The following is a 276,506-nucleotide window of genomic DNA, read 5'->3' on the forward strand; positions in this document are numbered from 1 at the left end:
ATCAGAAAAAAATAAACAAGGAAATAAAACTATTAACAAAATAAAATTATATAACCAAGAATTAGAGCAAGTAAAGTATATAAAGTTTTCAGGATTATGGTTTGATGAAAAACTAAAATGGAATATACATATTCAAAAAGTTGTTGATAAATGTAAGAAATTTTTAAATATTATGAGATGCTTGGCTGGCAGTGACTGGGGAGCAGATAGGAAATCACTAAAACAGATTTACACAGGAATGATAAGATCTAACATAGACTTTGGTTGTATAGTTTACGTTTCAGCAGCTAAAACACATCTGGTTAAATTAGACATTATCCAACATCAGGCATTAAGATTATGTACTGGAGCATTTAAAACTACACCAACAGCAGCAATAGAAATAGAAATGGGAGAAATGCCGTTCGAGTTAAGAAGAATAAAACTAGAAATACATTATTGGTTAAATTTACAAGGTAATAACTTGGATCATCCAATTTGGGAAATTTTAAATCCATGTTGGGAAAAAAAAAAAGAAAGAAATGAAGAGTTTTGGATGGACAATTGAAAATAAAATAAAATAATTTAAAATGATTGATTTAGAAATTAGTCAAACAACACCAATATCAATTATACCACCATGGATTCTACCAGAAGCAACAGTAGATATGTCAATAATGGAAAAGAAGCAAGATAAATCTTCCATCGTAGATAGTTATTCAGTACAGATACATTTAAATAATTATTATAGGTATATTCAAATATATACAGATGCATCAAAAATAAATGGAAAAGTAGGAATAGCTTTTGTAGTACCAGAATTCAATCTAAAAATAGGAAAACGAATTACAGACGGCTTATCAGTATACACAGGAGAAATGTTGGCAATTTATTAGCTTTACAATGGGTAGAAGATATAAAACCATTAAAAACAGTAATTTGCTCAGATTCAAGCTATGCATTATTAAGTTTAAAATATAATCAATCAGATAGTAGGATGGACATTTTATTAGAAATATTTCCTACATTATACAGAATACAAAAAATGGGCTTGATAGTTATATTTGTGTGGGTTCCAGCACATATTGGAGTAGAAGGGAACGAGAGGGCAGATAAAATAGCAAAGAGGGTAATTCAAAATCCTATTAGTTTTATAGTTAAAACAAGTAAATATGAGGGAAAGAGTATTGTTAAAGGAAAGCTGATGGAAAAACGGCAAAAGGTGGGATGAAGGAAAAACAGGAAGATGGTTTTATAAAATTCAGAAGATAGTAGGAGAAAGAAGAAATGGAAGACAAAATAGAAAGGAGGAAAGAGTGATAACAAGGTTGAGATTTGGACATACAGGACTTAATTATACACTTTTTAAAATTCAAAAGTATAATACTGGTAAATGTGATTACTGTGGAAAATATGAAAAAATAGAACATGTTATATTAGAATGTCATAAATTTGAAAGAGAAAGAAGATATATGAGAAGAGAGTTTGAAGGTATTAAGGAAAAGGTTAATTTATTAGATATTTTGAGGAAGAATTTAGGGAGTAAACATATACAAATAGTGATTCAATTTTTAAAGAAAACTAAATTATTTCATAGATTTTTATTATAGTAGATAAAATTGTCAAAGTATGGAGGATATAGATGGGTAGAATATAAAGTAATGTATAAGTATGTATATTTGTATATATATAGGTAAGATTTATTTATTTATTTAATTTGTAGAATTTAAATATATATATATATAAATAGATAGACCGACACGAACCACACTCCATACCAGTAAGTGGCAGTAATGCTACTAAAAGTTTGTTGCCAACCGCCAATAAAACCAACAAGAAGAAGAAGAAGAAGACGGTGCCAGATTTTTGAAAGCCATCGTGTGAGTAGATATACAGCGTTCCTTCCTGTCTGATCATTGTTCTTGACCTTGCCTTGCCTTTTGGATTTATGCCTCTGCCTGCTCCTTGCCTGACGCCTCTTGTTCCGATCGTTGACCCTTTTTCTGTCCTTGCATTATTGAGCCAGCCTAGCCCTTGGATTGTTCAGCCTGGAGTCACTTCTTACCTGTGGATTGGGTGGCGGACGAAGGTGGAGACCTCAGCGGCCCGATCCCCGGATGCTTAGGCTGGCTCTTGGGACGTGGAATGTCACCTCGCTGGGGGGGAAGGAGCCTGATCTTGTGCGGGAGGTCGAGAGATATCGACTAGAAATAGTCGGGCTTGCCTCCACGCACAGCATGGGCTCTGGAACCCATCTCCTTGAGAGGGGTTGGACTCTGTTCTACTCTGGAGTGGCCCACGGGGAGAGGCGGCGGGCTGGTGTGGGTTTGCTTGTTGCCCCCCAGCTCAGCCGTCTCGTGTTGGGGTTTACCCCAGTGGATGAGAGGGTCGAATCCCTGCGCCTTCGGGTTGGGGAGAGGTCTCTGACTATCATTTCAGCCTACGGGCCGAGTGGCAGTGCAGAGTACCCGGCCTTCTTGGCGTCCCTGTCGGGGGTGCTGGATAGTGCCCCTCCCGGGGACTCCATTATTCTGCTGGGGGACTTCAACGCCCACGTGGGGAACGACAGTGACACCGGGAGAGGCGTGATTGGGAGGAATGGCCTCCCCAATCTGAATCCGAGTGGTGTTTTGTTATTGGACTTCTGTGCTAGTCACGGATTGTCCATAACGAACACCATGTTCAAACATAAAGGTTTCCATCAGTGGACTTGGCACCAGGACACCCTAGGCAGGAGGTCGATGATCGACTTTGTTGTCATATCATCAGATCTTCGGCCGCATGTTTTGGACACTCGGGTAAAGAGAGGGGCTGAGCTGTCCACTGATCATCACCTGGTGGTGAGTTGGATCCGCTGGAGGAGGAGAAAGCCAGTCAGACTTGGCAGGCCCAAGCGCATAGTGAGGGTCTGGGACAACACGGGTCAAACACGGGCCTGGGAGGAGTTCGGTGAGGCCATGGAGAAGGACTACCGGTTGGCCTCAAAGCGATTCTGGTAAACCGTCCGTCGCCTCAGGAGGGGGAAGCAGTGCTTCGCCAACACTGTTTACAGTGGGGGCGGGAGACTGCTGACCTCGACTGAGGACATTATCGGGCGGTGGAAGGAGTACTTCGAAGATCTCCTCAATCCTGCCATCACGCATTCCGTGGTGGAAACAGAGGCTGGGGACTCGGGGTCGGACTCTTTCATCACCCAGGCTGAAGTCACCGAGGTGGTTAAAAAGCTCCGCGGTGGCAGGGCTTCAGGGGTGGATGAGATCTGCCCTGAGTACCTCAAGTCTCTGGATGTTGTAGGGCTGTCATGGTTGACACGTCTCTTCAACATTGCGTGGCGGTCGGGGACAGTGCCTCTGGACTGGCAGACTGGGGTGGTGGTCCTTCTTCATAAGAAGGGGACCGGAGGGTGTGTTCCAACTACAGGGGGATCACATTCCTCAGCCTCCCTGGTAAGGCCTACGCCAGGGTATTGGAGAGGAGAGTCCAACCGATAGTCGAACCTCGGCTTCAGGAGGAGCAGTGTGGTTTTCGTCCCGACCGTGGAACACTGGACCAGCTCTACACCCTCTACAGGGTGCTCGAGGGTTCATGGGAGTTTGCCCAACCGGTTCACATGTGTTTTGTGGACCTGGAGAAGGCATTCAACTGTGTCCCTCGTGATGCCCTGTGGGGGGTTCTCCAGGAGTATAGAATCGGGGGCCCTTTACTAGGGGCCATCCGGTCCCTGTACGAGCGGAGCAGGAGTTTGGTCCGCATTGCCGGCACTAAGTCGGACCTGTTCCCAGTGCATGTTGGACTCCGGCAGGGCTGCCCTTTGTCACCGGTCCTGTTCATAACTTTTATGGACGAGATCCCGGATACAAGCGGCTGAAATGAGCTTCCTCCGTAGGGTGGCCGGGCACTCCCTTAGAGATAGGGTGAGGAGCTCGGCCATCCAGGAGGGGCTCGGAGTAGAGCCGCTGCTCCTCCACATCGAGAGGAGCCAGTTGAGGTGGCTCGGGCATCTATACCGGATGCCTCCTGGACACCTTCCTTGGGAGGTGTTCCAGGCACGTCCCACCGGGAGGAGGCCCAGGGGACGGCCCAGGACACGCTGGAGGGACTATGTCTCTCGGCTGGCCTGGGAACGCCTTGGGCTCCCCCTGGAGGAACTGGAGGAGGTGTCTGGAGAGAGGGACGTCTGGGCGTCTCTGTTGAGTCTGCTGCCCCCGCGACCCGGTCCCGGATAAAGCGGAAGACGACGAGTACGAGTACGAGCAACTCCCTTCCTGCCAAATACCTTTTATTTATTTTATTTTTGTTTTTGAATTTTTCACTTAATCCTGTCAATATGATTTACATGTCAAGTGTGCATCAAATATCACATCCAAATACTTGAAAGATCCAACATTCTCCACTCCCTCTCCATATAACTGTAATTTGAAGTTTTCATTCAGCTTTCTCCTTGTAAAAAAGACTGCTTTAGTTTTTTCAACTGAAAACCTAAGCCCCCAGTTATTCCCCCATTCAACCACATCATTTATAGCTTCTTGGACATTTGTTTATATATATATTCAATGTTTCTCCCTCTCTTCCATAGTACACCGTCATCTGCAAAAGGAGACCGACCAATATCTCCTGGAACAACAGAAAACATTTCATTAATCATGATAATGAAAGCCATAGGACTGTGTATTTGCTGGACAAAGCTGAATTGATTGAAACCTGAATCTGTCTACCAAAAAGACATGGTCTTTGACCCAATTAAAAACCCTGGCACCAACCACCAACCTGTGCAATTTAATTAAAAGGCTTTCCCTCCACATCATATTATATGCCTTTTCAATATCAAAGAACACTGTCGGGAGTTTTGGAGTATGTCTTTGTTTTTTGTTTTTTTTTTGCCTGCTGCTCACACTTTTCCACCACTAGATGCCGTCTGAGCTCCGGAGGTGAGAAGGAACAGGTGCTCGCAATTTCTCATCAGAGAGGAGGAGGATAAGAGAGCAGCTCGCCAGCACTCCTACGCCTGAGGGTTTGCCTATTGTGGTAACAACTGCTAGCCAAACCTACCTTAGCTTTCTGAAGCACCTTTGTGATTCCTAGTAACCCGCCTCATTTATGTTTTTCTGTAGGCTTGACTCCAGTCCGCCTACGGCTCTGTTGATTCCTCGTTGTGCTGATTTCCTCGTCTCAGGTTCCAAGTAAAGTTCCTGGATTCCATTTCCAGCTGGCGACTGCTAAAACCTCCTCCTTTCTGGCTCAAGACCCAAGCGAACCCTGTCCACCCTCCGACGTACTTACCTCCGAGCCCGGCACCTATACTTGTCATTCAGTAAGAAAATGTCGAAGCCGTCTCTGCTTCCCCAGGTCTGTTGATTTGGGCACAGGTTTCAAAAGAGTGAAATAAACACAAAATACAATCAGCTTGAGTTCGCCTCTGCGCAGAGTGAGAGAGATGCTCCAGCCAACACCTGCGAGCAATAATTCTGCTCTCTCTCTGCTTCCAGCTCGTTTTATTAAGTTTTAAGAGTGTGTTCACATTTCCTATTTTACATATATCATATCGCTCAGTTGTATAACATAACAGTTCCTTATGTCCAAATAAGGAGTGCTTCTTGTTATTTCTTCCAGCAAGCTCATCTTGTCTTGTCTCCGGCCCTCCCTGTCCTTCACCAATTTATGACCTTGCACTCTCTATCCGCTACTCCCCCTGTCCTTCACCAATTTATGACCTTGCACTCCCTATCCTCTACTCCCTGTTCTCCATCTGCACATTCCAGTTACACACATAGATAGTTTATATTCTACAAAAACAAACCCCAGAAAACCTCACCGCTGTGTGAAGGAACTTAACCCTGTATCCTGTGTGAAGGATCTAGTTGAATACAACTTCAAGCAGGCACAATTCATCCATCCTACCCCGCTTTGTCTCCCTCTCATACAAAGCTCCATCCAACCAGTAAGTCAGAAAGAGCTCAAGAAACTCTGATAACTATTTCCCATCACTTACCAAGCCTTCTCTCCACACAGTGGGTGCAATCCAGTTCCTGTTATATCAATTCATCAAAAATAAACTCTTAACTTTTTCTCTGTCTCCTGATTGTTCTCTGCATGTGGGTCAAGTCAAACAAAAAGATGGCAAACACTGCAATTACAGTTTCCTTGATTACCTGGGGTTTCCTGATTTCATTCTCTAGTCTAGTAATGGAATCCGTGGCATTACCAGCCTTTCTGAACCATGCTAACACTCTTCTTTCAAGCTCATTCGATAGCCTTTAAATGATCATCCGTTCCATTGTTTTGCACAAATTTGAGGTAAGTGCTATTGGACGCTAGCCATTTGGTTTAGATGGATCTTTTCCTGGTTTCCTTATTTGCACAATTACTCCCTTTTTCCCCCAAGCTGTACTATGGGCATTAAAATATCCACACCAAACCACTTTGTTTTGTCCTTGGATACAAAGAAGGTTCTGTAGCTCTAACCTGTTACATGGATTATAGTAGTTTATGATTACACTTGACACTTTGTTGTTCCAGATTTCTATTACTATGTATTCCTGATTATCTCCCTTAACTAAAATCCTGTAAGGAATATCTTGTTTGACAAACGCAGCACATCCACATCCAATGCCATGTTCCCTATCATTTCTAATTACTGAATAGCCATAAATCTGGAAATCAAGTAAGTAAGTAAGTAACATTTTATTTATATAGTACCTCTGAAGACACAGATCACAAAGTGCTTCACAACACTAAAACAAATTACAATTGGAATAATATATTTATATATGTAAAATAAAAGAAGATAAGATAAAATCAAAAATAAACTAACCAAACGCAAGCCTAAAAGCATGAGTTTTTAGCTGTTTTTTAAAAGACACCACTGAATCTGCAGTCCTTATACACAAGGGGATAGAGTTCCAGAATCGGGGAGCTACTGTTGCAAAAGCTCCATCACCCTTAGTTTTCAGCCTTGTGTGACGTACAGCCAGTAGGACTTTATTGCATGACCTCAGAGACCTGGGTGGATTGCACGGATATAAGAGTTCACTGATATAAGTTGGGGCTTGACCATGAAGACCTCTATAAGTCCTCTATAAGGACCAGAATCTTAAACTGAGCTCTGAAATTAATGGGGAGCCAGTGCAGCTGGGTGAGTAACGGTGTGGAGTGGGAATACAGGTCCTTCTCAAAATATTAGCATATTGTGATAAAGTTAATTATTTTCCATATTGTATTGATGAAAATTTAACATTCATATATTTTAGATTCATTGCACACTAATTGACATATTTCAGGTCTTTTATTGTCTTAATACGGATGATTTTGGCATACAGCTCATGAAAACCCAAAATTCCTATCTCACAAAATTAGCATATTTCATCCGACCAATAAAAGAAAAGTGTTTTTAATACAAAAAACGTCAACCTTCAAATAATCATGTACAGTTATGCACTCAATACTTGGTCGGGAATCCTTTTGCAGAAATGACTGCTTCAATGCGGCGTGGCATGGAGGCAATCAGCCTGTGGCACTGCTGAGGTCTTATGGAGGCCCAGGATGCTTCGATAGCGGCCTTTAGCTCATCCAGAGTGTTGGGTCTTGAGTCTCTCAACGTTCTCTTCACAATATCCCACAGATTCTCTATGGGGTTCAGGTCAGGAGAGTTGGCAGGCCAATTGAGCACAGTGATACCATGGTCAGTAAACCATTTACCAGTGGTTTTGGCACCTGCTCACAGTGCCAAAACCACTGGTAAATGGCACCTCCAGGTCGTGCTGAAAAATGAAATCTTCATCTCCATAAAGCTTTTCAGCAGATGGAAGCATGAAGTGCTCCAAAATCTCCTGATAGCTAGCTGCATTGACCCTGCCCTTGATAAAACACAGTGGACCAACACCAGCAGCAGACCATCACTGACTGTGGGTACTAGACACTGGACTTCTGGCATTTTGGCATTTCCTTCTCCCCAGTCTTCCTCCAGACTCTGGCACCTTGATTTCCGAATGACATGCAGAATTTGCTTTCATCCGAAAAAAGTACTTTGGACCACTGAGCAACAGTCCAGTGCTGCTTCTCTGTAGCCCAGGTCAGGCGCTTCTGCCGCTGTTTCTGGTTCAAAAGTGGCTTGACCTGGGGAATGCGGCACCTGTAGCCCATTTCCTGCACACGCCTGTGCACGCCTGTGCTCTGGATGTTTCTACTCCAGACTCAGTCCACTGCTTCCGCAGGTCCCCCAAGGTCTGGAATCAGCCCTTCTCCACAATCTTCCTCAGGGTCCGGTAACCTCTTCTCGTTGTGCAGCATTTTCTGCCACACTTTTTCCTTCCCACAGACTTCCCACTGAGGTGCCTTGATACAGCACTCTGGGAACAGCCTATTCGTTCAGAAATTTCTTTCTGTGTCTTACCCTCTTGCTTGAGGGTGTCAATAGTGGCCTTCTGGACAGCAGTCAGGTCGGCAGTCTTACCCATGATTGGGGTTTTGAGTGATGAACCAGGCTGGGAGTTTTAAAGGCCTCAGGAATCTTTTGCAGGTGTTTAGAGTTAACTCGTTGATTCAGATGATTAGGTTCATAGCTCGTTTAGAGACCCTTTTAATGATATGCTAATTTTGTGAGATAGGAATTTTGGGTTTTCATGAGATGTATGCCAAAATCATCCGTATTAAGACAATAAAAGACCTGAAATATCTCAGTTAGTGTGCAATGAATCTAAAATATATGAATGTTAAATTTTCATCATGACATTATGAAAAATAATTAACTTTATCACAATATGCTAATATTTTAAGAAGGACCTGTACTTAGAAGATTTTGTCAGAAGTCTAGCAGCAGCATTCTGAACAACCTGGAGATGTTCCAGGGAGTTTTTGCTAAGACAGGTAAATAAAGCATTACAGTAATCCAAATGTGAGGAAATGAATGCATGGATAGCAATCTCAAGTTCAGAACGTGATACAATGGGACTTAACTTAGCAAGGTTCCGTAAATGATAAAAACAAGAGTGAACCAGAGATTTGATGTGGGTATCTAAGGAGAAAGCAGAGTCAAAGGTTACACCAAGGTTCCTGATGGAAGATTTAGCAAATTTGCCAAAAGGACCAAGAGCTTCCATTATCCTGGGTATAAATCTATCAGGGGTACAAACAAGGATGTTTTTTCATCATTAAGTTGGAGAAAGTTATCAGCCATCCAACTTTTGATAGATTCAAAACATACAATCAGCAACTGTAACTTAAAGACATGTTCAGGCTTAAAGGAAATATACAGCTGAATGTCATCGACATAACAGTGATAAGAAATGCCCTCAAAAGTGCTCAGGATATGCTGTAAAGGAAGCAAATACAATAAAAATAACAAGGGCCCTAGGACAGAACCTTGGGGGACACCACAAGAAAGGGAGGCTGGAGAGAACCTGTACCTAGAGGCAGCCACACAGAAGCATCGTTCAGATAGATATGAAGTGAACCACTCTAAAGCAGAACCAGATACACCCACCCAATGTCTCAGCCTATCGAGCAAGATTTGATGGTCAACAGTATCGAGGGCAGAAGTAAGGCCCAACATCAGCACAACAGAACACTCTCCTGCATCACTACGCAACAAGATATTGCTAGAAACTCTGACAAGAACTGTTTCTGTCGAATGAAACCTACGAAAACCAGACTGATATTTGTCAAGGATATTGTGTTTGTCCATGAAGGCTATCAGCTGCATAGACATAACCTTTTCCAGAATCTTAGTTAAAAAGGGAAATTTGGAAATCGGTCTATAACTGTTGAAAATAGAAGGGTCAAGCTTGGGTTTCTTTAAAAGTGGGTGAATGACAGCGTTCTTAAGGTAAGTGGGTACTTGACCAGAGGCCAGTGAAGTGTTAATTATTGAAAGCACACAGGGACTGATATGGCGGAAAACATTTTTGAACAGAGAGGCAGGTAGAATTTCAAGAGAGCAAGAAGATGCTTTCGTTGAGTCCACTAATTTTTCCAGCTCAGTTAAAGAAATAGGAGAAAAACCTTCTATAACATCAGGCCGAGCTGGAGCAGGTACGGTCAGTGAAGAACCAGACGGGAGATGATAGATCTTATATTACTGATTTTATCTACCAGAAAAGAAAGAAAATTATTACAATCCTCATTTGAAGAAATTGGAACAACAGGTAGAGCAGGAGTAAGGATATCAGTAATTGTGTCAAATAACACCTTTGGATTCCCTCTACTCTTTATGACCAGGTTTGAGAAGTAAGCTGCCCTTGCATCTTTGACTGCATTATTAAAAGGAACTAAAAGATTCTTTAAATGAAGCAAATGAACGTGTAAACGAGTTTTCTTCCACAGACGCTCAACTTTACGACAGTCACGCTTTAAACAGCGAATGCTGTCATTTACCTAGAGTGAAGGTTTTGAAGCAGGAGCTAATCTGGATTTAACAGGACAAACTTCATCTAGAATGGACAAACAATGATCATTAAAATGATTTGTTAAGTGACCAACATCATTACAGGTAGATAAAAATAAATTAAACCTGTCAGAGAATTTTTCTGCAGTAGAGGAGTTTAACATGCGAGAAATGACTACCCGGCGGGCAGGGGACCGAGTGACATGATAAGACAAGTTAAACAAAATACAATGGTGATAAGAAACAAAAATGTCTTTCGAATAAATAGAATTAATATTTAAACCTAAGGTAAAAACAAGGTCCAGAGTGTGTCCTTTAGCATGTGTGGGGCCAGCCTGGACAACTTTAAATCAAGAGAGGGTTTAAACCAAGTTTCTGTGACACAAATAACATCAGGCAAACTGTAAATTCTTTAATGAAATGCTTAAACTCCTGGCCATTCGCCAGTAAACTCCTTGCATTCCACTGACTAATAAGCACCATAGTGAGAAAAATAATGAATCCAGACTGATTAGTTAAGTTTTCCCTCACCTCTTCCAATGTCACTCCTATTACACCAAGATTAACTGCTGCCTTTACTATAATCTGTATTTTCTAATTTTTCAATATGATTTCTGCAGTACTATTTATTACCCCAGCGATAAATATCACTAATGCCACTTTGTCAACGAGAATATCATTCCTTCCCTGACGTTCAGTTATTGGCATATTTAATGCACCCTGCCTAATGATCACATTGTCCTCTCTTGTCACTCTCACTGCCTCTGTATAAAAGATCTTCATCTCAACCCTCATTTTTGGCACCTGTATGGAATCGAGGGCCCTTTATTAGGGGGCATCTGGTCTCTGTACAAGCGGACCAGGAGTTTGGTCCGCATTGCCGGCACTAAGTCGGACCCAGCTCATGTTGGACTCTGGCAGGGCTGCCCTTTGTCACCGGTCCTGTTCATAACTCTTATGGACAGAATTTCTAGGCGCAGCCAAAGGCCGGAGGGGGTCTGGTTTGGGGACCAATGGATTTCGTCTCTTCTTTTTGAAGATGACGTGATCCTGCTGGCCCCCTCTGCTAAGACCTACAGCATGCGCTGGGGTGGTTCGCAGCCGAGTGTGAAGCGGTTGGGATGAAGATCAGCTCCTCCAAGTCCAAGGCCATGGTTCTCGACTGGAAAAGGGTGGCTTGTCCTCTTCAGGTTGGAGGGGAGTTCTTGCCTCAAGTGAAGGAGTTCAAGTATCTCGGGGTCTTGTTCACAAGAGAGGGAAGAATGGAGGGGGAGATCGACAGACGGATCGATGCAGCTGGCGCAGTAATGGGGACGCTGTGCCGGTCCGTTGTAGTGAAGAGACAGCTGAGCCGAAAAGCGAAGGTCTCGATTTACCAGTTGGTCTACGTTCCTACCCTTACCTATGGCCATGAACTTTGGTTCATGACCAAAAGAATGAGACTCCTCCGGGCTCCCCCCAGGAGGAGCTGGAGGAGGTGTCTGGGGAGAGGGACTTCTGGGTGTCTTTGCTGAGTCTGCTGAGTCTGCTGATAAATCGGAAGACAACGAATGGCAACGCTTCTTTTAGATGGTCATTTCATTCCATCAAGCTCATGTACCCTGCCATGCTCCAGCTCAAAATGCTGTTAAGTACGAGATAACCCAATTTGAAACGTAAATCGATTCATCTGTGGCTATTCTCGAGGACCTGGATGTGTAACACAAGAAACTGAATTTTGGAGCTGAAATTGAATTTCAGTGATAGTTTCAATATTAGTCAAACTGAATTTTAAATGCAACAAAATACATTTCAAAAGCAAATGAATTCAGTTTCAAATCATTAAATTCAGTTTCAGTTTGGTGAAATTAATTTTCAAACCAATGCATTTAATTTTAAATTACACAAACACAGATTCAGTCAGAGCAGTTTGAATTCAGTTTCTGATGGCACAAGTTTCTGCCCATAGTAGCCACATAGCGCCTCCATCCTAGCCTGTTTCTTAATTAATGCTGCTTTACGAAAGAGTATTTTTAACAAGTTTGGCTGTTAGAATAGAAATATAGATCAGTTTCTGTGTTTTTTTAAAGATGTTTTGCTTAGTTTCCTAAACTGCAACAATCTCTTCAAGAAGAATGGCTGCTATGATAATGCCTACTTAATTACTATATTAAAACATTTTTTTTCAAAATGTACAGTATTTCTGTATCAGAAATAAAAGTGTTCCAGTGAAACCAGTTGAGCTGATCTGCATGTATGCAGCCACAACATAACGTTTCTGTATTTAAAAAATGCTTGTTGCTTGTTGTAATATTTTAATTAACTGCTGTTGCTCTAGCTGTGTTCAAGATGCATTAGGTTAAAAGAGCAGTTTTTTTCTGTTTGAATATTAGTCATGAGTTTATGTGGTGTATTTCTTTGAACCGTCAGGGTGACTGTACTGTAGAGATAGAGATATCTTGTTGTTACATCTCCAAAGATTACAAAGTCTGAATTTGGGGTAAACTCGCTGGGATGAATAAATAATCCTTTTTACTGTAGAATGTTCAACTTAAATAATATGGAAAAAGCTATTTAGCCCTTTCCAAATTGAAAAGCGGCAACAGTTGCTCATCTTGTATGATTGGTGATATATTTTCTTTCTTTTGGCATCACACACCTGTGATGCTTAAGAGCAGCAAACTGACAGAGCAGCTGAGATGCTCAAGTCTGCATTTGATGGCCAGTTGGGCTGCCACTTGCCTAATAAACATTAAGTGTTTACCTCTTTAAACATGCTTCCATAACTTTAGGTATTCCCTTGTTTGGTTTAGTTGCTATTTCAATTAGAAATACAGAGATGTGTTAATTACAGGCTTTAGGACCCAGGGGATCACACGTATAGTTGGACTACAAAGGAAGTCACGTTGCTGCTTCTTGGGTAGGTGTGTTAGCTACATTAACTTAGCCGTTGTCGTTAAGAAGTCAGTTCAGATGGCTGCTAAGAGCCTCTAAGCATCTGAACTGAATGTTTCTCTGACATGTAGTTCTGAAAATGTTTCTATGTGAACTGTACCAGGTTTATAACGTTATCTCCCTATTAGCAATAAGGGCTAGATGTTAGCACCAAAAACACTTTCTGCAGAAGCAGGACGAGACGGGAGAGAAAGGTAAACAGTGATAGGTCTATATCCAGATCGTTTATGAACGTGTTAGTTTGGTGAGTGAAATGTGCTGTAATTCTTATTCTTCGGAGTATTTTAAACTGAGTTCATTTGTCATATTTAATTTCCCTTTGGGTTTAGTAAAGTATTTTTGAATTGAATATTTATCCAAAATCAAGAGAGTTGATTTGAGGAAAACCTATGTAAGGATCTGACTTCTTGTGCTTATTTTTCTTCCAACTAACATACATTTATTTCTGTTTTCCCCCTCATTCCTACATGTTTATGTATTTCTGGCTCATGTTGAAATTCATTTCTTTCTCTCCTAAGTTTTAAAATGGCATTGTGGCAAATTTTAAATTGATAGGCTGCACATAAAAGCTGACGTTTTTGTCCTTGAGATTTTGTCAACACACATCTGAATGCTTCACAGCAGCAGACCTCCCAAACCTTTGCTTTAACAGAGGTGGCCAAACTTAGTGATTATCACGTAATAATGCAGTTGATCAGCACCACCTGCCTGCTACATAAGACCCTTATTTTGGAGAAAGCAGTAAGAGTTGATGTAGTTCTTTTACTTACTATTATTTTGTCATTTATTAAACCTAAACGTTGTGCAGTTACTCCTTCCTAAGGCTGTAACTCTTTAATGGAAAGCCTGAAGTTTCAGATTATAAAGCAAATTTTCAAAGAGTTATGTGTTCATTAGTGGTTTGCAGGTGGCAATTTCTTATAGCTTGTTAGGATTCTGCAGTTCTACTGCACTAATGATAGTTGGTTTGTGTGAGTGTAGGGTGTTTAGAACAGTGAGATCCAAACAAGGCAAACAAACATTTGTTTCCTTTGACCCACCCCCTCCCACATAAATATGCTAGGAAAAAAAACAACAAGTGCTAATACTGCGTTCCATTAAACTCGGAAGTCTGAACTGAGATGTTGGGAGTTTACGTCATCTCCACGTTGTAGCGTTCTAGGTTCCTGCTTGTTTTTGTTTATATTTCTAGCTTCCCTTTCCTCTCAGCTGTAGGACAGCAGAGGGCAAAGGCGAGGGACCTATAAGGTGTGCTTGTTCAAATTTTGAGGCTAAGACCATGCTTTTTAGAACTCCCTACATCAGCTTTAAATGTCTCACAACGAGGTGGTTTTCACCTGCGTTTACATGTTTACCTTGTAATCAGATGCTGTTAAAAACTTATGCATGGGTCAAATATACACTTAAAAAAACTAAATGAATGCTTTGAAATCACTTTAGATCTGAATTGGGAAAAGAAATCAGGTTGTATATAAATACTGACATCAAATGGTTAATGTGTTGGGAACAAAAGGATGCCACATCATTTGATAAAAATTTTAATTATCAACCCATAGAGGGTTTAATCCGCAATCACTGAGAACTTTAAACTGGAAAAACTGATCCAGCAGACTAGTCCAATATGCTGAAATGTCATTGCAGCAACTCAAAATGGTACTCAGTAGTTTGTATTGTCCTCATGTGCTTGTATGCATGCCTAACAACATTGGGCCATGCTCCTAAGAGATGACAGATGGTGTTCTGGGGTATCTCCTCTGAGATCCTGACCAGGGCATCACTGAGCTCCTGCACAGTCTAAGGTGCAACCTGGTGGCGTTGGATGGACCGAAACAAGATGTCCCAGAGATGTTCTATTTTTTTTTTTAGGTCAGGGGGTGCATGGAGGCCAGTCAATGGTATCAATTCCTTCATCATCCAGGAACTGCCTGCATAATCTTGCCACATAAAACTGGGTATTATCATGTACCAGGATGTACCAGCGAAGGGTCTAACAATGAGTCTAAGGATTTCATTCCTAATGGCAGTAAGTGTGTCATCGTTTGTCCTCTACAGGTCTGTTCATCCCTCCATGAATGTGCCTTCCCAAACCAACACTGACCCACCACTAAACCGATCATACTGAAGAATGTTGCAGGCAGTATAACTTTCACTACAGCTTCTCCAAAGCCTTTCACAAATATCACATGAGCTCACAGTGAACCCCCTCTAATCTGTGAAAACAACAGTGTGCCAGTGTCACCCATGCCGATTGTGCTGTTCTCTGGGAATTGCTGTCAAGCTCCATGGTGCCAAGCAGTGAGCACAGGGCCTACTAGAGGACGTTGGGTCCTCAGGTTGGCCTCATGAAGTTTATAAGCGATATTCACTCAAGTGACCAACTGGAGGTCAGTTTGTAGGGCTCTGGCAGTACTCAGCCTGTTTTTCCTTGAACAAAGCAGCAGAAACAAGTCCTGCTGATGGTTATGGGAACTCTGACAGCCCTGTCTAGCTTTGCTAGATTAACTGACATTGTTTTGGAATCTCCTCCATGCTCTTGAGACTGTTCTGGAAGACATGTCAAACCTTCAGGCAATGGCACATATTGATGTGCCATCCTTGGGGGAGTTGGACTGTCCCTCCAATCTCTGTAGGTAGGGTCCAGGTATCGCCTCATGCTACAAGTAGTGATACTGTTCTTGGTCAGATGTGTTGATGATCATTTTAGTGCCTTGATAAAAGTATTCAAACCCCATTTTTTGTTGTTCTGTAGCAGACTTGATCTTTTGCATGGGTTAGGGCAGATTGGTTCTGTTTAGTCTTAGAGAGATGGCACATACATAAGATAAGACGTATGCCACACTGTGCAAAGTTCAATTTCCATTGTCAAAATGTCTAGGAGAGAATTACAACAGGTTTCACCTCGGCCCCCCCCTCTGTGAGTCTGGCTTTCAAGGAGATTACCTTGACAAGGTTGAAGCCATCCACAGTGGCTATTTATATTTTTGGTCAATAATATTTGAGGGTATTATCAGGGTGAGGGCAAAAATGGCTCTTCGGAATTGATAGATTGCTACCCTGTGCTCTAATAGATGATTGATGTATTTTATTCAGCGTTTATCTGTTCAGCTGGTAAGGGTGAAAGTTTGTGGTATCTGTATGTGTAAGAAATTGAGAGAGCTGTAGTGGATATAATGTCCACAGTCCACTTATGAATTCAGGTAATTAAAGCAGTACAAATTTAAAGTATATTTGACAGTGTCATTAAATGGTTGAAACATTTATTATGCTGTATCGTGTAAAAGCAAAGGTAAAATGGTAAGTGAACTAAATGTGGCTCTCTAAGGTCCACACAACCCTGTTTTAAAATGTCAGCATTCTTTAATGTAAACAAATTAGATCATGCTAAATCATTTAAAAACCTTTCAACGTATCTTGCATTTATCTTGGACAATTCAACTGAAAAACAAATCTCTAAAAAAAGAACAAAAATTAAGGGACAATAACCTAGTTGCATAAATGCGGACTCTTCAATAATTGAAGGCAAATTTTGATCAGCATTTGTTAGAACCTATCATGTATCAATGTAATTTCTTTGACCCACATGCAGAGATGAATCAGAAAAACCAACTCAAAGCTTTGAGATAAAGTTTATTTTACACAAGGAATAGTTGTGCTGATCTTAATAGGTTCCTTTAATCTTTTTCCAGGAGGCACCATTGAGAAGAAACGGAGAGGTGCAAGTGGTAATTTTGAATTATATGTAAATAATAAAGCTGTCTTATTGGTTCATGGGCATGTTTGGCTCAGAAAAGGCTGAAGTTGATTCCAGGAATGTCGGTTACTTGCTGTGCTTAGGATTGTGGTCTGAAGGGAGCAACTGAGCCGAGCATTTAAAAGTGGGCAGATATAGCTGGAGGTCAGACTTAAAATGGCTGTGAAGGAGCAATTGTGGAAGATGGTAAAAATTGCGATATGTTTATTGAGCCGATGTTTGATTCTCCACCAAATGGTGCTTGGTGGGTGAAACTTGCAAGGTGTCTTCAGTCTATTCTTTTGGGATGCACAGAGAAAAGATGTGTAAGTTATATAAATTAGGTAAGAATGATTTCTTTAGGAACATTGTTTCACCACATATGGTTGACACAGGCTCAGAGTGACCGTGATCCTAGATTTAGGTAATCTTGATGAACTACACTGGGGAAAAAAAAAAGTTCTTTCAATTTAATTGATTTTATTGTGTACATCGGTACCACATAATAAGGCTAAGTACGGCTGACTTAATTTCCTTCTTTCCCTCAAGTAAATGCTTGTCAAATCAAGGTATTTTATTTACAAAAGATTACTTAAAATATTATGTTGAATATACATACTATTTATTTGTTACCTTAATATCCTTGTATTATGTCAATACATTTTTATGTCACAGAAACAATATAACATCAACTTATTTTTGAGTGCCAGTAATAATCAACATAGTGTGTAATGTAAAGGTAATGTAATCATGCTCGTGCTGCAGAAGTTTCAGCTTTAAAACCTAGATAATATTTTCAAGTTAACTTAGTAAAAAATGTAATCCTTGGATGTACAAAAAATAAATATTAACTGATCTTTTTCGAGAAAGAAAGGCGAAGAATGAGAGTGCTGCTTAACAATTCACCTTTATTAAACTTAGCAGTGAAAATGGCAAGCTGCCATTAATAATTCCAAAACACACCCATATAACTTGCATTACACATTTATTTTAATCTTGTCTGCAGACCTAAAAGACATTTAAAACATTTGAAAACATTTTACAAAACAATTTGGACTTTGCAGCAAATAAAAGAAAGCTACAAAACGGGTTTATGAATGATCCTGTCATCTCTTACATATAACTTTTGTAATGTAAAGTTGAAAATTGAAAACTAAATTAAATCTTACCCGAAAAAAGCAACAAGCTTCTATGAATTAACAGGTTTAAACAAACATAACTTGTTTTTGTATTTAATATTTCTACGTTTCCCATTACCTAGAGTTTCAATAGCAAGAGACAGAAAGCAGCAGTCTGCTATGAATGATCCCGAGTGTTCACATACATTGAACTTGTCCCATCTGGAGACAAACGGATGAGATCAGCAACGACAACCTTCTGCATCTCCACGTCTGCTGAATTCATAATGGAGTTTGATTCCATCATTCTGGCAGACACTACAAAACAACAACAAAGTTATCAGAATATTGCTAAAAGCAACAACATCTAACAAATGTATGTCCAGCTATATATGTATATTTGACTATACATATATTGGAAACATTTGTATGAGTGTAAAACGGGCACAGAAGTTGATCATTCAACCTGTGACTTATGACAACACTATGATCTAAGTGTTACAATGCTACTCCTTTCTTTAGGGATATTTTGTGATTTTAGTGTTAATTCTTCACCTTTCTTTGGGAGAACTAGTGATTAGACACTACTCTTAACCTTTAAGGGAATGTTTAAGATTGCAAAGGAAAAGAAAATTTCTACACCTCCTAAGGGTAATAATTGCAATTTGGCTTTTGACACACACCCCTTTATGGATTAGATTAAATTTGGGATTTAATCTGGCAATAAATCCTGTTCTTTCAAAACATAAAACAACCTATAAAGTTCCTGAATGGATACATGTATCAAAATTAGGTCAGATACTAAAATTAACTGCAAAGTTAATTCAGTTTCAAATTGTGGTCTTACACAAAACAGCCTCTGTATACAAATGTGCAGCAACTGTCTGGACAGTGAGGTTAACTGAAGTTAAACCAAGTCTCAAAGTATTGCTTACACAGAAGAAACCAGACTGACTCAGAACATCTAAAATTTTGCCTATGTAGCAGAGTTGATTATTAGCACGGATATATTGGAGTTATTAATTTTGACAAAAGTCTAAAATTGTGAACTCCTGGAATGTCACGAGTTATAATGTTCTCTTAAATATAATCAGTGACATCTGATAGAACTCTGATGTTTTGAGTCCTATTGTGACCAGTGACAGCTGGTTTTAAGCTAATCACTCGGTGCATCAATAATGTGCAGTTGTGGTTTATTCCTTCTCATTTATGTACAGTGCAAGCTGTTCATAATAATGCCCACCCAGGGACGCCGTATGTTGTGACTATGAATCTGAAAAAATTATTTAATATTTAATATTAATATTTTATCAAATAATATTTCGGTCTGTTAAGGGTTATCCTGTGAATACCAGCCCAGTAAGGCAGTGGTATTAGGACAAAATAGAAAAGTGTGAGCCAAGCTCTGACATTATTGAACAGCCAAACTCTGCACACACATGGAATGAATTCGCACAATTTCTTAAAATACAAGAATTTATTAACAAAAATAAGTCAACTCAAAGTCAAACATATTTCAATCAACAAACTCTTTACTGTGATAAAACAATCCAACTAAACTACCAAGCAGAATTAAAGAATAAAGAAGACTAATGGGCTATGTACAATATAAACAAGTTGATTAAAGATGATTGATTGCTTTTATTTTTAATTTTGTCAGGATCGGTCCTCCATACCTATATGCCCTTGCATGTTCTTAAATCACGTGATCAGATGCTTTTGGCAGTCCCGAAGACAGTTTATAAAACCAGAGGAGACAGGGCCTTTGCATTGTTGACTCCTAAATTGTGGAATGAGCTACCACTGAATGTCAAGCAGGCTCCTTCCCTTATTGTTTTTAGAACTCTTTTTTTTTTTTTTTCTCTTTGGCTTTTCACCCAGAGCGAGCTAGCATCCCTGTCTTATTGTTGTACTTTTTCTATGTATCTGTTTTTTTCTTATAATTGTTTTATTATTTTATTCCTGTTCCGTCGTATATTTTTGTACAGCACTTTGGTCTGCTGTTATGTTGTTTTTAAGTGCTTTAGAAATAAAGTGATATGGTATAACTGATAGAAGCCCTATTTTGGCCTTTACTTTCCCTGGGGCCAGGGCTGTAATCCCTAAAAAAAAACTTGTTTTCAATATATTTGAGATGTAACAAATTTGAAAGAAATAAGAGGGGTAGGAAAAATAAAACAGCAAGAAAATAACTTCCATTAAATAAAAAAAATATATTTCTAGCTACTTTTTGGCCCTTTAATTATTTTATTAAGTCATATTTATTCTTAATAATGGCAGGATTGTTCCTCTATAGTTTAGGACATTTATATATCAACAAAGAGTACGCTTTAGAAATAAACTTACGTGGTCCACTCTCGTATATCGATTTCTCCATTTCAGTAAGTTTGGCTAAGGCCATTGTTCAAGGCGTCCCTCATAAATTATCTTAGTTGAAGATAAAAAAAAGAAAGTACTGCTTCACAAATTAGAGTTTTCTCTTAATTGTTCAAAGGTCATGAAGATTCCATTCTCATAATGGTTCTCAAGCTTACAAATCCTATTTTGATGCTATGTTTCCAGTATGATGTTGTTTACAGTCAGAGGGATCAGTTTGTTCTGCTTTAAAGGTGTTTTAAACAGCTGGATATAATTTCATTTATAAAGATTTTCCAGGTTAATGTCTAAAAGAAAACTAAGATATTTTATTCCGGCTAAGGCCCATTTGAAAGAAAATGCACTTTAATACACAAGGTAGTCAAATTTTGATAAGGGAACAATTGAATTTTTATCATAATTTACCCTGTATACTGAAATGTTACTGGAACGCCTCCCGAAGAAGGCGTCCAGGAGGCATCCGGTATAGATGCCCAAGCCTCCCCAACCTGCTCCTCTCGATGTGGAAGAGCAGCGGCTCTACTCCGAGCGCCTCCCAGATGGCCGAGCTCCTTACCCTATCTCGTGCTAGTGCCCAGCCACCCAATGGAGGAAGCTAATTTCAGCCACTTGTATCCGGGATGTCGTTCTTTCAGCCATGACCCAAAGTTCATGGCCATAAGTGAGGGTAGGAATGTAGATCGACCGGTAAATCGAGAGCTTCACTTTTTGACTCAGGTCTCTCTTCACTACGACACACCGCTACAGCGCCCGCATCACTGCTGACGCAGCACCAATCTGTTTACCGATCTCCCGCTCCATTTTTCCCTCATTTGTGAACAAGACCCCAAGATAACTTAACTCCTCCACTTGAGGCATGACCTCCCCCCCGACCCGGAGAAGGCACTCTACCGTTTTCCGGCTCAACACCATGGCCTCTGAGTTGGAGGCACTGATTCTCATCCCGGCCGCTTCACACTCGGCTGCGAACTGCTCCATTGAGAGCTGTAGATCACAAGCTGATGAAGCCAATAGGATCACATCATCTGCAAAAAACAGACACACAATCCTAAGGCCACCAAAACAGATACCCTCAACACCTTGGGTGCGCCTAGAAATTCTGTCCATAAAAGTTATGAACAGAATTGGTGACAAAGGGCAACCTTGGCGGAGTCCGACTAATTGCCGGCAATGTGGACCAAGCTCTGATACTGGTCATGCAGGGACCTAACAACCCATATCAAAGGGCCTGGTACCCCATACTCCTGGAGTATGTGCACTTGTTGTTTCTCCACAACAAGTGCACCTCACAGCTATAAAGTTGAAAACAATTTGTATTAATAACCAAATCTAATATAATGTCATATGACCCAGTGTTTTCAGCTTACGGGCAGTGATGTTAAAGAAATATTGTTTGCTTTATTTTTTATTTCAAGCTTTTCTTAGATTGTATTTTTATATTGCATACAATGTTTATACACATGCATGTGTTTTCATTATGTTCCAGACTTCTGTTGATGTGGAAGTAATAGCTGTAATGAATTTTCAGAAGGTAGATGGTGAATGAAACCAAAGGTTGTTTTGCTATTAGCTGAAGAAAGTGGCGCTTTGCTGCTAATGCTACCAGCTGGGCAGTTATTATATACCTCTCTGGCTTCCTGAAGTGTGTTGTGAAACACAAAGCAGCGGTAAAATGTAAAGAATGTCCTGTGTTTTAGGTGTCTTGCTGCCAAGCCTTCGGTGGAACCTGTCAGGAGAAAGACTTCTCTATGTGACGTCAAATTAAAACTGACAAATCTATGTGAGGCAAGGTGGCATTCCTTTTTTTTTTTTGCGGTGCTAGTGGCCTTTATTTATTTTTTGTTATTTGAAAGTAGGCAGACAGGAAGTGGGGCGAAGAAAGGGGGAAGACATACAGCACAGGTTGCCAGGGTCAGGAGTCGACCAGGGACAGCTGCATCAAGTACTGAGGCCTTATATGAGTCGTGGGCTCACACTCCGCGACCACAAGACTGTTTTTTCTTTATTTTGAAATTTTTCAGTGTGTGTTTCAAAGTACTGTTGTGTGTCTGAGCTGTAATGTTTACATATTTGTGATATTGTTTAGTTCTTTTCTCCATGTGGCTCTCTGTTACATTGTTAATAATTCCTCTGTTTGTTCCCTGATGTAAATCCAAGTCCTGTTTATTGCCTAGGATGGCATTAGAGGTCTGAAAATGTCATTCTTCTTCTGTTGTCTTTTTCTTTTCAGTTCCATATGGCACAGCAGACATCAGCAGGGCGGCGCTACATGCGGGCGTTCATAAGTGGATTCTTTGTTGCTGTTCCCGTCTCAGTTACCGTCCTTGATAAACTCGCTTATGTGGCTCGAGTTGAAGGAGCGTCAATGCAGGTGAGACTGTATGATTAATGCCATCAATCAAAGAGAAACATTTTACACTGTGAGCCCTTTCTGACAGCCCTGAAGAAGCTAAATTGTTTTACATATCTGTGGAAATGCCTTATTAACAACAGAGCAGTAGTCAAACGTTTAACAGTGCATTAAAGTTTAATTGAGGTGGCCCTTAGAGTAAGACTTGAAAATAAACTTTTTACTTTCAAGTCTTTCTTTTCTAGGTGCAAAGATCAACAAAAAACTGTAATAAATTGTAATAAATTATCCATTACTGTAAAAGTCTTGAGTTTGGGTGGCATATTTATTTTGTATTTTAAACTAAACAGGCTTTAACTAAAAAGTCCATTGAACTTCTGATTATAATCATAACTGATCTGCTTCCAATGAAGTTGGCACTTTGTGAAAATGGTAAATGGCCTGTACTTGTATAACACTTTATATAGTCCTAGGACCCCAAAGCTCTTTACACTACAATCAGTCATCCACCCATTCATACACATCTTGGAACCAACTTAATCAATAATCAGCAAACATTTAGACAACCACTCACAATGCAAGATCAGATAAAATATTATTTTAATAAAATAATGTTTTAAATAATGATCTGCTGAATAAAACCAACTTTCTGGATGACCATTTCTCAACGGTGTCTAATTAGCTGCCTTTATTTATTGAAATAATATTTGAAGAAATATTATTAAGGGAGTATTTTGGAAAAGAGCCAAATCTTTCTGGAGAAATGGGGCTTAATGGTGTTTACTTAGTTATCAAATCTAGTAAATGATGTTCAGGGACTATTATTCACTAGCTTGAAAACTAACAACCTTTCTTTTAAATACTCTTTAGTAGCAAGCACGTGTTCTTACCGGTTAGCATTTGAGCTAACAAAAGAAGCTAATAACTTAGCACCAGAATCAACACATACCTTTAAAATACCGTTAATAAAAGGGTTAAAATGCATAAGCGCAGATGGCGCGTTATGATCAATTTAGAGCCTGCTAGCACTAAAATAGCCGAGTTTCACACAAACAAACCAAACTTCATAAAATGACAAACGTTCAGATCATTTCATCCTAAATCTGTCTCTGCCCAAAACACTTAACCTCATGAACCGTGGTGAGGAAACGTTGTCCAAGGGTGAAGTTTGAAGAAAGTATCCACATTCAACAAGCGGTTAGCTCGGTAGCTTCGCGGGGGGTTGAAGGTGCGTTCGCTCTGAACAAAAGGGTTAGCTGTAGCTGGGCAGCCCGTCCTGTCCGCTCCTACAGAGCTCGGAGAGAAAGTCAAGCAATGCTTGTACCTTAATTACCCCTGTTCATGAATGAAAATACCGGATACACAGACAGTATTTCATTCGTACTTATCTTTGCACATGATCAATGATCGTATGACACTCTTGGATCCAGTTTGAAGAGTTTATGTCTGTTTGCCAGCAAAGAGACATCAGCGCGCTGGGCCTCCCCTAACCGGTCCCACTTGAGGCCGTGTGGAAAGAGGTCGGCTTGTTGGAGAGGGGGTGCTCTTATTCAGACAGTGGCATCATGGGAAGTCTGCTGCTACCCCCCTTTCCTCAGTTGCTGGAAGTCAGTTAAATGCAATTTATTTTGAAAGTTCCAGAAGAGTCCGTACAGAGTTTATGTTGAAATCCATGGCTGTGGGTCCCAACACACACATTCACACACTGCCCTGGGACAGATTGACAGAAGCTTGGCTGCCATACAGTTGGCACCACCTTTGACCACCTGGTGAAGTGTCTTGCCCAAGCACACAACTAAGATGGACAGAGCGCGGGCTTCAACCGGCAACCCACCAACCGGCAGAGACGAATACCTACCACTTGAGCCACCGTCACTCTGTATCTTAATAAATTATCCATTACTGTAAAATAAAATGTAAATAAAAACAATAATTGTAAATATTGTAAATAATACAATAATTTGCAAATCCTGTTCAACCTATATGCAGTTGAATACACTACAAATACGAGATATTTAATGTTGGAAACTAGTAAACCTAATTGGTATCGTTTTGGATTTTATGCTGGCAACATGTTCCAAAAAAGTTGGGAAAGGGGCAGCAAATGACTGGGAAAGTTGAGGAATGCTCAAAAAACACCAGTTTGGAACATTCCACAGGTTAATACGTTTATCCAAAACAGGTTAGTGTAACAACTCACTGTTTTGTTGGGTATAAAGTAAGCATCCCTGAAAGGCTCAGTGGTTCACAAGCAAGGATGGGGCGCTAGGTTTGTCAACAACTGCTTAAGCAAATAGTCCAACAGTATAAAGGCATTAAGAGATTTCATTATATGTAGGTCATAATATCATCAAACGATTCTGAGAATCTGGAGTAAAATGAAAAGTATAAAAATGTTCGTTCGTTCGTTCGTCGTCTTCCGCTTATCCAGGACCGGGTCGCGGGGGCAGCAGACTCAGCAGAGACGCCCAGACGTCCCTCTCTCCAGACACCTCCTCCAGCTCCTCCAGGGGGGGGGAGCCCAAGGCGTTCCCAGGCCAGCCGAGAGACATAGTCCCTCCAGCGTGTCCTGGGCCGTCCCCTGGGCCTCCTACACTGTCTCGGGAGGTGCCTGGAACACCTCCCGAGGAAGGCGTCCAGGAGGCATCCGGTATAGATGCCCGAGCCATCTCAACTGGCTCCTCTCGATGTGGAGGAGCAGCGGCTCTACTCCGAGCTCCTCCCGGATGGCCGAGCTCCTCACCCTATCTCTAAGGGAGTGCCCAGCCACCCTACGGAGGAAGCTCATTTCAGCCGCTTGTATCCGTGATCTCGTTCTTTCGGTCATGACCCAAAGTTCATGGCCATAGGTGAGGGTAGGAACGTAGACCGACCAGTAAATTGAGAGCTTTGCTTTTCGGCTCAGCTCTCTCTTCACCACAATGGACCGGCACAGCGCCCCCATTACTGTGGCAGCCGCACCAATCCGTCTGTCTATCTCCCGCTCCATTCTTCCCTCACTTGTGAACAAAACCCCGAGATACTTGAACTCTTCCACTTCAGGCAGAAACTCCCCTCCAACCTGAAGAGGACAAGCCACCCTTTTCCGGTCGGGAACCATGGCCTCAGATTTGGATGAGCTGATCTTCATCTCAGCCGCTTCACACTTAGCTGTGAACCACCCCAGCGCATGCTGTAGGTCTTGGCTAGAGGGGTCCAGCAGGACCACGTCATCCACAAAAAGAAGAGACGAAATCCACTGGTCCCCAAACCAGACTCCCTCCGGCCCTTGGCTGCGTCTAGAAATCCTGTCCATAAAAGTTATGAACCGGTGACAAAGGGCAGCCCTGCCGGTGTCCAACATGCACAGGGAACAGGTCCGACTTAGTATCGGCAATGTAGACCAAACTCCTGTTCCACTTGTACAGAGACCAGACTTATAATGTATGTATCTACATGTAATGTATGTAGATACATACATTACAAGTCATAATATAGAGTCCAAACTCCAGGTGGTTAATTGAGAAACACGTCATATATCTTAAATCATTCCTTGTGTCTGCTGCTGCGTGTGGAAGTTAAACTGCTTAATTTTTCATTTTATTCATCCAGATATTTCCACGTGTTTTGTTGCCTGACTTCATTTGTTGCTTAATTTTGTGCATTTAATGTTTAGTTGCTTGGTTTATAAAACCTTTGTTAACCCAATAACTGATCTAATGTTAACAACTGCTAATACATGCACGTGTATGTATAAATATATGTGTGTATTTATTAATATAGCAAGATCTAATCTGTCTTTAGTAAATTATTTTAAAAACCTGGATGTTGTGCTGGTTGTTTCCTGGTGCTGCGTCATGATTTGTGCATATTGACTCTGGCCATGCTCCGAAATTTGGCAAATATAGACTGGTTGACATCCGCACACCGCAGCACTTGTGCTTTGCCACTTGATGAAAGCTGACTGTGTTCTTCTGGCTCTGCTTCGTCACTCCGTGTTAGTGACTGAAATATATCTAAAGAAATTTCAGATTCTTCGCTGCTGTCTGGGTTGCTGACCATTGTAGTAGCAGTCAGTTTACGTGCCGGGGTTCTCCTCTGATGTCATAAAACATAAAACAAAATCACAAAGAAGTAGTCTGGAAATTATGACCATATTTCTCAACAACCATTCATTTCAGTGGCATGAATTAACTTTTTAAAATATTGTATCAGTGTTTCCTTTCCATAAATGTAATTGGATTTATCATGACAGTTTGATGTCACAGGGACTTTAAAAGGCAATTCTACCAAATACTACAGAATTCTATGTAAACATATGACTTTAAAGAAAGTTACATTCCCTAAAACAAATCTTCCCTCTCATTTTTAATCTTATTTAGTGCCAGGCCATTAGAAAAAAAGCGTTATATATATTTTTCTACACCATACGTAAAATCTGGGTTTAGTAGCAAAATAAAACTATATTTGGGGCTTGATTTTTGCAATGTTTTGTTGATCTGTCTGAATGTTCACCTCAGTATTCTTTTGTTCTAATGAAGGTTTTGTTTGGATTTTATAAAGAGAGGTTCTGTGAAGTTGTTGTTTGTAGTGGTTTTTTTACCTACAGTACAAAGATATTTACGTGGGCTTGTTGAAAATATTGCCTTAGGAAAGTATTCTAGTGAACAGCTAATAAGATGTAAAACATGTTTTAGACTTTAAAAACTCAAAAAACAAGTCAGGCTAAAACCTTTTACAATTTTACAGCAGAATAATTTTACGTTTAGGCCTGTTTTGTTTAGCTCTACAACATCAGTCCACTACTGCTGCGACTTGTTGGTGGGGTCATGATCAGCTGATCTGCAGGAACAACTGATCTGGGAGATTGATAAAACTGTCAGGCAGAAGAAAACTGCAGCAAATGCAGGAATGCTGTGTTGTGAAATTGTATACTGTTAATATTCATTAAAATAGTTTTATTTTTCACTGATGTAAAAGACTTTCAAGTGGACTTGTTTTAAACTGTTAAAGTCAGCTAAAACAGACTGTAAGCTGTTAGCTTTCACAACTCTCATGATTTATCGCCATTTCCAACAAGCTCATGGTGATATGCCATCTTTCTGTTACAGAGAAGGTACTATTGAAAATAATACCTGCACAGAACCTCACTCAAAAAACTCCAAGCCAACATTTAACATTACTGTATTTCTAAACAGCCGTTCCTTAACCCAGAGGTGGGAGCGCAATGTGATGTTGTCCTGCTGAATCGCTGGAGTGTGAGAAACTACCAAGTTCAAAGAGGGGACATTGTCTCAGTTGTGTGAGTAAAGGTCACAAACTTCTTGGACCTGCATTGAGTTTTCTTTTTGTTTTTTACCTTGATTAGTTGCAGTTCAGTAAAACCAAAAAACTAACCACTGGAAATCATGAAGGGACAACTGACATCATTTATATATGTGTCCCCAATATTTGATGTTTTGCATTTTTTGTTACTGTTAATCTGCTGTAAACAATTCTTTAATTGACATTTCAGGATCATAAGGTGACTATTTACCTAAGTTATGTATTTATTTTGTTAAATTGTACTCATCAGTTGTGATTATAAGTTAAAAAACATTAGTACATTTTTTTGTTTCTTTTTCCAGAGATTATGAAGGCTATTGGTTGGGTGCACCCATTTATAATAAAACAATGATGTTTGCTTTGTGTGAATCACAGAGACAACACAAATTACCCAAATGATCTCAAACAGTGCTGTGCTTAACGATGTTTAATGCTGTGTATTGTGCTGTTTAACATCACTGACAGCTTCCAGTGTTTTATGTTGGTTGTGGAGTAAACACTGTCAAGTCAAGCTTGTAAGGGTAGGCACCATTTTGTAAAAACCTGATGGCATAGAGACTAGAAAGGCGATGCACAACACTTGAGTTCTTTGGAAGGAGTCTAACGTGCCAACCAAACACATGAATCTGTGACAAAACTAAAAGGCACTTACATGTACCAGAGAGGCAGATGTTTTTTTCACCCTGACAAAATGGTTAACAAAGAAATGGCAAAATGTCTTGAAAGAATTATGAAAGAGAGCAAGGAAGATTGGTAATTGAGTGGAATCCAGCTGAAATAACTTTGTGTGGATGTATGTCCCTTTCAAGTGGGGAAGAACAGTTTAAATAACTTGACTAGCACTTTTTTTCATATAGTAAAACCACTCAATCTCCTTGGCAAAACGCCTTCACTGTCTGGGAATGGAAATTCTTGGGCTGCTTGTATGACTATATGTTGAGATCTCCCCAATAGTAGTCAACAATGCTGAGGTCAGGAGACTGAGATAATCAGTCCAGAACAACTTATGCCTGGTTCACATGGCAAGATTTTAAAATTGTTGGTTGATTTTCAAAAGACCTCACACATGGCAATAAAAGATGACAAATATAACAGGTTTTGTCCTACAGTGTGTATTGTACAGGCACATGGTAAGCGCAACACACAGCACACAAACAGATTTTACTCACGTACATTCAAATGTCAGATAGGAAATCTCTTAAACCTTCTCAAGATCAAACGTGATTTCAGAGCAATTGTTCCTCGGGGAACACTCCATGCAGTAGGATATCGGGCCAAGACAATCCAACATGTTGAATATCCTTGATTTGAGGTTGGAGTGGTCCTGACGATCTTTCGAGCAAACTAGGATCACTCTTCACACACTACACACAGAAGAAATATCTTATAAGATTATCTTAAGAACCATCTTGAAAGCCTGCAAGATGATTGGGACATGTCAGAAGGGGGCAATCGGGTCAGAATCGGCATAAAAATCTTGCTGTGTGAACCAGGCATGAGGTGTTGGAGTGGTTGGTAATCAGTTAGAGGTTCAGTTTAACAATTAAGCCCTCCATCTGCCCAAGTGTCCCTGGAATAGAGTAACAATGCTTATTTCACCATTCTAAGCTTAATCTTTTACTATAGCCCCTTTTCTATTGCTTGTGGAAAGTCCCCTGGCTTTTGCAAAGCACCAGGATTTGGAAAGCCCAGATCGTGTTCTGATAGAAATTTACACAGGTTATTTCACTCTCCCAGGGCTTTTCTTTCATGGGTAAATGGTCCTACTCTAGAGATGGACTTTTCAGCTTTGCAAAAGGGTGGGGTTGTGTGCAGCGAGGCATGGCACCAGCAGTTTCAGTAGTGGGAAAGGTTACTATACAAATTTATGCATTTTTATACAATTAATTTGTCACAAAAAGGTCATTTTAAGAAGTTTTTCAGTGAAAAAGTAGACCTCAAAACTTAATCTGTGGAGTAATTTCATCAAAAATGAGCCTACTTTGACATGTTATTTTGGAGCAGCAGAGTTCCTCTTACAGACTGGTCTGGCTGCTAGGCTAACAGGGCAGCTGTACTGATCTCAGCCCGGCACTCTGGGATTTCCCGCTACCTGTTATCTGTTCATGGCAACTGAAAGTGAATTAAAAATGTTTAGTAGTTATGTGGTGAATTCCACTAGTACCAGAAAATAAAATGAAATATTTTTCGCCGGATATTTGTGACATTTTCAGTTATTGTTGGCATAAATTTTTAACTATTTTGCCACAGTTGCAAGACAAATTTAATGCAGTGCTGATGAAAATAACCCAAAATACACATTTTCCTAAGATGCAGTTTTCATGGAAACCTAACCTAGTGGAGTGTGAACTCTTTAATATTTTTTATTATTAAACCCCAACATGACATGGCTGAGCTGGGGGGGGGGCAACAAACAAACCCACCACAGCTCACTGCCTCTCCCCACGGGCCACTCCAAAGTAGAAGAGAGTCCAGCCTCTCCGGAGGAGCTGGGTTCCAGAGCTCACGCTGTGCGTGGAGGCGAGTCCGACTATTTGTGTAAAAGCCTTCAGCATTCACAGTATTGAGATCTTGTTTCTGTGTATTATTCCGTCTTCTTCTTATTATTATTCTGGTTGCTTCTGTAGACTTTTTGATTCGCTTCTCCTTCTGTAAACTTTGTGCTATTTTAACTGTTCAAATTTCACAATATTCAGTCTTTTTAGGACATTCTGGCCATGACGTTTGGTATTTATACCTTTTATACTTTTTAAAATATTCAGCTTTTTATTATTTTTTTGCTCCCATTGGAATGAATGGAAAACAGCAAACATTCTGCTAAAACTTCACTGTTTTTGCCATTTAACTACTTCCGCATACTTTCACCTAGAAACCCCATTCAACTTTTAAAATGCTTTCACAACCCCCTGCTATTATTGTTTCATTCAACTTTTTGATAACTTTTACAGTTTTTCTACAATTTTGATTCAAACTTTATTAGATTTTTTTCAGATTTTCAATTTTATAATGTAATCCTATGACGGAATGTTCGTGTCGCTAGAGGGAAACTCTAGGTTTTTGATTAACCTGAGAAAGAACGAACAAACTCTGCTCACTCGCTTAATTTTCACTCTACCTATACAAATTATACATCAAAACGTAGGATGCTCTTTCGCGATTAAGAAAATGTCACCCTCATTGATGTGGGACAAACAGTTTTCCGGAAACACGCCCCAAAGCAACGCAGAGTCAACACACCCTGTATAGGAAATCTATAGGAATTTCAGAAAAAAATCGGAGCAAAAAATCCTTAAACTCGCATGTTTTCGAATCGCCGCCTCTCGTAAACCGTTCGAGGTAGAGACATGAGCCTTGTGCAGATTTATCTTCAGACCTTGCTGGCGCACACAGCGAAGGAATGTTTTAGATACCTTTTATCATTTTGTCATAAAAAAGGTTTGTTTAGGAGTACCAAATCTGTCTTCCCAAAATCATTGGAAATTGAAAAATGTCTAAATTATCCTCTTTTCTACACTGTCACATCTCCTACATGGATTTATGTAGACACATGAAAATCTCCAGGATTGTTCACTGATGCCTGCTGATACCCACGGTCAAAATATTTTTTGGATACCTTTTATCGTTTCCTCGTGAAGTAGGTTTGTTTGAGAGTGAAAAATTCACCTTCACTCGGGTTAAAAATAGTCAAAATGATCCACTTTTTCACAGGGTCACACCTCCCAGACAGATTTTTGTAGAAACTTGAGAAGCTCCAGGATTTTTCAGCAAGGCCTGTTGATTCATACGGTGCATGAATCAAATCGATAGCCCTTATAGTTTCCGAGTTATTAGATGTTGTTCGAGAGCATGTTCAGGCATTTTTGTGTTTTTCTCCATTTTTCCCTTTTTGTTCACATAGTGTTGTGCCTTTAATATTATATTTTCAAGAAAAAAGTGTTAACCTTCCCGTTCCCCTGTCCTTTCTGAGAAAAACGGTCCAAGAATGACGTCGATAGCCCTTACGGTTTCCGAGTTATGGGGGGTAGTTCGGGAGCATGCACCTCCATGTTAACAGCCTAGGCCACGGGGAGACAATAGTGAGGTGCTGCATTAGAAATGCTGCAGGTGTTAAGTTACACTGACACTCTTTGCTGATTGGCTGATTCACTCCTCACTGTTCTATTTATAGCTCTGTGTGTCTTGCACTGTATATGTCTTTATGTGACTCTGCCTTTCTTCTCTCCCTGTCTCCTACTCAGACACACACAAGAGCCCTGACACACACACACACACATCCCCGTTTTACTGTCTTTGTGAGGACTTTGCATTGACTTCCATTCATTTTCATTCATTTCTATGGCCTAAACCAATGCTATCTTAGACTCAATTAGCATTAACAAAGCTACCCACCTTTGTCTTCATTCTCTGGACCTTTTGCTGACATATGGCATTGAGTGTAAAGACATAACAATATTTTTTCATAACCCTGTCCTATCTGACCATTTTTTGATAACCTTTGAGTTTAATTTAACCAAGTACTCCACAACTGAAAGAAAATTTCATTATAGTAGATCATTATCAGACAATGATGTAACAACCTTTAAAGAAGTGGAGGGCAATAATTGTGTTTCTTCCCCTTCACAAATTGATTCTCTTGTTCATAATGGTACTTCATCATTGCATGGTGTATTAGACAATGCAGCCTCCTTAAAAAAGAAGGTAATTAGCTTCCTGGTATAATTCAGAGCTGCGTACTTTAAAGCACAGTGTTAGAAAATTGGAGAGAAAATGTCGCTCTACACACCTAGAGGATTCCTACTTAATCTGGAAAAATAGCCTACTGTTATATAAAAAGACACTTTGCCAAGCCAGAACATGTTATTTCTCATCATTAATAGAAGAGAACAAGAATAATCCTAGGTTTCTCTTTAGTACAGTTGCTAAACTTACACAGAGTCATAGCTCTGTTGAGTCATCCATTCCCTTAGCTATCAGCAGTCATGACTTTATGGGGTTCTTCTTAAATAAAATTGATTCTATTAAAAAGAAAATCTTTGACATACTCCCGAAGATGATTACTTCATCCTCAGCAAGTGAGACAACATTGGAAGTAACTGTAGAACTTGATCTGTGTTTGGACTGTTTTGATCCTGTGGAGCTTCCTGAGTTATCAGAAATATTAGCTTAATCTAAACCTTCAACTTGAATGCTAGACCCAATCCCAACTAAATTATTTAAGGAAGTGTTCCCTCTGATTACCAGCCCCATTTTACATATTATTAATCTATCCTTAGTAAATGGATATGTACCACATGCTTTAAATTTAGCTGTTATAAAACATTTACTTAAGAAAGCTTCGCTTGATTGAGATGACTTGAAAAATTACAAACCTATATCCAATCTTCAGTTCTTATCTAGAAGTCTTGAGAAAATAGTTGCTAATCAAATGTATGAGCATTACAAAGCAATTACCTGTTTGAAGAGTTTCAGTCAGGCTTCAGAGCTCATCATAGCACTGAAACAGCTCTGCTGAAAGTCACTAACGATATTCTTATGGCCTCAGATAATGGACTTGTGTCTGTACTTGTCCTCTTAGATCTCAGTGCTGCATTTGATACAGTCGATCACAATATTCTCTTAGAAAGGCTGGAATATACAGGTCCTTCTCAAAATATTAGCATATTGTGATTAAGTTCATTATTTTCCATAATGTAATGATGAAAATTTAACATTCATATATTTTAGATTTATTGCACACTAACTGAAATATTTCAGGTCTTTTATTGTCTTAATACGGATGATTTTGGCATACAGCTCATGAAAACCCAAAATTCCTATCTCACAAAATTAGCACATCATTAAAAGGGTCTCTACACGAGCTATGAACCTAATCATCTGAATCAACGAGTTAACTCTAAACACCTGCAAAAGATTCCTGAGGCCTTTAAAACTCCCAGCCTGGTTCATCACTCAAAACCCCAATCATGGGTAAGACTGCCGACCTGACTGCTGTCCAGAAGGCCACTATTGACACCCTCAAGCAAGAGGGTAAGACACAGAAAGACATTTCTGAATGAATAGGCTGTTCCCAGAGTGCTGTATCAAGGCACCTCAGTGGGAAGTCTGTGGGAAGGAAAAAGTGTGGCAGAAAACGCTGCACAACGAGAAGAGATGACCGGACCCTGAGGAAGATTGTGGAGAAGGGCCGATTCCAGACCTTGGGGGACCTGCGGAAGCAGTGGACTGAGTCTGGAGTAGAAACATCCAGAGCCACCGTGCACAGGCGTGTGCAGGAAATGGGCTACAGGTGCCGCATTCCCCAGGTCAAGCCACTTTTGAACCAGAAACAGCGGCAGAAGCGCCTTACCTGGGCTACAGAGAAGCAGCACTGGACTGTTGCTCAGTGGTCCAAAGTACTTTTTTCAGATGAAAGCAAATTCTGCATGTCATTCCGAAATCAAGGTGCCAGAGTCTGGAGGAAGACTGGGGAGAAGGAAATGCATCAATGCCAGAAGTCCAGTGTCAAGTACCCACAGTCAGTGATGGTCTGGGGTGCCGTGTCAGCTGCTGGTGTTGGTCCACTGTGTTTTATCAAGGGCAGGGTCATTGCAGCTAGCTATCAGGAAATTTTGGAGCACTTCATGCTTCCATCTGCTGAAAAGCTTTATGGAGATGAAGATTTCATTTTTCAGCATGACCTGGCACCTGCTCACAGTGCCAAAACCACTGGTAAATGGTTTACTGACCATGGTATCACTGTGCTCAATTGGCCTGCCAACTCTCCTGACCTGAACCCCATAGAGAATCTGTGGGATATTGTGAAGAGAATGTTGAGAGACTCAAGACCCAACACTCTGGATGAACTAAAGGCCGCTATTGAAGCATCCTGGGCTTCCATAAGACCTCAGCAGTGCCACAGGCTTATTGCCTCCATGCCATGCCGCATTGAAGCAGCCATTTCTGCAAAAGGATTCCCGACCAAGTATTGAGTGCATAATTGTACATGATTATTTGAAGGTTGACGTTTTTTGTATTAAAAACACTTTTCTTTTATTGGTCGGATGAAATATGCTAATTTTGTGAGATAGGAATTTTGGGTTTTCATGAGCTGTATGCCACAATCATCCGTATTAAGACAATAAAAGACCTGAAATATTTCAGTTAGTGTGCAATGAATCTAAAATATATGAATTTTAAATTTTCATCATGACATTATGGAAAATAATGAACTTTATCACAATATGCTAATATTTTGAGAAGGACCTGTACTGTAGGGATCAGGGGAACAGGCTAGGCTGGTTTAAATCTTATTTGTCTGACAGATTCCAGTTTGTTCAAGTAAATGATAAATCATCTTTAAACTCCAATGTTAATTGTGGAGTACCACTGCGTTCAGTACTTAGGCGAATTTCTTTCACTATATATGCTTCCAATGGTAAAATTATCAGGCAGCATAAGATAAATTTTCACTGTTACACTGATGATACTCAGCTTTACTTATCCATAAATCCTGATGAGCCCAACCAGTTAGATAGACTACAAGCATGTCTTGAAGACATAAATACTTGGATGGCTTTAAATTTTCTGCTTCTAAATTTAGACAAGACAGAGGGGGTCGTCTTTGGACCGGAGTCTTTAAAAAAGAAACTGCCTAGTCAATCACTTAACCTGGATAGCATTAAATTGACCTCCAGTGATAAGTAAAAAACCTTGGTGTTACTTTTGACCAGGACATGTCATTTCAATCCCATATTAAACAGGTTTCTAGGATTTCCTTTTTTCACCTCCGGAACATTGCCGAAATTAGAAATATTTTATCCAGGAGTGATGCTGAAAAACTAGTCCATGAATTTGTTACTTCAAGGCTGGACTATTTTAATTCGTTACTATCAAGATGTCCACAAAATGCAGTTAAAAGCCTTCAGCTGATTCAAAATGCTGCAGCAAGAGTTCCGATGAAAATAAAAAGAGAAATCATATTTCTCTTATTTTAGCGTCCCTTCATTGGCTCCCTGTTAAATCCAGAATAGAATTTAAAATTCTCATCCTCACATATAAAGCCCTTAATGATCTAGCTCCATCATACATCAGAGATCGGATTGTTCCATTTATTCCTAACAGAGCACTTCGTTCTCAGACTGCAGGTTTTCTGGTGGTTCCTAGAGTCTCTAGAAGTAGAATGGGAGGCAGATTCTTTAGTTATCAGGCTCCTCTCCTGTAGAACCAGCTACTAGTTTTAGTTCGTGAGGCTGACACCCTGTCTACTTTTAAGGCTAGGCTTAAAACTTTGGTTTTTGATAAAGCTTATAGTTAGAGTGGCTTAAGTTATCCTGAGCTATCTCTGTAGTTATGCTGCTATAGGCTTAGACGGCTGGAGGACATGACCACTTTCTCTCTCTTCGCTACATTCTCACACTACTCTCCAATTTTGCATTATTTGCTGTTATTTCAGTTTTTAACTTTATGTTTGCTTTCTTTTCTCTTCCTAGAAGCTAAACCTGGCCTGACTCAGTGTCTACCTGTGACATCTTCCTGGAGGGGGGCACCATTCAAGTTTCTGTTGCCAACAAATTAATGCTCACCTTCTAGATGATACACTTGGCCCTGTCTTTCAATGTTTAACACTATTTTTCGCCAAGACATAGCTACGAGCTTTTACTGTGACTAACTGTACGTGCTCTCTTTCAGACTCTGACCTTGAAAACTGGCTCAGAGTTTATCTGTTCTTTCTTTCTTGGTGAAACGACTAAAGGAGCTACATCTATTAACATTTACTTTTCCTTCCCATAGAAAGCACTCCTGGATCAGTGCTTCTGTATTCTTTGTGTGTCTCTGCTCTGTTCTCTCAAACCCCCAGTCGGTCATGGCAGATGGCCGCTCACACTGAGCCTGGTTCTGCTGGAGGTTTCTTTCTGTTAAACGGGAGTTTTCCGCTCCACTGTCGCTACATGCATGCTCAGTATGAGGGATTGCTGCAAAGTCAAGGCCAGTGGCTGTCCACTGTCTCTACATGCTCATCCAGGAGGAGTGAATGCTGCAAGTCACTGACTTGATGCAATCTGCTGGTGTTCCTTAGATAGAAATCTTTTCATCCAATTTGAATAAACATCTGAATCTGACTGCACTGTTCAATGATTAGGATTAATTGGAATGTATGTACTTGACATTTGTGATGTGCCTTGAGACGACATGTTGTGAAATGGTGCTATATAAATAAACTGAATTGAATTGAAATAGTGCACAGTTATGGACATTTAAGGAGACATGTTAATGCTTGACCACATGTCCGTAGTGAAAGCAATGAATTTACTCGTACTCGTACTCGTCGTCTTCCACTTATCGGGGACCGGGTCGCGGGGGCAGCAGACTCAGCAGAGACGCCCAGATGTCCCTCTGCCCAGACACCTCCTCCAGCTCCTCCGGGTGGAGCCCAAGGCGTTCCCAGGCCAGCCGAGAGACGTAGTCCCTCCAGCGTGTCCTGGGCCGTCCCTTGGGCCTCCTCCCGGTGGGACGTGCCTGGAACACCTCCCGTGGAAGGCGTCCAGGAGGCATCCGGTATAGATGCCCGAGCCACTTCAACTGGCTCCTCTCGATGTGGAGGAGCAGCGGATCTACTCCGAACCCCTCCCGGATGGCCGAGCTCCTCACCCTATCTCTAAGGGAGTGCCCGGCCACCCTACAGAGGAAGCTCATTTCAGCCGCTTGTATCCGGGATCTCGTTCTTTCGGTCATGACCCAAAGTTCATGGCCATAGGTGAGGGTAGGAACGTAGACCTACCGGTAAATTGAGAGCTTTGCTTTTCGGCTCAGCTCTCTCTTCACCACAACGGACCGGCACAGTGCCCCCATTACTGCGGCAGCCGCACCGATCCGTCTGTCGATCTCCCGCTCCATTTTTCCCCAACTCGTGAACAAGACCCCGAGATACTTAAACTCCTCCACTTGAGGCATGAACTCCCCTCCAACCTGAAGAGGACAAGGCACCCTTTTCCGGTCGAGTACCATGGCCTCGGACTTGGAGGAGCTGATCTTCATCCCAGCCGCTTCACACTCGGCTGCGAACCGCCCCAGCGCATGCTGTAGGTCTTGGCTAGAGGGGGCCAGCAGGACCATGTCATCTGCAAAAAGAAGAGACGAAATCCACTGGTCCCCAAACCAGACCCCCTCCGGCCCTTGGCTGCGTCTAGAAATCCTGTCCATAAAAGTTATGAACAGGACCGGTGACAAAGGGCAGCCCTGCCAGAGTCCAACATGCACCAGGAACAGGTCCGACTTAGTGCCGGCAATGCGGACCAAACTCCTACTCCGCTCGTACAGGGACCGGATGGCCCCTAATAAAGGCCTCCCGATTCCATACTCCTGGAACACCCCCCACAGGGCATCACGAGGGACACAGTCGAATGCCTTCTCCAGGTCCACAAAACACATGTGAACCGGTTGGGCAAACTCCCGTGAACCCTCGAGCACCCTGTAGAGGGTATAGAGCTGGTCCACTGTTCCACGGCCGGGTCGAAAACCACACTGCTCCTCCTGAAGCCGATGTTCGACTATCGGCCGGACTCTGCTCTCCAATACCCTGGCGTAGGCCTTACCAGGGAGGCTGAGGAGTGTGATCCCCCTGTAGTTGGAACACACCCTCTGGTCCAAGGGGGACCACCACCCCAGTCTGCCAGTCCAGAGGCACTGTCCCCGTCCGCCACGCAATGTTGAAGAGACGTGTCAACCATGACAGCCCAACAACATCCAGAGACTTGAGGTACTCAGGGCGGATCTCATCCACCCCCGAAGCCTTGCCACAGCGGAGCTTTTTAACCACCTTGGTGACTTCAGCCTGGGTGATGAAAGAGTCCAGCCCCGAGTTCCCAACCTCTGTTTCCACCACGGAATGCGTGATGGCAGGATTGAGGAGATCCTCGAAGTAGTCCTTCCACCGCCCGATAATGTCCTCAGTTGAGGTCTGCAGCCTCCCACCCCCACTATAAACAGTGTTGGCGAAGCACTGCTTCCCCCTCCTGAGGCGCCGGACAGTTTGCCAGAATCGCTTCGAAGCCAACCAGTAGTCCTTCTCCATGGCCTCACCGAACTCCTCCCAGGCCCAAGTTTTTGCCTCTGCCACAGCCCGGGCCGCAGCACGCTTGGCCTCACGGTACCCGTCAGCCGCCTCAGGAGTCCCACAAGCCAACCACAGCTGATAGGACTCCTTCTTCAGCTTGACTACATCCCTTACTGCCGGTGTCCACCACCGGGTTCTGGGATTGCCGCCGCGACAGGCACCGCAAACCTTACGGCCGCAGCTACGGGCAGCAGCATCGACAATAGATGCGGAGAACATGGTCCACTCGGACTCTATGTCTCCAACATCCCCCGGGATCTGGTCAAAGCTCTCCCGGAGGTGGGAGTTGAATACATCCCTGGCCGAGGGCTCCGCCAGGCGTTCCCAGCAGACCCTCACTATGCGCTTGGGCCTGCCAATTCTGTCCGACTATCTCCTCCTCCAGCGGATCCAACTCACCACCAGGTGGTGATCACTGGACAGCTCAGCCCCTCTCTTCACCTGAGTGTCCAAAACATGCGGCCGAAAGTGTGATAATACGACAACAAAGTCGATCATTGACCTCCTGCCTAGGGTGTCCTGGTGCCAAGTGCAATGATGGACACCCTTATGTTTGAACATGGTGTTCATTACGGACAATCCACACAGAAGTCCAATAACAAAACACCACTCGGATTCAGATCGGGGAGGCCATTCCTCCCGATCACGCCTCTCCAGGTGTCACTGTCATTTCCCACGTGGGCGTTGAAGTCCCCCAGCAGAATAAGGGAGTCCCCGGGAGGGGCACTATCCAGCACCCCCACCAGCAATGAATTTAGCCTCTTTTAATTCATTAACTATTTCACCTCCCTGCTGTTCTTACAGTTTTGGCACAGAAATCTCTGAGAAATATTTCCTCCAAGGTGGTTCATACTGCGCATCCAGTGTAGTCAACATTTTTTTTAAACTTTCTCTGTCAACCGTCTGAAATGGGACGCTTCCTTCGCCAGAAATCTTGCAACAGCTGTCGTACACTTGGCCCATCTTTTGCTGCCTGGCTGTCCCCTAGAAGCACCTGCAGCCCTGGTGGTTGGAGGCAGTTTTGTGGCCTTGGCGGGGTGATGGACTGGAATGTCCGCGAATAAATGTGTGCTTTGCCTATTCTTCTCAGACACACGTAATTTACATAATGTGCAAATAGGCTGCTTTAGTTCTTGAGGTTCACTGCCAGCATTTGGATACAACCAAAAATATGCAATAAAACCGATTTAGCTTTCTTTTTGGGCACCAAATTGCTGTCTCACTCTGCCATGTTTGCGGCACCATGTGTTTTTTTTGATGACCTAATTGCGCCCGCACTATCAGCCAATTGGATCGTCTATCGGCGACAGCCAGTGACCTCAATCTTACGATCAGAAAATAGGGCGATTTCCTTTCAGTTATGGTTGAGTTGCAAACACACCCTCCATTTCTGCTGCCTGTGTGACCCCTTCTCTTTTCCAGTGGTTATAATCAGTCTGACCAGTGAGCTCTACATGGACAAACTTTATCAGTTTATTATTTTACTTAGTACCCCTTCACATAGCCCATTCTAAAACGGCCAAACTCTAAAACTCAGTAGTTTAACCTCCCCAACAACCCTACACCATTCCAAACCCTTTAGGAAGTGCCTTGAGACAACATGTATTGTGAATTGTCGCTATATAAATAAAAACTGAATTGACTTGAATTGAATTGAAAAGCCTGCCCTGCACCACATGAACACTGGTACATGTTATGTGACGGTGTTGTCAATATACCAAGCCTTGTCAGGTAAACTTGTCGCAGGGCTTTTGCTGCCTTTAATTCATGAGGCCCTATATCAGCGTTGCTCCTACATGTGACAGGGTCACTTTGGCAAGTTGTTAAAGTGACCCTGCCAGGCACAGTCAATACCTGTATTGATCTAGGGCATTAAGAGGCACAGTCAATACTTCTACGTTGTTCCTTCATTGGTCCTGTCAGGGCAACTTTGTGACTGTCAGGCCATGAAGTTGACAACACTGATTAGGTTCATTTTATGGTGAAAAATGTTTTTTGTTTTAAACTATTTTGATAAATGTTATTGTCCATTAATGAATTTACCTGGTGACAATAAATTATTTAGAGGACATATTTGATGGAAAATAATTCATACCCTTTCATGTTTTAGAAGATTGATAGAGCACTGATAAAAATATTTTAATGACTCCAACTAAAATCTTTTATCCAGTGCAAATTTAAGACTAAACAAATAAACAAAGAACTGACTCTAGCAACAACTAGCTTTCTTAAACTTTAACCCCCAAATTTACTCTCAAAACCTAACATAAAGCTTTCAGAAGTAGGTTTACCAATCTCACTTCCTATTTGTAAATGGGACACTGATTCATCTACTGGTACTGATTTTAACTTAAAATTTGCACAACTGCTTTTAGAATGACTCAAAATGTCAACTTTCAGCCTATACAAAACAAAATCGTTCATAGAACGCACTACACAGGACAATGTTCTAAATAGGTTTGTCACTTACTAACACATGTCCAAACTGCATGGGAGGTTTGTCTGATGACTATTTACAGTGCCTTGCAAAAGTATTCAGAGTTTTTCATGTTTTTTGGCTTACAACCTGGAATTAAAAAATCAGTTTAAAAGTTTGTAACAATTCATTTATATAACATGCCTACAACCCTAAATCCATACTTTTTACAGCTATATTTTGTGGCAATTACAGTTTCAAGTTGCTTTGGATAAGTTTCTATGACCTTGTAACTTCTTTCCACAGCGATTTTCATGTTGGATTGTTTTGGCTTGTGAGCAGCAATCTTCAAGTCTAACCACAGATTCTCAAAAAGATTGAGGCCTGGACTTTGACTAGGTCATTCCAACACTTAAATGTTTCTGGAATATCTCAAAGTGTCTTTCTATTGAAAGAATATCTGCTTGTAAGAAAAACCCAATTGAAGAAATTTGAATTTTTTTTGGTCTCCAATGATTAAATACATCACTTAGTGGCATAGGGGGTATGAGGTTTGCCGCCTTGGCATCGGAGGCCGGGAGAGATGGGGATGCTGGCTTTAGGTGGACTTAGCATTTGGGTACTGCCCTGGGGTGGCGGTGGATTTAGCATGAAGGTGTTCATAGCATCTTGCTGCTGTGAGTTGGTGGGTGCCCTGGGGCTCCGAGGAGGCTGGGTCCTGAGCTTGGCCTGCATGGCAGGAGGTGGAGGTGTGGCTGGGGTGATACCCTTTGTATGTCTGCTTGGGGCTGCTGAGACCTTCCGGAGCTGAGTCCACCTGTCCTTTGATGCTCTTGCGTCCTGTGTGTTGCAGGCCTTCTACCATTCTTGCCAATCTAAAAACTATGCACCTCCGGGTGACAAACTCTCTCACATACACCCACTCAACACAAACCCCTCGTACTTCAACACATATGCTTAACCCTCCACCTACACCAACATGCAAATAATCCAATGGGTTGAAGGTCATACAAACACAGGTTACTATTACATCAATGTGGCCTGCCTACTTTGATGCTGGATCCAGACTTGATTCAGTAAAGTCAGTTACACAATTAGGATTCCCTTTTTAGATATCCTTTTAGGTAAGCAAAATGTTTCTGCATAGCAAATTTTGGTAACAAGAGAATTCAAAGTGCCTTATATGAATAGAACATCCAGAAAAAACAGAGAAAAGTACATGATAGTGGTATAATAAAGACAGGTAAAAAAAGTTGGTCTATAGACTAAGATATGTTTTAGTTAATAGTTTAAATAGAACAGGAAAAGGGAATGCTTAACAAATGGGCTTTTAACCTTCATTTAAAAGAACTCAAGGTTTCTGGTTCTGGGGATGCAGAGTAGACTTGAACCAGAAGACCTGTGTCAGAGCTACCGCACCCTGTTGGCGGTCAGACGCCTCGGAGCTCCTCCGGTCCTTGGTCACCATGAAATGATCACACACTCTATCTAAAGACTCTTAAAGGAACAACTCTCAACCAGTTTCTAACTTTAATCTAAATTAAGGCAGAGGAATGCTTACAGAGATCAGCGCTGAGGTTGCCGTCTGTTAGAGCATGACAAAGAGCTTCGATAGAAGGTCACATATAGTTTTTATATCTGGCACTGCAATGCAATGGATGTGCCCTCCTTCAGTGATTATCAGTAGACTATGTGTCACCATTGTGGTGTCTATCTGTTAGATTGTGTAGTAGCGGGTGTCCATACTTAATTTAAGTGTGCTGTAGCTTTCTAATCAAACCAGTTATACTGGCTGCTCCACTATCAAACCCAGTGCCCCAGCCTCAGGTCGTTTATGACAATCCTTGGGCCATTTATCCTTGTAATGTGTGTCAACGAGCATTCTTGTCCTATTCTAACAAAAGGGAAACATTAGAACTTATATTTTATTTCACTATAGTATAAATGGGAAAAACAGCTATGAGCATATTGATAAAGGTTATTCCTAACACCTGAGTAGTCTGGAAGGTTGATGCAATGACAATAAAACGTTAATGTATTTTGGTGCTAACCATTCAGTGACTTATAAACTAACAGATGTATTTTATGGTATCTGTATCTCCTTACATTTAGGAAGCCAGTGTGAGGACTTTAAAACTGGGGGAGATGTGCTCTACTTTCTTGGTTGTAGTGAGGGCAGCCATATTCTGGATCAGCTGCAATAATCAGTTCAATAAAAGATAAATATATGGATGAGTTTTTCAAGATCCTGCCTGGACATTAGTCCTTTAATCCTGGAAATGTTCTTCCGGTGATAAAAGGCTAACTTAGTGATTGTCTTTATGTGAATCTGAATGTACAGGTCTGAGTCCATCTCTATGCACAGAATTTGGGCCTGATCAGTGGTTTCGAGCTGTAATATCTGAATCTGTGTGCTAACTTTTGACCGCACCTTGTTTAGTCCAAAAATTATTATTTCAGTGTTGTTTTTATTTAACTGCAGAAAATTATGTCACATGCATACATTGATTTGTTCTAAGCATCCCCACATGTGATTTTTGTGGTCTCCAATGTAAAGTTGCCTACTCATACAACAAAGTCTGTGTCCTTCAAATAAAACTCAAACTAGTCAAGTGCTGTACCAGAGAGACCGACCCAGTTTTCCAGGCGCTCCAGTAATATACTGTAATCAGCGACGTCAAATGCTGTGCTGATGTTCCACAGTCAGCATTTATTTATTGAACACCTAGAGAAGGGCAGTCTGTGTACTGTGGTTAGCACGGAAACGAGATTTGAAAACATCACAGCGACTGGTCATTGATGAAAAGGTATTTAACTGTTGAAACACATCATTTTCAATAACCTTACTCATGAAGGGGAGATTTGAGATGGGCTTGTAATTTTGCAGTTGCAAATTGTCCAAATTGTTCTTTATTAATGGTGGTTTAGTTATTGCTGCTTTTAAGGCCTCGGTGAAAAAAACCTGACCAAAGGAATGTGTTTGATATTTAAATCTAATCAGACACCCTGACAGGCTATACCTTTTTAAAACAAGCTGTGGGTAAAGTATTGAGACAGCAGGATGAGGAGCTTAGTTGAAGTATAACCTCTAAGGTTTTGGAGTTGATTTGGCAGAACTGTGTCTTTTTGTCAAAATGTGTTCTGATTGAGTGGTTCTGGACTTATTGATGTAAAGACTACCCTTCAAATCTTGTGGATTTTCTCAGTAAAGAAGTTAGCAAATTCATTGCTGCCTTGTTAGAGTGGTGTTCAGACACTACAGACATATAAGGGTTTGTTAACCTGTCTACAAGGCCAACAAGGCAGGAGGATTATTAAGGTTTTTGCTGACGATGTCAGAAAAAAAAGAATTCCTTGAATTTTTCAGTTGCAAGTTATATCTGTAAAGTGTCTCTTTAGATGTCATAGTGAACACGCCAACTCAATTCCAATTTTCAACACTGTTTCACAGCAAGACTGGTGAAAGATTGGTTTGATGAACATGAAAGTGAAGTTGAACATCTTCCATGGCCTGCACAGTCACAAGATCTAAATATTATTGAGCCACTTTGGGGTGTTTTTGGAGGAGCGAGTCAGGAAACGTTTTCCTCCACCAGTATCACGTAGTGACCTGGCCACTATCCTGTAAGAAAAATGGCTTAAAATCCCTCTGACCACTGTGCAGGACTTGTATATGTCATTCCCAAGACGAATTGTCGCTGTATTGGCCGCAAAAGGAGGCCCTACACCATACTAATAAATTATTGTGGTCTAAAACCAGGTGTTTCAGTTTCATTGTCCAACCCCTGTATGTGCCTGACTTTTCTGATGTGCCTTGAGACAACATGTGTTGTGAATTGGTGCTATATAAATAAACTGAATTGAAAACTGACTTATGGCTTCTGAGATTTTATAAATTTCGGCCGATGATGTCACCATCACCCCAGCTTGCTCCAAAACAATCAAGACTGGTGTCATTTTTTAGTGCTTTGTTTGTACCGTTAAAATTTTTGTTTGTGCTATTGATGGTTTCTAAGATATTATAAGTTTTAATTTCAGCCGATGACATCACCATCACCTCAGCTTGTAAATGAACCAGAGAGGTCTCAATTTTTAGTGCTTCATTTGTGCAGGTTTGTGTTGTTAGTTTCTGGGATGTAAGTTTTACTTTCAGGAGATAACTTGACTTCACCTAAATTGATTGGGTCTGTGCAATGAATTTCACCTGCTGCAGCTGCTGTGGGCATTGTTTTTGGCTCCACGTCGGTTGTGGTACAGTAGATTTTTGTCACTAATTCGGTCAGTGACAAGGGGAAGTTGTCAGATTTAGCCAAACCTGGAAAATTGGCAGTATATCAAATATTTGTTCTCTCCGCTGTATATTCACTATTATTTCTTTAGATATCATTTTTGTTTTATAGAGTAATTACTGTTTCATGTTTTATGAGTATGATCATTTTATACAATGGATAGGCACATGTTGATATAAAAGTGAATATTCCACAACAGCAGGCCGTGAAGTTGGCACATGATTGGTTCCCAAGTAACCTATGGAAGCATTTGTTTATGTAAGTCTCCTGATCAGGACTAGGAGCGAATGCCTTGATCAGTGCACCAAGAATAGCTAGAAAAAAGCCACTCACAGCTCCCTTTGGAACACCTGCACAAACCCATTCTTTCAACCATGTGGTGACTGCATTAATGTCATGGCTCTCTGACAGCATTTGCACCAATGGGACACTGGAGCAGTTTCCCCCTATCAGAATGCCTTGATACAGAAAAATATGGCCAGATGTACCATTTGGTCTCACTAGTTTTCTTACTGTTGAGCTAGTTGTATCGAAACAAACCTGGTGACATATTTTGTACAATGCCTTGCACACATGTAGCTATATTTGACTCCAATAGTGACAGAAAAACGTGTCCAGTCCAATATCTCTAAAACAACCACTGTGAGGTGTGCTATATTTTAATAACTGCAAAGAAATAATGGGGTCTTTTTGTCACCTAATTCCAAATCTTTTTCACATTTTGTAGGCTCGCCAAATTAGACAGGTGGCTTGGCTCAGGATCTCCAGTATCCATCAGACCCGCTGCCTTTGCTGACCTCCATACATCTGGTTCCATCTTGCCCTTTCACAGCTCTTTTGAAATCTGCTCACTAATTATATTCAAATGCCCAGGTTTCTAAATGGTGTATTCCCTTTTCCCAGATTGCACAAACTTGTTGTATTCAACTTTTTCAGGTATAATTTTAACCCATTCTTCAAAGGGAATTTCCAGCTGAAAACCCTTACAGTCTTATGGTCCAAGAGAAATGTAGCCAGAGTCTAACTCTGTGTCCATACTACTTTTGTGATCAATTTCTTGATCACTTATGTGGAAACACCACCATTGTGCCAGTTTAACTTTACAAAGGTATACAGGGCCTTCGCAGACATCTTGTGTTCCAGATGCTGACTCAGCTCTGTCTAGACAGTGGGAGCTGGAGTGGGTATTTAGGCCATTTTGTAGTATGGCCTCTTTTGAAGTGCAGAGAACTGCAATAAGGAAATCAGTTTATTGAAATCTGTTTATTGATGGCTGTCAAGGCATCTAGTTAAAAAAAACAAAAAACAAATTTGATTAGCATTGATCAAAAGATTAATTCTGGCCTATATAATCTAGAAGCCACAAAAACATTTATATTCCAGCAGTGTCTGCACACCTACATCATACAATCTTCTAATCAAAACTCAAAACTTATGTTTAAGTTGGCCATCTCAATTTAATTTGGATGTGTTTTTTTATTGTATTTGTTTAATTTTGTAAATTTTCTCAGGTATCTTGAAAGAAGCTACAAAAAAATGCATTTTATTAATACTTATGAATTTGCACTTGAAAGTACCTGTTCAATTTTGAAAATGTCCCTTAGCCCTGTGGCATCTACAGATGCTCCAAAGCATCCATGACTGATTTATATATGTCAAAACTGCAAGATGACAATGAGCCAATTAAAGCTGTGAGAACTTCAAAATGGTACATTACATTCACTACGTAAATTGGAACTGGGAAGTCAGAGTTACAGCCTTCCACTTTTCCTGCTTGTTTGTTTTATTGTTATCAACTGAAAATCTTACAACTACAATGACAAACACTTCTACGTGGTATTTCATGCACAAAAACACTGATGAAATATTGCGTCTTATAAACACTATAAGTCGGGTATTGTCTTGTTGCTCCCACTTTCAGACTCATAACTCTGACTTTGGAGGGCGTTCCAGTTGAAATTTCCTAAAAATTCATTCATATATCAATAAAGTTACCGAAAATGCTTTGTTCTTTTAAAAAACTGAATTACATATATATTTCATTTATTAAAGAAAGGTACATTACATACTTGTTAACTAAACTTTAATGAACCAATTAAACAGTCATTCCAAAAAGCTTTTTCCAGCAATAACAGGTTGAACTTGCAAATCAAATATGTCATGATGGCTTCAGACCATAGACATCATCAGTATGCCAAAGTATGTTGAGGCTGCAGCTGGTGTTTTAATTTTAATTTGTGAAAATATATTTTTTTTCACTTGCCTTTCCAGGCTTGACACAAAAAAGGATTTACAAAGTAGGGTTAGGAAAATAAACCACCAAATTGTTTTCCCACATGTTGTAAAATGGGAGTTTTTACTCTGTTTCCTCCCTGTGCACCACTGGGTCCGTTTCTCTGCAGTTCCGAGACCCAACAAGTAAAACCAGCAAAGTATTTACGTTGTGAAATAATGGGAAATGGTTAAGTATAAAATCAAGATTTAATGTCAAAATGATCAGTGTACAAAGTATACAATTGAACAGATACAGAGTGACATTCACCTTCAGTACCGGGCCCCCCTCAGTCCATCTTAGGGATGAACCGAGAGGAGCAAAGAATGGAGCGTGAGTCCTGCTTTTATCTATGCCTGTTCTTAACCCTCCTAAAGGGTGTCATCGTCTTGTATCAGTTTATCCTTGACTATGTGTTGCGTCTTATGTGATATCAACAGTTATGTTGTGTAAGCTGTAGCAGTGAGCGGTGCTGCAGATAAGCAACAAGGGCAGATATATTTAATCAGGGCAGCAAAGAGATTATTAGAAAAGGCCACAGAATCATACATCCATAACACACGTGTAAAAAAAAAAGTTTTTTATTCAGCTGTTGTCACCAAAATATAAATACTGCTTTAGAAAAAATCATATTTACCAAAGGAGATCAATGATCATCACTCAATCAGCTTTATTAATTTAGCCTTATAAGGGAAAAGGTTTCCAGCATCAGCCATGTGTTGCTAAGCTGAGCTGAACTGTTCTGAAGAGCACAAAGAATATCACTTGCTTATATCAGTGTTGTAGAAACCCCATGTGGCCTGGCACCCCCTCAGCGGGGGTTCCAGGGGCAGGAAGGGAAGTGAAACTCCTTTTGTTTAGGCCAGGCACCTCACCTGCCGAAGCGGTAGTTTCCTGGTCTGCTGGTACTGTGTCGTCTCCGTCCTTGTCTGCCTCGATGATGTCTCCCAGGCCTGCTGCTGCTCTGCCCATGTTGTCACTGCTCTCTCCAGCCCAAGTTACTGTGGTATCGCCTGACAAACTGGAGGAATGGTTGAGGATGATCAGGAGCTTCTGGAGGACAAGTATCCTCCATTCTTCTCCTCAGCTGATTGAGAAATCAACAGTACAACAGTAGGGGCTTTTTACTGCTACCCAACACCATCTGCTTCCTGTCTTCAGAGCAGTGTTGTACAGGTCCTTCTCAAAATATTAGCATATTGTGATAAAGTTCATTATTTTCCATAATGTCATGATGAAAATTTAACATTCATATATTTTAGATTCATTGCACACTAACTGAAATATTTCAAGTCTTTTATTGTCTTAATACGGATGATTTTGGCATACAGCTCATGAAAATCCAAAATTCCTATCTCACAAAATTAGCATATTTCATCCGACCAATAAAAGAAAAGTGTTTTTAATACAAAAAACGTCAACCTTCAAATAATCATGTACATTTATGCACTCAATACTTGGTCGGGAATCCTTTTGCAGAAATGACTGCTTCAATGCAGCGTGGCATGGAGGCAATCAGCCCGTGGCACTGCTGAGGTCTTATGGAGGCCCAGGATGCTTCGATACCGGCCTTTAGCTCATCCAGAGTGTTGGGTCTTGAGTCTCTCAACATTCTCTTCACAATATCCCACAGATTCTCTATGGGGTTCAGGTCAGGAGAGTTGGCAGGCCAATTGAGCACAGTGATACCATGGTCAGTAAACCATTTACCAGTGGTTTTGGCACTGTGAGCTGGTGCCAGGTCGTGCTGAAAAAGGAAATCTTCATCTCCATAAATCTTTTCAGCAGATGGAAGCATGAAGTGCTCCAAAATCTCCTGATAGCTAGCTGCATTGACCCTGCCCTTGATAAAACACAGTGGACCAACACCAGCAGCTGACACGGCACCCCAGACCATCACTGACTGTGGGTACTTGACACTGGTCTTCTGGCATTTTGGCATTTCCTTCTCCCCAGTCTTCCTCCAGACTCTGGCACCTTGATTTCCGAATGACATGCAGAATTTACTTTCATCCGAAAGAAGTACTTTGGACCACTGAGCAACAGTCCAGTGCTGCTTCTCTGTAGCCCGGGTCAGGCGCTTCTGCTGCTGTTTCTGGTTCAAAGGTGGCTTGACCTGGGGAATGCGGCACCTATAGCCCATTTCCTGCACACACCTGTGCACGGTGGCTCTGGATGTTTCTACTCCAGACTCAGTCCACTGCTTCCGCAGGTCCCCCAAGGTCTGGAATCGGCCCTTCTCCACAATCTTCCTCAGGGTCCGGTCACCTCTTCTCGTTGTGCAGCGTTTTCTGCCACACTTTTTCCTTCCCACAGACTTCCCACTGAGGTGCCTTGATACAGCACTCTGGGAACAGCCTATTCATTCAGAAATTTCTTTCTGTGTCTTACCCTCTTGCTTGAGGGTGTCAATAGTGGCCTTCTGGACAGCAGTCAGGTCGGCAGTCTTACCCATGATTGGGGTTTTGAGTGATGAACCAGGCTGGGAGTTTTAAAGGCCTCAGGAATCTTTTGCAGGTGTTTAGAGTTAACTCGTTGATTCAGATGATTAGGTTCATAGCTCATTTAGAGACCCTTTTACTGATATGCTAATTTTGTGAGATAGGAATTGAGGGTTTTCATGAGCTGTATGCCAAAATCATCCGTATTAATACAATAAAAGACCTGAAATATTTCAGTTAGTGTGCAATGAATCTAAAATATATGAATGTTAAATTTTCATCATGACATTATGGAAAATAATGAACTTTATCACAATATGCTAATATTTTGAGAAGGACCTGTACAGCCCTCGACCAGGTCTCCAGAATTGTGCTGCACACAGCCCACGCCAGGTCTCTAGAGTGGTGCTGCACAGCCCACTCCAAGTTTCCAGAGCAGTGCCAGAGCCAGCCTCGTCCTCATCCACACTCCGCACAGAGCGTTGTAAGATGGATGCCTCATCTCAAGTCCTCAGGGGTCTGGCCGTCGCCTCGTCTCAAGTAATCGGGGGTCCGGCCGACACCTTGTCTCAAATCAGCGGGGGTCTGGCTGACTCCTCAGCTCCTGTCCACTCCAATTAGGATCTTGGCGACGCCTCAGCTCCTGTCTACACAACTAGGGGCCTTGGCGATGCCTCACCTCCTGCTCCTGCCACTAAGGGTCCTCTTGACACCTCAGCTTCTGCTCATGCTACTGAGGGTCCTCCCGACGCCTCAGCTTCAGGTCTTCCCACTGAGGGGCCTCCCGACGCCTCAGCTTCTCCCTCTGAGGTTCCCTCTGACGCCTCTGAGAGGATCGAGGATGACCAACCTCCATCTCCAGGTTCTGAAATCTTCCAGGGGTTTGGTTCCTGAGCTCTGTGATGAGGGTTTTGAGGAGGAGCTGTCACCGGTCTTGGCTCCTAAACTTAGCAACGGGGGGTTTGAGGAGAAACCGGTCCGCGTTCTCATTCCTGAACTCAGCGGCAAGGAGTTTGAGGATGAACCGCCTCATATTCCAGAGCCAGAGGAAAAACCTCCAAAGCTCTGGCAAGAGTCCAAGACCCCAAAGCTCTGGCCAGAGTCCAAGACCCTAGAGTCCAAGACCCCAGAGCTCTGGCCAGAGTCCAAGCCACCCAAGCTTTGCTCTGGTCCTAAGCCTCATGGTCAGAGTCCTGGTGGGGTTGGTCATAGGTACTTCTGGCTTCCTGGTTGGGCTCCTAGACTAATAAAAGAGACCTCCAGGTCCTCATCTTCGCCACCGTTGCCGGCCGCCATGGTCTCTATGCCTCTGAAGGCCACTAGGTCCTCATCTCTGTGCCAGCTGGGGACGACCTCCGGGGCGCCCGCCTGAACTCTTTGCCCCCATGGGGCGTCCTATGGGTCACCCGCCATAAAATGGTTTTGCTTTGTTTTGGTTCTGGAAGTCCTTTTAAGGACCCCTCCGCCGCCCTGTTCAGGTTGTTATGTTTTGGTTCTGGCCCTCAATCCACGTCCCCCTTTTCCTGCCCAGTTCTTCAGTTCTTTTTTTCTTTTTGGACTCTTTTTGGGTGTCTGGTATACACTCTTGAGGGAGGGGTTCTGTTATGATTTGGGTGTGTTTGGTTTGTGGTTTTAATCTTCGTTTTTGTTCTCACAGGTGAGCTTTTGATCCTGCTACTGCTTTTTGTTTTTCCAGGTGTTGCTTTAGTTTGGTTTCTTGCGATTGCTATATTCTTTTCATAGTGCTTTCTGATTTATGTTCTGTTATAGATATGTTTCTTGGGTTTGATTATGTCCTATTCAGTTCCAGCCATGTTTTGTTTTCATTCTGACTCTTTCAAAACAATTAGCTTAATTCAGTCATCTTGCACCATCCAATCACTCTCCTTGTTGCGCCTAAGCCATGCCCTCTATATACACTGCTGTTCTATTGATTCCTCACATAAACATAACAGATTTAATTGTTTAATATTAAATCTGGTTACTCACCACGTAATGTTGCCAATGTTGCTTCCTGCCTGTCTGCATTCTGGGGTCCACTACTACACAACGCAGTGACACATTGGTCATTCGAATCCATCCATTTGAACAATACAGCTGTTACTGAAGGCTGGTGGTTGTATTCCAGTGGCTCAAGTGACAAAACAAAGTATTACAAGGACAAACACTACACTTGCCTTTCAGGGCTTTCGTAGATATTTTCTGGAGAGCTATTTTCTGTCTAAATCTTCTGTCAAGTCAAGTTTATTTATATAGCGCTTTTCAGCAACAAGGCACTCAAGGCACTGTACATAAGGAAAAACATTACAATGATGCAGAAAATCAAACAACAGAGGTAATTAAAAAATAAAGAGAATAGAATGATGGATAAGAAAATCAAAGGAAAATTGGAGTGAAAACCTAACTAATAATGTTTAGATAACACATTCAAAGGCCACTCTAAACAATTAAGTTTTCAATCTTGATTTAAAGCAATTTATGGTTTCAGCGCTTTTACAGTTTTCTAGGAGTTTATTCCAGATTAGTGGAGCATAAGAACTAAAAGCTGCTTCTCCATGTTTGGTTCTGGGTATGCAGAGTCGATTTGAGCCAGAAAACCTGACAGGTCTGGGTGGTTGATACACTGACAACAAGTCTGTAATGTATTTTGGTGCTAAGCCATTCAGTGATTTATAGACTAAAAGAAGTATTTTAAAGTCTATTCTCTGAGCTACAGGGAGCCAGTGTAGGGACTTTAGAACCGGGCAGATGTGCGCCGCTTTCTTAGTTCTAGTGAAAACGTGGGCAGCAGCGTTCTGGATCAACTGCAGCTGTCTGATCAACTTTTTAGGCAGACCTGTGAAGACACTGTTGCAGTAATCAATTCTACTAAAGATGAACGCATGAATTAGTTTTTTATGGTCCTGCTGAAACATTAGTCCTTTAATCCTGGAGATGTTCTTTAGGTGATAGAAGGCCGACCTTGTTACTGTCTTTATGTGCCTTTGAAGGTTCAGGTCTGAGTCCATCACTACACCCAGGTTTGCAGCCTGACTAATGGTTTCTAGCTGTATTAACTGATGCTGTGTGCTAACTTTTAAATGCTCTTCCTTTGGTCCAAAGATTATTATTTCAGTTTTGTTTTGATTCAGCTGAAGAAAAGTTTGGCCCATCCATGCATGGATTTCGTTTAAGCATTTACCCAGCGCTTGAATGGATCATAGTCACCTGGTGACATTGTAACGTATAGCTGTGTGTCGTCTGCATAGTTATGATAACTTACGTTGTTGTTTATTATAATCTGAGTTAGGGGGAGCATGTAGATATTGATAATTTTTCCATATATCCTGAAATGCTGGGACAACACACGAAACAAATATGCAGGTATAAACACCAGAGGAAAGTTCAGCCATTATACCCTTTAGGAAGGAGATGGGTTCTGTGTTAAGAGATGACTGTGAAAATGTATGTATGAGAAGTTGCTGGCTGAAGCTGGTCACAGAATGTTTATATCCCCAGTGAAACAAGTCCTGTTCCAACATGGGCTGAAGGCCCACCTAGAAAGGAGGATACCATTACTCCAAAAGCAACTTAAAACCCTGGTTATATCTTACATATGCACCCAAGGACAAGCACCTTAATTTTTGAAGACATGTTCTATGGTCTGATGAAATTAAAATGGAAGTCATAAGTTTCAAACTTTAAAAAACGTAGAGACCTACCAGCACACCTGTTGAGACCAGGATCATTTACTTTCTTATAGTTTTTGTAAATGTTTTCTTATATGTTGTGCCTATTACTGTTTACTAATATATATTAATGTACTAATTTATATTTATCTAGGTCCCCTAGAAATCCCAAGCAGAAAATCATCAAGCGTGTTATTGGCGTAGAGGGAGACTTCATCAGGTAGGAAACTTATCTCATTCTCTTTGCACTAAAACAATTTTTAGATCATTCACCTGAGGCATGCTAACTCTAGATCATTGGGAAAGGAAACAGGTATTAAAGGAAAAAATAAACAAAAACATGCAGCAGTCGCAAGCCATGTAGTCCCAGTCACCCACTTTAAACAAGCCTAACTAGCATAACCTTCTAGTAATTCAGACTAATGGCTTGTATAGCGGACACGTAAATTCACAATAGTGAAACTCCTGGCTGTTTCTTCATCCTTACTTTTTTCTGTAGCCACAAAAAACTGCATATTGTGGTTGTACAGTATGCAGGTCCTCACTGATTAATTCTTGTTCAATAAAGTCAGAAATGGAAATAACCAACACTACCTGGTTGGAAAATGTCTCATTTGGATTAAACGCTTGTTCCGTAAATTGAATTTGTTTAATTTCCATAAAGTTTGATTTGATTTAGTTTTTGGAATTATGAGGAAGACACATCAGCATTTAACTGGTCCCTCTCAGCCCAGAGTAAAAGATTTCAAAAAATCACTGATGATTGGACTGTCCTCTGCTCTTGTTGCCTCTTTAAAACATTTTTATACTACAAATCACATTCATTCATATAAACAAACGCAAATTAAACACCTCTTCTTCCTCTGAACTGTTTCGCCAGTGTTCTCTAAAAACGGTTAAATGTTAATTTATTTTTTCCAGTCCATAAATAAAAATGTTTACACTAATCTTGCTAAATGCATAAAAATAATTCAATGTTTGTGGGATACCACCATGTGACAAAGGTATGTGCGGACATCTTCTGCACATTTTACAGAGTGTATTTATAACATGGTATAGCGGAAATGTTATATTGTTCACTGCAGTGAACTTAAAAGGTACAATTGGTAGTGCTGTCATTGCACTGACCAAAAGTTTTTCTTCATAGTTCAGCCACTCGATAGTTTTGGTACACAGACACAAACATTTCACCACAGCTGGTTTGAAAACAATTCTGGTTAGAATATTCAGTCAACCGGAAGACAGCGTTCTGCTCTCCATGTAGAGTATTTGGTGAAAACATCTAAAAACAAAGTTTGGTTAGTAGTAGTTGGAAGAACTGGAAGAAAGCTTTATTCTTCTTTGGCAAACATGAGATGACACAAACACATAAGGACAATGTTGTTGCTTGGAAAAGCTACTATGCATCTAGAAAGCAGGGAAACGTTGAACAGATGATAGCATCTGCAAATGCAAGTGTGATAGTAGAGAGAAGAGAGTATTTCATCCAATTGTTACAGTTCTATTTTAGGGAAACAGTTACCTCCTTTTTGTGGCCATGATGAAAGTGAAGACAGAATAGAGAAATTTCTTTCTTGCATTGAACTTTTGAAGGAATTTGATCATTTTCTTCAAAAACATAACCCTCGATCAAAGGCTCAGTATATCTCAGCGGCATCCCAGAATGAGATGATTGTCTATTATGCCCAGGAAGTTACTATTGTCATTGTATCCGAAATGGCGAAGTCCAAAATGAGGCAAGGGATGAGAAATTAGAGCAATTATCTGTTTGTGTCAGGTATGTGTCAGAGAGGGCGGTAAAAGAATGTTTCTTAGCACATGCAGGCATAAAAGTATTTGATGCCCAGACTATTGCAGATGAGCCGCAGCAGCAGATTTAAATCAATGGTCTTGCAGCGCTTAAGTGTGTAGCACAAACATACAGGTCCTTCTCAAAATATTAGCATATTGTGATAAAGTTCATTATTTTCCATAATGTAATGATGAAAATTTAACATTCATATAGTTTAGATTCATTGCACACTAACTGAAATATTTCAGGTCTTTTATTGTCTTAATACGGATAATTATGGCATACAGCTCATGAAAACCCAAAATTCCTATCTCACAAAATTAGCATATTTCATCCGACCAAAAAAAGAAAAGTGTTTTTAATACAAAAAACATCAACCTTCAAATAATCATGTACAGTTATGCACTCAATACTTGGTCGGGAATCCTTTTGCAGAAATGACTGCTTCAATGCGGCGTGGCATGGAGGCAATCAGCCTGTGGCACTGCTGAGGTCTTATGGAGGCCCAGGATGCTTCGATAGCAGCCTTTAGCTCATCCAGAGTGTTGGGTCTTGAGTCTCTCAACGTTCTCTTCACAATATCCCACAGATTCTCTATGGGGTTCAAGTCAGGAGAGTTGGCAGGCCAATTGAGCACAGTGATACCATGGTCAGTAAACCATTTACCAGTGGTTTTGGCACTGTGAGCAGGTGCCAGGTCGTGCTGAAAAATGAAATCTTCATCTCCATAAAGCTTTTCAGCAGATGGAAGCATGAAGTGCTCCAAAATCTCCTGATAGCTAGCTGCATTGACCCTGCCTTGATAAAACACAGTGGACCAACACCAGCAGCTGACACGTCACCCCAGACCATCACTGACTGTGGGTACTTGACTCTGGACTTCTGGCATTTTGGTATTTCCTTCTCCCCAGTCTTCCTCCAGACTCTGGCACCTTGATTTCCGAATGACATGCAGAATTTACTTTCATCCGAAAAAAGTACTTTGGACCACTGAGCAACAGTCCAGTGCTGCTTCTCTGTAGCCCAGGTCAGGCGCTTCTGCCGCTGTTTCTGGTTCAAAAGTGGCTTGACCTGGGGAATGTGGCACCTGTAGCCCATTTCCTGCACACGCCTGTGCATGCTGGCTCTGGATGTTTCTACTCCAGACTCAGTCCACTGCTTCCGCAGGTCCCCCAAGGTCTGGAATCGGCCCTTCTCCACAATCTTCCTCAGGGTCCGGTCACCTCTTCTCGTTGTGCAGCGTTTTCTGCCACACTTTTTCCTTCCCACAGACTTCCCACTGAGGTGCCTTGATACAGCACTCTGGGAACAGCCTATTCGTTCAGAAATTTCTTTCTGTGTCTTACCCTCTTGCTTGAGGGTGTCAATAGTGGCCTTCTGGACAGCAGTCAGGTCGGCAGTCTTACCCATGATTGGGGTTTTGAGTGATGAACCAGGCTGGGAGTTTTAAAGGCCTCAGGAATCTTTTGCAAGTGTTTAGAATTAACTTGTTGATTCAGATGATTAGGTTCATAGCTCGTTTAGAGACCCTTTTAATGATATGCTAATTTTGTGAGATAGGAATTTTGGGTTTTCATGAGCTGTATGCCAAAATCATCCATATTAAGACAATAAAAGACCTGAAATATTTCAGTTAGTGTGCAATGAATCTAAAATGAATGTTAAATTTTCATCATGACATTATGGAAAATAAGGAACTTTATCACAATATGCTAATATTTTGAGAAGGACCTATATAATGGTGCAGCTGTCATGAGTGGGTCCACTGGAAGTGTACAAGCAGATTTTAGAAGGCTCCATCCTGAAGCTATCTATATGCATTGTTATGCTCATGAACTTAACCTGCTGTTGTGCCACACGCTTTGTTGGAGATTGTTGGAGTGTTTCTACTCTTTCTTCAACACCTCCCAATAAATCATCATGAGTTTATGGATGCGCAGACAAGGCTAAGATTAACTAGAGTTGAGCTTGTGCAACTTTCAAACACTCGCTGGGCATGTCAGTTGTGATCAATCAGTGCAGTTCTTGAGACATTGCCATTTTGAAGTGCCTTTCCACCATTAGATTCCCCCATAGTTCTTGGATCTCAGAGCAAGGCTCTATAAGTTCTTAGCGGTCTATGTACTACGGATGTTTCAGTGAATTCTATCTGTAACTGAAGGACTCCACAGGCTCCTTCAAAAAGGGATATTAGAACCGACAGATGCTTTGATCTGGAAACAAGCAGTGTGTGACACACTTAAGGGCAAATGCACAGACACATTTGCCATGGAGCTGTATGAGAGAAACCACACTATCTCTGAACCAGGGGCCAAGACAAAGCATAAACAGACAAAAATGGAGGATTTTGTTTTGGAAGCATCTGCAGTTTAACGCACTGAATCAAACAACTCAGACACATTGAAAAATAATTACTTTTCCCGTGTGGATAGGATGCTTGATGAGCTTGAGGAAAGATTTTGTAGATGTAGAGCTACTAAAAGGCATCCAGGCATGTAGTCTTAAATCTGAAAACCTCTTGAGTAAATCACACTTGAATGAACTTGCAAAACACTACAGCATTGACCTGAAAACAAAGGGGGTTCTGGTGGCCAGAAATGTTCTTGCTCACCCACAGTCATGTTGTCTCTGCACAACCTCCTTGATTCAGATATGTTTCCCTCACTGAAGGCAAACATTCAAGTTGCCCTAACAGTGCCTGTAAGCAGCTGCTAATGTTAAATTTCCTTTAGTTCACTGTGGACTCCTGGCTGTGTGAAACAATGGGTCAGAAAAGACTTCACAGTGTTGCAGTCATGTCAATTGAAAAAGGATGTGCTTCAGCATCTAACAGAGTGATTGACAGTTTTGCAACCCCTAAAAACAGGCATCATTCTTTGATGCTTCCACCCACCAAGTACCAGCAGAAGTATCCATGTTATTTAAAAATTGTGTACTTTGTGACAATACAGTGGTCTTTGCATAATACACTGCTCAAAAAAAGAGGGAACATTTAAGCAACACAATATAACTCCAAGTAAATCAAACTTCTGTGAAATCAAATTGGCAATCAATTTCACATGCTGTTGTGCAAATGGAATAGACAACAGGGAGAAATCTTTGGCGATTAGCAAGACACTCAATAAAGGAGTGGTTCTGCAGGTCGGGACCACAGACCACTTCTCAGTACCTATGCTTTCTGGCTGATGTTTTGGTCACTTTTGAATGTTGGTGGTGCTTTCACACTCGTGGTAGCATGAGACGGACTCTACAACCCACACAAGTGGCTCAGGTAGTGTAGCTCATCCAGGATGGCACATCAATGCGAGCTGTGGCAAGAAGGTTTGCTGTGTCTGTCAGCGTAGTGTCCAGAGCCTGGAGACGCTACCAGGAGACAGGCCAAGAGACGTGGAGGAGGCCGTAGGAGGGCCACAACCCAGCAGCAGGACCGCTACCTCCACCTTTGTGCAAGGAGGAACAGGAGGAGCACTGCCAGAGCCCTGCAAAATGACCTCCAGCAGGCTACAAATGTGCATGTGTCTGCACAAACGGTTAGAAACCGACTCCATGAGGATGGTATGAGGGCCCGACGTTCACAAATGGGGGTTGTGCTCACAGCCCAACACCGTGCAGGACGCTTGGCATTTGCCAGAGAACACCAGGATTGGCAAATTTGCCACTGGCGCCCTGTGCTCTTCACAGATGATAGCAGGTTCACACTGAGCACATGTGACAGACGTGACAGAGTCTGGAGACACCGTGGAGAGCGATCTGCTGCCTGCAACATCCTTCAGCATGACCGGTTTGGCAGTGGGTCAGTAATGGTGTGGGGTGGCATTTCTTTGCCAACGGACAGGTGTTTCAGTTTCATTGTCCAACACCTGTAAGTGGAAGGGACCTCTTTTCTCTCCTTTTTTGTTTTGAAAGAGGAATAATGTGCCCAAGTGCTGTGCTCCATTATTATGTTTTATTATTTAAGGTTTTTTCCATAAAAGCTGTAAACTGTTTAATGGTGTCACTGCTGTTTAGAAGAAAAAAAAACTTTTTATATGTATATGTTGAATGAAGGTAAATTATCAACATTGACAATATACTACCATGAAAGATGACTTGTTGGAACTAGTTTTTCTGTATTTTTGTTATAAATTATGGGGGAGAAGACAACGTTAGAACATTAGTCATGTGTCTCTGCAAAAGAGAGTGACCACTACTGCTGAAACCACAAACAAAGGTCACGGCGCATGGCATAGCGGTAGAGTGCGCTACCCATATACAGAAGCTTCTCTGGTTTGAGTCCCAACCCCGGCCACCTGTGCTGCATGTCTTTACCCTACTTTAAAATAACAATAAAAATAAAGGCCACATCAGTTTGTGGCCACCCCCTCTGTGAGGAATGGTCTCAGTCTAGCCACCCCATTGCAACTTTTCTTTGCTCAGAGGACCACAGTTGAAAAAGCCCTGGAGTAGCTCAGAAACCACCTTAGGATAGCAACTTTTCACTGTGATGTTCCCTTTGGAGCTGTAATATCTCACCCTTTATCTCTCTCTATGTTTACTATATGTAAATTTACAGACATCTCACACAGCTGGAAACATCTGATTAACATTTTAAGTGGACTTTGCTGCTTTTTTTTCCTCTTAAAATGAACATATTAGTATTTAATTGTGTCCTTTGATTAAATCTGTTCTATGTAAATTATTAGGCTCATCTGATTTTTCTACTACAAAAAGAAGTTTTAACATGCATACACTTAGGTTTTGGTCCTATGGTGTACTGACTCTGGGATGTGTCTACTAAAGTGTGAAATAACATAGGTGCTGGGAATAAAGGTTTAATATGAGCCAGACTCGACTGACATCTCAACATCCTTACTGGCAGCTTGAAGTGTTTATTGACTCACACTGTGGGGAGACAGCGCATCCAGGATGAACAGTTTAGCTACCAACAAAGGATTTTATTTAGCTATTTAGCTACCCCTTTAAGTACTACATGTACCTTGAAGTACCATTATTACAAACGTTAATGTGTAAATGAGCGCTGGCGGCATGCTGTGGATGATTTTTAACAGCTGGCTCAGTGGCCTTAGAGCACTCAATCAGTTAAGCACCACAAACAAAGAAAAACCCAATCCAAAAATATATATAAAAATTGTTTAATCTTAAATTAATTTTCTCTGCCCAGAAATATGCCTTACCTCTTAGGTGAATCATTCTGATGAAGAGGAAGATGACAGATAAGGCCAGTGAGTTAAGCTGGTCCGATGACATTGTTTTTTAAGCTAATGTCTCCTCTGCAGCAGCAGGCGATATCCAAACTCAGCTGTCCTGTTTAGCACGACTTAAACAGTTTAAGCAACAACAAACAAACAAAAACACAATCAGCAATATTTATACCGCTAATGTCATTGCCCAGACATAAAGGCTCATATTTGGATCACTTCATAGCAATTGAAGCATGCAGTTCCTCAGAAACAATGTCTTAGTCCATTTAGTCCAGGTAGGAGCTATATGGCCCTAAGACTGCTATCCACCAGCAGTCTCAGGGCAGCTAATTTCCCAGGCAGGAAGAAAATGGTACATCAACAGAAAAAGGCACAGTCTTTTGAAGACATTGGCTCAGCTCTTCCATTTGAAAGCAATTTAAATGGCTGCCAGTTACACAAAATGCTGGTCTATGGTTCGAATTCAAAGTTTTTCAAAACGGTGGATGTCTTTCACTTGGCAAGCAACTAGCTAGTTTTCTGCAATGCAGTGTGACACTTCCTGAAGCAACCAGGGATCACTGAAAAGGAAATTCCTGTCTGTGCCATGCTATTCTACAGTGGGGAGAACAAGTATTTGATACACTGCCGATTTTGCAGGTTTTTCCACTTGCAAGGCATGTAGAAGTCTTTAATTTTTATCATAGTAATCTTTAAGTGTGAGTGATGGAATCTAAAACAGAAATCCTTAATTTTCGTCTTGTATTCATTTATGTATACAGGTCCTTCTCAAAATATTAGCATATTGTGATGAAGTTCATTATTTTCCATAATGTCATGATGAAAATGTAGCATTCATATATTTTAGATTCATTGCACACTAACTGAAATATTTCAGGTCTTTTATTGTCTCAATACGGATGATTTTGGCATACAGCTCATGAAAACCCAAAATTCCTATCTCACAAAATTAGCATATTTCATCCGACCAATAAAAGAAAAGTGTTTTTAATACAAAAAACGTGTACAGTTATGCACTCAATACTTGGTCGGGAATCCTTTGGCAGAAATGACTGCTTCAATGCGGCGTGGCATGGAGGCAATCGGCCTGTGGCACTGCTGAGGTCTTATGGAAGCCCAGGATGCTTCGATAGCAGCCTTTAGCTCATCCAGAGTGTTGGGTCTTGAGTCTCTCAATGTTCTCTTCACAATATCCCACAGATTCTCTATGGGGTTCAGGTCAGGAGAGTTGGCCGGCCAATTGAGCACAGTGATACCATGGTCAGTAAACCATTTACCAGTGGTTTTGGCACTGTGAGCAGGTGCCAGGTCGTGCTGAAAAATGAAATCTTCATCTCCATAAAGCTTTTAAGCAGATAGAAGCATGAAGTGCTCCAAAATCTCCCGATAGCTAGCTGCATTGACCCTGCCCTTGATAAAACACAGTGGACCAACACCAGCAGCTGACACGGCACCCCAGACCATCACTGACTGTGGGTACTTGACACTGGACTTCTGGCATTTTGGCATTTCCTTCTCCCCAGTCTTCCTCCAGACTCTGGCACCTTGATTTCCGAATGACATGCAGAATTTGCTTTCATCCGAAAAAAGTACTTTGGACCACTGAGCAACAGTCCAGTGCTGCTTCTCTGTAGCCCAGGTCAGGCGCTTCTACCGCTGTTTCTGGTTCAAAAGTGGCTTGACCTGGGGAATGCGGCACCTGTAGCCCATTTCCTGCACACGCCTGTGCACGGTGGCTCTGGATGTTTCTACTCCAGACTCAGTCCACTGCTTCTGCAGGTCCCCCAAGGTCTGGAATCGGCCCTTCTCCACAATCTTCCTCAGGGTCCGGTCACCTCTTCTCGTTGTGCAGCGTTTTCTGCCACACTTTTTCCTTCCCACAGACTTCCCACTGAGGTGCCTTGATACAGCACTCTGGGAACAGCCTTTTCGTTCAGAAATTTCTTTCTGTGTCTTACCCTCTTGCTTGAGGGTGTCAATAGTGGCCTTCTGGACAGCAGTCAGGTCGGCAGTCTTACCCATGATTGGGGTTTTGAGTGATGAACCAGGCTGGGAGTTTTAAAGGCCTCAGGAATCTTTTGCAGGTGTTTAGAGTTAACTCGTTAATTCAGATGATTAGGTTCATAGCTCGTTTAGAGACCCTTTTAATGATATGCTAATTTTGTGAGATAGGAATTTTGGGTTTTCATGAGCTGTATGCCAAAATCATCCGTATTAAGACAATAAAAGACCTGAAATATTTCAGTTAGTGTGCAATGAATCTAAAATATATGAATGTTAAATTTTCTTCATGACATTATGGAAAATAATGAACTTTATCACAATATACTAATATTTTGAGAAGGACCTGTATGTTACTTTACTACAATAATTTCGGCAGGACACTGGGCTACAAGAACCGATATGTTCGGGTCCCTGACGGTCATTTCTGGATTGAGGGGGATCATCATGGACACAGTCTGGACAGCAACAGCTTTGGACCGGTATGAACCATTACAGTCACAATATCCATTTGGCTTGGTGAAGGCTGTGGGGTGAACTAACAGACAACCATCTATCAGTATTTGACATCTGTTTAGTCTGCTGACAAATTTCAGTACAATGACAAATACTAAATTTTCTTTTCAGTCTGTGTACTCACACTGTAAATAGCAGCAATTTGTGTTATTGTAATTGCAAATGCTGATACTATGATTGTGATTGAAATTTGATTAATTGTGCGGCACCAATACAGATAGATGTGTGTATGTATGCCATTTGCCTGCTATATATATATATATATATATATATGTATATATATATACACTACCAGTGTATATATATATACTAGAACGCCTTTCTCATTTAATGGTTTTCTTTATGACTATTTACATTGTACGTCAATTCTCAACGAATAAACACAAGCAATCATGTAGCAAACAAAAAATGTAAAAGAACTTTAAATATGTTTTATATTTTAGATTCCTTGAAGTAGCCGCCCTTTGCTGTGACGACTGAAATATAGCCTTTGGCCGTCTCTCAATGAATGTCTTGGAAGTCCTTTCAAGACTCTGTGACGACCTTATGAAGCTCAGGGAGAGAATGTCAAGAGAGCAAAGCAGGAATCAAAGCCAAGGGTGGCTACTTTGAAGAATCCAAAATTCAAAATTGTTTGAGGTTTTACACACCTTTTGTTTACATAATTCCGTGTGTGTTTGGTGAAAATCTATAATGTAATAGTCATGAAAATAAAGCAACCTATTAAATGAAGAAGTGTATCTAAAACTTGTGACCAGTAGTGAATATTTGGCAGGCATCCAAGAAGGAGTCTAAAATAGAGTTGGTTTGCACCAGGGCCTGACATGATCCATATCTGCTGGGAATGTTACCATGAAATGTGTGATTTACCGAGGTAACGCTTTGTCACCACTACTATTTGCAATAGGTCTGCACCCCCTTGGTCAGATTATTACAAAGAATAGCTATGGAAAACCATTTTGAAATGAAGCCACCATCACTCACTTCATCTGCAGGGGTTGGACAATGAAACTGAAACACCTGTCATTTTAGTGTGGGAGGTTTCATGGCTAAATTGGACCAGCCTGGCAGCCAGTCTTCATTGATTGCACATTGGACCAGTAAGAGCAGAGTGTGAAGGTTCAATTAGCAGGGTAAGAGCACAGTTTTGCTCAACAAATGCACACAACATTATGGGTGACATACCAGGGCATGGTTTTAGACCACAATAATTTATTAGTATGGTGTAGGGCCTCCTTTTGCGGCCAATACAGCGTCAATTCGTCTTGGGAATGACATATACAAGTCCTGCACAGTGGTCAGAGGGATTTTAAGACATTCTTCTTGCAGGATAGTGGCCAGGTCACTACGTGATACTGGTGGAGGAAAACGTTTCCTGACTCGCTCCTCCAAAACACCCCGAAGTGGCTCAATAACATTTAGATCTGGTGACTGTGCAGGCCATGGGAGATGTTCAACTTCACTTTCATGTTCATCAAACCAATCTTTCACCAGTCTTGCTGTGTGTATTGGTGCATTGTCATCCTGATACACGGCACCGCCTTCAGGATACAATGTTTGAACCATTGGATGCACATGGACCTCAACATTGGTTCGGTAGTCCTTGGCAGTGACACACCCATCTACAACAAGTATTGGGCCAAGGGAATGCCATGATATGGCAGCCCAAACCATCACTGATCCACCCCCATGCTTCACTCTGGGCATGCAACAGTCTGGGTGGTACTCTTCTTTGGGGCTTCTCCACACCGTAACTCTCCCGGATGTGGGGAAAACAGTAAAGGTGGACTCATCAGAGAACAATACATGTTTCACATTGTCCACAGCCCAAGATTTGCACTCCTTGCACCATTGAAACCGACGTTTGGCATTGGCATGAGTGACCAAAGGTTTGGCTATAGCAGCCCGGCCGTGTATATTGACCCTGTGGAGAGTTGAGGTGCACATTTAATTCTGCCGTGATTTGGGCATCCGTGGTTTTATGTTTTTTGGATACAATCCGGGTTAGCACCCGAACATCCCTTTCAGACAGCTTCCTCTTGCGTCCACAGTTAATCCTGTTGGATGTGGTTCATCCTTCTTGGTGGTATGCTGACATTACCCTAGATACCGTGGCTCTTCATACATCACAAAGACTTGCTGTCTTGGTCACAGATGCGCCAGCAAGACGTGCACCAACAATTTGTCCTCTTTTGAACTCTGGTATGTCACCCATAATGTTGTGTGCATTTCAATATTTTGAGCAAAACTGTGCTCTTACCCTGCTAATTGAACCTTCACACTCTGCTCTTACTGGTGCAATGTGCAATCAATGAAAACTGGCTACCAGGCTGGTCCAATTTAGCCATGAAACCTCCCACACTAAAATGACAGGTGTTTCAGTTTCATTATCCAACCCTGTATATTGCAGTTCAACTTTATATGAACTACAACTGAATGATTTAATGTAAAGGAAGGATTTAAAAGCATGATATGTCCCTTCTAGGGGCATAGTAATCTTAGTGCATTGAAACCTTTTAACTGTCTTGAATTCTCACTTTCACTATTCTAAGCAAATAGCTTAACTTTTTCCTGACACATTTTCATTTAAATTTTGCTATCACTCTCAGGTGGCTGTACCCCTCGCACTGTCTTCTCCATCTCAATCCTTTCACAATATTTTATGGTCGTAGTCTGTTATTGCATGTGACTGACCACATAGTGTACGCACCTAACTAATGTTCCAGCCGTGAGTGCATGGATTCTCAGCAGATCAGAGTAGGAGCAACTGAAGATTTTCTTGTTCCCAATGGAAGACTTATTTTGGAGCTTCGGAGGCAGCTCTTTCACAAAGCAGATATTCAGTGCTGTCTGTCATTGGATTCCAAAATGCTAACTTCATTTGTATAAGCAGAGTTTGTTGTAGGATTTTGCCATCTGGAATGAATCGTGTGTAGAACAAAAATGGCACAAGTAATGGTTTATATTTTCAGTATTTTTGCTAAACCACAAAGTGAAAAGGGGTAATTTCTGTTTAGACTTTCTAGAAAATGGTCCTATAATATAAATTTTATATTATTAGTATCATTATTATTTTTTAAGGAAGTTTTCATATTAAATCAGACCTGAAAAAAAAGGAAACTCCTAAAATGTACCACTCTGGGTACTGAATTTATGTGTTTTTCAATCGAAATAGTGAAATACATGAAAATCTATGTGACATTTTAATTTATTAGAATGTACCTATATTTTGGACAAATAAAGAGAATAAAAGACAATTCTTACAGTCTTTGATATGTCTATTAATACTAGGGTAACTAATTAGGATTTATTAGAGTATATGTCCCTTTCAATATTAAAATAAGTTTTTTTAACCCTTTCTCCATAGGTGTCAGTGGGGCTCTTGCATGGCAGGGCCTCCCACATCATCTGGCCACCAAAACGTTGGCAACGCATTAAGTCATCTCTACCTCAAAATAGAGACCCACTAGATGCTGGAGAGGAAGATAAATAAAAATAAAATCTAATAGTTTTTTTATAAACAATTTTTTTAACCAAACATTGTACCAACCTCTGTTTTCTCGAATATGTGATTATTTGTGTGTTATAATGTGGTGTTGTTTGTGATAAGTGACTGGAATATTTTAATGCTCTCACATAAATGTTAATGGATTGCATAGCTTGTGTTTTTTAATCACTGACAAGTGAATGACTAGAACCATTTTTCCTGAGGTTGTCATGACAACAGCTAAGACCCTCTCATGTTTTAAACGTTTCAAACTGTTAGAGTTAGAAAGCTGATAAATACAGACAAGTGTAAAATAAGACACAAGGTGAACCAAGTAAGTTTGACTTGCAAGGGTGAAACAGTCCTCTGCCAGAACAGCGACTTCTTTCTCACAAAGGGAGAAATCCTTGCACCAGCCTTTTATTTACAACTCACACTCCTACAAGCAAAAAGCGGGAAATGGTTCAGCCAATTCTTACAGAGGTTTCAACTTAAAAGAGTGGTCATTGCCATATATGGTATTAACATGTCATGTCCAGGGATTGATCCACTCCAGACTGCGTTCCTTAACCGTCCACAATCCCTTTTTCACACTAAAAAGCAATCACAGGAATCATCTTAACTAGAGTAGAACTTCAAACATAAACCTGGTTTAAACTAAACAATGATCACTTTTATAAATTTTTCCAACACGAACCCAAATATAGTAATTCTAAGATACATTTACTTGGTTACTAAGTAAATTTTACTCATTGATATTTATTAGGCCATCCGATGAAAACAATAAATATATACAGAACAGACCAAACGTTTGGACACACCTTCTCATTCAAAGAGTTGTCTTTATTTTCATGACTATGAATATTGTAGCTTCACACTGAAGGCATCAAAACTATGAATTAACACATGTGGAATTATATACTGAACAAAAAAGTGTGAAACAACTGAAAATATGTCTTATATTCTAAGTTCTTCAAAGTAGCCACCTTTTGCTTTGATTACTGCTCCGCACACTCTTGGCATTCTGTTGATGAGCTTCAAGAGGTAGTCACCTGAAATGGTTTTCCAACAGTCTTGAAGGAGTTCCCAGAGATGCTAATTACTTGTTGGCCCTTTTGCCTTCACTCTGCGGTCCAGCTCACCCCAAACCATCTCGATTGGGTTCAGGTCAGGTGACTGTGGAGGCCAGGTCATCTGGCGCAGCACCCCATCACTCTCCTTCTTGGTCAAATAGACCTTACACAGCCTGGAGGTGTGTTTGGGGTCATTGTCCTGTTGAAAAATAAATGATGATCCAACTAAACGCAAACCGGATGGAATAGCATGCCGCTGCAAGATGCTGTGGTAGCCATGCTGGTTCAGTATGCCTTCAATTCATAATAAATCCCCAACAGTGTCACCAGCAAAGCACCCCCACACCATCACACCTCCTCCTCCATGCTTCACAGTGGGAACCAGGCATGTAGAGTCCATCCGTTCACCTCTTCTGCGCCGCACAAAGACACGGTGGTTGGAACCAAAGATCTCAAACTTGGACTCATCAGACCAAAGCACAGATTTCCACTGGTCTAATGTCCATTCCTTGTGTTCTTTAGTCCAAACAAGTCTCTTCTGGATTGTGGCCTGTCATCAACAGTGGTTTCCTAGCAGCTATTTTACCATGAAGGCCTGATTCACACAGTCTCCTCTTAACAGTTCTAGAGATGTGTCTGTTGCTAGGACCCTGTGTGGCATTGACCTGTTCCCTAATCTGAGCTGCTGTTAACCTGCAATTTCTGAGGCTGGTGACTCGGATGAACTTATCATCTGCAGCAGAGGTGATTCTTGGTCTTCCTTTCCTGGGGCGGTCCTCATGTAAGCCAGTTACTTTGTAGCGCTTGATGGTTTTTGAGACTGCATTGGGGACACTTTCAAAGTTTTCCCAATTGTTCGGACTGACTGACCTTCATCTCTTAAAGTAATGATGGCCACTCGTTTTTCTTTACTTAGCTGCATTTTTCTTGCCATAATACAAATTCTAACAGTCTATTCAGTAGGACTATCAGCTGTGTACTGTATCCCCCTCCTGCACAACACAACTGATGGTCCCAACCCCATTTATAAGGCTTGAAATCCCACTTATTAAACCTGACAGGGCACACCTCTGAAATGAAAACCATTTCAGGTGACTACCTCTTGAAGCTCATCAACAGAATGCCGAGAGTGTGTGTAGCAGTAATCAAAGCAAAAGGTGGCTACTTTGAAGAACCTAGAATATAAGACATATTTTCAGTTGTTTCACACTTTTTTGTTCAGTATATAATTCCACATGTGTTAATTCATAGTTTTGATGCCTTCAGTGTGAAGCTACAATATTCATAGTCATGAAAATAAAGACAACTCTTTGAATGAGAAGGTGTGTCCAAACTTTTGGTCTGTATTGTATATGATATAGTGGTAAAATGGCCGGTACGTATGTACAGTTTTGTGTGATGTGAGAACAAGTCATAAACCTTTTCCAGGAACAAGAATCCCTTCCCAGAACATTGTGTATGTTTTAATCTGATGGTCTCTCCAGTTGCTGAGTACTGTAATAATTGTAATAACTGTTGTATAATTTGCTATCAATAAAATACATTGTATTCCCCCATGGTGTGTTTAATTATAAGTACCCTGTTTCCAAAGGCTCTAAGTTCTCTAATGTGCTTTATATATGCTTCAGATGTATAATATAATTTTCCTGAATATTTTATCATACTTCTATTTTAAATTTTTAAAGGTTACTATTTAAATTACATCACTCTAGCTGTTTGTCCTAAAAGATTATTATAATGACATTTGAAAAGAAAAACTCAGTCTCCAAAAAAAGCTTCTGCAAAGCACCTTTACGTGCTGAGAAGGAACCAAGGTCCTAGTTTAAAGCTTCATTAGTGAACAGCTTAGGACACAAATATATAAAATGAAGGGAAAACAAGGTTTTGTTTGCCCCTCTTCATCCAATTTGGCTGTCAATTTAATTTCATATTGAGTCAAAAAGGTTAGGAAACTTTCAAGGTTTAGGTTATGGGTTTTTAATTGGTAATTTTTGTCATTAGGAAATGGTGTTACTACCAGCAGTAACACGATGAAGAAAAGTTGATACAAACATTTTCACATCAGGCCTTTAGATGTTCATGAAGGCTAATATTTATTAATGCTGTTGGTCGTGGTCAAGAAGGCTAAGTGCCATAAACTCAGATCTTGTCGCCATTACACTCAAGGTCTGACCTTTTACACACACACCCTGTTTTAATTAGTGCTAGATTTGTGTTTGTTTATTTCAAATTAAAATGCCAATATGGAGATTCATGAAATATATTTTATATCTAAAAAATCTCATTGTTGTTCCTTTAAACTGCAATAAAATAGTTCACTCATAAAAGAAAAAACTTTACTCCTTCAGATGCATTTTTGATAGATTGCTGCTACTGGGACTAAGATTTTGATATAAAAATATAATTATTGTAGAATAACATTTTCTGCACAGATTTAGACCAACAGAAGAAAAACTATTTCTGTCTGAGATTTGACATGATTAAAAGCAGCACAAAACACACATGATAACCTTCCAGATTATATAATTTTGCTACTGTCCCAATAGTTTAAGGGCAGACAACTTTACAAATGGAAATAATATAGGGGGATTCTGACAGAAATACTTGCTCACTTCTTTTAGTTTTTACTTTTATGGCACCAGTTAACAATGACAGACACTCGGTGGTTTGGAAGCTTATAATAATATAAAACAATTGCAAAAGAATCTGGGGATATTTTGTCATTTTATCTGAGATATGAAGGCAGTTGAAAACAAAAGTTTAAAAGTAAATGTGAGGCATATAGGTTAAGTTGTATTTTCTATTTGTGTGCACGTAAAAATTATGTGATCTGAGTATTTTAATATGTAAATAGCAGATATCTTGTTATCAGTTGTCAGGACTTGTAGTTAATGTCATTAATCTTAACTCAGAAACTAAGAATACTGTCTGTCATATATCACACTGGCTACAGGCAGAAGTATAGATGATTCTTCTTATGACCACATTCTTTGCTGTTGGTTTCATTTTGACCACAAAGACTCTTTTTCTGGGTATAGTTGATTTAGGCTGTAGAATAATCACTGGTTACTTAGATTTCTGAAGATAACTCATTTAGTGTGACCTACCTGGTAAATTTGGCAGGGTAACCCGCTTTGCTACTACATAAGGTTATTTGGTGCAGAAAATATTTTGTGATAAAAGTACAGAATGATATAATCAAGACAAACATGTTGTGCTCAGTGTGTTGTTAAAAAAAAAAAAAAATTAAGGGAATTGTAAGTTTCAAATTTCACTCAGAAAGTTCAGGTTAAAGTTCAGGTTAAGTTAGTAATCTAACTTGTAATCAATCTGTGTTAATTTTGTTGCTTTATTAATCTTTTAATTGTATGCATCCTTGTTTATGGGAAAATGTTTTTCCCGGGTGGTCGTTTCCCTAGATCCCACAGGACAGCTTGTTTTGTGGGTGTTTACCAATACATAAAGGTGTCCTTCTTTGCCATCAGCAGATGTTGGCAGGTATGGTTTAGGCTTCTGATATTCTGTTTCAAATTTATGAAATTGTTCTAATGTGTTTTATTTGGACAATTCCTTTTTTTTTTTAAAACAAAACAAAAAACATCAAAGTGGGATTTTTTTTTATTGTGTGAGTTTATATAAATTGGCAGTAATATTGAGAAAACCGTGCAGGAGGTTCAATGGAAAATCTTTCTCATGGCACCAAATTATCTGGATGATTTTGTTGTGAAGAAAGTCTGATCCTCCACCTTTAAAGGGGCCTAGTCACGTACTGTGACTATGTAAAAGCACAAAAAACATATATTCATATTCAACTTAAACAATATACGGTACAGTGAAACTGAACACCAATAATGAACACACATTATGAACACCAATGCTGATATTGTATTCCCAAGGCTACTCCTTACTTATCCCTCTTGGAATCAAATATTTGTTGTGCCTTTTCACACTTGATCTCTGACTTTTCCTTTTTCTTGAGGTTCAAGCCGTGACTGTAATAAATCACAAACTACAAAGACAGCCGACAGCTCCATGTACCGCAAAAGGTGCCGTTTTTTTGCTCTTGAGCATCTAGACTTTACGAGAAACAGAAATAAGCTGAAAATGAATTGATTCTGTCAGAATATCTGCAGGCAGTGGAGGACTACACCTGGGTTTTCACCTGGAAAGCAGATATTTGGAGTTGCAGAATATAGGGCTGTTCCAAAGATTAGACTAAGGTCTGCTGGAGCGGTAACATCTCAAAGGAGCTCAACAAATTGAGAACTGGATCAGTTTTAGAGGTCCTGGAGCTTGCTGTATTTACAAAGTTGAATTTTGCTTAAACTCCTCAGTATTATGTTTGCTCTCTTCTCCTTTAGAAACTAGTGAACCAGTAGAGTCAGAGTCTGTTCAGCTATGCTCTAATAAGAACCATCATCAAATCCACTTTTGTAAGTTATGTTTGTTCCCAACAGCTCTCAGACTGTAGGTTTACTAACGGTTCCTAGAGTTTCTGGAAGTACTCCTTCACTTGTAGAAACTGTAGGACCCACCAGAAACCTGCTATTTGAGAAGCACTGATTTTTGAGGACATCCTATTTATAAAGTTTATAAATGTCCAGTACAAAGCAAGAAATTCATGATCTGGTGTTCTGTGACACACTGGAACACGATATTCCACATCCAGGGTATATTAGACAGGTGGAGGGAAGCGGTATAGAAGGATCTTAAATTGTCAAAGGTCTGGTATGCTTTAATTTAGGTGTGATTTAGTCTTGTCTACATGACAATGATCACTGCTTTATCACAGGTTTATGATGTGAAATGTTGGAACTAAAATGTAACCAAAAAAACAAAGTACCAACATTTCTCAATTCAGTCAGAAGGGGAATAGCCTATGGCTAAAAAACAAATTTGCGCAAGTTATTTCAACCTGTCCTCAAAAGGGTATAGATACAGTGATTTTTCATTCTACAACTCTTTCAGTTACTGGAAAAAATGCAGAGAGCATGAAAACATGTACAACATATAGTACAAAACACACTTTGTTTTTATTTATATATTTTTTATTCTTTCTTTTTGAATAAACATATTTATTGTAATAATAAGGCCATACTTTAGGAAAAAAAAGAGGAACCCCATCCCTGGTTGTGCCGATGCCTCACGGGTAAAGAAGATTAATGATTTATTTATTCAGAATCTAAAAGTTGGCACTCATGGTGTCAATTATAACTTCCGTTTACAGATTTTCTGAATAACGATGTCACTGAGCTTTGTTAGTACTCTCCGAGTGGCTGAACAGTTTTCATGAGGAGAATCCTTTCTGATGTTTTTTTCCGCAGTACATCGCTGAATAAACATTGTGAATAAAAACCCAGAGCAAACTCTTTGCAGTTAATCTCTTGGTTTTACTTTACAGTCACAAACACTGTGGAAGGGCTTTATCGGAAGCACTAGCATTTCTTTTCGGTCCGGTAGAAACGTTTCTCATGCGAGAAAGGTTCCTACCTGTGAGCGATGGCCCAGGAACAACTTCTGCTCGGTCTCTGTGATGGAGAGCTGGATCCCAGGAAATACCGCTCCTCGTTCCTGACAAATAAAGTCGGGGGGGAACCGGACTGGCCACCGGCTATCTCCCGGCAGTCTCCCCGCTGTGCGGTTTGTAGCGGTCCTTTAGCCCACGTGGTGCAGGTGTACTGCCCGCTTCAGGGCTCCCCTTACCACAGAAACCTTCACATGTTCGCCTGCTGCCAACCTGGCTGCAGCGGGCTGCCAGGTAGCTGGACGGTTCTCCGCTCCCAGTGTGTGGAAGCTACCAACCAGTCCCCCCCGTCTCAGGTGGTTATTCCGTCGGCCACAGATTGGTGTGAGTCCGCTGATGTCTGGGGGATCGAGGGGGAGAAATGTTCTTCTGGATGTGGGGGACGTGAAGAGCTTCAGGAACAGGCTGGAGATCTGCAAACAGAAGGTAGATGTTTCCTGGAAGTGTTTGGCTTTTTACTCCAACATGTCCTAAAGTTTTATTTATATTTTTTAATGTTTATTTTTTTATATTTATTTTTTGTGTTTTTGGTATTTAACTGAAAATTTAACTAAGGAAGATTAAATGACCCACAAGTAAAAGTTGATTCTACAGATTTTATTAAAAAGATTCATTACCTTTCTGTTTTCATAGTGTTTGTGGTAGTATGACCACCAACTCATATTAATTAAGCCCCTGCCTTCATAATTTAATAGAGTCCTACTTCTTCAGTGCCAGTTCATAAGAGATGTAATTCAAGGGACTTTACAAGACAAACAGATCAAATTTATTCAATTCAGTTTTTTTTCTATTGCGCCAATGCACAACAAATGTTGTCTAAAGGAATTTTGCTTGAAAACAAATCACATAACATTTTGGTGATACACCTTTAGTAGCTCAAACATTCCAGGATATGTTTGTCTCATTTTCAGGATTTTATTTCTTCCAACTCCTGAGCGATGTTAAAAAACTCTTTGAATTCTACCAAAGAAACACCTATAAGAATTTCATGATTTTACAGATTCCTTTAATACACTGATCAGACTGTTTTAATCAGAGTATGATATCAAGTCAGTTAAACTTCTGGTATATTAATTTGCTCAGTTAAGTAGTGGAGGGGGTTGTTAATTGGAGTCGGCTGTTTAGGTGTTAATAGAGCTGGGCGATAAAACAGTAGCAATATACATCTTGATATAATTTTTCCTCGATTGACATAAGAAAGTGTCAATATAGACCTTTCAATATACAGACAAGAGGAATAACCAATGATAATAGGAATTGTTCCGCGCTGGACAAATCATGTAGCTGGAATAGAGCCACAGAAAGTTACATTGACGCAGACAACGCAGAAGCAGCCATACGCCCCAACGGCTAATGTTTGTGCAGTTGTGGCCTCTTATCAGGTAAGACATCACTGAAAAAAGAGAAGAAAAAAAAATACTTCCCCAAAGAAGAAAAGATGTAAGAACGACATCGTTGACAAGTAGGGTCCGAGCAGTTCAGTCGTGTGGAGGTATTTTGGCTATTTAAAGTTGGACCAAAAAAAAGTAGCGTGCATTGCAAGTAACGTCGAGCGCATGTTCCGACAAAGTTGGGAATACCAACAATCTGTTTTACCACCCGAACCAGTGCCACACACTGGAGCAGCAGAATGTAAAACGTTACAATCCCAGAAGAGAGGGAGTGCTCCTCACCTCTCCTCTCCCTGAAAACAACCGCTGTACAGCGGCACAAACTAGCAGAATCGGCTTTCTCATGTCTTGTGATTAAAAACATTGAAGCGACATAGAAACAGTGCGCTAGAGAGCGCTCTCTGCTAAAACCAGCCACCACGTTTCTTCCACCAGGTAGTTTCTCTTATGAACACTTGACAGAGTCCGAGAACACCACCATGCATACTTGGACTCATATCACATTATCTTCCTTGTAAAATCACTTGTGTATATTTAAAAGAAATTTTTTAGTGCCATTTATATTGACAAAAAAAAAATCTTGACTGAGAGCAAAGTGTACCGGAGTCAAATTCCTTGTTTGTGTGCACAAACTTGGCAGTAAAGCTGATTCTGATTTTATTTATCAGTTGAATAATGTTCGATGACACGCTCAACTTTTGAAAATAAAACTTTAAATCAAAAATAACCTGATATCTTTAAATCTCAGTTCATAGTACCAGGGAACATTACATTAAAGATTGACAAAATTTGTCAATTTGTTCTATATCAGGATAAATATCGATATCAATTGAGAAATATTATTGTAAAAGGATTTGTTTTCCATATCGCTCATTCCTACTCCCAGGCTGGCAGCACATTTGTGTCTCTGGTGTGTGAGAGAACAGCTGCACTTGATTTTCTCCCCCCGAGGGCATACCTTAATCTAAAAAAGGGGTCCAAACAAATTGGCGTTGTATGAAAACCGTACATGGTATTTTAAAATTTTCGAACCACGGGCAGCAGCTGTCCCTCGTCCCCGATCATGGAGATTTTCATAGCTCTACTTCATTCACAGTATAAGATAGGATGATGGAAAGAAATATTGTCACTAAGAGATTCTTGCTTTAACTGTCACTCAAATTACATGATGTATAGTATAGTGATGGTGTAAAGTGTTAGGAGGCACCGCTTTCCTTGCATTGCTATGGCAGGCCCCAATAATATGAGATCTTATAGATTACAGTGGTCTAGTTGAGGAAGGTGCATATATCTTATTTCTTGACTTTAAAAAAGGTTTTGCGTTAGTTCAACATCTTTTTATTTATGATACACTAAAACATTTTGGGTTTTGTGAATATTTTTTGGATATAATTAGGATGCCGCACAGATATAAAGCTGTGTTTTCCTTTCAGATGGTACAAGCCCAAGATTCAATATAGGTTCAGGCATAAGACAAGGGTGTAGTTTATCTCCATTGTTATTAATTACTGTCGCAGAGCTACCGTCCATTCTCTTAAAAAACTTGAAATTGAATGCATTATTATAGATGGACAAGAAATAGTTATCAGTCAATTAGTGGATGACACTACATTGTTTTAAAAAATAGTTAACACATACCTGTCGCCTTTCAGCTGGTGAAATTATTCTCCCAGGCTTCAGCTATATTTCTTAAATGTAAACTTTGAAGTATTCATAATAGTTTGGAAAATATATTCTATTATATCTCAGTGAAGAAGAAATTTGTTACTTAGTAATATGGGTATCCAAAGATTCAAAAGCTACTTACAGTAAGAACATCGATCAAAACTTTTGAAAAATCCAGAAGAATAATTGGTTGCAGGGATGCTTGACATTATTTGGAAGCTCGTTCCTGACAAAAAACAACTAAATCTCCAGACTATCACACCCCACTTATCAGAATTACAATCAGCTTTATTGCCAAGTTCGTACATACAAACAAGGAATTTGACTCCGGTACACTTTGCTCTCTGGTTTTTAAAAAAATTTCTTTATATAAGATTACATATAGCGTTATAAGATATCTTTTTTTATTATTTTTTTTATGCGTTATAAGATATATTTATGCATATATCTATGTCCTTAAATACATATATACAATTATACAAATATAAAAAGGTGCATTTGCAACATCTGTATGCTGTTGTTTTGTACTCTATTAAATGTTCATCAGAGAAACAGCCTGGAGGAAGAAACTGTCTCTGTGGCGGCTGGTTTTAGTAAACAGTGCTCTGTAGCGGCGGCCTGAAGGTAAAACTCTAAACAGTTTATGTGCAGGGTGTGTGGGGTCTGCAGAGATTTTAGCAGCTCTTTTTCTGACCCTTGACCTGTATAAGTCCTGGATGGAGGGAAGGTCAGCTCTGATTATTCTCTCTGCAGACCTGATTATTCGTTGCAGTCTGGAACTGTCCTGTTTTGTGGATGAGCCAAACCACACTGAGATGGATGAAGACAGGACAGACTGAATGATGACAGTGTAGAAGATGACCAGCAGCTCCTGTGGAAGGTTGAACTTCTTGAGTTTCCTCAGGAAGTACAGTCTCTGCTGGGCCTTCTTTCGAACAGTGTCTGTGTGAGGACCATCTCAAGTCCTCAGAGATCGTCCTGAAGTGGTCCACTTCAGGACGATTGTGGTGGTGATCGTGGTGGACCACCATTTCCACAGTCTTGAGTGGGTTGAGTTCCAGGTAGTTCTGACAACACCAGTGCACCAGGCGATCCACCTACTGTCTGTATGCAGACTCATCACCGTCCTGGATCAGTCCAATGACAGTGGTGTCGTCTGCAAACTTCAGGAGTTTCACGGACGAGTCTGATGAGATGCAGTCATTTGTGTACAGGGAGAAGAGGAGTGGGGATAGAACACACCCCTGGGGGGCACCAGTACTTATTGATCTGCTGCGGGAGAAGATGCTCCCCAGTCTCACCTGCTGCTGTCGGTGTGTCAGGAAGCTGTTGATCCACTGACAGGTGGATGCTGGGACATTGAGCTGTGTGAGCTTCTGGTGGAGGATGTCTGGTATGATGGTGTTGAAGGCCGAGCTGAAGTCTACAAACAGGATCCTGGCGTACGTCCCTGGGTGGTCGAGATGTTGCAGGATGAAGTGTAGACCTAAGTTGACAGCATCCTCTGCCGACCTGTTTGCTCGGTAAGCAAACCGCAGGGCGTCCAGCAGGGGGCCTGTGATGTCTTCCAGGTGCTTCAACACCAGCCGCTCAAAGGATTTCATGACCACAGACGTCAGGGCTACAGGCCTGTAGTCATTTAATCCTAGGATGGTGGGTTTTTGGGAACTGGGATGATGGTGTGTCGTTTGAAGCAGGAGGGGACCTCGTACGTCTCCAGTGACTTGTTGAAGATCGTAGCGAGTTGATTTGCACAGGCTTTCAGGCATGATGGGGAGACGTTATCAGGTCCTCCAGCTTTCTTTGTTTTCATGAGCTGAAAGAGCCTATTTACATCTTCCACTTTATAAAAGAAAACCCTCGTATTTAATTTCATTTGGAAAAATTTAACATATAAAAACAGAAATTATCAAAAGTTACGAGAAAAGAGGATTAAAAGCGATATACTTTGGGAAGGCGAGCACGTCGGAGCACTTCTGCAATTAAGCAATATCTTGTTAAACAGAGCAGATTTTTCAGTTTTACACAGCAACATTCTCGACTAAAAACATTGTAAAAGTTCATTTTGTTTCACAGAAAGCGCAATATATCCAAAATTATTAACTGCTTTTCTCTCTCCTGTGCCATTGCTGTTTCAATTTAAACAATCCACGTTGACCCACAATGAAATCATGGTATAGGGTGGGCCACGAAGGACACTGGACACATACTTCAAATCTGGGCAAAAGGAAATATTTCAAATCTGTGGAAAAGGACACATTTGTCCGCTGTCTAAATTTGGAGGAGCCTGAAAGTTTGGACAACCTTTGTTACATCGCTGTGACATAATCCGCCTGCAGGTAAAACCTGCAAAATCGGCAGTGTATCAAATACTTGTTTCCCCACTGTATACATGAACTAAATGAGTGCACTTACAAGTAAAACTAGAAGAAATTAAAATTTGTCATTCTTGTGTTTGGAAGAGCGAAAAGCATAAATGTACACACAATAAATAAGGTTGCATGAGTTTTATCGACTATAATGTATTGGGGCAAGTAGTGTGGACGTCTATTCCACAATCAAAGAACGTTTTTGATAGTAAATTAGAAAGGCATCTACCAACTTATGACAATACATAGGAAGTGGTATGTCTGAAATAAAGTAACTTCCTTGTTTGTTTTACATTTGGAAAAAAATGGCCTGTCAACATTTATTTACACCCTTCACAATAGTATATTGAAATGCTTTTTTTTGGCATTAAGGCAAACATTTCCTATAATGACTAACAAGCCTTTTAGATGTCTGAACTGATATTTTTGACAATTCGTCATTTGTATTGAGCTTAAAGCTTTTGAGCTCATTGTCTATTTTGAAGGCCTCCTTGCTTTGGATCTGCCCATAGATTCCATGTCTGATTCAAGTCGTCTCTAGGTGGAATGCTTTAATTTCTATTTTACTTTGACTCAGGAGAAACATGTTGGTAAAATTAAAAGATTGCTTTCAGTCTAAACCTGCCAGAGATAATAATGTTTTTGGCTGAACTGTAACTCAAGCTGGTTAAACACCCACAGCAGTGTTTTTTTAACCCTGGTCTTCAAGGTGCAATGCCCTGCATGTTTAGATGTTTCCCTGGTTCAGCACACCTGATCTTAATTGATGGGTGATTAAAAGGCTTTTGCTGAAACGCAATTATCTGAATCAGGTTTAAAAGCATGGGAACATCTCAAACAGGGATGTCAAAGTCCAGTCCTCAAGGGCTGGTGTCCTACTACTTTTGGATGTGCCTGTGGTCCAGCAAACCTGAATCAAATGGCTGAAATACCTCCTCAGCGTGCAGTCAAGTTCTCCAGTGTCCTAATGGTGCTAATGTCCAAATTATTGGACAAAGGTGTGTTGAAGCAGTGACACATCAAAAAGTTGCAGGACCTCGGCCCTTGAGGCCTGGAGTTTGACATCTGTGATCTAAAACATGCAGGACAGTGTGCCTTGAGGACCAGAGTTGAATAACATTCAACTACATCACTCTTTGTTTGTTGAAGGAAATATGTGTAAAAAAAAAAATGTGCAGTGATTTTTTAAAAATCTTGGTTAAAAGAAATGTACATGGTCAAAAAAGTTTTCCCTTTAAAATTACACCCAGTGAAAGTTTTGAATCGATCATATGGACTTAATACACTGACTCATGTCATTATGGTATCATGTCATCACAATACCATAATGACATGAACTTTTTTTTGTCGCAGTGTTTCCGGCCCTGTATCCTAATTGCGTGATTAACTTTATTTATTCTAGATTCATGCATTATCAAAGTAGGCAGGCTACACTGATGTTATAGTAACCTGTGTTTGTATGACTTTCAACTATTTGGAATAATTAGATGTGTGTAGGTGAGAATATGTGTAGAAATAAGTGTTTGTGTGGTGTGGTTGTGTGTTTGTCACCTGGAAGTGTACATTTCTAAGTCTAAATACTGCATAATAAATACTACTACAGCTCAGGTGAAAATTAGTTGCACACATGGCAGTGAGAACTCATTGCAGGGAGCGTAGATCTTTGAAATCCGTAACATGTTGCAGACATTGTTTAATGTTCTGTCTGGTTTTCCATCAGTGAGTGCTACAGTCTGCCAGATGGATGCCAGCTCCAGTCTTCAGCAGCTAAGTCTGGTAGAGTCTAAAGACCTCCCCGTCTTTCGTCCATTCTTTATCAGCGTGGTGGAGGAGTCAGAACTGTGTGGTGAAGATGACAAGCTGGAGCATGCTCAGGTGCTTCTGAGGGAGTATGAGAGGAGGGAGGGCAAAGGAGTGGGGGGGCTGGAGGAGAGCAGTGACGATGGTGAGAAGTATGAAAAGACCAAAGCCAGACACGGAGATGCTGTCTTCTCCAGGTTTATGAAGACAATTTCAGTGTGTCCACAGCAGATCCTGCGCTACTGCCGCCACAGGAAACCACTCTTTATCTCTAAGCCACCATCCAATATGTGTCAGGTAGTTCCAGTGTGTAGCTCCTGTGGAGAACCCAGGACTTTTGAGCTGCAGCTAATGCCTGCTCTGGTCAGCCTGCTGCGGAGAAAAGACAGCAGCTTGGAGAACGAGCTGGAGTTTGGGACCGTATTGGTTTTTACCTGCACAAAGAGCTGCTGGACTGCAAGGTCAGGCTGCCCTGTGGAGGAGTTCTGCTTTGTTCAGTGTGACCCAGATCAGCAGCTCTTTAAATGACTGAGCAGGTTAATTAATCTAACCATTACTTCATACACAAAAAAGGAAGAAATAAATATGTATACCTGTATTACAAAATGGAAGGCTTAAATGGTAAAAAACTACCCGTTTTTTATTTGTCCCAACAGAACCATTAAAACATTAGTTATAATGGTTCTGTCTCTTTTAATTAATGCATAATATATTGTTATCCTCAATCATGGAAGTTTTTAGTGTAATGCCATAAAAAAGCCAGCAGATGGAACACAGAACTACTGCTTTAAAAATCAAATCTTAGACACAGTTTGCATTTCCAGTATTAAGACACTGCATTTATGGAAGTAAATTTGTCCCAATATTCAAATTAAAATGGATTAATAAAATGTTTTTTTATTTTCAAAATGAAGCTGCATTTTTTGACTGATAAATTAAATTAAAAATAAATCATCCAAACTGCAGTTTCATTTTCTTCTTCAAGACTGGTTATCACTTCATAAAATGGTAAATAAATTAATGTTTAACATTTCATTTTTAAAACATGTCCCAGCTAAAGGTGACTAAAATTCATTTTGAAATGTCATATTTGAAAATTAAAATGTATTAACAGAAGTGCTTTTTCATTTTAAAGTCATAGCTGCATTTTTTGACTCATAAATGAAATGGCTAATAGATCTTTCAAACTGCAGTTTCATTTTCTTCAAGACTGCTCATTGTGTGACACAACTAAAGAAAAAACTGAAAATGCTAATTAATGCGTTCATATTTAGTAGAATTGGTTACTGCAGCAGTGTCTTCACAGGTCTGCCAAAAACGTGGGTCAGACAGCTGCAGTTGATCCAGAACGCTGCTGCCCGCGTCCTCACTAGAACTAAGAAAGTGGAGCACATCACCCCGGTTCTAAAGTCCCTACACTGGTTCCCTGTAGCTCAGAGAATATACTTTAAAATACTTCTGTTAGTCTATAAATCACTGAATGGCTTAGCACCAAAACACATTACAGACTTGTTGTCAGTGTATCAACCACCCAGACCTCTCAGGTCTTCTGGCTCAAATCTACTCTGCATACCCAGAACCAGAACCAAACATGGAGAAGCAGCTTTTAGTTCTTATGCTCCACTAATCTGGAATAAACTCCCAAGAAAACTGTAAAAGTGCTGAAACCCTAAATTGCTTTAAATCAAGATTAAAAACTTTTTTTTTTTAGAGTGGCCTTTGAATGTGTTACCTAAACATTATTAGTTAAGGTTTCAGTCCAATTTTCCTTTCATTATCTTATCCATCATTCTATTGTTTTTATTTCATTTATATATTTTTTTAAATTACCTCTGTTGTTTGATTTTCTGTATCATTGTAATGTTTTTCCTTATGTACAACATCTTGAGTGCCTTGTTACTGAAAAGTGCTAAATAAATAAACTTGACTTTTTCGTTTTCATGCCCGTGCCTGCAAAAAGTGTTTCATAAATCAATTTGACTTTGCAATTCCAGGAGGCTGTGGATGTAGTCACACCCACAGCTAATACAAGTCCTGATGAACTTTGTATTATAATAACATCATGACTTCATGAAATTCAAACATGACTTTAGACATGTGTCCCTGATGGATTCAGAGGGAAGTGATGGAGAGATCTCAGGTCATCTGCTTCATGGCACCTTGATGGATCAGAACATAATGGTGGACGGCTCGTCTCTGTTCAATGCAGGACGGAGAGATTTTGAAGATCCTTCATTCCTGCAGCCATCAAGCTTCCTTTTTAAAAGCAAAATGTAAAATCCAAACAAAGTTTGCTGGGTGCCTGAAAACTTTGAATACGCAAGCTTAAAACTGAACTTTAACAATTTCTGGTTTGCTTACTTGTTTATGCCAAGCTGATGCTCAGACCCAACTGTGTGGGATTAAATAAAGTTGAGCTGCAAATGGGACGATATGGGTAAGGTTTTTTCTGTTCTGGATAGTTATATGCAACTGAAAAAGAGAGAGCCTAGTTAGTCCAAGTTAATAGTTTTTCTAAAATACATTCTCAAAATTTTAGAAAAAAAAAAAAAAAAAGAATTCTCAAAATCCCCTCCTTGAACCATCACCTTAACGTGGTGGAGGGGTTTGAGTGCTCAAATGATCCTAGAGGCTATGTTGTCTGGGGTCTAAATGCCCCTGGTAGGGTCTCCCAAGGCAAACAGGCTCTAGGTGATGGGTCAGACAAAGAGTGGTTCAAGAATCCCTCATGAAGAAAAAAATATCGAGGCACGTGACGTCGCCCGGTACGGCGGAGCCGGGGTCCCACCCTGGAGCCAGGCCTGGGGTCGGGACTCGTCGGAGAGCGCCTGGTGGCCGGGTTGCTCCTCGCGGGACCCGGCCGGGCCAAGCCCGAATGAGAGACGCGAGGCCATCCCCCAGTGGGCCCACCACCTGCAGGGGGAACCGTGAGGGACCGGTGCAAAGAGGATTGGGTGGCGGACGAAGGTGGAGACCTCAGCGGCCCGATCCCCGGATGCTTAGGCTGGCTCTAGGGACGTGGAATGTCACCTCGCTGGGGGGGAAGGAGCCTGAGCTTGTGCGGGAGGTCGAGAGATATCGACTAGAAATAGTCGGGCTTGCCTCCACGCACAGCGTGGGCTCTGGAACCCATCTCCTTGAGAGGGGTTGGACTCTGTTCTACTCTGGAGTGGCCCACGGGGAGAGGCGGCGGGCTGGTGTGGGTTTGCTTGTTGCCCCCCAGCTCAGCCGTCTCGTGTTGGGGTTTACCCCAGTGGATGAGAGGGTCATATCCCTGCGCCTTCGGGTTGGGGAGAGGTCTCTGACTATCATTTCAGCCTACGGGCCGAGTGGCAGTGCGGAGTACCCGGCCTTCTTGGCGTCTCTGTCGGGGGTGCTGGATAGTGCCCCTCCCGGGGACTCCATTATTCTGCTGGGGGACTTCAACGCCCACGTGGGGAACGACAGTGACACCTGGAGAGGCGTGATCGGGAGGAATGGCCTCCCCGATCTGAATCCGAGTGGTGTTTTGTTATTGGACTTCTGTGCTAGTCACGGTTTGTCTATAACGAACACCATGTTCAAACATAATGTTCGTCCAACTCACTTCGGATCCAACTCACCACCACCTGGTGGTGAGTTGGATCCGCTGGAGGAGGAGATAGTCGGACAGAATTGGCAGGCCCAAGCGCATAGTGAGGGTCTGCTGGGAACGCCTGGCGGAGCCCTCGGCCAGGGATGTATTCAACTCCCACCTCCGGGAGAGCTTCGACCAGATCCCGGGGGATGTTGGAGACATAGAGTCCGAGTGGACCATGTTCTCCGCATCTATTGTCGATGCTGCTGCCCGTAGTTGTGGCCGTAAGGTCTGCGGTGCCTGTCGCGGCGGCAATCCCAGAACCCGGTGGTGGACACCGGCAGTAAGGGATGCTGTCAAGCTGAAGAAGGAGTCCTATCGGCTGTGGTTGGCTTGTGGGACTCCTGAGGCGTCTGACGGGTACCGTGAGGCCAAGCGTGCTGCGGCCCGGGCTGTGGCAGAGGCAAAAACACGGGCCTGGGAGGAGTTCGGTGAGGCCATGGAGAAGGACTACGGTTGGCCTCGAAGCAATTCTGGCAAACCGTCCGTCGCCTCAGGAGGGGAAAGCAGTGCTTCGCCAACACTGTTTATAGTGGGGGCGGGAGACTGCTGACCTCGACTGAGGACATTATCGGGCGGTGGAAGGAGTACTTCGAGGATCTCCTCAATCCTGCCATCACGCATTCCGTGGTGGAAACAGAGGCTGGGGACTCGGGGTTGAACTCTTTCATAACCCAGGCTGAAGTCACCAAGGTGGTTAAAAAGCTCCGCGGTGGCAAGGCTTCGGGGGTGGATGAGATCCGCCCTGAGTACCTCAAGTCTCTGGATGTTGTAGGGCTGTCATGGTTGACACGTCTCTTCAACATTGCGTGGCGGTCGGGGACAGTGCCTCTGGACTGGCAGACTGGGGTGGTGGTCCCCCTTCATAAGAAGGGGGACCCGAGGGTGTGTTCCAACTACAGGGGTATCACACTCCTCAGCCTCCCTGGTAAGGCCTAGGCCAGGGTATTGGAGAGGAGAGTCCGACCGATAGTCGAACCTCGGCTTCAGGAGGAGCAGTGTGGTTTTCGTCCCGGCCGTGGAACACTGGACCAGCTCTATACCCTCTACAGGGTGCTCGAGGGTTCATGGGAGTTTGCCCAACCGGTTCACATGTGTTTTGTGGACCTGGAGAAGGCATTCGACTGAGTCCCTCATGATGCCCTGTGGGGGGTTCTCCAGGAGTATAGAATTGGGGGCCCTTTACTAGGGGCCATCCGGTCCCTGTACGAGCGGAGCAGGAGTTTGGTCCGCATTGCCGGCACTAAGTCGGACCTGTTCCCGGTGCATGTTGGACTCCGACAGGGCTGCCCTTTGTCACCGGTCCTGTTCATAACTTTTATGGACAGGATTTCTAGACGCAGCCAAGGGCCGGAGGGGGTCGGGTTTGGGGACCAGTGGATTTCGTCTCTTCTTTTTGCAGATGACGTGGTCCTGCTGCCCCCCTCTAGCCAAGACCTACAGCATGCGCTGTGGCGGTTCGCAGCCGAGTGTGAAGCGGCTGGGATGAGGATCAGCTCCTCCAAGTCCGAGGCCATGGTCCTCGACCGGAAAAGGGTGGCTTGTCCTCTTCAGGTTGGAGGGGAGTTCCTGCCTCAAGTGGAGGAGTTTAAGTATCTCGGGGTCTTGTTCACGAGTGAGGGAAGAATGGAGCGGGAGATCGACAGACGGATCGGTGCGGCTGCCACAGTAATGGAGGTGCTGTGCCGGTCCGTTGTGGTGAAGAGAGAGCTGAGCCGAAAAGCAAAGCTCTCAATTTACTGGTCGGTGTACGTTCCTACCCTCACTTATGGCCATGAACTTTGGGTCATGACCGAAAGAACGAGATCCCGGATACAAGCGGCTGAAATGAGCTTCCTCCGTAGGGTGGCCGGGCACTCCCTGAGAGATAGGGTGAGGAGCTCGGCCATCCGGGAGAGGCTCGGAGTAGAGCCGCTGCTCCTCCACATCGAGAGGAGCCAGTTGAGGTGGCTCGGGCATCTATACCGGATGCCTCCTGGACACCTTCCTTGGGAGGTGTTCCAGGCACGTCCCACCGGGAGGAGGCCCAGGGGACGGCCCAGGACACGCTGGAGGGACTATGTCTCTCGGCTGGCCTGGGAACGCCTTGGGCTCCCCCTGGAGGAACTGGAGGAGGTGTCTGGAGAGAGGGACGTCTGGGCGTCTCTGTTGAGTCTCTGCCCCCACGACCCGGTCCCGGATAAAGCGGACGACGACGACATTCTCAAAATATAGGTAACAGTGCAATATCATTTTAAATAGTTTAAAACCTACATAGTAACATAAATATTGAATGAAATATTAACCTTTGGCCGTCTCTCAGTGAACCTCTGGGAAATTCTTTCAAGGCTCTTTAGAAAACCATTTCAGGTGACCACCTCATGAAGCTCATGGAGAGAACACCAAGAGAGCAAATCAGTAGGGGCAACTCTGTCTCAGGTTATAAGATTGCGTCATGTAACTGGTGGGTTGCCCGTTCGAACCCCCGTTCCATCTGTCTCAGTCGTTGGGTTCCTGAGCAAGACCCTTAGCCCCAGAAAGCTCCCCTGGCACGGCACAGTGGCAGCCCGCTGTTCCTTAAAGTGATGGGTTAAAATGCAGATGTTGATTTCTCCATTGTGAGATCAATAAAGTCTAAATTATTATTAGTATTTTTAATCGAAGCAAAAGGTGGCTATTTTGAAGAATATAAAATATAAAAATATTTAAGAGTTATTTCACATTTTTAGTTTACTATATAATTCCAAGTGTGTTCATTCACAGTTTTGTTGCCTGTGGTGAGAATCAACAATGTAAATAGTCATGAAAATAAAAAAATCCCATTAAGTGAGAAAGTGTATCTAAAACGTTTGACTGGTAGTGTGTGTGTGAATATATATACAGGTCCTTCTCAAAATATTAGCATATTGTGAAAAAGTTCATTATTTTCCATAATGTCATGATGAAAATTTAACATTCATATATTTTAGATTCATTGCACACTAACTGAAATATTTCAGGTCTTTTATTGTCTTAATACGGATGATTGTGGCATACAGCTCATGAAAACCCAAAATTCCTATCTCACAAAATTAGCATATTTCATCCGACCAATAAAAGAAAAGTGTTTTTAATACAAAAAACGTCAACCTTCAAATAATCATGTACAGTTATGCACTCAATACTTGGTCGGGAATCCTTTTGCAGAAATGACTGCTTCAATGCGGCGTGGCATGGAGGCAATCAGCCTGTGGCACTGCTGAGGTCTTATGGAGGCCCAGGATGCTTCGATAGCGGCCTTTAGCTCATCCAGAGTGTTGGGTCTTGAGTCTCTCAACGTTCTCTTCACAATATCCCACAGATTCTCTATGGGGTTCAGGTCAGGAGAGTTGGCAGGCCAATTGAGCACAGTGATACCATGGTCTGTAAACCATTTACCAGTGGTTTTGGCACTGTGAGCAGGTGCCAGGTCGTGCTGAAAAATGAAATCTTCATCTCCATAAAGCTTTTCAGCAGATGGAAGCATGAAGTGCTCCAAAATCTCCTGATAGCTAGCTGCATTGACCCTGCCCTTGATAAAACACAGTGGACCAACACCAGCAGCTGACACGGCACCCCAGACCATCACTGACTGTGGGTACTTGACACTGGACTTCTGGCATTTTGGTATTTCCTTCTCCCCAGTCTTCCTCCAGACTCTGGCACCTTGATTTCCGAATGACATGCAGAATTTGCTTTCATCCGAAAAAAGTACTTTGGACCACTGAACAACAGTCCAGTGCTGCTTTTCTGTAGCCCAGGTCAGGCGCTTCTGCCACTGTTTCTGGTTCAAAAGTGGCTTGACCTGGGGAATGCGGCACCTGTAGCCCATTTCCTGCACACGCCTGTGCACGGTGGCTCTGGTTGTTTCTACTCCAGACTCAGTCCACTGCTTCCGCAGGGCCCCCAAGGTCTGGAATCGGCCCTTCTCCCCAATCTTCCTCAGGGTCCGGTCACCTCTTCTCCTTGTGCAGCGTTTTCTGCCACACTTTTTCCTTCCCACAGACTTCCCACTGAGGTGCCTTGATACAGCACTCTGGGAACAGCCTATTCGTTCAGAAATTTCTTTCTGTGTCTTACCCTCTTGCTTGAGGGTGTCAATAGTGGCCTTCTGGACAGCAGTCAGGTCGGCAGTCTTACCCATGATTGGGGTTTTGAGTGATGAACCAGGCTGGGAGTTTTAAAGGCCTCAGGAATCTTTTGCAGGTGTTTAGAGTTAACTCGTTGATTCAGATGATTAGGTTCATAGCTCGTTTAGAGACCCTTTTAATGATATGCTAATTATGTGAGATAGGAATTTTGGGTTTTCATGAGCTGTATGCCACAATCATCCGTATTAAGACAATGAAAGACCTGAAATATTTCAGTTAGTGTGCAATGAATCTAAAATATATGAATGTTAAATTTTCATCATGACATTATGGAAAATAATTAACTTTATCACAATATGCTAATATTTTGAGAAGGACCTGTATATACATATCTATATAGATATAGCTTATTTGGTACCGTTAAACTATTGTTGTGTATGTTATGAAATTTTTAGTGCCTTGCTTGATTTGCTCTGATACTCTACAGGAACTGACAAAAGTATTAGAACCCCTCTGTGTTGTTCAATTCTTCTCTTATATAGTCTTAGAGTAATGGTTTCTCAGCCTTCTGCTTTCATCTGTGTGAGATAATATGTATGCAACACTGTTAAGATTATGTCTAGGACAACAGGACTCATGAGAGTCACCTTGAAAACTATTGTAGCTTATAGGATAACTTTTACTTTGTCTGGTCAGAATGATTTGGCAGCACTACTGAGCACATCTCCAATACTGTAAAATCCTTCTCTCGCAAGATTAAAATAAAGCTGATTCTGAGTGACATTCATCAGTCTCTGGATGTGAATGTTTCTACAACATGTACAACAATACAGGTCCTTCTCAAAAAATTTGCATATTGTGATAAAGTTCATTATTTTCCATAATGTCATGATGAAAATTTAACATTCATATATTTTAGATTCATTGCACACTAACTGAAATATTTCGGGTCTTTTATTGTCTTAATACGGATGATTGTGGCATACAGCTCATGAAAACCCAAAATTCCTATCTCACAAAATTAGCATATCATTAAAAGGGTCTCTAAACGAGCTATGAACCTAATCATCTGAATCAACGAGTTAACTCTAAACACCTGCAAAAGATTCCTGAGGCCTTTAAAACTCCCAGCCTGGTTCATCACTCAAAACCCCAATCATGGTTAAGACTGCCGACCTGACTGCTGTCCAGAAGGCCACTATTGACACCCTCAAGCAAGAGGGTAAGACACAGAAAGAAATTTCTGAACGAATAGGCTGTTCCCAGAGTGCTGTATCAAGGCACCTCAGTGGGAAGTCTGTGGGAAGGAAAAAGTGTGTCAGAAAACGCTGCACAACGAGAAGAGGTGACCGGACCCTGAGGAAGATTGTGGAGAAGGGCCGATTCCAGACCTTGGGGGACCTGCGGAAGCAGTGGATTGAGTCTGGAGTAGAAACATCCAGAGCCACCGTGCACAGGCGTGTGCAGGAAATGGGCTACAGGTGCCGCATTCCCCAGACCTGGGCTACAGAGAAGCAGCACTGGACTGTTGCTCAGTGGTCCAAAGTACTTTTTTCGGATGAAAGCAAATTCTGCATGTCATTCGGAAATCAAGGTGCCAGAGTCTGGAGGAAGACTGGGGAGAAGGAAATGCCAAAATGCCAGAAGTCCAGTGTCAAGTACCCACAGTCAGTGATGGTCTGGGGTGCCGTGTCAGCTGCTGGTGTTGGTCCACTGTGTTTTATCAAGGGCAGGGTCAATGCAGCTAGCTATCAGGAGATTTTGGAGCACTTCATGCTTCCATCTGCTGAAAAGCTTTATGGAGATGAATATTTCATTTTTCAGCACGACCTGGCACCTGCTCACAGTGCCAAAACCACTGGTAAATGGTTTACAGACCATGGTATCACTGTGCTCAATTGGCCTGCCAACTCTCCTGACCTGAACCCCACAGAGAATCTGTGGGATATTGTGAAGAGAACGTTGAGAGACTCAAGACCCAACACTCTGGATGAGGTGAAGGCCGCTATCGAAGCATCCTGGGCTTCCATAAGACCTCAGCAGTGCCACAGGCTGATTGCCTCCATGCCACGCCGCATTGAAGCAGTCATTTCTGCAAAAGGATTCCCGACCAAGTATTGAGTGCATAACTGTACATGATTATGTGAAGGTTGACGTTTTTTGTATTAAAAACACTTTTCTTTTATTGGTCGGATGAAATATGCTAATTTTGTGAGATAGGAATTTTGGGTTTTCATGAGCTGTATGCCACAATCATCCGTATTAAGACAATAAAAGACCTGAAATATTTCAGTTAGTGTGCAATAAATCTAAAATATATGAATATTAAATTTTCATCATTACATTATAGAAAATAATTAACTTTATCACAATATGCTAATTTTTTGAGAAGGACCTGTAGTTTGATGGTATTAAATAAGCTATTTGATTCACGTTTAGTACTTACTATACGATTGCCATCCGTGTTGACTCGGACGAGGAAATAGATGGTGCTGTTGTGGAAGAGAGGTTAGAAACTACAGCCTTCGAGTCTGCAGACACATGCTTCTCACAAAATCACCCACGAACATAAGGATTGTGCGATGGTATGAGGGAGCGCCATGTTGTGTGCAGGTAAGCCCAATCATGGAAAAAAATATTGGGCTTTCCTTCTCGTCTCCGCCACCTAACGAACAAGATGCGTAATGGTGCGGTCTGGGGCAGGACAAGAAGAGTTGCCAGTGACGTCACTCTCCTATGCCGCATGGAATTGCAAAGTCAAATTGATTTATAGAACACTTTTTGCAGGGGTGGGCATTAAATAGCAAAAGCATTTTCCTCTTAGTTTGCTCTTTAGTTGTGTCACACAATGAGCAGTTTTTTAGAAGAAAATTAAATCGCGGTTTGAAAGATCTATTAGCAATTTCATTTGTGAGTCAAAAAATGCAGCTATGACTTTAAAATGAGAAAGCATTTCTGTTAATTTTAATTTTCAAATATGACATTTCAAAATTAATTTTGGTCATGTTTTGCTGGGACATGTTTTGAAAATCAAATGTTAAACGTTATTTTATTTATAATTTTAATTAAGTAAAAGAATAAGCAGGTTTGAAGAAGAAAATGAAAATGCAGTTTGGACGATTTATTTTTAATTTTATTTATGAGTCAAAGAATGCTGCTTCATTTTGAAAATGAAAAAGCACTTTATTAATACATTTTAATGTGAACATTGGGTCACATTTGCTGGTATAGGCATTGACTTCCATTTGTGCTGTAATTAATGGAAGTCAATACAAGGTTAAGCCATTTACAGCCAACCTATGCTTAATTCAGGCTTTAGCGCCAACCCTAAAAATGACGTTCTGCGCAATTAGGACCAGGCTTTGGTCCCCACAAGGTCCATCAGTGTTGAAAAGGTGTTAAAGAGAGAACATAAATAAGTTCAGACAGATGTTTAGCTAATTATTCAGATAAGTTTTCTTTATTTTTACTTCAACCTTACAATACATTTTCGTTTATTAAAGGTCACACCTCAGCAATTCAGGCTGAACAGCATTAACATTTTCAGCAAGGGAAAGTATAAAATAATGCATTTAAAAATGTGATGGGGGAAATCCAAAAACAGCTTTTTCAAAAATGCCCTTTCAAAATGGCAGAAATTTCGTGTTTTTGTGCAACTGTAATATCTTTGACACCACTGATAGCATTAAAGTTAGATACGTTATTTTATTCTTTTTACAGTTTCTCCAATGCAGTCATAAATATTGATATCTTTGGTGTGTCTGTGAGGTACAAGTGTTTTTTGTCTAAAGTTCCTGAGAAAACATGAAGAATAAAACACCAAGTAAAATAAACTACAGACTCATTAAAGGGCATTGATTGGTTTTCAGGCACTTGAAGATCAGTTGTGAGCACTTTGTGCAAACATGAGTTGATGAAGAAATTACTGGGGGTCTCTGCAGAAGGGCACGCAGCGGGTGCCGGACTTGTGCTCCTAGTTGTGCTGGTTGAATCTGTCACACTGGTCAGGCTGCACACAGCTGCTCAATGTACTGATGTCTCTATCGATAATCTCGTTCACTGCAACAGGAAACAAAGTTTGTGCAATGAGTTTAGGAATTATTTCTTAAGGTGCGTTCCGACAGACCCAAACATGACTCCTTCAGTAAGAAACATGACTCCTTCAGCAAAATGGGGAAGGAACCAAGGTGATTAGCGGCTGAGATCTCGTGAGAGTTGTATGTAAGTAATATGGCGGTATACTGGTAAACAAACACGACAGAACTCAAGTAAAACAAACCAATAAATTCAAGTTGAACACATAAACATGTAAAATACTAACCACTGTCTCATATTTTCCCAATAAAACAAACTGAACTATGAAACCTTGGACAGCCTGGAGAGCTATGTGGACGAATGTTTTAAAAACGTTGTAATGGGGAAGCCACAAAAATCTCGACCCATGGCCACACCAACATCAAAACGCAAACCATTCAGTGTGCTCTGCCCCTCCACTATCTCTCCAGAGAAAAGCTACGCTGATGTCCTGGACTGTATCGACAAGAAGCTAACCAGCCTGGATGTTCGTCACGCCCTGGTGGAAGTTCTCCACAGGGAATTTCAAACTCTGAGGGAGTCTCGGGTTTAGCCAGGGACAACTCACTTTGCTCACAGCTGAGAACCAAACACTGACGGATAGCGTGACAACACTTATCCATGGAATGACGCAGCTGTCTGGAGAAAACAAAAAAATGAAAGAGACCATCCTGGATATACAGGCATGCGGGACAACCTTGTCTTCTCCAGGATCCGAGAGCGGGCAGAGGAAGACGCTGAATACACGGTCCGAGAATTTCTCCAACAACAGCTGAAACTCCCAAGTGATGAGATAAAAAATCATCGGCTCAGAGGTAAGAAGCCTGATCACAACTGACCTCGGCCAATTGGATTAAATTTCGAACACTATAAGCAAAAAGACCAGGTCAGAAGTCGGGCCATAGAGCTGCAGGGAAGAACTTCAGTGTTAATGACCACGTCCCAAAGGAGATCCTCGATCAGAGGCGAGTTTTATTCCCAAGCACAAGAGATATATAACCGAAGGCACCAGAGCTACATTGGCTGTATATAAACTTTATTTCAATGGTCAGTTGTTCAGGTACCGGGAGATCACTCCGTGGCTTTATTAGGAGCAACAGCTGGTTAATCTAAGACATGTAACACTGGTTAGATAAGAGGTTAGATAACTGGCAAATGTAGTGGAATGTAAAGCACAACTCAGCATGATGTTTACACTGTTTGATGTGGGTGGGGCCAATGCTGGGCTTTTGGGTATCTGCTCTTTTTTGTCTCACTCGTCTACCTCTCATTTACACTCCTTACATCTCTGTCACTCTTTTTGCTTTCTGTCACACACAAACATGCACACTCTCACACACACATATATTTCTTAAACTTACACTCATATCTCTCACCCCCTCTTATCCCCAGCACCTTCTTAATTTTCTGTCTTTTTCTCTGCTATGTCTCTGCTCCTGGACTTCATATCAGGCAACCCAAAGCACTAGCTATGATTTCACCTGGGTCTACCTGTTTCTGTGGTAACATGAAAGAGAGAAAAAGTAGAAAAAAAATTTATCAGCTTAAAAGACTACTGGCAGATGTTGTCTTATTACAAGAGATTCATAAATCTGCCACAGATGCAAATGATCTTAAATCACCTGAGTTTCCTAATTTGTTTTCTGCCTGTTATAATTTTAGGCAAAGGGGAGTAGCAATTGTAATTCACAAAAGTGTTAACTTTACAGCATTAGACACTGTTACAGATCCAGAGGGTAGATTTCTAATAATGAAAATATCTATACATAACCAAAAGATATGTACTGTCAGTATATATGCCCCAAATGTTGATGACCCCCCATTCTTCCATTCTTTTTTTCTGCAATGTTTAAATACTTGGATTGCTTACTTCTTCTTGGAGGCCATCTCAGCTTTGGTCTAAATGAAGAATTAGACAGGCTGAGCACAACAGGGACTCAGTGCAATTGACAATCAATAAATATAGTTAAACAGTACATGAGTGATTACGGACTTTGCGATGCATGGCAATCTCTTCATCCTAATCACAGAGAATATACTTTCTTCTCACATGTCCATCACTCTTATTCTCATCTGGATTATTTCTTAGTCAGCAGCTCATTGTTGGCTGACATTTCAGACACTGAGATGCACCCTATAGCTGTCAGCAATCATGTCCCTGACTTCTTAACTCTAGTAAATAAGAAAGAAAACCCACAAAGCAAAAACTGGAGGTTTAATACATCATTGCTTAAGGATGAAGAATTTCTCAAATATTTTACTGAAGAGTGGACTTCATATTTGGAGTTTAATGACCTCCCAGGGACATCAACATCTATTCTCCGGGAGGCAGGGAAAGCAGTGATGAGAGGTAAAATAATCTCATTCTCATCACATAAGAAGAAAAAAGAAAACAAACGTATTCAGGAATTAGAAGACACCATTAAACTGTAAAAAGCTTCCCAGGAAGAGGAAATGCTCAGCAAACTACGTAAAACCAAACTAGAATGAGATGAAATTATTGACAAAGCCTTTTAGCTAACCAGTTAAAAATAAATAAAGAAAAAACAACTATATTTGCTGTGAAAGCCTCGACAGGGAATACAGTTTATAATCTTGAAAGAATAAACAGAGACACCAGAGATTTCTACCAAGCATTATAGTCACAACAGAAAGACCCGTCAGATAACGAAATTGATCAATTTCTGGATAAAGTAATACTTCCTAAATTATCAGACAATTAAGCGATGGCCCTGGATGTACCACTGACTTCAGCCGTAATCCAAGAAGCTCTCATAAGCATGCCCAGTAAAAAGGCTCCAGGCCCAGATGGATTCATAACAGAGTTCTACAAAGAATTCTGGAATATTTTGGCTCCAATATTCCGAAGAATGATGCTGAAAACCTAAGAAAATGGCATACTTCTGCCAAATATAAATTCTGCCACTCACATCACTTTGTTAAAACCAGGAAAAGACCCAGTACTTCCTACCAGCTCCCGTCCCATATCCCTTATTAACGTTGATCTCAAAATAATCTGTAAAGCCCTCGCAGAAAGACTAGAAAAGGTAACTCCTTTCATAACACTATCCTGACCAAACTGGTTTTATAAAAGGGAGGCATTCATCCCCAAATTCATGCAGATTACTTAATTTAATAGACTATTTCTACAGTAAAAATATTGACACCAACATATTATCTCTAGATGCAGAAAAAGCATTTGATAGAGTTAACTGGAAATTCTTGTTTACAACCTTGAATAAATTTGGTTTGCTATCAGTCAAACTAAAGATATTAAAAGGCCTAACATGTATGAACATTACTCTTTCTCCAGCATTCGCAAACCATTGTCTCTCAGGTAATTGGATGTATAAATTATGTCTAACATATATAGGACACTGTCTATTATAGATTAATCAATTTCCCTTGCTATTATGAAATGGAAGGTGGACTTTCAGTTGACTTTGACTAAACAATTTGGTCACAGATATGTTTCAGAAGTTTGAAAATGACTATTAAGACCAGTTTACAATTAATACAATATAAAATCCTTCATAGAGTATACTATACAGGTCAACGGATGTTCAGGATGGGTTTTGCACCATCTAATACTTGCTTGCACTGTACAGGCAATATACCTGACAATTACAGGGGTTGGACAGTGAAACTGAAACACCTGGTTTCAAACAATAATTTATTAGTATGGTGTAGAGCCTCCTTTTGCAGCCAATACAGCGTCAATGCGTATTGGGAATGACATATACAAGTCCTGCACAGTGGTCAGAGGGATTTTAAGACATTCTTCTTGCAGGATAGTGGCCAGGTCACTACGTGATACTGGTGGAGGAAAACGTTTCCTGACTCGCTCCTCCAAAACACCCCAAAGTGGCTCAATAATATTTAGATCTGGTGACTGTGCAGGAGATGTTAAACTTCACTTTCATGTTCATCAAACCAATCTTTCACCAGTCTTGCTGTGTGTATTGGTGCATTGTCATCCTGATACACGGCACCGCCTTCAGGATACAATGTTTGAACCACTGGATGCACATGGTCCTCAGGAATGGTTCGGTAGTCATTGGCAGGGACGCGCCCATCTAGCACAAGTATTGGGCCAAGGGAATGCCATGATATGGCAGCCCAAACCATCACTGATCCACACCTATGCTTCACTCTGGGCATGCAACAGTGTGGGTGGTACACTTCTTTGGGGCTTCTCCACACCATAACTCTCCCGGATGTGGGCAAAACAGTAAAAATCGACTCATCAGAGAACAATACATGTTTCACATTGTCCACAGCCCAAGATTTGCGCTCCTTGCACCATCGAAACCGACGCTTGGCATTGGTATGAGTGACCAAAGGTTTGGCTATAGCAGCCCGGCCGTGTATATTGACCCTGTGGAGATCCCAACGGACAGTTCTGGTGGAAACAGGAGAGTTGAGGTGCACATTTAATTCTGCCGTGATTTGGGCAGCCGTGGTTTTATGTTTTTTGGATACAATCCGGGTTAGCACCCGAACATCCCTGTCAGACAGCTTCCTCTTGCATCCACAGTTAATCCTGTTGGATGTGGTTCGTCCTTCTTGGTGGTTTGCTGACATTACCCTGGATTATGTCACCCATAATGTTGTGTGCATTTCAATATTTTGAGCAAAACTGTGCTCTTACCCTGCTAATTGAACCTTCACACTCTGCTCTGCTTCACACACAGCCCCCCGGCACACTCTGCTGGGGGGCTGTGGTCCCAACCGGGGTGAGGCTTTGGTGGCTCTCAGGGGCGGCATTCTGGGCGGGTCTGGGATGGGCTTGGGGCCCTGGGTTCCTAGGGTCCTGGCGGCTTGGATCAGGCTGGGTATGTCACCGGGATTTTGTCTGGCACATGCTCTGGCACCCGGCACTGGCCCAAGGGCCTTCGGTGCATCAGTGGGCGATGTGGAGGAGCAGCGGCTCTACTCTGAGCCCCTCCCGGATGGCCGAGCTCCTCACCCTATCTCTAAGGGAGTGTCCGGCAACCCTACGGAGGAAGCTCATATCACCCGCTTGTATCTGGGATCTCGTTCTTTTGGTCATGACCCAAAGTTCATGGCCATAGGTGAGGGTAGGACCGTAGACCAACCGGTAAATCAAGAGCTTCGCTTTTCGGCTCAGCTCTCTCGTTGACACAACGGACCGGCACAGTGCCCCCATTTCTGCGGCAGCCGCACCGATCCTTATGTCGATCTCCCGCTCCATTCTTCCCTCACTTATGAACAAGACCCCGAGATACTTGAACTCTTCCACTTCAGGCAGGAACTCCCCTTCAACCTGAAGAGGACAAGCCACCCTTTTCCGGTCGAGTACCATGGCCTCGGACTTGGAGGAGCTGATCTTCATCTCAGCCACTTCACACTCAGCTGTGAACCGCCCCAGCGCATGCTGTAGGTCTTGGCTATAGGAGGCCAGCAGGACCACGTCATCCCCAAAAAGAATAGACAAAATCCACTGGTCCCCAAACCTGACCCCCTCCGGCCCTTGGCTGCGTCTAGAAATCCTGTCCATAAAAGTTATGAACAGGACCGGTGACAAAGGGCAGCCCTGCCGGAGTCCAACATGCACAGGGAACAGGTCCAACTTAGTACCGGCAATGCAGACCAAACTCCTGTTCCACTTGTACAGAGACCAGATGGCCCCTAATAAAGGGCCCCTGATTTCATCACGCTGGACCATCCCCCACAGGGCACCATGATGGACACAGTCGAATGCCTTCTCAAACTCCCATGAACCCTCGAGTACCCTGTAGAGGATATAGAACTGGTCCAGTGCTCCACTGCCGGGAAGAAAACCACACTGCTCCTACTGAAGCAGAGGTTCGACTATCAGGCGGAATCTCCTCTCCAATACCCTGGCGTAGGCCTTACCCGGGAGGCTGAGGGGAGTGATCCCCGTGTAGTTGGAACATACCCTCTGCCAGTCCAGAGGCACTTTCCCCGACCGCCACGCAATGTTGAAGAGGCGTGTCAACCATGACAGCCCTACAACATCCAGAGATTGAGGTGCTCAGGACGAATCTCATCCACCCCCGAAGCCCTGCCCCTCGGAGCTTTTTAACCATCTCAGTGACTTCAGCCTGGGAGACGAAAGAGTCTAACCCCGAGTCCCCAGCCTCTGTTTCCACCAGGGAATGCGTGATGGCAGGACTAAGGAGATCCTCGAAGTACTCCTTCCACCGCCCGATAATGTCCCCAGTTGAGGTCAGCAGTCTCCCACCTCCGCTGTAAACAGTTTTGGCGAAGCACTGCTTCCCCCTCCTGAGGCGCCTGATGGTTTACCAGAATCGCTTCGAGACCAACCGGTAGTCCTTCTTCATGGCCTAACCGAACTCCTCCCAGGCCCAGGTTTTTGCCTCTGCCACAGCCTGGGCCACGGCACGCTTGGCCTCACGGTACCAGTCAAGCCGCCTCAGGAGTCCCACAAGCCAACCACAGCCGATAGGACTCCTTCTTCAGCTTGACAGCGTCCGCGACAGGCACTGCAGACCTTACGGCCGCAGCTACGGACAGCAGCATTGACAATAGATGCGGAGAACATGGTCCACTCGGACTCTATGTATCCAACATCCCCCGAAATCTGGTCAAAGCTCTCCCAGAGGTGGGAGTTGAATACGCCCCTGGCCGAGGACTTTGCCAACATTTCCCAGCAGACCCTCACTATGCGCTTGGGCATGCCAAGTCTGTCCGGCATTCTCCTCTTCCAGCGGATCCAACTCACTACCAGGCGGTGATCAGTGGACAGCTCAGCCACTCTCTTCAACCAGCAGAATAATGGATTCCCCGGGAGGGGCACTATCCAGCAACCCCGACAGGGACGCCAAGAAGGCCGGGCACGCCGCATTACCGCCCGGCCCATAGGCCAAAACGACAGTCAGACCTGTGCCCAACTCCAAATTTTTATCCAATTTGAATAAATAAATAACTGAATCTGACTGCACTGTTCAATTGTTAGGATTAATTGGAATGTATGTATCGGACTTTGTGAAGTGCCTTGAGACGACATGTGTTGTGAATTGGCACTATATAAATAAACTGAATTGAATTTAATATACAAGTTTAACTTTTTGAATGGAATTACTGAAATACATTTTTTCATTATATTCTAATTTATGACCAGTAGCTGTATATGGTTATCTAGGAAATGACATTTTATTCATAAGTATTTAATTTTCAGATGGATATGTCAGCAAGCCTGATTTCTAGGTTGCCGACCAGCCGTTATTACATAATTATTTAATACACTACCATGCTACATTCTGTCATATCAGCTCCTACCTGTTTTTTGTTTTTTTGCTGGTACTTGTCCATATGTTTAGACACAAAAATGTTTATTATATTTTGAAGATTTGGACAGTACAGTTTTGCAGTTTTTTTATTAAGTGGAGATTTATTTACTCACTGAAGACAGATGAACAGGCGTTCTATAGCAGGGATACAGTGCAGGCTAAGTCATCCCCCAACGTGGGACAGCAGGTCCTCAAATTGGACCCTGGATAGACGTAAGTACCGCTGAAAGCAACCGTGATTCATACGCTGCTCCTGGAGAAAGTGGTGGTACTCTCCAAACTGGTTCCATCTCTGGTGAACCCAGGGAAGTCGACGCCAGCGGCGTTGTTCAGCTTTCTATGAATAAAGTACCATGACTCGCTCCATGTTTAGTTGAAACCGCAATAGGAGCTCCTCCTATTTGATAACGCGGTGAAGCGAGTGGAGCCAATCATCTGGAACAATCATCAACAGGATTCCAGTGGATGATTGTTCCTGACAGTTTGGGTGAATCGTCTATCTTTGGTAAATATAGATTTTTAAATGTTATTTATAAAAGTAATGATTAAAAATATATCAAAGGTAGATGAATTAAAGAAAAATAAAAAAGGAATATCTTGAATTCTTCATGTGACCAGAAGCATCAAACAAGTATCATGGTCCTGCAGAGCAAACCAGCTGTAGATGACAGACCTGTTTAAAAGCTTTTGCCTGTGCTTCAGGGATGTTCACAGTGTTGGGTAAAGGCTGCTAAACTCCATCAAAAATCGGACCTAATGTGTTGACTCTGAAATATTTAAAGACTAAATAGATAGTAGACTGACCACAGGGCTCCGGTTTATACATTCCAGTAATGTTAATCCACACTGAACTTATATCATGTCTTTGCTTGTCGTGAAACTGAACCACTGAGGGGATGTGCAGAAGCATGCACTGACTTTTTTTAAAGAAAATCTAGAAATAATATCACCTACTAATTTTGTTCCACTTACTAAGAAATAATGAGAAACAACTCTCACTACCTGACAAATCAGGCATAAGGTTTCGTGTTTTATGTCAGTCATCAGGGTTTTATAAGCTTAATTATCAACAATTAAGTGAAACACGTCTTTGTGTGACATCATAGAAAGATCTGGAGCCAAGATATCAGAGAGAATTTTGGGCCTTTTCAAATCTTTTTCATCCTTAGGTACAATTTCCAGTAGGGTTGTTAAAAAAAATAAATAAATAAATAAATCGATATTTTCATATAATTGCTACTAAGAAGTATGTTGTTTTCATCTCCCCAAGTTGGCATACGATTTCATGCACAGCAGTGTTGCAGGCACACAGACTACCTTCCGTTGCAGAGGCTCACCTAAAGAATAACGGCTGAGAATCAAGACTGTGAGCTGTAGCTGGACTTTTAAAGCTTCATTATAATGGCAAATATTTTTTGTAAAAGCCTTAGCTACCCTCTTTAGCTGAAAAGTAAAAGCAAGCCCTGGATAAGCCCTGATGCTTGCTGTGCTACAAAATGGGGACAACATACCAGAGTAGCACTACAACTCTGGAGAAGCATCTCAAAGATCAATGCTCTGATGTTTAAGAAACATTGAAAGTGCTCAATAATTCTTTTCTATCTGTAAGAAAACCTTATGTCATCAAAAATGGTATGCTCCATCAGGTACAAAATGGGGAAGGGGTAAAATCACCACATTACCTTTCTGTTTAGTTGTAAAGGAATTACCGGTTGATGTCACCAATAAAATAAATAAACGTTAACTAATGGTGGATGCAGACTGAAGTTGTCCATTAGAAACCCACCATCCTGACTCTAGTTGATCAGCAAAAAAAAACAAAACAAAAAATTAAGAATATAAACTGGGCTGCTGCTAGATGCATGTGCAAGATGAGATCCAAGTTTACACTGTAAAAGGTTTATGTATGAACCGGATTGATGTTTACATAGTAAAAAAAAATATTTTCTCCAATTATTAAAAAACTTTAACAAGGTACAAAAATTCAATTACTAATATTACTACTTCAAGCAACACTTTGCGACAGAGCAGTTCTGTCCCTTCCGCGAGTTCTACCTCCTGAGATGAGGACATGAGTGAAGGAGCATGAGCCAGAAGATGGACAACACGCAGCAAAACTGGCTACAGTTCCTCAATGCACGGAAGGAGGATCCGGCGTAAACTCCATCGGCAGGAGTCACAGATCGCTTTACACATTCATCTTTCCTTCTTGTAGTCCGTGGTGACCAAGGGTGCACACTTGGAGGCACACGTAGAAATTGGTATTCATACATTCACATTTAAACATAACGACATAGGTTTGCACTCACTCGTGTAGTGTTGTCCGGCTGCCTGTGGTGGCTTGAGTAAAAGTGGGTGTAATGCTTCATTCTGTTTATAAAGGAAGTCAGTACTGTTCCACCAGAAAATTTTATGGTAGATTATTTTTAACTAAAGAAAACCAAGAGCTTCAGAATGAAAGCAAGAAGTTAATATTGATTTGCTTTTGGTGTGATTAATGTGGGCACTAAGACAAAGATAAGGAGTTGTAAATACTCTGTATATATCCGATTTTCCTTCTCATTTTTCCTGCTACTCTGCACTTCATTTTTGGGAGGTGTGTAAATAAAAATCTTAATCTTCAGATGCTTAATGATTGTTGGCTGATCTGATTGTGGGGTGGGGCTTAGGGTTTATAAGAAGAGCTTCTGGCTGTGCTGAAGTCAGTCGGGCCTGGTTACAGAGGAGGTAATGTTGATGGGCAGCACTAAGACAAAGATCCTTGGAAGCACAGAGCCACATTACAGCCTGTTCAGATAAAATCTACAACTGAACAGATCAGCCAGGACTTCCCAAGTAACCCCTCCCGGGAACCAAACCACCATCAACCGGGTAAGAACTTTGTTATTATTGCCAACAACCGGGCCACAAAGCCTCTGTGAGGTCACGGGTGCCTGTTATCCACCCCAACTTGAAGAGGGGGTCATTGGAACTGAAAACATTGGCCAACATTATCAGTGAATAACTGTTAATGGACAATATATAAACACTCTTTTGGACACTGATAGTTCCATGTCACTTAAACCAGAGTCTGGTACCAGTAGGCTAGATAGATTATGGAAGACAAGGGGACATTTTGTGTGTACATGGTAATAAATATACATACCCGAAAGCAGACTTAACTGTTGTTATTGATGAACAATCATATCTGTTGACATTTGGACGGGATTTACAGGTGCTTTTTGACTTGTTAAAAGAAAAACAGTCCAATCAGATGTGTTCTGATTAGGACATCAAATCACATATAAATGTGAATGTTGTTTCTTCTCCAGCGGTCACTAGAGCCCAGGCCGGTGTCCAACCATTACCAGACCTTAACAGTAGAAAGACACGGAGCCAATCCCTCAATCCCTCATACTGAGCATGCATGTAGCGACAATGGAGGAAAAACTCCCTTTTAACAGGAAGAAGCCTCCAGCAGAACCAGGCTCAGTGTGAGTGGCCATCTGCCACGACCGACTGGGGGTTTGAGAGAACAGAGCAGAGACACAAAAAGAACACAGAAGCACTGATCAAGAAGTACTTTCTATGGGAAGGAAAAGTTAATGTTAGTGGATGTAGCTCCTTTAGTAGTTTCATCTAGAAAGAAAGAACAGATAAACTTTGAGCCAGTTTTCAAGAATAGAGTCTGAAAGAGAGCACATATAATTAGTTACAGTAAAAGCTCAGTCAATTGCTATATCTAGGAGAGAGAAAAGGTTAAACACTAGAAGACAGGGCCAAGTGGATCATCTGTAGAAGGTGAGCATTAAGTTGTTGCCAGCAGAAGCTTGGACGATGCCCCTCTCCAGAAAGGTGTCACAGGTAGACACAGTCAGGCCAGGTGTAGCTTCTAGGAAGAGAAAAGAGAGCGAACATAAAGTTAAAAACTGAAATAACAGCAAATAATGCAAAATTGGAGAGTAGTGTGAGAATGTAGCGAAGAGGGTGAAAGTGCTCATTATGTCCTACAGCAGCCAAAGCCTACAGCAGCACAACTACAGAGATAGTTTCAGTTTCAGTTTTAAGTAAAATGGGTTGTTCCAGACATTAGAAGAACACAAGACATTTGTTAAACTAAATTGATAAACTGAATTGAATTGATTTAAATAGAACAGCCTACTTTGAATAAAAAGCTAGTTAAAGAGGGGAAATAATATAGATGTATGAAAAGATTTATTCAGCTAAAGTCTGCAAATGCTTTAGAATAAAAACTAAAACCCGATAAAGAAGAAGACTTTCATACAAATGGATAGAAGAATAGTCAAAAAGGCAAAGACTCAGCCAATGATCAGCTCTAGGGTGATCATAGAAGATATAGGCGCACACAGTCACAATTACACGTTCCCACGCTCATGCTTACACATAAATATACTCACACCCACACGCCCAATGTAAAGATATACAAGAATCAACACTGTACACTCATTCCCACTACCCATACACACATTATACTCCCAGGTCCAGGTAAAGATACCCCAGGGGGCAACTCCCTTCATTTCGGGTTGGAGACAGGCAGACTACCAGACTCAACAGTCCAGACTAGCGTCAGCATCGCCCGCCTCATCCCATACCCCCCCACCAACACACCACCAACCCCAAATAACATACTGGAGGCGTCCCGGTATGCCGGCCGCAAACATCACCTCCACATGGTATACCCTCGTTGCAAATGCCACAATGAGCCAGCCGGTGAGCCCCTCCAACAAAGCGAAGCCATAAAACCAATCACCACGTGCAGAACCAACAGAGTGCCCAGTCCCTGACGCCCCCTCGCAGTTGACTAATGATTTTTGTTATAGTTTTCGTCAACAACCCTTTATTTCATGACAAAAACAAGACGATAACTAGATAAAAACTCTAGATAGAATAAAAACTATAATGAAATAAGTTGACACTTTGGTCAACGAATAAAAATGAGACGTAAAGGTTGACAGAGACGACATCCAATCACAACTAATCTAGTTTTGAGGAAGGTATGGGCAAGTTGGGGAGAGATCCAATCATAAATACTTTAGCGCACAAGGAAAGGCGTGACAACTGGGTAACCTTTCAATCGGCGTTAAGTTAATCACAGTAGCACTTGTGCACAAATTTGATCTAAATCCCTGGAGGAAGAGAAAACCCAGTGAATATTTTTCACAATAGGAAATTTGGCATTGTCAGGGGGAAAGAGGAGAGTAGATGTATGGACACATTTCGCATTTGACGTAGATAAAAACAAGACGTTGGGTAAACCATGCGGGACGAAGATCTCCAGTGAAAATACGACTAAACGGCATCTACAGACAAGTCATAGAAATCTCTATGCAAAGGTAAGCGGTTTAAGGCAGACATTACTTCGTTAACAGCTATTGTGTTTTTACTATGCTTTAGTACTATACTTTCCTATGAAAAAAGTATACCACTGCTTTTCTGTTAAGTTAATGTTAGAGACAGGAAGGCTGTAGGTGGTAAAACATTTTTTTTAATTCCATTGTGTTATTCAAGGAAATTGGTGAAAAAATATTTACATATTACATGCCCCGCCCACCAGCCCGGCACTGGACCGCAGCCACAACTAGTCCAGCAGAACAACACGCCCCGCTAGAAAACCCACACAGAAGCCTACAAAAGGCAAACAGCCCACAGAGCCAAAATCCCCCCAAGAAGGCGAGACCACTACACCCTGAAAACAACTCCGGTCAGCCCACCTGCCAAAACCATGCAGACCCTCCAACCCCTCTTCCAAACGGATCCAGAACTGAGAATAGTCAGGAACCAAAACAAGAAACTGGTATCCGAACCGTAACCACCCAACCTCAGAAGCAAAAGTGCACCTACCCCAACATTTGGACAACTCCCAGAACAAGTAATACATCAGACACCCAGGCTGACTTCATCCCAATCTCGTCGTGCTATGGAAATTTCTCTCATGCTTCACAGTATCGCAACAAAACACAATAGAGCTGTCTTGTACAGCTTTTTGAGGAAAACAGACAAAAATGTTACTTACAATATGGCGGCGATGCTGTCAGTCTATTGGTGGTACAGTATATCTATGATACTGAAAGTCCCAAGCATGCCTCAAGGAATATTAAGGTCCCAGATGGGAGACATACAACTGCTGATATTCAAAGTCAACTTGAATGGCAGGCTGGGAACCAGGCTTATAGTCAGAGGTCAGGAGGACAGCTGGTGCAAACCAGCATAGCAACAACATAACCCATCAGCATAATTTACACCAGCAAACGGCTGACATCGATAATATTAGCTCAGATCACAAACATAAATAACCAATAGCAATACACATGCTTTAGGGGATGGCAAGAATAAATTCTGATATTAGGTAACAAAAAGAAATTTCATGAGCCAGAAAATATAATTATTTTAGACATGCTACTTTTCTAATCCAATCTCATATAGTTAATTCCTTTTCACTTGAAAGTAAAATTTTGATGAGAAGATTTATGAGGCAATCAGTCTCAACAGCAAGTGCCTTGAAGTATGACAAAATAAAGCAATCCATTCAGAAGGGAAACGACTTTTAAAAATCAAGTAAAAAGTATCAAATAAATTCTCTCAATGTAAATACAGCAATTGGATGGATGGATGGATGGGCACCTAAACATTGGAATAAGAGGAGCAGCTGCTTCCCCATTTTTAAAAGTAAAAAGCGAAGGTGCAAACTTCTGTTTCTGCTCCTTCATTTTTCTGCTCCATAGAAATCTGATCCTCCTTCGGCTGAGAGTTTGTTCAATCTAACTTGCCACATAAAACTTGCTTAAATGAAGTGAATCTCAATTAACTTTTTAAGTTTCATGACAACACTGCATCTCTAACTCAACATAAAAAATTACATTAACAGGTATTGCAGGTAGAGGCTGCAGCCAGCTGAGAGCTGTAACTAATCTGTACCAGAGCTGGGCTGCAGCAGCAAAATGTGAGGACATTCAGGTTACTGTTGCTCCTCACCACTCATAGAAACAGTCTCCAAGAGGCTGTTTCTGTAATAAATCTAGATATTAGTTCCTTATATGGGATTCTCAATCAGCAAATAATAAAGCAAAAAAGAATATATACATAGGCTGAAACTCCGGCACAAAAATAGGGGATCTTGGACTCCTGGTCCTACGCCTTTAAATCAGACACTCTGTATGGTCTGCAAGATCAGTGGTTTATTTACACTAGGCACACATACACTATATTGCCAAAAATATTGGGTCATACCACCAAATCAATGACATCTGGTGTTCCAATCACTTCCATTCCTGGAGGTGTATAAAGTTTGATGTGGAGAGAAACCTGACTGGCCTGCACAGAGTCCTGACCCCCACCTTCTAGAACACCGTTGGGTTGGGATGAATTAAAGCAGAGGCTGCCATCTAACTGAACAAACTCTTAAACCTTGTGGACGATGCTTACAGAATAGTTAAAGTTTCTATTGCTGGCAACAGTGGGTCCATGAACAAACTGGACCTTACAGATTAAGAATAGATTTTAATCAAAGTTCATGTACATGTAAAAGTAGACATATAATACTTTTGGCAATATAATGTACATTTGAAAGAAGATTTAGAGGAGGTTCTGACACAAAACGTTTTGATAGTGTGCACATGTAATCTCGTTGTAGGAAAGCCACTGTGTTGCTTCAGTTAGAACTAGACTGGTTAAGTTAAACCTATTGTTTACAGACAGCAGACTATTCAGGAAATGCCATGTACTGAAATCCCAGTACCAAGTGTGGTTTGGAAATTAAATTAAGAAACAAGCTGTGGACATTTGGAATCATAACACCCCCAAACTGTGATTTATGATTTTATTTTATACAAGAGAAATTGTAGTGTATGGTCAAGCTAGAGAAAATTTGGTAATATAAAACTTTAAATGCATTTTTAACAAATGTTATGGAGTTTACTAGTGTTTTAATTTGCTTCTTACCATCCTCCAGTGTGATTTCCTGGAATCCCAAGGGTCCAAGAATAGGCTGCTCCTCTGGCTCTTGCTCGACACTTGGCACCTCTCCCGAGTTGTGCAGCAACTCTATGTGAGAGTCCACAGAGCTTCTCAAAGTATTCTTGGGATTGCCAGATTGTTTCCTAGGCAGAACACCATCAGAGGCTTGATAAGGGGTATTTGAAATTTTAATGGGGGGAGAAGACACCTGTGCCTCAATTGTACCTATCTGAGCAGACATCAAACCTTGATTTGGAAGTGGACTCATGGTCTGACATGGTACTGAAGACACATAAGGAAACAATAATGATGATTGAAGGGAAGGAGTGAAAGCAGGAGGATCCTGTAGATGAGAGGAGATTTGGGAAGAAGGGGCATGGAGTGGGAGGTGGCATGGCTCATAAGCAACATCTGGCTTGAGCATGGCACCATGGGAGGGTGACAGGCTAGGCTCTGGACAGAAGATGAGCTCAGACCCCCAGTGCTCCTGTTTATTTGCAGAAGCAGCATCATGGCGACCTCTGATTACAGGCAGGTAAGTGAAGCTCTGCATCAGGCTTCTTCTTCTCTTTCCATTTGAGACATAGAACTGGACTTGGAGAGGAGACGTTGTCCTCTTAATATAAGGGGGGACCTCCACCACGATCCTCAACTAAACACAAAAACAAATGTGTTAAAATGCTGTGAGTTCCCAAGTCAGAAGACTTAATTGTTTTTTACTGTCATAAAGTAGTTGTTCAGCTGTGATAAATATAATGTTTACTCCAGATTTATGCTAAAAATCGAGTGTTCCTTTATGCCATTGAAGTTAGTAAGAATGTTGGTTGTAACATTTAAACAGCTGTCTGTTTAAATGTTATCGATTGTTTTTATGCTACCCTGAATAGAATGCTGTTGTGATGCACATTCAGAAGGCTTCTGCGTTTCAGTAAAAGTTTGATAAATATGAGAAAACATAATTCACAACCGGGAAAAACAGTTGTTGGAGAGAGCTAAGAACAGGTGGTTGTGAACAATAGGGATGGAAGAGGGGATGATGTTTGATCTGACTGTGTGCCAACAGTATGTGGCACTGCTGGAACCCTGTGTTCAACTGCATTTGTTGCAGGCAGGACTACAAACACAACTGCTGTAATCTCAAAGAAAATCTTAAAAGAAGACTTGCAGTATCCAACTGGTATGACTGGATTATAGTGACCCGCTTCTTTTGCTTGACACTGTTAGGGATGTGTGTATAATGTGAGGATTTATGAGATGTTTTTGCTGCACTCAGTGGTTGTCTGTGCTATGACCTGGGAGAGCAAGGGGAAGAAGAGCTGCCGAGCCATCACAAGGAACCTCTACGGTGGCAAATGTGTGACACTTTATATTTCCAACTCTGCACTATGAAGTGGAACAGTTTTGGACTGCGTATTGTAAACACAGTCAATTAACAATATGTGCTGCATTCATTAAATTGTGTTGTAATGGACAGGTATTACATGTTTATAAAAAAAGCATTTCATATATATTAAACAAACTCCTGTAAACGTTTCTATGTGCTATACCTGTAAATGCTCCTGCTAACAAAGCCATTCAAATAAATCACATTATTACTTACGTCATTACTTTTGTTAGACAGAACTCTGGCATCCACTTCCCAACGCAATCTTCCATCTAAGAGTTTGATGCATTTACAAATATGCGTTAACATACCTGAAAGAAGACCTGATCTAAACATGCTTGTTTATGAACACAAAAAGATCTTACCAGGCCCTTTTTCAATGAAAACAACTCTAGACTCAGCAGACATGTTGGATCCAGTGATGAGCAGCTCTTCTCCTCCATCCACAAAACAGCAAGCTGGAGAGAAGCTCTCCACCTGAGGAAGCTCCTGGCCTGATCGCTGGGCTGGAAAACAGCTTTGTTTAAGAATCCAAATGTTCCTTTGCTTCCTTATCCTTCAACCCTAACACTTCAATCAGCACCAAGAGAAATGTCTGCTTTTGAACATCTGCATGAATATACTAAACATCCTCCAATGTTACCTAACACATTCCTTACTTATTATGGAAAGTATACTAGTGAAACTGAAATATTCCTTAAACCAAAATGTTCATGCTTTTGAAGCCCAATATTTATATACATTGTATAAACATAACCCTATTTTTCTCAAGGTCTGACATTAGACAAAACTTCTTGTTTTCAATAACTAAGGATTACCAAAAGTCATTTTACTTGGTAAATGTAAATAAATATCTATTAAAAAATAGCATTTTTTTAATAGATATTTTTTGTTAGAGACATTTCATTAGTATTGGTAGAAATATGTGAGTCAGATATTTTAGGTATTCTTCCACAAGCTCCTCATAATAGTTTTCTGGAACATTGGGCCATCTTCCATGTGAGAACTGCCCACAAATTTTCTATGAGACTGAGATCAATGATTTGTGATTACTGCTTCAAAATATTGATATGGTTGTCCTTAAGCCACTTTGTTATGAATTTAGTATGCTTAGGGTCGTTAACCATTTGAAAGACACATTTGCACCCAAGCTTTAACTTCCTTCCTGATGTCTTGGGATGGTGATTCAATACTTTCACATATTGTTATTTCCTTTTTATCCACTTTGTGAAGACCACCAGTCCTTCCTGTGACAAAAAACCCATACAACATAATACTGTCATCTCCTTACATTTAAAGTTGTGATGGTGCTCTCGGGTCTAAAACCTTCCCTCTTGTTTCTTGAAATGGGACAAGGCTCATTATAGTCATGTACTTTTTGTTTCATCAGACCACAGGACATTTTAAAATTAAATTAAGGGCTTTGTTCCTGAGAGCACTTGACCTGCACGTTTGGAAGGATGGGCTCCCCAAGTAGCCTTTTAGCTCATGTTGGTACAAGAATTTTTACTGGGAATAATGTCACTCTTTTACAAGCATCAATCAGCATCTTCGCAAGGTCTTTTCTTTTTGTCCTAGGGTTGATTGACACATTTCATACAAAACTGCATTCATCTCTGGGATATAAACCTTTCCTTCACTCCAATGCCATGTGTCACCCAAGGAAGCTGTGTGTTTTAGGTGCCCTGTAAAATCCACTGCTCAAAAAGAAATTTTTAATTCAATATCAACTCAGTTTATTCATATTATGCCAATTCAGAACACACACTTTATAAAGTCAATTCAATGGAATCATACAGATTTCAAGTCGGATACATACATTCCAATTAATACTAACTATCAAACAGTGCAGTCAGACTCAGTTTATTATTCAAATTGGTTAAACAATTTTTGTATCTAAGGAAACCCAGCAGATTGCATTGAATCAGTGACTTGCAGCATTCACTCCTCCTGGATGAGCATGTAGCGACAGTGGACAGTTGCTTGTGTTGACTTTGCAGCAATTTCTCATACTGAGCATGCATGTAGCGACAGTGGAGAGGAAAACTCCCTTTTAACAGGAAGAAACCTCCAGCAGAACCAGGCTCAGTGTGAGCGGCCATCTGCCACGACTGACTGGGGGTTTGAGAGAACAGAGCAGAGACACAAAAAGAACACAGAAGCACTGATCCAGGAGTACTTTCTATGGGAACGAAAAGTAAAACATTAATGGTTGTAGCTCCTTTAGTGGCTTCATCTAGGAGAGAAAGGGAGCTAAGCAGATGAACTCTGAGCCAGTTTTCAAGTCTAGAGTAAGAAAGAGAGCCATACAGTTAGTCCCAGTAGAAGCTAAGCCAGTAGCTATGTCTAGGAGAGAGAGGGTTAAACACCTAAAGAAATGGCCAAGTGTATTATCTGTAGAAGCTGAGCATTTAGTTGTTGGTAGTAGCAGCTTGGTTGATGCCTCCCTTCCCGAAGGTGCCACAGCTGAACACAGAGCCAGGTCAGATGTAGTTTACAGAAAGGGAAAAAACAGTGAGAGAACATGAGCTAAAAGCTGAAATAATAGCAAATAACACAAAATTGTAGAGTAGTATGAGAATGTATAAGAGAGAGTGAAAGTGCTTTTAAATCTTGCAGTTTAAATTTCTCAATGACTCTGGATTAGGGCCTCTGTGGGTTGATAATGTTCATTCTCATCTAATGATGTGGCATCATTTTGTTCCCAACACATTACCCATTCCATATCAGTATGCAAATCCAGGATGATTTTTTCCCCCAATTGAGATCTGATGTATTTTTAAAGTGTTCCTTTTCTGAACAGTGTACATCAATAGGCTTTGCATCATTTAACAAAATTTTTGCTAATTACTAATCAAACAAATCATCATCATCTGGCTTGTCCCAAATTGTTTAAACCTGGTATAAACTTCTGGATTCGAAGAAACTGACCCAAAACTGAAAATATTTGATTTGATTTAATGTCAGATGTTAAAAACAAAAGATTATGGATTGTGGTATACAATTTATCTAAATACTTGGTTTCAACTGTAACTGTAATCCACTTACAACACTCCACAGGAATGGATGCTGTCTGTAGCCACAACATCTGGCCGTCCTGCTGAGGCAAAGCGACTCGAAATACAAATTGGACTCTTGTGTTCTTCCGGCCAATATTCGTCTCGCCTTTCTTTAGCTCGATGTCGGCATTCCGCAGCTTAAGGATGCCAGCACAGTCAATGCTATGTAAAAAAAAAAGAAATACAAAAGGTTTAATGTTTCTAAACCTAATATAGTTTTCTAATTTCAAGGCATCCCACTGACTTCCTGTAGAAAATGAGAAAGGTTTGGGCCTGTACATTGAGCTTTTCTGGATTTTAAACAAACATACATTTAGGTAATGGAACCCACATTCGTGATGACTGCAAACAGTAGGCAAGTTATAAAATGTAAGAGAAAATTAGACAAACATGTACAATAAGATGGTGAGAAAAATATATATCTAACCAGTTTATTTCTGTACGATACACATTAAAACTCCTAAATGTCAGTTTAACTCTGAACTCCCCAACAAACTCTTGCACAACTCTGATACCTGTGGAGATGTGCTGCCATTAATTTCTGCTGCTACAACTCCTACAATTATACAGATGTCCTTTATTTAAACTGACATAGTGGCTAAGAGTTAACAACTACTGCTCATAATCATCTAAGTGAATGTTTACAACAGATCAGATTAACAGCATACAAGAGTGCAGGGATTTCTCCAATACATTTTCGTGCAGAAATATGTTTTTAGGTTTCAGGCTGACTTAAAAAAATTAAAAGGACACCAAATCTTAGTGTGTTGTGGTTGGCTCTGGTACCTTGCCGACATGTCGCTTTCTGGTAGCAAAGGGACCTCCAAGACTTTGGTGCCATACATCATTTTCTCCTGGCAGATAGTGGTAACTGTCTTTCCTGTCACCATGTGGACCTGGTAGAATGGGTGAGGGCGGAGGCATTTGTCATCTGCAGTGCCAATGAACACCAGCAGTCGGACTGGCTGCTTACTGTATCCATTCAACTGAGAGAAACAGAGAGTAAATAACATCTGATAAATAACTGCCAAACAATAATGTCTGCATGAACCACAAAAGAATGCATTATTGATGTTTTTTTAGAGATTTTATTCAACCCTAATCCTAACCTTACAGAACTGGTAATTATAAAAGCTTGATGTGTAACTCAATTGTTCCAAAACTCTCTGAACAGGATAAGTGTTTTTAAATTGCTTCAGGAAATCATACTGAAGGATATCCTAAACCAAAAACCTTGAAAAGAAATCATAAAAACAGTGGTTGAAGAAAGATCAGTGAGCTGAAAATGCCCTTTGTGCTGCTCCAGGTTTTACCAAAGTTGAAACGGTAAAAACATGAAGTAGAGCTGTACACATCTGCCGCTCTGCCTGCAGTGCCCGGCGTTCAAACGAAGAGGCGTTCATGAGTGGCAGTCACTTCTTTGAGAACTTGAAATGATTTATGCTGTTTATTATCTGAGGAAATTGAAGCAAACACAGCCTATGATAGTAGTATTAAACAAAACATGGAACTTTTCATTTTTTTAAGGTGTTTGTTCTAGTGATTTTCATTAGCAGTCTTTAGACAGGAAATTGACAGAGAGAAAGGGCAGGACTAATAGCCTCTGTATAAGGGAGGCACACTCTACCTCTACATCACATGCTGCCCTGAACCTGTGATTATTTTAAGCAGGCAATCTTTTGGTACTGGTTGCAAAAGTAAGACAGTATTTTTGCCTTTAGCCTTGGGTTTGGTGACTGCTCAAAGTAGGCACTGAAACTGTTGAGTTGTTATGCATACACTGGTGTTCTTTGCTGGTACATGTCCCTTCCAATGTGACTATTATGCCTTCTTCTACACCTACAATTTCACGTTTTATGGTTAGGGCTCATACTATAACCATAAAAATTTTTCCAATTTTGTTGTTACTGGAGTTTCCAGGTTATTTTTCAGCTATCGCAGAGACAATCTCAGGAAGCTGAAGTTCAGTGTCACTTTTAACCTTTTTCTCAGACCAAAATACAGTAAAGCTGAAATAACACAGAGGGTGTCTTTAATTTATAATATATGACTTTGGGGAAATCAATGGGGATGATGGTGTTGCAGGAAATAGTGAGGTGGCTCAATCTGACCAACCTGTCAGACCAGGAGAAGAAGGACAATGTGGACATGCAGATTGTACCGGACGGCATCTTCGGTTTCGCTTTAGCCTCTATGTAACAACGGTGTAAGGCAAAGAAGAAAAAGGAGAAGCTACTCCGAATCTCCCTACCCAGGAAGGCAGAACCTCCTCCTCAGTTGACCCCAAGGCCGACCTATGCCCCGACTACGCTGCGGTCCCTCTCCCTTCAAGATCCCCAGGTGGCCAAAACCACAGCCCCCTCCAGTTGTCCAGCCTGGCCAGGGAGGCAGACAGGGTTGACCTGAAAAGGCTTAGACACCGTCGGTAGCTGCTCCTCCTGGTCCAGGCCTCCAGTCATTAGGCCAGGAATAAGAAGAGGGCGACCTGACGGCCCGGCCCTTCACCAGCTCTGCACACCTGGACAGAGAGTATGTGTCCCTTCGACACTCCACTCTAGTGCGTTCCCTCCACCTGAAGGATGAGGAAGCTGGACAGCTGACTCTGTCCCACCTACGAGTCACATAATCACACACACATGTTCAGAAACAAAATTAAACATCTTCCTCTGTGGCATCCAGACCTAAGGTTGAGGGCACAGATAAAAACATCAAAGAAAAGAAAAACGAAGCAGGCCAGTCTCATCACTGCTCTTTCTGGGGTTAGCACTGGACTTAGCACTGGACACGGTGGGATCCTGCCTTGCTTCATTCCACCAGCTAAGTTCAGTCCCTTTCATGCCGTGCTTTCAGTTGTTGGGATTGACGGCTTATTTCAACCATCAGGGAGGGCTGTGTTCCCTTTGGTTGCACTCTCTAGCACACAAACTGATCATATGGGGCAGCAGACAGCTCCTGTCGCTCAGAGCTACAAATATAGTCGGAGCTCTGAAACGTAGGGCGTATATGCTGTCCAGGGGTACTGCGTTACACGGAGAGTGAACTCTGCATCCAGCCATAGTGGAACAGCTGCTTCGGGCGGGCAATAGTGGACCTGTTTGCCTCTGCTCAATATCCGCTGTTCTACTGGATGCACAATCAGGAAGCGCTACTAGGGCTGTACGTGGCCTCCTGGCCCCACATTCTTCTGTATGCCTATCCTCCCTGGGTCTGATTGCACCCACTAGTCAGAGTGAGGGAGCACTGCTACTAGCTAGTCCTGATAGCTCCAAACTGGACAGTAATGCACTGGTTGACAGATATATCAGCTCCTGAGGAGATAACCATGGTAACTCCCACTACAGGAGGTCATGCTGTCTCAGGTAGGGGGGACAGTCTTTCACCAACACCCAGAGCCTATGGGCCTGAGTGGTATAATATAAACACAGCAAGGCTCCCTCATAATGTTATACACACTTGTATGACTAAGTGGATTGTATTTGAGGAGTGGTGTTCTGACAGGGGACTCCTGTCCTTTCAATGTCCTGTCGGGGAGATTTTGTCCTTTCTGCAGGAGCTGATTAACACAAGAAAGGCATTATCCTCGATATTAGGTAAACCTGGCTGCCATCTCGGCATGCCATGCACGCTTTGAGGAAAAATGGCCACCAAACATCATTGGGTTTGCCGTTTTATGAACGGAGCATGCAGGCTTCTTCCGGTTTCCAGGTCCCTGGCTCTCTCATGAGACCTGGCAGTGGTGTTGGAGGGCCTTGCCAGCCCCCTATATGGCAAGGCAAGTTTATTTATATAGCACATTTCAGTAGCAAGACAATTCAAAGTGCTGTATACAAAATAAAAATGTATATGGAAAAAGAGACATAAAAAAGTACATTACAGTGGCATAAAGGTAATTAAATACACTGCTCAAAAAATAAAGGGAAGACTCAAATAACACTTCCACTTCTCTTCTCAAAGACAATGGCGCTTCTATCAGTGTTGACAGTCTAATTCTTGCAAACACACTCAGACTTATATATATATTCACACCCTCAAGATTCCACCGTACCCTTGCTAAATCTTTACTTATGTGTGTGTTGCTTACCCCTGCTGAGGTTTTTTTGTACTATTTCACTCTATTCTGCTAAGAATAGAGTCTGAAATATGATTTTTTTCCCCTCCTATCTTACTTTACCTAAATTTGTGATTTGATTACTTTTCATAGATTTTGATTTCTCAGAAGGATTACCAGCAAAAGCCAATTATGATTAGTATTTCATTACTTTTTCATAGATTTTTAGTTTTATCAGAAGGATTACCAGCGAAAACCAAATATTATTAGTAATTTGGACTTTAGCTGCTCTTACAGCAATGACCCAGCTTTCTTAATTAGGCCACAATGGACTGTTATTACTTAGTTCAACTTGGGTACCAGTAAAAGCAATATATTATTAGCACCTGAAAATCTGGATTAAAGCTGTTTTGTACCAGTGACTCAGCATCCCTAGTTAGAATTCAATGGAATGATGAGACTATCAATATTATCATCTTCCTTTAGGATAAGATGCTTTATTATTAAGACTGGCTTGGAACCAATTTCTACCAGTAAACTTGGAAGGATGATTAATTATTATTACTCCCAAGGATTATAAGTGTCATTTGATTTGTTTTTCTGTGTTTATTTTCTTTGTGATTGTTCTTCCTCATGTAAATCGCTTTGAATGTCTTGTTACTGAAAAGCGCTATATAAATAAACTTACCTTACCTTACAAAATTAAAGTGGAAAAACACACTACAGGCTGATCCAACTTTGATTTAATGTCCTTAAAAAAAGTTAAAATGAGGCTCAGTATTTTGTGTGGCCTCCACATGTCTGTATGACCTCCCTACAACACCTGGGCATGCTCCTGATGAGACGGCGGAAGGTCTCCTGAGGGATCTCCCCTCTCAGACCTGGACTGAAGCATCCGCCAACTCCTGGACAGTCCGTGGTGCAATGTGACATTGGTGGATGGAGCGAGACATTATGTCCCAGATGTGCTCAATCAGATTCAAGTCTGGGGCCCTCCAAATAAATGCCACCTCACACCATTACTGACCCACTGCCAAACCGCTGAAGGATGTTGCAGGCAGCATATTGCTCTCCACGGTGTCTCCAGACTCTGTCAAGTCTGTCACATGTGCTCGGTGTGAACCTGTTTTCATCTGTGAAGAGCACAGGGCGCCAGTGGCGAATTTGCCAATCCTGGTGTTCTCTGGCAAATGCCAAGCGTTCTGCACGGTGTTGGGCTGTGAGCACAACCCCCATTTGTGGACGTCGGGCCCTCATACCATCCTCATGGAGTCGGTTTCTAACCATTTGTGCAGACACATGCACATTTGTGGCCTGCTGGAGGTCATTTTGCAGGGCTCTGGCAGTGCTCCTCCTGTTCCTCCTTGCACAAAGGCGGAGGTAGTGGTCCTGCTGCTGGGTTGTTGCCCTCCTACGGCCTCCTCCACGTCTCCTGGTGTACTGGCCTGTCTCCTGGTAGCGTCTCCAGGCTCTGGACACTACGCTGACAGACACAGCAAACCTTCTTGCCACAGCTCGCATTGATGTGCCATCCTGGATGAGCTGCACTAACTGAGCCACTTGTGTGGGTTGTAGAGTCCGTCTCATGCTACCACGAGTGTGAAAGCACCACCAACATTCAAAAGTGACCAAAACATCAGACAGAAAGCATAGGTACTGAGAAGCGGTCTGTGGTCCCGACCTGCAGAACCACTCCTTTATTGAGTGTCTTGCTAATCGCCAATGATTTCCCCCTGTTGTCTATTCCATTTGCACAACAGCATGTGAAATTGATTGTCATCAGTGTTGCTTCCTAAGTGGACAGTTTGATTTCACAGAAGTTTGATTTAATTGGAGTTATATTGTGTTGTTTAAGTGTTCTCTTTGTTCATTACACTGCTGAAAAAATAAACACAAATAATTAAAGAGAAAATGATAAGATAATAAAAAAGACAAAAGTGAAAAATTATGGATAAGAAAATAAAAGGAAATTTGGACTGAAAACGTAACTAATAATGTTTAGACGGCCCAGTCAAAGGCCACTCTAAACAAATAAGTTTTTTAATCTTGATTTAAAGCAACTTAGGGTTTCAGCACTTTTACAGTTTTCTTGGGAGTTTATTCCAGATTAGTGGAGCATAAGAACTAAAAGCTCCTTCTCCATGTTTGGTTCTGGTTCTGCAGAGTAGATTTGAGCCAGAAGACCTGAGAGGTCTGGGTGGTTGATACACTGACAACAAGTGTGTAATGTATTTTGGTGCTAAGCCATTTCGTGATTTATAGACTAAAAGAAGTATTTTAAAGTCTATTCTCTGAGCTACAGGGAGCCAGTGTAGGGACTGTAGAACCGGGCTGATGTGCTCCACTTTCTTAATTCTAGTGAGGACACGGGCAGCAGTGTTTTGGATCAACTGCAGCTGTCTGATCAACCTTTTAGGCAGCCCTGTGAAGACACAGTTGCAGTAATCAATTCTACTAAAGATGAACGCATGAATTAGTTTTTCAAGGTCCTGCTGAGACATTAGTCCTTTAATCCTGGAGATGTTCTTTAGGTGATAGAAGGCCGACCTTGTTACTGTCTTTATGTGCCTCTGAAGGTTCAGGTCTGAGTCCATCACTACACCCAGGTATCGAGCCTGACTGGTGGTTTCTAGCTGTATTAACTGAAGCTGTATGCTAACTATTAAACACTTCTTTTGGTCCAAAGAAATTAATACTTCAGTTCAGCTGAAGAAAAGTTTGGCCCATCCATGCATTGATTTCTTCTAAGCATTTACCAAGCACTTGAATGGGTTCATGGTCACCTGGTGACATCGTAATGTATAGCTGTGTGTCGTCTGCATAGTAATGATAACGTATATTGTTGTTTATTAAAATCTGAGTTAGGGGGAGCATGTAGATATTGAATAGAAGGGGCCCTAAGATGGACCCTGGTGGAATGCCACGTGATTTTTTTGGTCATTGATGTAAAGTTACCTACTGACACTAAAACGTCCCTGTGCTTATAATAGGATTTAACCCAATTGAGTGCTGTACCAGAAAGGCCGACCCAGTTTTCCAGGTGCTCTAATAAAATGGAGTGATCAACAGTGTTGAATGCTGCACTAAGGTCCAATAATACCAGCACTGTGGTTCTTCCACAGTCTGCATTTATACGGATGTCATTGAACACCTTGACAAGAGCAGTTTCTGTACTGTGGTGAGTACGGAAGCCTGACTGGAAGACATCGAAGCGGTTGGTCGTTGTTAGGAAGTTGTTTAACTGCTGAAACACAGCTTTTTCGATAATCTTACTGATGAAGGGGAGGTTTGATATAGGCCTGTAGTTCTGTAGAAGCAGCTTGTCCAAGTTGCTCTTTTTCAATAGAGGTTTGATAATTGCTGTTTTTAGGGCCTGAGGGAAAACACCTGACAAAAGGGACGTGTTTATTATTTGTATTAAATCAGATGTTATTACGGGCAAAACTTTCTGAAGGAAAGCTGTGGGTAAAACATCAAGACAGCAGGAAGAAGAGCTTAGTTGGTGTATGATTTCTTCAAAATTTTTGTAGTAGTTCTAGTTGGAGACAACATTGGTACTGGAGTTGATGTGGATGTGCTGACTGGCCCTCTGATCTTTTGGGTTTTTTCAGTGAAGAAGTTAGCAAATTCATTGCAGGCCCTGGTAGAGTGGAGTTCAGATGCTACAGTTACAGGAGGTTTTGTTAACCTGTCGACTGTGGCAAATAAGGCACGAGCATTGTTAATGTTTTTGCTGATGATCTCATAGATGATTCTCTCGCATTTTTCAGTTGTAAGTTATATCTGTGGAGTCTCGCTTTGTAGATGTTATAGTGAACTTGGAGTCCAGTCTTTCGCCACCTGTGTTCAGCTTTTCGAAACTTTCTCTTTTCACTTCTGACTGGTGGAGCACTTCTCCACGGAGACTAGGGAATGACTTGAGCCTTTGGAGGAGGCTGATCTCAAGCACTTGTCCCTCAAGACAGTGCTGCTGTTGGACTTGGCGTCTGCTAAATATGTTAGTGATGTGCATGCTCTCTCAGTGAGACCCTCCTGCATCAAGTTTGGTCTTTGCCTTGGTCTCCTTGCAGCTCAACCCAGCTATTGTGCCTAAAGTGGGCTTATTGTCTTCAATTACTTTTTTATCCTTTTCTCTGTCGCTTTTTTCCTGCCCAGAGGGACGACGGTTGAACCAGCTTTGTCCGGTCTGGGCTATGCAGACCTACTTGGACAGGACTGCTAGCTTCTGGAGAAGCAACCAGCTCAATGTGTCCTGGGCGAAGCCTTATATGGGCAATCCCATCACAAAATAGTGGCTCTACCACCGGATTGTGGGAGTGACGGGTAGACAGGTAGATTCCTCAGAGTAAGTGCCCATTTCCCTTCCTCTTTTGGATTTTTCATACCTGTAGATGGATTATGACCATTGTTCCTGCATTCTTGGATCAACTACTCATGGTTGTTTATTCCTGAACAACATCGGGCCTGTCGAAGTAGCGTCATCTATAGCAATCTCTGCCCTTTTTCCTGTCCTTGTGCCCCAGACGTCAAGACCTACACCCTTCAAATGGTCTTATAGAATACCAGATCGATATCAAATAAGACACTGGTTTTAAATGATTTCTTTAAATTACATCAGCTGGATTTTATGTTTCTGACTGAATCCTGGCTTTAAGATGGTGAGTCTGTTGTTTCCCCCAGATTGTTCTTTCTTCAGCTTCCCTCGCTTCTCTAGTAGGATGGAGGTCTAGCTGCCAATACTTTTTGCACCCAAAAGCATTCTCCAGCTTTGAACTTCAGCTCATTGAGTTGCACCTAAGCAGTCCTGTGCTGTGTGTGCTTATTTATCGCCCTTTGAAGTTCAATAGGGATTTTATCCAGGACTTTTCTGATTTCATGGCTGGAACGGTACTTAGGTGTGACCAACTGCTGTCCTTGGTGATTTTAATATTCATGTTTGTTGTAAATCTAAACCTCTGATCAAGGACTTTTTGAGTGTTTTAGACTCTTTAAAGCAGTGGGTAAATCTCCCCACTCATGAAAAAGGACACACACGCTGTCCCTTGCTTGGATGTGTGCATCTCAGAAATAAGCGATTTCAGTGTCTCTGATCATTTTCCTGTGCACTTTACCATATTGCTGCACTGCCCTGTTGATAAGCAGTGCACTCTAGAATGAAAAAGACGAGCACTTAATGCCTCCTTAGTGCTTCAATTTGCTGCGTTATTCCTTGATTCTGGGATTTATAGTGCAACCAGTGAAAGCATAAGGGACCTATCTGTTTAATCTCCACCTGCACTGATATTTTGATCTCTATAGCACCATTAATGGCTGTGCCAAGCAGACGTGAATGCAGATACACTGAAGGAGATGGAAAAAGTCTAGACTGCATGTTTCCCTACTATCACTGAGAATGTTTTCTCTCATTATCAGGAGGCTATAGATTGCAAAGAGATTGTTCGTGTCAAATTTTATATTCTCAAACAGCAATAAGCCACAGGTTCTTTTTAATGTTTTAATTCATATTGTTAATCCATTTAAAAATGTTGGTCTCATACCAACAGAAAAGATGTGTAATGACTTTTGGCATTTTTATCAACAGTTTTCAAATCTGCTTGTTACCTGCAGATTGGACTACTGCTATGCCGTTTACTTTGGCTTGGAACAGTCCTCTATTCACCGCCTCCAGTTAGGACAAAATGCTGCAGCTCGTTTACTGACTGGTACGCAAAGAAATGAGTACATTGCCCCAGCGCTGGTTTCCTTTCACTGGCTTCCTAAAAATTTTACTCTTCGTTTTTAAATTTTGCCTACTCATACCTATCTGAGCTGCTCTCTATGCATGCTCTGAAAAGAACTATGAGGCCTACGACTCAATTAATACTATTTATTCCCTGGTCTAAACTTATTTCTTGAGGAGACAGAACCTTTGCTGTGGCAGGTCCTAGACTCCGGATTAGCCTCCCTCTTAATATAAAATCTCCACAAACTCAAGAGCATTTTAACTCACTTTTGAAGAGTTTTGAAATGGTTTTTGGTACACGATGACCTAAATGTTTAGTTTTATAGCTGTAATTTTAAAAGTTTTCTTTTATTTTATTATTTGTTATGTCCTTTATCGCTCTAGCTGCTTTGTTAATTTTAGCAGCAGTTTTGTGAGTCATTTTGCTTTTTCTATTTATGTGTTTGATTTTTACTTATTCTATTTTTATTTGTGATGTTTTTCTTTTAACACTTATCTATTTTTGTATGTAAAGCACTTTGTTCAGCTAGAGCTGTTGGAAATGTGTTAAATAAATGAAATAAGAACTAAAAACAGTCAAATTGAGAACGAGTACCAACCATCTTGAATGCAGAAGCCAGGAATGGTCCCTGTTGCCCTGACTTTCTCATTAGTAATTCTGACTTTCGGGGGTGTTCCAGTTATAACAATCAACCACAGGCAAAGAGGTTTAACATTCCTTGAATAAAATGTTGTCAGTTTCTTATTTCGTAAATGCACTTCTAATTTCTAAACCATTTCCTTCCCACCAACTAAAACCTCACACACTACAAGAAATAAACCAGGCTGATGTCGAAGCTTAATGAATGAACAGTGATGGGAAAGAACACACTTTGACGACAGGATGTCCTCCAGCAGCTGCCTTGATTGATCCTCTGCTGCCCTCTGTCTCATAATGCGCTCTGTGGTAGGACCTTGGCTGGACCTCCAGCTTTAATTCAATATGATCATACTGGTTGGGCAGAGGCCAATCCAAGGGAGGTGACGATAAAGCCCTGGAGACAAAGACACATAGAAAAATCTGATTTTCCCAAACATCAAATTTTGTCATTAAAAAAAAGTTGCCAAAATAGTGTGACCACTGATGCCTAATAAACTATTGGTCATACAGCTTTCTCCAAAATCCTTTGCCCGATTGAAGAATGTACTTTTTCAACCAAGATACTAGTAATGACACTATTACTCTAACTACCTAATATGAAGGACAATGGTGTATTTGTTCTTCAAGTAGCACTCTTAACATGCAAATATTACCAATGAGTGGCCCAGTTACATTCAACCTTATTATTTTCTCCTAGTGACATCTTTCATTTGCTATCAAGAACACGATCATTTTAATAGCAAAATGGCTAAATGGTTTTCTCTCAACCGCTTTGGAAATAGTAAAGAGGAAAAGAGAAATCAGACTGTAAATTGTAAAAGCTAACCTGAACAATGGCACGTTTTCAGGTTTGGGTTTTTTCCAGCTATAGTGGTAAGGCACTTGAAGGAAGAGCTTGGCAAGGTCTTTTTCCTGTCCATCCTCCCCAAGAGAATCCTGGTCAGTCTCCTGACCAGGCTCTCCCTGACAGATCAAAAACCCAAGTTGGGTACTGGATGTCTTCCTGGTTTTGGAAGGAACATCAAGCTCCTGGCATCCAGAAATGAGGAGGGATCCAAGGGCAGCGGAAGGGTTACCCACCCATGTGTCATCAGTCACGCTGCCCCGTGGAGAGGTGCCTGGAGTGGGGCTGGCTGAGTGATGAGGTGAGGGTGAGCAAGCATGGGGCTCAGCACTGGAATAGCGTCTCTTCCCACAAGGGGATGTTGGTCTGGATGATTGCCTATGAGAGGAAGTTCATTATTCACCCAATGTTGTCACATTATTTCAGTTATAAAATATGATCAACTGTTTAACTGTTTTCATACTGTTTCTGTGATGGTGTTTTCGTTAAAAAAGAACCATAAATGTTTGACATAACAATTTTAAACAGGAGGACAGTTTTTTTTTTTTTCTAGAAAGGGGCTCCACAAAGCCATTTCTTTGGTCTTTGGGATTCTAGCAAAACACAACGAGAAAACTTGAAACAGTGTTTCAAAGGTGGAACAAACCAGTTATCAGTTTTAGGAGGCAATTGTTCTTCCACATTAGGCCAGAATGTTTTGGATAGTTTCTTTAGCTTAATGGATCAAATCATCATTTAAAAACTTCATCAAAAACTGTATTTAGACAAATACCTTTATCTATACCTAATGCAGAACACTATAGATGATTAAATAAATGACCCATTTAGTATAGTGGTTTTAACAGATCAAACTGTATACCTGGTCATTAAAAGTGAATCTACATAGTGAAAATCAAGAGGAACTGAGATGGAAAATATTCACACCGCTTTACAAAGTTGTTCTCAAGTGTGGCTGAAAACAAAAAAACAACACTATGTGTTCAATAAATTGGTGAAGCTAAATGACCTGGAGGTGGGCCGGTGGCTCAGCCAGTTCTCCTCTGTGACACTGGTGCGTGGGGTGTGATAAGGTGACTGCCGGGGTGACTGATAGGGGGACAAAACTGGATTGAAAGCTGCCGGATGCTGGTACTTCTGCTGCCACAGCTCCACCCCAAACACCCCACCCCCGCATCCGGGTGACCCCAGAGCAAGGAGGGCAGGGTCTTGTAGCTCTTCCTCCACATCACCATAACCATGGGAGAATGACTCACAAGAAGACAGGTCAGACATCCAGCTCCTAGAGGACAGACTGCTACAGGGACTTAGGCTGAGTGCAGTTTCACGATAGCAGGCATCCAGAGGCAGGTAGAGTTGATCTCTGGTCCACGATGTCTCAGGGTAACCCCCCTCCGCACCACACACTGGCAAAACCTCCTCGTTGTCAGGCTCGACCTGACTGTTATGAGCAATGGAGGTGATTTCAATGCTGGGGCAGTCAAAGGCCCTGAAGCTCCCATGGGGGCCTCTATAGGGTCCCTGAGATAGGTAGTCTGCATGTTCATAGTCAACTGTGCCAGGTAAACATGGAGTGTGGCTCTGCAGCTCCTGACTAAAGAGCTGTTCGGCAAGAGCACGTGTGGTGGGGGGAGTTGTCTTCACATCCAGATCTAAAGGTGCGATATGGAAGAACAAAGAAAATCAAATGTAATATCATTTTGCTTGGAAAATGAAGTTTGTTTTTTCTTCTCGAAAGGGAGAAAGAGTATATTTAATTATATAAATATATTTAATTATATATATATATATATATATACATTTATATATATATATATATATATATACATATATATTTAATTTGATATATATATATATATATATACATATATATTTAATTTGATATATATATATATACATATATATTTAATTTTTTATATATATATATATATATATATATATATATATATACACACACAGTTGCCTTAAAAAATAGAATTTCTGATCAACAACTCAATGATTCTTCCCCAATCTTTTTTACACAATTGCAAATTTCAGAAATTTACCTCTAACCTTGTATGTATTTCTAAAATAACAGTTGCTTTTCCTCCAGGGGATGGAGGTGACGGCCTCCAACAGATGGGTGCCTCAAAGCAGTTAGAAAATGAGGAAGTAAAACTAGCCAATAGACAGGCTGGGTGTTGCATTATGGAAGCAAATGTGTCCCAATATTCAAATTAAAATGTATTAATAAAATGCTTTTTCATTTTCAAAATGAAGATGCATTTTTTGATTCATAAATAAAATAAAAAATAAATCATTCAAACTACATTTTCATTTTCTTCTACAGGACTGCTCAATTTGTAAATTAAAATGATAAATAAAATAACGTTTAACATTTCATTTTCAAAAGAAGTCCCAGCAAAAAGTGACCAAAAATTATTTTGAAATGTCATATTTGAAAATAAAAATGTATTAACAGAAAGTCATGGTTGCATTTTTTGACTTATAAATGAAATTCCTAATAGATCTTTTAAACTGCGTTTTCATTTTCTTCTTCAAGACTGCTCATCATGTGACACAACTAAAGAGCAAACTAAGAGGAAAATGCTTTTTCGATTTCATGCCCGCCCTCACAAAAAGTGTTCCATAAATCAATTTGACACAATTCACAATTTCACAATTCCATGCGGTGTAGGAGAGTGACATCACTGGCAACTCTTCTTCTCCTGCCCCAGACCGCACCATTACGCATCTTGTACCTTAGGTGGCGGAGACGAGAAGGAAAGCCCAATCATTTTTTTCCATGATTGGGCTTACCTGCACAAAACATGGCGCTCCCTCATACCATCGCACAATCCTTTTGTTTGCGGCTCATTTTGAGAGAAGCATATGTCTGCAGACTCGAAGACTGCAATTTCTGACCTGCATCTGACCTACATCTCTCATCGCTCACGGATGAAACAATGAATTAAGTTTTTTCATGACCATATGGTCATGCAAAAAGTAATGTGGTTCTATTTTGCACCTTTGAAATAAAAATTTCAATCCTAATTCAGATGATTCAGCTTTTGTTGTAACTTTCAACTACACATTCAAATCACATTCAAACATACTTTATTAATCCTAAAGAGAAATTAATGTAGCTCAAATTGCTTATTCTTCAGAAGTGTTCTTTGAAGGGAACCTAACGATTCGGTTCCCTTCAAAAAGCCATGGGTCCCATTACTTGTTTGCATGTTTTGCACATGTAGGGTGGGATCTCTTGGGATAATGTGGCTCCTTCTCGCAGTCGAAACACATGTATGTTAGGCTTAACTTAAATTTTGAAGTATAGCGTTTTCAACTTATTTTATTTTTGCTAGACTGTCATGCTTTCTTCGCAAATGTTTTCATCTCAAGAGGTTAAAATGAAAAAAAGTCAGTAAAAGAAACCATATTGATGACAATACATTTTGACAGTGATATGAATGTGTTGTGTTTTGTAAACTTTCTGTTGTTTAAAATTAGCATGCAGAGTGATCACCTGTACATCAACAATACAAGAGCCTGAAAAAAACACTAGCTATTGCATATTTTTATGGAGAAACCTTTAATACACAAGCGCGCTCAAACTCAGACCCACAGGTGTTTAGATTCAGGAGTTAACAGATACACAAATGTTTTATATTGAGCCGCATTTACCACTAATTACACCTTGCATTCATAAGCACTGTGCACTTTTTGGTAAAAAAGCTGTTATGTATGTTTCTGCAGGTGTAGAACCAAGCAGGATGTTATCTTATATTCTCTTCAAAAAAAAAAACGATACGCAGTTATTATAACGGATTTGGCATACATATGCCCATGCAGCAGAAGTGTATGTCTCCATTCATTAATTTTTCCACTGAACTGCCGATGGCTGAAGCCATGGTGGCTGAAGCCCCGCCTCCAGCCATGAGTGTAGAGCGCTGTGCGGCTATTAATGTTACTGTGTTACATTGTCACACATTGTGCCTCTAAACAGCTGATTTTATGTGAGATCAGTTGATTCAGGATGTTATTAAACACAGCGCTCTGCCTGCCTGTAATTCAGAAAGCCGATTTGTCCTTTTTCTTTTCTGTCAGCCTTCAGGCATGGTTTATGATCTGTAACTGGTAAAATTACATGTATGACCTGCTCCGGCCACTGTGGTCCTTAAAATTATTGTAGTTGCAGTTAAGTTTTATTAACTTTTTCCTGCACTGTTTCAACAAAGACCATCTCATTCCTCCTCCTTCCACGGCCAATCAGTAAACAGCAGTCTGTTCACATCACATGTAGTCCCAACTCAGCCCCGGTCGTACTTGCTCAGGAGCAGGGACCAAAAAAGTAGGTACCGGTACGGAAAAAACAATAGTTGGGGGCACGGGCAATGCAGCTCGTCTCCCTATGAGTGTGTTTTTACTGGAAGTGGTGAAAAGAAAACTACCACAAGTAATGTTTACTGTGCAGAAGTAAACGGAATTATACGTATTGCTAGACATGTGCCTTAAGTCATTTGGTGCACTGGCGCTGAGCTTGGGATTGAATTATTTGCGTAAAACTGCGTTAATTTAATACAACAGGTATTTCTTGTGTTACTCTGTATGCTGGCTTCCATTACATGGATCAGTGATGAACTCACTGAAGTAAAAATATAATGTAAAAAAATAAAACTCATTATCAAGCACAGCCAACAACAACAGCCTAACACCTGTTAAACCTCTGTCACCTATGTAAGACAGAAACAAGTAGACCACTTTCTTTCAAAATAACCCTATCAAGTGTTCTCGTTACCCAAAATAATTTACTATTAAGTATGTAGAGCATCATGATTTTGGTGCCCCAAATTATGATACTTGGCGCCGCAGAGAGTGGCAGCCTGTTAACGGCAGCTCCTCACATTTCTGAGCTTTTTTCTTATTTTACTATTTTTTATTTAGAATAGAATTTAAAATTCTCCTCCTCACATATAAAGCCCTTAATGATCTAGCTCCATCATACATCAGAGATCTGATTGTTCCATATGTTCCTAACAGAGCACTTCGTTCTCAGACTGCAGGTTTACTGGTGGTTCCTAGAGTCTCTAGAAGTAGAATGGGAGGCAGATCCTTTAGTTATCAGGCTCCTCTCCTGTGGAACCAGCTCCCAGCTTTAGTCCGTGAGGCAGACACCCTGTCTACTTTTAAGGCTAGGCTTAAAACTTTGGTTTTTGATAAAGCTTATTGTTAGAGTGGCTTAGTTTACCAGGGAGGGAGCCGTCCTCCCTCCCTGTTGGTTGGAGTAAGGGGGAGTCAGGTTTAGCCTAAACCGGCTCATTTATGGTTGAGGTGCAAACACACCCTCCATTTCTGCTACCTATATGACCCCTTCTCTTTTCCGATGATTGTGATCAGTCTGACAGAGAGAGGTATCCCAATCGTTGTGGTTTTTAGTATAACAATGACCATCAGTGGGACCCTTTGTGGGGTGCCTTGAGATGACATTGTTGTAAATAAGCGCCGTTTAACTAAATAATCTGAACTGAAACTATCTGTGTAGTTATGCTGCTATAGGCTTAGGCTGCTGGAGGACATAACGACCACTTTCACCCTCTTCGCTACATTCACACTACTCTCCAATTTTGCATTATTTGCTGTTATTGCAGCTTTTAACCTTGTTCTCTCTTTTCTCTTCCTAGAACCTACATCTGGCCTGACTCTGTGTCTACCTGTGACACATTTCTGGAGAGGGGCATCGTCCGAGCTTCTGCTGGCAACAACTTAATGTTCACCCTCTACCGATGATCCACATAGCCCTGTCTTTTAGTGTTTAACCCTATCTCTCTCCTAGACATGGAAATTGACTGAGCTTTTACTGTGACTAATTATATGTGCTCTCTTTCAGACTCTAACCTTGAAAACTGGCTCAGAGTTAATCTGTTCTTTCTTTCTAGGTAGAACGACTAAAGGAGCTACATCCATTAACATTTACTTTTCCTTCCCATAGAAAGTACTCCTGGATCAGTGCTTCTGTGTTCTTTTTGTGTCTCTGCTCTGTTCTCTCAAACCCCCAGTCGGTCGTGGCAGATGGCCACTCACACTGAGCCTGGTTCTGCTGGAGGTTTCTTCCTGTTAAAAGGGAGTTTTTCCTCTCCACTGTCGCTACATGCATGCTCAGTATGAGGGATTGCTGCAAAGTCAACGCCAGTGACTGTCCACTGTCTCTACATGCTCATCCGGGAGGAGGGAATGCTGCAAGTCACTGACTGGATGCAATCTGCTGGGTTTCCTTAGATAGAAAAACTTTTTATCCAGTCAGTCAGTCAGTCATTTTCTACCGCTTATTCCATAGTGGGTCGCGGGGGAGCTGGTGCCTATCTCCAGCAGTCTATGGGCGAGAGGCGGGGTACACCCTGGACAGGTCGCCAGTCCATCGCAGGGCAACACACAAACAACCACGCACACACTCATTCACACACCTAAGGGAAATTTAGAGTCACCAATTAACTTAACAGGCATGTCTTTGGACTGTGGGAGGAAGCCGGAGTACCCGGTGAGAACCCACGCATGCACAGGGAGAACATGCAAACTCCATGCAGAAAGACCCCAGGCTGGGAATTGAACCCAGGACCTTCTTGCTGCAACAGTGCTACCAACTGCGCCACTGTGCACTTTTTATCCAATTTGAATAAAAAGCTAACTCCGACTGCACTGTTCAGTTGTTAGGATTAATTGGAATGTATGTACCTGACTGTTGTGAAGTGCCTTGAGACAACATGTGTTGTGAATTGGCGCTATATAAATAAAACTGAATTGAATTGAATTATTTCTTTTTTTCTTCTCTTGATATTGCTTGGAAGGTAAATCTGATACCGATATGCACCATCGTGCTAGCACGTATTAGTTCCTGCAAATTGTTTTTGTGGTTTTTACTGTTTTTTTGCTTGCGTTTGGAGATATGGTGCATGGCTCCTGACCTACACTCGAGACGAGTGCGCCCTACCGCTGTGCATCTGGCTGATAGACCCAACATCCCCAGCGGACTAAGAAAGTGGGGAGGGACCGTCGTCGCCTGAGAAGGAGACGGTACAGACCATCGCCCCTTCTATCACTATGGGAAATGTTAGATCCCTCCCCAAAAAGATGGATGAGTTAGCTGCGCTGATCCGTTACTGGACTGAATTCCGACATTATGGACATTATGGTCCTGACAGAGACCTGGTTAACATCACTCATCCTGGATATGAATGTAGCACTGCTTGGATTCCTGTTGCTGCGGGCGGACAGGACAAGTGAGAGTGGTAAAAGGAAGGGTTGGGGACTGGCGGTGTTTGTGAATGACAGATGGTGTAACCCAGGGCACATCACTATGAAAGAGCGACTCTGCAGTAGAGACATAGAACTGTTAGCCATTAGTATGTGATCATACTACCTTCCCAGGGAATTCTCACACGTTATTGTGATAACGGCATACATCCCCCCTCAGCCAACGCGGATGCAGCCTGTGACACTTTCCATTCTGTAGTCAGTAGACTGCAGACATGAAGCTCGCAAACACTGTTTTTAATATCGGATGACTTTAATCATGCATCACTGGATTCAATATTACCCACCTTCACCCAGTATGTGACATGCAACACTAGAGGAAATAAGGCACTGGACATACTGTATGCTAATGCAAAAAATGCTTACAGTTTGTAATTCCTCCCTCCTCTGGGGAGATCTGATCACAACCTGGTACACCTTGTCCCTGTGTGTGAGCCTTTGGTGCACAGTGCAGAGATGATGAGATGAGAGCGAGGAGGCTCTAAAAGATTGTTTTGGGTCTACAGTGTGGGAGGTGTTTTGTGACGACCGTGGGGAATATATCAACAGCGTTGTGATTTGCATTGCGGACTATATTCATTTCTGTGTGGATAACATCATACCAACCGAAACCATACGGTGTTTCCCTAACAATAATCCATAGATTAGCACACAAATCAAGGCCGTGCTCAAACAAAAAAAGAGGACATTCAAATTGGGAGACAAGGAGGAGCTGAAAAGGGTGCGGATAGTGCTAAAGAGGCTGATCATGGATGGGAAGTACAGCTACAGGCAGAGGATGGAGAACCAACTTCAGCAGAACAACATCACCGGAGTCTAGAGAGTCCTTAGAACCATCTCAGGCCACAAAGAACATAACTCTTTGCCGGTGGGAAATGTGAAGTGGGCAAATGAACTAAATAAATTTTTTTATAGGCTTGACACAGCTAACCATATTTTTACAGCTATACTGCCTTCCCTACAGTCTCTAACACTGTTAGTCACCCCGACCTTCACCTCTGTTCCACCTCAGACATTTGTCTTTTAGTGATTAATCCGTTCTCTCTCCTATACATGGCGATTGACTGAGCTTTTACTGTAACTAATTATATGTGCTCTCTTTCAGATTCTAACCTTGAAAGCTGGCTCAGAGTTAATCTGTTCTTTCTTTCTAGATGAAATGACAAAAGGAGCTACATCCATTAACATTTACTTTTCGTTCCCATAGAAAGTACTCCTGGATCAGTGCTTCTGTATTCTCTTTGTGTCTCTGCTCTGTTCTCTCAATCCCCCAGTCAGTCGTGGCAGATGGCCGCTCACACTGAGCCTGGTTCTGCTGGAGGTTTCTTCCTGTTAAAAGGGAGTTTTTCCTCTCCACTGTCGCTACATGCATGCTCAGTATGAGGGATTGCTGCAAAGTCAACGCCAGTGATTGTCCACTGTCTCTACATGCTCATACGGGAGGAGTGAATGCTGCAAGTCACTGACTGGATGCAATCTGCTGGGTTTCCTTAGACAGAAAAACTTTTAATCCAATTTGAATCAATAACTGAATCTGACTGCACTGTTCAATGGTTAGGTCTAACTGGAATGTATGTACCTGACATTTGTGAAGTGCCTTGAGACAACATGTGTTGTGAATTGGCGCTATATAAATAAAACTGAATTGAATTGAACACCTCATTGCTCCTCTAGGTTGTCTATCTCAGCCATCCAAGTACAGATGGAACTGAAGAGGATGAAAACCAGGAAAGCGGCAGGTCCAGATGGAATCAGCTCAAAGGTCGTCAGGATTTGCGCAGATCAATTGTGTGGGGTGATGGTGCACATTTTTAACCTGAGCCTAAAGCTGGGGAGGGTACCGCAGCTCTGGAAAACCCCTTGTGTGGTACCTGTGCCAATGACTCCACATCCAAAGGACTTCAACAGCTACAGGCCAGTGGCTCTGAGATCCCACCTGATGAAGACCCTTGAACGACTGGTCCTTGTGCAGCTACGCCACCTAGTGAGTGCATCACTGGATCCACTTCCGTTTGCCAACCAGCCTGGCATTGGGGCATCATCCACCTCTTACATCGTTCCCTCTCTCACCTGGGTACTATCGGTAGCACTGTGAGAATAATGTTTTTTGACTTCTCCAGTGACTTCAATACCATCCAACCCATAATTCTGAGAGACAAACTGGAGAATATAGGACTGGATCATCACCTCGCCTCATGGATCCTGGACTACCTCACGAAGCGACCACAGTATGTGAGAACTCAGAGCAGGTCAGTCTGCAGTATGGGGGCACCACAGGGAACGGTTCTGGTGCCGTTCCTTTTCACTATCTACACTGCAGACTTTTCCTACAATTCCACCAACAGTTTTCTACAAAAGTTCTCTGACGACTCTGCAATTGTTGGGCTCATCGCTGATGGGGATTACCAGGAGTATAGAGAACTGACTAAGGACTTTGTGGACTGGTGCAAGCACAACTACCTCCAGATAAATATTGGAAAAACCAAAGAGATGGTGGTAGACTTCCACAGGCACAAACATCCTCCACTGAAACCACTGAACAGCGAAGGTATGGACATTGAGGTCACGGAGAGCCTCGGGGTTCATCTGAATAACAAACTGGACTGGTCTCACAACATAAAGGCCCTTATATGACTCTGTTGTGGCATTAACCATCTTTTATGGTGTGGTCTGCTGGGGGAGCAGCATCTCTGCTGGAGTCAGAAAGAGACTGAACTGGCGGATCTGGATGCCCTCTGGACCCAGTGGAGGTGGTGTGTGAAAGGAGAATGGCGGCTAAGCTGTCATCCCTGTTGGACAACATCACCCACCCCATGCAGGAGACACAGACAGCATTAAGCATCTCCTTCAGTGGGAGGCGGCTGCATCCACAATGTGGGAAGATCTTCAGAAGGTCTTTCCTTCCAACTGCTGTTAGACTCTACAACAAAGACCTCGCAGCTGACCACTTACACAGGTAGAATAACAAACACATTCCATAGATTTGGCAGCTTTTTAATGTATGAGTTTATGTGCATGTATGTATGTATGTGCAAATGTGTGTGTATGTACATGTTCAGTCATTTCAGTAAAAAAAAACAGTATTTTATATACACATTGTATTTTGTATAGATGTTAATATTTTCATATTTATATTACTGGTTTAGCTGTGGTGTTTTTTCTCTACACTGTTTTTATTTATTATTCTGTTCTTTCATTTCTGTTACTCTTGTTCTGCTATACTTTCTGCTGTGACAGCTTAAATTTCCCACTTGTGGGACTAATAAAGGACTATCAATCAATCAATCAATCAATCAATAATTACTGAAGTCAACCGGTTGGAGACATACTGTTTTGATTACCTGTTTTTATGAACACATTCACACATCTTTTTTATTTTAGTACTGGCATGTAGTAAATTTTAATTTGTAAATTCAAGTCTTTCAGTCTTTATTTTTAACATTGTGTGATGTGTAACAGTCTAAGTAAATCTGCAGTAAGCTTGTCTTTGAGTCCAGGTGCTACAAAACAGATGAGTGATTTGTGCACAGAAATAATAATTGTTTTGCCCTGTGTTTAGATTCGCCAGCTGAGGTGAAACACAACATACAGGAAGTGAAAGAAATGGTGAGAATTTGGAATTACTTCTACATCAACTACGCACAGCTTCCTATACACTACATTGTTGTATTTTAACAGTTGAGTAGGTTGACCCATTGCATTTCAGAAAATAAAGAGCACGGATCATAAATCAGTGCAAGAATACAACTCCTAAGTTTTTGTGTTCTATGGTTAATGCTGACTACTGTTTGATAAAAACAGGAGTTTGTGCTTGACTGTCATTGCTCCACCAAAGGCATCTCCAGCCTCAGCTCCCAGTATTTGAGACTTCCTTCATTTTATCAATCAGCTTTGCTTTTTCTTTAATCATGTGCCTTCTTTGTGGCATTTTCGGCTTTAAGGTAAAATGTTTTAGTGACTGTTAATGGGGGTTATGCGCGAACAACTTTCGCGTTTGTCAAAATGGGACGGACCACTTCCCTCTGGTTTGGAGTCCCGTTTTCTCATAACAGAAGAAAGTAGAACCATAGCGAAAACAACAACGATGGCGTTTTATACAGGATGCCTCCAGGAGCTGCCTAAGATTAGTATTTCCGATGTCCATACAATATGCCGAGCGACATCGAAAACTCCTGCCACTAAAATGGATAAAGGCTTCAAGCTGCATGCCTCATCCTACATTACCAACTACGAAGTTATGTTAAGCTAATGTGTACTTTCACTTAGTGTACTTAGGTGTTAGCTTCGTAATATAATACCAAATTCAATTAGATTTATTGATGCCGCTTGACAATTTTGTCATTCCGTGCTTATTACTGACTTACATATCATAACACTTGTTATTTTGTTCAATTCAATTCAGTTTTAATTATATAGTGACAATTCACAACACGTCGTCTCAATGCACTTCACAAAGAGTTTCGAATGTTGCAGGGTTGTTGGGGAGGTCAGACCAAACCAGCGAGCGTTAGAGTTTGGCCATTTTAGAATGGGCCATGTGCAGGGGCACCAATCAAAACAATAAACTGATGAAGTTTGTCCATGTAGAGCCCACTGGTGGCCATTGTTACACTAAAAACTACAAGGATTGGGGGCACCTCTCTCTGTCAGACTAATTATAACCATTGGAAAAGAGAAGGGGTCGCACAGGTAACAGAAGTCTAGTCTAGTTGATACTTTTCTTATCAGTATCAAACAAAGACAGAGTGACAGGTGTCTGTCAACGTCAGGGCAGACTGTCACAGGTCTATGCGCAAAAGTGAGATGCCGCACAGGCTGAAAGTGATGTTAGGGATGGGTTCGGTGCTCGGCTCAGTCCCATTTCTCACCTGTTCCAGTTCAGGGACAGTATTTATCAAGTTTTTCAAAATGTTCTTTTATATGAATCATACAATGGCATGATACAATGGTATGATAAACATATTAAACAGTTAACACTTGAATTTATTCCCAAAAGGTTTTGACACACAGGAAAAGTTTATATCAGACACTTGTACTCAAGTACTAAAGTAATAATACAATGCTCAAAAAAATAAAGGGAACACTCAAATAACACATCCTAGATCTGAATGAATGAAATATTCTCATTGAATACTTTGTTCCTCCTGGACAGTCTGTGGTGCAACGTGACGTTGGTGGATGGAACGAGACATGATGTCCCAGATGTGCTCAATCGGATTCAGGTCTGGGGAACGGGCGGGCCAGTCCATAGCTTCAATGTCTTCATCTTGCAATAACTGCTGACACACTCCAGCCACATGAGGTCTAGCATTGTCCTGCATTAGGAGGAATCCAGGGCCAACCGCACCAGCATATGGTCTCATAAGGGGTCTGAGGATCTCATTTTGGTACCTAATGGCAAGCACATGGAGAGCCATGCGGCCGTCCAAAGAAATGCCACCTCACACCATTACTGACCCACTGCCAAACTGGTCATGCTGAAGGATGTTGCAGGCAGCATATCGCTCTCCACGGTGTCTCCAGACTCTGTTACGTCTGTCACATGTGCTCAGTGTTAACCTGCTTTCATCTGTGAAGAGCACAGGGCGGCAGTGGCAAATTTGCCAATCCTGGTGTTCTCTGGCAAATGCCAAGCGTCCTGCATGGTGTTGGGCTGTGAGCACAACCCCCATTTGTGGACGTTGGGCCCTCATACAATCCTCATGGAGTCGGTTTCTAACCGTTTGTGCAGACACATGCACATTTGTGGCCTGCTAGAGGTCATTTTGCAGGGCTCTGGCAGTGCTCCTCCTGTTCCTCCTTGCACAAAGGCGGTCCTGCTGCTGGGTTGTTGCCCTCCTACGGCCTCCTCTGCGTCTCCTGGTGTACTGGCCTGTCTCCTGGTAGCGCCTCCAGGCTCTGGACACTACACTGATAGACACAGCAAACCTTCTTGCCACAGCTCGCGTTTATGTGCCATCCTGGATGAGCTGCAATAACTGAGCCACTTGTGTGGGTTGTAGAGTCCGTCTCATGCTACCACGATTGTGAAAGCACCACCAACATTCAAAAGCGACCAAAACATCAGCCAGAAAGCATAGGTACTGAGAAGTGGTCTGTGGTCCTCACCCGCAAAACCACTCCATTATTGAGTGTGTCTTGCTAATCGCCAAAGATTTATACCTGTTGTCTGTTCCATTTGCACAACAGCATGTGAAATTGATTGTCAATCAGTGTTGCTTCCTAAGTGGACAGTTTGATTTCACAGAAGTTTGATTTACTTGGCGTTATATTGTGTCGTTTAAGTATTCCATTTATTTTTTGAGCAGTGTATTTCAAATGAGTCATGCCTATGCCAAAGTATTTTTTTTTCATATTTATCTCAAGTATACCTTTTGGGTAACATGTACAATACTAAGAAAGGACAGAGCAATTATATTTTGAGAGCCTTGATAAACAATTCATGCATGCTTGTTTAAAGTTCAGTGTTATTGTTTGTCTATTTGCAAAAGTTCAGATCCCATATTTATGAATGACTGATTTTAAACTTTATATTCTTGTGTGTTATCATCCATCCCCCTTGACACCTGGTCAGTATCAGGCTGTCAGCTTTAGCCTATTCCAGCAGTCACAGTTCATTCAACCGTGGAAAGTTTGGGCCAGTGATGAGTTACTTGTATCAGATACAGATCATCTCAGTCTTTATCTGTCAATATCAAAATAGTATGACAATCTGTATCTGTCAATGTCTGTAAAATGTCTTTCTCTATACTTTTGTGCAGATAGAGCTTCAGGATTCGGACCCTGTTGTCCTCATCTCAAGTCGGTGCTCTTGTGTAGCTGGCACTGCAGTGTGTAACCACACAATTGCCTTGGTTTTTCAAACAGCGCGTTATTCAGAATTGAACCTGAATAATACACAGAACACAGAAATAAATACTTGAGAAGTATTTATTTTTCCTGCCTTTTGTTACTGCTGAGTTTAAAATTAACCTTTTAAAGTCTTTTTTAAGGGGGTAAAACCAGGGCAAGTTAATAAAACTGTCATCACCAGGCCAAGACTCAACCGAGGCACAGAAGGCGGAATCAGGTGAGATACTAAGCTGCTATTCTGTTTAATATTAGTGAACTACTACAAACTTGCTAAGTACAACAGACAGTGTGAATTTTCAGTATGGATAAATACAACCTCCCATGGCAGGCTACTAAAGTAATAAAGAACAATAACAAATAAACAGACATTACTCTAAAACTAATATCCTATGTTACACAAGTTAACTGTACATGGGCGTGGTGGCTGACCCTCTTGATATCTCTTTACCAGAGATTGGTAAATCCTACAAAACCTTGCTGACATACCTCTAGCAGCAAATATGCGAATCAGTAACGAGAAGACCCCGGTTGAAACAGCTTTAGGATTAGCCAAAAAGGGGAGTGTGCTCTCTTACCAGCAGCCCATATTAACCACAAACTCTGTAGAGATTCATCAAGATCATCCTCCTTACCCATCACTACCTCTTAGTGAGCACAGGATGGATCCAACAAAGTGTGTGCATGTGTGCAATGAGGAGGAACACTTCCACCTCCTGCTTATAACTGGGCATCAATGGTGTGACCTTGTGATTTGTGCCCAGGAAGACATGCTAGTACAGTAGATCTAGAGTACAGACCAAAAGTTTGGACACACCTTCTCATTCAAAGAGTTGTCTTTATTTTCATGACTATGAATATTGTAGCTTCACACTGAAGGCATCAAAACTATGAATTAACACATGTGGAATTATATACTGAACAAAAAAGTGTGAAACAACTTAAAATATGTCTTATATTCTAGGTTCTTCAAAGTAGCCACCTTTTGCTTTGATTACTGCTCCGCACACTCTTGGTGTTCTGTTGATGAGCTTCAAGAGGTAGTCACCTGAAATGGTTTTCACTTCACAGGTGTGCCCTGTCAGGTTTAATAAGTGGGATTTCAAGCCTTATAAATGGGTCTTTGCCTTTTACCCTATTCCTATTTTGGTCTGATCCCCGTACAAATTGAAAAACAAAAATGCACCTGAATAAATTTAGTTAACAAAGGAGATTGGTGAAAATCAATCATGGCACTTTAAAGAATTATCACAAGAATTGAGAACAGACAGAGAATACAATCAAACCAGTGTCTTGGTCTGCCCGCTCTGGTCTAGACAGAGTTACTAACCTTTTATAGCTATTTCGCAGCTGAAAATGTAATTCATAACACACAGGAGACAAGGAGATAAAACTGTCCTTGTACATCAGATGTCTAAAGAGTGTCAGCATGATGTGAAGCCCTGGAGAGAAGAAAGGAAGGCTCTGCATTCCCAGGCATCTCTAAGTGTGGCATGCTGACCTGGCAAGAGTATATCTGGTCTGAACTGGACATTTTATGGACAACAAGCTGATTTAGGACAAACATTGGAAAAACAGATGATATCCCATTGATATCCAGAGGTAGCCCAGTTCTGAAAGTGCTGACCAGACTCTCAGTGATACTAAACAAGATGATCTATTTACATTTCTCCACTATCAATTTGCCCCTTTCGATCATAAAAGGAAGTTGATACTGGTGTGATGGACAATTAACAGAGGAAAGATTTATGAGTAAGATTTAAACAGTGTACTTCCAAATAGCCCAGGGACTAAATAACTAAATAACACAAAAAAGATACATTCCTTCTGTCAATCCAACCAGTAAATCAATGGGTGCCTTAGGACAAATGATTAAACAATAAAATGATTCATTGTTGATTACTAATAAAAAGAACATTCAAGTATATATTGATTAAATGTCTCAAGGACAAAGGATTGGAAGGAAAACAAAGAAAAAAACAAAACAAATTCAGAAGCATAATGACAAATGAAAAAAACGTAGAGTCCAAAGGGATATAGTTAAATTTTTTTTTTGTTCAACATCTTTTTATTATTTTAATACAAGAACAAGAACACACACAACCCCCTCCCAACCCACCCCTACTACACCTGATCAATGATTCCAAAATGTATCCATCTTGTACTCATAAGACAGCCAAAGCCAGTTTCAGGTTAGTGCAGAAGTAATACACGTGCATTTGACCATTACACAAATTTATCTGCTGGAATTTTTTCAACATAAGACATAAATGGTTGCCAAATATCAAATAATCCCAAAGAATTTTGTAACAGATCCCCTAACTGTATATCGAATCTTCTCCAAATGAATGTGAGACATGACCTCACTTAACCAGTGTCCATATATCGGAGGCTGTGGATCCTTCCATCTATAAAGAATGAGTCTCCTGGCAAGTAAAAAGCAGAAAGCTAACATAGCCTCCTGATGTTTGCTGAGGGAAACGTCTGCTGGAGCCACAGCAAAAAAGAGAAATGAATGGTGACGGATGCACGGTTCGTCCAAATATTCCTAAGAAAGTGTCAAAAATAGATTGCCAATACCCATGCAGCCCTGGACAAGTCCAGAACATATGCAAAAGTGTTGCTGGAGATTGTTTACATCAATCACAAGTTGGATCCACATCCCGTCCAAACTTGCACACTGTGTCCTTGGACCAATGCAGACGATGTACCACCTTGAATTGGATTAGTGCATGCCTTAAGACATATTGAGGAAGAATGAATATTTTGAACAACCTTTTGTCAAACAGTCTGGTATGGATTCCTCCCGGTCCATCTCCCACCTGTATTTCAAAGAGTCCAAATTGGTGTCATTATATGAACTGAGCAATGTATGAACTCTGGTCATGGAACGTTTTGTGTCGGGCTTCCATTCCAGAATCTTATCCACAGGAGAAGTGGAAGGACATAGAGGAAAACACCCAGAGTTTGACATCACAAAATGTCTCAATTGCAGGTACCTGAAGAAATGTGATTTTTGAATATCAAATTTCTGTACCAGCTGCTCAAAAGAGGCAAACTTATTATCTACATAAAGATCATATAATGACTTTATGCCTTTTAGACCCCAAGCATTGAAAGCTGAATCTATCAAGGAGGGGAGAAACATGTGATTATTTCATACTGGAGCAGCCAGTAATAACTCTGTACTCTTAAAAGTCCTTCTACACTGGTTCCAGACTTTTACTGTGTGGGATACAACTGGGTTAGATGTATAGGAAGCCACTGATTGTTTAAAAGGTAATTGGGAACAGAGTAAAGCAGGGAGAGAACTAGATGATTGAATTCCTTTCCAAAATCACCCAATCTGGAACAGGAGTGTCCTTCTCCAACCAATACAATAAGGTTCTAATATTGGCCGCCAAGTAATAATACGTGAAGTTAGGGAATTGCATGCCTCCGAAATTGCGGGGTAGTTGCAGCATCTTACTGCCAATTTGTGGATGTTTTTTATTCCGAATAAATGTTGATAACTTGCTGTTCAAGTTGGAAAAGAAAGATTTAGTAAGGAACACTGGCACGTTCTGGAATAGATAAAGAAATTTGGGCAGTATTGTCATTTTAATCGAGTTGATTCTACCCCCAAGGAATAGAGGCATGGATGCCCACCTAGCAATGTCCTTCCTAAGATCCATCAATAGAGGGAGATAGTTTGCCTTATAGAGGTCCTTATGGCTACGAATTATCCAAATGCCCAGGTATTTAAATTTATGACAACAAATTTTAAAAGGAACGGGGCCAATGTGCTTCCCCTCCACTGAGGTCACAGGCAACAGCTCACTTTTTTGAAAATTAACCTTATAGCCAGATATCTTCCCAAATATTTGAAGTAAGATAAGCAACTCAGGAATACTAGATGAAGGGTCTGAAATATACAAAAGTGTATCATCAGCATATAAGGAGACTTTGCGTTCAGTACCAAACCGCTTTATACCTTTAATTCCCGGATTGCCCCGCAAAGCCACCGCAAGTGGTTCAATTGCAGTTGCGAATAAAAGTGGCAAGAGTGGACACCCCTGCTTGGTGCCACATGTTAATTCAAAATAGTTGGATAAATTACAGTTAGTGCGAACAGCCACCATTGGCGAGGAATATATCAACTTCACCCATTAAATAAATTTAGGGCCAAAATTGAACACCTCCAAGGTCTTTAAGAGGTATTTCCACTCAACCCGGTCAAACGCTTTCTCTGCATCTAATGAAAGTAAGACCTCATCACAAGTATGACCGGGTGGGGTGGGAGTGTACAGCACGCCCAACAGTCACTTGATATTGAAGAAAGACTGGTGATTTTTAATAAAACCTGTCTGGTCAGGTGAAATGATTGTGGAGACAATCCATTCAACTCGGTTTGCCAATATTTTTGTAAGAATTTTAACATCGGTGTTTAGGAGTGATATCGGGCGATATGAACCGCAGTTTAATGGGTCTTTCTCTTTCTTTAATAGCAGTGAGATTACGGCTTGACGCATAGCCAATGGTAATAATTGTGTGGCCAAAGATTCCTCAAAAACCGATAATAATAAAGGAGAAAGTAGGTCTGAAAATACCTTAAAAAATTCCGTGGGAAAGCCATCTGGCCCTGGAGACCTTCTGTTTTGCATGGTTTTAATTGCAGAGATTATCTCTTCTTGACAAAGATCCTTCTCCAGCTTGTTAGACATGTTGGGACCCACCGAAGGAAGCTCAACATCCCTAAAAAAATCCTCTAGTTCGACTGGGCTAAATGATGACTCAGAGGTATATAAAGACCGGTAAAATTTGCTGAAACAATCATCAATTCCAGCATTGACACAACATTTAACGCCTTGAACGTCATTTATTGCAGCAATGTCCTTGCCACCAGAGCGCTGCCGTAACTGCTGTGCAAGTAGGCGCCCAGCCTTCTCACCATGCTCAAAATAGCCATACCTAGATTTGAAAAAAAATACTCAGCCTGCCGGGTAGATAGAATGTTAAATTCAGTTTGTAGTAATGTACGTTTCTTCAGTAAATCTCGTGAGGCAGATTGGCTGTATTCCCTGTCTAGCCGCAAAATCTCCTCTATTAGCAGTTTTAGCCTCTCCAGACTTTCCTTTTTTTTATTTGCAGAGTAAGAGATGACTTGACCCCTCAAGTAGGCCTCCAGTGACTCCCATACAGTGCCAGAAGGCATCCCTGGTGTTCAATTAACATCAATGAAAAAATTTATTTCTGACGAGAGCATTTTAACAAAGTCTTCATCAGATAAGAGTATAGGATTAAGTCGCCAAGGCCGATAGACCAATTGTGTGACCGGGACATTCAGATTCATTATAAGAGGGCCGTGATCAGAAATTACTATTGCTCTATAATCGCATTTCCTCACTAAAGGCAAAATCCGTTTATCAAGAAGAAAGTAGTAAATCCGTGAGTAAGTCTTATGAACAGGGGAGAAGAACGAGTAAGATCTTGAGATTGGATTACAACAACGCCACACATCTACCACACCAGAAGTTCTAAGAAATGAGTTAATTGACTGGGCAGATTTAGAAAGACTTACTTTACCCACTGTGCTACGATCAGAAGATGATAGAACGTATTTCAAATCTCCTCCAATTATGAGATTATGTGTTGAAATGTTAGGCAATTTTGAAAAAAAGGTATTATAGAACATGTGATTATCCCAGTTTGGTGCATATACTGAGGCTAAAATTACCGGAAGTGCAAATAACTTTCCCACCACAATAACATAACGTCCAGCCGTGTCTGCATGTACACTAGATACTGTAAATTGTACCTGCTTACTAATTAAGATTGCGACCCCTCTTGATTTAGATCGAAAATTAGATTGATACACCTGACCAGATCATCGCCTACTCAAATACATATAATCTGCTGCCTGCACATGGGTCTCCTGTAGAAGATACCTGGCAAATAACACTCTTAAAACAGACAGATCCGGTGTAATCCCGCCTCTCTCTCCTGGATAAACAAGAAGAGCACAACAAAAAGAAATCCACACATTCGTGCATTGGGGAACATAGCACCCTGGCAGGGCTCCCTCCAATCCCAGATTTAAGTAGAAAACAATTATGTTTTAGAAAAGAAAAAAGAAAAGAAAAAGGTTTCCTCCATTGAAAACACTTATATTCTTATATGGACATTGCAATGTAAATAAAACATAAAATACAACCTTTACCATGGTCTAAACAGAAACTTCGGAAGTCTCACATAATCCTATATTTTCCCCCTGGAGTAATGACCGAAGTTAAGTCAAAATGTAGCGCGGGGCATATGAAGTTTAAAGGCTCAATACAATCTGAGACACATTCTGGTCAAAGGGGAGTTGGACCCGCAGTTATCTCTGGACCTCACCGACCACCACCGATTTGATTTTCTTTTGGACATAATCCATGGCTTTATTGGCATCCATAAACTCCTTCTCCTCCTCTCCGTGAGAGATGCAAAGCCGCGCCGGAAAAAGCAGGCCATGAACGCCGCTCGAACCCTGGCCACACTCGCTGTGTAATCCGCTGTGATGATGTTCGGTGCCTCCTTAAAGCGAAGAGGGCCACGGCTGCACGCCCGGCGTAATATTTCCAAGCATTCTTGATAGTAGTGGAGCTTAGTAAAAATAACTCGCGGTTTATCGCCTGACTTCCTCCCACCCAGAATTTGATGGGAGCGGTCAATCAGCGGTACGTTATTCAACTGCAGCACCTTAGCTAGCAACTTAGCAACTGCTGTGGTGGAGCTAGATTCTGGTGTCTCGGGGACTCCAGTGATCTGTACGTTGCACCTCCTCATACGTCCCTCCATATCTTCACACTTCTTCCTAAGCCCATTCACCTCGTCTTTCAGCTCCAACACTGTATTACGCAGAGCAACGACCTCATCAGACCAGGTTGATAAACCGTCTTCCACCTCTTTACCACTCAATTTAACCTGGTCCAGATCTGCCCGAAGTAGCATTGTGCCATGAGCCACTTCCACAGCAGTTAAAAAAATGTGGCAAAAGCACTGCCAGGAAATGAATTAAAAAGAGAGAGAAAAAAAAAAAATAAAAAAAAAAAAAAAAGAGTTCTTCAACCCAGCTTCAATAACAGTTCTTTGCCTTTGTGGTGGGCCGTTTTCCTGAAATAGTTATTCAGGTGTTTAGCCTTCCTCACAGCACTTTGCCAGTTTCAGCTTTAAGGTGCCATTTTCTTGCTCCACAGCCCCACCACTCTGCAGATGGTATGTCCAGTGGATGCGCAAGTCAAAACCCAGGAACTTACTGACCTCAGTCAAGGCTGCATTTACAATGTGAGTGCCGTTTTTGCTGTAGATTTTTGATGCAATGCCCCAACAAGGAATTATCTCTGTCAAAAAAGCCTTGGAGTCCACGTACTGTGATGTATCAAGAGCCACGCTATCCAGGGTAATGTCAGCATACCACCAAGATGGACGAACCACATCCAACAGGATTAACTGTGGACGCAAGAGGAAGCTGTCTGAAAGGGATGTTCGGGTGCTAACCCGGATTGTATCCAAAAAACATAAAACCACGGCTGCCCAAATCATGGCAGAATTAAATGTGCACCTCAACTCTCCTGTTTCCACCAGAACTGTCCGTCGGGAGCTCCACAGGGTCAATATACACGGCTGGGCTGCTATAGCCAAACCTTTGGTCACTCATGCCAATGCCAAACGTTGGTTTCAATGGTGCAAGGAGCGCAAATCTTGGGCTGTGGACAATGTGAAACATGTATTGTTCTCTGATGAGTCCATTTTTACTGTTTTCCCCACATCCGGGAGAGTTACGGTGTGGAGAAGCCCCAAAGAAGCGTACCACCCCGACTGTTGCATGCCCAGAGTGAAGCATGGGGGTGGATCAGTGATGGTTTGGGCTGCCATATCATGGCATTCCCTTGGCCCAATACTTGTGCTAGATGGGCGCGTCACTGCCAAGGACTACCGAACCATTCTTGAGGACCATGTGCATCCAATGGTTCAAACATTGTATCCTGAAGGCGGTGTCGTGTATCAGGATGATAATGCACCAATTCACACAGCAAGAGTGGTGAAAGATTGGTTTAATGAACATGAAAGTGAAGTTGAACATCTCCCATGGCCTGCACAGTCACCAGATCTAAATATTATTGAGCCACTTTGGGGTGTTTTAGAGGAACGAGTCAGGAAACGTTTTCCTCCACCAGTATCACGTAGTGACCTGGCCACTATCCTGCAAGAAGAATGTCTTAAAATCCCTCTGACCACTGTGCAGGACTTGTATATGTCATTCCCAAGACGAATTGATGCTGTATTGGCCGCAAAAGGAGGCCCTACACCACACTAATAAATTATTGTGGTCTAAAACCAGGTGTTTCAGTTTCATTGTCCAACCCCTGCATTTATTACCTGTTGAGCTTCTTTCAGGGGGACCCACTGCATCCATTCCTATCCGCTCAAAGGGTGTACCAAAATTTGGTAAGGGTAGTAGTTGGGCTTGTGGAACCTTCTTTCCTGAGGTGAGGTAACATTTAACACAAGACTTACAGAACTGAGAAATCTGGCTGTACATTGCTGGCCACACAAACCTCCTGGAAATTCTACACAGGGTTTTCTGAAATCCTATGTGTCCAGCCCAGGGAACTGTGTGTCTCAGATTCATTACATTCTCTCTGAACTGCTGTGGCAACACTAAGCACTGCATCTCCTTTGCACGGATACAGAATTCTCTCTTTCACTACATAAGCCGCCTCATGAAGAAATCCTGGACTGCCCTGTGTCTTTCCTCTGTCACTTTATTAAGCCAACTTTTTAAAGTTGGATCCTTCCTTTGCAGCTCACCCACATTTGCGGTACGATTTACATCTAGCAGCTAAAATGGTAGAGAAATACTATCGGTTTGCTTGGCTGTGCCTCTCAACTTCTCTCTCCTACACTCAGCCTTTGGTTTAGAGGGTTTAACTGGCCATGTATCCCAAACTTCCTCAAAAAAGGGTAGCTCTCTCAAATCTTCTTGTGCACTCTGAGCCCTTGTAGTTACCATATTATACACAGCAGACGGTCCTTTACTCTGGGACTCTATGGACTGTGCAAATAGGGCATTACTTACTTCCTGTGGGGCAGAATTGTCTGGGTATGCAACTGGCTGTACTTTGCAGAGTGTTTCTGTTTGCTTCACAAGATCTATAATAATGGGAACATCATTACCCCGAATAACTGGATAGGGCAAGTTTGCAGCAAGAGCTACTGACCTGAAAAGGGTGTACCCAACCAACAGTCAAACTTCAGCCATAGGATCTACATGCTCATCTCCATGAATGCAGCTTATGATAGATTTATCCTCACTCCTTTTATCTCTAGGTACTAAGGAAGACAAACCACCGTCTGAAATCCCCAAGTATCTAGCAGTACTGTCTCACGCTGACCATTAAGTAGTACTGGTGTAGTGCAAGCAATATCTGGAAAAACCTGCTGACTAGTTGGTCTGGGAACAGCACAAACAGGAATGGCTTTTACTGATTTGTAACAGGACAAGAATACTGAGTGTAGCCTAATCCATTACATAAATAGCATCTTACATCTTGCTTAGCAGAACAGAAAAGAGATTTATTCGCAGAATTATGCTTATAGTTATTAGAAGTAAAGTGCCTGCCACTAGAAATTGCCCTTTTCTCAAAATGACCATTACCCCGCTCACCAGCAGTGGACTTACTTTTGTGAGCAAAATTAGTGTCCCATCCAAAAGTACAATGTTTTGTTCCTCATCTGACTGCTGTGAAGACTTCAGCCAGTTGTGCTGCCTTTTCTGTTGTGTGTGGGTGATGCTCCCGAATCCACACTTCCAATTCTGGGTTAACCATCCTCAAAAATTGTTCCAGAATAATTGTCTCAGATACTTCTTTTACCGATGACTTCTCAAGCTTCACCAACTTGGCAAACATGTCTTTAAGGTGCACATAAAGCTCTCATGGAGTTTCCCCAGGAAGGATGTCCAAAGAATGGAAACGTCGACAATAGGTTTCTGCTTTGATCTCATATTTTTCAAGTATAGTGGCCTTCACATCTCAGAATTTTCTTTGTCTGCAATGTTCATTTATCCATACGCACTACATGCTTTATCAGTCAATAAAGGTATAAGGCCAATTGCCCATTCTTCCCTTGGCCATCGAGTCGCTGTTTTTAAAGTAGTCAGCAAATGTTCAATGTCATCATTAGGTGAAGTGGGAACAACTTAGGTTCCCTTTGTACAGCTAAGTCCCTCTCAGTTCTGCCATGGTTGTGCAGTTGGCTTGTACCCTCCCCTGGATCATCATAATTATCTGCTGGAAGCTGTGCTGTTCCAGGCTCTGGCTGTTCACCTTTAAAGTCTTGCTTAATTTTATTCACTTGCAGCTGTATTTGTTGAAACTGGTGCTGTATGCTCTTCCATCTTTGCTCTTGATGGGAGGTGCCTTTTTCCTTGAGACCGTATGAGTTATTTGACCAAATCTGCAAGTTCCTCAATCTTCAATCCTCAGGGTTGTTGGCTGTCATGGTTCCCTGGTCAGCTGTTGGCCTTGCTCCATCATTAGGCTGTGCTTGTAGGTCATGCTTTCTCCTTTCTCGTCATCCTCAATTCCTCTTTGTTGTGCCAGACCCAGCTTCTGACACCACTTGTTAGACTGTTCCGTAGCAGCTGGAATAAGTAGAAGGCTTGAGGCACAGAAGGTGCCGACCATGACTTGAAACTATGACGTCTTAGTATATTACCCACAGTAACCTTGGAAACAGTGGTGCCAGCTCTCTTCAGGTCATTGACCAGGTCATCCCATGTAGTTCTGGGCTGATTCCTCGCCTTTCTTAGGATCATTCATGCGCCACGAGGTGAGATCTTGCATGGAGCCCCAGTCCAAGGGAGATTGACAGTCATGTTTAGCTTCTTACATTTTCTAATAATTGCTCTAACTATTGCTCTTTTTTCACCAAGCTGCTTGGCAATTGCTCCGTAGCCCTTTCCAGAGTTGTGGAGGTCCACAATTTTGTCTCTGATGTCTTTGGACAGCTCTTTGGTCTTAGCCATGTTAGTAGTTAGAGTCCTACTGATTGTGTGAGGTGGACAAGTGTCTTTATGCAGCTAACAACCTCAAACAGGTGCTTCTAATTTAGAATAAATGGAGTGGAGGTGGACTTTTTAGAGGCGGACTAACAGGTCTTTAAGGGCCAGAATTTTTGCTGATTGGCAGGTGTTCAAACACTTATTTGCAGCAGAAACACACAAATAAATGATAAAAAAAATCATACATTGTGATTTCCGTATTTTTTTATGTATATATATATATATATATACACCTCACTGGGGGAGAAGGAGCCTGAGCTTATGCGGGAGGTCGAGAGATATTGACTAGAAATAAACGGGCTCACCTCCATGCACAGCGTGGGCTCCGGAACCCATCTCCTCTAGAGGGGCTGGACTCTCTGCTACTCTGGTGTGGCCCACAGGGAGAGGCGGCGGGCTGGGGTGGGTTTGCTTGTTGCCCCTCAGCTCAGCCGTCTCGTGTTGGGGTTTACCCCAGTGGATGAGAGGGTCACATCCCTGCGCCTTCGGGTTGGGGACAGGTCTCTGACTGTCGTTTCGGCCTATGGGCCGAGCGGTAGTGCAGAGTACCCGGCCTTCTTGTTGTCCCTTTCGGGGGTGCTGGATAGTGGCCCTCCCGGGGACTCCATTATTCTGCTGGGGGACTTCAACGCCCACGTGGGAAACAACAGTGACACCTGGAGAGGCGTGATCGGGAGTCTTGTTCACGAGTGAGGGAAGAATGGAGATTGACAGATGGATCGGTGTGGCTGCCGCAGTAATGGGGGCGCTGTGCCGGTCTGCTGTGATGAAGAGAGAGCTGAGCCGAAAAGCGAAGCTCTCGATTTACCGGTCAGTCTATGTTCCTACCCTCACCTATGGCAATGAACTTTGGGTCATGACCGAAAGAACGAGATCCTGGATACAAGCGGCTGAAATGAGCTTCCTCCGTAGGGTGGCCGGGCACTCCCTTAGAGATAGGGTGAGGAGCTCTGCCATCCGGGAGGGGCTCGGAGTAGAGCCGCTGCTCGGGCATCTATACCGGATGCCTCTGGATGCCTTCCTCGGGAGGTGCTCCACGCACGTCCCACTGGGAGGAGGCCCAGGGGACGGCCCAGGACACGCTGGGGAGAGGGACGTCTGGGTGTCTCTGTTGAGTCTGCTGCCCCTGTGACCCGGTTCCGGATAAGCGGAAGACGACAAGTACGAGTATGAATATACAGGGGTTGGACAATGAAACTGAACAATATATATATATATATACACAGAGATGTACAGCTGATAGTCCTACTGAATAGACTGTTAGAATTTGTATTAGAAGAAAGATTTTTCTGCCAAAAATATATTACAAAACGCCAGGTAATTAACACCCATTTGAATCTCATTACTGATCTTCATTAAGCCACTATCCAGCAAACTGTTAAGAGACTCGCCTCTGCCCAAGGCAATGGTGTGTCACGTGATCAAGTAAGCATAATCTTATTGGCTAAAAGACGCTTGCCTCGATCGAATGCTGATTGCTTTGGCTTGAGTCACCAGAAGGTCAACACATCTGCAGGTGAATTTTTGCAGGCGAATTTCTGCTGGTGAATTTTTGCAGGCGAATTTCTGCAGGTGAATTTCTGCAGGCGAATTTTTGCAGGCAAATTTCTGCAGGTGAATTCTTGCAGGCGAAATCTTGCAGGTGAATTTTTGCTGGCAAATTTTAAGAACAAAATAAAATTCACATACATAATTGCACAGGATAAAAATTCAGTGTTATAAATTCAATGTCTAAAAAATGTCTGATTCTAATGAGACTATTTTACTTCCACACTCAAGCCTATCAAAGGCATTTATAAGGTCTAAGGAAAGAATTGTACATAGTGTACAGTTCTTTTTCAAGAAACCGCTGCAGAATCTACAACATGCAGGAGGCGTCTCACATTATCAGCAGCCATCCTGCCCTTAATAAACCCCATCTGGTCACAGTGAACCACCTCAGGCATGTAATCTTGGATGCATCCGGCAAGCACTTTTGCATAGATTTTAAGGTCAACGTTCGGTAGACTGAGAGGTCGATAGCTGTCACAATCATCTGGGTCCTTAAATTTCTTCAATAATAAAGTAATTAGTGCCAGGTTAACATCTCTTGAAAAACCTCCTTTGTCTATTCTCACCATATCTAACATTAATGGGCCCAGTTTGTCCCTAAAAGTTACATATAGCTGAGGAGGTCTCCCTTTAAAGCCTGGAGATTTTTTGCATTGCAGCAGCTGCACCCTTCAATTCTTACAAGGAAATTAGAACCTCCAGATTTTCAGCATCGCCTTCTGATACCCTTGGGAGGTCTATCTGGTCAAGGAAGTTAGCACACCTCTTACCATCTACCTGAAGCTCCGATTGATATAGCTTAGAATAAAAGTTTCTGAATGTCTCATTTATTTGTTTAGGGTCAGTTGTGATAATACCCGTACATGACCTTATTGATGGTATATCTGCAAAGGAATCATTTATTCTGATTCTAGAAGCCAGGAGATGACTGGGCCTTGAGCCAAAAAATAATAACTCTAATAGAAGATTAGAGTTAAAATACTCGAAATAATGTTTGTTTAATGACATTTGTTTTTGTTTGTGTTGAGAAACTCAGCTACAGTAAATGCTAGCAGACTAGCACTCAGCTAAGGATGTGTTCTGTGTTGTGTTTTTTAAAGTTAAGAAAAACTTTATTCAAAGGGTGGTTTTAAACACAGATCAGCCATAATGTGCTGTCCACGCTTAAGCATTTCAACCCTTTTATTAGTGGTATTTTAAGTATGTGTTTGATTCTGATAACCGGCTATAAGCTTCTTTTTTTAGCTCCAACCGCTAATGTCTAAGAACACACTTTATGTTAGTTCCAAGACTAACTTAACTTGATTTCCAAATTCTTCAAGATAATCATTGGTTCTCAAACATTGTATGGTAATGTTGCATCATTCTTTCGGTCATGGTTTTCAACCATCTTTGATTCAATTGTTTATATTGTACATAGCCCATTGGTCTTCCTTATTCTTTCATTTTACTTGGTAGTTTAGTTGGGTTGTTTTAGCATAGTAAAGAGTTTGTTCATTGAAATACACTCACTGGCCACTTTATTAGGTACACCTTGCTAGTACCGGGTTGGAACCCCTTTTGCCTTCAGAACTGCCTTAATTCTTTGTGTCATAGATTCAACAAGGTATTGGAAACATTCTTCAGAGAGTTTGGTCCACATTGGCATGATAGCATCACACAGATGCTGCAGATTTGTCGGCTGCACATCCGTGCTGCGAATCTCCCGTTCCACCACATCCCAAAGGTGCTCTATTGGATTGAGATCTAGTGACTGTGGAAGCCATTTGAGTCCAGTGAACTCATTGTCATGTTCAAGAAACCAGTCTGAGATAATTCCTGCTTTATGACATGGCGCGTTATCTTGCTGGAAGTAACCATCAGAAGATGGGTACACTGTGGTCATAAAGGGATGGACATGGTCAGCAACAATACTCAGGTAGGCTGTAGCGTTGACACGATGCTCAGTTGGTACTAAAGGGCCCAAAATGTGCCAAGAAATCATCCCCCACACCATTACACCACCACCACCAGCCTGAACCGTTGACACAAGGCAGGATGGATCCATGCTTTCATGTTGACGCCAAATTCTGACCCTAGCATCCGAATGTCGCAGCAGAAATCGAGACTCATCAGACCAGGCAACATTTTTCCAATCTTCTATTGTCCAATTTTGGTGAGCCTGTGCAAATTGTAGCCTCAGTTTCCCGTTCTTAGCTGACAAGAGTGACACCCGGTGTGGTCTTCTGCTGCTGTAGCCCATCCACCTCAAGGTTCAACGTGTTGTGCATTCAGAGATGCTCTTCTGCATGCCTTGGTTGTAACGAGTGGTTATTTGAGTTAATGTTGCCTTTCTATCAGCTCGAACCAGTCTGGCCATTCTCCTCTGACCTCTGGCATCAACAAGGCATTTGCGCCCACAGAACTGCCGCTCACTGGATATTTTCTCTTTTTCGGACCATTCTCTGTCAAACCCTAGAGATGGTAGTGCGTGAAAATCCTTAAAAACTGAAATATTATTCAATAAAACATTAAAGTATTAATATTAAATAATATATTCATAACAGTAAAAATCAAAATTAGAGGGGGAAATGGATTCCTGTCTATCATCCATATTAAGAAAGCAAAAGCATAAACAGAGTGAGAGAGCATCCTAGTCTCTCCACCATACAGAAAAACACATTGTGCAATCCATGTAGTGGACTACACGTCTATCTGAGCCCTAAGAGGAAACAGCTCAGTTAGTGGATGAGACACATATGAAATAAAATAAATATGTATCCAATGGATCAAGTGAGACAACAAAGCCTAGAGAAGAGATCGCATGTCGATAACCATAAACCAGATATCGTGCCTCGTGACGCTAGCTTAAAGGGGTCCAACATGGCATTAGCAACTTAGATTAACTTGCAGTTCAGCCATGGCTAATAGTTTGTCAAACGTGCAATACTGAGTGATGAGCAGGCGTTAAAACTGGCTGTGGGTAATGTTTAGAGCTGAGACAACTAATCAATTTAATCGATTCAAATCATCAGTCAGTCATTTTCTACCGCTTATTCCATAGTGGGTCGCAGGGGAGCTGGTGCCTATCTCCAGCAGTCTATGGGCGAGAGGCAGGATACACCCTGGAAAGGTCGCCAGTCCATTGCAGGGCAACACACAAACAAACAAGCACACACTCATTCATACACCTAAGGGCAATTTAGAGTGACCAATTAACCTAATTGGCATGTCTTTGGACTGTGGGAGGAAGCCGGAGTACCCGGTGAGAACCCACGCATGCACGGGGAGAACATGCAAACTCCATGCAGAAAGATCCCCGGTCAGGAATTGAACTCAGGACCTACTTGCTGCAAGGCAACAGTGCTACCGACTGTGCCACCGTGCAGCCCTCGATTCAAATCGATAAATGAAATAGTTGTGACCTAATTTAGTCATTGATTAGTTGCTTTGTAATCATGTTTTGCCGTATGCGGTCTGTTTTTTAACACAATCTGTTACATTTGTGGCCAATGTGTGACAGAAATTAGCCAACGAACGCTGTGATCTACCAGTACAGCAGTAGAAGAAGAAATCAGCCAATACTTGGCCTTGTTTTGCATGGCGTTCCATGCGCATGGATCTATATGTGGCACAAACACATTTGCACTGAGCAAGATGGCAGAGCACGAATAAGCACGAAAGAAAAGAAGGACAAACCAGAAAACACAAGAAAAAAACAACACGAACAAAGATATCGAAAGTATGGGAGCCCTTCGCCCTAGATGCAGTAAAAAGACGAGTGACCTATAAGATATGCAAAAACAGTCTGGCATGGCACGGAAGCATGACTTCTCTACATGAACATCTGAGACGAAAGCATGTAACAGTTGAAGCGGCGAGAGGAAGAGCCAGCACAGTAAAACAATTTACACATAAACACACTAAATACTGTTAATTAATTTAATTAATGTTAATTTAGTGTTGCAGATGTGGGCGATGCCTTATTAATGACAGTAACGTGTACTTATTAGTCTTTTTTGTGTTTCTTATTCAGAAAAAAAACAAGCAACAATGAACGAATACATGTGGAACAAGGCACAGTATTCAACGCAAAGAAGTAACTAGCTGTCCAAAAAAATTCACTCAAACAGTCTTAATAAACAAAATTGTAAGCGATGGGCCAAGGAGCTAAAAACTAGGTAGCCATCTTGTGCAACTGCCACCTGGTTCCTCCTAAACCCTTAGTTTTAACACTAGATAAAATGTGGTCACAGAAGCAGAACACAAAAAAATATGATAGCATAGTATGATTAACTACACAATAAACAATTTCACAGCAAGTAACAACCTTACTTTACAAAAATGTTTTTAGATAAATTGGTAAAATTCTGAACATAGCTTTCTTCACTTTTTCATACTTTACTTGACTTATTTTGAAGGCTTAAATTATCCACTTCCGGTGTAACTCTCGCTAACTCTTTAACTTGACTAAGTTATTGCTAACCTCGACAAAATGACACGTACCTGTTGATTGTTTACCGTCTTCCTCAAACAGCAGTCTGAAGTCCAGTTCCCCAGAACACTTTATTGTTGACATTGAACAACTATCGAAATGTCTTTAAAACGGACCTGTCTTACTAACTTCCATCCGACAAAAAGCAGAACTCAGTGTCGACTTCGGCAATAAGGCGATAATTCTGCACTGAAAGTACTTAATCAACACCAGTAATGAGTAATAACACCTCAGCACAGCGCTGTGAGTAACTAAAGTTCTATTATTCGGCTAACTTGTCCACCGCGTTTCTGCTCAGCTTCAGCGAGTGTTATTCCACTTGAGCTTGGTCCTTCTGCTGCCTTCAAGTCCCATCGTAAAGTCGAAAATTTTTATAACGAGTTTGCTATAAGTGGGAATGATAAACTTTCAAAGTAATTGACATTATTGTTTCCAGAAATATGGATGAGTTCATCTATTTATTTATAATCTGTTCGATTGAGAATATATCATTTTGGTTGGTAATTTCAAAACTAAAATTGCAAACAATGATGTAAAGAAGAACTTTTTAAATTCTGACATTCAGAAGCATAGTTTTCTTCATATTACTTTTTCTCTGTGTTCAAATAGTAAACTTTCTAGGATAACTTTTGTGGCATGTCAAAAGCTCCTTACACACAAGATGTTACTATTTCATAATGACAAAAAAACTCGTCTTATATCAGTATAATCAGATGCATGCATACTTCCTCTTGTGGCCAAAAGACGTTTACTTCCTGTAAGAGATCGACTACATTTAAAGTAGGCCTATCTCAATCAGCAACGTTGCTTATTTCACCATGTTTGTCTTGCAACGAGAAAGCAATGGAACAGAAATAGGCTACCACCAAATAAAAAAAAACTGGCCTGTTTAGGCTAAACCTGACTCCCCCTTATTCCATCCAACAGGGAGGGAGGAAGGCAGAAGTAAAAATAAATGGAGAGTGTTGTTTCCTGTTGCATTGTGTGAAAGATGGGTAACTTTAACTTTCAACTTAATAATTATTTTTAACTGAACATGTTTCTATACATATTGTAACAAAAACTGCCAAATTTCACTTGGCAGCATGCAGAGGGGGGAGAAGGGCACTGGAGGACTTGCCCTTTTTGCTCCTTAACTAAAATTGCCCATTTGGTCAAAATATTTTTATTTTTTATTTTTCATTCATTCATTCACTCATTCATTCATTCCTTATTTATGCATTCCCATAAGCCCTAATCTGACATTTAATGAAAACATGAATTAATAATGCTATTTAATATTATTTTGTAAGAGAGATGACATGGCAAGGTCCCCCAGTCACCCCGTTACCTTTGACCTTTTCCCCCAATAAGTGCCTCTCGTGCAGTGAGACAGAGAAGCAGACTGTGGAGCCCAGAATATGTCCCTTTCAGGAAAGTTGTTGGTCAATAAACCAGTGAGTGAAATTATAAGATATTGGTACTTTTACTTTTATCAACAACTTTGTATTGTTTCTGTGTCATCCCCAACGGAGGAGCAGTCTGAGCACAGAAGAAAGTAGAGAACTCTACACTCATTGAGCGGTTGGAGAGAGGTAAGAAGAAGCTGTTATTATCTTACCATTCGTGTTTTATCACTCAAACAGTAGTTCGTTGTTGTGTCATTAGCTAGCTGCTAGCTAAAAACTTTGCCTCTTCCCCTTAGCGATGACAACAGCTGTCACTCAGCAGTATTACTGTAATATTGGTAGAAGAGCTACTGTAAGGAGATGTGTTGTTACATGTCTGCTGGACTGTGTGTTTTTCTCCCCCCTTGTGTCTCCTGTCTCTCACAGGTTCAGAGTGCAGGGTGATGCCAATTTGCCTTGATTGGCTTGAGGGAGCCGATCAGGCAGCTCTACATAAACTGCTCACCTGTAGGGCAGGGGGTGTGGCTTCACCTGGCTGGCTTTTTGGCACATGCTTTGTTCTTCAGCATTGTTTCAAGGTTTGTGGTGGGAGTTTGTGGGCTAGGTAAGTTTGGGGTACCCTGTACATTTCCATCATGTAGTTTTTCCTCTGTTATACACACTAGGTAAGTAGGTTGGTGCCACCCATGTACAGGTCCTTCTCAAAATATTAGCATATTGTGATAAAGTTCATTATTTTCCATAATGTCATGATGAAAATTTAACATTCATATATTTTAGATTCATTGCACACTAACTGAAATATTTCAGGTCTTTTATTGTCTTAATACAGATGATTTTGGCATACAGCTCATGAAAACCCAAAATTCCTATCTCACAAAATTAGCATATTTCATCCGACCAATAAAATAAAAGTGTTTTTAATACAAAAAACATCAACCTTCAAATAATCATGTACAGTTATGCACTCAATACTTGATCGGGAATCCTTTGGCAGAAATGACTGCTTCAATGCAGCGTGGCATGGAGGCAATCAGCCTGTGGCACTGCTGAGGTCTTATGGAGGCACAGGATGCTTTGATAGCGGCCTTTAGCTCATCCAGAGTGTTGGGTCTTGAGTCTCTCAACGTTCTCTTCACAATATCCCACAGATTCTTTATGGGGTTCAGGTCAGGAGAGTTGGCGGGCCAATTGAGCACAGTGATACCATGGTCAGTAAACCATTTACCAGTGGTTTTGGCACTGTGAGCAGGTGCCAAGTCGTGCTGAAAAATGAAATCTTCATCTCCATAAAGCTTTTCAGCAGATGGAAGCATGAAGTGCTCCAAAATCTCCTGAAAGCTACCTGCATTGACCCTGCCCTTGATAAAACACAGTGGACCAACACCAGCAGCTGACACGGCACCCCAGACCACCACTGACTGTGGGTACTTGACACTGGACTTCTGGCATTTTGGCATTTCCTTCTCCCCAGTCTTCCTCCAGACTCTGGCACCTTGATTTCCGAATGACATGCAGAATTTGCTTTCATCCGAAAAAAGTACTTTGGACCACTGAGCAACAGTCCAGTGCTGCTTCTCTGTAGCCCAGGTCTGGGGAATGCGGCACCTGTAGCCCATTTCCTGCACACGCCTGTGCACGGTGGCTCTGGATGTTTCTACTCCAGACTCAGTCCACTGCTTCCGCAGGTCCCCCAAGGTCTGGAATCGGCCCTTCTCCACAATCTTCCTCAGGGTCCGGTCACCTCTTCTCGTTGTGCAGCGTTTTCTGCCACACTTTTTCCTTCCCAAAGACTTCCCACTGAGGTGCCTTGATACAGCACTCTGGGAACAGCCTATTTGTTCAGAAATTTCTTTCTGTGTCTTACCCTCTTGCTTGAGGGTGTCAATAGTGGCCTTCTGGACAGCAGTCAGGTCGGCAGTCTTACCCACGATTAGGGTTTTGAGTGATGAACCAGGCTGGGAGTTTTAAAGGCCTCAGGAATCTTTTGCAGGTGTTTAGAGTTAACTAGTTGATTCGGATGATTAGGTTCATAGCTCGTTTAGAGACCCTTTTAATGATATGCTAATTTTGTGAGATAGGAATTTTGGGTTTTCATGAGCTGTATGCCAAAATCATCCGTATTAAGACAATAAAAGACCTGAAATATTTCAGTTAGTGTGCAATGAGTCTAAAATATATGAATGGTAAATTTTCATCATGACATTATGGAAAATAATGAACTTTATCACAATATGCTAATATTTTGAGAAGGACCTGTAATGTTTTTGGCTTGTTTTGTTAGTCTAGAATAGCAGAGCTTTCTTTTCCTCTATTTCTTCTGGCTTAGTTTAGGTGACATTTAGGCCCTGTTTTGTTTTGTTTTATTTATTTCTTTGATTTGGCACAACCTAACCACCCCTTTCCCCCGACAGGTTGTTCAACCATTTTGGGGTCTGTTTTTTTGAAAAGAGAAAAATAAATCCCATTGTACCACACTTACAAAGACTCTGACATTTTATTATGGTTGTCCTGTGTGCTCTCCCTCCTTCAACTTGATGGGGGGCCGTAACACAAGTGGGGGCTCATCCGGGATCTTAAGTAATTCCTGAGCTGAGGACAACCACAGTAATTGCCAGGTTTTTGTGATTGTTTGAAAATGAGCTTTGACTTAAAGGAGTTCGTTCAGGCTCCTTGCCGTGAGGTGGAGTTATGTCGTAAGAAGGACATGTTGGCCATTGCACACCATTTTGATATTTCTCTGAAGAAGCATGTTGTTAAACAGGAAATTAAGAATATGGTTTTGCAAAAACTGGTTGAGCTGAAAATCTGTCTGTGTCTGAACCATGCTGTCGGTGGAACCCGGATGGCTCCGGTGTTACACTGTGGACTAATGTTTTCTTTGTGCCAAAGGTGCCTGCAGTGGCTGGCAGTGTGCTGCCACTCCGGCTTTCCCGATTTAATCCTGGTGCCCTCTCTGAGCCTCTTTGCCCTGTCCGAGCGCTTGAGGCGTATGTCTGTTCCACGGCACCCATTCGTCGGACTGACTGTCTCTTCATTTGTTATGCTGGCTCTCGGAAAGGTCAGGCCCTTTCTAGACAGCGGTTGGCACGTTGGATTGTGGAGATGATCTCTGTGGCTTGCTCCTTGCAGGATCAGCCCCTGCCGAGCAGCGTGCGCTGACACTCCACTAGGAGCCTCTCCACCTCGTGGGCTGCCATGACCGGGGTGCCTCTGGAGGCCATTTGTGAAGCTGCTTCCTGGACGGTGCCAAGCACCTTTGCCAAGTTTTACAGGGTGAACGTCGCCACGCCGCATCCCCTACAGGGAATACTGGAGCAACCGCCTTCTGCATTCCGCTGAGGTTAGTGGTGTTGCTGTGTTCCTTGGGGCCTCCGTGGGATCCCTCGGGACCCTGTTGGTATGCGTCATCCAGTGCTTGAAGCACCGCCTCTGGCGGTCATCCGGGATTCATAGAACCGTAGTTACATATGTATCTTTCGTTATTAATTCACCACTTTTACAGGTCAGAATGAAGTTAATAGCCTGTCTCTAACAAATCATTATGTGTATAATATCACATTTCAGTTTCAGTTTTATTTATGTAGCCAATTCACAATACACGTCATCTCAAGGCACTTTACAAAGTCAATTCAATCCAGTCATACATATTTCAAGTCAGGTACATATATTCCAATTAATCCTTACTATCGGATTTAGTTTATTATTTAAATTGGTTAAAACGTTTTCTATCTAAGGAAATCCAGCAGGACTGAAATTTGATCATTATTTGTAACACAGAAGAACAAAGAGACAAACCATGTAGGATGAAAGAAATAGGAAGCTGTAAAGTGACAAGTGTTAGCCATATAAAAGGAGGAGGAAAATTGCAAAAAGGAGTGATTTGGGGAATACTGGTTGATGTCTCAGTTGAAGAAAAGAAATCAAATATCAGAGGATTAAAAATTAAGGAGGTAAGAAGACTTCAGACTTTCAAAAATGGAGAAAAAAAGGAATAGTGAAATAATTTTGTTGAAATTTGATGAGGAAAAACTTTCAGTAAAGGTTTATTTGGGATACATGACCTATAATGTAAGAGAGTATGTCCCATGACTGTTTAGGTGCTTTAACTGCCAATGATTTGGCTACACAGCTCAGACATGTAAAGGAAAAAGATGGTGTCCACGATGTGGAGAAGATCATGAGTATGAACAGAGCAATAAAAGCAGACAACCTAAATGTTGCAGTTGTGATGGGAAGCACAGTGTGTCATATGGGGGCTGTGAGGTAATGAAGAGGGAGGTGCAGGTTCAACAGACTAGAGTACGAAACAAAATCTCATACGCAGAGGTAGTCAAAGTAGTAAAACAAAAGAAAGAAATTCAGATGGAATATAGGATGGATGCAAAGGTAAACCAAACTAATGAAAATAAAGTATATATGGAGTTAAAAAGATTAGTGACATTTATTGCAGGAGTCATAGATGCAACAATGGAAATAAAGTCGAAAACAGAGAGAATTCAAATAATAGTGAAAGCAGCAGCAAATCATCTTCGTATTCATGGACTAAATTCGCATCCTGCTCTCCGCTGAGGGCCAAGTTTACAGAAATGAAAGGCTAACTCTACCTTTTTTTAATTTAAAATCCTTGTGGAAAACAACTTTCAGCCTTGCAAAAATAATTTGGTTATTATGTTCAATAAATTGATCATAATAACCAAATGATAAACAATGAATGCCTTTCTTCAGTTTTCCTATATTTTAGAAACCCTGGCATTACATGTTCAAATGTCAAAAAACGTACTGTCACTAATATATTTGGAGATATATTTCCATAGCTTTTTGATGTATCATCAATGACAAAAAAACATGGTAATTTCAGAAGTAGCAGAACAAGGTTCGTTTTCTATCAATAACATCTTTAAATTTCTTAAGGAAATGTTTGACTGGGTAAAATGTGTGCAACGTTTTAATAGCTTTCACACTTTGTTATAAAATATTTGTCCAACACCTTTACTCAGGGGATATGCTTAACTGATTTCAATCAGTGATTACTTGTGGCTTTGTTACATTTACATTCAAGAACACATTACCTATAGATTTGTCATCCTTTGCTGAGAAAATGAACAAAAACTATTTTCTTACACAAGGTATCATCTGGATTAATCAAAGAAGCATCAGACTTCTTTTTGGAGTAACATAACGACTCAGAAAGTATCAGTTCGGGCAAAAAAGTATTTCTATCAAATATCAAAAAAAGTTTAAAATATTTTTATATAATTTTAAACTCATCATTTAAGATTCAGTATCTCTGAGAGAAGTTGTGTTTATAAATTAGCATCCATGTTTGCTTGTGAAAACAGGACAAGATCATGTTTCTGAATATTTGCCCCAACCAGCAGAGGATCTCAGTATTTACACAGTCAGCAGCTTTTTATTGCTTGGTGGGTGACTGGGTGGGGCAAACCATTGCTTTTTGCACGTTCTTTTGTTAGAAGGCCTTTCACAGTTTTCCCTGTCCACCAACCTATCCCACAGTTTTGTCAAGCATGGCCCTGCCATGTACAGGGGTTGGACAATGAAACTGAAACACCTGTCATTTTAGTGTGGGAGGTTTCATGGCTAATTTGGACCAGCCTGGTAGCCAGTCTTCATTGATTGCACATTGCACCAGTAAGAGCAGAGTGTGAAGGTTCAATTAGCAGGGTAAGAGCACAGTTTAGCTCAAAATATTGAAATGCACACAACATTATGGGTGACATACCAGAGTTCAAAAGAGGACAAATTGTTGGTGCACGTCTTGCTGGCGCATCTGTGACCAAGACAGCAAGTCTTTGTGATGTATCAAGAGCCACGATATCCAGGGTAATGTCAGCATACCACCAAGAAGGACGAACCACATCCAACAGGATTAACTGTGGACGCAAGAGGAAGCTGTCTGTCAGGGATGTTCGGGTGCTAACCCGGATTGTATCCAAAAAACATAAAACCACAGCTGCCCAAATCACGGCAGAATTGAATGTGCACCTCAACTCTCCTGTTTCCACCAGAACTGTCTGTCGGAAGCTCCACAGGGTCAATATACACGGCCAGGCTGCTATAGCTAAACCTTTGGTCACTCATGCTAATGCCAAATGTCGGTTTCAATGGTGCAAGGAGAGCAAATCTTGGGCTGTGGACAATGTGAAACATGTATTGTTCTCTGATGAGTCCACCTTTACTGTTTTCCCCACATCCGGGAGAGTTACGGTGTAGAGAAGCCCCAAAGAAGCGTACCACCCAGAGTGTTCCATGCCCAGAGTGAACCATGGGGGTGGATCAGTGATGGTTTGGGCTGCCATATCATGGCATTCCCTTGGTCCAATACTTGTGCTAGATGGGCGCGTCACTGCCAAGGACTACCGAACCATTCTTGAGGACCATGTGCATCCAATGGTTCAAACATTGTATCCTGAAGGCGGTGCCGTGTATCAGGATGACAATGCACCAATACACACAGCAAGACTGGTGAAAGATTGGTTTGATGAACATGAAAGTGAAGTTGAACATCTCCCATGGCCTGCACAGTCACCAGATCTAAATATTATTGAGTCACTTTGGGGTGTTTTGGAGGAGCGAGTCAGGAAACGTTTTCCTCCACCAGTATCACGTAGTGACCTGGCCACTATCCTGCAAGAAGAATGGCTTAAAATCCCTCTGACCACTGTGCAGGACTTGTATATGTCATTCCCAAGATGAATTGATGCTGTATTGGCTGCAAAAGGAGGCCCTATACCATACTATTAAATTATAGTGGTCTAAAACCAGGTGTTTCAGTTTCATTGTCCAACCCCTGTAGGTAACTCAGTGTTTGGGGCAAGGAAAAGCTTGCAGAGGCCTAGTGGTGGAAAAGGTCGGGCGTTCACAGAAAAATGAAACAGAGATCACGACGAAAGATAAAAGTTGAAACTCATTTAATGCAAAACAAAATGCATTTATTTCATAAAGAACATAAATGAGGCTTCTGTTGCTCACATGCAGTTAATCAGGCTTAGCTATATGGGCAGCAGTCCTCTCTATGATAACTACTGGACCCAGAATTTCAAATGAAAATCCATACTGTATGTCTGTATTTAAATAACGTGTCAAGACAAATGGATAAAAATACTACATTTGCAGTTCTGTATTATCCAAAAGCCAAAAACATCTGGTTTCTTTATAAAGTACTTCCAGACAGTTTTTGAAAGTCTTTAAAAATGTTTCATTGTATCTTAAATTGTTTCAGTAATATTTAGTTCAGGACTTGTACCCAATCAATCAACAAATGTTTTTTTTGGTTGTTAAGCCACAGACAGGTGACAGAATGTCTTACAAGGCAATTCCTAAACAGATATTAGCCAAATACATAATTTTTTTTTTTTAACTGCAATGAAATAAGTCAAAGAAACATTTACAGAGGAAGACTAAAATACCTTCAGACAGCCTGACCCATTGACAGTTTAAATTAATACACGTACCAAAGAAAGAAATAAGGACTGAATGTAAATGTAAATTATGTTCAGATCACTTTTTAAGCTTTACAATGATAAGAAAAAAATATTTCACAGCCATTAGGAGAAAATATTTAACAGTAAGGCACAGGCATTAAGGTTTACATGATTTGGGAGGTGCCGATGGTACAGGGGTATAGTGCGCGACCCGCGTACGAAGGCTACAGTTCTATTTCCAGTTGGTCAACTTACAAAATAAAGGCCACCAGTGCTACAAAAAAAAAAGGTTTATATGTTCTAGTGAACAAATAAATAAAAATAATTGCTCTGTCTGCTTGCAGTGAACAGTAATCTCAACCTCTCCACTTACAAGCTTAAAATTTTTTTTAAATGTTTAATACATTAAATAAAAAATAAGCATCGAGAGCACCCGGCTTTGCCCCAGCTGACCCCACTGGGAAAATAATCCTTTAGAAATACTATGGAAGACTTAAGCAAATCTTGACAGAGTTGAACTACTCTAATTTTAGTGTTTCCTTTGAGGAATGGTTAATTGTAATATTAAAACAACAAACAGGCTGCTCTGCTCCTCTGGTTCAATCAAACATCCTCTGCAAAAGTCTGTTCATCCTCTTTCTTAACTAAAAGGAGCTTCTCTTACAGCCTCTGCTTGTTTTAGAGGTTTATGTGTGTTTTGCTCGTCACTGTTCATCCCCACAGTGGGCTTTGGGGTTTCCGTTTCCTGAAGGATGTCAATATGCAGCTTCTTGCTCCTCCCCTCCTCGCTGCTGCATTTCAGCTTTCCCTCCCTCTTCCTCTTGCAGACCAAGCCAGAATCCTCTTCACCAATTCGACCCTCTGGCACCCCCAACACTCGCAGACAGACAATAGCAGAAGCTTGCTCTGCAAATTTTTTTGACTTCTCCCTGTTAGAAACAAAATACACAGAAGCACCCTGAAGATGATTCAACATTTAAGGGCTTATTTCTCATTCTAAAACAGCCTTTGATGTTTAGTTTTAAGGGACATGTAATGATTTCAAATACACTTGATTTTGATGCTTATTCCTATATCAAGTCATTTTGTTTCATCTGAATGAGGTCATGTTTCTGTACAGGTGATGCATCTGTTTAATCTTTTAAGTCATGACAACAGGTAGTTGAAACATTAAGTCAAATACTCAAAGAATAAATTAATAAAACAGTGATCACCTTTGACCTGCAAATCCTTGAACATTCGGACAAAAAAGGGGTTTTGCATGCTTGCAGTATTAAAATATAGGTATTTAATTTTATAATAGTTTTTTTTTTCGGGGGGGGGGGGGGGGGGGGGGGGGGGGGTAAATGCTAGCTGTATTCAGATAATTTTAACAAATGGATGGGCCCAAGTCTGCTTTTGAGGAACACTCACTGGTTTTTGTGGTCCTTTTTACAGTGAAATGTAAAAGCAAGCACAAACCGTGGTTATTAAAAGAAAAATATTGCATGCAGCACTAATAATTATCCATTTTTATAAGATTTTATTTGTCAGAGAAAATATTGCCTTGTAAAAGTTGAAATCTGTCCATCAACATTTAATCATATCTGTACCATTCTGTAATTGGTTTTGATAGCCACACAAAATCATCCCATGGCCCGCAAATGCCCCCCGGACAGTACTTTGGACACCCCTGATCTAAATGTAAGACCTGGTAAGGACTCAGTATGTAAAACCAAAGAAATGAAAGTATGTGTCAATCCTTAGCAACTATAATAGAAGTATAACAAAGTATAGTAAGCTATAGTTAGTAATATTTTAAGTGTAAAATCTTTTTCTGATGACGTTAACATTACACCCTTTATAAACACAATGTAAAGTGTATCTAAACACCGGGTAGACTCCTGCTATTAAAATGTGCTCCTCCTAATTTGTTTGTGGCTTTAACTTTGGCAAAATATCAACAAACAAATCAGTTAGGAAAAGACAAGACAGGGATAACATTTAACGTGGAAATCCAAGACACATCTCCGAAGAACCAATCACAATGCAAGTCTCATAACATGTATGTGTACTTACCAGAAGGACGATCTATATTTCCTGTTGGCCACAGTCACAGTTGACTGAAATGCTCGATCCTGAGAGCGCTGCACCTGAAACGGGAAAAATACTGCTTATTTAATGTACACTTGGAAAACATCCTTGATAGCCTGGCCCACCACATTATCTCAGTATATGCCCAGAATATTAAAAAGAGAAGGGAGCATAAATGTTACATGGTAAACTAAAATAACCTTTTGAAACAAAAACAGGAAAGAGGGCAAAGAGAGAGGGAGACATTTGGCAAAGTCGAGACAGCCGCATTGAGGACTATAGCCTCTGCTGCACATGGTCGTGAGCGGAACCCCTACACCACTAGCGCAATGCCTGTGCGGGTGTTTTATTTAAAAGTAGATTTGATGTGGCAAATTTCTTTTACATGCTGTTTCTAGAGTTATTTAAAATACCTTTTTTATTGCCTTTCAGATTTTATTTTGTTTTATTTTTATTTCTTTTTGCGTTACTGTTTTTCTATTTTGAGGCCTTTTTCAGATGGCTGCCTGCTCACACTTCTATGAGTGTTTCTTTTTTGTTTTGTGTGTTCCTGTTTATTCGCCTTGTATGCATTTTGGAGCTAACCCTTTTGTGAATAACTTTGTTTTTATTTAATTTTTTACAACATTTTTGTTTGGAGATGGCATGAGATGCCATGCTCCCATGGTTTACTCCAGAGATAGCTCTCCGTAGCTCCCATTGAGCTGCCCAAAAGTTTCCGCAAGCTTAGAGATAAGAAATGCAGGACACACACCGCATCAGGTGTAGCAACCGGAGTGGAAGGTAAAAATTTGCCACCCATCTCATCATAAAGGGAAATGTGAGATCCTTTCCCAAAAAAGTTGATGAATTGGCAGCACTAATCCAGCTTCAGAGAAGTTACAGAGAGCAGCTTGGTGATGCTGATGGAGCATGGCAGACTGCGCTAACTCCAGACACAAACATTGAAACAGACTGTTTCAATTAAATTCTAGCCAACAGAACCAAGAAGATTAGTAAGAAAAGAGGAAAGGGTCTGGTTATGTTTGTGAATTATAGTTAAATGGCCAGAGTTGCACTATCAAATAGACTCTATAGTCCTTCTGACATTGAACTGTCAGAAGGAGGACATTATTTGCCACAGGAGATATACGTTATCACGATAACAGTACGTGTACCCCTCTCTGTTAATGCGGCGGCTACTTGTGACGTCATCCACATGGTTACCAGCAGACTGCAATTACAGCATTCCCAGGCCCTTTTCCTGGGGACTTTAATCATATCTTCCTCTTCTCCACTATCCCCACCTTCTCCCAGTATGTAACCCCGCTGCACCAGAGACAATAAAATGCTGGGCTTTTTGTATGCCAACACCAAAGAGGCTTTCAGGTCATCACCTCTCCCTCCCCTGGGAGGGCTCAGATCACAACCAGCCTGTGTATAAACCCCTGGTACACAAAGAACCAGTTGTGACACACACAGTAGAATATGGTCAGATGAGACTTAAGAAGCTCTGAGGGACTGTTTTCAGCTCCACTCTGTGGGAGGAGCTATGTGCTCCTCTAATGGGGAGGACATAGAAAACACTACAGACTGCATCATGGGCAACACATTGAGGATGTCCACTAAAATCTGTGCAGAAGGAACTGAGAAAAACCAAGGATGGAAGAAACATCTACAGGAAGAAGATGGAGGACCAATTGCACCAGAACAAATTTTTTGAAGTCCTTGACTCTGATGCTGCTTCCCCAGCAGATGATGGCATAAGAGATCACACTCTCCACAACAGACTTATAGAAGATATGCAGCATCTTGCTGCAAACACTGAAGGTCCTAAGTTCCTGAAGAACTGTCTGTTCTGTCCCTTCTTGTTTCTCTTAAAATCTACAATCATCTTATTTGTTTTATTCATGTTCAAGAAGAGATGACTGTTTCTACACCATGCCACAAAGCATCCACCAGCTTTCTGTACTCAGATTCTTGTCCATAGTCAGTTACCCTTGAAGGTCGTCTAGCATGGAGCCCATGCTGATGTAAACTGCTTTGTATAGTCTGATGTGACACTTGGTTGCCTCTCACCTCCCTTAAATGTGCCTGAAGGTGAATGGCATTCATCTTCTGGTTCTGCTGGGCCCTGTTCACAATGAAGCGGTCATCAGTGTGGGATGTGGCAAAATGTCCACCTCTAAGCCTTTCTCAGACTCGTCCAGACACTCTGTAACCCTCTAAGCTCAGTGGCCACTTCCGTCTGAGATAATTCTGTTTGAAGCCTCGCAATGGTGAGGTAATGGTGATCAATTGTTTGGTGCTGTCTTGGTCTCATGATGTCAAGATGTGAACAGCATGATGAGGGGACTGTTGAACCAGGAATTTTTTGGGACGATTCATGGATCAAACAGCTGTTGTGAATTTTGTCGTTAGAGAACAGCATGTTACGCAAAAAGTACTGAAACATTGATCAGTTGTACATGTACATTCAAAATTGTTGGAAAGGGCAAATTAAATTCAACTGTAAAGGTTATAGTGCATTTTAGGTTCATCCTGATATTTCACCCGAAAGCTGAATATCCCTAACTTTTTGTGAGTAGTATACATCACTAATCTGTGATTATTCGTGATTACATATATAAAAAAGAAAGACAATATGCTTTTAGTAATATTTTGCATGTTTTCAAAAGAAAAAATATAAAATCAGCCACATATTTATCTGACGAGAACTAGCTTCTAATAGTTTTGGAGACATGATTTATGCGGGGACATGATTTTACAAATTATTTCAAGATTAGTCAGAAGCCGTTCTAGTTCTGGGTACAGTGTATGCTGCGCTTTACTGTCCAGATAAAAGCTGGAGCATGGACTGTTTCAGATCTATAAACAGATCTTACGACTTATTTATATCCCACAGAAATAGTCCCAGAACCTTCCAGAAACAATACAAGGTTCAACCCAATATGATACAGGGCTTTGTTTTAAGTCAAAATAATAAGAGTGAAAAACTGAAACCTAAATTTAAAAATCCTAAATCATTATACCATAATGTGATTTGGCCTCTTTTAGAGCTGGTACAGCCCCATTAAAGTCTTTCTGTGTGGACTGTCTCCTTATTCATTTAATTTAATTTCTCCTGTTACAAGTGTAAGTGCACGTGTGACCGTTTCTGTTAGCCCTGAAATAAATGGGCGACTTGTCCTAGATGTATTCTGACTCTCAGGCCTTCACTGCTAGGGTCTCTCTAGCGCCCCTACACCCCTAAATCAGGAATGGAAGTGGATGAATGGATGACCTAAATAGTTGCACATCATATTTAGCCGCTCAAACCAAAACAACACCTTCAGATATCACAGCAATCATTTTACCAGCCATGAAAATTCCACGTAAGGTCTGCATGTGTCTCCATTTTTCAGATGAAAACTCTTAGTTTATTTCCAGCAACTAAATACAGAATGAAAATGAAGGTTATACATACTGTTTCATACTGCGGCTGCTCAAGTTTTTCTTTGCGGCTCCACTCCAGCAGGAACATCTTGGGTGTGATTTGTGGTGGATAGTCTCTCCTGCAACCAAAGAGAGAAACCACAGGATGAAATTTCTCAGAGGCAATTTTTGGCTGACATTTACAATATTATGCACACATTCACTTTTTATGTACTGATCAATTTGATCAAATCACAATTTGACAAGTTTATGTTTTAGTCTCTAAACCACAATTGTTGTCTAAGTGCAAGGAAAAAGACTAACAGCACTTTAAACCTCTGTTTATATTTATAAAAGAAACTTTATTAGAAACTGCTTTTGGATTATTTCAATTGTTACTGACACGAAGACAGAAATGAAAAGGAAAAAAATAAGAAGCACAAAAGAGAGAAAGGTATGGCAAAAAGGGGAGAGAAGGAGAATAGAATGGAGGAAAGAAGGATGAAGAGAATACAAGATAACACCCTGCTTGCTTCTACACCTGCAGAAACATTCATATTAATAGCTTTTCTTTTTTTACCAAAAACTGCTCAGTGCTTATGAATTCAAGATGTATTTAGTGGTAAATGTGGCTCAATATAGAACATCTGTGAATCTGTTAACACCTGAATCTAAACACCTGTGGGTCTGAGTATAAGCGCTTGTGTATACATGGTTTCTCCAGAAAAATATGCAATAGCGAGTGTGGAGGAGATATGAGCCACAGACATCCAAAGGCCCCTCCAGAGCACAAGAACCCCAGGAGAACCACCGCCGACACTACTGCAACCCCCTCCAGAGAAGTGCAGAGGAGAGCCCCAGGGGAACCACCCAGCAGCCACAGTGCAGAAGCCCCAGGGAGCTAGAGCGACGAGCCCAAAGGCCCGGCCGACAAATGTCTGCGCCCGAGCAGATCCAGCCATGGACAACAGAGACCCAAGACCCCGGGACATATCACTCCCCAAGCAGGGGCCCGACAGAGCGCAGGGGTCCAGGTCATGGCAAGCAGCCACCGGGAGTGAGCCAGTACATATCAAAGTACCCAGTCCCGGACACCGAGAACCACAAGTACACCAGCGGGCAGAGACAACAACCACCGGCAGGTAGTGTGGCGAGGAGGAAATAGGCCCCACACTTGATGGGGGGCCTAAACTAATTCAGGAGAGGGAGCAGAGCCCAAGACCCAACCTGACACAAAAAACAGGCACACACAGTCACAATCACACATTCTCACCCTCATGCGTACACATAAAAACACTCACACCCACGCACCCAACGTAAAGACAAACAACAATGGACGTTGTACACTTGCGCACACTCCCCATACATACTCTATACTCCCAGGTCTAGGTGCCGATACCCCATAGGGGCAACCAGCCCCTGGACCCAGGAGGTGCTCCCTTTCCCTCCAGGGGTGGAGACAGGCAGACAGCCCGACCTGAACCTTGTCCGGGCTACCCCGGGCTAATAAATAAAGGCAGCTAATTAAACACTGTTGAGAACTGGTCATTCAGAAGGTTGGTTTTATTCAGCAAATCATTCTTTAAAATATTATTTTATTAAAATAATGTTTTATCTGATCTTGCATTGTGAATGATTGTTTGAAGGTATACCAATTATTGCCTAAGTTGGTTCCAAGACCAACTTAACTTGATTTCCAAATTGTTCAAGATAATCCTTGGTTCTCAAAACATTAATGTAGCCCAGTTTGAACTGTGCTATATAGTACCAACTTCATAGTAAACAGTTCATAGTAATACCATTTATATAAACAAAAAGCAATGTGTAATTGATAAAAAGTGGAATAAAAGCCATAAAAAGTGGAATAAATATGAAAGATAAATATAAATTTATAATAAATAAATAAAAAGATAAAATACTATGATGTCATTTCAAAATGTGTCAGGTTTAAAAGTAGTTCATACCTGTTCAGAACACCTAGTTTAAGCATAATAAAACTGGTCATTATCATTTTACCACGTCCCTTGAATGTTACATTAATTTCCTTAAGGTGTACATCGGTGCAACGTGGCAGGTTCACAACCTACTTTTTCTTTGTGCTACAAACCCGAACAAGACTGAAACGTATCATATTGGATGAAGAGTTTTATTTCGCCCAATTACATGGGAGTGGGTGGGATTTATGGTATGCTGCTTGAGACGTTGGTCAGAGAGCAAGGCAGACAAGCCAGAGAGCACCGCGGAGCAGACATGGGACAAAAACCAGAGTAAAGGCATCTGTCACAACGGTTAATGAAGAGTTGGCGGCTGTAACGGACTGTACGAAGCATATGAAAGTGGACCAGGAGCTACTCCTTGGGGCTGCTGGACCAACAGAAGTTTCCCCATTCAGCCGTTTGGGTTCCCATATGTGAGGTTGTTGCCGTGAAGGACCTTGGTGTTTGTGTTGCATCATATGCTTACTTACTCTGCTTAGGTCTTTCCCCGATCCAATCTTGAACTCTGAAGGATTTGTGAGTACAAAATCAAACCAATGCACGTGCTTTTTATTCATTTTATTTGCTCAGTGAGCGAACGAGCTGTTTGTTTTTACCTCCAATGCACCCAAGTATTGTTTCAGGCCTGCAACGGGTTAATTTGGGGTTGAATATGGACTGAAAATGTGGTTTAAATGGTTATAACTGAAAAGAAAACTATTGTGTAAATGTTATTTTATTTTCTTATGTGAAGCAAATTAGTTCTAATTACGTTTTTTTTTTTTACTAAAATGGTTTAAATTAAAATTCTGCATCAGTGTCTTGTTTACAATGTAATTAAGTGTTATATTCCAAGGGAGTGTATTTGACATGGTCTTACGGAACTTAATTCTTAGTGGGTTAAAACAAGGTATAAACTTCTAATTTTCTACTAAGTGGAGGCATCGCCATTAAATTAATTAAGTCAAATGATTGAGGAAAAAAAGTATTAATTAAACACAAGTAGTAAGTTGTAACTCCTGTAAGCGGTTAGTACTGCAATCTTTAACATAACGTTCCCGGGGTCCCATCCAATGTACTACATTCCAACCTAATCTCTTGAATAACTTTTTAGCTACTCTGTACGGGTGCTACATAAATATTGCATCACTCAAAGCATCACTTGGGGAGATAATCATTGGTTCTCAAACATTGTATGGTAATGTTGCATCACTCTTTCGGTCATGGTTTTCAACCATCTTTGATCAACTTGTTTATATTGTACATAGCCCATTGGTCTTCCTTATTCTTTCCTTCTGCTTTGTAGTTTATTTGGGCTGTTTTAGCATAGTAAAGAGTTTGTGATTGAAATATGTTTGACTTTGAGTTTACTTATTTTTGTTAATAAATTCTTGTATTTTAAGAAATTGTGTGAATTCATGCTGTGTGTGTACAGAGTTTTGCTGTTCAATAATGCCAGAACTTGGCTCATCCCTTTCAATTTTGTCCTAATACCACCACCTAATTGGGCTGGTATTCACAGGACAACCCTTCTTTTCAATTCAGTTTATTTATATAGTGCCAATTCACAACATGTTGTCTCAAGGCACTTCACAAAAGTCAGGTACAAACATTCCAATTTATCCTAACCATTGAACAGTGCAGTCAGATTCATTTATTTATTCAAATTGGATTAAACGTTTTTCTGTCTAAGGAAACCCAGCAGATTACATCCAGTCAGAAACTTGCAGCATTCACTGCTCCTGGATGAGCATGTAGAGACAGTGTACAGTCACTGGCGTTGACTTTGCAGCAATCCCTCATACTGAGCATGCATGTAGCGACAGTAGAGAGGAAAAACTACTTTTTAACAGGAAGAAACCTCCAGCAGAACCAGGCTCAGTGTGAGCGGCCATCTGCCACGACCGACTTGGGGTTTGAGAGAAAGAACAGAGCAGAGACACAGAAAAAAGAAGCACTGATCCAGGAGTACTTTCTATGGGAAGGAAAAGTAAATGTTAGTGGATGTAGCTCCTTTAGTTGTTTCACCTAGAAAGAAAGAACAGATAAACTCTGGTTTTCAAGGTTAGAGTCTGAAAAAGAGCACATACAGTTAGTTACAGTTAAGCTCAGTCAATCGTCATGTCTAGGAGAAAGAAAGGGTTAAATATTAAAAGACAGGGCCAGGTGGATCATCGGTAGAGGGTGAGCTCAGCCGTCCACTGTGTTTTTCTGTGATAATGAGGAAATTAAAAGTGGAAAAGATTCTTTAAAGGTTGTTACAGCATTATATGATAATGATCTACTATAATGAAATTTTCTTTCAGGTGTGGAGTACTTGGTTAAATCAAACTCAAAGGTTATTAAGAAATGGTCAGACAGGACAGGGTTATGAGAAAATATTGTTATGTCTTTACACTCAATGCCATATGTGAGCACAAGGTCCAGAGAATAAAGACAAAGGTGGGTAGGTTTGTTAATGTTTTGAGCAAAGCCAATTGAGTTTAATATAACATTAAAGGCTATATTTAGGCTATCACTTTCAGTGTCAACATGAATGTTAAAATCCCCCACTATAATAACCGTATCTGTATTTAACACTAAATCTGATAAAAGGTCTGAGAACTGATCTAAAAATTGAGAGTAAGGACCTGGTGGACGGTACAAAACAACAAACAGAAGTGGTTTTAGTGCTTTGCAATTTGGATGAGAAAAACTAAGGATTAAATATTCAAAAGAGTTGTAGCTATTGATTGGTCTGGGACTAATCAATAAATCGGACTGAAAGATGGTTGCTACTTCTCCTCCTTGCCAAGTATTTCGAGGAATGTGAAAATTTAAATAATTAGTAGAAGTTGACTCATTTATAGTAACATAATCCTCTTGCTGCAGCCAGGTTTCTGTGAGGCAAAATAAATCAATCTGATTGTCACAAATCAGGTCACTAACTAGCAATGTCTTTGAAGAGAGAGATCTTATGTTCAGTAAGCCAAATTTAATTGTTTTATTTTTCTTTTTAGTCTGAGTTCTGTTTATTTTTATGGGATTTTCCTGATTTCCTCCTTTTAGATTATTTTTTAATCTATTCAATTTTGGCCATGGGTGAGACACTGTCTTAATAGGGTAATGGGTGGGTAGCAGTACAGAAGCTGCAGAGAAGAGTGTTAAACTACAACCCTGCTTCCTGGTCTGAACCCTGGTTTGTCAGAGTTTTGGAGAACTAATAAATTCGGCCAGATTCCTAGAAAGAAGAGCTGCTCCATCCAAAGTGGGATGGATGCCGTCTCTCTGGATCAGACCAGGTTTTCCCCAAAATGTTCACCAATTATCAATGTAGCCCACATCGTTTTCTGGACACCACCTAGACAGCCAGCGGTTGAATGATGCTAAACATGTTGCCCTTAACAGACCGGAATATTACTTAATAAAATACTAAAGTATTAATACTAAATATTTAATCATATATTAATATACATAATCACAACACAAAACCAGTCAAGCAGGACAACGAAACACATCCCACACCGATACCAAGGCCGCCAATAAGAAACACACGACCCAAAATGGCAGGACCACCCGAATGCAAGCTCCAGGCCAGCATAGGCACATGCACCTGCCATAGACAAATAAACCAAAACTCCCAGGGCCAGCCAGGCAGTCAAGCAGGCCCCGTGATGCACCAACCCGCCCACCACCGTCCCCCAAGGGAAAGACGCCTGCCCGGCAAGTTGAAGGGCTCCATAGAAAGGCCACAGCATGCGCAGCAAAGAGGCAAATTTGAACAGCTCCCAGAACACATAAGACATTAGACACTCAAGTTGACTCCACCCCACCAACAGATTGCACTCTGAAGGAGAATGCACCTGCAATGAGATGGTACCTACCCACCAGTTTAAGAGGCCCCTACGCCCAGCGATGCACTAAAGGCCCAGGGCCGGTGCTGGGTGCCAGAGCATGCGCTGGCTCAAAACCCTGGTGACATACCCGCAAGGACCTAAGCCCCCCTGGTCCAGCCAGGTCCCCACGCCCCAGGAACATAGAGCCCCCAAGCCAACCCCTGCCCCTTATAGGAGCGGCACGGCCGCCAGGCCAGTAACCTATGTCCACTGGCCCAGGCTCCCCAAGAGCATTGCATGCAGCCACCAGATGCCGCACCTGAGAGCCACCAAAGCCCCACCCCAGTTGGGGCCACAGCCCCTGGTGGCAGACCCTCCCACGACCCCAGCCCAGGAACACCCCAAATGCCCCAAACCTCTGAACAGGTGTACATAACCAAAGTGCGTGGATGTAATTGTCAGGTATATTGCCTGTGCAGTGAAAGCAAGTATTAGACGGTGCAAAACCCATCCTAACATCCATTGACCTGTATAGTATACTCTATGAAGGATTTTATATTGTATTAATTAGGCCCGAGCAGGAAGCCTGCAAGGGCCTATTGTAATTGCTCCGTTTATTATTGGCTTTTTGGAGGCCTTAACATATTCAAAAACTCACCAAACCTCACAGAAAGTTGTCCCCCAATGGAAATTTTCGTATTCTAATGGATTTGAAAACGGCCGTGGCCAAACGGCTCTACAGCACCCCGTAAAGTGAGATAGGCCAAATGGTGAGTCTTAGAGAGTTGAAATTTGGTACATAGCTAGATCTCCCCAAATCATGAGATAATGTCTCTTGGGTGTATGCCCTAAAACCATCAAAACCAAGTTGGCCATTTGGAGTCAAAGGGTCATTTTTGGATGTTTTTCACTTTTCATACATGTCGAACTTTAACAAACTCAAGGATTTTGAGCTACCGGCTTCATATTTGGTCAGTATGTAGTTAAGGCATTGGGGATTAAACGTTATCAATATTGTGAGTTTTTGAGCATGATGAAGGGGCGGGACCAGGCCTCAAAGTTAGCCTTCTCGTCGCAAATTTTGAACAGCAATAACTTTCACATAAATTGGATGAAATACACCAAACCTGGTATTATTAATACCTCTCAGGTTCCCAACAATCCTATCTGGTCAAATGATGACATCATCAAAGCCACGCACCCTTAGAACCTTAGGAAGTCACTTTTTTCACTTAGAAAGGTGCCTCTCTGACTCTCTTGACCCAATCAACTTGAAACGGTGTCAGAAGACAAATAACTAGTGGGTCTAACTTTATTTGAAGCACAGTGACTTTTTATAAAAGATCGTGGCCGTGGTGGCGCGGCGAAGTGTGACGTCACGCCATGGCCATACGTTTGGCTTTAATTTCCACATACATCATCTGATCAAAGCATTTAGATAAAGCGTGTGGGCGTGGCAACGCCTCAAAATATGACTTTTTGCCATGAAACACGAAACTGTTATAGTTCCTACAAGGAAAGTCACAGAGACATGAAACCTTCTGGGATTTAACCATATGATGACTGGAACAATATTCAATGGTCAATTGCTGACATCATTGAAGCCCCGCCCCGTTTCACTTAGTGTGGCTCATATTTGACCTCCTTCACCTAATCAACATGAAACTGTCTCCAATGACAGATAACATGATGGTCTAACTTGGTCTCCAGTACTGACAGGTTTGGCTTGAGGGTGTGGCCGTGGCAGCGTGGCAAAGTCTGATGTCACGCCATGGATATACGTTTGGCTTTAATTTCCACACACAACATCTGATCTGCACCAAATTAAATGTGATTGATCCTAGTCCAGTACCCAACAGAGATCTGATGAAATATTTGGTGGGCGTGGCCTAATTTCTCCTCAGCGCCCCTTAGAAAATAAAAAAATATTAGCCCCAAGCCATGCTTTGACTGAGGAATATGAAATTTGGAACACATATATAACGTCTCAGGAACTACAAAAAAGTCTCTTGGAGCATTGGTCCAAACCCCACAGGAAGTCGGCCATTTTGGATTGAAGTTGCCATTTTGACCCCGGTCATTGGATCCACTTGAAATGTAGTATACATGATCATGAGTTAATGATGGACATGCTGACACAGTCAATAGATGACATCACTTTAGCCCGCCCACTAATAAACAAATGAGTGTAGCTTCCATATGGAAGGTTCGATTCACTCCAAACTGAATATGGTTGATGTTTCTGAACCCCCAAACAGCTCTATTGGATTACATTGAAATTTGGATCAAGAGCGCCCCCTAGGACACTTCAAGGTCTATATGTCCCTCATACATCATTGGATCCACTTGAAATGTCTGCTTTTTGGAGTCAGCGGTTACCTGGCATATTGGGAAATTCGGAGAATGTCAGCAGCTGTTCTGGCCATTGTAAGGCTGCCTGGCATGTGTGATGGGATCTTCAGAGCGATCAACACTCAGACTGAGATGTTACATGAGCTGAATCGCAGACTGAATGTGATCCTTATACTGGATCGCAAGCGGGTTGCGGTTCCTGAACTCAGGGGTGAAATGGTATAAATCTTGGAGAAAGTTGTTCGCTTGGATCTGGCAGAAAGACCAGGAATTTGTCTATTTGGATTCGCCTTTGAGAAGCACCAGTGAGACTCTCAAGGCTGACGGAAAATTAAGAGTCAGCCTAACCCAAATAATTATTGTTTTTCTGAATCTGGCTCCCCTGCGCGGCCTTGATGGCTGGCTATCTTCAACTTCTCCTGGAAGTTATGTAAACATGACGCTCTGCTCCCTCTGCCCCCTCCCTTCCCTGAGAACACCTGTGGACCTGCTCAGAACTTGGCCGGTTGATGTACATTCCAATGAACTATCAAGGACAATGGCCTCTGTGACAGTGCTTCATGGACTTACTTGCACACACTCACTTGCACACACACACATGCTCAAGATAAACATATGCACCCCTCACACCACCTTCACCGTTCCCAGCATGATGTTGTTTTGTAAATTTGTTGTTTCTTTGTGCTGAGGTTTTTTGCAATCTCAAACTGTATCCTGCTAAGGATAAAGTGTGAAATATGATTTTTTTTTTCCCTCTACTTTCCTAATGTGGCCTCTTTTCTCATCTAGCAAGGGCAGCGCCTGTGAGCGGGCAGCAAAGCCTCGGTGACCCGTCCCCCCATTGTCTTGTCTTGTGTATGTTTGGATGGGTTGTACTGGAATTCTAATTTCCCCTCGGGGATCAATAAAGTATCTTTGAATTGAATTGTATACATCATCAGGGATCAATGCTGAACATGTTGCCACAGTCAGTTCATGACATCATTTCAGCCCCACCCACTAATAAATAAGTGAGTGGAGCTTCCATCTGGAAGGTCGGATTTCCCCCAAATTTTAAATGCTTCTCGCCAGATGACAACTCTGCATGTCCGCACATCATATGACATGTTGCTCACAGTCCCTCCTAGTGGCGATGTGTGGAATTGAAGGGCAGCCTCGTCGGTCATACGCAGGCGGCGATACCAGGCTCCCGCGGTCGCTGCACAGGCCAAGTTGCGCTGAGGTGCGAGGGCCATCAATGCTGCTTGCAGCTTTAATTAAGCCCGAGCAGGAAGCCTGCAAGGACCTATTGTAATTGTTGGATTTCTTATTCTTTCTTTCTTCCGCTGCGTCTTTGCGGGGCAATTTGGGGACTTTGCCATGCACGAAAACTCACAAGATTTCACCTAAAATTGTCCCCCATGTGAAAGTCTTGTTCCTTAATGTCGTTGTCAGTGGGCGTGGCCAAACGGCTCTACAGCGACCCCTAAAGTGAGATAGGCCGAACACAGGTAGAGCTCCACAAACCAAGAAAAAAAGTCTCTTGGGTGTATGCCCTAAAAAGCACAGAAAGTCGGCCATTTTGGGTCAAAGGCCAATTTTTGGTCGTTTTTCACTTTTACTCACCTTGAACTTTAACGAACTCCTCCAAGGGATTTTTAGCTATCAGCTTCATATTTCGTCAATATGCAGTTTAGGCATGGGGGATTAAAAGTTATCAAAATCCTGAGTTTTTGGCCATGTTTAGGGGGCGTGGCCAGGGCACAAAAACGATGTCCACGCCCAAAGTTAAGAAATGCAATAACTTTCCCAAAGAAACACCAAATCACACCAAAGTTGGCATGAAGGAGGACCTTCGGGTTCACAACGATCCTATGCGGTCATATGCTGACATCATCAAAGCCACGCCTCTGGGAACAGCAAGTCACTTTTTTTTACTTGGAAAGGTCGCTATCTGCCTTTCTACACTCAATCTGCTTCAAACTTTGTCAGGTGACTGATAACTAGTGGGTCTAACTTCGTTTGAAGCACAGTGACTTTTCATAAAAGGCGTGGCCGTGGTGGCGCGGCGAAGTTGGAGGTCACGCCATGGCCATACATTTGGCTTTAATTTCCACATACATCATCTGATCTCCACCAAATTCAATGTGATTGATCCTAGTCCAGTACCCAACAGAGATCTGATGACATATTTGGTGGGCATGGCCTAATTCGTCCACAGCGCCTGCTAGAAAATTTTAAAATATCAGCCCCTAGCCATGCTTTGAACGAGGAATCTGAAATTTGGAACACATATATAACTTCTCAGGACCTACAAAAAAGTCTTGTGGAGCGTTGGTCCAAACCCCACAGGAAGTCGGCCATTTTGGATTGAAGTTGCCATTTTGACCCCTGTTTTGCCCTTTCTAGCCCTCATATCTGAGTGAACTCCTCCTACAGTTTTTGACTTAGAGACTTGAAAATCACTCTGGCCCTGAACAATATTCACTGATCAGATGCTGACATCATTGAAGCCCCGTCCCCTGAGAAAAGGAAGTGTCATGTTTTCTATTAGAGAGTAAATTTTTGATGTTCTTCACCTAATCAATGTGAAACTGTCCCAAGTAACAGATAACATGATGGTCTAAGACAGTCGCCAGTACTGACCGCGTTAGCTGGAGGGTGTGGCAAATTCCGATGTCACGCCACGGCCATTTGTTTGGCTCTAAATTACACATGGATGGTCCGATTCACTCCAAAATAAATATGGGTTATCTTTGTCAGCCCGCAAACACCTCTATTGGATTACATTGGAAATTGGATCAACAGCGCCCCCTAGGGGACTTCAAGGGCTATATCTCCCTGATACATCATCGGATCCACTTGAAATGTAATATACATGATCATGAGTTAATGATGGACATGTTGACAGAGTCAATAGATGACATCACTTTAGCCCCGCCCACAAATAAACAAATGAGTGTAGCTTCCATATGGAAGGTCCGATTCACTCCAAACTGACTGTTTGATCTTAGTCAGCCCCCAAACAGCTCTATTGGATTACATTGAAATTCTAAAAATATATTGTTGCCCATCCCATATTGTATAGTTAATCTGTTAAATGGGATGAACTAAATTCCTTCAAATATATATATATTCCAGGTATTTAATTCCTTTACTCCTCCAATCTGGAGTTTATCATATTGTTTTGTAGGATGTCACGGTTGTTCTAGATGGGTGTACGTTTGCATGGGATTAGTGACCCTGTCATTTTTAGATATTCCCACCATGCTGTCAGAGAGGTCCTGATATTGAGGCTTTTAAAGCATACATGTCGTTTTATATTTGAGCTAATAAATGGTAGATATGAAATCTTAATATTATTGCATAATGTCTGTTCTACGTCTAGCCAGGGTTCATCTAGAGGACTGTGTTTAAACCATTTTAAGATTTTTGACATGTTTTGAGTCTCAGGCAGTTTTCATTATGACCTAAAGAATATAAACAAACAACAACAACAGATATAAATAAATCCCCTCATAAAGGGCTTTTAGAGATTAAAAAATATATGTGAAGCATGGATTGTAAATAATTATGGTGAAAGATCAAAATCTGATGTTTATATAAGGGTAAATGTAACTATTGATCATAATATCCCCTTAATTGAAATTTGTTCACAACTCACAAGCAAAACAAAAAACAAATTTCTATAACTGGTGGTTTGATAAATGGTAAAATGACTTAATTTATATCTTGGTTTTCTAGTCATCCAGACCACTCAAAGCGATTTAAACTAGAGCTCCCTAATTTCTGACAGTAAAGCATAATGAGTACGGTAAAATACTGTATGTATGCTTAAATCTGACCAATATGCTTAAACATATAAAGTGACTCTTTTAAACACAAGAATAAATAAAATAAATGAACTGAACTAGTGCAGCAAGACATTATAACATCAAAACACCCAGAGGTAAAACTTAAAAAGATACTATACCTAGAGACTTAATAAATGGCAGCCTAGTTTAAAGTATTGTCTGTCCTCACTGCACACAAATAAGTCCCAAACAAATTTGTTTTATTGCTTTCTAAATAAATTCTTGCCCAGAATTTACATTTTTACAAAGTAAACCCATTCCATAACCTAGGAAAGCATTCCTTCATATGGTTAATATCGGGATTTCAAGAGTACCAAAAAAATCTAATTTATTAGAATAGGTTCATGTTTTGAGTCGCTTTTAATAACACACATACACTCACCGGCCACTTTATTAGGTACACCTTGCTAGCACCAGGTTGGACCCCCTTTTGCCTTCAGAACTGCCTTAATCCTTCATAGCCTAGAATCAACAAGGTACTGGAAATATTCCTCAGAGAGTTTGGTCCGTATTGACATGATAGCATCACATAGATGCAGCAGATTTGTCGGCTGCACATCAATGATGCGAATGTCCCGTTCCACCACATCCCAAAGGTGCTCTATTGGATTGAGATCTGGTGACTGTGGAGGCCAATTGAGTACAGTGAACTCATTGTCATGTTCAAGAAACCAGTCAGAGATGATTCGTGGTTTATGACATGGGTGTGCCAAGAAAATATCCCCCACAGCATTACTCCACCACCACCAGCCTGAATCCTTGATACAAGGCAGGATGGATCCATGCGTTCATGTTGTTGACGCCAAATTCAGACCCAACCATCCGAATGTCGCAGCAGAAATCGAGACTCTTCAGACCAGGCAACATTTTTCCAGTCTTCTATCGTCCAATTTTGGTGAGCCTGTGTGAACTGTAGCCTCAGTTTCCTGTTCTTAGCTGACGGGAGTGGCACCCGGTGTGGTCTTCTGCTGCTATAGCCCATCTGCCTCAAAGTTCGGCGTGTTGTGCGTTCAGAGATGCTCTTCTGCATGCCTTGGTTGGTTGTAACGAGTGGTTACAGGGTCCTCTGACCTCTGGCATCAACAAGGCATTTGCGCACACAGAACTGCCGCTCACTGGATATTTTCTCTTTTTCGGACCATTCTCTGTAAAACCCTAGACATGGTAGTGCGTGAAAATCCCAGTAGATCAGCAGATTCTGAAATACTCAGACCAGCCCGTCTGGCACCAACAACCATGCTACGTTCAAAATCACTTAAATCCCTTTTCTTCCTCGTTCTGATGCTCGGTTTGAACTGCAGCAGATCGTCTTGACCATGTCTACATGCCTAAATGCACTGAGTTGCAACCATTTGATTGGCTGATTACAAATTTCCTATTATTTGCCTATTATTTGCTTTCCTGCCAATTGAAGGCAGGTCTAATGATTTCAGGAAATCAGTTATCTGTTTTTTCATCAGCATTCATAGTTTAGCTGTATAAGGATTTGTAGTATGTTTCAAATATATTTTGAATTTTATCTAAATCGGATGCCAGTTTTTTGTCAGCAGGGTCTAAAATTTTATGTATGGTATTTTCGGCTTGTTCTTCCCTAATCCACCATGCTTTAGGTCCTGCCTCATAATACCTCTGTCTCATGTATCGTATGTTCTTTTCAACTTCTTCGCCTAATATCTTGTCTATTTCCTGTCTAATTTGGTGAATTACCCTTATACTTATATTCGTTAAATGTGTCTGCTCCAAGGCCTTTAATCTGTCCTGTAATTTTAAATCTTGTGCCTTTTTCTTTGTAAGCACAGTTTGTCTAGTAATTATTTTTCCCCTAAGGACAGCTTTAGCTGCATCCCAAGATACCGGGGTTTGTCTCCCTATTATTATTGTCTGGCAGATACAGGTTTAAATCTGTAGCCAATGAGTTTTACAAACGTAGGGTAATTCAACATGCTAGTATTTGGTCTCCATAAGGTTTTCCTCTGTCTTCCATCTAAATGTAATGTTAAGTAAATTCCCGAGTTGTCAGAAAAATCTCGCTGGCCTATCCTGCAATTCTTCACCGTGTTAAGGTCCCTATTATACATAAAATAGTAATCAATCCTTGAGTACACAGAGGGCCGAGGCGAGTAGAAAGTAAATCCTGGTGTTTACCCGTGGAAGGACTAACACATGTCAATAAGTCCTAAATCTGATAACATTGTTTTTATTCGTTTCTTTGTTGGGGAGCCTCTTCTAACTGGGGATTTTACAGCAAACTGAAATCTCCTGCAGAAATAAGCGTTATCTGTGTGTATCTAGTGACACAATATTATAAAATTTATGAAACATTGGTTTGCTATAGTAAGTCATGCGTATATATCATCCCAGACCCCAAAACAACATCAAACGTCACTGAACAGTAAAGATACATAACATAAGAGCTTCCACCGGTAAACTGGATACAAAAGTTGACATGAAACAGTCTTACTGTGGTGCAGCCGTATTCGCCACATTCATTAACCCGGGGCTCTTCCAGTTTCCTCCAGTACCTTTTAAGTTTCTCCCAGACCTGCTGTTGAAAACTGTCGCCATTCTTTTTCGTTTACATTTCCACTGTAGTAGCCGCTTTCAGCATCTCCTCTGTTGTCTCGTTGGTTTGGGCCTCTGTGGTGAATTTTCCGACCAGTATTACTGGTTTTCGCAGATCCTCGGAGGCCTGAGTCACGCTGTTATAGAGGAAGCTGCCAGATGAATAGAAAACTTGCATCTTGCTGAGTGGAGTCTGAAAGCAGATTCCATTCTCCTTCAGAGCTTTCTTGATTGGAATACAGTCACGTCTCTTTTTCTGTACTTACAGTGCATAATCATGATCGAAGTACACCTGTTTGTTTTAAATCTGCACCACCCTTTTCCAAGCAGCCCGCAGGATCTCTTCCTTATCGGAGAACCAGAGGAAACAGACTATAATTGTGTGGGGTGGTGCGCTTGCCGGTGGCTTTGGTCCTAATACTCGGACTTCAGTGTTGATGATACGATTCAGGCCCAGCTCGTTCTTGATGGGATTTTCAACAAAGACCTTTGCAGATGTGCCCTCTAAATCTTCCAGGACGCCATATATCCGGATGTTTTTACATCTTGATCGGCATTCCAAGTCAGACACTTTGTCCTGCACTGCCCGCTGGTTGTTCAACAACTGTACCAGAGTTTCCTTAACTCCCACATCCCAACATTCTGACAGTCTTCCACTTGCTTTATGCGCCCAGCCACTTCTTCCACCTAATCTGCTGTGTCGCGTAATCTCTGGTTTATTTCTTTGGCAAACTCGTCCATCTGTTTCTTTATGTTCTCTCGGAATCCTGCACGAAACTCTTGGAGGTCAATTTTCAGTTTGGCACTGACATTTCAGCCAACAAAACATTGCTTGCTGCTCCACGGTCAGGTCCAGCCCTGTGCTACGTCCGCTATCTTGCCTCGATGTTATGCTGTCTTCACTCAATGCAACTTTTTCCATTTTACAATCAAGAATGTTTTGTAATCCATATCCTCCTTTCTTATTTTTGTCCCCACTCATTATTTTACAGATATAACTCAGTTTTAGCCCAAATAAGAATAAGAGGCTTGTGTCGAAGCTCGTTCTTTATGCGAACATGCTATGTCGAGCACCGCCGGAAGTCTCTGATCAAGGACGTTTTGGGTGTTGTAGACTCTTTAAAGCAGTGGGTGAATGTCCCCACTCATGAAAAATGACACACATTGGACTTGATGTTGTCCTTCGGTTTGGGTGTGTGCATCTCAGAAATACAGGTCCTTCTCAAAAAATTAGCACATTGTGATAAAGTTCATTATTTTCCATAATGTAATGATGAAAATTTAACATTCGTATATTTTAGATTCATTGCACACTAACTGAAATATTTCAGGTCTTTCGTTGTCTTAATACGGATGATTTTGGCATACAGTTCATGAAAACCCAAAATTCCTATCTCACAAAATTAGCATATTTCATCCGACCAATAAAAGAAAAGTGTTTTTAATACAAAAAACGTCAACCTTCAAATAATCATGTACAGTTATGCACTCAATACTTGGTCGGGAATCCTTTTGCAGAAATGACTGCTTCCATGCGGCGTGGCATGGAGGCAATCAGCCTGTGGCACTGCTGAGGTCTTATGGAGGCCCAGGATGCTTCGATAGCGGCCTTTAGCTCATCCAGAGTGTTGGGTCTTGAGTCTCTCAACGTTCTCTTCACAATATCCCACAGATTCTCTATGGGGTTCAGGTCAGGAGAGTTGGCAGGCCAATTGAGCACAGTGATACCATGGTCAGTAAACCATTTACCAGTGGTTTTGGCACTGTGAGCAGGTGCCAGGTCGTGCTGAAAAATGAAATCTTCATCTCCATAAAGCTTTTCAGCAGATGGAAGCATGAAGTGCTCCAAAATCTCCTGATAGCTAGCTGCATTGACCCTGCCCTTGATAAAACACAGTGGACCAACACCAGCAGCTGACACGGCACCCCAGACCATCACTGACTGTGGGTACTTGACACTGGACTTCTGGCATTTTGGCATTTCCTTCTCCCCAGTCTTCCTCCAGACTCTGGCACCTTGATTTCCAAATGACATGCAGAATTTGCTTTCATCCGAAAAAAGTACTTTGGACCACTGAGCAACAGTCCAGTGCTGCTTCTCTGTAGCCCAGGTCTGGGGAATGCGGCACCTGTAGCCCATTTCCTGCACACGCCTGTGCACGGTGGCTCTGGATGTTTCTACTCCAGACTCAGTCCACTGCTTCCGCAGATCCCCCAAGGTCTGGAATCGGCCCTTCTCCACAATCTTCCTCAGGGTCCGGTCACCTCTTCTCATTGTGCAGCGTTTTCTGCCACACTTTTTCCTTCCCACAGACTTCCCACTGAGGTGTCTTGATACAGCACTCTGGGAACAGCCTATTTGTTCAGAAATTTGTTTCTGTGTCTTACCCTCTTGCTTGAGGGTGTCAATAGTGACCTTCTGGACAGCAGTCAGGTCGGCAGTCTTACCCATGATTGGGGTTTTGAGTGATGAACCAGGCTGGGAGTTTTAAAGGCCTCAGGAATCTTTTGCAGGTGTTTAGAGTTAAGTCGTTGATTCAGATGATTAGGTTCATAGCTCGTTTAGAGACCCTTTTAATGATATGCTAATTTTGTGAGATAGGAATTTTGGGTTTTCATGAGCTGTATGCCAAAATCATCCGTATTAAGACAATAAAAGACCTGAAATATTTCAGTTAGTGTGCAATGAATCTAAAATATATGAATGTTAAATTTTCATCATGACATTATGGAAAATAATGAACTTTATCACAATATGCTAATTTTTTGAGAAGGACCTGTATGCTATTTCAGTGTCTGGTTGTTTCCCTGTGCGCTTTACCATTTCGCTGCACAGCTCTGTTGATAAACTCTAGAACGAAAAACACAAGCACTTAATACCTCTTTAGCGCTTCAATTTTCTGCTTTATTTCTTAATTGTGGGATTTATAGTGCAACCAGTGAAAGCGCGGAGGCCCTATCTGTTTTGCTTAACTCCACCTGCACCAATATTTTGGACTCTATTGCACCAGTAATGGCTGTGCTTGCCAAGCCTTGGCTGAATGAATATACTCATGCCATCAGACGCGAATGCAGACACGCTGAGAGGAGATGGAAAAAATCTAGACTGTATGTTTCCCTACTATCACTGAGAGACATGTTGCCTTTGGGATCCATGTTTTTAAGTATAACCTTTCATTCCATTGCTTCGCTGATGACCTTCAGATTTATCTGCCCTTAAAAGCAGGGAAAGACTCATTTCAACTTTTACTGTGCTGCCTTGAAAACGTTGGATTGTGGTTGTCTCTAAACTTTTTTTAAACTAAATGAAAACAAAACAGAGATTGTCTTCTTTGGGAATTCTGTAACAGATGGCACTCTGGGCCCTTTATCCTCCTATTTTAAGGATAATGTCAAAAACGTGGGTGTTTTTCTTGATGATCCCCTTAAACTACAAAGGCAGATGAAGGGAAAGCCATACCTTTCAGCTGATGTGTTTGAGCTTCTCATTCGCTTGTTTGTTACCCACAGATTGGACTGCAACTCCCTGTACTTTGGCTTGGAACAGTCCTCTTTTCAGCATCTCCGGTTAGTACAAAACGCTTCAGCGGTTTTGATGTGTGTCAAGGCAGAGAAGGTAATCTCACACATATATGTAGAACCAAAAGGCAAAAGTTCAAATAGTGCATGTTTTCCCAGTTCAGGGTATTCCTTCCCCACGTCACACCAAAATTCAGTCAATTTCTTCTTAGCAAATGCCATTTTGCCCACGGTCAGACGATAAATCCATCAGATGCTCCTGCAGCCTTACATAAAGGTTGTTGCTGCTCTCACTAACAATGAATGGGTTCCTCACCCAATCCAGTCTTTCTGACTTTTCTTCAATGTCCTGAAAATACTGGCTGAAATCAGTGCAGAGGTTGGACAGATGTGCTTGCACCAGTTTGACCACTGGACCCCTGGCAGCATCAGTGACAACATGGGCATCAAGTAGTGGGAAAGAGCTCACATCTCCCTCATCACATTTCCTGTCCCATAGTTTGAGCTTTTTATTGAATCCTTTAACTTTGTCATACATTTTCAGGATGTGTGACTTATTTTTCCTGAAGTGATAGGTTGAGCTCATTTAATTTGGCAAACACATCAGTGAGATATGCCACCCACTTGGCAAAACCTTCACTGCTAAGTTAATAAAGTCTCAATAGCATTTTACGACAAGACAGCCAGCGCTCGTCAGTGTGTGGCAAAAGCTGTTTGTGCTCTGCACCGTTTTCATGAACAAAGAGTTTCAAACAGTCTGTGATTCATTGGCCAGGATTGGATGAGGTTTATTATCTTCACAGCATCATCCATTACAGCATTTAATCAGGACTAACTCTCTTACTAGCCAGTGCTTCACGATGAATAATATAATGCATCCATTTAATGTCGGGATTTACCATTTTAATGTGTCCAAACAGTCCCTTCACGCTTCCCGTCATCTCAGCCATCAGTACAGATGTAGCTGCAGGTTTTCCACTGCAGATCATGAACTTTGAAAAACTGTCTATAACCTGGAACATCTCTTCCCCGGTTGTCCTTCCTGGTACCCATTTGCAAAATAAGATATGCTCGCTCATCACACATCTTATTAAAGAACGAAGGCGAGGAGCTGAGCATCTAAGCATCACAAGCATCTTCCTGCCCACAGCCATCAGCATCTACAACGGCTCTTTGAAGAAACCTTCATAATGAGCTACAACATCATTTAATTTCCCCTTGGGATTAATAAAGTATTTTTGAATTGAATTGAATCTCCACTCACATCTGTCTATTCATCCAGCTGCAAAGCAAACTGACTGGCTTGTTTCATTCTGTAGACGTAGAAGTAAATCTATACAAAACATATTTTTCACTGTACTGTCTAGGTTTAGGGTTGGCCTCTTTCTTGCGTTTCTTGGACTCTGCTGAACCCTCTCTTGGATCCAGAGCATCAGTACGTTTCTGCCATTTTTCCATATTTGACTGGGGCTGCTTGGGCGCATTCTTGCCTTGTGACCTTTGTCTGTACCGTGCCCCCCCTCCCAGTCTGTGGTCCCAGATACTGTTGTTTTTGATGCAAACAACTAATTAATATGCTAACTCACCACCAAGTGGTCTGGGGTTAGAATTGCAATCTGTCAAAATGGTTTAAGATGTTGAAAATGGATGGATGATCATTGCTGTCTTATATGAGTTTTCCATGTGGTGATTAGTGTGGAAGCTTAAAGCTTTGCTTGGTAGATTAAAAGTGTTACTATTGTTTTTACCATATGTGAAAATAAATTCTGTGTAGATTGTTCTGGGCATAAGGAAACAGTCACATTGAGCAGCATGCAAGGCCTGTTTGGGAACAAGTTAGATAAGGAAAAGTTATTGGCGTGAGGAAAGACTAATGGACTTGTTATTGTAGAAGCGAACCTGTAGGCTGGATAGAAACAGTCCAGTTGGAAAGAATGATATCTTGAATCCTGCCAGGTCGCTTTGACATTAGTGTTCAGTGTGCCAGAAAATGTGCGTAAATGGAAAAGATACTTTGGATTGGTCAAAAGTTATACATACACAACAATGACATGACTTTTGTATAGATATGTCCTGACTCGTGTCAGGGATTCGGGATCGTTGGGATTTTGTATTATGAAGATGTATTGCAGCATCTGACAAACATCAATGTTATCCTGAGGAGAATTTCAAGATCAAGTTTTTCCCTTAACTTTTAACTCTCAGAAGCAAAGAAGCAGCTGTTTAGTAATCCTTTTTAATGCAACATTGCCACTTGTTTCATTTACCACCACATTTAACACATTCGTTAATTATGGTATATTTTATTACACCTGATGGTTATACTGATACAGACTCGAGGTCCATTGAAATTAAATATATTATCTGTCTTATCATAGTAAAAACTGCAGTAGGTATGCAGAATCATTGTACTGTTTATCGTTCTCCTGACATTATTTTATCATCATAGGAATTTTGATTTATTGTGACGATAGACCCTACAGGACAACAACAAAGAAGTATTGTTAAGTCCATTATTTTTACAATTTTTTTCACTGCTGGTTCCAGGAAAGCAGCAATAAATTCATCCATTTAGTTTTTTTTTTTTTGTAAGAGCAGTATTTGTGTTTGTTGGGCTAAGACTGCAGTGATGTGCACAGATATACTATCTATTTCCAAAACAAGACTGTAATGTATCTTTATCATCACTTTTATCATTATTGCAGAAAAATGTGATAAAATTAGACATATTACTGTCTAAACTGGTTGCAAATGAAAAGAAAACTTCATACTTGAGAGGCACAGGCTTGATAATAGAACATATAAAATTTTAAGGTTTTAAAGCTTCTCAATGTTTGGTTTGTTTTAATCTCAACACTGACAGACTTACCGTTCAAACTTGACAGCCATGGTCATCACATCTCCATCCATTATTGGCCTGTCAGGCTGATTGCTGCTGTGAAGGGCATCCTTCTTGGCCTGCAGCTGTTCCTGGATCTCCTGGTAAAACGTCTGCAGTCCATATGCCTCACTGCAGTACAATACAATCACATATTTTTAACTCTACACAACACCTTAAGATGCCTTACTGATAATATTCCATTCTCTGCCTGGTTTAAGAAAGCAAATGTTTTAGACAAATAAATCATGTACCTTATCTCAGCATTGGTCTGTGCTGCCTGCACCTGCCTACCCAGCGGAGACTCCACCTTGTCTCTTAACATCTGGCACAGGCAGTACTTAGTGTTGAAAGCATGGTTGTCATATCGGATTGCCTGTAAACAGAAAATGAAAGAAATTAGGTCAGAGTCTTATTGTCAGAATTATGGGAAATGTCAAAAATATTACCGTAATGATATTGACAAATCATTAGCTAGTAAAAGCACTGTTTACTGAAAGAATTTCATTCTTCAAATCCCGAAGTTAAAAAACACGAGGTAATTATGCAGCACAAATTAACTGCTTTTTGCTACTCTGCTATTCTCCAACTGTGCATAATCTGTATTTATTACTGCCATTCACTTCATGTTCTCTCTCAGTGTTCATGTTTGTCTCTTTATAAAAGTTAATTGAGGCCTGCCATTAATGTTTAGCTCCAGCAGCAGGTCATTGGGTAAACTGCTGCTGCTAATAACCTGTTCTTTTTTTAATATATGATAAACTTGACTCTTTTTTCGTATTTACTCCATCTCTCGTCTGAACAAAGTCACTGAAGAAGCAACTGCTGCATATAGATTTTACCACTGGCTTAGAATTTATATGTTAAGCAGTGCCTCTCTGATAGATGAAGGTGTTAAAACAGCTACCATTGAAATTAATGCTTTGCCCTTTATTTAACATAGAAAGAACTCCTGGACCAGTACATGTATTTTTTGTGCTCCTGCCATAGTCTTCTCAAACCTCAAGTTTCTATCAGTAGATGGTTAATCACACCAAGCCAGGTTCTCTTGAGGGTTTCTTCCTATTCAAAGGACCTTTTTTGTTTCAGTGGTCATAACATACATGCTCATTATGAGGTAAAATGACAAAGTTCCCAACTCGATGCAATCAACTGGTCATATCCTTGTTCGGAATTCCTAGAAAGGCAGTGATTCGATGCAATAAGCTGCGTATTCTTAGAAAAGGTCTTAAATGCTGGAAAATAAACAGATGAAAAACAAATAATAAACATAACATGACTTCAGCGTTTTCTAACTAGAATCGAATTGGAATGTATGTCATTGAATCTGTCTATATGATTGGATATAATTAAATACACTGCTCAAAAAAATGAAGGGAACACTCAAATAACACATCCTAGATCTGAATGAATGAAATATTCTCATTGAATATTTTGTTCTGTAAAAAGTTGAATGTCCTGACAACAAAATCACACAAAAATCATCAATGGAAATCAAATGTATTAACCAATGGAGGCCTGGATTTAGAGTCACACACAAAATTATAGTGGAAAAACACACTACAGGCTGATCCAACTTTGATGTAATGTCCTTAAAACAAGTCAAAATGAGGCTCAGTATTGTGTGTGGCCTCCATGTGTCTGTATGACCTCCCTACAGCGCCTGGACATGCTCCTGATGAGACGGCAGATGATCTCCTGAGGGATCTCCTCCCAGACCTGGACTAAAGCATCCACCAACTCCTGGACAGTCTGTGGTGCAACGTGACGTTGGTGGATGGAGTGAGACATGATGTCTCAGATGTGCTCAGTCGGATTCAGGTCTGGGGAACGGGTGGGCCAGTCCATAGCTTCAATGTCTTCATCTTGCAGGAACTGCTGACACACTCCAGCCACATGAGGTCTAGCATTGTCCTGCATTAGGAGGAACCCAGGGCCATCGCACCAGCATATGGTCTCACAAGAGGTCTGAGGATCTCATCTCGGTACCTAATGGCAGTCAGGCTGCGGCCCTCCAAAGAAATGCCACGCCACACCATTACTGACCCACTGCCAAACTGGTCATGCTGAAGGATGTTGCAGGCAGCATATCGCTCTCCACAGTGTCTCCAGACTCTGTCACGTCTGTCACATGTGCTCAGTGTGAACCTGCTATCATCTGTGAAGAGCACAGGGCGCCAGTGGCGACTTTGCCAATCCTGGTGTTCTCTGGCAAATGCCAAGCGTCCTGCACGGTGTTGGGCTGTGAGCACAACCCCCATTTGTGGACGTCGGGCCCTCATACCATCCTCATGGAGTCGGTTTCCAACTGTTTGTGCAGACACATGCACATTTGTGGCCTGCTGGAGGTCAATTTGCAGTGCTTCTCCTGTTCCTCCTTGCACAAAGGCGGAGGTAGCGGTCCTGCTGCTGGGTTGTTGTCCTCCTACGGCCTCCTCCACGTCTCCTAGTGTACTGGTCTGTCTCCTGGTAGCGCCTCCAGGCTCTGGACACTACGCTGACAGACACAGCAAACCTTCTCACCACATTTTGCATTGATGTGCCATCCTGGATGAGCTGCGCTACCTGAGCCACTTGTGTGGGTTGTAGAGTCCGTCTCATGTTACCACGAGTGTGAAAGCACCACCAACATTCAAAAGTGACCAAAACATCAGCCAGAAAGCATAGGTACTGAGAAGTGGTCTGTGGTCCCCACCTGCAGAACCACTCCTTTATTGAGTGTGTCTTAATAATCGCCAAAGATTTCCCCCTGTTGTCTATTCCATTTGCACAACAGCATGTGAAATTGATTGTTAATCAGTGTTGCTTCATAAGTGGACAGTTTGATTTAATTGGAGTTATATTGTGTTGTTTAAGTGTTCCCTTTATTTTTTTTTGAGCAGTGTATATTTATGTACAGGAATTTGATCTGCTTGTTTTGTAAAGTGCCTTGCACATATTTGACAAGAATTGACACTATTTAAATAACCTGAAATGATTTTAAAATTACTTTTACCCCAGTCTTTACTTTTAATTACTGTGTTGAGTTAGTTCCAGTCAATAAACTTTTTAAAGCTCTTATGATATTATATAACCATTTCCACAATTATAAGTCAAATCAATCCATAGACTTCTTACAGGAAGCCTTTCAGTGACATTGCAATTAAAATTGCTCCTAAATTTCAAACTAAACTCATGACTTTCATTCATTATGCTTTAAAGCAGCTGATTCCCCTGTTTTGTACACAAAGCATCGGAAGATAACCTTAGGGATATCAGACAGATAGTTAGGAACTCGAAATGGAAGATTACTTTGAAATTATTCTCTGTGTGTTGGTGAGAGAGTAAATATGTAAAATGATAAAGACCACTACTACTACTACTTTGTAAAGTCATTGGTTCATTGGTGTGGCTTCACCTTGTAAAATAAAATTTTGCATATATTCAGGACATTTTAATAACACCATGAGCATGTTTGATAATCATGATAAAGTTGCTCACAATAATCATGATAGTATTTGTTTAATTTAGTTATATCCCTGTTATTAATATGGCTTAATTTAAAGTTAGCTTTCATTATCATTGCTGTCAATTTGTTAAAAACAGCTTAGGACTAATGCCTGGTTGACATGGCAGGATTTCTATGACAATTTTTGACCCGAACTTTCCCTCCCGCCATGCCCCAAACATCTGGATGGCTTAAAAGATAATCTATTCAGATCTTCTTGCTGTGTGTGGTGTGTTAATAGTGATCTAGTCTGCTCGGAAGAATGTTGGTACCGCTCCAACCTCAACTCTGGGATATTCAATCTAAGACAAGGAAGCATGCAGCCTGTTGAACATTACGTGTAGCCAATCAGAAAGCGAGGTGACAGAAACCTAGAGGGGAATAACTCTGAACTCATGTTTGATCCCGAGAGAGAAATGTACCATCTATGTTTGTGAGTGATATCTGTTCATGTGCGGCGTGTTGTGCTTGTCGTGTGGCTGTATACCACACACTGTAGGACCGAACACCTTCAATTTTTCACCCACAATCATGTATGTGGTCTCTTAGGTTTTGAAAATCAACCGACAATTTAAAATCTTGCCTGTTAAACCAGGCATTAAAGATTTTTTTTATTCAAAAAGGTGCTTTTTTTCTGCAGTCACAAATAAAACAATATAGTTTTAAAGTTTTCTACCTGGTCAGTATCAATCAGTCACCTGATATCTTTCATAGAAGACCCTGGCTAGATAAACGACAATGTGGTCAACTTCTTCAGATTACGCAAACAGAATCTAAAACCTCTTAAAACTATGCTTGGCTTGAAAATTATGATGAAAGTCAACAATAACTCACTTTACCAATCTGTATCACACAAACAAAATTTTAGAAAACCATAAAATGTTAAAAATCTTAAATGTCATCCCTCTCCCGTTTTCTATGTATGATGATGAACTTACATATTTAATGTATTCCTTCATGACCTTTTCCACAGGAAGTGTTCCCTGGCTGCTGAACACAGATGGATTCCACATGGCAGCACGAGCCAACATGACAGACGAGGCACCCGTTACCTTTCTGAACTTCTCAATATCACTGTTGTTCTTCACCAAATCTAGAGAGCCTCCACTGCAGGAGAGGTAATATAGTAAGATTATTAAGCAAGTTTACAGACTGCTTAACATAAAATACAACATAAAAATGAGTAAAAACAATAATTAATGATACAATAAACAACAACCAATGCAATCCAACCATGCAAAAGAGGGCTAGTGTTCCACTGCACTTCAGCTGTCATCCTACCTCCCAAGGATGACTATTCCACACAACTGGGATACAAAATGGACGGTTCCCAAAAGCTTTTAGTCAAGAGCAGGGAAAGACTTAGCACAAAAAAGAATTTGAGTGTGGTTGCTTATTCATTTATGGTAAGGGAGATGTTTTGGTAAAGGGTCTTGAGACAAAACTCAGTTTCAATTAAGTTTATTCATACAGCGCTAATTCACAATGAAAACTAAATTGTAACAATGCTACTAACCAATAAATCAAATACCCTTCGTAATCCTGTTTCTATCTCTTCAAGTTTTGCAACATTTGAAGGAAAATGCATTTGTGGGTTGATTGGCAGATTTCTATAAAAAATGTCCAAAGCCTCTCTGCCAATGCCAAACCAATTATTCTGCTATTGACTCTTTTTTGCTGTTGTTTATTGGTACTGGATTTTTAAAGTTTGTAGAAACAAGACAAATTTGCATTTCCTGTGAAAATCCGGTGTGAATGCTGTAAGCTGAATTCTTTAGCTGAAAAATGGAAGAAACAAGCTGAATTTGACTACAGAAAATCTGCCAAAATGTAATGAATTAGCAGAAATGCTAAACTCCCATGCTGAAACCTGGCAGAAAGAGGCCAAGGTTGACAGAATGTTCAATAAATGAAATTCAATGAATTAGCAGATAACAGAAGAGGTAGCTGAAAGATCCTTACATTGACAGCAGAAAAGTGGCTGAAATATGACAAATTAGCAGAAATAGCAGAAACATTAGCAAGAAAACGGTCATCTGAACTGTTCAAGTAGGAAGACTATAAGCTACAAAACAGCTTAACAAGTTAAAGTTACCTCAAAACTACTTGTTGTTGAAACAGAGTATTATAACAGCAGTGTATAGGCTAAAATTAGCTAAAAAGCAAATGCAAGCTAAAATGCTAACATTAACTCACTCCATTCAATATGCTAATTTATCCTTATAAGTGAAAATTAGCTAAAATGCTAATGTTAGCTTAAATGGTCTCTTAAAAGCCTGATTGTCAATGATTGTATAAAAAGGATTTCAGTTTGAACCCGGAATCACATCAGAAGTCACTACAGATGCATAAACACTGTGTTGAAAATAAACTCTAGGGGGATCACACTCATCAGCCTCCCGGCACTAAGTCGAGCCTGTTCTCGGTCCGGTGCATGTTGGACTCCGGCAGGGCTGCCCTTTGTCACCGGTTCTGTTCATAACTTTTATGGACAGGATTTCTAGGTGCAGCCAAGGGCCGTAGAGGGCCTGTTTTGGGGACCAGTGGATTTTGTCTCTCCTTTTTGCAGATGACGTGGCCACACTGGCCCCCTCTAGCCAAGACCTACCGCATGCACTGGGGGTTGTCCACAGCCGAGTGTGAAGCGGCTGGGATGTGGATTAGATCCTCCAGGTCAGAGTCCATGGTTCTCGACTGGAAAAGGGTGGCTTGCCCTCTTCAGGTTGGAGGGGAGTTCCTGCCTCAAGTGGAGGAGTTCAAGTATCTTGGGGTCTAGTTCATGAGTGAGGGTAGAATGGGGCAGGAGATCGATAGACGGGTCAGTGCGGCTACCGCAGTAATGGGAATGCTGTGCCAGTCCGTTGTGTTGAAGACAGAGCTGAGCCGAAGCTCCCGATTTACCGGTCGGTCAAAGCTCCTAACATCACCTATGGCCATAACCGAAAGAATGAGATCCCGTATACAAGCCGCTGATATGAGCTTCCTCCGTTAAGTGGCCGGGCACTCCTTCAGAGATAGGGTGAAGAGCTCGGCCATCTGGGGGGAGCTCGGAGTACATCCGCTGCTCCTCCACATTGAGAGGAGCCAGTCGAGGTGGCTCGCGCATCTACACCGGATGCCTCTCTCAGCTTAAATAGAACATCTGAGAATGGCACAAAGCCGGCATCCCGACGTCCTTGTTTTTGCTGGAAACGAACATTTTCAACTTAAACATCTTGATGCTCTTGATCAATTTTTAATGCTTTAGCTAGTCACCAGTTCTGGTCATACATGACAGCAAGCCAGTCTTCACTTTAAACATCACTAGGGCTTATCTCAACTGTTGTGCCTTCGGGTCCCCTCCTGGGCTCCTTCTCCATGTCCTCCATCAACATTTCCAGAGGGCTCTGTACTTCAGCAGTGGTCGAACTTTCATGGACATCTGGGTCCTGTGTTATGTCACCCAAAGAGTGAGTGCCTGGACTAAAACACTTGCAAATCTGTGGCTCTGTGCAAAAACATGAAGAGAGCCTACAATGGATGATGTTTCTCTGAGCTAACAACTGAGCTTGATGAATGTTTCTTGTTCCTGAGATGGATTTCAGGGTTTGCATGAGGAGGGTGTCATAAGAATGAAAATCATCATTTGTCACATATTGTAGTTTGACACCATGTTATAGAATACTTTGCCATCCCAATATCCCGACCTCTCAGCACAATACTGCCAGCACGTCTTTTCAAGGTCACCCCAATGCCATCTGGACCACCCTTGCCATGTGATGTTGGGAAGAAATTCATAGCTTTCTTGAATCCCAGAATTCCAGGGACAACAGAGAGGAGAAAGAAGTTCCTTTTGTTTTGATATTGTTTGCTTGGACCATTCGACCAAAAGTGAACAGAGTTTATAGAGGAATATCTGACATGAATATCTTTGAGGATTTGATCCATATACAGGGGTTGGACAATGAAACTGAAACACCTGATTTCAGACCACAATAATTTATTAGTATGGTGTAGGGCCTCCTTTTGCGGCCAATACAGCGTCAATTCATCTTGGGAATGACATACAGGTCCTTCTCAAAATATTAGCATATTGTGCTAAAGTTCATTATTTTCCATAATGTAATGATGAAAATTTAACATTCATATATTTTAGATTCATTGCACACTAACTGAAATATTTCAGGTCTTTTATTGTCTTAATACGGATGATTTTGGCATACAGCTCATGAAAACCCAAAATTCCTATCTCACAAAATTAGCATATTTCATCCGACCAATAAAAGAAAAGTGTTTTTAATACAAAAAACGTCAACCTTCAAATAATCATGTACAGTTATGCACTCAATACTTGGTCGGGAATCCTTTTGCAGAAATGACTGCTTCAATGCGGCGTGGCATGGAGGCAATCAGCCTGTGGCACTGCTGAGGTCTTATGGAGGCCCAGGATGCTTCAATAGCGGCCTTTAGCTCATCCAGAGTGTTGGGTCTTGAGTCTCTCAACGTTCTCTTCACAATATCCCACAGATTCTCTATGGGGTTCAGGTCAGGAGAGTTGGCAGGCCAATTGAGCACAGTGATACCATGGTCAGTAAAACATTTACCAGTGGTTTTGGCACTGTGAGCAGGTGCCAGGTTGTGCTGAAAAATGAAATCTTCATCTCCATAAAGCTTTTCAGCAGATGGAAGCATGAAGTGCTCCAAAATCTCCTGATAGCTAGCTGCATTGACCCTGCCCTTGATAAAACACAGCGGACCAACACCAGCAGCTGACACGGCACCCCAGACCATCACTGACTGTGGGTACTTGACACTGGACTTCTGGCATTTTGGCATTTCCTTCTCCCCAGTTTTCCTCCAGACTCTGGCACCTTGATTTCCGAATGACATGCAGAATTTGCTTTCATCCGAAAACAGTACTTTGGACAACTGAGCAACAGTCCAGTGCTGCTTCTCTGTAGCCCAGGTCTGGGGAATGCGGCACCTGTAGCCCATTTCCTGCACACGCCTGTGCACGGTGGCTCTGGATGTTTCTACTCCAGACTCAGTCCACTGCTTCCGCAGATCCCCCAAGGTCTGGAATCGGCCCTTCTCCACAATCTTCCTCAGGGTCCGGTCACCTCTTCTCGTTGTGCAGCGTTTTCTGCCACACTTTTTCCTTCCCACAGACTTCCCACTGAGGTGCCTTGATACAGCACTCTGGGAACAGCCTATTCGTTCAGAAATTTCTTTCTGTGTCTTACCCTCTTGCTTGAGGGTGTCAATAGTGGCCTTCTGGACAGCAGTCAGGTCGGCCGTCTTACCCATGATTGGGGTTTTGAGTGATGAACCAGGCTGGGAGTTTTAAAGGCCTCAGGAATCTTTTGCAGGTGTTTAGAGTTAACTCGTTGATTCAGATGATTAGGTTCATAGCTCGTTTAGAGACCCTTTTAATGATATGCTAATTTTGTGAGATAGGAATTTTGGGTTTTCATGAGCTGTATGCCAAAATCATCCATATTAAGACAATAAAAGACCTGAAATATTTCAGTTAGTGTGCAATGAATCTAAAATATATGAATTTTAAATTTTCATCATTACATTATGGAAAATAATGAACTTTATCACAATATGCTAATATTTTGAGAAGGACCTGTACAAGTCCTGCACAGTGGTCAGAGTGATTTTAAGCTATTCTTTTTGCAGGATAGTGGCCAGGTCACTACGTGATACTGGTGGAAGAATGCGTTTCCAGACTCGCTCCTCCAAAACACCCCAAAGTGGCTCAATAATATTTAGATCTGGTGACTGTGCAGGCCATGGGAGATGTTCAACTTCACTTTCATGTTCATCAAACCAATCTTTCACCAGTCTTGCTGTGTGTATTGGTGCATTGTCATCCTGATACACGGCACCGCCTTCAGGATACAATGTTTGAACCATTGGATGCACATGGTCCTCAAGAATGGTTCGGTAGTCCTTGGCAGTGACGCGCCCATCTAGCACAAGTATTGGGCCAAGGGAATGCCATGATATGGCAGGCCAAACCATCACTTATCCACCCCCATGCTTCACTCTGGGCATGCAACAGTCTGGGTGGTACGCTTCTTTGGGGCTTCTCCACACCGTAACTCTCCCGGATGTGGGGAAAACAGTAAAGGTGGACGCATCAGAGAACAATACATGTTTCACATTGTCCACAGCCCAAGGTTTGCGCTCCTTGCACCATTGAAACCGACGTTTGGCATTGGCATGAGTGACCAAAGGTTTGGCTATAGCAGCCCGGCCGTGTATATTGACCCTGTGGAGCTCCCGACGGACAGTTCTGGTGGAAACAGGAGAGTTGAGGTGCACATTTAATTCTACCGTGATTTGGGCAGCCGTAGTTTTATGTTTTTTGGATACAATCCGGGTTAGCACCCGAACATCCCTTTCAGACAGCTTCCTCTTGCATCCACAGTTAATCCTGTTGGATGTGGTTCGTCCTTCTTGGTGGTATGCTGACATTACCCTGGATACCGTGGCTCTTTATACATCACAAAGACTTGCTGTCTTAGTCACAGATGCGCCAGCAAGACGTGCACCAACAATTTGTCCTCTTTTGAACTCTGGTATGTCACCCATAATGTTGTGTGCATTTCAATATTTTGAGCAAAACTGTGTTCTTACCCTGCTAATTGAACCTTCACACACTGCTCTTACTGGTGCAATGCGCAATCAATGAAGACTGGCTACCAGGCTGGTTCAATTTAGCCATGAAACCTCCCACACTAAAATGACAGGTGTTTCAGTTTCATTGTCCAGCCCCTGTAGGTCCAGATGGCTGAAGCATCCTGCAGCTTGGACTTTGAGATTATGCACAATGCTGCCTTTTCTTGCCCAGTGTAGAAGCATGCTTGTGTGAAGTGTGATCTGGGGGCGATTTTGTCCGTAGTGACAGGATTGTACTTCTGTGCTGATTTTACATTTCCAGGCCTCAGAAAAATCAACATGAACAATGACTGTGTTTTCATCACAATTTGCCATCATATTCCTGTACTCCTTGGTTTGACTTCGACCTAAGTGGACATGAATGGTTGTCTCATTTCTTAGTTTGTCTTGGTAAAGGGACATAAAGCTTGGACAGGGTGTCAGTGTGTTCCTGCAGTTTGGTGTGAAAGTGAGTTCCAACTTCTGTTTGCCCCTCACACATTTCCACTGCGTCCATTTTACTGGTGTTGTCCTTTGTTTTGGAGAAAGACTTAAATATTTGTTTAAACAGCGGGAGCAAGCAAACAAAAGACAAGATTCACTTGCTGGAGAAAAACACAAAAGTTTGAAACTGTCTTCAAGGTTAGTGGTTGCGAAAACATTGAATGATTTCGGGATCTCAAGCATCAACATAGCATTCTCATAATAGTGACACTGACAATCTTTTGGATCTGAGGCGTGATGTGGAAAGCAGGGGACAGAAGGATGAGTTTAATATTTGGGTTTTGTTGGAGAAATACACCATGAAGGTTTTGCATTATGTTAGTCAGAAACATCCTTTTGCGTTTTGCTTTTTTCCTGCTGATGGTGTCTTGCTTGTCTGTCATTATCTCTGAATTTTGTTCAAAAAAGTGTGAACAATCAAGAAGACGCACTGGAGAAAACTAGGCTTCATTTGTTTTTGTATTTTTTTCACTGTGTTTTGTAAGTCAAGCCAAACTCTTGAACCCGATGAAGCAGACGCTACTTCTTGAGAATTCTTCCAGACAAAGAAAGTTGTGAGTGCCATGTTGCAAGTTTGCCTCTTCTGGGAGTCTGAAGAGAATTTATTTTCAGTTTTGCAGTCAAACTATGGTGGGAGAGGAATGATCTTTTGATTAACAGATTAATTAGTTTGCTCCCTTGAAGCAACTTTTCTGTCTTAGTCTGAGGTGAGTCTTATGTATTTTTGTTTTGAGCTCTGTGATTTTATTTTCGGCACACAAGTCACTTTTTTTAAGTGTGTCTCTCTTTATTGCCATTGTGTGAATTTTGTCGTCTAGTGCTTTGATCTGTCTTGAATGCCTTTTCCTACTTCTACATCTGTCCCTCCACCCTGCTGCATGCCGCCTACTACTCCTTGGCTCTTCAAAATTAGAATCTACAGGACTCTGTGTTGGGGTATCTACACTTTACTAGCCTCTCTGTGCTCTTTTCCTGCGGTCTCTTAACTCCTTCTGTTTTTGCTTCCAAAATCTTTTTCCCTCCTCCACTCTCTTTCTCCATCTTCTTTTTTCCGTTCTTATAAGCTCTTCCTTCCGCTCAGGCTGGCTGTTAATTGTTTCTCTCTTTTTTTGAGGTCCCTGTTCCTTCTCTTCCGCTACTCCACTGAACGTTTCCCTGACCATTCTAGCCTGAAATACATACCATACATTCTGTAATCAGTATACAGTTTGTCATGGTATAAGCATACACATCCCTCAAGAAATAAACCGTATCTTAGTATTATTATTGAAGGACACAAAATTCAATTTAAACCATAAAGCTATACAGTAGCTGAAAATAAACAGAAAAATATTTAAAAATAAATACTTGTTGCATGTGAAGTAATGCCATATACACACACCGGCCACTTTATTAGGAACACCTGTCCAAATGCTCGTTAACGCAGATTTGTAATCAGCCAAACACATGACAGCAACTCAATGCATTTAGGCATGTAGACAAGGTGAAGACAATCTGCTGCAGTTCAAACCGAGCATCAGAATGGGGAAGAAAGGTGATTTAAGTGACTTTGAAAGTGGCATGGTAGTTTGTGCCAGACGGGCTGGTCTGAGTATTTCAGAAACTGCTGATCTACTGGAATTTAATGCACTACCATCTCTAGGGTTTTAGAGACAATGGTCCAAAAAAGAGAAAATATCCAGTGAGCGGCAGTTCTGTGGGCGCAAATGCCTTGTTTATGGCCAGACTGGTTCGAGCTGATAGAACGGCAATAGTAGCTCAAATAACCACTCGTTACAACCAAGGCATGCAGAAGAGCATCCCTGAACGCACAACACATCGAACCTTGAGGCATATGGGCAACAGCAGCAGAAGACCACACCGGGTGCCAATCCTGTCAGCTAAGAACAGGACACTGAGGCTACAATTTGCACAGGCTCACCACAATTTGACAATAGAAGACTGGAAAAACGTTGCCTGGTCTGATGAGTCTCGATTTCTGCTGCGACATTCCAATGCTAGGGTCAGAATTTGGCATCAAACAACATGAAAGCATGGATCCATCCTGCCTTGTATCAACGGTTCAGGCTGGTGGTGGTGGGGTAATGGTGTGGGGGATATTTTCTTGGCACTTAGTACCAACTGAGCATCGTGTCAATGCCACAGCCTACCTGAGTATTGTTGCTGACCATGTCCATCCCTTTATGACCACAGTGTACCCATCTTCTGATGGTTATTTCCAGCAGGATAACGCATCATGTCTGTTCTGGCCATTGTAAGGCTGCCTGGCATGTATGATGGGATCTGCAGAGCAATCAACACTCAGACTGAGATGATACATGAGCTGGATGTGATCCTTACACAGGTTTGGAGGCAGGTTGCGGTTCCTGGACTCAGGGGTGAAATGAGATAAATCTTGGAGAAAGTTGTTCCTTCGGATCTGGCGGAAAGGACCTGGAATTTGGCTGTTTGGATTCACCATTGAGAAGCACCAGCGAGAGTCTCAAGGCTGACGGAAAATTAAGAGTCAGTCAGACCCAAATAATTGTTGTTTTTCTCAATCTGGCTCCCCTGCACGGCCTTGATAGCTGGCCATCTTCAACTTCTCCTGGAAGTTATGTAAACATGACACTCTGCTCCCTCTGCCCCTCCCTTGCCTGAGGACAACTATGAACCTGCTCAGAACTGTGTGGCCGGTTGATGAACCTTCCATCGTACCATCAAGGACAATGGCTTCTGTGACAGAGCTTCACGAACTTACTTTGCACACACACACATGCTCAAGATAAACACACGCGCCCCTTCACACCGCCTTCACCGGATCCCCTGCATGATGTTGTTTCATATATATGTTGCTTCTTTGTGCTGAAATGATTTTGCAATCTCAAATTGTATCCTGCTAAGAATAAAGTGTGAAATATGATTATTTTTTTCCCTCTTCTTACCTAATGTGGTCTCTTTTATCATCTACCTAAATGTGTGATTTCATTACTTTTCATAGATTTTCAGATTTCTCAGAAGGATTACCAGCGAAAGCCAAATATTATTAGTATTTGAAATTTTGGACTAAAGCTGTTTTTACACCAATTACCATAGATTTTTTAATTTCTTAAAAAGGATTGTATTACAACTATATTATACCAGTGACAGCCAAACATTATTAGTATTTAAAAAGTTTGGACTAAAACAGTGTTATACCAGTGATCCAGCTTATTTGAATGATGGGACCACAACTGCCTCATACCAGCGACCTCAAGGATTAATATTATCAATGTTCTTCTAGCACCGGATGAATTCCTTACCACAGAGGACTTAATGAGCTAATTACCTCTATTAGAAAGATTGGATTAGAACCAGCTCTTACCAGTAAACTCCCAAGAATTATTAGTGTCATTTGATTTATTTTTCTGTGTTTGATTTTGTTTCATTATAATGTTTTTCCTCATGTACAGCGATTTGAGTGCCTTGTTGCTGAAAAGCGCTATATAAATAAACTTGACTTGAACTGACTTGACAAATCTGCAGCATCTATGTGATGCTATTGTGTAAATATGAACCAAACTCTGAGGTTTCCAGTACCTTGTTGAATCTATGCCACGAAGGATTAAGGCAGTTCTGAAGGCAAAAGGGGGTCCATCCCAATACTAGCAAGGTGTACCTAATAAAGTGGCTGGTGAGTGTATTTAAAATACATTAAAAGGAGTCAATTGCACACTCAAGTGAGATTTGTCAGCACCGTCACTGAGAGAGTCAACACAGTCAGTTTAAAACCTTGATGGTGTTGACATCTTATGGAGTTGGCAGAATGCCATAGTACCTTTATTTATATGATGTTATTTTTAAGGAGGCCATTTTGTAGATAATCAGTTTCTCGAAATCTTTACAATATACCAAAACATTTATTTCATAAAATATTTTAAATGTGACGTACAATTCGTGGTACGTCACAACGGAATAAAAAGGAAGAAAAAACAGATGGATTACATAAGCTCACCAGAGCTGGCTAGCCCTGCTAGCAAAAGGAAGAAAAAAGAAGGGGCCATTGGGTCCTGGAGTTTTTGATGCCCCCTAATAATGTCTGTTTTTTTTTTTTTTACATTCGTTATATGTCTGACCGTGTTGACAAAAACTCAGTACAAAATTTCAATTGAATTGGAAAATACATTAAAAAAAAATGTATTGCATTTATTGGTACTTCTGAGATTATTTATTTGAATACTTATATTTGGTAGTTTTGACATTTTATTTTAGATTTCTTTTAATTGTTTAAAACCATTGTAATGTATTCAGTTCTGCTCCTGGACTAGGGCTTTTATAGACACGGTCCACATACTACATAATTTAAAATCAAAAATATTTATTGAACACCATGAAAGCATTCATTGTTATGCTGACATTGCCCAGGTTAGTTTTTCGGTTATTTGAGGAAAATATATTTTGTATATATTTCTTTCAAATTCTATGCTTTATCCAGCAGACATGTTCTATTCCTCATTTCAAGAATCACTGATATACATATGCACACACACATAAAAATCAGAACTAAAAACATAAAGAATTATTTAGCTAATAATACCTTCAGATCATGTCATGTTATACGACTGGCTCTTTTGTGTTAGTGATTTCTTGATTCTAAAGATTTGGCAGTGATCAGATCTGGGTATGGCTAGTGAAACTGAACCCCAAAAGTGGTTGATCACTGCTAATTGATTATTTAAACAAGAATTCCAATTGAATTTTTTAGACAGCTTTCTTCCCTACATAAAATCATTCTTGAAGTTGTTTCGTATTTACTCAGGTTATCTTTGTCTAGTTTTAAAATAGGTATGATGATCCGAAACATTTAAATGTGACAAAATAGCAAAACGAAAAGAAATCTGTGAGAGGACAATGCAATGTATAGGGGTTTCCTTCTTGCAGTCACAGAAGTTGCATAAATAATATCAACTAATTACAAGCCTTAGCCACAAATATTCAGAGTCACTAAAGACTTTAACCGTGGAAACAGAACTGGCTGAAACAGCTTATTTAAAATAGAGCATCAGTCAAAACCAACAGAACGGTTAAAAGGAAGCCCATACTTTTTTTCCTTTATGACATAAAACTTTAGTTTCTGCTGAAACATTTAGAAAACACATTGCTTATAGTAAAGGTTCTCTACCAGTCATCTGGTGAAATCCTACGTTCAAAGGAAAAAAAAAGAAGTCAAAAAATAAATAAACGGTGCTTACCATTATCTTTACAGAAATATCACCAAAAAAAAGTGGTACCAAAAAGTCCCAACACCTGCCATCATACTGGGTGGGGTTTTCTGTGAAATAAAAAAGCAGACGAGTGGCTGCTGACTTACTTTGCAATGACGGGGATTGAAACTGCCTGTGCGACAGCCTGAATGTAATCACAGTGGACAGGATGTCTGGGACGCTCATCCTTAAACCTGAGCAACACAATCAGAAAAATGACATGAGCACCACTTGCAACTAAAACTGCAGCTTTACATTTACTTAACGAGGTCATGTCTTCAAGCTAAAATGTCAGATAATTGCATGTTGCTTGAAACAGATTAATTTGTTTGGTTTAGCAGCTTTCAGGAGGGAAAATAGTTTGTTTAATTCTCATAATTAAAACGACTAATTTTAAGAAATCTGGACTTTTGAGGCACAACCTCAACAACTTCCAAGTTTAAGGAAAAGGGACAAAAATTGTATGAGTGAGTTCTCCAGCAACACTAGATTGTAGGATCACCTTTCAGTGCCTTGTTGCTGAGAAACGATTTATAAATAAACTTGACTTTACCAACAGGCTAATATGCTTTAGCCTATGGTCTTTATCAAGGTTGTTAGCATTGACTTTTGTGATTCTTTGTATTTATAAAATCTTCTTAGAGCTGAAAAACACAGTAGAATTGAATTCAAAAGGGCTTCCATCACTAGGTCTGTTGTAATTAGATACATACCTGAGAACAACACTTCTGTAGTACATTCCAGTGAGTTTATGTGTGCAGAGGCTGGCCTGCCCACAGTATTAGCATATGGCCAATTAGACTGCGGTGCGTACCAAAGTCCACCATATTGTACGGTGCCTTTTTCTTCAGATTAGGCCCATCGCTGTTCATCTTTACATGTACAGGTCCTTCTCAAAAAATTAGCATATTGTGATAAAGTTCATTATTTTCCATAATGTCATGATGAAAATTTAACATTCATATATTTTAGATTCATTGCACACTAACTGAAATATTTCAGGTCTTTCATTGTCTTAATATGGATGATTTTGGCATACAGCTCATGAAAACCCAAAATTCCTATCTCACAAAATTAGCATATCATTAAAAGGCTCTCTAAACGAGCTATGAACCTCATCATCTGAATCAACGAGTTAACTCTAAACACCTGCAAAAGATTCCTGAGGCCTTTAAAACTCCCAGCCTGGTTCATCACTCCAAACCCCAATCATGGGTAAGACTGCCGACCTGACTGCTGTCCAGAAGGCCACTATTGACACCTTCAAGCAAGAGGGTAAGACACAGAAAGAAATTTCTGAACAAATAGGCTGTTCCCAGAGTGCTGTATCAAGGCACCTCAGTGGGAAGTCTGTGGGAAGGAAAAAGTGTGGCAGAAAACGCTGCCCAATGAGAAGAGGTGACCGGACCCTGAGGAAGATTGTGGAGAAGGGCCGATTCTAGACCTTGGGGGACCTGCGGAAGCAGTGGACTGAGTCTGGAGTAGAAACATCCAAAGTCACCGTGCACAGGCGTGAGCAGGAAATGGGCTACAGGTACCGCATTCCCCAGGTCAAGCCACTTTTGAACCAGAAACAGCGGCAGAAGCGCCTGACCCGGGCTACAGAGAAGCAGCACTGGACTGTTGCTCAGTGGTCCAAAGTACTGTTTTCGGATGAAAGCAAATTCTGCATGTCATTCGGAAATCAAGGTGCCAGAGTCTGGAGGAAGACTGGGGAGAAGGAAATGCCAAAATGCCAGAAGTCCAGTGTCAAGTACCCACAGTCAGTGATGGTCTGGGGTGCCGTGTCAGCTGCTGGTGTTGGTCCACTGTGTTTTATCAAGGGCAAGGTCAATGCAGCTAGCTATCAGGAGATTTTGGAGCACTTCATGCTTCCATCTGCTGAAAAGCTTTATGGAGATGAAGATTTCATTTTTCAGCACGACCTGGCACCTGCTCACAGTGCCAAAACCACTGGTAAATGGTTTACTGACCATGGTATCACTGTGCTCAATTGGCCTGCCAACTCCCCTGACCTGAACCCCATAGAGAATCTGTGGGATATTGTGGAGAGAACGTTGAGAGACTCAAGACCCAACACTCTGGATGAGCTAAAGGCCGCTATCGAAGCATCCTGGGCCTCCATAAGACCCCAGTGCCACAGGCTGATTGCCTCCATGCCACGCCGTATTGAAGCAGTCATTTCTGCAAAAGGATTCCCGACCAAGTATTGAGTGCATAACTGTACATGATTATTTGAAGGTTGACGTTTTTTTGTATTAAAAACACTTTTATTTTATTGGTCGGATGAAATATGCTAATTTTGTGAGATAGGAATTTTGGGTTTTTATGAGCTGTATGCCAAAATCATCCATATTAAGACAATAAAAGACCTGAAATATTTCAGTTAGTGTGCAATGAATCTAAAATATATGAATGTTAAATTTTTATCATTACATTATAGAAAATAATGAACTTTATTACAATATGCTAATTTTTTGAGAAGGACCTGTATTTAAAAAAATAATTAGGCTATGACTTGTTGAGAACTTAAGTCTGACTCCAGCTCCTTGCATTGAGCTGGCAAAAAGAGACGGTCCACGGGAAAAAAAAAAGTTAACAGGGTCATCACAAAACAAAAAGTTTACATTCGAATAGAAAAGGTGTAAAACAGAAAAGCAAAACAACCAATCACACACTTTCAAACTTCTTTTTGAAGATGAAATGAAAAGATTAGAACTGTATGAGTGAGCCTTTTGGCTGCTTGACTTTTGGAGGTCAGTAATTTGTGCCATTTGTCTCTCAAGTAAGACCTCAACATAGTAAAGTTAATCTTCTTGTGAGTTTAATACAGCATGTTCATGAATTATTGATTATTTAGAAACTACATATGAAAACTAAAAATAACACAAAGGTATAAAATCAGTAAAATTATATTTATTTTTACTCTAATGTGTCTGTTTATAATAAAAATGCTTGAGTGTACTATAAGTGAGAAAAGCAGCTTAATAGGGGTGTTATGGTAGACATTTTCATACCAAAATTATTCTTTATAGCCCATTAGTTCGGCAGGCACTTATACTGAATGTATGCGGTGTAGTTTTAAGCCTGAACAAATGCAGAAGGTTTAGATGAGGAATTAAGTGCATAACACTGTTCCATAAGGCTACTTTAAAAAAAAAAGAAATCCCAGCTATCTCTAAAGTCTGCTACCTGGGAACAGTAAGGTTTCTCATGCAGTGATGATGGGGAAAGAAAGATGCAGCTTACCTGCCATGAACAGCAACAGCAGTGACGCCAGTCTTTTCAATGCGCTGGACCAGATTGACCGTCTCCTCCAGCTGTTAACCACCAACAGAAAACATCAGAATGTTAGTAATTCTGATTCTGCTTAGGCCCTGCTATCTTTCATTTCTCAATATCTCACAAAATTATTTTGATATTAAATTCCGGCATTATTTCCTTTATCTTGTCATCATTTTGATGACGTTTCAACATATTTAATGAAAGCTTCAATGCTTTCCACCCATTTACAGTGCCTTCTAAAAGTACTGTTTTCCTTTTTAAAATTTTCAAGAGTACATTTTTTGCATTTGTCAAATTTGAACCACAAACTTCAAGTTATTTAATTGGGATTTTGAGTAACTGACCAGTTAAAAGTGCATAATCGTAATGTGGAAAGAAAAAGGCTACATAATAGAGCTGCACAATATATTGAATCAAAATCACCATCAGCATATCAATGACTGAAATACCGCAATCAAAATGGAGTGCTTGGACAGCTTTAAATCTATAGCAGGTAAGAAAAAAGGAATGGGATAAAGAACTTGTTACATCTTACCGAAGGCAGTATTCGGATTTTACACGTTACTGGTATTGAGACCCCTTTCACAAGTTTTTTAAGGATCTTCAACAAAGAAGAAAAACACAGATCCGATCTATAAAACTGCTGATGAGTATTCCTACAAATTTCAAAATTGTTCATTGTCAATAAATAATATTTCAGTTCAAGGACTCACAGCCTCAATCTTGTCGGGATCTGACAGAAGAGCAGCCCCCATTCCACCCTGCAGGAAAACACAGAGCAGGGGGTTAGAAGTCAAAGCAGGATAATTTTCATCACAACCAGAGTCAGGTTTACTGGCCACGTGTGAAACTCCTAAATGTTATCTGGCTCTAATTGAGGGTTTCACTCAAGTGGTACAATCACAAGAAGAAGAATAAAAACTGTACACATGAACTCACCTTAGTGGAGTATTCCTTTGGACAGCCCATGTTCACATCAATGGCAGCCACATCTTTCTCCCTGAAGAACATATACAGTGTGACTGTAAAAACACATTCTGAGGGATAAACTACAGTACTTAAACAATGCTTTTTACTGGATTTTACAGTTATTGCATAAGCATGACCATGAAATAACAAGCAAAACTCCAGCAAAACAATTTCAAAGATGTGTGGTCAGGAATAAAGATCACAGGCTTCAAGCAGAAAGATGTTCGGACCGATGGATGTCTGGACAGAGCCAATGAACTAAACACATTCTTCAATAGGTTCAGTTCAGAAACAAGCTCAAATTCTTTCTATCCTGCTCACAACCAAACAGACATCCCACCCTCCTTTGACCCAGCTTTCCTGTCACACCTCCAATGTTTTATCTTCCACCTCAGCCATGGACCCTTCTGCTTCTATATGTTTACCCTTCAACCAAATCAGAAGATCCTGATGCTCCCTTTGCCTCCTCCTTCCACCTGTATGTCTCAAGAAGTCAGGTGAAGCGACAACTGGAAAGAACCTGGAACCGGAATAAGTCTGCAGGTCCAGATCCTGACAGCCCTAGAGTCTTGAAGGGGTGTGCAGAGCAGCTCTGTGTGATTCTGAAGCACCTCTTCAACCTTATCCTGGCGCAGAAGAAGGTTCCAGTGTTGTGCAAGACCTCCTTTCTTGTTCCGGTACCAAAGAAAACTCACCCATCAGTCCTCAATGACTATTGACCTGTTACCGTGACATACCACATCATGAAGGTCCTAGAGAGACTCCTGTTGGCCCACCTGAGTAAGCAAACAATAAACATTCAGTTTGCTTATCGCTGTTGAGCTGAAGACGCCATCATACACCCGCTTTAACAAACCCACTTCATCTGGACAAAGCCAGCAGCACTGTGAGGATCATGTTCTTTTATTTCTCCTGTGCTTTCAACCTGATTTACTTTGTCAGAAGTTCCGGAAGACTCAGGTGGAGGCCTCAACAATCTCCTGGATCAAAGACTACCTGACAAACAGACCACAGTTTGTGAGACTGAAAGGTTGTGTGTCTAAATCTGGTAGGAGATGATTGTAGATTTTAAGAGAAACAGGAATAGGTCAAACACTATTTCCATCATGGGAGAAGGAGTGGATGTGGAGGAGTATAAATTCCTCAGTGTTCACCTGGACAACTGACTGGAGTGGAGATGCAACTGTGAAGCCATCTACAAGAAGTGACAGAGCAGACTGTACTTCTTGAGGAAGCTTAGGTCCTTCAGTGTTAGCAGCAAGACGTTCCATGTCTTCTATAAGTCTGTTGTGGAGAGTGTGATCTCTTCTGCCATCATCTGCATCAAAATTCATGATAGCACGCCCAGAAAGAAGTAAGAACAGAGTGAAGCGGATGAAGGCACCCTATTGCAAGCTAGCAGCAACATGGAGGATAAGCCATGAGCCACAGAGAGGGACACATCAGGGGTTTCCGATGAGTTTCCGATGAGTCCATTACTCTATGCTCTTTTTGTCGAGGAGCTCAGTTGAGGTGTTGTTAAGAACAACGACATCACAGGAGTTAGAATATTTAGTCATAAACACAAGATCTCTTTATTTGCTAATGATCTATCCGACATTCTTGTCTTCCTAAGCTTCCTACGTCTATAGCCAACTTGATAAGGGAAAAAGGGGAGGGCGGGCAGCAGATGAAGTATCTTGGAGTAAATATCCCTAAAGATCTCTCCAAGGTATAAGATGCAAATTTCAAGACCTGGGGCCCTAAAATAAACAAAGATTTAAAAATATGGAACCTAATCCCAATCTTAAATTTTAAATCGTGAGTTGTGATTAAAATGAACATTTTGCCTAGGATGATTTATCTTTTCCAGACACTTGCAATTGATATAACTGACAATGGAATGAGTGGGACAAGTACATTTCTAGCTTTATCTGGATGAGGAAAAGACAAAAAGGGAAGTTCCAAACTCTGCAGTTGGAAAATGAGTTGGACAGTCTTGCCATATATGAAAGATTATTATGTCTCTCCTCAACTCAGGGCTCTAGTGTGTTGGCGTAAGGTAGATTACCAAGCAAAATGGAAAGAAACAGAAATCTGGCCTTCAAAAGATTGTTCAAGGTTAGAAGACAAATGACTTGTGAAAAGAGACGTTGAACAAGGTCAATGGATTAACTTACCACTAAAACATTGGTTACAGCTCTTCAACAACAATGGTTGGCACGAAGAGGTAAGATCCTAAGATGGCACACTTATGATCTGGATTTCACACCCAACAAGCTGGATGTGAGATATAAAATCTGGGTTGCACAAGGCTTCACTGCTTATTGCATTCTTTATCATAAAAGGAACCTTAATGGATTTCCAATTAATAATGGGGCTGTACCAGTTAAGTAACAATGACTTCTACCGGTTCCTTCAAATCCAGCATCATTTGGAGAGCTCAAATTCTAAGGCTCAATCTCAAGACTATACAACAAGAATATTCAGGAGGTTAAAGACTTGAGTACAGTTTATGTTAAACAGAAATGGAAAATGAAGCAGGAGGTGCAATTTCTAATAATATCTGGTCTCAGCAATGTGTACTACATTGAAAATTCTCAAGTTCTAATAAACGGAGATGTTTTCGGTGGAAGACTCTCTAAATACTTTATGTTGCTTGCACAAAGTAGACACTATTCTGGATCTTTCAGATGCTGGAGAATCTGTGGAGCCTGAGGTGTCAAACATTTTCACCTGTTTTGGTCCTGTCCTCTGATTAACAATTTCTGAATTATAATTGATTCTGAGCTGGAAGTAATATAGGGTATACAAATTCATTTTAATTAAGATGACCTGCTTTGGTGTTTTGTATTCAGTGGATGCAGACATGGAGACCAGACATTTATATGGTTGGTAGAATTATTGCTAGAAAAGCTTTTACTAAGAGAAGGTTGAGTTTGAATGTTCAATCTCTAGGTGCAGGGTTTGTTTATTATGGAAAGAATCTCATTTTCTAGTAGACCTCAGTATGATACATTTGATAAAATATGGGATAAATGAAAAAGATTATACCATCCAGAACTTTTGTAAACCACTGTACTAATTATATTTCATTTTTCCAGTCTATGTATATGGTTCTAAAAGGTCACCCCATGTACCTTGTGTCAAGTTTCTTTGTTCTGGTAAAAAAAAAATTTTTTTCATTGTATACTTGCTTTGAAAAAAAACTACATAAAAAAAAAGTAGGTTGGATATAATTTCTTTTAGACTCCAACAGCAAAACAATAGCAATAAGCCCATCAACACCTTAAACTTTACACGTTCACTATTCAAACTGCAGTTTTTTACTCCTATAGTACCTTGCAGGCATGTAATCTCAAGCTTGTTAATGCCTTGTTTTTACCATCATCTCACCCGAATGTATTGTTTAGTGGTAAGGAAGAATTCCACGAATTATGTGGGTCATGGCAATTCTAAACATACCTAAACTTCTTAATATTTGTGCTATGCAGGAGAGGTAGGTATCCGTGAAAAGGTATTTCCATTTTTTTGCTGTTCATTTAGTAAAAAAAAAAAAACACATACTTTTTATCATTATTTCCCAGCCATTTCATATTATTATTCGTTGCAGAGCTTTGTTCTACTTTGCATAAAATGTGACTATTATACTCACACAAGCCGGGCCACCTTTAACGCTCTCTCGGGGTCAGCAGTTCCCTAAAAATATTTTTAAGAAGTCTGAGTTCTGTGTGTCACTATGTAGTAAATGGCAGCCATTGCAGAACAGAAGCTGGGTTGATGGCTATTGCAGCATGTTTGGTCTCACCATCTGGAAGATGACTCTATCCTTTTCCCTCTCACAGGTCCGAAACATTACTCGCTCATCTGGAGCCACAAAGTCCACAGTTTCCAGCACATCTGTTGAAACACACACAATAAGAACAACCACCAAAAGATATGTGAAGTACCTTGAGACGACATGTGTTGCGAATTGGCGCTATATAAATAAACTGAATTGAATTGAACATAAATTCGATCACCTGTCAGGGAATAAAAATCCTTAAACATTTTCCAAAAAATTGAAGCACCATGTTAAGCATCCAGAAGAATTTAGCTTGCATGTAGACCAGTTATGGATACCTAAATGACTGAATCTGCAAGTAGCTGGTAAGTCTATAACAGGCACCGAATGGTACAAATGATGGCCTGACTAGTCATCATTTTGGCTTTGCATAAGACTAAGTTGTTATATAGTGCAATTGCCCGGCATGTAGATCAAACTCCTCAGAACACAGTGCGCATGACACAATGTGTGGCTGTTTTTGTACCTACTGGCTTCACAGTGGGCCACTGTGGCACCTGTACAGTCCAGAACCAAGACAACCACTTTGCATCACACACAGCCAAAAATGTGGCTCCTACTAAACTGTCAAGTCTCTGCAATGCTGTCTAAAAAGATTTAAATGTATCATTTTGACTGACTGTTAGAAGATTCTGCAACTTCTGATAAAATGCAGCACGACTTATGAACCCGTCCACTTTTGCACTGTGGTGGAGTCCGGAACAAATCCAATAATTTTCAAAATCATCACTTGCATCCATGTGGACCATTGTGGATAGACCACAACACCATATTATCAGCTAAAGATAAAAGCTTTGGAAATAACACTTCTACACAACTGAAATAGTTGTAAATAATCTGAACAGGTCCGATAGATGAAACATTCTGGAATTACTTTCTAATCTTATTTTAAAATCTAATATAAGCACGCATCTTAATACCCAATTGCTAAATAAACTAGTTTTACCACAAACCTGTGTTTTGTCATTTTTTCACCCAAAACTTAATTCTAAGAGAAATCATCACAGGTTAGTGTAAGAATTGCTGCATCTGAAGCTGAGGTGGTGGGACGAGCTCTTACCGTTCACGATCCTCTGACACTGAGCCATTTTGATATCTATTAGCTCCTGTGAGAGACAAGACAACAAGATTATAACACGGTGACCCAGTTTATTGCTCTAGATCTTGTCCTGCAAGCATCCTACCTCACAGTAAACTACATCAGCTCCGTAGTCCAGAGCCAGGAGTCTCATTGGCAAGGTCCCCACACGGACCATCGGGGCCAGGGCTGTCATGTTTGTGAAACTGAGCCTGCCTGCTTCCATGATAACTGTTCAGGCTATCTGCAAACCACCCCACCAAAACAAAACCAGACCACAGGAAATTAAATAGTGTAATGAAAAGTTACAATAAACAGTCCTCATCAAAACCAGGCCGAAATGCCTAGAGCAACATGACGGTTTGGAAAAAAACTGGACTCATACTTTGTTAGGTCTACATACTGAACGACAGGCGTTCAACGCCATACTGTAATTTTTCTGAATGACTTTGGTCGAACGGATAGATCAGAACAACGCTTGCAATCATACTTGCTTCCTCAGCAATAAACTAACCAAAACGATGTTAGCACGGACTGTGCCATAAAGGATGTACAATATCTCTAAAACACTGCAGGAAATCAACTTACCGGCAATTCAGACAACAGCTGTACTGTGTGCTCATGTGGGAAACGTGCTGCCGCACTTCCTGTTTAGGCTTCTACGTCATTATGTCAACGATCAGGTCAGCATAGATCCGTACTACATAGATTCAAGGCAACAAACACTGAGTTCAAATGTGCCCGTGAAGTCAGCACTTCAATCTAGCTAGTCACAGTTACAGTAGACATTTTTACAAAAAGGTGCAGTAAGGCATTATATACACAATAGGAGGAATGCACATATCAGTGTCCATGCATCCAGAGGGACCAGAAAGAAAAATAGACACCTGTTGGTGCACATAAAGGTGCAGAATTGAGCTTTTTCTTTGTTAGCTTGTTTTAGCAGTTAAGATAAAACAAACCAAAACTGATGTAGGTGACATTCTTCAAAAACTAAAAAACAAATGTGATTTTATATCATATATTATATTTAAGAACCATCAACAGAAATTGTGGTATGCATAAGAATGACCAAAAACATCTATGTTAACAATTTAGATCTGCTACTCAGCATGAAAAATGCAGGAAAAAGTCTTGTACATTCATTAGAAATACGTGTAATGTACTCACAGCTTACTGTCACTTTTAATGTGCATGTGCATTAAGAGACCACACAAAAAATAATTAAAGACTGAACAACTATGGCTTGCAATGGTTTGAAAGAATAAAAGCATTCTGTCTAAAATAATTTGACATCATAATTTAGGTTTGGAAGATACATGTGCATGATTAATATTGACAGATTATCAATCAAACAACTAACCTTTATTTATAGAGCACATTAGCATGTAACACAAAGTGCTTTACAGAGGTTACAGAATAAGGGACAGACATAAAACCACAAGAGATGCAAACATTAAATAGGATCAATTTAAGTAAATAGATAACACAAATGAAAACTTGACTAATTACAAGATAGAGAAAAATCTATTAATAATAAAGGAAAGAAAGAAGGGCAAAAAAACATGCAAATTATAAATACGCATACATATCACAAAAACCTTATACAACCTGTGAAAACAGTGGTGGAGTGGACCTTGCAAAGAAAAAGAATTGAATGTAAAACTAGAAAAATTTTCATTTCCTGCGAAAATGCCGTGTGAATGCTGTAAGCTGAATTTTTTTAGCTGAAAGCTGGCAGAAACAAGATATTTGACCGCATAAAATCTGCTGAAGTGTAATGAATTAGAAGAAAACAGAAATGCTAAACTCTTGTTGAAAGCTGACAGAAAGTGAATATCAGCTGAAATCTGATAAATTAGTAGAAATAGCAGAAACATTATCAAAGAAAAACTGTCATCTGACCTGTTTAAGCAGGCAGACTAATAGCTATAAAACAGCATAACCTCAAAACTACTTGCTGAAACAGCTGTTGAAATGCAAAAACTGCCAGTAGATTAGCTGAAACAGCATGGACTGAAGCAGAAATATAGCCTAAGAAGCTGAAGTCAGTGCTAAAATATATTTACAAAATGGCAGAAAATTCAGAACAAATAATGAACTAACAACAAATACGCCAAATAAACACAAAAACAAACAGGAAATTGCCTAAAAAAGGCAAAAGTTCTTCGGCTAAGAGAGAAGAGAGGAGAAAGAGAACTAAAATGCTAACATTAGCACATTGGCTATCACTAGCATGAAGGCTGACATTAATTTACCCATTCTACTATGCAAAAAGTGATGTATAAGCCAAAATTAGCTAAAATGGTAATGTTTACTACAGCCTATATTCAAAAGTTTATGAAATTGCCCTTTATAATTATTCACTCTTGTTCAGGTTGTTGAGGTAGGAAAACCTTACTGGCCGTCAGAGTCGGGGAGAGGTGAGGAGTAATGTAAGAACATTACTCCTCACCTCTCCCCGACTCTTTTATTTGGCACCCAAAGGACAATCCTCAGTCAGAGATCAGTTGTACGCTTCCACAAGTTTATAAAAAACCAATCTGAATTCAGAGAGGGGACACACACTTACACTGGTACCTGGAAACGTCTGTGTGTTGTCCGTTTTGGAGGGGCCACAAATACCTTTATATACCCTTCGCTGCTATGCAGTACACATACACAATCATTCTATCTGTGGATATCTCCCCAGCAACCATATAACCTTATATCCAAATAAGGAGTACTTCTGGTTCTTCTCTTATAACAAACTTATCCTGCCTTGTCTCTAGCCTTGTCTCCTTCCCCAATTTATGACCTTGCCCTCTCTGTGTGCTGTTCTCCCCTGTCTTCTTCTCCCCCATCAGTGATTCCTTGTCCTTCACTAATTTATGACTTTGGACTCTCTACTTCACTCCCTAAGCTTGAACCCCTCTGCTCTATGTACACATGTCAGTTACACACAGAGATAGTTAATATTACACACATAGATATTTTATATTCTACAATCCCCCTTTTGAACTCTAATAAAAGAGTTCACAATCTAAAATGTCCTTCTAAGAATAAGTAGAAATAAGTAAAAATATTACTGTACTACCTGTAAAAGAGAAAATCATTAAGAAAACATGCATACATCATATTATGCGTCCATGAATTCACACGCTGAGTCCTCATCCACACAAAGTTAAATCATAACCTGAAAAAGATACAGAAACATCAAAATGTAATATAAAATATAAAATGTTCGCCAAACGGTGTCTTCTGGGGGGAAGGTAAGTTCCACCACTCCCAGTGAGAGAAACTCAATCATTCCGCCTCTTCTGTCTTTGGGTTCAGTGTGGTGTCAACATTTACACACAGTATTTAAAGAGTATGTGGGTGTTATCTCCACTTAAAAGAGTTTATGCTTTATGGCCCTGAACCCTCCTCGGGTCAGGGGGAACAATGTTATCTATGAGCAGACCCAGCTGCTCCTGGTTTTGACAGCTTCCTCCACTAACACAGATGTTCTGCAAAAAGAAAGGTAACCTAAAGGTCAGACACTTTGGAACACCTTAGAGCACTTAATACAAGAATTTACAGTAGAACTCCTTTCTTCTGGTACTGAAAACAAATTATCCCAACGGCGGAACACATTTCAAATTAGTACCATAATGATAGATATCAAGCAATAAACATGAAAGTTAGATAAAAGCATCCGAGATTTCCTTCTCAGAGTCAGTTTCGCTGTCAAAGTGGGAGAAAAGAATTTGGCTGACCCTTGCTGTCCAGGCAAAGGAGCCTAATAGCCACCAAATGATAAGAAATTAAGGAGAATAAGCATCATGGCGCATATTTGACTGTCTTTCTGTTGCAGACGTCGCCAGTCCATCATCCAGAGAAAGGTTATGTGCAATGTGTAGAGGTCTTCCCTCTCACTGTGGTGTGTGTGTGCAGTGAGGCAAATGACCTTATGATTTCTAACTTTCAGGCAATGCGATGGCCTTAAGTAGATTCTGAAATAACGTTGCACTGCCCAAGCGATTATTGTGCCCTTGTAAGAACAGTGTTCTTCAACCACCTGTTCAATCACTCGCCAGTGATCAGTTTACAGTTCTTTGTCTTGTGGTGGTCCGCTGTTCTCATACCTTTCAGGCCGTGGATGATCCAGTTGGAAGATGACTTGTGTCCTGGAAGCCAGATGAAGCTGGGGAGCTTTCCTGCAGCTTTCCTGGGTGTCTAGTAGGATCTGATATGGGCCTTTCCAGCGCCTGGACTTCCTGTGTTCTCTCCTAGATTCTCTGACCATAATCCAGTCGCCAGGAATAAAGGACTGGAGGGTGGAAGTGGCTGTTTCTGGTAATGCAGCCTTCACCGTCTGTGAAACTTGAGAAAACACAGTGGACAGGTTTTGACAGTAAAACAACATCCTATCTTCACACAAAGATGTGGAAGAAAATGATCTTGGCAATAACTCCATGTTACTTTATTGTGACACTTCCCCCCTTTTGGCGCAGGGTCCAACCCCTGCGACAATCCAGCAAAAGGTTTAAACAGCAATGTTCTAGTAATCAAGATCACATTACATAGAACCAAAGAAATGAATTCTGACATAACTATGTGTCTCTATGAATTTAATGAGAACAACATAAATAAAATCCAGATATTTTTAACTATAACTCAGTTCCATTAACAACAAAACACAAACTTCAGTCGTTGTACAGTTCATCAATATTTCACTTAGAAATAAGTCACATATCATCCTGATTTGTCTAGCATGAAGATAAGTTTTAGATTAATGTAAATCCAATGTAATTTTGATGCATACACTCTACAAATTTAATCTAATAAATAATTCCTGTCAAATATGAAATCGTAACAATGATTCTTTATCAAAAATATATTCCTTACTTTTGGCATATATTGACTGTCAGTTAGCGTAATGGCACCAGGGAAAACTTTCAATCTAATAAATCACCAATGATTCTGCATGCAAAACTAATTCTTCAAACTATTGTAAACTATTTCATTAACCTTTTTATAGTAAAACACATAAATCTAAATGTCATGCTACATCCTTAATTATTATACAAAAATACATGTTATTAAGGCAACAATCACTACAAGCCTTTTGATTCTAATGTCTCTTAAACAGTGTTAAAACTCAGGAAGGGAGGTGCTGAGCGTTACCATGACAGCAAAGGCATGAACCAACCTGGTAGGTGGGCGGAGTCAGGCAGAACTAACCTCTGATTGGCAGCCTATGGGCGGACCTACAGTTTCTTCATTCAAACCCATAGTAGTGAACCTTAAACTGCAAAACTGTTAACATGCACCTACCTCAGAAACAAGCTGCTTCTTAACTCTCCTGAAAACTCAAAGTTTTAATCAATCTGGGATTTAGAAACATTATTCTAAACATGGATTATTGTTTCATGCAACAAATAAACAAACATTCATTCCAACAAAACAAAGACAAAACATCAAAGACAGACAAATGGCCAAATTTGAAGCTTCAAGAATTCAAATAAATTTTTAACAATCTGTTATCAGAATGTTTTCTCAACCATATCTTTTAATGCTGTAATTGATCAATTTTGTTATGACAATCTTCAGGATCCTTTTTAAGATGAGTGGACATAATCCAAAGAGATCTCAAACTATTTAGAAGCACAGCAACAGTTTTCTCTTAAATTAATCCAAATTCACTGATGCTGAAACCTTTTGCCAATTCTTTGTACTGTAACTCTGTAATAATAATAACTACAATCCTGAGAGTTATTGTTATAGTTCTCTTTTTGTTTTGCTAAAGTTTGATCGCAGCTGCATTCAAGAATTTCTCTGCTCAGGTTAAATGCAAAGAAGTATTTTAAGCCGGCGTCGACATTTTTATGGTATACCCGAACAAAACAAAAACTGCAGTGTTTGACTTAATCAGAAATTAAGATAAGAAACTTGACTCCAAACTGGACTTTTTCCACATAATGTTTTAAAAGGAAGACACACATAATTTTCCTTAATTTGGCTATTTAAATTTTGAGACTTGGGGAGAAAATCATTACTAGAACCCCTCTTTAATAATCCAAATGCTGATAAATGTTCCAATATTTTATCTTAGTAATCTGAAATTACCTTGTGTACCTTTCTACTCCTATGTATTGTTTTAATCTTTAAACCCTAAGAAATCAAACAAGGAACCTTTTTTTCTTTTCTTTTCCTAAAATGAAGGATTTTCTTTATCTTTATTTCGTTATAAAAATCCTAACCTTGGTTACAAAACAAAACTCTTCAACCCCAATCTGTGTTCCCCAGAGTAGAAATTTTGAGTATTATTGTATTTCAAAGCCACCAAATGACTGGAACTCATCATTGGCTTAGATCTGTTTTAATAGGTAATCAGTCTACCTTTAATTAAGTATTATAATTTTATGGACCCAAAATCTATGGCTCATGGGCTTCATGAGTCCAGAAACCACAGGTTGAGTACTCCTGCATTGAACAATGGTGTTAACATTCTGCAGAGATTGAAGGATTGGCTAAATATAATATTTCTGCTTGGACAATAATCAGATTTAAAATTACTAGTTCACAGCTCCTAATTTACCTCAGATCATATTTGCTCCTAACCCAGTTCATAAGCAGCTTCAGACAAACATTATGCTAAAAAACCAAGAACAAAACAAAAATACAGATCTGTTTTAAAATAAAGAAAAAGCATGCTTTAAAAAACTTGGTACTGTGGTGGAAAATAATTCCACGATTCTGAAGGCCTTTTCATGCAGTCTTTTATGGTACATAAGATTAGTTTAATTTTTGTGTGGTACCACTGTCCAATCAGATTCTTTCTTACCTTCAAAAATAACCCAATTTTTCCCATTCTCATTTTAAAGGTTTGTTTTACCAAGGAAAATGTGTTTAACAAAACCAATTACTCTCAAAAGTTTTAAAAGTTTTAGCTGGTGATATCTTAGAAAACAACAAGTTTTTTAATATTTCTGTGCAGCACAGAACTGATTAGGTTTCCTTTCCTTCACCAAAGGGAAAGAAACTGCAGAACCAAGCCTTTCATAGTTTTTGTCAGGACCTGATATAAGGTACAATGTAAATCAACACGCTGCATGAATCAGAAGAGGGAAGGAAAACCTAATATAACCTCTTCCCAGCAGCTGCTGTGAAAAACAATGAATTTGTACTTTCCACGAGCGTCAGTTAGCACTTGCGGACAAAAACTGCACCAAACTGTAAGTACTGTGTCAGAGACTGTATGAAGACCATCTGCAGTAGAACTAAGCCTGTTTTAATGAGGTCTCTATCCATTAGATTTATGGGATACAAACTCTGACAACAGAAAATAATACCTGAAGGAGAAACCCATCAGGTTTTACGCATGCGCTGGGTTTTATAAAAATGCTCCTTCATGAGATCTGTCCTGAGAATAACATAGAAAACACATGGTTACTGCTGAGTTTTGGAGATGTAACTTCCTCTGCTTTTTAATAACTTTTAATAACTATAATAATTGACCCTGAATATTCCACGACGAAAGCGAACTTGCTTCTCTAAAAGAATTAACTGGAAAGTATCAAATGAGTTAAGTTATCACCCTTTTGAAGATACTTTTCTAACCCTAAAATATTATTTTAACCCACTATATCTGTCAACGTCTGGCCAGCGTGTCACATGAGCAGCGGTTAATAACCGTTCTTCTTTGCAGAAAATAGGAAAAGATTTATGCAAATGTGTGTGTGTTTGTACGTTACCCCCCTAAGTTTCTTAATCGCTCCAGAGTCAGACTGTCATGGCACACAATTCTCTATCAGTCCAAAAAAACAACCCAGGCCCTTCAGGTGTGTTGGTGAGACATTCAATCCTTCTTGTCCACTTTTAACTTCTCCAGGAGGGAGAAAGAACTTTGCTCCGACCTGTTTCTCCGCATAAGATGTGCTTCCAATATAAATCCAGTGTATCGCTCTTCTGGCTCTGCAGCAGCATGGATCGTTGTCCATCTCAGTGGGTTTGGGCCAAACTACTTCTGAGTTTCGTTCTGTGGAAACGCACACTGTGATTTACAGCAGACAGGCAGGCAGGCTCTCTCTTTCAGGCCGTGCTGGAGAAGCGTCGAGTAGCCATGGGAAGGGCAGATTACTAAAGTCCAGACTCAAAAACGCAGATGTTACACTCAAATCCCATACATGTATGTAGGTGTGTATGTGTGTGTGTGAGAGGCAGATGAAAAAGTTCAGTATAGGTTCAGATTTTGCACACAGAAATATTATCAGTCAGTCAGTCAATTGTCCACCATAACATGCACTATACTCCTTTCTTTTCCGACTGATCACAATATGTAAGACAAACGAAACTTCCTGCAGGAAAGTTTTAACTCTTTAACACCTTAATTGATGCACTCTGTGCTTTTTAATCTTTTTCTTATGTTTTTTATTTTTCTCATCTCCATCCATCAACTGTTTTACTTGAAACTATCTAAACTATTTAATTTATTTACCCTAAAACTTCCACTCTGTGAAAAACCAAACTTATCTTCCCAAATTAAAGCATATTTAACACAATCGCAGAGAGCCTTAAACCCTTCCACTCAGCGGGACTTTTTCAATCTCTCCTGGTCCGACCGCTGTGATGCCAAACCCAGTTTGACACCTAGGAATCAACCCTCCGTTGACTCCCTGGAATTCCTTTTACTTAATCTTATTATTACAGTTTCACCATTTAAGTATCTCAACTGTCTTCCCTCACCTGCCAGTTCAGGGTCTCGGGGTCCTATCCCTGGCCACTTTGAGGTGGCCAGGGATAGGACCCTCGGGGAGGCTCTTACTAACCCCAGCCTAAATACCCCAGTCCTCATCAGGACTGAGTTTGGATTGCCAAATCCGGAACTTATTTACTGGCCACTTTGAGGCGTCCCAATGCCTCGGGGAGGCTCTTATTAACCCCAGCCTAAATACCCCAGTCCTCGTCAGCACTGAGTTTGGATTGCCAAATCCGGAACTTATTTACTGGCCACTTTGAGGCGTCCCAATGCCTCGGGGAGGCTCTTATTAACCCCAGCCTAAATACCCCAGTCCTCGTCAGGACTGAGTTTGGATTGCCAAATCCGGAACTTATTTGCTTCAACACCATCACCATTTAAGTATCTTCGGTGAAAAGAATGTTACAGCCTCAACATTCAAGTATCTCGGCTAAAATTTATCTTGTCTCAATCAACAAATATGTTTACGCAATATATCATTTCTTTACCGTAATCCATTATTTCAACCAACAAATATTTTACCCAAAACTGATCAAGACTGTAAATTTAAGAGAAAACAGATATCTATTCCACAACACCACCTACGCTATTAACAGGCAAAAGGAGAATAAATATAGATCTCCTTACCATTTTGGTTTTGGGTCAACCCTGCGGTGTTGTAGAACGACGTCTGTCTCGTAGTCAATTAATTATCCTTTAGTTAGAGCCAATCCGGGTCACGGCACCAATTGTTGAGGTAGGAAAACTTTACTGGCCGTCAGTTAATTCTTACATTACTCCTCACCTCTCCCCGACTCTTTTATTTGGCACCCAAAGGACAATCCTCAGTCAGAGATCAGTTGTACGCTTCCACAAGTTTATAAAAAACCAATCTGAATTCAGAGAGGGGACACACACTTACACTGGTACCTGGAAACGTCTGTGTGTTGTCCGTTTTGGAGGGGCCACAAATACCTTTATATACCCTTCGCTGCTATGCAGTACACATACACAATCATTCTATCTGTGGATATCTCCCCAGCAACCATATAACCTTATATCCAAATAAGGAGTACTTCTGGTTCTTCTCTTATAACAAACTTATCCTGCCTTGTCTCTAGCCTTGTCTCCTTTCCCAATTTATGACCTTGCCCTCTCTGTGCGCTGTTCTCCCCTGTCTTCTTCTCCCCCATCAGTGATTCCTTGTCCTTCACTAATTTATGACTTTGGACTCTTTACTTCACTCCCTAAGCTTGAACCCCTCTGCTCTATGTACACATGTCAGTTACACACAGAGATAGTTAATATTACACACATAGATATTTTATATTCTACAAGGTGTTGGAACAGCAGTAGAAGCTGTTTAAGAGGCTGACATCAAATGGTCGCTGTTTTGATGCTCCACTGGGACCTATGAAGATGGTCTTATCATCATAAGTCACGGAGTAGTGGTTTCATTCTGGTTCTGATAGAGATTGGACCTGTTTCTGATGAGGGTTTGTTCCTGATTCTGATAGAGGGTTCCTCTTGGATCCCATGAAGATTTGTATCTGATTCTGACAGAGTTTGGATTTGTTTCTGATGGTGCTTGTACATGGTTCTGGTGAAGATTTGTTCAAGGTTCTTATGAAAATTTCTACCAGGTTCTGATGGAGTTGGGACCTGGTTTTGATTAAGGTTTCTTCCTGGTTCTGGTGAAGATTTGTACAATGTTCTGATGGACGTTTCTTCCTGGTTCTGATGGAGTTTGGACCTGGATCTGATAGAGGTTTGTACCTGGTTCTGATGAAGAATTGTATAAGGTTCTTAATGAGATTTTTTTCCTGGTTCTGATGGAGCTTTTTGATATGTTATGATGGAGTTTGGACCTGGTTCTGATGGAGGCTTATTACAGCTTCTGGGGGACTTTGAACCTGATTCTAATATTGGTTTATCCCTGGTTCTGATGAAAATTTGTAGAAGGTTCTTATAGAGATTTGTTTCCTGGTTCTGATGAAGTTTAGATCTGGTTCTGAAAGAGGTTTCTTCCAGGTTCTGATGGAGTTTGAATCTGGTTCTGACAGAGATCTGTATCTGGTCCTGGTGGAAGTCTCTGTACCTGGTTCTGATGGATGTTTCTCCTGGGCTCTGATAGAGTTTGGACCTGGTTCTGATACAGGTTTGTACATGGTTCTGATGCAGGTTTGTACCTGGTTCTCATTGAGATTTTTTCCTGGTACCGTTGGAGCGTTTTGCCAGGTTCTGATGGAGTTTGGACCTGGTTCTGGAGGAGGGTCCCTAGCAGGTTCTGATGGAGATTTACTCTTGGTTCTGATGGAGTTTGGGTCTGGTTCTGATGGATATTTGTTTCACGTTCTGATAATTTGTGGAACTGGTTCTGATAGAGGTTTCTTTCTGGTTCTGATTGAGTTTGGATCTGGTTCCAATAGTGGGTTCCTAACTAGCCCTTGATGGGGAATTCTTCTTGGTTCTGATGGAGTTTGGGTCTGGTTCTCATGGAGATTTGTTCCTAGTTCTGATGGAGTTCAGAACTGGTTCTGATGAAGAATTCCTCCTGGTTCTAATGGAATTTGGGTGTGGTTCTGATGAACAATGGACCTGATTCTGATAGAAGGGTCCTCCTGATTCTGAAGGAGATTTGGACCTGGTTCTGGATGTGTTTTCTTCCTGGTTTTGATAGGTTTGACCTGGTTCTGATAGACTTTGGACCTGCTTCAGATGGAGGTTTAAACAGGGTTCTGATGAAGATTTGTACCAGGTTCTGATGGAGTTTGGACCTTGTTCTGATGGAGATTTCTTCCTGGTTCTGATGGAGTTTAGACCTGGTTCTGATGGAGGGTTCCTAACTGGTTCTGATAGAGATTTGTTCCTGATTCTGATGCAGTTTGGGTCTGGTTCTGATGAGTGTTGGACCTGGTTCTGATAGAATGGTCCTCCTGATTCTGAAGGAGGTGACCTCATTATGGTGGAGTTTTCTTCCTGCTTCTGAAAGTTTTGACCTGGTTCTGATAGACTTTGGACCTGGTTCAAATGAAGGTTTATACAATGTTCTAATGAATGTCTGTTTATGGTTCTTATAGAGTTTGGTTCTGTTCACTAGAACCAGCCGCCACAGAGACAGTTTCTTCCTCCAGGCTGTTTCTCTGTTGAACATTTAATAGAGTACAAAACAACAGCATACAGATGTTGCAAATGCACCTTTTTATTATATATGTGTATATTGTACATTGTAAATATGTATATTCTGTAATACAAAAAATTTAATGAAGAAAATATGTAGAATATATTAGTACACCAATATACTAGCAAAATGAAATCATGATTTATCATCTACCCTGTGTGTGTTTGGTACACATTTACATCATCAGAATTAGGAGGATTATTTGAATAGATGTAAACTGAATATTGGTAAATTTATTAGAAAGCGTCATAATCATGAGAGTCGCTCTCAGACTCATCAGAGCAATCCATGGATTCCTCTACACCTGTGAGGAGAGGCATCTGCTATGACCTAGAGGAGTCCTCCTTTGACAGAGCTGTAGTGATCAATCTATTAATTAGAGTGTGCAGACGGAATGGCACAACATCCACAGCAAATGAGAATACCTGTGAAGATGGCAAAGGAAGTCATACCTGTAACAATAAAATCGCTCCATTTACCAAAAGCATCAGCAAACCAATCAGGTAAAGAATCTACACCAGAGTGTTCTGTCATGTGATGAGCCAGGGTGCGCAATTCATCTAAGGCCCTGGCTACTGAACCATCAGGAGCTGTATTATTTGGAATAAAGGTAGAGCATAAAGAACCAAACATGGCACAAACACCTCCCTTTTCAGTTAACAACATGTCTAAGGCCATTCTGTTTTGCCAAGACATAAGAGAACTGGAGGATAATTGGTCAGTTACGCCTACTATTACATCTCTGGTAATGTTTGCTAAGCGCTGTATATCACAGTGGACATAATTAATGCGATTAAATTACAGTTTCTGTGTGCCACTCTTCTAAAATCAGGGCACCTGCACCAACACACCACAGGACCCAAGGGCCATTTAAAGTGAGCAGTTATCTTTAAATGCTTGTGCTGGGACTGTTGAAGAACAACAGAGTACTTGCAGAAAATCCAGGCATGAAAGGAAGAAACAATCTGCTGAGAATTACAAGAAAAATAAACAAAACTACTACAAACTATTTAGAAAGTGAAGTAAAGAATACAATCAAAATAAAAAAAGAAAATCATTTTGATCAACAACATGAATGATAAATACAAAATATGCAACCAGTGGGCCAGTTGAGGGCTTTCATTGTTTCTCTAACTGTACCACCACGCTTCGCAGTTTATCCACCAGCACTGCAGAGGACAAAAACAAAGAGACACATCCACAGAGATGTATGCTCTGTGTTAAATTTTCAACTGCAAAAGTCAGCTCCAAATTGTTAATGAGCTTACAAAAACAACAGCAAACAGGGTGATGAAAACAATAGCCCCTTACCTCCAGCAGATGGCCTTTGGGAGCTTTCATAACCCCTGCAGGCTTTGACCAGCTCTCCAAGGGACTCGGGACAATCAGCAGGGAATGGCTCTTGATATCTCTCCTTACACACTTTTTTATAAATAATTTTTTCATCCCCGCCACAGTCTGGAGTAAGAAAGAGAAACTTTTCAAGAAGGATCTACCGCCACATACTTCCGCTGTACTTGTGCTCTTGACGTATGACTGCTTCATTTTCACTATACTTCGGCAAGAAATAAAATGTTTGTTACTTAAACTTTTCCCATGGAAGCGGTCCTTGTCACAACTCCAAACAATGCAGAGTCAATATCTGTTTTTTTTTTTTTACTTTTACTATCTGTATTTTGTAACCCTGCCAGATTTAGAGTAAAAGTAACCTTTTAACTTGACCAACAGGTTTTAGCCCAGACTTGAATCTGATTGAGAATCTGTGATGGGAGCTAAACATTACAGTGTTGGCAATGCGGCCTTTCAACCTCAAAAACTTGGAGCTTAGTGTGTACCGGAGTCAAATTCCTTGTTTGTCTGTAGAAACATATAAAGTGGATTCTGATTCTGATTAACAAGAAAGATGATTGCTGAAAAATACCAGTGGAAACATGCTTAAAGCTTATCAGCAAATTTAAAAGGGTTTGATAGCTGTAATGCCAATCATGGCAATTTGAATATTAAAGTGTATAAAACATTTGCAACAGTCAGTTTTTGTTAAAATGTAAACAAAAACAGCAAAATTATATATTCCAAATTCTGTAGTTTTTAAACCCGTTTTACATTGTATAATTTTTTGTAGTAAACAACACTGAAACAAAATGTTTGGTTAATAAATAAACATATAAAGCTAAATCTTACACCAGGCGTGAATGATTTTGCGCCTAACTGTATGCACTAGAGATGAATAACAGTAGGAAAGTGTATGGGACCAAACACTGAAAAATGAAAGCATAACAAGAAAGTAGAGCATGATAAACTAAGGCAGAGCAGGAAGCAACTAACTACCTTTGAAATGATTCCAAAAAAGTTTAACTGAAAGACCTAAGTCATGCTAAATATTTCAGTGAAGAACTTTACAATGTACTAAGATTATTTAAGAAGAGAGGTTTACAGATACACACCTTCAAAGGGGTTTTTACGAGTCACGATTTCCCACAGCACGATTCCTAGGCTGAAAAATAAAAAAGTTACCAAGCAGGATTTTCTTCTATTCCATTATTAATTATTTCTTCTATGACATATTTCTATCCATCCACTCTGCTTCACCAAGCGCACATTGTAGAATAAAAAGCCAGATATATAAAAAACACCAGCAGATATCTTTGACTTAATTTTTTCTGAGTGTTCCTTTGCTTTTCTTCTAAATACTTTTAACAAAGGGCTGCACGGTGGCACAGTTGTTAGCACTGTTGCCTTACAACAACAAGGTCCTGGGTTTGACACCTGACTGTTAGGTTAATTGGTCACTCTAAATTGCCCTTAGGTGTGTGAATGAGAGTGTGCTTGGTTGTTTGTGTGTTGCCCTGCCATGGACTGGCAATCTGTCCATGGTGTACCCTGCCTCTCACCCATAGACTGCTCGAGATAGGCACCAGCTGCCCTATGATATGGAAGAAGCGGTATAGAAAATGACTCACTGACTTTGAACAAATACACATCACTTGGCTTGCTAAAATAGCACATGAAATGTGTTTGTGATATTTTAAATATTATTGATGTAAACACTAAGTTGGGGAACCACTGAAATTCAAAAGTGACTTTAAATAAAAATCTGAATAAAAACAGAAAATTACCAGCTCCCTGGTGATACAGACCTGTAGATCTCACACTCTTTGCTGTAGGGGTGGTTGATGTTACCCAACTGCTGGGGAGAGGAGTAGCACAGTGAATTGATGTCCTTCTCTTTTTCCTTTGTTGTCTTTTTCAGTGACGTCTCAGTTTTGGCTAGTTCAAAACCTCCCAGCTGAAAATAGGAAGAGTGTGAGAAGTGCTAAACAGTTGCCAAGAAGTCATCCCAGTGTGTTTTGACTTTTCTACCTTTACTCTGTAGTTCTCATCCACGAGGAACTTACTGCTGGTGATGCTCATGTGAAGCTTAATTATATCTTCAGTCAGATGAAGGCTGGGAGGCAACATTATTACAGATAATTCTTTTTCAGTTATCCATATAAAACCATTCTAAGCTTAGCTGATCTATCAAACAATTGTATGATATTACTACCTTAATTTGCTGACTTTAAGTTACTACACACTACATCTTTTTAGGAAGTAGGGGAATACCTAAACAGCTTTAAATTCAACCCCAGCTCCCGACCAAGATGTAGATAATACAGTCGAAAAAATAAAATGTAAATCAGCAATTAGTAATTTGTTACCTTTCTGCACAGCTGTCTCTTTACCTCAGGTGGTTAAACATCTAGATCAGTGAAGAGACATCCACCTGTTGGTGTCCTGGTTCATTTTTCATCACAACACTCCCATGTAAAGTCCATGAATCTGTCTAAGGACTGTATCTTTTCAGTTCAACAGAATTCTTATTATTATTATTATTTAATTAAGTAATAGGTTGAACTGTCTCAATAAGTCCACTATGACTAAACTTTACTTACTTAACAGTTTACCGAGCAATGGGACATGCTCTACTGTAATTATGCTGTATCTTAATTGTGGCGCAGTGGTAGAGGTTTGTCCTGAGACCAGTGGGTTGCCAGTTTTAATCCCGGTCTGTCTGTCTCAGTCCTTGTGTCTGGGGGCAAGACACTTCACCCTCCTTGCCTGCTGATGGTGGTCAGAGGGCTCAGTGGTGTCTCCGTATGGCAGCCTCAGTTCTGTCAGTATGCCCAGCGGCAGCTGTGGCTACAATGTAGCTCACCACAGTCAGTGTGTGAATGAGTGAGTAACTGATTGTAGTGTAAGGAGCTTTGGGGTCTCTGGGGACTTGATTAAACGCTATACAAGTGCAGGGCCTTTACCATATAATTAGAACTGAATTGCACTGTACGTAATTCAATCTGAATGTGAGTATCACTGGACCGGATTGCTATGAACTGAGTTCTGAATTTGGGACATATTCTGGTATTTCCCGCTACATTATGTTTTTGTGGCGGCGGAAAGAATAAATCGTTCAGTGGGTAAGTTAATAACTGCAAGTACCAGAATATAAAGCTGAAACTTTTTTGCCAGACATTTTTCACATTTTAATTGTTAGCATTAATTATAAACTGTTTTGCCTCAGGTCTGTAAGAAAAATATTTCAATGCAGTACCAATGATCATAGCACTTTTTAGTGGACTATGAATTCTTTATTATTTTCAATTTTTCATTTCATAGTTTTATGCAGACATCTCTGCAGTAGGACGGACCACAGTTCCAGGTTTGGATGCCGTTTTCCAAAGGGTCTGTGATCATCTCCACACTATTGTCCTTCCATCCTCCATTCCACTGTCTATGCATCCACTGTCTACGCATAGACAGTGGATGCATAGACACTGTCTATGCATAAACCCATAGACATATGTCTATATCTATAAGTTTATCTGAGGATAATAAAGAAAAATAAGTGAGTTAATCAGTGTTTAGTAGTTATTATAGTTTTAAAGCAACATCTCTGGCCAGATGTAGGTTGGAAAAAAAATCTATGTAAAATAATGATTTAAACTTTGGCAGTCTATGTATCCATTGCAACTTTCGTATTTATAGAAGGAATTATTCATCTGTATAACTCTAAAGCTGCTCATCATTTATTATTTATCAGTTGAAACAAAAACAATATTTAATAGCTAAGAGTCTTTTAAACAGAGTGAAGGAATCATCTGATGGACTGAAGGTGTAGTGCAGTTTTCTTCACAACTTCCCCCATGCGTCATTAGGCTGGTTTAAATAAAAGGTCTGTGGCCTTTCTGAGCAATGGAAACAGAATATATAAAATTCCCTTGGAATCCTTTTACCCGGGTAAAACAAATCCTGGGCCTTTCAGTGATAAGAATTGCCACTCTCTCTGACAATTTGCCAAAATCTTTCTGAGGTCAACCTAAAGACAGCCTGACTTACCAACTAGTTTGGATTTAATTTTTTTAATCTTTCATTTACCAACAATTTTCTTAACTAATCGCTCTCTCAACCTTTAATGAGTACAATAGACAATTTGTTTCTTTTAGACTTTACCGGTAAAGTCCCTGTGCTGCGTCCAGACACATGGAAGCTTTCCTGGTCCATAACAGTTCATGTTTGGAGTTCAAAACATCTCGGAGACTTCCTTTTTCACAATACTCCATGATGACGAGGAACTCAGGATATGAAGCTGCATGTAGATATATGACATGATGCTTTGTTGTTTAAAACAACATTTAGCAATGGGTGCAACACTACTCACTGTTCTCTTCTCGGATGCAGATGCCAAACATTCGCAGGATGTTGGGGGACTCAAACCGTTTCATGGTGTCAACTTCTTTCTTGAAGACAGACTTTACCTCCCTGCATATGAAGTTGTTTGCGAGTACAGTGTTCAGTGGCAGTTTATTTATATAGCGCCAATTCACAACATATGTTGTCCCAAGGCATTTCACAAAAGTCAGGTACATACAGGGGTAGGATAATGAAACTGAAACACCTGTCATTTTAGTGTGGGAGGTTTCATGGCTAAATTGGACCAGCCTGGTAGCCAGTCTTCATTGATTGCACATTGCACCAGTAAGAGCAGAGTGTGAAGATTCAATTAGCAGGGTAAGAGCACAGTTTTGCTCAAAATATTGAAATGCACACAACATTATGGGTGACATACCAGAGTTCAAAAGAGGACAAATTGTTGGTGCACGTCTTGCTGGGGCATCTGTGACCAAGACAGCAAGTCTTTGTGATGTATCAAGAGCCACGGTATCCAGGGTAATGTCAGCATACCACCAAGAAGGACGAACCACATCCAACAGGATTAACTGTGGACGCAAGAGGAAGCTGTCTGAAAGGAATGTTCGGGTGCTAACCCGGATTGTATCCAAAAAACATAAAACCACAACTGCCCAAATCACGGCAGAATTACAGGTCCTTCTCAAAATATTAGCATATTGTGATAAAGTTAATTATTTTCCATAAGGTCATGATGAAAATTTAACATTCATATATTTTAGATTCATTGCACACTAACTGAAATATTTCAGGTCTTTTATTGTCTTAATACGGATGATTTTGGCATACAGCTCATGAAAACCCAAAATTCCTATCTCACAAAATTAGCATATCATTAAAAGGGTCTCTAAACGAGCTATGAACCTAATCATCTGAATCAACGAGTTAACTAGTAAAAAAATTTCTGAGTCCTTTAAAACTCCCAGCCTGGTTCATCACTCAAAACCCCAATCATGGGTAAGACTGCCGACCTGACTGCTGTCCAGAAGGCCACTATTGACACCCTCAAGCAAGAGGGTAAGACACAGAAAGAAATTTCTGAACGAATAGGCTGTTCCCAGAATGCTGTATCAAGGCACCTCAGTGGGAAGTCTGTGGGAAGGAAAAAATGTGGCAGAAAACGCTGCACAACGAGAAGAGGTGACCGGACCCTGAGGAAGATTGTGGAGAAGGGCCGATTCCAGACCTTGGGGGACCTGCGGAAGCAGTGGACTGAGTCTGGAGTAGAAACATCCAGAGCCACCGTGCACAGGCGTGTGCAGGAAATGGGCTACAGGTGCCGCATTCCCCAGGTCAAGCCACTTTTGAACCAGAAACAGCGGCAGAAGCGCCTTTCCTGGGCTACAGAGAAGCAGCACTGGACTGTTGCTCAGTGGTCCAAAGTACTTTTTTTGGATGACAGCAAATTCTGCATGTCATTCGGAAATCAAGGTGCCAGAGTCTGGAGGAAGACTGGGGAGAAGGAAATGCCAAAATGCCAGAAGTCCAGTGTCAAGTACCCACAGTCAGTGATGGTCTGGGGTGCTGTGTCAGCTGCTGGTGTTGGTCCACTGTGTTTTATCAAGGGCAGGGTCAATGCAGCTAGCTATCGGGAGATTTTGGAGCACTTCATGCTTCTATCTGCTTAAAAGCTTTATGGAGATGAAGATTTCATTTTTCAGCACGACCTGGCACCTGCTCACAGTGCCAAAACCACTGGTAAATGGTTTACTGACCATGGTATCACTGTGCTCAACTGGCCTGCCAACTCTCCTGATCTGAACCCCATAGAGAATCTGTGGGATATTGTGAAGAGAACGTTGAGAGACTCAAGACCCAACACTCTGGATGAGCTAAAGGCCGCTATCGAAGCATCCTGGGCCTCCATAAGACCTCAGCAGTGCCACAGGCTGATTGCCTCCATGCCACGCCGCATTGAAGCAGTCATTTCTGCCAAAGGATTCCTGACCAAGTATTGAGTACATAACTGTACATGATTATTTGAAGGTTGACGTTTTTTGTATTAAAAACACTTTTCTTTTATTGGTCGGATGAAATATGCTAATTTTGTGAGATAGGAATTTTGGGTTTTCATGAGCTGTATGCCAAAATCATCCGTATTAAGACAATAAAAGACCTGAAATATTTCAGTTAGTGTTCAATGAATCTAAAATATATGAATGTTAAATTTTCATCATGACATTATGGAAAATAATTAACTTTATCACAATATGCTAATATTTTGAGAAGGACCTGTAAATGTGCACCTCAACTCTCCTGTTTCCACCAGAACTGTCCGTTGGGAGCTCCACAGGGTCAATATACACAGCCGGGCTGCTATAGCCAAACCTTTGGTCACTCATGCCATTGCCAAATGTCGGTTTCAATGGTGCAAGGAGCGCAAATCTTGGGCTGTGGACAATGTGAAACATGTATTGTTCTCTGATGAGTCTACCTTTACTGTTTTCCCCACATCCGGGAGTGTTACGTTGTGGAGAAGCCCCAAAGAAGCGTACCACCCAGACTGTTGCATGCCCAGAGTGAAGCATGGGGATGGATCAGTGATGGTTTGGGCTGCCATATCATGGCATTCCCTTGGCCCAATACTTGTGCTACATGGGCGCGTCACTGCCAAGGACTACCAAACCATTCTTGAGGACCATGTGCATCCAATGGTTCAAACATTGTATCCTGAAGGCGGTGCCGTGTATCAGGATGACAATGCACCAATACACACAGCAAGACTGGTGAAAGATTGGTTTGATGAACATGAAAGTGAAGTTGAACATCTCCCATGGCCTGCACAGTCACCAGATCTAAATATTATTGAGCCACTTTGGGGTGTTTTGGAGGAGCGAGTCAGGAAACGTTTTCCTCCACCAGTATCACGTAGTGACCTGGCCACTATCCTGCAAGAAGAATGGCTTAAAATCCCTCTGACCACTGTGCAGGACTTGTATATGTCATTCCCAAGACGAATTGACGCTGTATTGGCCGCAAAAGGAGGCCCTACACCATACTAATAAATTATTGTGGTCTAAAACCAGGTGTTTCAGTTTCATTGTCCAACCCCTGTACATTCCAATTAATCCCAACCATTGAGCAGTGCAGTCAGATTCAGTTATTTATTCAAATTGGATAAAACGTTTTTCTATCTAAGGAAACCCAGCAGGTTGCATCAGAGTTGTATTTGTGACAGAACATGTTTGATACTCATACACAAGAACATATGTAGTCTAAAATATTAAAAGACATTGCATAAATGTATCTCAAAATTGTTGTATCCAAGCTTGTCAAACATCAGTCCTTGTGGGACTTCATTTGATACAAACAACTAACAGACATTCAAGCTTAGTTAGGGACTTCCTGGATAGAGACGTTCTATTAGAATTGATGTAATGTTGGATACATTTAACACCCATTGTAGCTGCAAATAGCTAATTTATATTTTAGAGTAATTTGGATTATACCAACTTATTGTATTATATGCCCAAAACACATAGATTGTGTCTCTCAGTTTGTTCTTCAGTTTCTAAAACACACTGCTTTAAAGGGTACCTATTATGCAAAATTCACTTTTTCCTCGTTTTTATACTTCCATTTGGGTCTCTAATGCTTCTACAAACAGTCTAAGCGCAAAAAAAACCCATTCAGCCATTTTTTTGGCTAAAAATGAATGTTTTATTTTTTCTAGAAAATGCGCAGTTTCAAAAGCTGTTAAAGTGTGACGTCACAATTACACTGGCACTTAGGGACGTTACCTGAGTCCTGCCCCTGACTAGCAAGCATCTAAGGCGGAGCTCCTCCCACTTGATTTTCAGTAGAGGATCACGTCTTTTACCTTACACCTGCTTTACAATGGCTACCCTCAAAGGCAGATGCTCTGTTGTTGGCTGCAAAGACCCACATGTGTCCATGCACATTCGACCGCTGTCGGATAACAGAGATTCGTGGCTTCATTTTATTTTTGAGGGATATTTTCCAGTCACATTGTCAAAGACAGTACTAGTTAGCGCGAATCACGTCACCACGGACTGCTTTTGCATCATGTTTTGTATAGCCTATAGACCTATACCAAATGTTTAAAAGGAAGAATAATAGGTCACCTTTAAATACCAGAAGGCTAAATTTAAAAAAAGAATAATATTTGTGAAATGTGACTGTGGAGTAAGAAGACTTAACAAAAGTATGATCATGTAATTTTCTAAAACAATATAATTTTCTGTCAATATTTAGATGAATATTTAGCTGAACTGCGCCACAGACCCTGGTTTGGTGTTTGAAGCTCCTTTGTACTTCTTGATGGCCACTGTGAAGCCACCAAATTCTCCCTTGTAAACCTCTGAAGTCGGTGTTGTCATGATGGGCTTTTTTTCAATATTCATCAGTTCCTCTGGTTTAATCATTCGGATGTCAATGGTTATGATTCTGGGCTTATTCACTGTGAAGATAAAAAGTCAAGTCAGTCATTTTCTACCACTTCTTCCAGAGTGGGTCAAATACTATTTTCAAATTTTCAGAAAAGATTCTGATTTTACTCAACTCTGACAGCAAGGCAAGGCAAGTTTATATATCACATTTCAGTAGCAAGACAATTCAAAGTGTTTCACATGAAGGAAAAAAATTAAAAACATAATAGGCAAAGTACATTACAGTGACATAAAGGTATGTAAAGAATAGAATGATGGATAAGAAAATGAAAGGAAAGTTGGACTTAGAACTTAACTAGTAATGTCTAGATGGCACGTTCAAAGGCCACTCTAAACAAATACGTTTAGAGTGTGTGTGTGTGTTTGTTTGGGGGGGGGGGAGGATGAATTACCAGCTTTTTTACCGAGAACTGCACGGTACTTATTAATGCAAGATGTATTTAGTGGTAAATGCGGCTCAATATAGAACATTTGTGTATCTGTTAACACCTGAATCTAAACACCTGTGGGTCTGAATGTGAGCCCGCTTGTGTATATGCAAAAGTGAGTGTGAGGAGCCACAGACCCGCCCCCCAGAACCCGGGACAGATATGGAGGAGATCCCAGCCAAAGGCATCCAAAGGCCCCTTCAGAGCACAGGAACCCCAGGAGAACCACCACCGGGACTACCTCAACCCCCCCAGAGAAGAGCAGGGGAGAGTCCCAGGTGAACCACCCAGCAGGCACAGTGCAGAAGCCCCAGGGACCTGCAGCGACAAGCCTACAAGCCCCGCCAGCAGCCGTCTATGCCCGAGCAGATCCAGCCATCAACTCAGAGACCCAAGACCCCAGGACATATCACTCCCCAAGCAGAGGCCCGACAGAGCCCAAGAGTCCAAGCCCCGGCAAGCAGCCACCCGGAGTGAGCCAGCGGGAGGTGGTCCCCTTCCCTCCGGGGGTGGAAACAGGCAGACCAACCCAGCACCTGAACCTGGTCCGGGCCCCGAACCCCCTTTCCCGCGCCAGTCCCAACCAGGACACAGATATCGAACACATGCCCCCGAACCTAAACACCATGAACCCCCCCCCCCCTCTCTCTCAGCCAACTGCCTGGTTGTCTCTGCTGGAGCTGTTGGTGGCAGCGTTATCATTGCTGTTGACACTCCATGTTCTCTGCTGAAGGTCGATATTAAAGTTGTCGATGAAGTTCACAGATGTAGTAGCACATGCCTTTTCCAACCATTTATTAATCATCAGAAGTCTCGAGAAAATCTCATCTCCACAGAAAATCGGTGCAGAGGATTCGCTGAATACACCTTGATATAGAGACCTCCATTATTCAGCAGACGAGTGAAATCCTCTTTCAATCCTTCTGATTTTTTCTTAGCCACATCATCCATGGTTCCACAGTGTATAATAAGGTTTTCTTGAGTCGGGCACTTTTCTGTAATTGCCAGAATAATCTCTGAGATATCGGACACCACATTACTGGTACCAGTCATAACATCTGTGTTTTTCTTGTTGTAGAAGTTTTTGATCTCGTTCACAGTTGTGTTGCCCACTGTTAGGGTTCTTGGTCCGGTGGGGCACTTTTACTCTGGCAATTTAGGAGAAGACTGTTTAGAATGAAGATAGTTTTGAAACCTTTTATTGTTCTGAGAAGATGAATCATTTTCATGGTTTTTATTCTTTAGTGGAGCAAATCTGTTTTGGAGGGGAATTCCATTATTTCCAGATGCCTCACTCCTATCAGTTATTGTGACAGCAGCGCACTGTCGAAGTCTCCTTTTTCCCAGAGGAAACGGGGACATTTCTCTGTAATTTTGGCCATTCTAATTTATTTAATTGCTGAGATCTTCTGGTGAGTCGTCTACCTTGATTTTTTGGGCATGCGCCTTCTCAGTGTTTTGGTTGCCAGTTGAGCCGTTGAGCTGGCTGTCAGTTTGGATCACAGCCAGAGTTGAATCATCGCTGTACCCCATATTCACCTCCACATTCACTTCTAGTCGATGGATTTTCATCTCCAAAACAGCCAATTTCTGTAAAAGTTTCTCGAAGTCCTCTGTGGTGAAGGAAGGCACCTTGTGCTAGTTCAATTATAAAAGCATCAAAATCCTTTAAAAAAAAAAAAAATAATCCTTGGGAGTCGCTGGTAAAAAGTAGTTTTAGTCCAATATTTCCGTAATTTTGGCTGAGATAAAACGTTAGGAGTAAAAGAATGCAAGCAAGCAGGGAGCTTAGCAGACAGAGAGGCGGACGCGGAAGCAGCAGCACCCTAATCTTGATATGAACTGCCATCACTTGCCATTGATGTAAGCTGGTGAATTAGCTGATTGCTCGGGACCAGAGAACTACCTAAATGTGTCTTTGCAGAGGTGCTAGAACTTGCTGATTATGAGTTAGTCAAGCATTTGATTAGCAGGACCTAGTTCCCATTTTTCGTCTCAAGAGTTCAGCTTTTTCACATTTTACTTCCAAGTAGTGTTGTAGGTTTGGCTTAAATAATGAACCTGTTTTGTTTTCCTAGAGGTTACATTTAAATCTTTTTGGTTTTGGTTTTGATCATAAATGGTAATAATGCTTGAAGAGTGAGGGGTCAGCCTTAAACTGTTCCCACAGTTGGTGGCATAAATTATCCAAAATGTCTTGGCAAGCTGAAGCAACAAGAGCTTCTTTCACTGGAACTTATGTGCTGAGCCTAACTTCTGAAAAACAACTCCACAATTGTATTTCTTCATCCACAGAGAACATTTACACTGATATAGAGTCCAATAGGGCCATACTGTGCACCATCTGACATATTGCATTCCATTAGGTTATGTAAACTTTGGATGCAGCTGCTCACTCCTTGCATGAAGCTCTCTGCACACTTGACACTGCACAAAAGTAGTCAACTATACACTATGCATCTTGCTAACCCATCTGTGATTTTACTTGGCCTTCTACTGTGTAGGTGAAATGAATGCCTTCCATGTTGTGGAATGTTTAGTAGTGGGGGCATTTCAAGACTGGACTTGACCTGGATGGGTGAGTGAAAATTGTTGGCAATATAATGTATCACCTGACAAAGCAAAAACCTTTGGCTATGGTTGTATAAGTCACTTAACATCTTTTCGTAGCAGAGATGTTTTTTTTAAGTTTTCTTTGAGCATGAAATGGTGAGACAGTGGCATAAGATTTATAACTGATCAAACTACTGTTGGTCTGGTGTTTCAGCACAGAGTGTAGTAAAGTTACTGTATACTCACACATCTCCACGATTTTTCCTACACTGGATTTGATATCTTCAAGTTCTCTTTGCACGGTCTCCACGTATTCCCCGTATTCCAAGAGCACTGAGAAAAAAACACTGATGTGATAAAGTAGGCAACAATCTGAACAGCAAGCAGATCCTAAATTATTTTAAATTGGAGCAGTTAGTGTTGCATCTGCTTTCACAAAAGTGTCACCAAAGTCTGAAAATATTGATAGACCTCAATTGCTTTCCTGGCCTCAACGGCGTTGAGGTGGTAAGATCAGATCAACTGATGCTTTAAAACTCTTAAATTTGCTATCCCAACAGTGAGATTCCCTAAATATTCTTGATTTTGTATGATTCAAGAGAGTGAATATTTTGTTTGGGCTCTAGATAAATTAAATGTTGTTTGCACAGCAAAGGGGTTTCTGTTGTGCTTTTATTTTTCAGATAATTACTGCATATACTCACATACTAATATATTTTTACATTTTATTTTAAAAAGTGATGTCACAAGTTTTTTTTACTTCTCTTTAACTCTGCATCATCTTCCCTCCTGTCCTCTTCATCTTCTTTGAGTCTGGAGATCTGCTCAAACACCTTGAACACTTGATTTACATTCTCTAACTCCAGAGCTAAAGCTAGGCTTTCAAAGGCGTCATTGAACCGTTCATTGACACTGTTAAATTCATCGCCATGGCTGTTTGACTTCAGGATGCGCTTCACCAAGTTTGCCAAGGTGTATTTCTCAATAAGCCCATGAGCTGATTTCAGAGTGATCGAGAGTCCTTTCAGGGCGTTCTCCACCTCAGCAGAATGCTCCAATGTATCCCTCAGTTTGATTGAATTCACCAGGCTCTCCAAGACTTTTACACGCTCTACAACACGATAGCAGCGTTTTTTATTGGCCTTAACATTTCCAACCAGTGTGTAGATCTGCGAAGCAATGGACAGAATTGGCTCTATATAGTCCATGACTGGCTGAAAAAGAAGAGAGCAAAACATTTACAACAGAACATCAAATATAATCAAAGGAAAAAGGTTTCAGATAGAGACATTGGCCAAAAAAACTAAATATAGAAGATGGACCCTTGGGGAACGCCACATGTGATTTTTGTGCTCTGATGTAAAGTTACCTACTGACAAAAAAAAAAGTATCTGTCCTTCAAGTAGGATTTAAACCAGTTGAGTGCTGTATCAGAAAGGCCGACCCAGTTTTCCAGGTGCTCTAATAAAATGGAGTGATCAACAGTGTCAAATGCTGCACTAAGGTCCAATAATACCAGCACTGTGGTTCTTCCACAGTCTGCATTTATACGAATGTCATTGAACACCTTGATAAGAGCAGTCTCTGTACGCTGGTGAGCACGGAAGGCTGACTGGAAGACATCCAAGTGGTTGTTCATTGTTAGGAAGTTGTTTAACTGCTGAAACTCAGCTTTTTCAATTATCTTACAGATGAAGGGGAGGTTTGATATAGGCCTGTAGTTCTGTAGTAGCAGCTTGTCCAAGTTGCTCTTTTTGAATAAAGATTTGATAATTGCTGTTTTTAGGGCCTGGGGGAAAATACCTGACAAAAGGGACGTGTTTATTATTTGTGTTAAATCAGATGTTATTACAGGCAAAGCTTTCTTAAGGAAAGCTGTGGGTAAAAGATTGAGACAGCAGGAAAAAGAACTTAGTTGCTGTACGATTTCTTCTAAGATTTTGCAGTTTATTTGGTGAAATTGGGAAATTTTGTCAAAATCAGTTCTAGTTGGAAACAACATTGGTACTGGAGTTACTGTGGTTAGTGGTTTATTTATTACTAGGATGCATTCTCATTTTACCTTGTGCAACGCTTTAACTGCTCTAAAACAATTAAGTGCAGAACACTGTGTGAAAAACAGTATTTACTGACCAGTAAAACCAATACATTTTCACCAAACATCTCTAATGTAACTAAAAGAAGAGATACTTTTCTTTATCTGATCTCACTAAGGTTCTAATCTGCAGGGTAATTATAATTTATTTATTTATTTGAATGAAGTTGTAGTTTTCTAGTCTTGTGTAGGAAATACGGTAGCTGGGGGTCTGAAAATCCCAAAAGTGGAGCGAATGTTAACTTTGTTATAATCTCGTCAATGGCTTCCTAACATTGGGATATAGACTGCTGACCAAAGCACTCCGGAGGGTTCCAATACTATTAGCTTGTTTTATTTATCCTTACACTCTTGTTTGGTTTCCTTAGCGGTGGATGACCAGAGGTTAATTCATTAAGTGGCTTAACATTGATGGAGTAACCCTGAATGAACCTTCTGCAGTATCCTGCAAATCCTAAAAAGGACTGAAGTTCTTTACGATTTGTGGGGATCGGGCAGGTTTTTAGGGCTTTAACCTTCTAGCAATGCATACAATATGTCTACTACTTAAACACACACGTCCATACTCCTGGCTGGCTCACCAGAGCTTTTAGTAATACTGAATCATTTTGACTAATGGACCAATAGGTTTGATTCTAGGAATATAGTGGTGTGCTTAAATGAGACACTAGTGAAATTAAAGAACAAGCTTTAGTGAACTGAACCACAGATTTGACAACCATAGTAGGATACATAGACTTCATACCATTATGGAAAAGAAAAAAACAAAAAACGCAAATAAATAAAGCTAGCAGAAACAAAAAATTGTAATAAAACTTGGCCAAGTGTTTATGTAGCTAAATTAGTCTCAAAAAGATTCACAAAGCATACAAGATTTGTAAGTGTTCAACACAATTCACAAATGTGTGTTGGGGTCATCCATTTTGGTCGCACATTTTGACACACGCAGCTCAACAGACGTCGCAGCTCTGATGTCACCAAGCATGTAAACCCAGAGGAGATGAAGTTTCGGTGCCATTTCCAGCCTGTCTCACAGGACAGCGTAACGGAGGCGCATATCTGGAGAGACAAAAGCTCGCAGGCGAACTTTTGCTCCACAAGGCCATTCCCGGAAGAGCTTGAAAGCTGAAAATCTGTCTGATACGAGAAGATCAGGAGATTTGTTTACCGACCGCGCCACACTCGGCGCAGGTGAAACCCACAGAGGTTCTATGTCCAAGGAGATGAGTTTCCCTCCTTGTTGATTCAGTCGACTAAACGGTTCGTCATCTTTTCCACCCCTGGACGGATGAGAAGTTACCGTTTTTTTTATGTTTTTTTCTCCTCAATTTGATCACGAACCCGTGATCCCCCTCCCCTCCATTTCTTCAGACCTGATCCATCCTCAACTGGTGGAGAGCAGAAATCAATGTCAAAGTAATTTTGTTCATTTCATAGTAAACCGGATAGGTGCATTTGATGGTCTGTGCAGGATGAGGCAGTTAAGGTGATGTAGGATCACCAGTAGTTAATCTCAGGTATTAACTTGTTGCATGCAATACTGATTGAAGGGTTTTATGCTGAGCTGTGTTTTGATTTGGTGCGCAAGCGCTGCTGAATCGTGCGTGGTTAATGTTTGTCCTGCTGATCTCTAATCAGCCAGGAGTTAGAAGTTGGACTTTTAAAGGTTTTTCATTCAAAGCAACTGCAGTCTGGGCCTCGCCCTGACCACTCTTTGTTCCAGTTTTATTGCTGGAGATTTTCCACTGAGTTCCCGCCTCAGAGTTTTATGACCCTTTGTCAAAATTTGGGGCGATCAGCTGGTAGTGGCTAAAGGGGCGTGGCCCCACCATTTTATCAACTGATTGCTGCGATTGAGACATCAACACGACAGGAGGATTTCTTTCCATTTAGCCCAAATTACACATTTTGTACATAAAACTGCTGGTTTGATCTTCATAGACACTACATGTGCGTATATATTTTTCTTTTATTATTATTGTTAGGTAGTCATTTTTATTCCCTTTGTGTAGAACGGTGCTTGTTAGTTAGGTGAAGGATTTTGGACCAGAAAAATGGTATATCAGGATTATTTGGCTTCAATAAATCTTCATATATATAATTAAGAGAAGCGTTTGTGTTTATTTCGTGCAAGAGTGATTTATCTGTCAAAACAAGGTCAAAGTTCCCCCACCTTCGGTGAAGTGGTTGAATAAACAGTGACAGTTGGTGGTTTTGGTTAATAATTTGTAATTATTAAAGAGCTTTGAGCCCATAATCACAACACCAGAGGATATCTCTGATTTCTATTCATAAGTAATGATTTTTGGTTAAGAATTTAATTTTTTTCAAATTATGATTTTAAATTATAATTCTTGATGAATATTAATTAATCAATAATCATAATCCTTACAAATGTATGACACAAAGCGTAAATGCGTACCTCAACATTCACAAATGTGTAAACAGTTTCTAAAATTTACACTATTGAAACTGCACAAGTACTAATACACGCTGCATACAAATCGCCAGCTGCAGACGGATTGGTAAACATAAGCACACAGATCAGCTTTCCTGTGCCTACAACTTTTGAGACTTTCTTACCGCACATGGTGAGATAAGAAGCTCAAATATCTGAGCATTTCCAGATTTACTGAGCTTGAAAAGTAAATAAAAAAATTGATTCTTAAAAGTACAGGCAGCTAGTGCAGGAAGACTAAAAAAGGGGAAATGTGATAAAATCTTCATGTGCCAGTGAAAAGAAGTGCAGCAGCATTCTGTACCCACTGAAGCTGAGAGATAGAAGAATCACTGAGTCCTTTATAAAGTGCATTACAGTGATCCGGCTGCCTGATTAAAGGCGTGGATTAGTTTAAAAAATGCTGCTGAGTAAGAATTGGCTTTATTTTAGCCAGCTGTTTCAAATGTAAAAAACTGCATTTGACAACTGCTTTGATGTGATTTTCTATCTTTAGTTCAGCATCCACTTTGACCCCTAGATTAGTAATAGTTTCCCAGAGCCAAGGAACCAACATCTACACATGGGTGGTCTCAGTGGAGCTTTCAAAGACCATCGCTGTTTTTTTTTCCTCATTGAAATTTAAAAAGCTCACAGCCATCCAGGCTTTTATGTCATCCGGCCATGAAAACAGAAGGCTCCGAGAGATAGAGTACTTTAGGCGGGACATTTATCTGGGTATCATCCATATAGTTATAAAAGGAGATCACGTATTTTCTAAAAATAGAGCCTAGAGCTAGCAGGCACAGTATAAGGAGTGGGCCTAAAAGGGAGCCCTGCAGGAAGAGAGGAGCACAGGAAGACACATGGTCACCAAAGAAGACACAGAAAGTATGCCCGGCTAAGTAGAACCTAAACCAGTCTGTAGCTGTATTGCTAATGCCACCCCACTGCTTCAAACAAGAAAGATCATGTGGTATTTTTAAAACTCCCTTTAGGAGTATCCTCCTGATAAAGGGAAATTGCTGGTAAATGGTGACTCTACAGCAGAGTAACTTAGTTACCAGAGAAGCCTGTTTTCTATGTTAGAGAGGATCAAAAGCAAAAAATAGACTTTACCTGCTAGCCTTCAGTAACTTTACATGTAATGTGCTATCGGTTAACATGGGGTAAAAGTGAAACCACATAGTCCACAGTTCTTCCTGTTTGCCTCTGAACGTCACATGACATTCTGCACTGTGGGAGTGTCCTGTGCTCCTCTGTCCGACATGGCTATGACATTTTTGCATAAAGCAGAATCAGGACTCGCTGAAAGAGGAAGGGTGTGCCTTCAGTTATTCTTACTTTTTTTTATAACAACTTTGTTTAACTTCTTTGTTACAAGCAAACAGAAAACAGACTGACATGAGCACAAACAGTACAAAGAAAATCCAGCAAATCAAAATTATACAATAACTAAGGCACATTATTAGTGTTATTATGCAGTCAATTAACACTACATTTTATATATTTGTAATTTGTAATTATAATTTTCATACCAGTAGCACATAAAGTCAAACTGAAGGTACACACTCATTTTCAGAGGGATCCAAGCCTAAGGGGAGCTATAAAGAAAAATGTATATAGCCAAAATGGTTAAATGGATTTTCATAAAATTTGTTACATTCCTTCAGGATACCTCCATTTCTGTTTCTGCTCTCGGTGGAGGAGGATGCTTTTCGTCTGTCTCCCGCACTGTCCCATGTCTGCCCTGCTTCTGCTCTGTGTCTTGTCTTCCTTCGGACCCTTTCTTTGCATATCTCCCGAATTGTGAATTATGGATCTGGTCGGCTAGTCTCTCAACGCAATTGATGAAATTTTCTCAACGAGAAGACAGGGTAAGGGAGAGCCCGCTCGTCCAGACGGGACATTCTTCTCCAGATACACAATGGACTCCTGGCAGAAGTGGAGGATTGTGTGTCGGACAATGATGTCAGTCGAGGATGTGGAAGATGTGTACATAATTGGATTTCTGATAGCAGGATTTCTGCTTTTTGGAGTTTGCGGTTACTTGGCGTATTAAGAAATTGGGAAAACGTTGGCAGCAGTTCTGGCCATAGCAAGGCTGCCCGGCTTATGTGAAGGGATCTGCAGAGCTATCAACACTCAGACTGAAATGTTAATGGAGCAGAATTGCAAACTGGATGTGATCCTACAAGATCGCAGGCTGGCTGTGGTTCCTGGACTCACAGGGGAAATGGGATAAATCTTGGGGAAGTTGCATGCTTGGATCTGGCGAAAGACCAGGAATTTGGCTGTTTGGATTCGCCATTGAGAAGCACCAGCGAGACTCTCGAGGCTGACGGAAAATTAAGAGTAAGCCTGACCCATATAATTGTTGTTTTTCTGAATCTGGCTCCCCTGCACGGCCTTGATGGCTGACCATCTTCAACTTCTCCTGGAAGCTATGTAAACATGACGCTCTGTTCCCTCTGCCACCTCCCTTCCCTGAGGACATGCACACTCAGAAAAAAAAGTACCTAATTGTACCTTTAAGGGTACAAAGGCTTGTCACTGGGGCAGTACCCTCAAAGGTACTGCTATTGTACCCTCAGTAGTGGGTACTTACTTGTACCCTTATAGATTGTACCTCATAAGTTTAGAATTGTACCGTTGGTGACAATCTTGTACCCTCTTACAAAAGTAAAAAAATAAAATAAAAAAAACGTACCTTTCATTGACCTTTACTGTATAAAACCACCCCAAACCACCACACTCACACATGATCTCAAGTAATGTACAAAATGAAACTTTATTTTCTATTGTGACATTTCAAGTTTTCATTTCATTAGAAACTTACACACAATGTCAAACTGTAACATACAAAATGTCATCAACAGAGTATGTGTCATTTGCCTGAAAGTCCATTTCATCTCCTGCTTTCAGTAAAGTCCATTCTGCATCAACTTTTACTCTGTACGCATGAAAGTTGCGGTCAAACGATAGGGGGATCAGCATTTTCCCACAAAGAATCCATATGGTGTCAATGTTGAAGATGTATTTTATTTGCCAAAATAGTGGCACAGCCTCTGAATGCAAGACATCTATAATAAAAACATCTCTGATGGCATACTTAACACTGTTGATTGTTAATTCAGACACACGTTGAAAAACTTTGTGAAATCCACATTACAAAGATTGTGATTAGATGACAGGGCTTTCTGCTGTTCAACAGGTAAAGATAAAAATTGAGTTGCCACACTTTTTCCAGGCACACTTTCAAATTCACAAAGACAATTCTATGTAGAAAACTCCCAGCACTGTTTAAATTGATGTCTGTTGCTCAGAGTTTTAGCAATGTTCACAAAGTTTCGACAGGGATGGGCCACCATTTTAAAATATTGGTGTTTGCCCTCAAATCTCATTCACCACAATGACCAAAGAGGCCCATACATTTTCATCAGTCTTGCATAATGGATCAAATAATGACACTTAATGCCTTTTATCCAAATTCCCAACACTACTTGTGGTTTCCTATGACATGTGGCTTTTTAGGTGTACAGATGTTTTTCAAAACATATTAATTTTCATCTGAAAAGTTTAATGTACCTGAAAGGCCAAGATTTCACCAAAATGTGGACAAATTGTTTTCAACAAAATACTTAAGACTGCACACTATTTGTTCTTTTGCAGCTGTGTGATGAAGTACAGCGTATTCATCCTGCAATTGAAAACATGCAACAACGATTCAGTGAAGGCTGAATTGATTGTGTTGTTTATATGTGTAATAGTTTGCAGGTAATTATAACCTTAGATTTTGTCTGAGACGTTTTTGTGGCATTTTTTTCTGTTTTCAGTAGAAAAAGAGGCATCAAATGGGAGAACCTGATAGCCTTTAATTCTGATAATGCGAGTGTCATGAAAGGCAGACAATTCTGTTTCAGTCTGCTGAAACAGAAGTGTGTCAGTCTAACATCCAGGACCTTGGCTGCATCTACTTCCTAGCACAGCTGGCCACTGGCTGTACCATCAGAGCAGCCAAGGTACCGGTGGAAGACATCCTGGTGGATATATACACCCACTTTGATAAAAGGTAAATGCATATGGATTAATTGGAATGTATGTACTCGACTTGAAATCTGTATTATTTGATTGAACTGACTTTCTAAAGTGCCTTGAGACAACATGTGTTGTGAATTGGCACTATATAAATAAAACTAAATTGAATTGAATATATTTCAATCTTCTAAAGACTCACAATAAGAACACAAAGATGGCGATTAGAGAAGTTAAATAGCAGATATGAATTCTGTGAATGACATGAGCTGGAATGAACGATTTAGTATTAGGATTAGAGATGTCTTCCACCCCTAGGATCTGATACTGGCGATGGAGTGGAGGCCCGAGGAGTTAAGGGAATTGGAAGGCCAAGGCTGAAATAAATGATACGGTAGTTAGGAGGTCTGACAAGCGGGGATGGATAAAATGAATCGAGTTGAATGGATGAAGGACAGGGTTACAAAGGTGGACAGGGGATGATGGGAGTTGGATGGCTTGGTGAAGGGATGAGATAAGCCTGAAGAGAAATAGAAAGGAGATGAACCGGGCCTGCTCAAGGGTAGGAGGGATGAAAATATCTGCTGAGGATTCAAAAGAGATTAGAGTGCTTGCCATGCACTGAAATAATGAGTTGACCCCCAAAGGTACTAAGAAAAAATTAGACAGCAGACGCATGAGAATGATGGATGAGCCTATGTAGGCAAGAGAATGGTGACTGAGTCTGCATAGGCATGAAATGGTAGATCATGTAGTGATGTAGAATGTACAGAGCCACAAAGGCATGAAAAGGATGAATGGATGCAGGTGAGTGAGCCTGCGTTGGCATGAGAATGGAAAATGAGCCGCATAAGCATAGGAGTGGTGAGTGAGCCAGCGTAGGCATGAGCATGATTTAGACAGAAGGATGATGACGCAGCTGAACCTGATGAGGGGGAGAATGAAGAGATGACGAGGAGGTGAGAGAATGAATGGATGGATGAGGCTGACAGATACTGGCGAAGGATCTTGGAGAAACAGGGATAAGAGAGATGAATTAAGATAAGAAGATGATAAATACGATTTAATGAACGGCCATCCATCACCAGATAATGAAAGAAGTTCTTACCTAAGAACTGAAAGATCTTTGGGGGCAGCTAACATCTGAGAAGACGTCTGGGCAAACATAGGATGAGAAGGATGAAAATGACCAGTGGCCAAGTTGTTGAAGGGAAGCTGTTGAGATTCCTTGGGTGGCTGCCCCTATTCTAAATGAATGGCTAGAAAACTGACCGGGGCCAAGTTGCATTGGGTTAGTCTGTCTAAAATATATGAAGAACCAGGAGGCAGACATAGGGCTGTGTTGAGAAAGAAGGGCATGATGGGGGATGTTTGAGTGCAAATTTGAGCATGGCTTGAAATGAGCAGAACCATAGAGATGAAACGTAGGCCTTCCCTTTGGGATATTGAGATGGCGTTTGAAATGATCAGGTTAGAACTCGAGGTCTGAAAAGACTAAATATTTAGAAAGTTATTAGATTAGACTAATATTTTATTAAATACTCTTAACTTGAAAACCTGTAGAGGCCTTAAACATCATGGAGGCTGACCAGAGACAGTCCAGCTGGACATGATTGTTATTGCATCTAAAGCTTGCTAGGTCAATTTGCATGTAAATGTAAATGGTCAGTGGATTGGTCTAGAGTCTCACATGCACAGCAATGAAGTGACTTGTATGCACCGTCATGATAATTACCAGAGGTTTGAGATTCTACAGGAATTTTGTATTAAAATGATGAACTCACAGATGAGCCCTGAATGAAAGGGTTCCCCACGTCAGCTTTGAGAGGAAACCATTTTGACTTCATTTTATTTAAATTAATTTAACATATTTTTTTCTTTTTTCTTTAAATTACACATAAGACTCACATAGGGAAAAACTGAACAGATGACGTCTTTGAAAATACTAAGGCAGCTAAAAAGCTCGCTAAAAAGATATCTTAAAATCGAGGATCAGGGGATTTAAGACGCTGTAAAGCTATCAAAAGAAACGAAACAATGGTCAAACTCAGATGATGGTAAGATAAGGGAAACCAGATTACAGAGCTGCTCCTGCAGAATCGTGAAACAGAGCCTGGGTGGGATGTTTAGAATGCATGGGAGCATAATATCTGCCTGAATGAAACTGAAATGAGATGTGAGAAACACTGAATGCTATGAAAGGCAGCTGATTACTGAAAAGAAAAAGAAATGGAGAGATACATCTCACCTAGAGACGAGCTGGTCCGGCATCAGTGAGGGTGAACACCGGTGGGGGGGGCCTAGGAGTAGGCAGAGCCTCAGGTGGAGCGGGGAAGGAAGAAGTGCTGACGTGGCGAAGTTGGAAGCGAATTCCTGGAGCTGCTGGTGAACGATAATATGGAGCGCTGAAGATAATCCGTGGAGGGAATGAACAAAGCAGGGAAGATTGAGGGACACGTGGAGTAGAAGAAGACGTGGAAGCCTGGTGCTGGATGATCGCTCGGAAGAGAAGCTGCTGCCGGAGATGCCCGGGTGACGTGGCGGCTGGAGCCGGGTTGCAGGCAGCACTATCTCGACGCTTAGAAGGACAATCGAAGGATTTCTTAAGGCGTTTTCCAGATGAGGTGGAAGGGAACAAGATGGAAAGGGAGAAGAATCATGATGAGGTAGGAACGTGGCGAGGTGGGACGATTCTGAGTCAGCACGCTCTGAGCTAGCAGGAAAGGAGGAACGAGGGCTAGTATCCGTTGCGAGCAGTGTGAGGAACCGGCCAATTTGTCAGACTCGTAGACGGACATGATGCGACGAACATCTAAGCTCGGCATCCAAGGTTGGAGATCCTTAAAAGCAAAGCCTTGAAGGGTGATTGGTTGAGGAGGAATGCAGACTTGGCACTGATTGGTTGGAGCCGAGACACATGATGGAGTGATAAGGGCTACTCCGGTGGTGGAGGTGAGTCTTCCAGATTGAATTTTTGTCAAAACTCCATATTAAATGAAACTATTTTTTTCTAGTCCGGCAGTTGATATTCTTACAAAACTTTTTCATTATTTTAGTACAAAAACATGTGAAATCTACCAAGGGTTTGTAGATTTCACTGATTCAGACCACCTGAAGCTCCTCCGGTCCTGCAGTACCAGATGGCAGAGTCTGTCAACCTGCATCCAGAGAGTTTTGAACCAGTAGGATGCAAGAATGGTAACTCCAGCAGACATATACACAGTTAACTATGCTACAGGTTACACAGATGCCCTTGAGCCTTTACCTAAATTTAAAATTGCCTTCCAGGTGGGTGTCAATCATATTGAATGAATTATTGTATAGTAGCCATTTATAATTCATTATTGTTGTGCTTATTGTAGCATTCTTATCACACTGTTATTTTGTTGTGACGAATAATATTTCCTGCCATCAGAGGGAGTGCAAATTCACAGACACGAAGAGGAGATGTGCAGGCTAATCAAGAGGATACTGGTGTACCTCATACTAGCTAGGCCCATTCACTGTCCCTCTCAAGGAGGTGGAGTATGGAGAAGGACATCAGTTGGCTGATGACGAGCTCTTTATCAGAGCAGAAACAAAGGCATTCATGAAAAGAACAGCTCCCTTTGTCCCTATGCTGTTGTAGATCTGCGAGAAGATTCTATGGAGCAGTGATTCAGAAGATGTTATCCTCCTTTCCTCTCGACCATCCACTCCTGAAGGACATGAAAGTGCTCGAAAGTGCTCACCTCGACATTACTCCAGGGACAGGTAGATGCTAGAGTCAGCTCCCCGTGGATAGACTGAATGGATGAACATTGCAATATTACAAATATTGAAAGGGTGTTTAGGATGGTGAGAAAGATTGTTACAAAGAATAAGATGTCATTAGACAACAGCAATGTTTGTGCTTTACTGTCATGTAAAATCTATTGCTCTGTCCCAGCCCACAAATATACTCTGTCCAAAAAAGTGCAAAGGATGCAAAGTCTGCAACAAATCTGTATAATAAGTCTTTAGTGAATGCCAGAGAGCCACCTGAGTGAACACGAGAAATATAATAAAATGTGTAATGAAAATAAAATGTAAATGTTTAACTTAAAGACAGGCAAATGTGTATATAAACTGAAAATGTGTAAAATAAATAAATTCACTTTTGTGTTATAACATAGGAATGTCTACAGCATTTCAGTGTCAACAAAGGTAGGCCTCTCAGATTCTGATCACCTTATTGTTGTCTATAAGTGGCTATTTTAGATATCTTGTACATCTGTCAAAACGTATAGGATACTGGAGCTTGGTCAAGGTGGTGGGACGGCTCGCAGCTGGTGCCGAAAAATGTCTCTTATTTTTAAATCCAAAACTTGACAGGTATACTTCTGTACACAACACCACACTGGTAAGACATACAGAAAAACTCAGTTTTACTTGTTCCAGTTGTAAATCTGTTCTGTTTATACCCAATGTCCAAAATCACCTCAGGCACAAGTGTGGCACCAATAAAAAATCAACACATAAAACAGATAAAATGTTTAAGAAATGTTTTGAATCAATGATGACAGAGCCCTCTCTAATCTGGCTCTGAAAACAGCCAGCACACATTCATGCACAATATAGACTACCTCTACCAGGGATGCTGGGGCTCTATATCACTGAGTTATCTCCATCTGCCCAGACAGCCATTTATTCCCACTGCTGGAGCATTTTGGGCCAGTTAATCATTCACACGTTTTTCCGTGTACCACCCTGTCTGCCACCATTCATTTAGATTGTCTCCCATTTTTCAGCCATGTGGTTTGGGACTTCTTCCTTTTTTCTTGCCTTTTGGTTTTGGGGATTAACTCACTGCGGCACCCAGACAAGGCGTGATGCCAACATAACAGACCAGGAGCTGTTTTGGGGCGCTGACCAATATGATTTTTCAGTGGTGCTTCCAGCAGCTGCTACAGAATGCTTCTGGCACTTTGCTCACCACGGTGAGAGATTTTATCTGAGCTTTATGGTGAGTTGGCACATTAATCCAGTGTAGTTTTAATATTTACTTTTTTGTTGCAATGGTAAAAATGGTTCTTTCTTAACATGAGAAATTTAACAACATTTTGTGAAATGCACACTTGAGATAAAGAAAAGATTATTTCACATTTTTACACCTCATTAGCTCTGACTTTTTTCACACTGTAAAGATGTTCACAATATATGACAAATTTTGCTAAGTCAATTAGAACCTGTAAGACAAAGCTGTAAGAATTTTACTTATTGATACCGGTCATGGGTAGCAGTCCTAAAATAATGGGCTTTATTCCATTTGAAGGTCCAGTGGGTAACAGGAGTCGGCCTAGACAGGCACCTATCAGTCACTGTTAATGCTCCAAGCAGTCTGTTGATATCCACTGTTGATGATGCAAAGGGTCAGATCAACTTTGAGGTCAAGGAAACAGGTATCTCTCTGTTCACTGTTGCAGTTATATACATGTGTTTCGTTACTATTCAAACACTGATGATATTCTTAACATTTGAGCTTTATTCCAACAGCAGAATAACTGGGTTTTATTCAATTCTTGCAAGTGATCTGTTGTATTTCAAACTTAAGCTAATCCCCGAGAATGTAATGAAATGTCTCATGTTTGTTTAAACTTCCACCACTGAATTCAACAGGAATTAACAGCGATTCAAAACATTTTCGAAGTGACTCTGTCCCAGCATTTCTTTGCAGCAAAGCAAAAAGGAAATGGAAGCATACAGGTACTCACATATGTAAAAAAGTATAAAGATCAAAAAGTAAGAATGGACTGTAGAGTGAAGGCAAAACGTTACAACATAAGAAAAAGAAATACAGTACAATTAAAAAAATGTGGGGGGGGGGGCTCAGTAAACAGTATTTGTATTTATTATAAATATGTAAATAAGCATTTATGTAGCCATTTAAGTGAAATAACCATGTTGTTTATTAATACAAAATAAAGAGTAATGACTTAAACAGCGACATGTGAGTGTGGATCAGTCACTAGAAAATGCTAAGTAATTATTCTCAGGTTTGCATAAACTTTAGCTCAACCATTGCAGAAATCTTAGAAACTAATCAGCACCGCATTATGTTATATATTATTGTGTTTAAAACACATTACCTCCAGAAACCTGAAGGCAACTGTACAAGAACGTCTCCTGAAGAGATGTGTAAATGTTTTTGAAAGAATAGGCTACTGAACATTTTAAACATTTCCACTCTTATTTAACATTTTTTGCACAAACATTAAATGCCATCTATTGGTGGAGTGCTGTATCCAAATTCAGTGGCTGCATCGAAGGACTGGTCTACGTAGGCCGGGTGGACGGAAGTGATCGGCTGTGAATTTGGACAGTCTAGCCTTCACCAGCTGTTCCCGCACTTACCTCAGTGTAACTTCAATGGCCTAGCAATTGTGACAGCATGACACACAGAACTGTGAAGCCGTAAAAATGGAGTCCGACAGTTATCCCCGCTGTCTCCACTGTATATAACTGCACATGGTTTTCATTTACCCTTTATATATTCCCATGTTATCATTTTAATGACCTCCAAAATTCATGGATTCTAATTTTTACAGAGGCAATGTCAATCATTAATCAGCACTCAATTTTACCATGTTCAGTATTTCACACCTTCAATTAATTTTTGTTACTTTGACCCTTCGTGGTAAATAGCAAATGGACTGAACTTATGTAGCACCTTTCCAGTCATACTGTCCACTCAAAGCGTTTAAATCTAGTGTAAAGCTAGAGCCATATTCACCGAGACGCACACAGATCGGTAGGCAATTTGAGGGTGAGTGCCTTGCCCAGGGGCACATCAACATTTAGCAGGAGAAAACTGGAATCAAACCCACAACCCTTGGATTGCAAGACAACCACTCCTCTCACTGAGCCACAGCCACCTCATAGCTCTGAAACCAAAAACCATAATGTGGGCAAAAAAAAACAAGAGATCTGTGAGAAGGAAATGCTTTTCCACAGCACTGTACCCCCAACAAGGATGAATAAAAGCTTGAATCAGATAAAACTGTTAACAATGAATCACAAATTTAACATTTTCATTTTTGATGTAATCCTGCATAGAATCAGTCAACGAAATAAAGCTAACCTTTTACAATCTACTTGGCCCCTGAAGTGGCAGTTGTGTCTGAATCTTCGATTTGATGTTTAATCTCTTACCTACCCAGGTTTCTATCAGATGTGTTTGAGCAACTTCCACAACCGCTTCAGCACAATGCAGGTCTTCCTGAGCTTTGGTGTTTACTATGACAAAAACCCAAACCCTTCCAAAGTCAAGGGGGAGGACACGAAGGAGGAGGAGAAACTGAACAACACGCTTAGCATCATTGAGGTGCACACAGATGCCTGGTATTTCTAGTTCTTTTGGGCCTCCTGTATTGTTACTTCAAATTTGAACAGAAAAGAATGTTTGTTATGCATGTCTTCACTAACTTATTAGTTTTCAGCAAAATTAAAAATTATGTTTTCAAATACAGAATGCACATTAAATAACTACGCAAAGTTTTATCTGTAGATATTTACAAATATTGAGAAGTACATTTTAAAATTAAAAACAATGTTACTGAGGTTTTACTACATGATGGGTATGCTGATCGGACATGTCTGGTTTGTTAAGGCATTTGCATGTCTGCCACACATTTCTTAACGCATGTTGTTAAATGACATCATAGAACTGCATGAAATTACTATTAATATAGGCCCAAACAGAAATCATTCATAAGCCCTTCCTTTGATTAGAATTATATTTTTTAAGAATTTTTTTTATCTGCCTTTTCAGAGTGCATCCAATACAGTGCAGCGCCACATCTTCCACATGTTTCGCTACTACAGCTTTGGACGCATGAGGAAGAGCGCAGACTACTTCCTGCTGCAGTCCAACTCCCAGTACATCACATGGTGGTCGATGGTCCTCAGCTTGCTTATCGTCACCTCTGGGTACCTGCAGCTCCTCTTCCTCAAAAGCCTCATTGTGAACAAAGCTGAGAATGAAAAGCCAAGATGCTGACAGTCAGCAGATTGTCCAAACCAAGGAAAATCTTGAGCCAATTTAAAACTCCTCCTTATTTTGGGTCTGGGTGAAACATGAAATAAAGATTTAAAAACCTCTGATTAGAATTCTGCTTTTAATTTACAATTACAGTTAGCATGGTTTAACATCCATATGCAGTTTGCTTCATTCCAGCTCTACAGTTACATCTCTAAAAAAAATTGAATATTGTGGAAAAAGTTAAATATTTTTGTCCATCATTTCAAAAAGTGAAACTATTGTACAGAATAATTCCACCTAGAGTGAAATATTTCAATTCAATTCAATTCAATTCAATTGATCCCCGAGGGGAAATTAGAATTCCAGTACAACCCATCCAAACATACATCATGACACAAGACAAGGGGGGGACGGGTCACCGAGGCTTTGCTGCCCACTCACAGGCGCTGCCCTTGCTAGATGAGAAAAGAGGCCACATTAGGAAAGTAGAGGGAAAAAATCATATTTCACACTTTATCCTTAGCAGGATACAGTTTGAGATTGCAAAAAACCTCAGCACAAAGAAGCAACAAGTTGACAAAACAACATCATGCTGGGAACGGTGAAGGTGGTGTGAGGGGGTGCATATGTTTATCTTGAGCATGCGTGTGTGCAAGTGATTGTGTGCAAGTAAGTCCATGAAGCACTGTCACAGAGGCCATTGTCCTTGATGGTACGTTGGAATGTTCATCAACCGGCCACAAAGTTCTGAGCAGGTCCACAGATGTCCTCAGGGAAGGGAGGGGGCAAAGGGAGCAGAGCGTCATGTTTACATAACTTCCAGGAGAGGTTGAAGATAGCCAGCCATCAAGGCCGTGCAGGGGAGCCAGATTCAGAAAAACAATAATTATTTGGGTTAGGCTGACTCTTAATTTTCCATCAGCCTTGAGAGTCTCGCTGGTGCTTCTCAAAGGCGAATCCAAACAGCCAAATTCATGGTCTTTCTGCCAGATCCGAGCGAACAACTTTCTCCAAGATTTATCCCATTTCACCCCTGAGTCCAGGAACCGCAACCTGCCTGCGATCCTAAGGATCACATCCAGTCTGCGATTCAACTCACGTAACATCTCAGTCTGAGTGTTGATCACTCTGAAGATCCCATCATACATGCCAGGCAGTCTTGCAATTGCCAGAACAGCTGCTGACACTCTCCGAATTTCTCAATATGCCAGGTAACCGCTGACTCCAAAAAGCAGAAATCCTGATATCAAACATCCAATTATATACATTTCTTCCACATCCTCGACTGACATTATCGACAAACACACAATCCCCCACTTCTGCCAGGAGTCCATTGTGTATCCAGAGAAAAACGTCCAGTCCGGAAAAGTTGGGCTCTCCTTCACCCTGTCTTCTCCTCGAGAAAATTTGATCAATTGCATTGAGAGACCAGCTGACCAAATCCATAACTAAGAATTTGGAAGATATGCAAGAAGAGGCTCCAAAGACAAGACACAGAGCTGAAGCAGGGCAGATATGGGAGGGTGTGGGAGACAGAGAAAAAGCGTCGTCCTCCACCGAGAGCAGAAAGAAAAAAAAGAAAAAAAAACCTTTATTACTTGTGATTTTGATGATTTTGGCTTACAGATGTGATATTAAAATTTAGATTGCTTTTGTGCTTTTGAGATGATGATCAAGTCTGAAATGATAATGGTTTCCACCTTTGTTTCTGCCCCATCCTACTCTCTTCCTGTCCCTGGAACCCCTGCTGGTCCAACAAACAATTTGTTGCAGAGGAGCCGAGATGTCTGCGTGAAAGTCAGGTTGACTCTCACCTCTGCTTTTTCCTAGAAGGTGGTGCCAGGCCACATGGGGTTTTTCCAAACTTATATAAGGAGGGGTCAGCCTTTGTCTCATTCTGATTTTGGTCTCGGCTCTGCTCTGTAACACGTCTGATGCTGTAAGACCTGTCCCCCTTCAGGCTAAATTAATAAAGCTGATTGAATGGTTATCATCGTTCTCTTTCTTTAGAAAATAAAATTTTTCTACAACAGTTTGGCGTTGCTGACAGGATTCCTTGACTGACTTCTTCTGAGGACATCGACGGAGAAGTGCTAGGCCAGCCTTGGAAGAGTTTCCTTGTCTCATACCCCGATTTACTGTTACAGGGAAGGAGGACTTTTGCGTCGAGGTTCTTGGAGACTCAGCACTGGAATCCGGAAAGAACTTGATTGATTTTCTTTTTAAGAGACGGTGAGATCCTGAATCAGCATAATTTAATAATTACTATCATTATTTGTTTTATCAAGCTTGGGTTTAAACCTAAAAATACCGTCCCACTGGTGCTGAAATACACAGAATCTTGGCACGTAAAATGGCTGCTTCTGACATTGCCAAGATCCATGACAAGCTCCCTGATGTAAACGTACGTCTGAGACATGAAGTTTGGGACAACATTGTAAATGACACTCATAAGAATGCTGTTTTTGTTCTAACAGATGCCATAAAGAAAGAATTTCCTAAGAAGATCAACATGACTACCATCTACACTTGCAAGCAGAAAGCTGATGAAACTACAGATGCTTTCATTGAAAGAGTGACTGAAGTTGTGACAAAGTACAGTGGTGTCCAAAAACTCACTGACGTGGGCAAAGAATCCGGGGTATGGGAGACTCTGGTCTGTGATGTTGTCATAAAAGGACTGCTTCCACATGTGGCACAGCCTTTCAAAGCTACATATGTGGGCTGGGCACCACAACCTTGCCTCTCTGATGTTCGCAGATATGCCAGACATGCTCAACTCTTGGCCGACGAACAGAAGAAAATTAAAAAGGACAATTCTGAAAAAGAACTGCATCTTGCTGCAATTACAATGTACCAGCACGCCACAAAGAGAGGAGGAGAGAGAGATCAAGGAAGACGAAGAAGATGGAAAGGACAAGGACGTGGTGGACATGGCAGAGACCATTGGGCCTGTTACAATTGCGGCCAGAAGGGGCACTGGCAAGATGACTGTCCCCATCCAACCACTGCTCCACCTTACAAGGCTGATTGACTAGTCATAGCAGGGGACGTTGGGCCTCCACAGCAACAGCCACCTCGTCAAAGCAGTACTGCACCACACCTCTATGACACACACACATCTGCTCCACACTCTCTCTACTCCTCCCATTTCCCACCTGCATACACACACACATACCCACACACAAGTCCAAACTACCTCTCCTTCTTTTCCTGTTTCTCGCAATGAAGATCTGCTTTGCAATGACTGTAATCATGACTTGACTGAATTACAACATGCTATTTCAGTTTTGTAACAGAAGTTTGAGAATTACACTCCAACCTATGCTCAGTTTACCTCAGAGGCATATAAAGCTTTTCCAATGTTTGATCTTATGATCTCAGGGAAGAAAATATCATTAATGGTAGACTCAGGAGCAACTTCCTATGTTGTTAAGGTGGATGAGTTTCCAACACCCCCTAACCTCAGTGGAAACTATGTTTTCTCTATGTCAGCATCAGGACAGACTACGAAGGAACATGTCACAAAACCCATCGCATACGTAACACCTGACGGGTTTTCCTTCAAACATTGATTTCTATTCTCAGAACTGTGTCCCATTAATCTGATGGGGAGAGACCTCATGTGCAAGCTTGGAATAACATTAATCTCTACTCCAGAGGGAGTAAAGGTCTCTACTCAGTCTGAAACAGTGTTTACTGAAATACAGTCTTCTACACAAGCATTACATTATGCTTATGTATGGAAAGTTCAAAATTCATTTTTTTCACAGCAGTTGCTGGAGGAGGTTAGATCAGCTGTTAATCCCTCCTCTGATTTTATGCAATCTGTTGATTTAAACTGTATTGCTCGTGTGTCTTTGGGTCCTGACAAAGAATATGAGAAAGCTTGGTTCCACATTTCTTGTGAAAAACTAACCACGTTTATGCTGTATTGGAATGCTAACACAGCTGCGCTCGCTGTTTGTCTGAACTCACACCAGCTGCAGTTTTTCAAAACAGGAGACTCTGTGCACTGAGGAACACCCTTATGGTTGAACATGGTGTTCATTATGGACAATCCATCACTAGCACAGAAGTCCAATAATGAAATACCAGTCGGATTCAGATCGGGGAGGCCATTCCTCCCAATCACGCCTCTCCAGGTGTCATTTCCCACGTGGGTGCTGAAGTCACCCAGTAAAATAACCCCGGGAGGGACATTATGCAGTACCCCCGTTTCCTGGGCCGTCCCCTGGGCCTCCTCCTCTCAGAGACTTCTGCCTCAGATCAATCTCTCTAGGCTCCTTTAATCAGCTCCATCACCTTTGGCAGGGCCACTGCGGTAGATGCAGGTGGGGCTGTCTGGGTGTTGGGCATTTGGGGTGTCCCTGGGCTGGGGTCGCTGGGGAGTCTAGCGCCAGGAGCTGGATCTGCTCTGGCATAGATGGCTGCCAGTGAGGCTTGTGGGCTTTTTGATGCAGCTCCTTGGGGCTTCTGCACTTTGGGTACTGGGTGGTTCCCCTGGGACTCTCCCCTGCTCTTCTCTGGGGAGGTTGGGGTAGTCCCGGCAATGGTTCTCTTGGGGTTCCTGTGCTCGGGGGTTTTCGGATGTCTTTGGCTGGGATCTCCTCCGTGTCTGTCCCAAGTCCAGGGGGCCAGGTCTGTGGCTCCTCACACTTGCTATTGCATATTATCTTTTATACACAAGCGTGCTCACACTCAAACCCACAGGTGTTTAGATTCAGGTGTTAATAGATACGCACAATGTTCTATATTGAGCCACATTTACCCCTAATTACATCTTGCATTCATAAGCACCGTGCAATTTTCGGTAAAAAAGCTGTTATTATGTATGTTTCTGCAGGTGTAGAAGCAAGCAGGATGTTATCTTGTAATCTCTTCATCCTTCTTTCTCTCCTCCATTCTTTTCTCCTTCTCTCCCTTTTTCCTTTTTGCCCCACTTCTCTCTCTTTCGTGCTTCTTATTTTTTCCTTTCCGTTTACGCATGTTTTCCGTGTCCGTAACAATTGAAATATTCCCAAAGCAGTTTCTAATAAAGTTTCTTTTATAAATATCAAGCAGATCATTAAAGCATTAGCTGTAATGCTCCACTTGTGAAAGTAAATCTGTTGGGCTTCTTCTTGGCACTCAGACAACAATTCTGGATGAGCATGTAGAGACAGTGGACAGTCACTGGCGTTGACTTTGCAGCAATTCCTCATACTGAGCATGCATGTAGCGACAGTGGAGAGGAAAAACTCCCTTTTAACAGGAAGAAACCTCCAGCAGAACCAGGCTCAGTGTGAGCGGTCATCTGCCACGACCGACTGGGGGTTTGAGAGAACAGAGCAGAGACACAAAGAGAACAAAGAAGCACTGATCCAGGAGTACTTTCTATGGGAAGGAAAAGTAAATGTTAATGGATGTAGCTCCTTTAGTCGTTTCACCTAGAAAGACAGAACAGCTAAACTCTGAGCCAGTTTTCAAGGTTAGAGTCTGAAAGAGAGCTCAAAGAGTTAGTCACAGTAAAAGCTCAGTCAATTGCCATGTCTAGGAGAGAGAAAGGCTTAAACACTGAAAGACAGGGCCATGTGGATCATCGGTAGAGGGTGAGCATTAAGCTGTTGCCAGCAGAAGCTTGGACGATGCCCCTCTCCAGAAAGGTGTCACAGGTAGACAAAGAGTCAGGCCAGGTGTAGCTTCTAGGAAGAGAAAAGAGAAAAAACTTAAAGTTAAAAACTGAAACAGCAGCAAATAATGAAAAATTGGAGAGTAGTGTGAGAATTTAGCGAAGAGGGTGCAAGTGGTCGTTATGTCCTCCGGCAGCCTAAGCCTATAGCAGCATAACTACAGAGATAGCTCAGGATAACCTAAGCCACTCTAACTATAAGCTTTATCAAAAAGGAAAGTTTTAAGCCTAGCTTTAAAAGTAGACAGTTTGTCCATCTAGAGCCCACTGATTGCCATTGTTATACTAAAAACCACGACTAGGATACCTCTCTCTGTCAGATTGACCATAACCATTGGAAAAAAGAGGGCATCATACAGGTAGCAGAAATGGAGGGTGTGTTTGCACCTAATCCATAACTGAGCCGGTTTAGGCTAAACCTGACTCCCCCTTACTCCATCCAACAGGGAGGGAAAAAGACAGAGGTAAAAAATAAGGAAGATAGCTCAGGATAACCTAAGCCACTCTAACTATAAGCTTTATCAAAAAGGAAAGTTTTAAGCCTAGTCTTAAAAGTAGACAGGGTGTCTGCCTCACGGACTAAAACCGGGAGCTGGTTCCACAGGAGAGGAGCCTGATAACTAAAGGATCTGCCTCCCATTCTACTTCTAGAGACTCTAGGAACCACCAGTAAACCTGCAGTCTGAGAACGAAGTGCTCTGTTAGGAACGTATGAAACAATCAGATCTCTGATGTATGATGGAGCCAGATCATGAAGGGGTTTATATGTGAGGAGGAGAATTTTAAATTCTATTCTGGATTTAACAGGGAGCCAAGGAAGGGAAGCTAAAATAGGAGAAATATGATCTCTCTTTTTCATTTTCATCAGAACTTTTGATGCAGCATTTTGAATCAGCTGAAGGTTTTTAACTGCATTTTGTGGACATCCTGATAGTAACGAATTAGAATAGTCCAGCCTTGAAGTAACAAATGTATGGACTAGTTTTTCAGCGTCACTCCTGGACAGGATATTTCTAATCTTGGCAATGTTCCGGAGATGAAAGAAGGAAATCCGAGAAACCTGTTTAATATGGGATTTAAATGACATGTCCTGGTCAAAAATAACACCAAGGTTTTTTTACTTTATTACTGGAGGTCAATTTAATGTCATCCAGGTTAAGTGATTGACTAAGCAGTTTCTTTTTTAAAGACTCCGGTCCAAAGACGACAACTTCTGTCTTGTCTGAATTTAGAAGCAGAAAATGTAAAGTCATCCAAGTTTTTATGTCTTTAAGACATGCTTGTAGTCTATCTAACTGGTTGGGCTCATCAGGATTCATGGATAAGTAAAGCTGAGTATCATCAGCGTAACAGTGAAAATGTATTCTATGCTGCCTGATAATTTTACCTATGGGAAGCATACAGGTCCTTCTCAAAATATTAGCATATTGTGATAAAGTTCATTATTTTCCATAATGTCGTGATGAAAATTTAACATTTATATATTTTAGATTCATTGCACACTAACTGAAATATTTCAGGTGTTTTATTGTCTTAATACGGATGATTGTGGCATACAGCTCATGAAAACCCAAAATTCCTATCTCACAAAATTAGCATATTTCATCCGACCAATAAAAGAAAAGTGTTTTTAATACAAAAAACGTCAACCTTCAAATAATCATGTACAGTTATGCACTCAATACTTGGTCAGGAATCCTTTGGCAGAAATTACTGCTTCAATGCGGCGTGGCATGGAGGCAATCAACCTGTGGCACTGCTGAGGTCTTATGGAGGCCCTGGATGCTTCGATAGCGGCCTTTAGCTCATCCAGAGTGTTGGGTCTTGAGTCTCTCAACGTTCTCTTCACAATATCCCACAGATTCTCTATGGGGTTCAGGTCAGGAGAGTTGGCAGGCCAATTGAGCACAGTGATACCATGGTCAGTAAACCATTTACCAGTGGTTTTGACACTGTGAGCAGGTGACAGGTTGTGCTGAAAAATGAAATCTTCATCTCCATAAAGCTTTTCAGCAGATGGAAGCATGAAGTGCTCCAAAATCTCCTGATAGCTAGCTGCATTGACCCTGCCCTTGATAAAACACAGTGGACCAACACCAGCAGTTGACACGGCACCCCAGACCATCACTGACTGTGGGTACTTGACACTGGACTTCTGGCATTTTGGCATTTCCTTCTCCCCAGTTTTCCTCCAGACTCTATTTCCGAATGACATGCAGAATTTGCTTTCATCCGAAAAAAGTACTTTGGACCACTGAGCAACAGTCCAGTGCTGCTTCTCTGTAGCCCAGGTCTGGGGAATGCGGCACCTGTAGCCCATTTCCTGCACACGCCTGTACACGGTGGCTCTGGATGTTTCTACTCCAGACTCAGTCCACTGCTTCCGCAGGTCCCCCAAGGTCTGGAATCGGCCCTTCTCCACAATCTTCCTCAGGGTCCGGTCACCTCTTCTCATTGTGCAGCGTTTTCTGCCACACTTTTTCCTTCCCACAGACTTCCCACTGAGGTGCCTTGATACAGCGCTTTGGGAACAGCCTATTTGTTCAGAAATTTCTTTCTGTGTTTTACCCTCTTGTTTGAGGGTGTCAATAGTGGTCTTCTGGACAGCAGTCAGGTCGGCAGTCTTACCCATGATTGGGGTTTTGAGTGATGAACCAGGCTGGGAGTTTTAAAGGCCTCAGGAATCTTTTGCAGGTGTTTAGAGTTAACTCGTTGATTCAGATGATTAGGTTCATAGCTCGTTTAGAGACCCTTTTAATGATATGCTAATTTTGTGAGATAGGAATTTTGGGTTTTCATGAGCTGTATGCCAAAATCATCCGTATTAAGACAATAAAAGACCTGAAATATTTCAGTTAGTGTGCAATGAATCTAAAATATATGAATATTAAATTTTCATCATGACATTATGGAAAATAATTAACTTTATCACAATATGCTAATATTTTGAGAAGGACCTGTATATATAGTAAAGAGAATTGGCCCAAGTTCTGAACCCTGTGGTACTCCACAATTAACCCTGGAGTTTAAAGATGATTTATCATTTACATGAACAAACAGGAATCTGTCAGACAAATAAGATTTAAACCAGCCTAGCGCTGTTCCCCTGATCCCTACAGCATATTCCAGCCTTTTTAAGAGAATATTGTGATCGACTGTATCAAATGCAGCACTGAGATCTAACAGGACAAGTACAGACACAAGTCCATTATCTGAGGCCATACGAATATCATTAGTGACTTTCAGCAGAGCTATTTCAGTGCTATGATGAGCTCTGAAACCTGACTGAAACTCTTCAAACAGGTCATTGCTGTGTAAATGCTCACACATTTAATTAGCAACTATTTTCTCAAGAAATTTATAGAATGGAAGATTGGATATAGGTCTATAATTTATTAAGTCATCTTGATCAAGCGAAGGTTTCTTAAGTAAAGGTTTAATTACAGCTAACTTAAAAGCCTGTGGTACATATCCATTTACTAAGGATACGTTAATCATATCTAAAATGGGGCTGGTAATCAGAGGGAACACTTCCTTAAATAATTTGGTTGGGATTGGGTCTAACATACAAGGTTTAGATGAAGCTAATATTTCTGATAACTCAGGAAGCTCCACAGGATCAAAACAGTCCAAACACAGATCAAGTTCTACAGTTACTTCCAATGTTGTCTCACTTGCTGAGGATGAAGTAATCATCTTCGGGAGTATGTCAAAGATTTTATTTTTAATAGAATCAGTTTTATTTAAGAAGAATCCCATAAAGTCATGACTGCTAAGAGCTAAGGGAATGGATGGCTCAACAGAGCTATGACTCTGTGTAAGTTTAGCAACTGTACTAAAGAGAAATCTAGGATTATTCTTGTTCTCTTCTATTAATGATGAGATATAAGGTGTTTTGGCTTGCTGAAGTGTCTTTTTATACAACAGTAGGCTATTTTTCCAGATTAAGTAGGAATCCTCTAGGTGTGTAGAGCGCCATTTTCTCTCCAATTTTCTAACATTGTGCTTTAAAGTATGCAGCTCTGAATTAAACCTAAACCTAAGCTAACCTCCTATGAATAATTACCTTCTTTTTCAAGGGGGCTGCATTGTCTAATGCATCACGCAATGATGAAGAAACACTATGAACAAAAGAATCAATTTGTGAAGGGGCAGAAACAAAATTATTGCCGTCCACTGTGTTTTTCTGTGATAATGAGGAAATTAAAAGTGGAAATGATTCTTAAAAGGTTGTTACAGCATCGCCTGATAATAATCTACTATAATGAAATCTTCTTTCAGGTGTGGAGTACTCGGTTAAATTAAACTCAAAGGTTATTAAAAAATGGTCAGACAGGACAGGGTTATGAGAAAATATTGTTATGTCTTTACACTCAATGCCATATATCAGCACAAGGTTCAGAGAATGAAGAATGAAGGTTTGTTAATGTTTTGAGAAAAGCCAATTGAGTCTAAGATAGCAGTAAGGCTATATTTAGGCTATCACTTTCAGTGTCAACATGAATGTTAAAATCCCCCACTATAATAACCGTATCTGTATTTAACACTAAATCAGATAAAAGGTCTGAAAACTGATCTAAAAATTGAGAGTAAGGACGGTGGATGGTACAAAACAACAAACAGAAGTGGTTTTAGTGCTTTGCAATTTGGATGAAGAAAACTAAGGATTAAATATTCAAAAGAGTTGTAGCTATTGATTGGTCTGGGACTAATCAATAAATCGGACTGAAAGATGGTTGCTACTTCTCCTCCTTGCCCAGTATTTCGAGGAATGTGAAAATTTAAATAATTAGTAGAAGTTGACTCATTTATAGTAACATAATCCTCTTGCTGCAGCCAAGTTTCTGTGAGGCAAAATAAATCAATCTGATTGTAACAAATCAGGTCACTAACTAGCAATGTCTTTGAAGAGAGAGATCTTATGTTCAGTAAGCCAAATTTAATTGTTTTATTTTTATTTTTAGTCTGAGTTCTTTTTATTTTTATTAGATTTTCCTGATTTCCTCCTTTTAGATTATTTTTTAATCTATTCAATTTGGGCCGTAGACACAGTCTTAATAGGGTAATGGGTGGGTAGCAGTACAGAAGCTGCAGAGAGGAGTGCTTCCTGGTCTGAACCCTGGGTTGTCAGAGGTTTGGAGAACTAATAAAAGATATCAAAAAGTTGAATTAAACAGTAATAGCAGAAGGTTGTCAAAGCATTTTAAAAGTTGAATGGTGTTTATAGCTGAAGTATGCGGAAGTAGTTAAATGGCAAAAACAGTGAAGTTTTAGTGGAATTTTAGTGGAATTTCTGAGGTTTTCCATTCATTTCAATGGGGAAAAAATCAGCAGAAAAAGCTGAATATTTTAAAAAGTATAAAAGATAGAAATACCAAAAGATATAGCCGGAATGTCCTAAATGAGCAGAATATTTTAAAACTTGCACAAAAAATGCAGAAGTAGTTAGCGATCAAAAAAGCAAAGAGCAACTAGAAGAATAATAAAGAACTAGAAAAATTTGCATTTCCTGTGAAAATGCAGTGTAAATGCTGTAAGCTGAATTTTTTAGCTGAAAGCTGCCAGAAACAAGCTGAAATTGACTGCAGACAATCTGCTGAAATTTAATGAATTAGAAGAAAACGGAACAAGTGTAACAAGGTGAAGTTACCTTAAAACTACTTGTTGAAAGAGTTGTTGAAATGCAAGAACTGACAAAAACTTAAAACAGCAGGAAAGAGCTGCCCATAGATGAGCTGAAAAAGCATAGACTGAAGCAAAAATTTAGCCTAAGAAGTTGAAGTCAGTGCTAATATATTTAAAAAATGGCCGAAAATTACAATCTCTCATCTTTCTAAAATGCAACAGAACTTTACTTTAAACTAATTTGATGTAACTTTTGAGGTGTGCATCTACTCCTCTCTTGCAACTACTGTGCAACTATGTGGTTATCCTTGGCCTTGAGCTTGGACTTCTGAAGAGTGTTTTGCCACTGCAGTTTACTAACATTTGGCATATGATGAAACTGCTCCTTTTTGTACTTTTATAAAGCAAATGCAGTTAGGCCACTGACTTTCTTACCGGTTTGTATTAGGTATCTTTTGTTGGTTTGATTACACATAAAAGCAAAAAAGACTGTTACTTACAATAGTTGTTCCTTAACATCAACAATGCACATATAATTATTGTATTCCTTACAATACAAAGCTTTTCTGCATTTTAAATGTTGAATGTTTGGCATTTTTTCAGTTTTTCTGTATTTTACACATTTAGCTATGTGGTTTTGAAGGATTTCTTTTACAAGGATTGATGGTTTAAAACAACATAACTTTATGTGTTGTTTACAAAAGGCAGAGAAAAGTGAACTTTAGTGATGAACAATGACTTATCACTTTAAATTCTGTACTAAATTATGGAAGTCAACCAGGAGTATTGCATAAAGATGGTTAAATTTATTTCAGCTGAGTGTTTAATATCTAGGTGTTTTCATGGGAATGTGGATCTTTCATATCAATTTGAGAAGCACTTTTGATCATGTTTCACATTTTATTGTGTCATGTAGTGTGGTGTGCTGGTCTTGGTCTTGACTTGATCTCAGCCCCTAAAAGTCTTGGTCTTGTCTCTGTCTCGATACACTCTGGTCTTGGTTTTGACTTTGACTTGGTCTCATGTTAGGTGGTCTTGACTACAACACTGGAAGACAGCGGAACATCTGCACCTATCACTTTAGCCAAGATCACTTGGAGCTGCTCTTCAATTCAATCAAGGCATCAGGTAGGGATTTAAATTTTTGTTTTTGATTTGTTTGCATGCATGTCACTCTGTTTACCATGTTGCCATTACATCATCAGATTTATGTATTGCTTTATTTATTTTTTTAACTTAGGCCTAACTAGGTGCTATGTGAATGTGTTTACTCTGTGTTTTTATGTTTTCTCAGGAGGCTGTAACAATAACCCTTCAACAGGCCAGTTCCAAGCCGTTTTCAATTTTTTCTCATGGTGCGGTGTGGGGCGTCTCCAAGTGCATCAGGAAATGTGGTGGGACAGGATGCAGCCGTGTTTGTCAGCTCTAATGTCATCTTCCCACACAGCAGAAGAAACCGAAGAACTGCCACCCCCTTTCTCAAACATTTCTGTCACAGTTATCTGCCAACCCGCCTGGTGCTGAGTATGTTTGGTCTAGGTGAGCACATTCAGGAAACGCAGTGTGGAATTAAGCATATGTGCTGATATCAATTGCTGTTTCTGTGTTCCATAAACTTCAGCTTCCGCTGGAGGACATAATGATCACTTTTCCTTCCCATAGAAAGGACTCCTGGATCAGTGCTTCTGTGTTCTTTTTGTGTCTCTGCTCTGTTCTCTCAAACCCCCAGTCGGTCGTGGCAGATGGCCGCTCACACTGAGCCTGGTTCTGCTGGAGGTTTCTTCCTGTTAAAAGGGAGTTTTTCCTCTCCACTGTCGCTACATGCATGCTCAGTATGAGGGATTGCTGCAAAGTCAACGCCAGTGACTGTCCACTGTCTCTACATGCTCATCCAGGAGGAGTGAATGCTACAAGTCACTGACTCAATGCAATCTGCTTGGTTTCCTAAGACAGAAAAACGTTTTAATCAATTTGAATAAATAACTGAATCTGACTGCACTGTTCAATAGTTAGGATTAACTGAAATGTATGTACCTGACTTTGTGTAGTGCCTTGTGTTGTGAATTGGCGCTATATAAATAAACTGACTTCAACCTCAAACATATGAACTTTCTCAATACCTACATTATTTCTAGCAAATAATTATAAATAAACAATCCAAATTAACATTCCATATCATCTGAATGAATTATATCTGTGTTTAATTTCAGTCCATTGGGGAAACCCAGCAAAATTTCTAAAACAATATGCCGGGAGTCGGCTATTCTTTATGGCAAGCCAAAAGGGTGAAAAGTCATCCGTATATTAACATACATCCGTATATTAATACATTGTTCTAATCCGTTACTAACCCAGTTGAAGTAGGGTGAAAACACAGAACAACCGCAATAAAATGTCAGAGTCTTTGTAAAGGACAAAATTGGGTTTATTTTCCTCTTTTCTTTTTGAGAAACCCCAAAAGGATGAACAAGCTGTGGGGGGAGAGAGGCTGTTAGGTGGTGCCAAATCAAAGAAATAAACAAAACAGGGCCTAACTACCACCTAAACTGAGCAAAAATAAAATGGAAAGAAAAACCCTGCTACTTTCACAAAGAAACTCACCAAAACCTTACATGGGTGGCACCAACCTACTTACCTAGTGTGCATAAAAGAAAACAAAACCTACATGATGGAAATGTACAGGGTACCCCAAACGTACCTAGCCCACAAACCTTCAAACAAGAACCAAAGTATAAAGCAGGTGTCAATTAACCAACTGAGAGGAGCCATGCAGGTGAGCAGCTTATATAGAGCTTTCTTGAGTCCTGATTGGTTCCCTCAAGCTGACAAGACAATCAGGGTAAATTGGCACCAGCCTGCCCTCTGAACCTGTGAAGAGACAACACAAAGAGGGAGGGGGAGGAAGACAGTCTGGCAGACATGTAACATCATCCGTAAATATGGCAAGCCAACAGTGCCACAAAACTAGGCCAAAAATAGGCCTACTTAAAGTACAAGTGAGAGAATGTATGTGTAGATGAATAGATGTCTGTACTGTATTATTACATTTGCACTTTGAGTGACATGTATGAGAAATTACAAAGAGCCCCATGATAATTATTTAGGGCTGTAACACAAAGAAAGAACAAGTGTATGCCTTTTTGGGCAGTCTTGCTTTGATTGAAATCATGTAACATTATATTTCTGGTAATGATATAGGAGAATTTGTCATTATTTTAGGGACAAAACAAAAGTTGTTTTTGAACACCAAATAGTTTTATTGATAATTTTATTAGGACCATTTCTGAATTGTATAAAAAACAAAATAATCAGATTTCTACAATCTTTTTTGGTGATTCACTTGTATTATATTCACTTTTGTTTGACTGAATTAAAATAATCAAAAAGCTTACAGAAATGTTCTATAAAGGAGATTGATGGACTTAAATGTAATTTTATTGATTTGTTACATGCATGAGAAAATGTCTAAAACTGTCACCTGGCACTAAAAAACTACCCTCTCGATATCTTTGACATTTACTATAAAGAAGAATAAGAAAGAAACACAGGCAGAACAGTGATTATGAATTTTTCATTTGACTATTTTAGGGTTCTTATTCAGTCCTTAATGCATGCCAACTCATAGATTAAGAATCTTTCTAGTAATTGTTCATAGAAAAATAACTGCAAACTCAGCATACAAGATTTCTTTTTCTTTTCCTGTATTTAATAACATTACAACCACCAATTGTCCACAGATATTGTTTCTGTGAACAAGCTCCCTGTGCATGCCATCTGGTGGAGGAGAAAAGCATCATAGCTACAATTTGGATTTCAAAATTGCATCTCAGTCTTCACTTGTATCAGACAGTTGTTGTGTATTTTTTCTCTGCTTTTGATTTTAATGAAATTAAAATTTTGAGATGATTACAGAAGCAAACACTGACACTGAGTGCTACAGAATGTATGAAATCCATCAGAAAAAAACATCAGATCTCTGCGAAGCTGTGTTTTTATGTGACATTTTAACCGAACACCTGGTAAAAGTGCTGTTTAGTGGCATTGTTGGCTTGTCATATTTACAGATTAGATTAAGGTGTTAATATACAGAGGATTTTTGACCCTTTTGGCTTGCCACAGTTCTCTCTGGGTTTAGCACATCTCAACCACCTGGTCGGATGCGAGGCGAGCAGGCTGTCGGCACAGCAGGAGTGGACATGTCCGGACACATCTGAACACTTTTTCAACCAAGCGCCATCTTGATAGGCCAACCATATACTTCAGATTTACACAAGTACATTCTCGCCTAAAATCATTGTAAAAGTTAAGTTTGTTTTACAAAATATAAAAAATCCGCTTCACAATTAATCATGTTATCAACCTACAAATGCGGCCAGCGAAGGACCCAACATGGCGGTGCTTGATTTTTCTGATTGGTGCATACCCACTGAGTCTGGAGCAGGCCCCTCTGGTGTACAGCAATGTAAATTATCCCTTGGATCACAGATTGTTTAGCTCCATAATCAGCGATACGATTGGGGCAAAAGTGAAAGTGCGCCAACAGAAGGTGTAACTTGTAAAGCAGCATTTATGACACAGCAGATTTGTGCAGTTGTATTCACTTATTTGTGTTTGTGTTAAAAGCAAATAAACGGATAAAAAATATAGAGGACTGATCCTGATAAAATTAAAAATAGATGCAGAAATATGTATATTTTCTTTTTCCTTTTCCTTACACATGCCTTTGTTCTTTTTACATTTCCTCGTCTCTCTTTTTCCTTTACTGTATGCATTTCTCCTTCATTATGCAAATAAAGAGGGCTGCCTTCTTCTCTCCAGCTCCTCTAATATTGGTCAATAAACAGGAAGGAGGTCCTCCCTGATCAACTCCATCATCTCTGTCCCTCTTTCTTTTCTGACCCCTTCCTGCTGGCTCACTGTCTTCTTTCTCCGTCTGGTTGACCACCGCTCCGCTTGGCCCAGGAGTGTCCTCAGGGATGGAGGCAATTAGGACAGGAGGTGTTGTGGAAGACCTCTGTCCCAACACCTCATCCATAAGGACAAACCAGGGCCAAGCAGTGGGCTTTTCACTGACTCCGTCTCCTGACCCTGGATACTTACAATCCTAAAGTTAGAAGGAAGAAAAGAGTTGACTAAACAGAGAAACCAACAAGACTTTTAGAAATATTTTTCATTTGTGTGTGACATGAGAAGTTCTGAACAAACTTTATATTTCCTTTTCATATTGTCCCACTTTTTTTTGGGCCTGCAAGGGGCTGACCTTCCCCTGTTGGCCCATCCTCTCCAGAACTGTCTTAAACAAGCAAAAGGAAAGAGGGAAAACCAAAAAAAGTATGTTAATCACTGGATGGATAATTATGAAAGTTAGAAAGATAGGAGTTTTTGAAACTGGACAGAAACTGTCTGCAAAGAATGTTGTTATTGTACCTCCAAGCCACGGTGGCTGAGTTTTTAGCTCCAGTAAAAAGGTGGTGGTTCTCACCCCTGAGCTTAATAAACTGGCCCGTCTGTTCCTCTGTCCCTAAACAACAAAAACAAAACAAAAAACGCATCTTGCTTAATATCAGTGTAAAAAATGCCTTTTTTAATTTTACATTTGTCTTAATTTGCAGAACATATTAAAATATTTCTATGCAAATGCCTAAAACAAGCTCTTTCAAACTTTTAACTTCTTTACTGAGATTTGCTTGCATTTGAAAGTGTATTTCTCTTCAGCTGTACCTGGAATCATGAATTATAATGCTAGCTGAATTATAAATATACTTTTAAAAACACATATAGCACATTTCTTCATCAAAAATGAATATTTAAAAACGTATTTATTCTCAATCACAATCTCCAGCGATACGGTAGGATTACATAAAATTGTCCATTTATTCAGGTTAACTTTAATATCACCTGTAATGTCAAATCAACTTGCATGAACAAATGACACAATACATTAAAATAATACTAACATAAACGGTTTACTCACAGCTTTTGACAGTGTGGTCCGCCATGGCTGCCCCTGCTTGACCAAACCGCTTCGACCCGCAATGAATCATGGGAAAAGATGGACCGTGAAGGATACTCACAACGCATCCTTCAAATCGGGCAAAAGAAGGACACATTTGTCGGCAGCATCTGACAGACCTTAGGCGCCGCGCTGTGACGTAATCGGCCCACAAGTACGCACTTGGAAGGATCCAGCCGCTGAATTGGGACACACCCTCGGCCTGCACATGGATCCTCCTTCTTCCTGTATATCGACCAATAGTAGAGGAGCTGGAGAGAAGAAGGCAGCCCTCCTCATTTGCATAATGAAGCAGAAATGCATACGGTAAAGGAAAAAGAGAGAAGAGGAAATGTAAAAAGAACAAAGACGTGTCTAAGGAAAAGGAAAATAAATGTATTGCTGCTTTTATTTTTTATTTTGTCAGGATCAGTCCTCCATAAAAAAAAAACTGTGAGAAGATGTTAAAACAGGTGAATGAATTTATTTTGCACCACTTGTTTTGGAACAATTGGAGCAAAACATTGAATGTCAGAGTTTTTTGATGTGTAACTCAAAGAATACAATTTCTCCACTTGCACTTAAGAAACCTAAGATGTCTAACTGTTGTTTTGTACTTGTGAAAGACAGAAAACATTCTCCAATGAAAAACTCCACAGTTACAATGCACAAATTGTTTTGCAATAGTAGTTTTGGAACAACTGGAGCAAAACTGTGAATGTAAGAGGTTTTTGATATGTGACTCACAGAATACAATATGTGTATTTGTACTTAAGAATCTGAAAAGGTGTAACTGTTGTCTTGTATTTGTGAAAGACTGAAAAAAAATCTACAATTACAAAACTCCTATAGTATTTCTCTCTGTGACTTCAAATTCACAGTTACAATGCACAAATAATTTTGCCCCAAAATTACCTGGATATTCTGCTGAATTCCAAGTCATTTGAGAAATTTGGTGGATGCATAGAAGAGAATCTGAAACTAAAATATCGGAAGGTTATATGTGGTATGTGAAATCGGGAAAATGAATGTGTCTCACACTCATTGCGTGAGGCTTGAGACCACTGATTAACGTCACCCCAAGGTCAAAAACTCACAATGCTCAGAGAAATTGCATAACATCCAAACCCTCCACTCTATAGCCCTCAGTTATTACGTTGAAGTTTGTGACAGAACAAATGGAAATAGACTAAATGTACAAAAAAATGAAATAAAACTTGTTGAGAAGGGTTGAAGGACAAAATCCTTTCTATATGAAAAAAGAATATGGCACAATTGTCCTGGAAGAATGATCTTTGGACAGACAAGCCTAAATTAGACATGTCTGGGTGTAATGCACAGCACTGTGCTAGGTGAAAATCAACAGGAACTCAGCCAAACACCACAAACATATTAAAGCATGGATGTGGAGAGAGGAGGACAGCTTGTAGCGTATTTTGCACAATAGCCTCAGCACGTGGGCACCATGCAGTTGCTGGATCAATACGAAGGCATTTTAAAGTGAAATGTGAGATCTCTAACATTATCAAAAATACAAACAAAATTTGGGTGTCGCAAAATGCAGAGCTCCACCTGACTGAAATGCTGTTCTGGGACCCCAGGAGATCTGTGCAGAAATGATCTTCTAGAACCCTCAATCATCAGAAGCAGCGTTGTCAAGTATCCCACAATTCAACCAAACATTGTGAAACACTGTGAGCCTTTTCTGATGCTACTTAATGTATATTCAGGGCCTGTGTACACAAATCTTTTCCATATAGCACCATCTTTCTCAGATAATAAAAGAATAAAATCTGTTGTTTTATGCACACATGAAGTCAGGTTTAACTTCTATAGATTTTGAAAAAGATCAGAGCTTTTTTATTATGTCCTTATAAATAAAACCCTAGAATTGAATAAGGGGGTGCTTTTTTTATAGTTTCACAATGTGCAGATATCTACCTCAGATGTAGACACACGAATCATAAAAAAAGGTTATTTATTTAGCAAATATAAGGATTCTGAGCAGCAGCAAAAAGGCTCACTTTTATCAGAAACCAGCTTTTGTACTACTTGACTAACATTAAAATATGAATTCCAAATAAACCTTTAGTACTTGGGGATGACAAATGCAACTGATATAAAATATATTTCACCAATTTTTATTCTATTGAATGTTTTGGATGTAAATAAATAAGGCACATTCAACGACCTGAAATGAAAATAGTGCATTAAAATATTAAAAAGGCTAACCAACGCAGGTTTTTAAACCCTTTTAACTTAAACTAGAC

The 276,506-nt window shown here is 41.0% G+C and overlaps 6 protein-coding genes and 2 long non-coding RNA genes across 16 annotated transcripts; 5 read left to right on the top strand and 3 right to left on the bottom strand.

The window, feature by feature from the left end:
* The first annotated feature begins 1,484 nt into the window (after positions 1-1,484).
* On the top strand, positions 1,485-6,045 carry LOC124860031. 2 transcript variants are annotated; one of them, XR_007036257.1, is made up of 3 exons: positions 1,485-1,859; positions 4,888-5,004; positions 5,091-6,045. It is a non-coding gene; the product is annotated as an uncharacterized LOC124860031 (long non-coding RNA). The 2 variants fall into 2 exon arrangements; XR_007036254.1 differs by lacking the exon at positions 1,485-1,859 and having other exon boundaries at positions 4,184-5,004.
* A 7,023-nt stretch (positions 6,046-13,068) lies between these two features.
* immp2l (inner mitochondrial membrane peptidase subunit 2) lies at positions 13,069-67,513 on the top strand. 5 transcript variants are annotated; one of them, XM_047382783.1, is made up of 6 exons: positions 13,069-13,256; positions 22,746-22,886; positions 28,043-28,146; positions 54,502-54,567; positions 63,721-63,823; positions 67,225-67,513. In XM_047382783.1, exons 2-6 carry the CDS (start codon positions 22,752-22,754, stop codon positions 67,348-67,350), a joined length of 534 nt encoding a protein of 177 aa, XP_047238739.1. In that variant the 5' UTR covers positions 13,069-13,256; positions 22,746-22,751; the 3' UTR covers positions 67,351-67,513. The 5 variants fall into 5 exon arrangements, with proteins under 5 accessions (XP_047238739.1, XP_047238748.1, XP_047238728.1 ...); XM_047382792.1 differs by lacking the exon at positions 13,069-13,256 and adding an exon at positions 13,268-13,535; XM_047382772.1 differs by lacking the exon at positions 13,069-13,256 and adding an exon at positions 13,268-13,485.
* Positions 67,514-73,452: 5,939 nt separating this feature from the next.
* On the top strand, positions 73,453-82,085 carry pdcd2l (programmed cell death 2-like). The gene is made up of 2 exons (XM_047351270.1): positions 73,453-74,367; positions 81,087-82,085. Exons 1-2 carry the CDS (start codon positions 73,917-73,919, stop codon positions 81,692-81,694), a joined length of 1,059 nt encoding a protein of 352 aa, XP_047207226.1. The 5' UTR covers positions 73,453-73,916; the 3' UTR covers positions 81,695-82,085.
* A 10,223-nt stretch (positions 82,086-92,308) lies between these two features.
* Positions 92,309-155,483, bottom strand: LOC124858913 (nuclear factor of activated T-cells, cytoplasmic 3-like). The gene is made up of 10 exons (XM_047351253.1): positions 155,148-155,483; positions 124,899-125,541; positions 123,875-124,270; positions 123,280-123,442; positions 113,425-113,624; positions 112,628-112,800; positions 109,945-110,085; positions 109,796-109,851; positions 108,181-108,847; positions 92,309-92,929 (listed from the first exon to the last, which is right to left on the bottom strand). Exons 1-10 carry the CDS (start codon positions 155,218-155,220, stop codon positions 92,844-92,846), a joined length of 2,598 nt encoding a protein of 865 aa, XP_047207209.1. The 5' UTR covers positions 155,221-155,483; the 3' UTR covers positions 92,309-92,843.
* A 1,256-nt stretch (positions 155,484-156,739) lies between these two features.
* On the top strand, positions 156,740-194,936 carry LOC124858938. 2 transcript variants are annotated; one of them, XR_007035980.1, is made up of 4 exons: positions 156,740-157,102; positions 159,417-159,585; positions 159,657-159,867; positions 194,831-194,936. It is a non-coding gene; the product is annotated as an uncharacterized LOC124858938 (long non-coding RNA). The 2 variants fall into 2 exon arrangements; XR_007035978.1 differs by lacking the exon at positions 194,831-194,936 and adding an exon at positions 170,160-170,645.
* Positions 164,564-216,083, bottom strand: dus2 (dihydrouridine synthase 2). Its single transcript, XM_047351259.1, has 16 exons — positions 215,975-216,083; positions 215,493-215,630; positions 215,369-215,414; positions 214,273-214,364; positions 214,120-214,163; positions 210,456-210,516; positions 210,230-210,277; positions 210,052-210,117; positions 209,481-209,551; positions 206,339-206,425; positions 194,796-194,964; positions 190,625-190,746; positions 190,362-190,502; positions 169,488-169,575; positions 166,028-166,101; positions 164,564-164,898 (listed from the first exon to the last, which is right to left on the bottom strand). Exons 2-16 carry the CDS (start codon positions 215,610-215,612, stop codon positions 164,610-164,612), a joined length of 1,518 nt encoding a protein of 505 aa, XP_047207215.1. The 5' UTR covers positions 215,613-215,630; positions 215,975-216,083; the 3' UTR covers positions 164,564-164,609.
* Positions 216,084-227,269: 11,186 nt separating this feature from the next.
* LOC124877696 (mixed lineage kinase domain-like protein) lies at positions 227,270-246,127 on the bottom strand. 2 transcript variants are annotated; one of them, XM_047381118.1, is made up of 11 exons: positions 246,034-246,127; positions 241,143-241,596; positions 240,629-240,715; positions 237,238-237,412; positions 232,964-233,064; positions 232,756-232,891; positions 230,629-230,713; positions 230,406-230,554; positions 229,713-229,762; positions 228,580-228,726; positions 227,270-228,437 (listed from the first exon to the last, which is right to left on the bottom strand). In XM_047381118.1, exons 2-11 carry the CDS (start codon positions 241,588-241,590, stop codon positions 228,388-228,390), a joined length of 1,428 nt encoding a protein of 475 aa, XP_047237074.1. In that variant the 5' UTR covers positions 241,591-241,596; positions 246,034-246,127; the 3' UTR covers positions 227,270-228,387. The 2 variants fall into 2 exon arrangements, with proteins under 2 accessions (XP_047237074.1, XP_047237083.1); XM_047381127.1 differs by having other exon boundaries at positions 241,143-241,592; positions 246,034-246,097.
* Positions 246,128-253,394: 7,267 nt separating this feature from the next.
* Positions 253,395-257,067, top strand: tmed6 (transmembrane p24 trafficking protein 6). Of its 2 annotated transcripts, none has more exons than XM_047384297.1 (4): positions 253,395-253,933; positions 254,243-254,369; positions 256,128-256,291; positions 256,739-257,067. In XM_047384297.1, exons 1-4 carry the CDS (start codon positions 253,721-253,723, stop codon positions 256,964-256,966), a joined length of 732 nt encoding a protein of 243 aa, XP_047240253.1. In that variant the 5' UTR covers positions 253,395-253,720; the 3' UTR covers positions 256,967-257,067. The 2 variants fall into 2 exon arrangements, with proteins under 2 accessions (XP_047240253.1, XP_047240258.1); XM_047384302.1 differs by having other exon boundaries at positions 253,676-253,907.
* The last annotated feature ends 19,439 nt before the right edge of the window (positions 257,068-276,506 follow it).

This window comes from Girardinichthys multiradiatus, chromosome 2, assembly GCF_021462225.1.
Source record: "Girardinichthys multiradiatus isolate DD_20200921_A chromosome 2, DD_fGirMul_XY1, whole genome shotgun sequence".
Taxonomy (NCBI): Eukaryota; Metazoa; Chordata; class Actinopteri; order Cyprinodontiformes; family Goodeidae; genus Girardinichthys; species Girardinichthys multiradiatus.

Coding starts and splice junctions, on each gene's coding strand:
- immp2l (XM_047382762.1), top strand. CDS start 15,252: ATGTACCAGGATGTACCAGCGAAGGGTCTAACAATGAGTCTAAGGATT. Junction 15,315..22,745: donor GGATTTCATTCCTAATGGCA/GTAAGTGTGTCA, acceptor TTTTCTTTTCAG/TTCCATATGGCACAGCAGAC. Junction 63,824..67,224: donor ACAGCAACAGCTTTGGACCG/GTATGAACCATT, acceptor CTTTCTCCATAG/GTGTCAGTGGGGCTCTTGCA.
- tmed6 (XM_047384297.1), top strand. CDS start 253,721: ATGTGGTTTGGGACTTCTTCCTTTTTTCTTGCCTTTTGGTTTTGGGGA. Junction 253,934..254,242: donor GATTTTATCTGAGCTTTATG/GTGAGTTGGCAC, acceptor TTCCATTTGAAG/GTCCAGTGGGTAACAGGAGT. Junction 256,292..256,738: donor ACACGCTTAGCATCATTGAG/GTGCACACAGAT, acceptor CTGCCTTTTCAG/AGTGCATCCAATACAGTGCA.
- LOC124877696 (XM_047381118.1), bottom strand. CDS start 241,590: ATGGACTATATAGAGCCAATTCTGTCCATTGCTTCGCAGATCTACACA. Junction 233,065..237,237: donor GCTTCAAACACCAAACCAGG/GTCTGTGGCGCA, acceptor CTTCATATGCAG/GGAGGTAAAGTCTGTCTTCA. Junction 230,555..230,628: donor ATGAGAACTACAGAGTAAAG/GTAGAAAAGTCA, acceptor TCCTATTTTCAG/CTGGGAGGTTTTGAACTAGC.
- dus2 (XM_047351259.1), bottom strand. CDS start 215,612: ATGGAAGCAGGCAGGCTCAGTTTCACAAACATGACAGCCCTGGCCCCG. Junction 210,118..210,229: donor ATCCCGACAAGATTGAGGCT/GTGAGTCCTTGA, acceptor TCTTTGTTGAAG/ATCCTTAAAAAACTTGTGAA. Junction 190,747..194,795: donor TGAAGGAATACATTAAATAT/GTAAGTTCATCA, acceptor TTCTGTTTACAG/GCAATCCGATATGACAACCA.
- LOC124858913 (XM_047351253.1), bottom strand. CDS start 155,220: ATGTCAACAATAAAGTGTTCTGGGGAACTGGACTTCAGACTGCTGTTT. Junction 108,848..109,795: donor TGTCTAACAAAAGTAATGAC/GTAAGTAATAAT, acceptor TTTTGTGTTTAG/TTGAGGATCGTGGTGGAGGT. Junction 92,930..108,180: donor GGAAATCACACTGGAGGATG/GTAAGAAGCAAA, acceptor TTCCTGTTGCAG/TGAACGAGATTATCGATAGA.
- pdcd2l (XM_047351270.1), top strand. CDS start 73,917: ATGGCCCAGGAACAACTTCTGCTCGGTCTCTGTGATGGAGAGCTGGAT. Junction 74,368..81,086: donor TGGAGATCTGCAAACAGAAG/GTAGATGTTTCC, acceptor GTTTTCCATCAG/TGAGTGCTACAGTCTGCCAG.